The sequence below is a fragment of the Eumetopias jubatus genome, unplaced genomic scaffold (genome assembly GCF_037043125.1).
Source record: "Eumetopias jubatus isolate StellerSeaLion01/CBP00866 unplaced genomic scaffold, mEumJub1_p1.0 scaffold_3, whole genome shotgun sequence".
Classification (NCBI taxonomy): Eukaryota; Metazoa; Chordata; class Mammalia; order Carnivora; family Otariidae; genus Eumetopias; species Eumetopias jubatus.
In genome coordinates, this window is record NW_028274809.1 from 115,097,343 (window position 1) to 115,318,621 (window position 221,279).

At 39.3% G+C, this 221,279-nt stretch overlaps 3 protein-coding genes and 1 non-coding gene across 5 annotated transcripts; 3 read left to right on the top strand and 1 right to left on the bottom strand.

The window, feature by feature from the left end:
* The first annotated feature begins 5,913 nt into the window (after positions 1–5,913).
* On the top strand, positions 5,914–6,020 carry LOC114213164 (U6 spliceosomal RNA). The gene has a single exon (XR_003610151.1). It is a non-coding gene; the product is annotated as a U6 spliceosomal RNA (small nuclear RNA).
* Positions 6,021–12,806: 6,786 nt separating this feature from the next.
* IFT88 (intraflagellar transport 88) lies at positions 12,807–158,294 on the top strand. The gene is made up of 26 exons (XM_028105472.2): positions 12,807–12,911; positions 17,444–17,539; positions 22,054–22,116; positions 34,791–34,847; positions 35,995–36,048; positions 36,899–36,962; positions 37,906–37,975; positions 47,512–47,602; positions 49,875–49,979; positions 51,183–51,285; positions 52,325–52,439; positions 54,922–55,153; positions 56,515–56,585; positions 63,093–63,179; positions 79,277–79,376; positions 84,061–84,147; positions 89,963–90,149; positions 91,926–92,034; positions 94,982–95,132; positions 95,615–95,730; positions 120,331–120,383; positions 122,250–122,315; positions 126,127–126,233; positions 133,555–133,621; positions 157,685–157,795; positions 158,033–158,294. Exons 2-26 carry the CDS (start codon positions 17,450–17,452, stop codon positions 158,152–158,154), a joined length of 2,478 nt encoding a protein of 825 aa, XP_027961273.1. The 5' UTR covers positions 12,807–12,911; positions 17,444–17,449; the 3' UTR covers positions 158,155–158,294.
* Positions 158,295–169,126: 10,832 nt separating this feature from the next.
* On the top strand, positions 169,127–186,919 carry IL17D (interleukin 17D). The gene is made up of 3 exons (XM_028103503.1): positions 169,127–169,141; positions 169,507–169,802; positions 186,601–186,919. The coding sequence occupies exons 1-3, from the start codon at positions 169,127–169,129 to the stop codon at positions 186,917–186,919; spliced, it is 630 nt and encodes a 209-aa protein (XP_027959304.1).
* Positions 186,920–192,629: 5,710 nt separating this feature from the next.
* EEF1AKMT1 (EEF1A lysine methyltransferase 1) lies at positions 192,630–217,533 on the bottom strand. 2 transcript variants are annotated; one of them, XM_028107973.1, is made up of 5 exons: positions 217,474–217,533; positions 205,138–205,300; positions 201,690–201,769; positions 194,854–195,134; positions 192,630–192,918 (listed from the first exon to the last, which is right to left on the bottom strand). In XM_028107973.1, exons 2-5 carry the CDS (start codon positions 205,279–205,281, stop codon positions 192,782–192,784), a joined length of 642 nt encoding a protein of 213 aa, XP_027963774.1. In that variant the 5' UTR covers positions 205,282–205,300; positions 217,474–217,533; the 3' UTR covers positions 192,630–192,781. The 2 variants fall into 2 exon arrangements, with proteins under 2 accessions (XP_027963774.1, XP_027963767.1); XM_028107966.1 differs by having other exon boundaries at positions 201,690–201,772.
* Positions 217,534–221,279: the final 3,746 nt, after the last annotated feature.

Sequence of the window (221,279 nt, forward strand, 5' to 3'; positions counted from 1 at the left end):
TTTGAGAGACAACCAAGATCAAACTGGGCAGGGCAAACAATAAGGTTCAGTTCCTACACAAAGCCAACATTTCAAGATTGAAAGAGGTGGTTGTTTCAACTAATTCATAGAAACCAATGCAGAAAGTCAAGCAAAATGAGGAAACACGGAAATATGTCCCAAAGGAAGAACAAGATAAAACGTCAGAAAAAAAAAGAATTAATGAAAAAGAGATAGCTAATTTACTTGATAAAGAGTTCAAAATAATGGTCCTAAAGATGCTCATTGAACTTGGGAGAATGGATGAACACAGTGAGAACTTCACGTTGAAGAGAAAGAAAATAGAAGAAAGTTCCAAACAGAAGTCACAGAACTGAAGAATACAGTAGCTAAACTGAAAAAATACACTAGAGGGGTTGAACAGTAGAGTAGGTGAAGCAGAAGAAAGGATCAGTAACTCAAAGTCTTTCCCAATTAAAGCAGCAAAAAGACGAAAGAATGAAAAAAAAAGTAAAGATAGTGTAAGGGACTTATGCGACAACAAGCAGATGACGTTCACATTATATGAGTTCCAGAAGCAGAAGAGAGAGAAAGAGGCAGGAAACTTCTTTGAAGAAATAAAGGCTGAAAACTTCCTTACCTGGGGAAAGAAATGGACATTCAGATCCAGAAAACCCAGAGAATTCTAAATAAGAGAAACCCAAAGAGACACACACCAAGACACAATATAATTAAAATGTCAAAAGTTAAAGACAAGGAGAGAATCTTGAAAGCAGTAAGAGAAAAACTTGTTACACACAAGTGAGCCCCCATAAGAATATCAGCACATTTTTCAGCAGAAATTTGCAGGCCAGAAGAGAGTAGCACAATATGTTCAAGGTGCTAAAAGAAAATAATTTCCCATCAAGAATACTTTATGTGATCATGTTATCATTCAGAATTGAAGGAGAGATTTAAGACTTTTCCAGACACACAAAGGCTAAAGGAGTTAATCAACACTAAACTGGCCTTACAAGAAATGTTAAAGGGACTTCCTTAACCTGAAAAGAAAAGGCACTAATAAGTAATATGAAAACATATGAAAGTATAATTCTCACTGCTAAAGGCAAATATTAATAAAGGTATAGATTATTCACTTATAAAGCTAGTATGAAGGCTAAAAGAGAAAAGTAGTAACGAATAACTATAACTATAATAATTAGTTAAGGGAGGGCGCCTGGGTGGCTCAGTTGGTTAAGCGACTGCCTTCGGCTCAGGTCATGGTTCCAGGATCCCGGGATCGAGCCCCGTGTCGGGCTCCCTGCTCAGCGGGAGGCCTGCTTCTCCCTCTACCGCTCCCCCTGCTTGTGTTCCCTCTCACTGTCTCTCTCTGTCAAATAAGTAAATAAAATCTTTTATTTTTTATTTTTTTTAAAGATTTTTTATTTACTTATTTGACAGAGAGAGACATAGCGAGAGGGAACACAAGCAGGGGGAGCGGTAGAGGGAGAAGCAGGCCTCCAAAGATTTTATTTACTTATTTGACAGAAAGAGACATAGCGAGAGGGAACACAAGCAGGGGGAGCGGTAGAGGGAGAAGCAGGCCTCCCGCTGAGCAGGGAGCCCGACGCGGGGCTCGATCCCCGGACCCTGGAACCATGACCTGAGCCGAAGGCAGTCGCTTAACCAACTGAGCCACCCAGGCACCCATAAGCCTTCTAAAATTTTAAGTAGAGTTCATGAAGTTTTATTTGTGACATTTCTGTGATTTTATCTATATTGCCTTATTTGCCTTAAATAATGCTACACTAGGAAAAGAATCTAAATTCTTCCAACAGATGAATAACAGCATAAACTAATAAGAGTTCTTTGAGTCTTTCATCTTTTGTATGTCCTTTCTTATTAATGTTCTACATTGTGCACTACATATATTATTTGATTTGTCATTGGACTTGGTTGTGCCAATGCCTATAAATTTTAAGCTTACTGTGAGCCCGCTACTAACAGCCTACTGTTGACTGGAAGCCTTACCAATAACATAAACAGTCAATTGGCACATATTTTGGATATCATATATATTATATACTATATTCTTATAATAAGTAAGCTAAAGAAAAGAAAATGCTATTTAGAAAATCATAAGAAAGAGAAAATAGGGGCGCCAGGGTGACTCAGTCGGTTTAGTGTCTGATTCTTGATTTGGACTCAGGTTATGATCTCAAGGTTGTGAAATCCAGCCCTGTGTCGAGCTTCACCCTGGGCATGGAGCCCACTTAAAATTCTCTCTCTCTCCCTCTCCCTCTGCCCGTACTCCCCCCCCGATAAAAAAAATAAGAAGAGAAAATACATTTATAGTACTGTATTATATTTTTTGAAAAAATCCACTTATAAGTGGACTTGCACAGTTCAAACCCATGTTGTTTAAGGGCAAACTATATAATGTTTTGTCAATTATACCTCAATAAAAATAATAAATATTTGAACTTCTTTACCAATTTAAATTATATACACTTCCCCCAAAACATATCCTAGTAAAATTGATGCTTCAAAAAAATTCATCATTTTCTTGCATACTCCTGGCATAATGCCACAGATCCCTGAGTGAATTTGAGAAGTACAGTGGTCCATGAAACTTTGCAGAAACCAAGCATTAGGCTGAAAAAATATTGAATCATCTTTACCTTTTCTTGATACTGCCTTTTCAAATTAAGCTTAAAAATAGTATTTTTGCTTATGGGAGAAAGTCATAGTCTTTCTTACTGTCATCTTTATCTTCTGTTTTCTTAACCTTGTGATAAAAAGAATAGGGCACAACTCTATGCTAAAAGAAGGTCCCCTGATTTGTAGACTTTTTGGTAAGATGGGGATAAACTTGGAGAAAAAATGTTGAATTATTAAATGTAATTTGGACTAAATATTAATATGATTTAATTATTAAGTTAAATTGGTTAATTTTATATCATAAAATTATAGGATATAAATCATTAGTATTATAATTATATAATTATTCTATGTGGTTCTATAATTCTTATATATAATTATATTAACAAATATTTTATAATAATTATTAATCACTAATGTTATGGCTAGCTCTATTATAATCAATGTAAGTGCACTTGAATTACTACATGTACTTTGGACACAGTATAAGCAAGCTTTATGGATTGGATTAAAGAATGTTCAGGTCCAGAAATTTTATTGAAGTTGTCTACAATCCCCTACAAGTAAAATTTTTTGAGCATTTTTAAAAACCTTCCAATTTTCTTTGTATAGTTGAGAAAGCTAAGACCAAAATAAAATTTATTCTACACATCCTTGGAGGATGCCAAGAAATACAAGGCATGGCCCCCATCTACAGAAGCTTATAAGGATACTATCAGTGATGATGATGATGATGGTATCACCTGAGGGATAGGAGGCAATGCAGACTTGATTTCTTTTATAACAACAGCTAGGATTCCATAATCCTGAATCAGCAAGGACAACTGAGTCACCACTACCCTAAAACAAGCACTTCACACCCATTGGAGAGACTGCCTTCTGACAAAACACAGAAATATGCTTCCACAATGCCTAGCCAATGAGCCTGGATGTCTCCAGACCTCGGACACTCTGCTTTCCTAAGACCCAGGTCACAGAGTCTCAACCCTGATCTGGATCAGGTTTCTTGTTTGTCAGTAAACCTTCCGTCAGTACTTCATCTTTGCTTCCAGAATCATTACCTCTCCTTAACAAAAGAAAATAAGGTTAGAAAGGCAAGTGAGGTCCAGGAAATGGAGGGTTTTGACTGTAGATGGAGTAAATACCTGCAAAATCATGGCAAAATTAATAGGAATAGAAACTGAGTTTGTGCTTATACCTAGAAAGTGGTAAACTTGACACAACTGTTAGATATCCCTCTGAAATCTCCAGTTAAGTGATGCTTTTTTTTTAACGAAAAACTCGATTTTGGATGAAAAATCTGAAAGACATTTGAAGAGTTATGATAAAATGTGGATAATTATAAAGATTTACACCAATCAACTCAATTATTAGGCTCTTCTTTGTTGTATACTTTAAGAATTTTTGGTAGTAATAAGATTTTAGAGCTAGACTTAAAGTAGAAGGAATGAGCCAGGATGAGAGAGGAAATCAAAAGGGAAAAAGACAAAAGCGACCAAGTGCTTTGTACTGGCTGTATGGCTAGCATACTTGAGTGATATGTAGCTAATGTCACCAATTTTATTTTATTTTTTAAAGATTTTACTTATTTATTTGAGAGTGTGAGCGTGTGCACGCAGAGTGGGGGTAGGGGGAGACGAAGGGGGAGAAGCAGACTTCCTACTGAGCAGGGAGCTAGACATGGGGCTCAATGATCCTGACAGCCCGGGATCATGATCTGAGCTTAAGGCAGATGCTTAACCCACTGACCCACCCAGGCCCCCTCATTAATTTTATTTTTATATGTGCCTTTGAGTTGGGTTACTTTACCATTAGAAGGCAAAGAACTTGCCTTTTCAACCTTGAAAAGTTTTAAGTTGTGATAATGTTCAGTCATAGACTGTTTGGCTAATTCCTCTTTGGCAAAGAATATACTATGAAATTAATGGTTGGACTTTATTTTTTTTTAAAGATTTTATTTATTTGACAGAGAAAGAGGGAACACAAACAGGGGGAGTGGGTGAGGGAGAAGCAGGTTTCCCGCTGAGCGGGGAACCCGATGCGAGTCCCAGAGCCCCGGGATCATGACCTGAGCCGAAGGCAGATGCTTAACGACTGAGCCACCCAGGCGCCCCAATGGTTGGACTTTAACCAGCACTTCCTAGTTATAAATTAGAATCTTAGGTTAAACTGTGCTTTGTTTATTTCAGATGCTACCCTTGAGGCATGTGATAGTGTGGGTACAACTTCAAATACCTCCTGCCTCCTTGTATATTACATATTAATTTCAGCTTGTTAATGACTATAGTTTTTGTGTTGTGAATGGAATGGGACTCTTTCATTATGGTAATTTACAGTCCAATGTCCATTTATTTTAGAACAGATTGAAATTATCAGCAGGTTAAAATTAATTTGTAACTCACAAGTAAGAAATCTTACAAGTCCCAGCACAAAGTGTGATATTTATTTGAACTGTGAGTACAGGGGCTATCTGCAATTTAGTATCTAAATATCCTTCCCAAAGTCCATGAGGATGATTTCTCCAGACTTGATTGGTGCCAGTTGGAAAAACAGTGTTTTTCATATTAAGGAATATGAATCTCATTTAAGTGGCTCTAAAGGGAGAGAATACAGTACATTTGATGTAGAATATGTAAAAGTAGGCCTACTCACTCTTTCTTGCACTTTTCAACCCAAAGTGAACCCCTGATAAAACATCCAGGGGAGTATAGGTTGCTGCTGTGTCAAACAGCAAAAGAAAAAGAGGCTCTGGGACTTCAGTGATCATATTTTCAAAGTACTGAGTGGTGATTATCTTCCTAATAAATATCAAAGGGATTATATGTTTTACTGGCTAATGAGCCCTAGGAAATAACTGGCTGTTATTTTAAAAATGAGGGGAAAAATTTTCACTCTGCATTTTCAGGCTAATTTGCTTTTAACTTTTAGGGTAGAAAAGAATCATGGTAATTTTAAATATTTCACAAGCAATGATGCATTTTGTGGTATTTTTCTGGGAAGAATAGGTGAAAGGTTGTCACAGTGCCTAAATTACTTATCAGGTAAATCAAGTTTTGTTGTACTGGGGTGGGAATCCAGTGGTGAGCAGCAATATGGGGTTGACTTGGGTAAACTTTACAAGTAAGTAGTAAACTATGAAACTGTGCTATGTGCCCTCAGAGTGGAAGATCAACATAGTACGGGCATGCACAGGACCTAACATAAACCAGCTTTTAGGGACTGAACCGTGTCCCCCCAAATTCCTATGTTGAAGCCCTGACGCCTAGTATCTCAGAATGTGACTGCATTTGGTTAGTGCTCACTCCAGCAGCACAGATACTAAAATTGGAATGATATGGAGAAGATTAGCCTGGCCCCTGCACAAGGTTGACATACAAATTCATGAAGTGATCCATATTAAAACAAACAAAAAAAGAGGTAATTAGGTTAAAATGAGGCCTTTAGGGTGGGTTTTAGTCTAATCTGACTGGTGTCTTTACAAGAAGGGATTAGGACACACAGAGACACATCAGGGGTGCCATGCACAGAGGGACAACCACGCGAAGCAGCAGCAAGAGGGCAGATGCATGCAAACGAAGGAAACAGACCCAGCAGAAACCAACCCTGCGGACACCTTGATCATGGACTTCCAAGATCCAGAACTCTGAGAAAATAAATTTCTGTTGTTTAAACCACCCGGCCTGGGGTATTTTGTTTTGGGAGCCCTAGCAAACTAATACACCAAGGATTAGGAAAGGCATCCTGGAGAAAGGAGTGGCTCAGTTAAGAGGACTGTAGAAAGGCTATTTTAGAAAAAAAAGAAACAAAAATGGGCACCTGGGTGGCTCAGTCAGTTAAGTATCTTGCCTTCAGCTCAGGTCATGAACTCAGGGTCCTGGGATCGAGCCCCGTGTTGGGCTCCCTGCTCAGTGAGGAGTCTGCTTCTCCCTCTTCCTCTGCCCCTCCTCCCTGCTCATGCTCTCTCTCTTTTTCTCTCTCAGATAAATAAAGTATTTCTAAGAAAAAGAAAGAAAAGGAAAAACAGCTTATGTAAAGGCCTAGAGGTGAGAGATCATGATACCTTCCAGTGGCTTGAAAGATGTTAAGTATAGCCTGGGGCATAATGTGCAAGTGAGGAGGGCAAAAAAAAGGAGAAATGTCATGGACATTAGTCACTTTTGGCTGTCTAACACCTGAACACCCTTTCCATTTTAGGAGAATCCCAAAATCAGCAGGAGGAACCTCAAAGGGAGCAGATACCCTGTCTGAGCTCCTGGAACCTGGTATACTGACCTAAAGCCAGTCAGCTCATGTTCCCATCTGGGACTTTGATTCTGGTTGGAGGAAAATGAAGGGCAGGATGGTTAGAAATAGTTCGTGGTGCCTAGAACCCAGTATCCAATGGTAAGGCAGAACGTGCCAGAAACAACAGAATATAGCTAGGTGACATCAAGTGTCCAATGACAAGATGGCAGGACTCAAGTGGAGGGCAAGTATTAAGGTATCAGATGAGAGGTGCCAGGGTGCCTGGGTGGCTCAGTTGGTTAAGTGTCTGCCTTTGGCTCAGGTCATGATCCCAGGAGCCTGGGACCAAGCCCCATATCGGGCTCCCTGCTCAGCAGGGGGGGTTCTGCTTCTCCCTCTGCCTCTCCCCCCCGCCCCTGGCTTGTGCCCTCTTGCTCACTCTCCCTGTCTCAAATAAATAAAATCTTAAAAAAAAAAATGACAGACGCCTACAGCAGCAGACTATAAGGTAACTGACTTGTTCTGGTTTGCCCAGGATTTTCCTGATTTTATCATTGAAAATCCCACATCCTGGGAATTCCCTCAGTCCCGAGCAAACTTCGAGGGTTGCTCGCCATAATTTAGGCAGCTTGTTCCTCTGATTTGATTTTGTCTGTGCCTTACCTCCCTGAGTTTCTTTTGTTTTTCCAAACCTTATTCCTTAGCCTCTCTGACAAGTCTGTAAGTTACCTGATACCTTTTTAAAAAACTCCTTTTCTGCTTAAGTTAGCATGAATTGGTTTTTCTTGGCTGCAGCAAAGAATCCTGAGTACTAAGACTGTGAAGGCCTTATAAGTCATGTTATGAGTTTAGACTTTGTCCGGAGGTCAAGGTAGAGTGGAGAGGGAGGGCACCAAAAGGTTCTAAGCAGGGAATACTGTGATCAGCTTTTCACTTAAGGATGATCACTTTGGCTACTGTGTGACAATAAATTGAAAGAGAATGAAGAGTAAAGAGGAAGCAGCAAGAAAAATTAGGAAGTTATGGTAACCTGACAGACAAGAGAAGATGGTTGCCCAGACCCTCTAGGTATTAGGGAGATGGAGAGAAGAAGAATGACTGGATAGGAATGACTGGAGAGGAATGACTGGAGAGAAATGTAGCTGGCTAGCTAGCTACAATTACTGATGGATGACAGACAACAGAGATCTTTAGGAGTACTGACCCCATGACAGTGAGAACATCTAGCCAATCCCAAAAACCAGACTGAACATACCCACCCTCAACCACCCTCCACTGAATAAATGTCCACAAGGCTGGTGCCCACTTGCTCCTGGGTACCAGCCCCTGCTGATGACCTGCAACCGCCATCAACAGCTGGCCATGAAGAAAGGGAACATTGTACCTCTCTTTCAGTTTCCAGCAGAATTCTGTTAGGACCATGTGCCCAAGCCCTCCCAGAGAGTGTTCAGTCTAAAGCCAACCCCTCTCACATCCCTGTTGCCCTTGGTCACTACCCGGAGAGCAAGTCATTCCTGTCAGCAGCCATACCCTGGCCCAGCCCTTCCCCAGGTCCACTGGAATTTTTGTCCTGTGTTGATGGTTTCCCCACATCTTCAAACTCTTTCTTTCTTCTTCTTTTTTTTTTAAGATTTTATTTATTTATTTGACAGGGAGAGACCCAGCAAGAGAGGGAACAAAAGCAGGGGGAGTGGGGGAGAGAGAAGCAGGCTTCCTGCTGAGCAGGGAGCCCGATGCGGGGCTCGATCCCAGGACCCTGGGATCATGACCTGAGCCGAAGGCAGACGCCCAATGACTGAGCCATCCAGGTGCCCCCTTCAAACTCTTTCCCCAGTATTCTCTCACCTCTCTGCTCTTAAATGGGGAAAACTGGCTGTCCTCCAAGGACACTGCTTCCCATGAAGGCCTCTCTGGTTACTCTCTCACTGCTCAGGGATCTCAGAGTCAGGAGGTAGGGTTAGTAGCTTCTCCTTGGCTTCCCCACACTGCTTTCAGACCATCAGTTCCCCACCCTCTTGCAACCCTTCTGTGGCTGTGAATCTCAAGCCATCTGGTATACTTTTTTTCAAACCTCTTCCAACTTTCTCCTTGCTGTCCCTCCTTTATTTGCCACCTGACTCAGTATACCTTATTCCGGTGACCTCAACTCTGTACTCCAAATCCCAAATGGCTCCCTCCAGATCACACCTATCATCAAATCCTGGACCTCATCAGAACTGTACTACTTCCATCATCACTCATTCAGAAAGCCTACTCTCCAATCTGTTGAAATAACCCTCCTGCAACTGTTCCTCTGACCTCATCAGCACTTCTAACCTAACTCTTCTACTTTCCTCCTATTCATTAGCTCCCTTTAGTCCAGTTCCCCTTTTATTTATATTAAATTGCATGTCTACTGTTAAAACTCTTTTTTTCCCTCTGCCCTTTCTTTGCAACTGCCTAACAAATTCCAACCCTGGATGAATCCCACCATTGCCTTTTTTATGTCTGTACTTAGTGAAGATCCAGCAGAGAAAATGGGACCACGAGAGTGCTCATCATAACAAATGCCCTCTTTAATACCCATCACCCATTTATCCCATCCCCCGCCCACCTCCCTCATCAATCCTCAGTTTGTTCTCTATTGTTAAGAGTCTCTTATGGTTTTTTTTTTCCTCTCTCTTTTTTCCCCCTTCCCATATGTTCATCTGTTTTTTTTTTTTTAAGAGTTTATTTATTTATTTGACAGAGAGAGATAAAGCGAGAGAAGGAACACAAGCAGGGGGAGTAGGAGACTTTCTGCGGAGAAGCAGGCTTCCCGTGGAGCAGAGAGCCCAATGAGAGGCTCGATCCCAGGACCCTGGGATCATGACCTGAGCCAAAGGCAGATGCTTAATGACTGAGCCACCCAGGTGCCCCTTCTGTATATGAGTGAAATCATATGGTATTTGTCTTTCTCTGACTGACTTATTTTGCTTAGCATATTACACTCTAGCTCCATCCGTGTTGTTGCAAATGTCAAGACTTCATTCTTTCTGATGGCTGAGTAATATTCCATTATGCATATATATCAAGAAGATGTTCTTGATCCATTCATCAGTCAATGGACATTTGAGCTCTTTCCATAGTTTGGTTATTATTGATCAAAATCTTTAAATCATGAGCTTCTGAGGCTAAGTTTTAGGCTCTCTTTTCTCATCCTTTCACACCTTCCTCCCCAGGAATAATCTCATGCACTCTCAGGCTTCCGCTCCATCAATTTTTGGGAGCCTGTGAATTCCAAATGTATATCTCCAGATGGAATCTCTTCTCTGAACTTTACATCTTTATATACAGTTGCCTAGTCAAACATCTCTATTTGCACATTTTACAGACATCTGAAACTCAACATGTTCATGTTCAAAATTAAACTTATTTTCTCTCAAATCTGCTTCTCCCGTAGTGTTCTCCATATTAATTAGTGGCACTAGAGTTTTTCCCCAATTGCTTATGCTAAACGTAAGATTCATGCTTGTTGCCTGTTTCTCATTCACTCCTGCCTCTATATGTAATTAATCACAAGCCCTGGCAATTTATTCAATAAATAATTATTGAGTGCCAACTATTTTCAGGCACTTCCCTAGGCACTAGGGTATAGTCTACAACAAAAAAGATAAAACTCTCTCTTCTCTGCAGAGCTTTTATTTGAGAAATACAAGCTATGTCACCCCAACATTTTGTCTATCAATTTGAGTGTATGTTCAGTAAGTGATATCTACATTACAATATTTAAAATGAAGGAGATGATTGACCACTCTCTGGGTAAGTAATATCATGCTTATAGAGCAAGTATAAAGGAACTTGAATTTGTTTCCAATAAAAATATTTTTTGAGAGAGCTAGAAATCTATAGAATTTTAGAGCTGTAGATAATTTTATAGAATTATAGAGCTAGAAATTTATAAAAATTTAGGCCTGGAGACCTAAAAAGATAACAAAAATTGTCTAATATATTGAAGTGCAACAACTTGGGAGAAGAGCTGTACAGTGTTCCCTAATTAATTCAACAAATATGTAATAAATATATGCTTTCAGCTAGGCATTGTAGCTGGATACTATCAAAAACTGTGTAAGAGTTTACCCTCTTTCCAAACTAACAGCCTAACACAGTTTCATAAATGCTGGCAGAAAGTACCTGAGCCAAAGGACTTTATTCTTCACCACACAGCAAGGAGCCTGAGCTTCATATTCCTTTCAGTCATCCTTGCCTCCCCAAGTCCCATGATGGTAGGCCAGGTGGATGCTGCACATGCAATGCGTTTGTGTCACAGCTGAGGAACCCTGAACTTAGGAAACTTTAATCTCTTATAATGGACTGCAGGCCAAAGTGCCCAAGCTTTGCCTCAGAGGGAGATATTATCTTTAATATACTGGATAGCAACAAACCTGCCTTTTGCACTGGAGGGAGACAATCATCTCAATGGTCCAAACTGTTCCCTATACAAACATCCTTGAAGAAATAGTTCTATTGGTCAGAGTTCTCCAGGGAAAGCGAACCAAAGGAATGCATATATTAAGATTTATTTTAAGGAATTGGCTCCAGCCCAGTTGTGGGACTGCCAAGTCCAAAATCTGCAGGGCAGGACCGCAGGCTGGGGACCTAGGGAAGGGCTGATGTGGCAGCTGGGGTCTGAAGGCAGCCAGAAGGCAGAATTCTCTCCTCTTCCAGGGACATCAGTCTTTTCTCATAAGTCTTTTAACTGATTGGATGAGGCCCACCTACATGATGGAGGGTAATCTGCTGTACTCAAAGTCTACTGGTTTGGTTTTTTGGTTTTTGTTTTTGGTAAAGATTTTATTTATTTGACAGAGAGAAAGACAGCTAGAGAGGGAACACAAGCAGGGGGAGTGGGAGAGGGAGAAGCAGGCTTCCCGCCAAGCAGAGAGCCCCATGTGAGGCTTGATCCCAGGACTCTAGGATCATGACCTGAGCAGAAGGCAGACGCTTAACGACTGCGCCACCCAGGTGCCCCTCAAAGTCTACTGTTTTAATTGTTGTGTCTTTAAAAATCCTCACAGCAACATCTGTACTAGTGTTTTACAAAAAAACTAAGTACTATGGACTAGTCCAGCTGATTCATTAAACACAATAGTCCAGAGATACATAAAAAATTGTTCCCCCTCACTTTTTTCTCAAGATAACCTTGTGAATAATGATAATTAAAACACTATATTGACATACACATAATGTATTTAAAAAAATGTCTCCCGACATGTACTTAATGTTTGAAACTCGTTAATTATTGGTGTCTAGACTTACCCTGCATGACTCCCACTAATCTTCAAAATCTAAAACAAACTTTAATGATATTAAAAAATTATGAATTTCTCATTCATACTGTGCATTTATTTTTAGTATGAACCTGGTTCTAGCTGCTTGGGACACAAAGTTTCAGTTCCTGCCCTTTAAGACACTCACCAGACGAGAATACATTAAGAGCTTGGATAAAGCGTACATAAGGTGCTGTGGGAACACCTAGACATGAGGAAGGAGGGAAGAAGGAGCCCGTGCCTCCGAGACAGGCATCTCATCTGAGCAACTTTACAGGGTGACCGAAGGGAGTCAATGATTACAGGAAACTCGGGCTTCCAAGCTCACATCAGTGTGACGGCTACAGGAGATATTTTATAGTAACCTAGTATCATCCCCGGGTAATCCTCCTGGCTGATTTCATCAGGATTTATAAACCGTCGGGTTTCTTCATTCGCACTCCAAATAGAGGCCGCGCACTGGATACCCCTACGGTGCTCCGGCCACACACAAGCCGCCCCCGCCTCCACTCGGGTCCAGTTCTGAGTCCGCCCCGCCCGGCCACGCCCCCGCCCGGCCTTACTCCACTCCAGCCCCACCCCCACTTTCTCCCCCCACTCCCCTCCCCACCCCCCCCGCGCTCTGGCGCGGAGCACTGTGGGAGCTGCTTCCTTAGATTCCGCGCGTGGCAACGACTTGGGCGCCGCGCTCTGGCCTCCACGGGCTCTTGGTAGATTTCTCGAGAAAGCCGCGTCTCACCCCGCTATACTCGCGGTCGCCCTGCTCCCCCTCGCCGCGAGGTAGGAGAAGGGCCCGGGGGCGAGGAGCGCCTCGGGCCGGCGCGGGCGGCGAGGCGCAGGGCCCGCGGCGGGGGGCCGTCCCGAGGCCGGGCCCCTGGCTGCACACCCCCGCGCGGGTCCGGGGCGCCGCGGAGGGCGGGGGTTTGGTTTGCGGAGGGGCTCTACCTGCCCACTGGCGCTTCCTTCCGTCCCGCCTGCGGCTGGACGCGGCCTGCAGGCCCCACGTCTGTGCACCCTGAACCGCGGGCGTTGGTTCGCAAACGTTGATCCCTGTAGTCGGCGAGTTTGTGTTACTCCTCTAAGCAGGGCTGGGCAGTGTTGCTCCGCGCTGGATGGCTGTCCCAAATCAGTAACGCTGCAGCCGGGAAATTCGAACCCAGATTAGACCTCTCCACCAGCTCTTGCATTTCATAGCAGATACACTGAACAGTCATCTTTATTTTTGTGTGTTATGTAAAGCTTTTGAAATTTTCTAATAAAACGTTTAATTCATGAAGTATGAGAGAACACAACAGAAGGCATAAACCTGTACTCAGCCTCAAAAAGATGAAACAAAATTCCAAAGACTTCAAGTATTGTTTTTCCAGGATTCTTTCTAGGGCTAAAATCCCACTTTTCCTTTTCTGCTTGTGACCTTTTGAGGCATCTTGGATGTAGACTGTCCAACTATCCCACTGACTAGTGGGAGAGTATCATAAAAAAAAAAAAAGCTTTCCCATTTTTAAAAAAGAGGTTACTGGTACTTAATTTATATTAGTGTCATCCCCAGATTGTTGCAACACGAATGGGTTGTTATGTGTATGAACTGCTTTTGAAACCTTGGGGAATCCAGAGAACCGAAGTTGTAGTATTTGCTTTGTCACCCATACTTCACTTCTGCTGGCCTCGCTTTCTACATCTCTTAAGATTAATTTGCTCACTCCATGTCTGTTCAGCAGTAGTCTCAGATGTAAGCTAATTTCATTGTGGTTGCAACCCAGCAAGAAGGATATCTAGTTCTAAAAGTTGCTTTTTTTTTCATAACGTGCATGTAAGTTGAACTGACCGAAATGGGGCTCATAATCAGAAAGTTCTCAAAGTGTGGTTCTCAGACCAGCATACTGTATAAAATGCATACCGTAAGGAATAGAGGGGGTGGTGATGACTCCCACCCAGATTTAATGAATCACAAACTGCTGGTGGGGGAGTGACAGTCTGTATTTTAATAAGCCCTTAGGTTTCTCATGCACTCTAAAGTTTGAGAACCACTGGTATAGCATTCTCTGAGCTAAACCTTTTAAGTCAAAATATTTTCTTTATCTTATACCAATGACTTTTATTTTTCAAATTTTTATTTCTTGAAGTATAGTTGACATACATATTATGTTAGTTTGAGCTGTGCAACATAGTGATTTGAAATTTATATACATTACAGAATGATCACCACAATAAATCTAGTTACCATCTGTCACCAAAGTTATTACAATATTATGACTATGGTCTCTATGCTGTAATTTACATCCTCATTACTTATTTATTTTATAACTGGGAGTTTGTATCCTGGTGACTTTTAATACTTTCGGTAGTGTTTGGAGTGAACATTTCTATCTGATTGACATTTTTCTCATAGTTGTCATCTCTAAAAAGTAATGAAATATTAACTCAAAAGACCTAAGTGTAAGAGCTAAAACTATAAAGCTCTTAAAAGAAAACAGGTGTAAATCTTCTTGATCTGGGATTAGGCAGTGGTCTTTTTTTTAGATGCGACACTAAAAGCACAAGCAACCAAGGAAAAAATGGAGAAATTGTATATGATCAAAATTCAAAGGACATCTCAAAGGGTACCATTGAGAAAATGAAAGGGCAGCGCATAGGATGGGATAAAAATATATGCAAATCAATCTAAGGTCTAGTATTCAGAATGTATAAAGGATTTATATAACTCAGATAAGACAAATAACCTAATTTTTGAAAATGGGCAAAGCATCTGAGCAGACATTTCTCCAGAGATATACGATGGTCAGTAAGTATACGAAAAGATACTCAGCATCATTAGTTATCAAGGAAATGCAAATCAAAACCACAAAGATACCATTATATACCCATTAGAATGGCAATAATCAAAAAGAGGGGCAATAACAAGTGTTGGCTAGGACATGGAGAAATTGGAACCTTCACACATTGCTGGTGGAATGTAAAATGTGCAGCCACTTTGGAGTCTAGCAGCTTTTCCAAGAATTAAACGTAGAGTTGCCATATGACCCAACAATACCATTCCTAGGTATACACTCAGTAGAATTGAAAATTTAGGTCCACACTAAATGCACACAAATGTTCGTAGCAGTATTATTCATAATAAGTGAAACAATCCAAATGTCCATTAGCTAATAGATAAAATATTCAACCATAAAAAGGAATGAAGTACTGGTGCGTGCTACAACATAGATGAACCTTGAAAACATTATGTTAAGTGAAAGAAGCCAGATGTAAAAGGCTACGTATTTGATGATTCCATACAAAATGTCCAGAATTGGCAAATCCCTGGAGACAAAGTAGATTAGTGCCATAGGCTAGGTGGAGGGAGGAATGAAGAATAACTGCTAAAAGGGTCTCAAATTTCTTTATGGGTTGATGAAAATGTTCTGGAATTAGATGTGGTTGCACAACCTTGTGAATATACTAAAAACCACTGAATTGTACACCTTAAAAAGGTAAATTTTATATATATGTGAATTATAAAAATTAATAATTTTATATTTCATGTAAAAATTTTTTAAGGTTACAAGTAGCCACATAGGTTTGGCATTATACTGAGCAATAAGATTAAGCTGAAATTTTTGTCAGAATTTACTGGCACAGTTAACATTGTACAAGCTTCAAAGAAAATATGTGTTTTAAGATAAAGTAGTTCAATACTACATTTCTTGGGTAGCTAGCCTGCCTCCTCCCCCAAATTGCCTAAAATATTTTTCTTTTTTTTTTTTTAAGGATTTTTTTATTTTGACAGAGAGGAAACACAAGTAGGGGGAGTGGGAGAGGGAGAATCAGGCTTCCAGCGGAGCAGGGAGCCTGATGCGGGGCTCAACGCGGGGCTCGATCCCAGGACCCTGGGACCACGACCCAAGCCGAGGGCAGACGCTTAACGACTGAGCCACCCAGCCGCCCCGCTTAAAATATTTTTCAATTTGAGGGATTTCTTGTCCAAGAATTCTTCCAAATTCTCTAGTAATTACTACATTTACTTACAGTGTATGTATACGTAATTATATTTTTCTCTGACATCTGTTTTATTTCTGCCTTGCACTTTTTCTTCAACATTTTATTATGGAAATTTTCAAATGTACAGTAAAGCTTAAAGAATTTTACAGTAAACGTCATACCTGCTACCTAGATTCTACCATTACCATTTTTCTGTATTTTATCACAAACCTATTCATTTATCCATATTATTTTTATGCACATCAAACTAAATTACAGATATTAAGCTTTCCCTTAAATGCATAATAATTATAAGCTTGCTATTTATTTACAGTTTTTTTCTTTCAAGAAAAAATGTACAATGAAAAGAAAAATTTCAAGTATGCATTTGTTGAATTTTTACAAGCGCGTATACCATATAACCCAAACCCCTGTCAGGATATAGAATATTTATCACCCTAGAAAATTCTATAATCATGCACTTTTCCATTCAGTCTCTAGTCCCAGTGCCTAAAAACCAACCACTGTTCCGATTGTTTTCCACAACAGTTTTGTCTGTCCTAGAATTTTAAATCAATGAAATGACACATAAGGTACAGTTTTGTGAGGCTTACTTCCCTCAACATAATTCTTCCATATTATGTGTCAGCAGTGCATTGTTTTTTATTGCTGAATAATACTTGGCTGCATAAATATGCCACATTTGCTTATCCATTGTGTTGATAGGCACCTGGTCTGTTTCTAGTTTTTGGCTGTAAAGAATAAAGCTCCTGTGAACATTCTTATATAAATACCTTTGTGGACCAATGTTTTCATTTCTCTCAGGTAAATACTTGGAGTGGTGTTGCTGGGTCATAAGAAATAAATGTTAATTTTAGAAACTGCCAAATTTTTTTCCAAAATTTACCATATTACACCCCCAATAACAGTGTATGACTATTTAGGTTTCTCCATATTCTTGCTGACCTTTTGTGTTGTTGGTTTTTTAAATTTAACCATTGTAGTGGGTGTGTAGTGGTTTCTGCATCACATTATAATTGACATACGTTCTTCTGCTCTTTGAAAATAAGGGCTCTTTGATACTAAGCTCTTTGAAAATAAGGGCAACCAACTGTACTTCTCTCAAGTGCCTGTCACTGTCTTTTTAATGTAATAGGTGCAGAATAAATTTGAAATGAGAGCAGTGAATGAATGTTTTGACACCTAGTTTTGAGAATTTGATGTGAAAAAATTTTAAGTCATAAAAATATGTAGCAGTAAATTTGACCAGGAAGGTTGTTAAGTAGTTATATTTTATTTCAATTAAGAATTATTTTATATACCAAGAGCGTATTTACACTGCCAATTTTTCATAGGTACAAATGATGCAAAATGTACACCTGGCCCCAGAAACAGATGAAGATGATCTTTATTCTGGTTATAATGACTACAATCCAACCTATGATACTGAGGTAAAAAAAATAAATCTAGTTTTTTATGTTGGTCTTTGCTAACCAGCTGGTTCATGAAAACTTTGGATTTGACTGTTCTGCTTTATTATGCTTTAAATCAAATAAACTGGTTAAAAGCCTAGAAAAGTGCTATTACTGATGTCTGTACTAACTTCTAATAATACTAATTTCAGCAAAAGGGAAAATCATGAGAAAGGTTATGTAAACAAATTAGGATCAATTATATACTTGTATTTTCCAACACTAGGTATCTGAATGTGTAAGTAGAAAGATTTAAGTCACTCGAGGTATCTAAAAGCAGTTTTTTTAAAATGCTATAAATTTGAAATGTCGTATAGTGATTTTTTCTTTTAATTAAATTATATGAATATTTTATAGAAAACTTAGGAAATAGAAATATGTGTAAAGAAAAATTGAAATCACAGAAACAGTCACCATCCAGAAATAAATGTTAACTAACATATAATGCTTATCTCAGCAAACATTTCCCTATGTAAATTTATGTGTATCTCTATATATTTTTGGATAAGATGGTATCATTTATCATCCATTTATATCCATCTATATCTACTTAAACTAAAGATGAAATTGTTATTAAGACAAATATTTGAATTTTTAAAAAATATTTGAATATTTTAAATCTTTATATCATTGTGAGAGTTAGAGTTTCCAAACTATAAAACAAAACAAAACTTTTTTTTATAAAGTTACCTTGAAATAGTGTGTGAAAAAAGTGAGGGTGAAGGATTTGGTTGTTAATTTTTTTGCTAGTATATAATAATCAAATACTAGCATTTGTAGGACTTTATCTGAATTTAGGAAATCTTATTCTAGAGTTTTTTATATTGCTTTTAGTAATTTTTCAGTTGTTTTTTCCTCTGGAGAAAAATGGTAGTCTGTAAATGTGAGGCCTGGAAAGAAAACAAAGAAAATAGAAACCATTCACTTACTCTATATGAAATAAAAATCTAAGAGATATAATCATTTGTAGAAAATCCAAAATACAGAAGTTTGGAGAAAAATAAAATGATGTAAATCCTGTCACCCAAAGATCACCTATAGATTAATATAATTAATCACTTGACATTTTGCTGTATTCCTGTCTTTTAATACACACAGGTGTTTCCCTCCTTTGTGTACACTGTGTATACACATAGATATGATTATATAGACTCCTTTTTAAAAACATATTAAAACACGGGGCGCCTGGGTGGCTCAGTTGTTAAGCATCTGCCTTCGGCTTAGGTCATGATTCCAGGATCCTGGGATCGAGCCCCACGTCGGGCTTCTTGGCTTCTTGCTCGGCGGGAAGCCTGCTTCTCCCTCTCCCACTCCCCCTGCTTGTATTCCCTCGCTCGCTGTGTCTCTCTCTGTCAAATAAATAATAAAAATAAATCTTTAAAAACTTATATTAAAACATAGGTGTTTTCCTAAGTTTGCGTAGATTTTGAAAACCACTGAACCCTTCCCCTTTTTCCCAGTTTTAAAAAGTTATATGTATAAAAAATGTATGTGCTCATTGTTGAAAAAGGAATTACCCATAATTCCATCACTCCAAAATAACTACTGTTAACATTTTGTTGCTTTGTCATTCTTTCATGCATACATATATAGTTTTCTTTTAGCATGTTTGGAATTGAACTAGTGTTTACTTTTCTGTTTGCTTTTTTACATTCAACTACATCATAAGCAATGTCTCACGATACTAATGATTTAAATACAGTTGAACAACATGGGGTTTAGGGACACTGACTTTCCTCCTTCCCCCCATGCAGTCAGAAATCCACATATAACTTTTGACTCCCCCAAAATGTAACTACTAATAGCCCACTGTTGACCAGAAGCCTTACTGATAACATCAATTAACACATATTTTGTATGTTATATATATCATATACTGTATCCTTAACATAATATCTTTTTCTTAAATTTTTCAGTATTTTTAAGCTGGATGGCTTGCGAGTTTTTTCAAATTGTCACAAGTCTCCAAAAATTTCCCTACATATATATATATATATATATATATATAGGGAAATTATATATGTATACATATATATATAATTTTTAAAGATTTTATTTATTTGACAGAGACACAATGAGAGAGGGAAATTGTTATTAAGACAATTATAAGTGGGAGAGTGGGAAAGGGAGAAGCAGGGGGAGTGGGAGAGGGAGAAGCAGGCTTCCCATGGAGCAGGGAGCCGAATGTGGGGCTCAATCCCAGGACCCTGGGATCATAACCTGGGCCGAAGGCAGACGCTTAACTACTGAGCCACCCAGCGCCCCCCAGTATATTTATTGGGAAAAAATCCACATGTAAATAGACCCACACAGTTCAAACCTGTGTTGTTCAAGGTCAACGGTATAATTTTAATTGCATTTTACTGAATATGTGTAGATGATTAGAACTATTTTCAGATCATAGGATATTTATTTCCAGTTTTTTGCTGTTGTAAATAACTATGCAGTGAACAATTTTATGCATAAATGATTTTCTGTATTTTGAGCGAGCATTTCCTTGGCTAGAGTCCCAGAAGTAGAATTAATAGATAATGAATATGATCACTTTTAAAGCACCAGAGAAATTTCCTAACTTCTCAGGTCATCACAGTGTAGCTTCATTGTTTAATTCAAAGAGAATATTCAGAATGCCAGACACATAAATAGTAAAATAAAAATAAAGTTTGGTTTACCCACAGTTTTCTTATATCTTAGTTAGTTGGAATAATAACAGATTTCATATATAAATGAATTAATTGAAACATTTTCTAAGATATTCATAGATTATGCAAATTGCTAATAAAATCACGAACAAAGAAAAATTACAAAAGTTGTGTTAGTTTGGTATTTGTAATTAGAGAGTTTGTTGACAATTTTTTGTCATTTAGTTAGAATTCACTGAGTTGATTAAATAAAATTTTATTTATCGTTTAGGAATACTAGAAGACTTCCTTTTCCTAAGGGAGCTGCCAAAGTAGTATAATTAATTATGCTGAAGGTTGCCTTTGGCTTTATGCTTCATATGGAAGTTGCCTAGTTTCCATAACTAACCGAGAATTGTGTACTTATTTTCTGTAGTTGACATGGAAGGTTATAATTATTTTAAGGTAAAAATTAAAGAATGCTTGGACATAATAAAATCACATTTAAAGTGCATTTTAGGGGCACCTGGGTGGCTCAGTCAGTTAAGCCTCTGCCTTTGGCTTAGGTCATGATCCCAGGGTCCTGGGATCGAGCCCCATATCGGGCTCCCTGCTCAGTGGGAAGCCTGCTTCTCCCTCTCCCCCTGCCTGCTGCTCCCCCTGCTTGTGCTCTCTCTCTGTCAAATAAATAAATAAAATCTTTTTTTAAAAAGTGCATTTTATTAACATCCTGGTTATATAAACATTTTACATTAATTGTTTGCAGAGGTTTTAAAAGTTAATTGATAGTGACTCTTTTTTAATTTGTATTTTTTTTTTTGACAATCAGCAAGTATATTTTTGTGGAAAGTAGACTGAAATAAATCAGAGGCAAATCTGACAGTTGCCTGTAATGTCTGTATGAAGGGTTAGAGCCAGAGTTTGCGTTGGTGAAGGAGGAGGAAATAAAGGCTGGTTAGAAGGTTGGTGGTTGGCAAGACTGGGTGTTTTTGAGAGAGTCTAAAAATGGCATTTGTCCTGGAAACCCAGGAATATTTGTATCTTGCTCTTGGCTAATACTATTTTCCTCACCTTTCCTGACAAAGAATCTGGGTACATGCAGGAATCAGCAAAGCACATTTTATTTCAACTGAGGCTTTGGTTCCAAATCGGACAGCGAGTTGGACCCTGTGGAGCCTTCTGTTTGCTCAGCCCAGTCTGAATTACAAACTTGACTTCTCCAGCGAAATGAAATGTCCTAAGGCTTTTTCAGGATGGGGCTAGTAACCATGGTCCCAGCATATGGAAGAAGAGAAGGGAGGGAGAGAGGACAGAGAGCAAGAGAGGGAGGGGACGCCTGGGTGGCTCAGATGGTTAAGCGTCTGCTTTCCGCTCAGGTCATGATCTCCAGGTTCTGGGATTGAGCCCCATATCGGGCTCCTTACTCAGCAGGGAGCCTGCCTCTCCCCCTGCTTGTGCTCTCTCTGTCCCTCTCTGTCTCTCTCTCTCTCAAATAAATAAATAAAATCTTAAAAAAAAAAAAGTGGGTGAGAAAGAGATGTGTTTCCCTGCTCTTGCTGTTTGGCCATATCCTTGTGTCCTTGAACTTTTAACCAAGCATAATGATACCACGCATTTAAACATGGCCAATAAAATACCTTACAGTTGACTGACATTACCAGTACTCCTCTTCCTAGACAAGGAAGGAACCTTGATATTTGGGTAGTGTGACAGGGGAACTTTGAGAACAGGAGTCCTTGAGCCACTACCTAGATATCAACAGATGGGGTAAGATAAATTATAGAGGATCATGAATACCAAACAGAAGACATTAAGCTTATTTTTTTAAATTCTTCCTTCATGTTGAATGTTAAATTTGCCTTTTCATTTTAGGAATTAGAGAATGACACCGCTTTTCAGCAAGCAGTGAGAACTAGTCATGGCAGAAGACCTCCAGTAAGTGAATTTTTTTTGTTGTTGTGGTAAAAATCACATAACATAAAATTTGCCATCTTAACCATTTTTCATTTTATTTTTTAATTCTAGTTAAGTGTTATATTAGTTTCAGGTGTAGCGTATAGTGAATCAACAATTCCATATGTCACCTTGTGCCCATCACAGCAGGTGCCCTCCTTAGTCCCAAACACCTATTTCACCCATCCCTCCACCCACCTCTCCTCTGGTACCCATCAGTTTGTTCTCTATAGCTAAGAGTCTGTTTCTTAATTTGTCTTTCTTTTTTTCCCCTTTGCTTATTTGTTTTGTTTCATAAATTCCACATATGAGGGAAATCAAATGACATTTGTCTTTCTCTGTCTTATTTTGCTTAGCCTTATACTCCCTAGCTCCATCCATTTCCTTGCAAATGGCAAGATTTCATTCCTTTTTATGGATGAATAATTTTCCATTTTATATATATACCACCTCTTCTTTATCCATTCATCAGTCGATGGACACTTGGGCTTCTTCCATAATTTGGTTATTGTAAATGATGCTATTGTAAACATAGGGGTGCATGAATCCCTTTGAAGTAGTGTTTTTGTATTTTTGGGGTAAATACTCAGTAGTGCAATTGCTGGATCATGGGGTAGTTCTCTAATTAACTTTTTGAGAAACCTTCATACTGTTTTCCACAGTGGTTGTACCAGTTTGCATTCCCACTAACAGTGCAAGGGTGTTTCTTTTTCTCCACATCCTGACCAACACCTGTTGTTTCTTGTGTTGTTGATTTTAGCCACTCAGACAGGTGTGAGGTGGTAGTTAATTGTAGTTTTGATTTGCATTCCCTGATGGTAAGCGATGATGATCATCTTTTCATGTGTCTGTTGGCCATCTGGATGTCTTCTTTGGAGAAACATCTGTTCATGTCTTCTGTCCGTTTTTTAACTGGATTGTTTGTTTTTTGGGTGTTGAGTTTTATAAGTTCTTTATATATTTTGGATAGTAACCCTTTATTGGATAGGTCATTTGCAAATATCTTCTCCCCTTCCACAGGCTGCCTTTTAGTTTTCTAGATTGTTTCCTTTGCCGTGCAGAAGCTTTTTATTTTGATGTAGTCCTAGTTTATTTTTGCTTTAATTTCTCTTGCCGCAGGGGACCTATCTAGAAAAAAGTTGCTATGGCCAATGCCACAGAAATTACTTCTTGTGCTTTCTTCAAGGACTTCTGTGGTATAGATCTCACATTTAGGTTCTTAATCCATTTTGAGTTTATTTTGTGTATGGTGTAAGAGAATGGTCCAGTTTCATTCTTTTGCATGTGGCTGTCCAGTTTTCCCAGCACCATTTATTGAAGAGACGATCTTTTTTCCATTAGATATTCTTTTCCTGCTTTGTTGAAGATTAATTGACCATATAGTTGTGAGCTCATTTCTGGGTTTTCTATTCTGTTCCATTGATATACCTGTCTGTTTTTGTGCCAGGACCATACTGTTTTGCTTACTACAGCTCTGTAACATACCTTGAAGTCTGGAATTGTGATGCCTCCACCTTTGCTTTTCTTTTCCAAGATTGCTTTGGCTATTTGGGGTCTTTTGTGCTTCCATACAAATTTTGGGATTGTTCTTGTTCTGTGAAAAATGCTATTGGGTTTGATAGGGATTACATTAAATATATAGATTGCTTTGGGTAGTACCAACATTTTAACGATATTTGTTCCTCTAATCCATGAGCATGGACTATCTTTCAATTTCTCTGTATCCTTTTCAGTTTCTTTCATCAGTGTTTGATAGTTTTCAGAGTACAGGTCTTTCACCACTTTGGTTAGGTTCATTCCTAGTTATCTTATTTTTGGTGGGATTGTAAATGGGATTGATTCCTTAATTTCTCTTTCTGCTGTTCATTATAGAAACGCAACAAATTTCTGTATGTTGATTTTGTGTCTTGTGACTTTATTGAATTTATCAGTTTTACCAGTGTTTTGGTGGAGTCTTTTGAGTTTTCTATGTAGAATATCATGTCATCTTCAAATAGTGAAAGTTTTACTTCTTCCTTGCCAATTTGGATGACTTTGATTTCTTTTTGTTGTGTGGTTGCTGTGGATAAGACTTCCAGTACATGTTTAATAAAAGTTGTGAGAGTGGACATCCCTGTCTTATTCCTCACTATAGATGAAAAGCTCTCAGTTTCTCCCGATTTAGGATGTTGTTAGCTGTGCATTTTTCATGTATGGCCTTTATTATGTTGAGGTATGTTTCCTCTAAACATACTCTGTTGAGGATTTTTTATCAGGAATGGATGTTGTACTTTGTCAGATGCTTTTTTGCATCTATTAAAATGGTCACATGGTTTTTATCCTTTCTCTTATTAATGTAGTGTATCATATTGATTGATTTGAAATATTGAACCACCCTTGCAATCCAGGAATAAATCCCACTTGATCATGGTGAATGGTATTTTTAATGTATTATTGGATTCAGTCTGCTAGTATTTTGAGAACTTTTGCATCTGTGTTCCTCAGAGATATTGGCCTGTAGTTCCCTTTGTTAGTGTTGCCTTTATCTGGTTTTGGTATCAGGTTAATGCTGACCTGTAGAATGAATTTGGAAGTTTTCCTTCCTTTTCCATTTTTTGGAATAGTTTGAGCTTTACGTGTTTGGTAGAATTTGCCTGTGAAGCCATCTGGTCCTGGAGTTTTATTTGTAGGGAGTTTTTGGATTACTAATTCAATTTCTTGGCTGGCTATTGGTCTCTTCAAATTTTCTATTTATTCCTGTTTCAGTTTTGGTAACTTACATGTTTTTAGGAATTTGTCCATTTCTTCTAGGTTGTCCAATTTGTTGCTATATAGTTTTTCATAATATCTTATAACTGTATTTCTGTGGTGTTGATTGTTATTTCTCCTCTCTCATTTGTGACTTTATTGATTTGAGTCCTATCTTTTTTTTTCTTGATAAGCCTGGCTAGAGGTTTATCAATTTTATTAATTTTTTCAAAGAACCAACAATGGCTTCATTGATCGGTTCTATTGTTTTTTTAGTTTCTATGTCATTTATTTATGCTCTGATCTTTATTGTTTCCTTCCTTCTGCTGGTTTATTCTTGCTTATTGTTCTTTTTCTAGCTCCTTTCAGTGTAAGAATAGGTGGTTTATTTGAGATTTTTCTCTTGCTTCTTGAGGTAGACCTTTATTGCTATATATTTCTGTCTTAGAACCACTTTTGCTGTATCCCAAAGGTTTTGGACTCTCGTGTTTTCATTTTCATTTGCTTGTATGTACTTTTTTATTTCTTCTTTTATGTCCTGTTTGATCCATTCACTGTTTAGTAGCATGGTATTTAACTTCCATGTATTGTGGTCTTTCCAGAGTTTTTCTTGTTGATTTCTAGATTCATAGCATTGTGGTCAGAAAAGGCACATGGTATGACTTCAGACTTCTTGAATTGATTGAGGCCTATTTTGTGGCCTAATATGTGATCTGTTTTGAAGAATGTTCTGTGTGCACTTGAAAAGAATGTGTATTCTGCTGTTTTAGGGTGGAATGTTCTAAATATATCTGTTAAATCCATCTGTTCCAGCGTATCGTGAAAAGCTATTGTTTCCTTGTTGATTTTCTGTTTAGATGATCTGTCCATTGATGTAAGTGGGGTGTTACAGTCCCCTACTGTTATTGTATTATTATCAATTCGTTCCTTTATGTTTGTTATTGTTTTATGTATTTGGGTGCTCCCATGTTGGGTGTAGAAATATTTATAATTGTTATATGTTCTTGTTGGATTGTCCCCTTTATTATTATATAGTGTCCTCCTTTGTCTCTTGTTACAGTCTTTGTTTTAAAATCTAGTTTGTCTAATGTAAGTATTGCTACTCTGGCTTTCTTTTTTTTTTAAAGATTTTTATTTATTTGACAGAGAGATAGAGAGCACAAGTAGGCAGAGAGGCAGACAGAGGAAGAAGGAGAAACAGGCTTCCCGCTGAGCAGGGAGCCCGATGCGGGGCTCGATCCCAGGACCCTGGGATCATGACCTGAGCCGAAGGCAGCCGCTTAACCAACTGAGCCACCCAGGCGCCCCGCTACTCTGGCTTTCTTTTGACATCCCTTTGCATAACAAATATTTCTCTGTCCCCTCACTTTCAATCTGCAGGTGGCTTTAGGTCTAAAATAAGTCTCTCATAGGCAGCATATAGATGGGCCATGTTTTTTAATCCATTTTGTTACCCTATGTCTTTTGATTGGAATGTTTAGTCCATTTACATTAAAAGTAATTATTGAGAGATATGTATTTATTTCTATTTTATTACCTGTTTTGTGGTTGTTTCTGAAGATTTTTCTCTGATCCTTTTTTGTCTTTCCTGTTTTATGGTTTGCTGGTTTTCTTTAGTGATATATTTGGATTTCTTTCTCTTTATTCTTTCCATATTTATTAGTCTTTGATTTGTGGTTACCATTAGGTTTGAATATAGCATCTTCTGCATATAGCCATCTACATTAATGATGTTGATGTCGTTTTGAGTTTGAACCCATTCTTCACTCCTGTTCTCTCCACACTTTAGGTATATGATGTCATATTTTACACCCTTTTGAGTTCGTTGACTGATTTTTTTATAAGATACTCATTTTTACTGCTTTTGTGTTTCCTGCTTTCTTACTGTCACTTTTGGTCTTTCCTTTCCACTCAAAGAATCCCCTTTAACATTTCTGAGTCCCCTAAGTCTGTTCTCGTTTTGCATAATTCTTTTTTTCTCCCTTTTGTTCAGCTTGATTACGCTCCACTACTCTGTCTTCTAGGTCATTAATTTGTTCTTCTGCTTCTTCCAGCCTGTGTTCCTTCCACCATGCATGTTTCTCATTTCACTTATTATACTTTTACCTCTGCTATGTCATACCTTATATCTGTATTAAGGGTCTCATTCATGTCTTTCACTCTTTCCTCAAGTCCAGTGAACATCTTTATGATCACTATAAATTCTCTATCAGGCCTGTCATATCTGTTTCACTTAGATCTCCTGCCATGGCCTTGTCCTCTGTTCTTTCATTCTGTCTTCTCGTTCAGTCTAAGTCTCTGTGCTTGTTTCTCTGTGTTAAGAAAGTCAGCTGTGTCTCCTGTTCTTGAGGGTAGTGGCCTTATACAGAAGAGGTCCCGTAGTGCCCTGCTGTGTAGCGTTCCTCTACCCCAGGGCCTCGCACTTCCAGGAGTGTCTCCTGTGTGTACTACGTGCACTTGCTGTTGTGTCCTGGCTGCTTTATCCTTCAGGCCAGTCATCTGCAGAGGCTCTCTTTGCCTGCTGTGGACAGTTTTTGGTCCCTGGTCTGAATGTGGCAAATTTCAGTGAGGTGAGCGCCGACCTGTTTGTGAAATAAGACCTGTCACCACTGCCACTGGAACTGAGAGTGTGCAAAATTCCCTCTTGGGGAAGTGCAGTGTTGGTAGGGGTTTGGGCTGGTCTTCTGGGGGAAGGGGTCTGTAGTACTGGGACTTAGGCAATCCTGACTGCAAAGTGCGTTTTCATTGGAGTATGGGGGAATGGGGCTTGGTGTAAGCAAGTTAGGTAGCAAATGTCTGCACTGTGCTGTGTGGCATAGGTGGCCCTATGCTTACGCTGAAGGGCAAGGGAGGGAAATGGCAACAGCCAATTTATTTGTTCTTGGCAGGGTCTCTCCATGAACACTCTCTCTGGGACGCCCTGTGACTTGAGCAAATAACCTCCCCACTGTGTGCCCCAGGCACTCTTCAGATCACGGTTTCCATGCCTTGTGTCCACAGGTTGTTTATCTGCCTTCTCTCTAAGCGTAGTGCAATGCCCTCCAGGCTCTATCCTGGCCACACCTGCTAATCTTTAAAACTCTAGGCTTTAAGTCCCACTGCTTACCAGAATCCATGGAATTTGGCCCATTTAGCTTTCCAAGCCAATGTCTATGGGAATTGGTTTTCCTCGTGTACTCTCCTGTTAGTCTGTCTCTCACCCTTCCCCACCACCACAGCTTCTTCCCACTGCCGCAGCCATGTTTCTGCCTAAACCCTGTCTCTGCACTTCCTACCTTCTTCAGTGTGTCCTCTTCTCTACCTTTAGTTGTGGAGTTTGTTCTGCCAGGGTTCAGATTGATTTCTGGAGTATTTAGGATGATTTGATAGTTATCTAGTTGTATTTGTGGGATGAGGTGAGCCTAGCATCCTCCTACTCCACTACCATCTTCTCCAATCACCCCTCATTGTAACCAGTTTTAAATTCATGATTGAGTACATTAAATATGTTCTCATTCTTGTGAAACAGATATCCAGGACTTTTATCTTCCCAAACGGAAACTCTGTACCCATTAAATAAAACTTTTTAGTCTCCCTCCAGCTCCTGGCAACTGTCTTTCTACCTTCTGACTCTATGAATTTGCCTACCTTAAGTACCTCATATAAGTGCAATTATGCAGTCTTTGTCTTTTTGTGACTGGCTTAATTCACTTAGCATAATGTCTTCAAGGTTCATCTGTGTTGTAGGATGTGACAGGATTTCCTTCATTTTTAAGGCTAATAATCCATTGTATGTATCACGTTGTATTCCGTCGATACTTGGGGTACTACTACCTCTTGGCTGTTATGAATAGTGCTGCTATGAACATAGGTGTGCATATGTCTCTATGCAACCCTGTTTTCAGTTCTTTGGAGGTGTACCCAGAAGTAAGATTGCTACATCCCATGGTAATTCTATTTTGAATTTTTTGAGGAACCTCCATATTGTTAATTTCATAGCAGTTGCACCGTTTTACAATCCCACTAACTGTAATAGGGTTCCATTTTCTCTACAACCTCACTGACTTTACTTTTTTTTTGATAGTAGGAATTTAACAAGTATACAGTGATTCTTACTGTAATTTTGATTTGCATTTCTCTGATGATTAGTAATGTTGAATATCTTTTTGTGTGTTTGTTGGCCATTTGTATGTCTATTTAAGTCCTTTGCCCATTTTTTAACTGGTTATCTGATTTTTTTGTTGAAATATAGGTGTTTCTATATTCTGAATATTAACCCTTTATCAGATATATGATTTACATTATTTTCTCCCATTTCCAAGGTTGCCTTTTCATTCTGTTGATTGTGCCCTTGATGCACAAAAGTTTTTAAGTTTGATGTAGCCCCATTTTTCTGTTTTCACTTTGTTGCCTGTGCTTTTGATATCAAATCCAAGAAATCATTGCTGCATCCAATGTCATGAAAGTTTTCCGCTATGTTTTCCTCTAGGAGTTTTAGTTTTAGGTTTTATGCTTAGGCCTTTAATCCACTTGGAGTTAATATTTTGTGTGTCTGTGTAAGATTAGGCTCTAATTTCATTCTTTTGCTAGTAGATATCCAGCTTTCCCAGCACTATTTGTTGGAGAGACTGACCTTTCCTCATTATGTGCTCTTCACACCTTTGTTGAAGATCATTTGACCATATACAGGAAGGTTTTTTCTGCACTTTTTTTTCTATTCCATTGGTCTGTTTGTTTGTGTCTATGCCAGTACCACATTGTTTACATATAGTAGCTTTGTAATCAAATGAATTTTAGGATGAATTTTTCTATTTCTTCAAAAAATGAAATTGGGATTTTGGTAGAGATTTCACTGAATCTGTAGATTGCTTTGAGTAATAGCAACATCTTAACAATATTAAGTTTTCCAGTCCTTCAACATGGGATAACTTTTTATTTATTTGTGTTTTTAATTTCTTTCTACATTGTTTTGTAGCTTTTAGTGTGTCCAGTGAGTTTTAAAACTATTTTAGATCAAAAAGTTTCTTTATACTCTTGAAAATATAAATATTATTATGTAAAGCATTGGGGTATATTTACCTAAAATGCTCATTGCTTAAAAAATATTTACCTTTCTAGTTTTCTAGTTTCTATTTTCTGTTAATCTGTTAATTATGCATTCTACCAATGCATAAATTGCTAGAGTGATTTTTTCAGTAGTATTATTAAAATTTTTGTATGTATCATGCAAAGCATAGGCATCTGCCTTCTGCAGTGCATAAAATTTGTCAAGCTTTTTTTGTAGTTGAAAATAAACAAGGTTGGCACTAAGTAAAATAGTGAAGAATAGAAAGTTCTATCCATAATGTTTTATGTCTAATATTCCTTTTTTTGAGAGGCTTTTCCCCCACTTCTTCACTACTATATAGCAATGATTCTCAGTTCTCCACAACAGTCTCAAGGTACATTTGGCCTTGAGATATTTTTGGTTGTCACAACTTGGGTGAGTGCCACTGGCATCTATTGGGTAGCAGGCAGAGATGCCCCCCCCACCATAAGAGTTATATGGTAAGAGGTCAACGGTGCCAAAGTTGAGAAACTGAAATATAGCAACTCCTCTGCTTTAGATGAAGTGTCCTTTTGCTTTCATCTTCTCTCACTTTGTTACTTTCTCTCTTTCCTCCCTGCCATATATATTATTTAGCAAAAATAAGTGATTAATATTAAATCATTTACAGTGGAAAGGATCTTGTGAATAGCTTTCCCATCACATTTATTTAAATGAATTTAATGTGGTTCCCTGCAATGAGTTTAGCCAGCTATACATTTAGAGGACATAGTCCTCCACAAAACTATTCTCACTTCTGACACCATTTGCAAGTTTAGGGGATTCCCAAAATCACCTTCAGGTTCAATAATTCTTTGAAAGGGCCCACAGAACTCACTGAAGGATATTATACTCATGGCCTATTACAGGCGAAGGATATGGTTAAAATCTGCAAAGGGAAGAGACACTTAGGACAGAGTCTGGTGGGTCTAAACGTGGAACATCTTCCAGTCTTGCAGGGGACAAACAGCAGGCTCGTGCAGTGGTGAAGGTGGGTGGTGGCAGCCTTTTGTTTCTTTACTGAGAAAACTTGTTGACCCAACTGAACCTCACCAAGTGGGTGACTGGGTTGAAGGGAGCCAAGGGCATGACCAGATGAGTCACTGATTCATTCATTCCTTCAGCTAGTATTTTCAGAGCACCTGCTATGTGCCAGGCCCTGGGGACACAGCTGTGAACAAAACAGACATGGTCTCTATCTTTGCAGATCCTTCATCTCAGTGGCCAGAATAGGAGTAGGGCCCTGGAGGCTTGGAGCATTTCCTTTGGCATTATGCATGACATTAACTTCTCCTGGCCTCTATGTATGATGACATTACTTACATAGTATTGCCAACTAGGGAAAACCAGTTAGAACTTTGGTATCCAGAGTTTTTACTGGGGCTCTATCACCTATTGTCTGCATGGCTGATGTTTAGTCTCTAGCCCCTCCTGGAGGTTTAGAGTAATACCTCTGGAAGTTGAACTGATATTATTTGTCCTAAAGCTCCCATCATAAATCACATTGTTCGATTGTCTGGTGGCCAAAGCCTCTGGAAAACAAAGATATACATATTAGGCAGGACATTCTAGAGGCCTAGAGATCATTCCCAGTAGCCAAGAGCAAAGCCACACCTTTCTTTGGGTAAAAGTAATTCTTGACTACACATTTCACAATCTGTATTTTAATTTTAAGGTTACCTTTATCATGGAAAGAAAATAGGTTGAGTTCTTTCACTAAGCTAATGACTAGAGTGTAAGCTTTTCGAAGAGGCAGCCTGTTTTATTCAATGTTCTTAGCCTACTGTAGGTGCTTCATAAATCTTTATTCTGTGACTTAGTCAATAAGCAAATATTATCTTCAATTTAGTGATTTCAGGTATAAGACATCAGGTGATCATTTTACCATACTGGCCCTTCAGTAATATTCAGAAGTAACTTTAGAGATCCTCATTTTATAGATGAGAAAACTGAAGCCTAGAGAGGCCAAATCTCACAGGTATCCATAACTGGGGCAGAGTTTAAGTCTCTTGACTCTGTATTGAATATTTTCATCACATCCTATTTATTATGTTAAACAGGGAGAAATTACATAATTTCTTTGTGAAAGGTGCTAAGCTTACTCAAGGCATAAAATTCTAGCTAGTTCCAAAGGACTTTATAATCTTAGGAAGGAAAAGAAAATGGATACATATATTCAAAGCATAATAAGTATTGTAAAGAAAAGAGTACAAATTGCTATGGGACCACAAAAAGAGGTTATTTGTCACTAGTGGGGACAATCAGCAAGGCTGCTTAGAAGATAAATTTACAGTTGAATATTAAAGGATATGTATAATTAAGACTGACCTTGAGATATGGGAGGAAAGACATTGCAGATGAGGGTGTAAGGTGAATAAAGGAAGAGCCAGTATAGAATTCACTCTATCTGAAGAGATCAATCCTATGCTAAAAGTAAAAAACGGAAACACCGATTTAGTCATTAGTAAGTAGTTAAAAGAATAATGGTCTCTTTCCTTCAGTTTGTTCTCATGGAAAAAATTGCCGAGACTCATATCCTTCCTTTTTAGCTTTTTCTAAGATCTGTGAGTTAGATCAAGTTTATTAATGGTTTTGTTCAAGACTTCTATATTTTTACTGATTTTTTGGGTTGAGGGGGTTACTAGTTTTGCTAGAAAGATGTCAAAATTTACACTGTGTAGATTTATTTCTTTTTTTAGAGTTTTGATTTATATATTTGGAGCAAAAAATACTTCAAATTATTATATTTTCAGCGTGAATTGAGCCTTTTATTATTTTTGAAATGTCCTATTTTTAGTCATGCTGTTTATCTGTTTTGTCAGATATTGATATATTGATGGGGCTACAGAAGCTCTCTTTTGTCTCGCGGTTGCATGATATGTCTTTCCCATCTGTTTACTTCCAGCTTTTCCATATCTATATATTTAAGATGTATTTCTCATTAGCAGAATGTAACTGAGTTCTCTTTATAAAGTGTGGTCTGATAATCTTATTCTTTTAGTGAAGTATTTAGTTCATTTACATTTAATGAAATTACTGTTTTGGTTTTAATTTGTCTTACCATTTGCTTTTTGTTTTTTCCTCTCTTATGTATCATTTTCTCTTATTTCTTGCCTTCTTTTGTTTCTTTTTTATTATTCCATTTCTCTCCAATGTTGTGAGTTTACATTCTTTAACCATTCTTTTAGTGTTTTCCTAAAGATTACAATACTTATCTTTAAATTATTTTAAAGTCTAGTATAACTTAGTATTTTACTACTTCCTGGACAATGCCAGGATTTTACATTTTCAGCTATATTTCAGTTCTGTATTTTCTATTTATTCCTTTTTTATACTTTTTCAGTTCTCTACTGAAATTGCCAATCTTGTCTTTTAATTCATTGATCGTATTAAGCATAGTTATGTTAAAGTCTGTGTCTGACATTTCCATTATATGTATCCTTTTCTCAGTGTCTTTCTAGTCTTGTTTCTCTTGGCTTTTGGTTAGGTAGTCTTGCCTCCTGTATGTCTGGTTGTTTTTGATTCCATGCCAGGCATTGTAAATGAAAAATTTTAGAGATAATTTAAGACTGTACGTCTGAGTTGTCCAGTGTGTTAACGACTAGCTACATGTGACTGTGTACATTTAAATTATTTAAAATAAAGTGAAATATAAAAATTCAGATCCTTATTACACCAATCACATTTCAAATGCTCAACAGCCACATGTGGCTCTTATCAGGGCAGATATAGAACATTTTCATCACTGCAGAAAAGTTCCACTGGATAGCACAACTCTAGATGATCTTATCTTTCACTAGAGAATTTACTTTTGCTTATGGCCCTAGAGGCACTAGGAGTCCTGGCTCACCTTAATCTAGTTGAGTTTGAGGTGGTTCTAAATTGGACTTCAGTTTTTATGAGGGCTAGTATACTGCTTATTTACTTTTCAGTTGTAGAGTGTAGCCTTTTGAGATCACAGTCAAAGCTTAGAGGATTACCAGGGCTGCCCTCAACTCCTAACATTTTATCTCTTAAGATCTGTGAGTCTGCAGAGAGCTATGTTCAGCTTCTTAGCCATGCCTCTTGGAGAAAAGCAGGCTCAAATGCAGGCATACCTCTCTAGCTTTCCCTTTTCCTTATCTTGAAACCTTGCTAATTCTTCACTGCCTTCTTGGTTCTCTAATATATTCAAATTGATTTTTTATAAAAATATTTTTATTTTTTATAAATTAAATAAATATTTTATTAATATTTTTGTCCCTAGCTTTTTTAGTTATTCTTAGTGGGAAAGTTGTTTAAAACAGCAGTCCATCATAGCCAGAAGTAGAGCTATTCTACTAATGATGTTTTAATCAAATATTTTAAATAAATATGCCTAACAACTAATGTATAGGACATTTCTACCTACATGGTCCTATTTGATTCCAACTACAATTTTGTGATCAGGATATCCTTATTTCAAAGATGAGAAAATTTAGGTGCAAAAAAGTATGAATAAGAACAGCTGGTAGAAGGAGAGCTGAAATTCAAACCCAGATTCTCTGATGCCAAATCCTGTGTCTATTGTTAGGCCTAGTGGCTGTCAGTAGTCAGTATGCATAATGAATGATAGATGCAGCCATGAAAACTAATCTTTCTCATTGGTACCTGAGGTAATTCTAAAGTTTCTTTTCTCCTTTAAAATGAATTCCAGAATAAGTCTCCTTCTTAATACTTTAAAATACCTGGGATCCTTAATATTTAGGGTAATTTAAGAGAAGTTATCCTAAATACTATATAAATATTTCTCTATTGATGAGTCTATATTTCCCATTGCTTTTCTAGTTTTCTATTGTATAGCTTAATCTGAATTCTATTAACTATGTTTTTTTTCCTCCCCAAGATAACTGCTAAAATACCAAGCACAGCAGTTACTAGACCTGTAGCTACTGGATATGGGGTAGGTTTACTTAAGCTAAAAATATTAAGGTGCTTTTTCTCATCCATAAGTTCACTTTAGGCAGTTCTAAATAATTTTGGGTATCTTTCAGTCCGTGACCCAGATATATTTTTCATTTTAGATAGTTAACAAACCTTATAAAAGTCTAATTTGATTAATAGTATTTATATTCTAGTCATTTTGATTATAAATTTATCAGAAAATATTTTATTATCATTTCTACTTATAAACCTTATTTTTGTTGATTTACTTCCTTTCATTTTTTGTGTAATATTACCAAGTCTCATATGTATTCCATTCAAGTTTTATGTGAAGTTAAATTTTATATAAAAGTAATGATGTTTATAATATTTCAAAACCTACCAACTAATACATGAAAAATAAAATTTGAGAAAAATTTCAAAGGCATATATTTGGGTCTTGCTTTTATTTGAGATCTTTGGAGGAAAGATGCTATATAAAAATCCATAAAGGAAAAGTTGTAAGTCTTGCCCAAATTTGGATGTCTTAGCATACATGAAATAAAAAGGGAATGGGAGAAAAATGGAAGAATGATGTGGAATAGCATTTCCTAGTCCATATTATAATATTCCATAGGGGTCAGAAAAATGGATTTAGTACCTATAGGTCCAGGACACTTGACTTCATACGGTTTCTTTATATGAATAAGGAAAGTAGTCATATACATAATGTAACTGTGTGTTAAATGAAGCATGGTTTTATTAATCAGCCTAAGCATGTATTACTCATAAATTTGATTTTTGGTGGTGCTTCAGAATAGGAAACAGCAAACATTTTCTATGAAGAGCCAGACAATTTAGGCTTTGCAGGTCATAGTCCCTGTTGCAGCTACCAAACTCTGCCTTTGTAGTACAGAAGCCACCATAGACTGTGTGCAGACTAGTGGGGTATGGCTGTATTCCAATAAAATGTTATTGACAAAGGCTGAAGGTTGTAGTTTGTTGAAGCTTGTTTTAGAGTTTTATTGTTTAATCTTATATCCTCAGGTTATAAATGGAAAGAATTAGGTTTTCTTGCCAATAGAAAGAAGAAAAAAGTTACGAAGAAAACTTTTCTAACTTGGTTTTTATAAAATTAAATGTAGATGTTTTTTGGAATCATTTTAATTTAGTTTTCTGTTTACTAGTCCAAGACATCCCTGGCATCATCGATGGGAAGACCAATGACAGGGGCTATTCAGGTATCTCTGTCATGTGGTTGTTCATTTTGGGCCTCTCTTGTGACTTATTGCCAACCTTTTTTATTATATTATTTTAAAATGTTAAAGAAGGTGTTTCTTATATAATGATCCTGATTCTTTAAACTGTGGGCTAAAGGTTGGACTGTTCAGAATCTTTGGAGGCAAAATCTCATTGGATTTATTCAGGTCTCAAATGAAATCCCCTTGGGGAGTGGACGTAGAACTGGTAGTGTGCTTGTATGGTGAGCTCTGGGTCTCATTTTTCCTATGCTAGCACTTTCAACTGTTTCTGCAGTTTCTCTCATAGGCATATAAGAGACCAAAAAAGTAGAGGAGTAGCCCGCTAATAAGCTATATAACTTATATAAGGTGCTATATAAAAATCTTTGAGTTTTTCTTTTCAAACTAGGAGTGAGCTCAGTTAAAGCAAGGAATTGAAATTTTATAGGGGAAAAGGAAAGTAGAGACAGGACTGACATATGAGAAGGCAGGGGTAAGGAATAAGCAGAGAGTGATTAAACATCAGTATTAAATGGGTGCCTGGGTGGCACAGTTGGTTAAATGTCCAACTCTTGGTTTCAGCTCCGGTCATGATCCCAGGGTTGTGAGATTGAGCCCACGTGGGGCTCCGTACTCAGCTTGGAGTCTGCTTAGAGTTTCTCTCTTCCTCTCCCTCTGCCCATCCCCACCTCTCTCTCTCTCCCTTTCTCTCTCTCTCTCAAATTAATGAATAAATCTTTTTAAAAAATAAAAATTGGGACTATATTAATGTATGTTCCATGTACAGAACTATAAATAAGAAGTAAATCTTATTTAAGAATACCTTTTAAATGATTCTTTTTCTTTCAAGGATGGAATTACTAGACCAATGACAGCAGTGAGAGCAGCTGGTTTTACCAAAGCAGCTTTGAGAGGTTTGTTATATTACCTCTCCTATTTTTTTTTTCAGATGTTTTAATGTTGTTACTGTGTTTTTATGTGTAAATGTAAAATGTTACCATTTTAAATAAAACCTAACATGCCATTATTATAAGGTATGTTATTATTTTAGGTACCATTAAGAAAGGAAAGGGGTAATGAAAATGTTCTGCATCTCAGTTGGAATGGTGGTTATACTGGCATGTAATTTGTCGAAGTGTGCTGACTTGTACATTAAAAATGTGTGCATTTAAAAAAAACTAAAAAATGTGCAATGTATTTTATATAAATTAGAGTCCAATTAAAAATTACAAGTGAAAATAGTATTTAAATATGTAAGTTAAGTCATAATATAAAAATAAAATTATAATGACAAAATTTAATGTATACTATACCAATAAAATGGTTAAAAACTCAATTCCAGTCGTACTCACATGATGGATAATTTAGAGTTCCTAGAGTTAGGATAGATTACTGTGGAGGAGAAGTAAACACTGAGAGAGTACTCATTTTTTTTTTTTAAGATTTTATTTATTTGACAGAGAGAGACAGCGAGAGAGGGAACACAAGGAGGGGGAGTGGGAGAGGGAGAAGCAGGCCTCCTGCAGAACAGGGAGCCTGATATGGGGCTCGATCCCAGGACTCCAGGATCATGACTTGAGCGGAAGGCAGACGCTTAACTGAGCCACCTGGGTGCCCCGAGAGTACTCATTTTTATTTTCACATTTTATTTATATAATTTGATGTATGTTAAAATCTTACCAATGTCTTTATATATAAAATGTTTATATAAACATAATAAATGTCCTGGCCATTTAATAAATAGGTAATTTAAACCATTTAATTAATAAGTAAATTAAATAACTTGTGCAAGTTTTTGTATTTTCTTTAATTATCCTGTATCTCAAATTCAATATGAACTCTTGAATTGTGTCTCAGGCTCTGCATTTGACCCCCTTGGTCAGTCAAGGGGCCCTGCTCCTCCTTTGGAAGCCAAAAATGAAGATAGGTATGTAAGTTCTCATGTTGTTGTTTAGTGTTGTATATTTTTAATTTTTATTTCCCAAATACATAATTCTCAGGTATTTTAAAAATTCATGTCAGCCGTACCCCTATGTTTATAGCAGCATTATTTATAATAGCCAAGATATGGAAGCAGGCCAAGTGTCCATCAATTAACGAATGGATAAAGAAGATGTGGTATATATATTTATTTGTGTGTGTGTGTGTGTGTGTGTGTGTGTGTGTGATGGAATATTATTCAGCCATTAAAGAGTGAAATCTTGTCATTTGCAATGACATGGAAGGAACTAGAGAGTATCCTACTAAGTGAAATAAGTCAGTCAGGGAAAGACAAATGCCATATGATTTCACTCATATGTGAAATTTAAGAAAAAAAACAGGGAGGGGAAGATGGCAGTGTAGAACCCTACTCCCACCCCATGAGGCTCCCCTCATCCCCAAATACAACTAGATAACTATCAAATCATCCTAAATACTCCAGAAATCAATCTGAACCCTGGCAGAACAAACTCCACAACTAAAGGTAGAGAAGAGGACACACTGAAGAAGGTAGGAAGTGCAGAGACAGGGTTTAGGCAGAAACATGGCTGCGGCAGTGGGAAGAAGCTGTGGTGGTGGGGAAGGGTGAGAGACAGACTAACAGGAGAGTACACGAGGAAAACCAATTCCCATAGACATTGGCTTGGAAAGCTAAATGGGCCAAATTCCATGGATTCTGGTAAGCAGTGGGACTTAAAGCCTAGAGTTTTAAAGATTAGCAGGTGTGGCCAGGATAGAGCCTGGAGGGCATTGCACTACGCTTAGAGAGAAGGCAGATAAACAACCTGTGGACACAAGGCATGGAAACCGTGATCTGAAGAGTGCCTGGGGCACACAGTGGGGAGGTTATTTGCTCAAGTCACAGGGCGTCCCAGAGAGAGTGTTCATGGAGAGACCCTGCCAAGAACAAATAAATTGGCTGTTGCCATTTCCCTCCCTTGCCCTTCAGCGTAAGCATAGGGCCACCTATGCCACACAGCACAGTGCAGACATTTGCTACCTAACTTGCTTACACCAAGCCCCATTCCCCCATACTCCAATGAAAACGCACTTTGCAGTCAGGATTGCTTAAGTCCCAGTACTACAGACCCCTTCCCCCAGAAGACCAGCCCAAACCCCTACCAACACTGCACTTCCCCAAGAGGGAATTTTGCACACTCTCAGTTCCAGTGGCAGTGGTGACAGGTCTTATTTCACAAACAGGTCGGCGCTCACCTCACTGAAATTTGCCACATTCAGACCAGGGACCAAAAACTGTCCACAGCAGGCAAAGAGAGCCTCTGCAGATGACTGGCCTGAAGGATAAAGCAGCCAGGACACAACAGCAAGTGCACGTAGTACACACAGGAGACACTCCTGGAAGTGCGAGGCCCTGGGGTAGAGGAACGCTACACAGCAGGGCACTACGGGACCTCTTCTGTATAAGGCCACTACCCTCAAGAACAGGAGACACAGCTGACTTTCTTAACACAGAGAAACAAGCACAGAGACTTAGACTGAACGAGAAGACAGAATGAAAGAACAGAGGACAAGGCCATGGCAGGAGATCTAAGTGAAACAGATATGACAGGCCTGATAGAGAATTTATAGTGATCATAAAGATGTTCACTGGACTTGAGGAAAGAGTGAAAGACATGAATGAGACCCTTAATACAGATATAAGGTATGACATAGCAGAGGTAAAAGTATAATAAGTGAAATGAGAAACATGCATGGTGGAAGGAACACAGGCTGGAAGAAGCAGAAGAACAAATTAATGACCTAGAAGACAGAGTAGTGGAGCGTAATCAAGCTGAACAAAAGGGAGAAAAAAAGAATTATGCAAAACGAGAACAGACTTAGGGGACTCAGAAATGTTAAAGGGGATTCTTTGAGTGGAAAGGAAAGACCAAAAGTGACAGTAAGAAAGCAGGAAACACAAAAGCAGTAAAAATGAGTATCTTATAAAAAAATCAGTCAACGAACTCAAAAGGGTGTAAAATATGACATCATATACCTAAAGTGTGGAGAGAACAGGAGTGAAGAATGGGTTCAAACTCAAAACGACATCAACATCATTAATGTAGATGGCTATATGCAGAAGATGCTATATTCAAACCTAATGGTAACCACAAATCAAAGACTAATAAATATGGAAAGAATAAAGAGAAAGAAATCCAAATATATCACTAAAGAAAACCAGCAAACCATAAAACAGGAAAGACAAAAAAGGATCAGAGAAAAATCTTCAGAAACAACCACAAAACAGGTAATAAAATAGAAATAAATACATATCTCTCAATAATTACTTTTAATGTAAATGGACTAAACATTCCAATCAAAAGACATAGGGTAACAAAATGGATTAAAAAACATGGCCCATCTATATGCTGCCTATGAGAGACTTATTTTAGACCTAAAGCCACCTGCAGATTGAAAGTGAGGGGACAGAGAAATATTTGTTATGCAAAGGGATGTCAAAAGAAAGCCAGAGTAGCGGGGCGCCTGGGTGGCTCAGTTGGTTAAGCGGCTGCCTTCGGCTCAGGTCATGATCCCAGGGTCCTGGGATCGAGCCCCGCATCGGGCTCCCTGCTCAGCGGGAAGCCTGTTTCTCCTTCTTCCTCTGCCTGCCTCTCTGCCTACTTGTGCTCTCTATCTCTCTGTCAAATAAATAAAAATCTTTAAAATAAAAGAAAGCCAGAGTAGCAATACTTACATTAGACAAACTAGATTTTAAAACAAAGACTGTAACGAGACAAAGGAGGACACTATATAATAATAAAGGGGACAATCCAACAAGAAAATATAACAATTATAAATATTTCTGCACCCAACATGGGAGCACCCAAATACATAAAACAATAACAAACATAAAGGAACGAATTGATAATAATACAATAACAGTAGGGGACTGTAACACCCCACTTACATCAATGGACAGATCATCTAAACAGAAAATCAACAAGGAAACAATAGCTTTTCACGATACGCTGGAACAGATGGATTTAACAGATATATTTAGAACATTCCACCCTAAAACAGCAGAATACACATTCTTTTCAAGCCCAGGACCAGATGGCTTCACAGGCAAATTCTACCAAACATTTAAAGAAAAGTTAATACCTATTCTTCTCAAACTATTCAAAAAAATAAAATAAAATAAAAAGGAAGGATTACTTTCCAGTTCATGCTGTGAGGCCAGCATTACCCTGATACCAAAACCAGATAAAGACACCAAAAATAGAGAACTACAGGCCATTATCTCTGATGAACATAGATACTAAAATCTCAACAAAATACTAGGAAACAGGATCCAATGTAACCTATTCCAGTAAGGACCAAGCTAGACAAGCATTAGACAAACTGAATGGATTCCAGTTGGAGAGCTTCATGTTGAAAGTGGCCTACATCCCTGATGAAACTGCTGCCCAGCAGAACCCCTTGCAGCAGCCCCGAGGTCGCCATGGGTTTGGGTAGAGGGGCTCATCGAGGCAGGGGTCTCCAGGATCAGTCTCCAAGCAGAAACCGTGTGACTTGCCTCTACGCCTGCTGGTCCCCACCCAGTTTGTTGGAGCCATAATAGGAAAAGAAGGTGCCACCATTCGGAACATTACCAAACAGACTCAGTTTAAAATTGATGTCCATCATAAAGAGAACACGGGTGCTGCTGAGAAGTCAATTACTATCCTCTCTACCCCTAAAGGTACCTCTGCGGCTTGTAAGTCTATTCTGGAGATTATGCATAAGGAAGCTCAAGATATAAAATTCACAGAAGAGATTCCCTTGAAGATATTAGCCCATAATAACTTTGTAGGCCGTCTTATTGGTAAGGAGGGAAGAAACCTTAAAAAAACTGAGCAAGACACTGACACTAAAATCACATCTCCATTGCAGGAATTGACGCTGTATAATCCAGAGTGCACCATTACAGTCAAAGGCAACGTTGAAACATGCCAAAGCTGAGGAAGAGATAATGAAGAAAATCAGGGAGTCTTATGAAAATGATATTGCTTCTATGAATGTTGGTTTTAATATGGAGGACATGCCTTTATTTTGATGAACAGTTAAAAGATGTTGTCAATTACATAAAAAAAAGATTAAAAAAAATTAAGAAAATTGTTCACCATGATCATGTGGGATTTCTTCCTGCGTTTCAAGGTGGTTCGGTATTCGGCAAATCAATCAATCTGGTACATCACATCAGTAAGAGAAAAGATAACCATAGGATCATTTTAGTAGATGCAGTAAAACATTTGACAAAATACAACATCCATTCATGATAAAAGCCAAGAAAGCAAGTTTACAGGCAACATACCTCAACATCATAAAGGCCATATATGAGACAGCCCCAACTAATATCATCCTAAATGGGGAAAAACAAACCTTTTTTCCCCTAAAGATCAGGAACAAGACAGGGATGTCCACTCTCACTACTTTTAGTGAACATAATACTAGAAGTCCTAGCCACAGGAATCAGGCAACAAAAAGATATAAAAGGTATCCAAATTGGCAAGGAATTCAAACTTTCAATATTTGCAGATAACATGATACTGTATATAGAAAATCTGGAACACTTTGCCAAAAAACTGCTAGAACTGATAACTTCAGGAAAGTTGCAGGATACAAAATCAAACTACAGAAATCTGTTGCATTTTTATATGCCAAGAATTAAGCAGAAAAAAGAAAAATTAAGAATTCCAAATATAATATACTAAGTAAACCTAACGAAAGAGGTAAAGACCTTTACTCAGAACTATAAAATACCAATGAAAGAAATAGAAGACAACAGAAAGAAATGGAAAGACATTCCATGCTCATGGATTGGAGGAACAAATATTGTTAAAATGTCTGTATTACCCAAAGCAGTCTACACATTTAATGCAATCCCTATCAAAATACCAATAGCCTTTTTCACAGAACTAGAACAAACAATCCTAAAATTTGTATGGAAGCACAAAAGACCCTGAATAGCCAAAGCAGTCTTGGAAAAGAAAAGCAAAGGTGGAGGCATCAGAATTCCACACTTCAGGTTATGTTACAGAGCTGTAGTAATCAAAACAGTATGGTACTGGCACAAAAATGGACACAAAGTTCAATGGAACAGAATAGAATATCCAGAAGTAAACTACAACTGTATGGTCAGTTATTCTTGGACAACCTAGGAAAGAATATCCGATGGGAAAAAGACAGTCTCTTCAACAAATGGTGTTGAGAAAACTGAATAGCCACATGCAGAAGAATGAAATTGGGGCACTTTCTTACACCATACACAAAAATAAACTCAAAATGGATTAAGGACCTAAATGTGAGACCTGAAACCATAAAAGTCCTAGAAGAGAGCACAGGCAGTAATTTCTCTGACATCAGCTATAGGAACATTTTTCTAGATATGTCTCCTGAGGCAAGGGAAATCAAAGATAAAATATTGGGACTACATCAAAATAAAAATCTTCTGCATAGTGAAGGAAACAACCAATAAAACTAAAAAGCAACCTATGGAAGGGGAGAAGTTATTTGCCAATTACCTGTCCAGTTAAAGGTTAGTATCCAATATATATAAAGAACTTAAAAACTCAACACCCAAAAAACAAATCCAATTAAAAAATGGGCAGAAGACATGAGCAGACATTTCTCCAAAGAAGACATCCAGATAGCCAGCAGACACATGAAAAGATGCTCATCATCATCCCCATTTACTCTCAGGGAAATGCAAATCAAAACTGTAGTGAGCTATCCCCTCATACTTGTCAGAATGGCTAAAGTCAACAACACAATCAACAGGTACTGGCTAGGATGTGGAAAAAGGGGAACTCTCAGGCACTGTTGGTTAGAATTGAAACTGGTGCAGCCACTGTGGAAAATGGTATGGAGCTTCCACAAAAAGTTAAAAATAGAACTACCGTACAGTCCAGCAATAGCACCACTAGGTATTTACCCAAGGAGTACAAAAACATGAATTAAAAGGGGTACATGCACCCCTATGTTTATAGTAGCATTATTTATAACAGGCAAATTATGAAGGCAGTGCAGGTGTTCATAGATCAACGAATGGATAAAGAAGTTGTGGCAAATATGTATGATAGAATATTATTCAGCCATAAAAAGGAATGAAATCTTGCCATTTGCAAGGACGTGGATGGAGATAGTATCATGCTAAGTGAAATAAGTCAGAGAAAGACAAATACCAGATGATTTCACTCATATGTGAAATTTAAGAAACAAATGAGCCAAGGGGAAAAAAAAAGAGACAAACCAGGAAAGAGGGTCTTAATTATAGAAAACAAACTGATGGTTACCAGAGCAGAAGTGGGTGGGGGATTGGGGGGGTAGGTGATGGGGATTAAGGGGTGCACTTGTCATGATGAGCACTGGGTGATTAAAAGAAATAGTTTTTTAAAAAATTAATCATGTATCCTCAAAAACAAAAGTTCATGTTAGCAGAATAATAATCAAAACGTCATCCCTGGTTCTTGGAACAGGCAAAAGAATCAAGTCTAAGAAAAACAGCCATGTGTGTTCTATGCAGTTTTATTATAATATTACTTGATGTGAGGATATGTCTAATGTTTACGGATGCCAATTTGATTCTCTTAGAGACCAAATGGAGTTGAAAATGGAATAGGATATGCTCATTTTAAAAGAATATTTCGATGAAAAAATTAAGAGAACATACAGGAAGTTAGTCATATCAATATTGAGAAATTTAATTTTTTGGAGAATTAGTTTTGTGCTAGTGGCTAAAGAGTAGCCAAAAGCTGTGATATAAAGTCAGGTGTATGTACTTACTGGGATCTAAGTACTATTGACATAAAGATTTTACAAGTAGTAACATAAGCCAGCATTTATTATTCACTGTGTCCTGCTCTGCAAGTGCTATATGTAAATGAAGACTGAGCTGTTTTTATCATTAGTTCATTGAGGGAGAAAGTAAACACAACAGTCTTCACTTGGTAATGCTAATAAATGGCAGGACTGAGATTTGAACCCAAGCTGTTTCCAGAGCCTCATGTTATTAAACACTATTTTTCTTCTGCATAATAGAGATTTTTAAATTGTAGTTCTTAAAACCCACTATTTGGGCTATTGTGTAAATTACATAATTTCTCTTTCTCACAAGGAATCTCTATAGAAAATCTGTTCACTTTGTGTCCTAGTTAATGACAGCATGTTTGCTAATAAAAGTAGGTTACTTTATTGAAATACCAGGTCATTTAGAATCCTTTCAGCTGCCAACAGAAGATACATGAGGAAAACACACACACAATAAGAATCTTTATTATCTTATTTAATAGGAAGTCTGGAGGCAGGGCACTTCTAGGGATGATTAATTTAACTGCAATAACATCATCCCTGGTTCAGCTTCTCTCTGATTCCCTTGGCCTTTCTTAAGAGCCTGCCATCCTATCATGCCCAAAGAGTCCTGAGAGTTCAAAATCTCCACGTAGGGGCGCCTGGGTGGCTCAGTCATTAAGCGTCTGCCTTTGGGTCAGGCCATGGTCCCAGGGTCCCCCCACGTCGGGCTCCCTGCTCAGCAGGAAGCCTGCTTCTCCCTCTCCCACTCCCCCTGCTTGTGTTCCCTCTCTCGCTGTCTCTCTCTCTGTCAAATAAATAAATAAAATCTTAAAAAAAAAAAACAAACCCAAAAACAAAATCTTCATGTAGTTAATAAAGCCTAGAGCCAGAAATTTCCCAGTCTTGGGTCCCTTTCAAAAAGCAAAGACAATCTTCCCAGGAACCCTCTACCCCAAGCAAACCTGTCTTCACTTCTCACTGGCCAAAAGTGCATCACATGTGCATGACTGAACCAAACATTTGGCAACAGAATGAGACTCTTGACTAGCTTAGATCTGTATGCAAGGAGGAAGGATGGAGGCAGGTTCTTGTGTGGGTAGGTGTCCCAACAGTGTCTGCATATAGAGTTCATTTTCCTGGCATTTGATAGGGACAGGGTAATTACTTTTACTGTCTTCATAACGTTTATAACTTTAAAATTTTGTATTCATATTTTATTTAGGTTTATTATCTGTAAGCAATATGTAAAGGCATTTATTAGAGTGTTTTGGACTATAAAATAGAATTCTGTACTTTATTGTAACCTTTTTAAAACGGCATTTATTATGCTCATTGCTCAGTTAGAATTTTGCAAATCTTTGGGAAACTAATAAAATGTGTATCCCACCTGACTAAATTTTAGTCAGATTCTACCAAAAAATATAATTCTATAGACAAAGCTATATTATTAAATTTATTCCTGTATTTTTTAAAAGTCCATTTGTAGAGAATTAAGAGAACTGTGTATTTTGAAATACTCTTTTTTTTTTTAAAGATTTTATTTATTTGACAGAGAGAGAGATAGATAGCGAGAGCAGGAACACAAGCAGGGGGAGTGGGAGAGGGAGAAGCAGGCTTCCCGCCAAGCAGGGAGCCCGATGTGGGGTTCAGTCCCAGGACCCTGGTATCATGACCTGGGCCGAAGGCAGACGCTTAATGACTGAGCTACCCAGGCACCCCTATTCTGAAATACTCCTAGTAAAATTTTATTTAGGTACTAATGTACATTCATTTTTTAAAATTTTTTTTAAAGATTTTATTTATTTATTTGACAGAGAGCGAGAGAGGGAACACAAGCAGGGGGAGTGGGAGAGGGAGAAGCAGACTCCCTGCAGAGCAGGGAGCCTGATGCAGGGCTCGATCCCAGGACTCTGGGATCATGACCTGAGCCGAAGGCAGACACTTAACGACTGAGCCACCCAGGCGCCCCAGTACTAATGTACATTCAGAGCATTGTGATATTTGGTGGAAGAAAGTGGTAGCAAAATGACATTAATGTTATTTTAAAATGTGACTGATTTGGGAGTACTATGTTTGCTACTAATGGAATCAGGATTTTTTAACTTCTTCACATTGTTGGAAATATTCTCTAGAGTACCCAACTGGTCGTAAGTTATAATAATTTTTATCTCTTCTATGGGGGCTTCAGTTTTCTTCACCATAAAGTTTTCATTTGTCATAGGCTCTGAAGAAAGGATCTACTTTCTTTTGGGGATGATAATGTAATAGCATGGGTCCTTGAATTACCTTACTTAGGTTTAAATCCTGGCTCTATAACTTAACTAGCTATGTGATCTTGGGTTAATAATTAACTTTCTAAACCTCAGTTTCCCTATCAGTAAAATGATAATAACGGTAGGACTTATATCAAATGTTATTGGGAGGATTAAATGACATAATTAGGGTGAAGCATTTGACTCAGTGTTAAATTACACTTGTGCCAAGTAAATGTTTACTTTCATTAACCAAAAATGTTATTTTTACTGTTATGATTAATTATATAATTATTAAAAACTGTAGTGCATTTGCTCTTTAATGCCATTTATATTTTTGTCTTATCTGTAACCTATTCTTACAAAAGTACATAATGGACAATGTTATAGGTAAATTAAATTTTAGTATGTATTATTAGTGCTTGAATGAGTCAGAGTACACCTACTTTTTCTTTAATAGTCCAGAAGAAAAGAATAGACAATTAGAGAAGAAAGTAAATGAATTGGTAGAAGAAAGCTGTATTGCCAACAGCTGTGGAGACTTAAAATTGGTAAGTTCATAAACTTACAGGATTCAAGATGGTGATGCATGTGTCATATGTATGTGCACAAATACAAAGCACATGTACAGGTTTTCCCTGCTATCTAGAAGAGCAGAACCTTTCATAAGCCAAAATGGCATCAAACAATTATCATGAATTTATATTGAAAATTTTTTGAGCATTCCTAGACCCAAAAACTAACCTGTCTTAGGCTTTTCTGCTATCTCAGGACACATCTTGCCAATGGATGCACAGAATAAATAAAAAAACATCACAGATGCTCACACACCGTGGTGGCTGGATGCTGAGACGCCGAGTGTGGCGAGGCTGCTCTTGCTGCTGGAGGTGTTGCTGCCTCTGGAAGGGTTTGCTACAGAACAAATGTTGCACACTATTTCACTTCTTGCTTTTTTTTTTTTTTTTTATAAAAGCAGAAATCCTCTGCACATTTTTTTCAGTTAGCAAAAACAGGTGCTAATGTAGGTCTTTTGTTAAAGCAGAGTGGCATTATGTGAACTTTCAGAAAGTGAGGGATACCTGAATAGATTAACATGTTTTTTTGTTTTTGGGTTTTTTTTTTTTTTGCTCCTGACAGGCCTTAGAGTTTTCACTAAAGCAATTTTTTGAAAACATAGGCAGCTGCTTCATAAAAACTCTCATGTCAAAACAGTTGACTGATTTTGTAATTTTTGACCTGGTCAATACAGTAGGAAAACAAATTCTAGTGGAACAGTTGATTAAATTTTGCAGCCTGGTGGACTATTGGATTAGACTCACAGCCTGCTGAAGGGCGTAGCTACCAAGCTCCACATGCAGTACTAAGGGTTGTTTTCTTATTTAAGCCTCACTACCCTAAGATATTCTTTTAGGTACTGTAAACTGCAAAATCGTAGTTTGTTTTTTGGCACTCCAACTCTGGTTTTTCGTGTTTTTTTTTTTTTAAGATTTTATTTATTTATTTGTCAGAGAGAGAGCATAAGGAGGGAGAACAGCGAGGGCCAAGGAGCCCAATGCAGGGCTTGATCCCAGAACCCCAGGATTATGACCTGAGCCGAAGGCAGATGCTTAACCACCTGAGCCACCCAGGCGTCCCTCGTGCCTTTTTTTTTTTTAAGATTTTATTTATTTATTTATTTGACAGAGAGAGCGAGAGCAGGAACACAAGGAGGGGGAGTGGGAGCGGGAGAAGCAGGCCCCCCGCTGAGCAGGGAGCCCGATGCAGGGCTCGATCCCAGGACCCTGGGACCATGACCCCAAGCCAAAGGCAGACGCTTAACAACTGAGCCACCCAGGCACCCCTCATGCTTTTTTTTTAATTAAATATTTTTGGGGCACCTGGGTGGCTCAGGTGGTTAAGCGTCTGCCTTCAGCTCAGGTCATGATCTCAGGGTCGTGGAATTGAGCCCTGCATATGGCTGTCCGCTCAGCGGCAAGTCTGCTTCTCCTTCTCCCTCTGCGATCTCTCTTGCTCTCTCTCTCAAATAAATAAAAATCTTTTAAAAAATTAATTATTTTCTCTTAATTTGCTTTGTTCTCATTACTTTGATTGTCATACCATATAAATGTAATTTCTATGACTTAGTTATCACATTAATGAATACCATTAGAATTGTTCAGTATAAAACTTTTATTGCTCACAGAACTGGTGCTTTTTTATCTAGCTCTAAAAAAAATCCAATGTTAAATAAATCTGGTTAATCTGGTTAAATTAATATGGTTAATCTCTTGGTGGAAATCAACAAAAGGTTCTTGGCATTCTGAGTAGTATATAAGAGCCAAACTAAGTAAGCATTTGTTGTAATATTGGATAGCAGTTATCCTTTGATTTTTCTGTGTTTTGAGCATCCCAGAAACCAAACAAATCCATCTAAATTTCTATCTTATGAGTTGGAATTAAAATATCCAAAGACTCAAGATTGAATGGGAAGAAGAAGGAAATATGTAAGGTCAAATCTAAATGGTGGTGGTTGGTGTGGTGATAAAGAAACTTGACTTGGGGCTAATATACTCTCCATTTTATCACTTATACTTCCTTTTCTTTCTGGGGAGCAGTGGGAGGAACATATGACATTTTTATGATGGTGAATTCCACTTTAAACAAGTACTCTGGGTTCTTTTGTTTTCAGGGGGAGTTTATTATAAGAGTATTCCCAGGAGGGCATACTGGGAATCCAAGAAAGTGTAAGGCATCCAACCAAGCTTCATACAAATACCTCCCAAATGCATAAAATGCTCATAATGAATGCTTAAAGGAATTTATAAAGTATAAATTTGATTTCAGGCCTTAGAAAAGGCAAAAGATGCAGGAAGAAAAGAGAGAGTCTTGGTGAGACAACGAGAACAAGTTACAACTCCAGAAAATATCAATTTGGATTTAACTTACTCAGTAAGTATAAAATACCTGTTGAGTAAAATTATTTTGGCTAGGATTTGTAGATTTCGAAAGTTTTTTTCTTTTTCTTTTTCTTTTTTTATTTCTAAAAAGACTTTATTTAAATTCAGTTAGCCATTGTAAATCTTATTGGACCTTAGGAGCTCAGAATTCGATTAATAGAAATCTTTATGAGGTTCATGAGGCACTCTTTGTTCTGTACCAAGATTTTTTTTTTATTTAATTAGTTTTTACGAAACACTCTTTGTTCTGTACAAAGATTTTTTTTTTATTTAATTAGTTTTTACGAACTTAGGAAGTACCTGCAGACCCACCACCCAATGACTCTATTTCTGGAAGATTGCTAATATTTATGCTCTGTTTTTAGTATGGTTACTTTAATGAGATTCTGAATGTGGACTTTTGGTCTGTGATTTTCAAGAACTTCCAACTAGGTAAATAATACAATGTTCTGTGAGGGTAGTGAAAAAAACAAAAGCTAGTTTCTTACAGAATTTTTTTAATTCTAAAAAGATACTTGATATTTATACTGGTGTTTTAAAAGGGTGTATTTTTAGTGGTTAAAGTGTTCATCTGCCAAACAAATGGGAAAAAAGGGCATTTGAAACTTTGAATAGAAATTTTTAGATGTTAAGTCTTGGTAGCTAATATCTTTAAATTCCATGGAATCTTTAGGGAATAATTTCTAATCTTTTTTTTTTTTTACCTGTAAGAAGGTAAGTTTCAATAACTTAGTGACTTAAATCGTAATTTTGCATACAGAGAAATACTTTTTACAGTTTTGCATATAAAAAAGTACACAAATGAAGCCTTAAGGTATTTCCACATAATGTTTAATTTTTATTTACAAAGAAAATTTGGCCCACTATCTTATTTATTCCTTTTATTACCAACAACATTAACAATACAAGTTTATTCTTTGTAGGTCTTTCTGAGATTAATGGATGGTAAATACCACCTAAATTAGAAAGAATACTTAGAAAATTAAGGTGCCATTTAGAGGATAGCTATACTTATCTTAATGTTCAGGTTCATTTTGAATGCAAGATGTTTCTGTGTATGCTTTACTTCCTAATTGGTTGGGTATCTTGATATAGGCATCTAGCTTTGTTATAGGATGTTAATCTCTGAAAAGATTATAGGCAAAAGGGGCCTAAAATGGTCATTATATGTGATTTTGCAATGTTTATTCCTTAGGTTCTTTTCAACTTGGCTAGTCAATATTCAGCTAATGAAATGTATGCTGAAGCACTAAACACATACCAAGTTATAGTGAAAAATAAGATGTTTAGCAATGCAGGTGGGTATATGTAGTCAGTTTTCCCAATAAGTATAGTTCTTTTTTTCCCCATAAAGTTTATATATTTAAGTAATCTCTGCACCCAATGTGGGGCTCAAGCTCATGATCCCAAGATCAAGAGTCTCCCAAGATCAGGAGTCACATGTTCTTCTGACTGAGCCAGCCAGGGCCCCTTTTGTAGTGTTAATTTACATTTCCCCACTTTATGTTTCCTTATAATAATCTATGCTCTAAACAAATTTGTGTTTATATGGAAACGTCCTGCTTAAAGATACTGTTTATATGAAAACTCACATAAATACAAATGAAGAAATACTGTTGGTGTGAGGTATATTGCCTAACAAACAGTAAACACAAAGTGTATTCTGTCATCACTAGTGGAATGAGCCATTGCAATCCCATCAAACATGCTTTCCCAAGGGGTGCCTGGGTGGCTCAGTTGGTTAAGCTGCTGTCTTTGGCTCAGGTCATGATCCTGGGGTCCTGGGATTGAGCCCCACGTTGGGCTCCCTGTTCAACGGGGTGTCTGCTTCTCCCTCTTCCTCTGCCCCCCCATGTTCTCTCTTGCTCATGCTCTCTCTCAAGTAAATAAAATCTTAAAAAAAAATGCTTTCCCTTATAAATTTATCCCCAAGAGACTACAATTAATATGTATCATTTATATTGTGTAATTTTTTGGTAGTAGTATTAAAGTTTATCAGAATATCATTTTCTTTAATGTATATGGTATTATTGAATCTAATTTTTTAAGTCCCATCTTTTTTTAGAATAACACAATTCCAGTTTTATAATGTAAATCACTTGTTTTCTAGCCATATTTTCAGGCGTTCATATTTCCATCTGTCTTAAGTTCCATTTCCTTACAGAAGATTAGTGTGTAGATACATGAAAATAGTATAACTCTTTTAAAGTGAGAATTTTAGGTAGTGTCTGAAGCTTCCTAACTTGAGAAAAGCTTCAAAGAATATGAATTAAGGTCATCTAAAGTACAGAAAAAGTGAAGAAAATAGAATATTATATATGCCTTATTTTTTATTAGGAAGATTGAAAGTGAATATGGGAAATATTTATTTGAAACAAAGAAATTATTCCAAAGCCATTAAATTCTACCGAATGGCACTAGATCAAATTCCAAGCGTCCATAAAGAAATGAGGTAAGTTTATATAACGATAACTTGGTGAAATTGAAGTGTTGTTTTTCAGAAACAAGATAATTCTTCTGACTTGTCACCAGTGAGTTGAATGTTTTGAGGTGTTTGTACACATGAGGTGTTAGATTTATGTTGTATCTGTAGTGTTTTGGTGTGTTCCCCTACTGACTACTTGCACACATTTATATAATGACAAGTTAAAGGTTAGAGACAAAATATGTAATCAATTGAAATAAAACAAAGCTAGTTGGCCTATATAAGGGATAACGTAGCAGGCCATTAGCAACAAGTAAAAGTCACTGCCAACAGAAAATCAAAACAGCAGTTTAGAACATAACGGACTTTAGAATGTCTTAATTCCTATAGGCTAGAAATTGAGAACGCCTTATATTCTTGCTGTACATTGAGAATGAAATAATTAACGAAGGGATTGCATTTGAATCTTAGAAGAGGAGAGAGGAGGAGGAAGCTGGAATATTTTCTATTCATATAATATTTCAAGAGCAGAAACAGTAAATTACCTTATGGTCTGGTAATGACCTTGATATCATAGAAGATTTCCAGGATATTTACTGAGTATACTTTTCCTTAGGCTTAGTACAATTCCTCTGTGAAAGTTAATTTATTTGTGAATGCCATCTTTAGCGATCATTTGTTTTTTTTTGTTTTGTTTTTTTTAAAGATTTTATTTATTCATTTATTAGAATGAGAGAGAGAGCGAGCACATGAGAGGAGGGAGGGTCAGAGGAAGAAGCAGACTCCCTGCTGAGCAGGGAGCCAGATGCGGGACTTGATCCTGGAACTCCAGGATCATGACCTGAGCCAAAGGCAGTCGCTTAACCAACTGAGCCACCCAGGCGCCCGATCATTTATTTTTTAATAATATATCATTATCATTGGGAAATATTTCGCTCCTAGGACACAATGCCCTCAGGCACTTTTAACTCAGCTGAGGCCAAGACTTTGAGCATTGTAGAAAAAGATAATAATATTAGATAGTTTATGTCAAGTGCTTAATTAGTTTATGTCAAGTGCTTAATTATCAGTAATCAAGAGGTGCTAGAGTAACTAAGTTGGACTTAGTTGAGGGATTATTAAGAACAAGAATGGTCAAGGAAGGCTTTATGAAGGAGGTATACTTGCGATAGGTTACTTATGTGATGAAGGGAGAAAGGGTAATATTCCCAAAGGGAAAATTGAGATGAGTCAAGGAAATAACAGTATTTGTGATCTGATCAGAGAATTATGAATAAATTGGGGTCAGCCTGAGAACTGTGATTACCTTGAAGGGGAAAAGAGAATCTAGTAATGTGTAGAAATGGTGAAACAATAGCCTTATTGGAGAAATATACTGAATATAACAAGTTTTGAGAGAAATAATCAGAATGTACATTCAACTTTTTTTACAAAAATTAAACCTATGTTACTAAGGCACAAAATATTACCTTTCTATTACCATTAGAAATAAGATGGGATCACATCCATTATGATGGCTATAATCAAATGACTGAAAGTAAGTACTGAAGCACATGTAGAGAAATTGGAAACCTCATACATTGGGCATATTAAATGGTACAGCCAGTTTGGAAAATAATTTGGCAGTTTTTTAAAAAGTTAAACAGAGGGGCGCTTGGGTGGCTCAGCTGTTAAGCATCTGCCTTCAGCTCAGGTCATGATCCCAGGGTCCTGGGATCGAGCCCTGCATCGGGCTCCCTGCTCCGCGGGAAGCCTGCTTCTCCCTCTCCCACTCCCCCTACTTGTGTTCCTTCTCTTGCTGTGTCTCTCTCTGTCAAATAAATAAATCTTAAAAAAAAAGTTAAACACAAATTTACCAGTGGACCAGCAATTCCACTCCCAGGTATATACCCAAGAGAAATGAAAACATGCTGTCACAAAGGATTGTATGTGAATGTTCATAGCATTATTCATAATAGCCCCAAAGTGGAAACAATGAAATGTCTGTCAAGCAGGCAATGAATAAATAAAATATGGTATATTCATACTGTGGAATACTATTTGGAAATATAAAAGGAATAGAGTACTGATAGATGCTGTACTATGGAGGAACCTTCAAAAGATTATGCTAATTGAAAGAAGCCAGATATAAAATATTATATATGACCCCATTTATATGCAATGCCTAGAAAAAGGAAATCCAGAGACAGAAAGTAGGTTAATGATTGCCTGGGGCAGGAGGTGAGAATGGGAAGTGACTGCTAATGGGCACAGATTTTCTTTTTAGGGTAATGGGGATGATTTAAAATAGGAATGTGGTTATAGTTTCACAGCTGTGGAGATAACAGCAGTGCTCACTGAATGGTATACTTAAAACAAGTGAATTTCATGTAAGTTAAACCTCATTAAAGCTTTAGCAAAACAAAATAAAATGTGGGAAAGAAAAGAAGGAAACTATCTGTGGAATGTCTTGACTACCCTACTAAAGAATTGAGGCTTTTAAAGCTTATCTGTGTTTGTTTTTCTTTAGGATTAAAATTATGCAGAACATTGGTGTTACATTTATAAAAACTGGTCAGTACTCAGATGCCATTAATTCATTTGAGCACATCATGAGTATGGCACCAAATCTGAAGGCAGGCTTCAACCTAATTCTTAGTTACTTTGCTGTTGGAGATCGAGACAAAATGAAGAAGGCATTCCAAAAATTGATTGCTGTTCCGTTAGAAATTGATGAAGATGATAAATATATTTCACCAAGTGTGAGTATGAAGAAGATTGCTGTGTAGCCAGCTACTAGTTATCCATGCTTTCCTGTTTCTAGGAATGAAACATTTGGAATGGATGACTTTTTAGGTTTCTCCTAGCTCTATATTAATATGTTTTAATTAATTAAATTTAATTAATGCACTTTTATCAGTTTCATTTGTTATTTAAATTAGGTTGAGAATGGGACTCTGTTGAAATAGGGCTAGAGCTTATGGTTAAAGACCGACCTTACAATTTTAGTGAAAAAAGAGAAAATCTTACAAAATATAAGATTACATGCCATTCTTTAAGAAAAATATCTTGATGAAGGAACCCTTAAAGCCTTTTTTTTCCTGTTTTTTTTATCAGTCATTGTTTAACAGAGGAAGCTAAAACTATGTGTACTAAATAGATCAAAAATGAAAAGAAGAATTCCTTATCCTTACGCATAGAGTGGAGCAAAATACAAAAGTCATATTTTCAGAGCCCTAAGGAGGAAATATTGTACAATGTTAAGTGAAAAACCAAGTGAAAAAAAAAAGATATATGCACACACCCATACATGAACGTAAACTGGAAGGAAATACACCAAAATAGAAATAGTTTCCAGGCAGTGAGATAATTTTTCTCACTGCTTTTAAAATATTTTTCAGGTTTTTACATATAAAGTATTGATATACTGCTATATTATTTCATATTAAGCCAAACCATATGAAATTGCCTGTATTTATAGATCAAAATGGTTTAATAATGCCAGTTTCATAAATTGAACTTAACAGATTTTCTTACTAGATTATAAGGGTATTACAACATAGTGGTTGGCTCTGTCACTCAGTCCTTACTCTTCTTATGCCTCAGTTCCTTTATACATAAGACTCACTATAATAACCTACCTTATAGGGTTGTGAGGATTAAATGAGATAATGTATGTGAAATGCTTAAAACAGTACCTGGAACATAGTAAGTGCTAAGTAAACATTACTATACATTATTTTCATACTGAGAAAAAATATCTTATGAAAAAATCATCTGTATTTTTAATAGAGTAGAGATATTGATTACTAAGGAATTTGATGAACATTAAAGCATTTATATTTAAGTTTAGAGTTTATAATACCACACAGCTTCTGTGTACTTGGTCCTAGTCTATCCAGTCTGTCCTTTTATCAGTTGCTCAGAATCTGTTTGTTCAAGGAGAATGTAATTGGTAATCAGAAATGAGAAGAAAATGAGAAGAAATGAGGGAAAATAGTTTAGAAAGATTAATTTACTCTCCATTTTATGTAACTACTTAGTGGTGAGATTGATTAAAAATCCAAGTTCTTGGTATTTACTTCTGAATTCATCATTTTTTTTTCCAATTTTATTTTCCCAGGATGATCCACACACCAACTTGGTGATTGAAGCTATAAAAAATGATCATCTAAGGCAAATGGAACGTGAAAGGTAATATTTTCTGCCTTAGTAATACAGGTTTAATTTTTGTAAAAAAGTTGAATGTACATTCTGATTATTTCTCTCAAAACTTGTTATATTCAGTATATTTCTCCAATAAGGCTATTGTTTCACCATTTCTATACATTACTAGATTATCTTTTCGCCTTCAAGGTAATCACAGTTCTCAGGCTGACCCCAATTATTCTTACTCAAGAGCTCTTACTATTTTCTTGTAATCTGCTTTCCCTCTGCATTTGGTGCAATATTAGAACTTTGCTTATATTACTTTTATGTATTTATTTAATTTTTTAAAAAAATTTTATTTATTTGACAGAGACACTGAGAGAGGGAGCACAAGCAGGGGGAGTGGGAGAGGGAGAAGCAGGCTTCCCGCGGAAGAAGGAGCCCTGATGCGGGGCTCGATCCCAGGACCCTGGGATCATGACCTGAGCCAAAGGCAGACGCTTAACCGTCTGAGCCACCCAGGTGCCCCTATATTACTTTTATTTTAAAAAATTATATTTTTATGTATTTTTGCCCAGCTTCCAATTAAATTTCACCTGCCAAAGACAAAATTGTTCTTATTTCTTTCTTCCTCCAATATGGTACCTAGTCTCTGCCAAGTATGGTCTGAAAGTGCTAATATTTATTGTATATGTATTTGGAGTATATCACATGATAGAGGGCCCTTAATTATTTTAATTGTGGTAAAATATACATAACATAAAATTTGCCATCTTAATTATGGCACATAAGACTTCATGGTTTGGTAATGTTATGTGCATTAACATTGTTTTATAACCAGTCTTCAGAACTCGTGTGTGTTTCTGTGTAAGTTATGGGTCATATGCTAATGCTAATTCTATTTATTTATTTATTCATTTTTAATTCCAGTGTCATTAAGGTTATATTAATTTCAGATGTACAATCCTATACATTAGTCAGTGCTCATCATGATAAGTTTACTCTTAATCCCCTTTACCTGTTTCAACCCAGAACTCTATCTTCTCAAACTGCAATTCTACCCATTGAACAACTCTCTAGGCCCTGCTTCCAACACCTGGCAACCACCATTCTACTTTCTATAGCTATGAATTGACTTTATTTACCTCATATAAATGGACTTAACAGTATTTGTGACTGGCTTATTATGTTTATCATAATGTCCTCAAGGTTCATCCATGTTGTGGCATGTGATAGGATTTCCTTCCTTTTTAAGGATGAATATTTCATTATATGTATAGAAGGCCCTTAATTTTTAGAAATTAGTTTAATATTAACAATACTTCCGGGGCGCCTGGGTGGCTCAGTTGGTTAAGCAACTGCCTTCAGCTCAGGTCATGATCCCGGGGTCCTGGGATCGAGCCCTGCATTGGGCTCCCTGCTCAGCAGGGAGCCTGCTTCTCCCTCTCCCACTCCCCCTACTTGTGTTCCTTCTCTCACTGTGTCTCTCTCTGTCAAATAAATAAATAAAATCTTAAAAAAAAAAAAAAGAATACTTCTGGGAAGATGGAGTAGACATAGTTTTCCCCATTCTTCCCACTAAGTACAAATAAAAACCCTGGAAGTTATATATAAAACAAATATAAGAAGAAAGGTGGAGAAAAGAGGGCAGATCAGCAAGGGACCTCAGGACCTGAGGAACAACATGGCAGTGAGTTCCCCTCATGTTTCCCAAACTTGGAGCTGAAGAAGCTGGCAATCAGAAAATGACAATGGTTGTATTTAAAAAAACAAAAGCCCCAAGAAAAACCTGCTTTCTCTAGCCAAAGGACAAGGAAAGGAGTAGGCTAGCAAGACTGAAAACTTTGAGATAAATACCACACACACACACACACACACACACACACACACAATGGCCCCACTCCCATGTATGCCAGCAAAAGTCAAGTGGGAGCCTAGCTTTCCACCCTGATAAGTTTATAAAGAGACACCCATACCCCGGAAGTACTGACAGGCCCTTAATGAGTCCCACCACTCTGTGGTGTCAACAGACAGCACATGGGGATCCTGGAATTCCACTCCATGTGGCAGTAATGAGGCACTCCCCCTCTCTTCTGGTGTCAGAGAAAATAATGGAGAGTCAGAACTTTCATCATCATTCAGTGATAACAAAGCCACCACACTGTGGTGTCCGTAGGGACCATGGTAGAAGCACGAACTCCTGCCCCACCCAGCAGAAACAAAGGACTTCTTCCCACCTTGGTTATCAAAGGAGTTCGTGTTGGGTATCTAGACATCTATTATTTGATGATAATGAGGTGGTATCTCTTCTTCCCTGGTGGAGCGGTATCAAAAAAGCCAGTTGAAACAGAAGATTTTTTTTAAAAATTTGGAGTATTCAGAAATATCCCAAGTTTTGATCAAGAATACTCATCATACCAAGAACCAGGATGATTTCAAACCAAAAGAAAATCCAATCAATATACACCAACACTGACATGACAGAGATGTCAGAGTTACCTGACAAATTTTAAAGCAACCATGATAAAAATGCTTCAGTAAGTGATTATGAACATTAGTGGGTGGGCTCAACAGGAAAATAAAGGGGATATGGAAAGATTCAGTAAACTGGAATATGGAAAATGGAAATTACTCAATCTGAACAACAGAGAAAATAGAGTAAAAACAGAAATGAATAGAGCCTAAGTGACATCTGGGACTATAACAAAAGAATGTCTTAGGAGAAAGAGATTAGACTAAAGAAATAATGGCTGGCAACTCCCCAAATTTGGCAAGAGAAATAAATATACAATACAAGAAACTGAATAAATACCAAAGGAAATCCATGTGAAGATACATCATGATTAAACTTCTGAAAATTAAAGACAAAGTCTTGAAAGGAGGCAGTGAAAAACAACACTTAAGGGAAAGCAATTAGAATGATAGTGGAAGTCTTAATAACCTAAGCTCCCATATTAATAAACTAGAAAAAGAAAAGCAAAAGCAGCCAAAGGAAGAAATAAGAAAGAATAGAAATCATTGACATTGAGAAGAAAGAAACATAAGTGAAACACAGAGCTGATTTTTTGCGTAGATGTATAAAATTAATAAACTTATAACAAAACTGACAAAGAAGAAGACACAGATTGCCAGTATCAGGAACAAAACAGGAGCTATCACTACAGACTCTGTAGACATCAGAAGGATAATAAGGGAACACTACAAACAACCCTACACCCACAAAATTGACAACTTAGACAAAATGGACCACTTTCTTGAAAAACACAAATGACCACAACTCACCCGAAGTGAAATAGATGATTTGAATAGCCCTGTAAATATTAAAGAAATTTAATTTGTAATTTTAAACCTCCTGAAAAAGAAATCTCTGGGCCCATATGGTTTTACTAGAGATTTCTAGCAGATGTTTAAAAAAGAATTAACATCAGTTTTACACAACTTCTTCCAGAAAATAGTTCATTTTATGAGGCTGGTATTCCTCTGATACCAAAACAAGACAGACAGTACGGGGCGCCTGGGTGGCTTAGATGGTTCAGCGTCTGTCTTCGGCTCAGGTCATGGTCCCGGGGATCTGGGATTGAGCCACATCGGCCTCACTGCTCAGTGCGGAGCCTGCTTCTCCCTTGCCTCTGCCATTCCCTCCGCTGTGCTCTCTGGCTCTGTCTCTCTGTCAAGTAAATAGGTAGAATCTTAAAAAAAAAACAAAGACAGTACTAAAAGGGGGGTGGGGACAATAGATCAATATCTTGTGAATATAGATGCAAAAATCCTCTAGTAAACCAAAATCACAAACAAAATATAAAAGGAATTGTGTACCATGACCAAGTGGGATTTATTCTAGGAATGCAAAATGGGTTTACTGTGTAAAAACCGGTAAGTATAAAAGAGGATATCAACAGAATGCAGGACAAAACCACATCATCATCTCAGTATAAAACAAATTTTTTTTGACAAAATCCAATATGCTTTTATGGTAAACAAGCAAATCTCAACAGGCTAGGAGTAGAAAGGAACTTCCTCAATCTGATAAAGGACATTTATGAAAAACCCAGTTTGTTATACTTAATGACAAGACTGAATGATTTCCCCCTTAGAGCAGGAACAATACAAGGATATTCCTGTCACTACTTCAACATTGCACTCGGGGTCCTACCATGGAAATTAGGCAAAAAAAGGAAGTAAGAGACATCCAGATTAGAAAGGAAGAAGCAAAATTATCTCTGTTTACAGATCACATGATCTTGTATGTGGAATATCCTACATAAAATTTTAGGATCCACTAAAAAGCAATTACAACTAATAAGTTCAGCAAGCTTGCAGAATAAGAGATCAATATATAGGAATCATTACTAAGAAATATACTATACACTACTAATGTACTATCCAAAATGAAATTCCCATAATTACATTTACAGTAGCATAAAAAATAATTAAGGAATAAGTTTAACAAATGAAATGTAAAGCTTATACTCTGAAAAGTACAGAACATTACTGAAGGATATGCTAAGTAAATGGGAAGACATCACATTTTTATGGATAGGCACTTAATGTTAAGATGGCGGTGCTCCCCAAAATATTTTATAGATGCGATGTGATCCATATCAAAATTCCAGCAGTGGTTTTTTAGAAAGTGACAAGTTGATCCTAAAATTCATGTGGAAATCTAAGGGAGCCAAAATAGCCAAAACAATATTGAAAAAAGAAGAGCACAGTTGGAGGTCTCACACTACAAAACTACACCAATCAAGTGTGGTATACTTTATGCTAGTAGCATAAAGATAGACATAGAAATCATTGGAATGGGATTGAGGGTCCAGAAATAAAGTTTTACATTTATAATTAATAACAGTGCCAGGACAATTTGATGGAGAAAAGATAGTCTTTTCAACAGATGCTGCTGGGACAATTGGATAGCCTCATGCAAAAGAATGAAATTGGGTCTCTCTCATACCATACACAAAAGTTACTTCAAAATGGATCATAGGGGGCGCCTGGGTGGCTCAGTCAGTTAAGTGTCTGCCTTCGGCTCAGGTCATGATCCCAGGGTCCTGGGATCGAGCCCCACCACATTGGGCTCCCTGCTCGGCGGGAAGCCTGCTTCTTCCTCTCCCACTCCCGCTGTTTGTGTTCCCTCTCTCACTGTCTCTCTCTCTGTCAATTAAATAAAAATAAATAAATAAATAATGGATCATAGACCTAACTGTAAGAGCCTAGAACTATAAATTCTTACGAAAAAAACCAACAGTATTATTGATCTTGTATTAGGCAGTGACTTCTTAGATATGATACCAAAAGCACACCAAAAGAAAAAAAAATAGGTAAATTGGATTTCATCACAATTAAAAACTTTCGTTCTTCAAAAGACACTATCAAGAAAGTGAAAAGACAATCACTGAATGAGAGAAAATATTTGCAAACCATGTATCCAGGATGGATTTATTTCTCCAGTATGTAAAGAACTCTTCCAATTCGGTAATAAAAAGCCAGTTAATAAAAAGGCCAATTAAAAGCATACAAAGGATCTGAAGAGACATTTCTTCAAAATAGATAAGTGAATGCCCATTAAGCACATGAAAAGATGCTTAAGTTCTATACTTCTTAGGAAAATGCAACTCAAAACCGCGAGATACCACTTCACACCCACTTGTATGACTGTAATCAGGAAGACAGATAATAAATGTTGGTGAGGATGTGGAGAAACTGAAATGTTGTAAGCTGGTGGCAGGAATGTAGAATGGTATAGCCACTTTGGAAAACAGTTTGGATGTTCCTCCAAAGGTTCCTCAACAAAGGTTCCTCATACTTAACCCAGCAGTTTCTCCTAGGTATATAGCCCAGAGAAATTAGAGCATATGTCCACACAATAACTTATACACGAATGTTCATAGCAGCACTCATAATATCCAAAAAGTGGAAACAACCCAGATGCCCAGAGCTGATGAATGGATAAATAATATATGGTCTGTCCATATACTGGAATATTATTTAGCCATAAAAAGAAATGACATAGCAATATATGCCACAGTACATACAAACCCTGAAAACATTATGATGATAAGTGAACAAGTCAGTCACAAAAGACTATATATTCATGATTCCATTTATAGGAAAGGCACAGATTAGACAAACCTATGGAGACATATAGTAATTCAGTGGTCATTTTTACCCTTTCCTTTCATGTCCACAGACAGTGCAGGTTATGAACTGCAGTGGCAGAGCTTTGTTTTTCTCCAGTGTTTCTTTGTTTTGTTTTGTTTTGTTTTAAAATCAGTTCTTTATTATGTTCATCCAGTGTTTCTTCTTCCATTTGTCAGCCTGCGTTGAAAAGAAAGAAATGAGCTGTTGATCCAGAAGGCAGTATGGCTTGCTAATCCCATTTCCTAGCCATGGTTGTCAACCTGACTTACGGACAGATTTCTAGTGTAGCTGTACCATTTAGTAGACTTTTCATGGTATGTTAGCTTTGATAGGTAATGTTTATACTTAAAAAAAAAAAATCCAAACTCTTTATACCAAGTGTCTCAATAAAACTTGTTTGTTTGTTTGATATAGGAAAGCCATGGCAGAAAAATACATCATGACAGCCGCAAAACTCATTGCTCCTGTAATTGAAACATCTTTTGCTGTAGGTTATGACTGGTAAGTGAGAAATTCAGTATAACTGGATGGATATGTTGTTTTCTTAATTTATACTTTTATTGATTTAAACTTTTATTGGAAAAGTAATTATGAATATTGGTTTCTGCTTATCAGGAAAATAATATGGTAAAATCAATATAGGGCATTCTAAAAGTTCTACTGTCTTTTTCTTATTGCTTATGTCATTTCTTAAATACTAAGCCAAGTGTGCTACCACTCGATATAAGGATATATAATTCCACTATATAAACCCAGCCTGTATCCTCTTTCATTTTACTGTATCTTTTCTCATTTTTTCCTTTTGTACCTGAAGTTTGTCAGTAGTACTAAAACTTTCTATCCTGAGGGATAGCTCTCATACCTAAAGGGGCTGTTGTCTCCTGATGTAATGTACTTCCTAAATAGAAGTGAAGAGTTTTATTAGAGTTGGAAAAATCTTAGGTCATTTGTTGAATGAGTAGTGAATTTCTTTCTTACCTCCACCCAGTACAGGAATCCCCTTTGTAGCGTCCCATATAGGTGGCCATTTAATTTCTGCTTGGAGTCTTCTGGTATTCAACTCATTTGTTTTACTTCTAAACATCTTTAAGGGATAGAAAAATCTTCTTTGTATTGAACCCAAAATTGCCTCTCGTGGAACTTTTTCTCTGATCTTTCAAGCAAACATAGACTGAGTCTATGACCTCTTCTTTATGGTACATTACAGAATTTTAAAAATCCAAGATACATGTACATAGTTACAAAGTCAAGTACAGAAGAATTAACTATCTTCGTTTCTTTCTTTCTTTCATTTTTGTTTTTTTATTGAAATTTAATTTACATATAACGTATCAGTTTCAGGTATACAACAAATGATTTGATATTTGTATATATTGGAAAATGATCACAATAAGTCTGATTAACATTTGTCACCGTACATAGTTACAAATTTTTTTCTTGTGATGAGAACTTTTAAGGTATATCTTAGCAACTTTCAAACATGGAATACTGTATTATTAACCATGATCATGCTGTACGTTACATCCCATGTCTTACTTATTTTATAACTAGAAGTTTGTACCTTTTGATCCCCTTCATCCATTTCACCCCCTCCCTGCCCCCACTGCTGGCAACCAACAGTCTGTTCTCTGTAGCTATGAGCTTGGGTTTTGTTTTGTTTTCTTGTTTTCTATGTACCTTTCATGTTTCTTCTTGCTAGACATAACTTCTGTTTTCTTTGTCGTATTCTTACCATCTTTCAGATGCTTACCCATTCTGTTTATTCCTTGGAGTCCATTCTATTCCTTGGAATACATCGTCTCCCTGGTTTAATTTGTATGGGAGGCTTCACAGTTGATCCAAGATGTTTTGTGTTTGTTGGTATTTCCAGTTGCCTGGATCTCTTTTTTTGCATTTTTTGCTTCTGTTGCAGACTCAAGTTTTTTTTGGAGTTCTCCCTTACAGAATCTCTCTCTCTGCTTCAGTTTCCATATGATGGTTGCCGTCTTGGCCTGGTGTTAAATGTCGTCTTGGGGATTACTGCCATTTCTCTCCTGGTTTGGATCTTTTTTTCTTGTTTCTTGTTTATTAAAAAATAAAGTTATTTTTTCCTTGATTTCATCCTTAATTAACCCCTTTAAGATCTTTCTGTACATGTCTGTAAACATGTAATTCTCATTCGTGATTGGTCATTTATTTTATGATGTAAAAAATTTAAAATTCTAAACTGTACCTTTCTTTTAGAAGTTTAAAAGCATTTCTTCATTGTTAGCTAACGCTGTTGCAGATTAGAAGTCTAATACTAGGCTTATCTTTGTTATTTGTGGGTGACCTGTGTTTTCTTTCTGATGATTTTTAGAATTTCCCCTGTAGCTGTGTTATTCTGACATTTCATAGTAGTATGTTTAAGTTTGTCTTTTTTCCTGTCTTCCTCCTAAGCACTCAATAGACCCCTCAATTTGTAGTATATTGTTTCCTTTCAATTTGGGGAAATAGTGTTATATTATTTCCTTGATAATTTATTTCCTTCTCTACTTATAAATTTCTATCAATTGGGTTTGGGACTTTCTTGTCACTTGTCTTTCTCATATTTTCCATCTCTAACTTTGGTTTGCTTTCTGGGAGACTTTCTTGACTTTCTCATCCAATCCTTCCATTTAATTATTTTGTTCATGCATTTTTATTTTGTATTTACAAGAGCATTTTCGTTGTCTCTAGGTGTCTGGATAAGGGGAGTCTGTGGGCCTTTGCTGCACACAGAGATGGAGCACTCAGTGATTCCGTAAGAGCCCTGCAGGCAGGCACCTGAATTCAGCCACGTTCTCAGCTCAGTCCCTCACTTGCTATCCCTGAACCACAGTCTCACCTGGATTCAGTGGGGGCAGGAAGCTCTCTCCTCTGTTGCTGCTTTCTTAGTGTCACTTCCTTTTCTCTGCTTTATAAACCAGCACTTTCTCATTCTTCTAGAAGTTGTATTTGCTCATGTAGATAGGAATGGGAGATAAATGCATAGGTCTGCTGCTGTTTTGAATCAGAAATTTTGCCAGTTAGTGCCAGTAGTGATGGAAGGACTTTCTTAAGAGTTTTTTCTCTTTTCAGATAAACAGTTCCAGTTTCTTTACTCATTTCAGATATAGTGTGTTTTTCTAGAATGACTTTTTTTTTTTAAGATTTTATTTATTTATTTGACAGAGACACAGCAAGAGAGGGAACACAAGCAGGGGGAGTGGGAGAGGGAGAGAAGCAGGCTTCCTGCCAAGCAGGGAGCCTGATGTGGGGCTCGATCCCAGGACCCTGGGATCCTGACCTGAGCTGAAGGCAGACGCTTAACGACTGAGCCACCCAGGCGCCCCTAGCATGACTGGTTTTCTACCTGACTAGTTGCCTGCCTAGTTTATAAATGAGTCCCTTAAAATGTGTCCTTCTATGTGTACACAGTACTCCACTTGTGTTTTGGCCAGTGTTATAGTACAACAGAATCACTGTATCCCTTTTTGTGGGCACCAAACTGTGGTTGTAACCAAAGATTTCCTTGATCTGGGGGCAACCACCTCACAATAAATGAACTCTGTTTATTTATCTTTAATTATGCTGAATAGTACATATTATTTGTTTTACTATTATTAAATCTAACCTGAATTCTCTTAATGTTTACTAGGCATACATATTAGTTTTTAATGTTTTTACCTTTTCAAAAATATGATTATAATTTTGTCTTTCCACCCTAGAAATTGAGTAAAATTTTGAACATTTATCAAATGCCAACCAGTTTGACTGACATTTTCCACTAAATTAACATTTAACTTATCAAAAGGCATTGCTTTTGTCATATGAGACTTAAGATCAAGCCAGACTAGATGGTTCTACTTATGTATCATTTTACTTTTACCTAAGCATGTTTTTACTTGAATATGTTTCTATTGTTAAATGAAGCCTTGTATTAGAAAAATGGTAGGTTCACTTAAGAAATGTTCACAAACAGCTACCATGAAATAGGAAAGTAAATGTATTCACATTTATGTTAAAGATAGATTCAAGAGATTTTTGGTGTGGATACTGATATAATGAAAGAAGAAGAAGACCCATTCTTTTACTGAGGTTCCGGATTTACCCTCACATATTGTTTTAGCCAAGCTCAGCATTTTTCCCCTTTATTTTTTCCAGATTTATTCAGATATTATTGACATATAATATATGCAGATTTAAGGTGTACAGTGTAGTGGTTTGATATATATATATTACAAAACAATTACCACAGTAAGGTTATAACACCTCCATCCCCTCATATAATTAGCTTTTTAAAATTGTGCTTATAAGATTTTTTTTTTGCAGCTAAAACTGGAAGATAAATGAGCTGTGAGCTTGTGTAAAATTGTGCTTATAAGATTTAAGATTTACTTGTTTAACAACTTTCAAGTATATAATACAGAATTGTTAATTATAGTCACCATTTTGTCAATGGTGTCACCATCCCCAAATTTATTTATTTTATTCCTGAAAATTTGTGCCCTTTAACCAACATCTCCCTGTCTCCCCCACTTCCCAGCCCCTGGTATCACCATTCTACTCTCTATTTTATTTTAGGTTCTACATATGAGTGAGGGAGAATATGCCGTGTTTGTCCTTTCTCTGACTTATTTCACATAGCATAATGCCCTTGAAGTCCATTCATGTCTCAAAAGGCAGGATTTCCTTTGTTTTATGGCTAAATAATACTCTGTATGTGTGCGTGCGTGCGTTTGTGTGTGTGTGTGTGTGTGTGTGTCTGTGTGTGTCTTTGTGTGTTACCTTTTCTTTATCCATTCATCTGTTCTGGACACTTAGATTGTTTACATTTCTTAGTTTTTATGAATAGTGCTATAATGAATATGGGGTGCAAATATCTCTTTGGGTTAGAGATTTCATTTCCTGTGGCTATATACCCAGAAGTGGAATTGCTGGATCTTATGGTAGTTCTCTTTTTAATTTTTTGAGGAATTTCAATACTGTTTCTTGTAGTGGCTGTACCAGTTTACATTTTCACCTACAGTACACAACGGTTTCCTTTTCTCTAACACTCATGTCTTCTCTTTTTATTGAGACTTTTTCTCATGAATGGTTGTTAAATTTACATCTATTGAGATGATCATATGATTTTTATCTTTCATTCTATTAATGTGATGTACCACAGTTAGTGATTTGCATATGTTGAACCATTTTTGCATTCCAGGGATAAATCTCACTTGATTGTGGTGTATGATCCTTTTAATGTGCTGTTGAGTTCAGTTTGTTCATATTTTGTTGAGGATGTTTGCATATAAATATTCATCAGGGATATTGGCCTGTAGTTTTCTTTTGTTGTAACGTTCTTACCTAGCTTTGGTATTGGTTAATGTTGCCCTCATAAAATAAGTTTGGGAGTTTTCCGCTTCAATGTTTTGGAGAGTTTGAGAAGGATTGGCTTAGAATTTACCACTGAAACCATATATATGCTCCTGGGCTGTTCAGATTTTCTTTTTCTTCCTAATTCAGTTTTGGGAGGTTATATGTTTCTAGAAATTTACTGATTTCTTCTAGACTGTCCAATTTGTTGGCATATAATTTTTCATAATATTCCCTCTTAGAACCACTTTTGCTGCATCCAAAAGATTTTGGATCATTGGATTTTCATTATTATTTGTTTCCATGTATTTTTTTATTACCTCTTTGATTTCTTGGTTGACCCATTCACTGTTCAGTAGTTTTCTATCCCTTCACTTTGAGCCTATGTGTGTCCTTAAAGCTGAAGTGAGTCTCTTATATGGTTGGGACTTGTTTTTAATGCATTGAGACACTCTATGCTTAATTGGAGAATTTAATCCAATTACACTTAAAGTAATTATTGATGGATAAGGCTATTGATAGGTAATTATTAATTTTAGTAGTTAATAATCACTGATAGGTACTAATGTCGTATTATTTTCTGGCTGTTTTGTAGTTCCCTTGTTTCTTCTTTTTCTTTCACTGTTTTTCTTTGTGAATTGATGATTTTCCATAGTGGTATGCTTTGATTCCCTTTGCTCTGCCTCTTGTGTATCTACTGTAGATTTTTGTTTATATAAAATATTTTATTGTTATAATAGCCTCAAGCTAATGACAGCTTTGCATACAAAAACTCTACTCTTTTACACTCCCCATAATCTTACCTCTTTTTATATTGTGTGTGTATTTGCCTTTTTTAAATATTGTGTACCCACTAACATTATTGTAGCTATTGTTATTTTTAATACCTTTGTCCTTTATGCTTTTTTTTAAAAAAGATTTTATTTATTTATTTGAGAGAGAGAATGAGAGAGAGAGAGCATGAGAGGGGGGAGGGTCGGAGGGAGAAGCAGACTCCCTGCTGAGCAGGGAGCCCGATGCGGGACTTGATCCCGGGACTCCAGGATCATGACCTGAGCCGAAGGCAGTTGCTTAACCAACTGAGCCACCCAGGTGCCCCTGTCCTTTATCCTTTTGAGTTAAGTGATTAACATACCTCCATATTATAATATTACAGTATTCTGAATTTGGCTAGTTAACATATTGTTAACAATATGTGTTATATTTTCATATTACTAATTTGCATCCTTTCATTTCGTCTTAAACTCCTTTCAGCATTTCTTGTAAGGCAGGTTTAGTGGGGATGAATTCCCTCAGTTTTTGTCTTTTGGGAAAGTCTCTCTCTTTCATTTCTGAAAGGAATCTTTGCTAGGTAAAGTGTTCTTGGTTGGCAGCTTTTTTCTTTGAGTGCTTTGAATATATCATCCCACTCTCTTCAGGCCTGCAAGGTTTCTGATAAGAAATCTGCTGATTATCTTATAGGGGTTCCTTTATATGTGAGGAACTTTTTTTTCTTGCTGATTTTAAAATTCTCTATCTTTTATTTTAGGCAGTTTTATTATAATGTGTCTTGGAGAAGGTGGTTTTGTGTTGAAATTTTGGGGTTACCTATTAGCTCCATAAACTTGGATGTCTAAATTTCTCACCAGATTTGGGCTTCTCAACCATTATTCCTTAAATAGGCTTTCTGCTCCCTTCTCTCTTTCTTCTCCTGGGACTCCAATAATGGATAGATTATTTCTTTTGATGATACCCCATAATTCACATAGGCTTCTTTCATTCTTTTATTTTTCTGCTCCTCTGACTAGATAATTTCAAATGATCTGGCTTATCATTCACTATATCTTTCTTTTGCTTGGTCAAGTCTGTTGTTGAAGCTTTTTATGAATTCTTCAATTTAGTCATTGTGTTTTTCAACTCTAGATTTCTACTTTTTTTTTTAATGGTTTCTATTTCTTTGTGGAACTTCTCAATTTATTCATGTGTTGTTTTCCTAATGTTATTTAGTTGTCTCTTTTCTTAAAGTTGACTAAACTTTTTTTTTTTGACTAAACTTTTTAAAGAGGATTATTCTAAGTTCTTTGTCAGACAGTTCATGATTTCCATTTTTTTAGAGTCATTAGAATTTCATTAGTTTCCTTTGGTGGTTATATATTTTATTGATTATTCATGATTCTTGTGTCCTTGTGTTGGTATCTGTATATTTGAGGAAGTAGGCACCTCTTCTAGCCTTTACAGACTGGCTTTATGAGGCAAAGCCCTTCACCAATCAGCCTGTCCAGAGATTCTGGGTGGACCATCTGGTGGAGTACTCAAGTGGACAGGTCTGGTGCCTGGGTTAGTAGGTGGGCAGGCCTAGTGCTTGAGTACACAGGGACCAGTCTGGTGCCTAGGTCACAGGGTGGAACTGAAGCCTAGGTTCACTGGGGTGTGCTTGGTACTTAAATCTGTGGTGATGGGCTTGGGACCTTGGTCTGTGTGGGCAGACCTGGATCCTAGGTTTCCAGGCACCAACCAGGCATTAGGGACCCCTGGGGTGAGCCTAGTATCTAGGTCCACTGAGGCTCGTCTGGTACCTAGACAGGCTGGAAGCCTGGTTTTGTGAGAGCCAACCTGGAGTCTAGGACTACAGGAGTTGGCCTGTATCCTGGAGCCCTCAGGAGATGTCATGGAGGTTAGATTTGCAGGGGTCATTATGGCACTTGGGTGGACCAAGAATCTGAGTCTATGGGAGTTTGCCATGAACCTGGGGGCTGACCTGGTACTTGGAATTTGGGGCTACAGTAGCTAGCCTGGTGCTGAAGTGGGTCAAAAGCTTGGGTATACAATAGTCATCCTGTCTCTGGGCCCTGTCATCTTATCTTCTTTGTAGGGCCAAAGTTGTTGCCTGGGAGCTGGCTGATGCTGGGATGTGTCAGGAGCCTGGGTTCATGGGAGCTTGCTGGGAACCTGGAGGTTGTCTGGAACCACTGGAGCCTGCTTTGCCCGTTGGGCCATGGACCTAGGTTTGCAGGAGCCACCTATGGCCACTGGAGCCAATAGGCACTGGGGTGAGCTGGTGGCCTTGGTTCACAGGTTCTATCTGTGGAGCCTGATGCCTAGGAGCCACCTGATGATGTAGAATCCTACACGTAACAGGGTGGGCAGGAGCCTGGGTTCATAAGAGCCTGCTAGAGAGCCACCAAGGGCATTAAGAGTCAGCCTGGTGTTGGGGTGGGCTGAACTGGAGTCTGCAGTGAAGTCAGACACTTACTTTGCTCAGCTTCTCTTAGAGAGAGTCTTTCTCTCTCCATGATGAGCTGTCTGGGCTCAGACGAAAGATGAAAGGGGTCTGTGAATCTATCTGTCCTCCTTAGTGTGTCTTTTCTTACATCTGATCTTCACCCAGGTGCTATAATCCCTCACCTAGAATCCTTAGCTCTTGTAAAGTATTTTCATGCATGGATAGTTCTTAAAATTGATTTTTGGGGATGGTACAAGTACTAGAAATTCCTATACCACCATTTTGCTGGCATCACTCCTCCAACTCAGTATTTTTTTTTAAGATTTTATTTATTTATTTGACAGAGAGAGAGTGACAGCAAGAGAGGGAACACAAGCAGGGGGAGTGGGAGAGGGAGAAGCAGATTCCCCGCTGAGCAGGGAGCCCGATGTGGGGCTCGATCCCAGGACCCCGGGATCATGACCTGAGCCGAAGGCAGATGCTTAATGACTGAGCCACCCAGGCGCCCCTAACCCAGTATTTTTAATTAAAGTTACCCAGTATAAATATTAGTTTTAGCCAAAGAGCATAGTGATGTGCATAGTGATATCATAACTGTGTTATAATTCATAGGTATTTTTAAGATTTCATTCGTACCTAAAATGTAGTAAGTCTTATTTCCTTATGTGTTAACTAGGTAGGCATTCATTTCCCTAGATAGAACTTGGCAGTTTTTTAAAAAATTTGCCAGATCTCAGGTTACATGAAAGCCCGTTTCTAATAACTTTGAAGAAAGATGTTTGATATTCATAAATCTTACATAATGTTTTTCAGAAACTGCAATATATGTGTATGTGCATATGAACATATATGCATGTGTGTGTACATTTTGTGTGGTTATATACATACAAAAACTGCATTTGCATATATCTGTATGTATATATGTATATTTTAAATGGAGGACAGTGATCTTTAGAGTCAACATCATAGCTTCTGACTGTGGTTAGAAAATACTTTGTATGGGACACCTGGGTGGCTCAGTTGGTTAAGCATTTGCCTTCAGCTCAGGTCACGATCCCAGAGTCCTAGGATCGAGTCCCGCATCGGGCTCCCTGCCCAGCAGGGAACCTGCTTCTCCCTTTGCCTGCCGCTCCCTTTGCTTGTGCTCTCTCTCTCTCTCTCTCTGACAAATAAATAAAATCTTCAAAAAAAAAAGAAAATACTTTATATATAGGAGATCATCCCATAATAGTTATTTATAGGTGTCATACTTTCTCTGTGTCTAATTTCTTCATATGTCTTGTTCTTTGTAGAATATTAAAGAAGAGGCTTTATAAGATATAAATAACATCTGTTCAATATTTAGAGAATGTTTAGAACTTGAAATTAAACAAACAAAAAAACATTTAAACTAAGCTTACCTGATTTCTGTTCCATTTCAATAATATTTAAATGACTTAATTAAGACAAATCAATATACAGTCTTCTGTTTCACTTAGACCTATTGGCAGTTCTATTCACTCAGACCTAGTTTTTTGAGGCTAAATTTTTTTTAAAGATTTTATTTATTTGAGGGGGCGCCTGGGTGGCTCAGTTGGTTAAACGACTGCCTTCGGCTCAGGTCATGATCCCAGGGTCCTGGGATCGAGCCCCGCATCGGGCTCCCTGCTCGGCGGGAAGCCTGCTTCTCCCTCTCCCACTCCCCCTGCTTGTGTTCCCTCTCTCGCTGTCTCTCTCTCTCTCTCTCTCTCTCTCTCTCTGTGTCAATTAAATAAATAAAATTAAAAAAAAAAGATTTTATTTATTTGAGAGAGAGAATGAGAGAGAGAGAGAGAGCACATGAGAAGGGGGAGGGTCAGAGGGAGAAGCAGACTCCTCTCTGAGCAGGGAGCCCGATGCGGGACTCGATCCTGGGACTCCAGGATCATGATCTGAGCCAAAGGCAGTTGCTTAACCAACTGAGCCACCCAGGCGCCCTGAGGCTAAATTTTTTAATGGCATTAATGGGACTATTTTTAAAAAGTGGTTGCTACTTGTTTTGTTCACTGTTGAATATTTCAGCCTGTTTGAAATCTGGACTGTGGCAATATCTAGCTCTCAAAGCTGACTAATATTATTATTAAGTTAATTATAAAGCCAGAAATTTTATATATATATATTTTTTTAAGATTTTATTTTTATTCATGAGAGAGAGAGAGGCAGAGGGAGAAGCAGGCTCCCAAGGAGCAAGGAGCCCGATGCGGGACTCGATCCCAGGACTCTGGGATCATGACCTGAGCCGAAGGCAGATGCTTAAACATCTGAGCCACCCAGGCGCCCCAGAAATTTTATATATTTTTACTAAAGACAGGGTCATTAATTTTGTTTCCTTCTCTCTGGGGCAGTTTTCAATGAGTGTATAGCTCAAGCCTCGTATAGTGTCATTCACATCCTAAATTGTGGCAAAAATTTTTTTACTTCAGCTTCAATTTATTGAGCACAGCTACTTTGGATTCTTGGTTAACACTGTTATATACTTTGTCTCAATGAGATAGGCATGAAATCATTGCCTTTTTATAGCTGAGAGAAATGAATGCTGAAAAATGTATTGGCTTCACTAAGGACAAATACATAGTTAAGGTCAGAACATTTACTATGCCAGTGACTTTGAAACAATGGTAATTCACTGGAATTACACCATGAGCTTATTAAAAGAACAGTGAGTAGGTCCCCCCCTGCCTCCAATATATCTGAGTTACGGTTCTGAGATAGAGAGCAAGCGTTTGTATTTATTATTATTATTATTATTAATTTATCTGAGAGGGAGAGAGAGCACGAGATGGGGGAGGGTCAGAGGGAGGAGCAGACTCCCTGCTGAGCAGGGAGCCCGATGTGGGACTCGATCCCAGGACTCCAGGATCATGACCTAAGCCAAAGGCAGATGCCCCACGTTTGTATATTTTTGCTCTCCCCCCCAACATGATTCTCATGCATACCATTCTCTTTTACCAGTGACTATCAGCCTTGGCTGCATATTAAAATCATCAGGGAATTTTTTTTTAAAGATTTTATTTATTTATTTGACAGAGAGAGACACAGTGAAAGAGGGAACACAAGCAGGGGGAGTGGGAGAGGGAGAAGCAGCCTTCCCGCTGAGCAGGAAGCCAGATGCGGGGCTCGAACCCAGGACCCCGGGATCATGACCTGAGCCGAAGGCAGATGCTTAATGACTGAGCCAGCCAGGTGCCCCTCATCAGGGAATTTTTAAAAATCCCAATGTCCAGGCTGCACTGTAGACTATTTGGGTCAGAATTTCTGGGGATTGAGCTCGGGGATCAGCATTTTTTAAAGTCCTGTACAGGGTCCCATTATCTATATCCAACATACAGAACCATTGCCCTGTGCTAGGCCAGTACTTCTCAGCTGCCACTGACTGAGGAACTTGTTGAAAGTAGATAGTAGGTGTTAGATGGGACAGAATATATATTTTTTCATTGTTTTCCATGTAGTTCTGATGTGTAGCCAGGTTTGGAAACTTATATAGTGTAATACAACTGTGTACTGAAAACCAAAAGGAAAAAGTCAGTCCTGGCATTATTTGGATTTTTCATTATAAATTATTCTGTCATTCTTACTATACTTTTGTTAACTTGTTTGTATAGGGTTAAAATTATTTTTAACCTTTTTGTGGTTAAATATAAAGCACATAAGAATTGTATAAAACAGTATCACAAAGCAAACACCCATGTAACCCCTATATAGATAAATAACATTTAAAGAATAGAACATAGCACCTTAGAAGTTCTGCTGTGCCCATTGCAGGCACTGCCCCTTCCACTCTGAAGGGTGATGGATATCTTACATGGTAATCACTTCCTAGCTTTTCTATAAAATTTAACCACCTAACCAGGCATCCCTATAGTTTTGCATTTTTTTAAACATCATATAGGTGGACTCATGCTGTGCATATTGTTTTGTGTGTGGTGTCTTTTACTCTATGTGGCAGTTGTCAATGTTGTTGCATGTGGCTCTGGTTTGTTCGTTTTCATTGCTTTGTAGTGGTACATCCATACAGTGGAATATTATTCTTAACCATGAGAAATTGAGATAGAGAAGTTTATTACTCACAGGTCCTGGAGGAAGTACACAGCACAACTGGAGGCACCACACAGGGAAGTCAAGACAGGGTACAGGCAGAGAGAGAGGCAGGACCTGGGGCACATGCCTTATTAGGGTCTGTGGGTGGAGTGTTTTGGGGCTCATGGGATAAGGCCAGATTAGTCAATTCAAACCAAAAAGAGAGGGAGCTTGGGTAAGCTCCATGGGGGTCTTATGTGAGAGGTACACAAGGGGAAGGCCCTGGGAGGTGGAGGAGACTATTGATCACAAGGGAAGTCATATCAGGAACTTAGATTTGCTTAGGCTCTGCAGGCTGCTGTCTGGGACATGCACTTGCATTAGGGGCTAGTGTCAGGTTTTGGTCACTGCAGGCCTCTTGGACAGCGGGGCAGCAGTACTGTGCAGTAGCTTAGTGAAAGTCTGGACATTGTTTTTCAAATATTTTCTCCTAGTCTGTGGCTTGTCTTCCATTTCTCTTGACCTACTGGGAAATTAGTTGGGATTTCATTCAAATCTATAGATCAGGCTGGAGAGAACATCTTTAAATGTTTACTTTTTAAAAATGTAAGTACAATACATTCCTCCATTTAGGTCTCCATAATTTCTTTCAGATACTTTTTTGTTTTAAGTCTAGATATCTGCATGTTTTTTGTTATATTTATTCGTATGTGTTTGATGTTTTTAATGGTATAGGGCATAGTTTTAAAATTTCATTTTCTACTTGCGCTTTTCTAGTATGTAGATATATAGTTGAACTATATATATATACAGATAGATAGATAGATAGTTGAACTTTAGATATTAATCTTTATCCACCGACCTTAATACATTTACTAATGCAGATAGTTGTCTCTAGATGTTTTTGGGTTACCTACATACACATTTATGCCATCTACAGGTAATGACAGTTTTCTTTCTGCCCAATATTTATGCTTCTTTTTGTTTTCCTGCTTCATTGCACTGGCTTTGATGTCCAATTCAGGCTGAATAAAAGTGGTGATAGAATAGGCATTTTTACTAATGATGTACTGTATGGTATAACATTTATTATACATAGCATAATAAAATTAAATAAAAAAAGAATAGGCATTTTTGTTTTGCTCCTGATATCACGTGGTAAAGCTTTCCACAACTTGCCATTAAATATGATGCTTGCTATTGGATTCTTGTAGATACTCTTTATCATATTAAGGAATGTTTCCTTTTGTTTCTGGTGAGCTAAGAGTTTTTATGAAAATCCATCTATCAAAAAATGATAAGATTGATTTTTGAATGTTAAATCATCTGGAATGAACTTGGCTTGATTGTGATGTATTATCCTTTTAAAATATCTCTGGATTTGATTTGCTAATCTTTAGCTGAGGATTTTTGCATCCATATTAATGAGAAGGATGAAGTTTGTAATTTTAAGAATTTATTATTTGAGGGAGAGAGAGAGTGAGCAAGTGCCGGTGGAGGGGCAGAGGGAGAGAGAATCAAGCCAACCCCCCACTGAGCCCGACATGAGGCTCGATCCTATGACCTCAAGATCATGACCTGAACCAAAATCAAGAGCTGGATACTCAGCTGACTGAGCCACCCAGGTGCCCCTGAAGTTTGTAATTTAAAAAATAATGTCTTTGACTTTGTTAGAAGGGTAAGCTGACTTTATACCACAAGTTCAGATATTTTCCCCCTCTCTGGAGGAGTTTTTGGGATTGGTATTATTTTTTTATTAAACAATTGGAGGAATTCACTAGTAAGGCCATCTGCATTTGAAGTTTTTTTTATAAGAAGAGTTTTATTAAACAGATTCTACTTTTTAAATAAATATAAGACTTTTGATTTTCTTCTTGTGTCATTTTTAATAAGGTGTATTTTTTAAGGAATCTATCATTTTATCCATATTGATTTTTGTTTGCTTATTCTTTTAGCTATTGAGAGAAGTGTGTTAAAAGATTTTTTACTATAGTTGTAGATTTCTGCATTTCTTTAGATTTATTAACTTGTTTTATATTATTTTGAAGTTATGTTATTGGGTGCATGAAGATTTATTTATTTATTTATTTTTTAAAGATTTTTATTTATTTGACAGAGACACAGCAAGAGAGAGAAACAAGCAGGGGGAGTGGGAGAGGGAGAAGCAGGCTTCCTGCCAAGCAAGGAGCCTGATGTGGGGCTCGATCCCAGAATCCTGGGATCATGACCTGAGCCAAAGGCAGACGCTTAATGACTGAGCCACCCAGGCACCCCTGGGTGCATGAAGATTTAGAATAGGGGTATATCCCTGGTGGATTAATAAGCCTTTTTTATTAAGCAGTGCCCTTTATTACTTCTAATAATGTCTCTTGCCTTAAAGTTTGCATTGTCTGTTTTCTTTTGGTTAGTGCTATTTCTTTTTTCCACATTACTTTTGATGATTCTATGTTCTTAATTTAAGGTGTGTCTCTTGTAAGTAATAAAAAGTTAGATTCAAACTGAGTGGCAGATATCTCTGAATACCTTTCCCCAGTCTGGTTTAGAGTCTCTACCGCTGCATTCTTATATTCCTTTATAATAGTTCTTACACAGAACTTAATTTACTGGTCTGCTTCCCCTGTAAGGGCATGAACCGTAATTTGTTTATCCTTTTAGCCCCTGTACCAAATATAATGTCTGACATCTAGTAGACATTCAACAAATGTTTGCTGAATGCATTGGTGTATCATTGGTTTCCAGATCATTCTCTTGGAGCCCTTGCACTCTTAGCCATGTCTATAGGCTACTTTGTTGGGGTAGGGCTGGGGACAGGGGGCCATTCAGAGGGGTACTGTGCAGGCAGAGCTTCACGTCCTATATCCCCACTGCAAAGTGAAGTTCTTTGACAAGTTGAGGATAAAATAAGATTCTACCTGAAGAAAGGGATCTTCTGCTTTAATGTTTTTGAATTGTTTGTCCAAGCCAGGAGTGCCTGAGTGGCTCAGTCAGTTAAGGGTCCGACTTTTGATTTCAGCTCAGGTCATGATCTCAGGGTAGTGAGATTGAGCCCCACATTGGGCTCTGCCCTCAGTGGGGAGTCTGCTTGAGATTCTCTCTCTCCCTCTCCCTCTGCCACTCCCCACCATGTTCATGCTCTCTCTCTCTCTCTGTCTCTCTTAAATAAAAATAAATAAATCTTTAAAAAAAAATCCTTTGTCCAGGCCATTGGATTTGAAATATTTTTGAACCAGAACCTTGGTAAGAAATTTATTTTACATTGTTTACTGAAACAAGTTGCATGAAACAGTCCTTGTCCTTATTATGTATGATGCCCTTTGATATTTTATATGTTCTGTTTTTTTAAATAAGGGTCATGATCAACTAAAGTGATTTCAGTTGACCTCAATTTGAAGAACAGTCTTGGTGCGGTGGATTTTGGTATCAATAAAAATTGGGTTCAAATTCTTACTTGACAGTTTTCTAGATGTTTGATCTCAGATCTTCCCTTTTCTTATCCATAAAAGAGAGATCATGCCTATCTTTCAGGGTTGTTGTGAGGATTAAATGTGATAATGCTTATAAAAGAATTAGTGCAGTGTCTGATACATAGTTAAAAACAAATGTTCTGTGTGCTTTGGGGAACAGATCTATGATAGTCCGTTCAAGTTGGACATGAACATATTTTACAAGTTCTATAGAATTTTTCTCACCAGCAGAACATACATTAGAAATACTTTTACCTGTTACAAATTGGAATTGTTTTAGTAGTTAATTAAAAAATGAGACCATACATATCAATCCAATTTTATTTAAAATACCGTAAATAATTAGATGTGACAATAAACTAAAGGAAATTTAGATAAGATTAGTGTAGAACTGAAGAATTCAGTAACTTACTCCCTGAATTGGAAAAAATCAGGTGCTTAGCCTTAGATAGCACAAGCGGCACTTTAACATTGTTTTGAAAAGTAATAAGGAACCCGCCAACAATATAAATATGCCAAAACAAAATAAAATAACTTTTTTATGCTTTCCATTATAGGTGTGTTGAAGTTGTGAAAGCGTCTCAATATGTAGAGTTAGCAAATGATCTGGAAATAAACAAGGCAATTACATACTTGAGACAAAAGGACTTTAACCAAGTAAGTTTTTAAAAGTTTTAGATGACGTTTTATATGTTAACTGATGAAAGCAATAATCTTGGGCAATTTTTTCTAGAATATTGTTATCTGTGATTATTCTGAAGTTGAGTAATGTTTTTACTTGTCTTAACATCGTTTCCAATAATACAGTATTACTTTAATTTTGACCTGTTTGTCCTGTTTGTCCGCATGTAAATACTGTTCATGTAAAGCATGGTTCCTAAATTACTAAACCATATTCTAGTGCAGAGATCAACTTTCCCGTAGAAATTTTCAAACTGTTACCTAAAGCTGTAAGGTATTTTAGAATCAGAAAAGGCCAGGAGCCCAACTGGTAGCCTGATGCTTCCATCTCCTGTTCTTATCAGAGCAGCTTTCCTGTTACCTGTTTTGTATATTTGATTTACTCATTAACATTGCATTGGACATAAAAGAGTCCCATTGCTATACATAGTTTCATAATGCTCCAGGATCTCTTGCTGGTACCACTGCTACCTTGCTACCTTAGGTCAAAATGGAATGGGTACTCCACCTTCAGTAGTCTCTCTCAAATGAGACCTAGTTGTGACAAGACCTAGAATAGACAGCTTTAAAAAGGAAGGATGGGGGTGGTGATAACAGAAGAGAGTAAACAGAATGAAACTTGATATCCTGGTTCATAAAACCAATGATTAGTGTCAAATGTGCCCACAACTGGAAAACTCAGCTCCTCCCAAGTTTAGACCCAGAGAGGTAGGGCCAGAGGAAGCCACAGTATCTTTCCTGCATCCTCTCCCAAGCCTGTGTTTTCAGTTTTTCTTCCTACCTAAGGGCCTTCCTTTTGTCTAGGAGACAACAGAAATGACTAACTCCTTTCTGGAGGAAGGGGGTGATACAGCCTCAGGGTTCATAAATCATTATATGATTAATATAATGCAGTCCCATGGACTGGTTCCATTGTATATATGCATTTAGTATGCTTAACCTTTTTTGGCATTTGTAAAGCACCAAAAAGACTTTCAAAGTACCTTTATGTCTGTTGTGTCATTTGATTGTCACACTCATGGTCATTAAAAATGCCAGTGATAACTATAACTGTTGTAATGCTTTTCCAGTGGAAGTGAAGTCAGACAAATTGGTCTTTATTATCTTGCCAAAGTCATCTATGCACCAAAAAAATAATTTTTATGTGTGTGATAAGTACTGTGTAGGTGACAAAATAGAGAAAACCGTGTTTGCCAGTTTTCTCTTGATACTTTATTTTTAAATGGTCTTTATAGAAAGATTTAACAATGTATTACCACGGTTTATGTTTTAAAACTGTCCGTTAAAGGATAAACTCTTTTTTTCATTTTAAAATTCATTTAACCCAAATCATATTGTTTGCTGCTTTCCTAGCTATCCTCATTTAAAATACCTTATGCTCCATTTGCATTTTCAAGATTTTAGTGTACCTATGTTTTAAAAATGTAATTTCTGCTTTCTTTTCAACATTGCTGCTTTGACTTTGTGTTTCTTTTATTTGTATATTGTAAGTATGATGAGGTGGGTATAATATAACCTTAGTTGAAAGGAACCTTGTTAAGTTAAAAGGGATTGGGTTGACATAACTCAGAATGATCATTTGATGAGGACTACTTTATTAACAATTCAAAATAAAAGAGAAAAATGTAGGCCTTCTTCTATGAGGTTATAATTCTATAGCTGAGTAAAGATGCTGAAATCTCAGAGTATGTTTCTTTGCGATGATAGTGCTGTTTTCTAGTCACCTTTGTAGTAGAGAAGGAATCCACTAAAAAGCCAAAGGTAGATGAAATGAAGAATTTTGGTCTGAAGGCCAGTGATAATGTATGGACAGATGCAGTGGAATGCAGAAACCAGTAGGTAGATGGCATCTTTCACTAAAGAAACCCAAAATGGGGATATATCTATTTTCCTAATCATTTGTGGGGGGGGAAAGAAACACAACCCAAACTAACAATGTTAATTTTCATTATTTCATTATTTGTTTTGCTGTTTAACTCTAAATTTAATTTTATTAGGTGGACTTTTATCAGTTTCACTTGTAAATTAAATGAATTGTATAATATTTTTAAAAACAAATATTGGCTATGCATTTATCGAACATGTAAAGAACAGTTTTGAAAACCGCCCATTTTAAAGCTAGATATCCTGGAACTGTTCCCTTTATTAGAATAATTTTGTAGCTTTTTAAGAGTAATTTATAGTTTAGAAATTTAAAATATGAAATATGTTTTTATTCTCTCAGCTATTTTTTAATGAATGTTGTAAAGTTTGAGGCACTTGGGTGGCTCAGTCAGTTGAGTGGCCGACTTTTGGTTTTGGCTCAGGTCATGATCTCAGTCTCTACACTCAGCAGGGAGTCTTAGGATTTTTTCTCTCTCCTTCCCCTCTGCCCCTCCCCCCATTCACGCCCTCACACACTCATGCTCTCTCTCTCAAATAAATAAATAAATCTTTAAATGAATGTTGTAAAGGTCAAAATATTTCTGTTTTTCTTTTAAATAGTGGCTTAGGATTGCATTGCTTTTTATATATTTGAATTCATAGTAACCTTTTGAGGGAAGAACAATTAGTTGTTATATGTAGTCTTAAAGTCTTGTTACTAATCACCCACAAGTAACAAAGATGAAAATTTAAAAATCTAAGACATTTTCAGGCGCTTGGGTGGCTCAGTTGGTTGGGCGACTGCCTTTGGCTCAGGTCATGATCCTGGAGTCCCGGGATCAAGTCCGGCATCGGGCTCCCTGCTCGGTGGGGAGTCTGCTTCTCCCTCTGACCCTCCCCCCTCTCATGCTCTCTTTCTCTATCTCATTCTCTCTCTCAAATAAATAAATAAAATCTTTAAAAAAAAACTAAGACATTTTCTTGACTATAATATGAATAGTTGTTTCTAAAAGGAATGATGTAAACTATATAGCATTATGGTTTTTTTTTTAATTATTGTTGTTGTTAGTTTGCTTTTGATAATGTGCTTTATGGATGTCATAAATATCAGAAAACAGTTTCTTTCCCTCTGTACTTTACTTCAGAGAAATTTAATGGATATGTGAGTTACACCTATTCATGTACCTTATATTTTAAATTAACACATTATATTATTATGACACACTCTAAAAGTAAAGATTAAAACATTGTCAATTCTTATTCAAAGTGAAACGCAGCCTATAAAACCTAGAGATTCAAAACAGCAGTGACTTTTACATTAATAGCCGTGGAGATTGTGTAAAGAGTCAGTGAGATAACTTCTACAGGATGAACAATGTAAGCAGCAATAATTTTGAGGTGCATTTTAGGAACTTCTTGGCAATTCTGTCAAAGATTCTTCCAAGAGAGTAAGTGAGAAACAGAATCTCAAAAGTGAGCGTATGATGTTGGGGTCTATTTTGTTCCAGGGTTTACTTTGTAGAATTATAAACTACTAGCCTAGAAACTTCCAGTGGTTTTCTTTAAAATAATCAAAAACCCTTGAAAAGAATAATTGCCTATATTATAACCAATATATGTAGAATCTAGTATTTTAGAATCTTTTACCCGTAACAAAATTGAGTCAGTACATTTAATGGTACTTCATTTGAGGTCAAACACTTGCATGACGCAGATTTGTCAGATATTTTCAATATTAGCAGCTCTTAACCATCATAAAAGCTAAAGTAGGATTTTGGGTTGGACTCAACTCTCTTTAAGAGCAGAAGGTGCCAAGAAGCCAAGCATTTTCTATTCAGTAAATGTATTTTGAAGGAAGGAAGGAAAACCCATTGCCTTCCTCCACTTTTTTTTCTGTTATTTCTCAGGCATTTCTAGGTTGTGTACTCACTCACCTTTCATGCAAAGTTTTGACCATTCCAAATATCCTGTTTGGTTAGGATTGTCTCAGACTGGCCAAGTGCTTAAAATGCACTTTCATTTCTCATGGCTTGAGAATATAATTATATTTGGATCTACTTAAGATAATTTCTTGTAATACTTCCAGAATTAGTTTCTGTCATCAGTTTTGGAAAATTCTCCACCATTAGTCTTTCTTCCCTTTTTGGAACTCCAGTTACATCTCAGACCTTTTCACTGTGTTCCCATATGTCTCTTATGTTCTTTCCTGAGACCTTTTCTTAGCCTCTGTTTTTGGTTTGCTTATTTAGTCTGAACATTTTCTGGGATCTTGACATTCAGATTCTGGTTGCCTCAGTAGTTCTCTGGTGTCTTCAAAAGATATTTGTAGTATTTTAATATAACTTTTCTAATTGTTCTCTGTAGAATGGTCTTCTATAGGCTGGTCTCTGATAGCCAGAAGCAGAAATTCTAGAATTATTTTGTAAAGAGCAAATTTGATTGTGTCTCTTAGGTAAAACTTCACTTATACCCCATTATGCAAGATAAAAACTAAACTGTGCCATAAGACTCACAAGGCCCAGTATTTACTGCTCTCCAGCTGTATCTGATCTGCTGTTAAGCCCATCTAATATGTTCTTAATTTGTTATTGTATTTTTAGGGTTTTTGAATTCTTTTTTATAAATTTTAATTCTCAAATGAAATTCTCATCTTGTCATCTGTTTTCTTAAACATATTAAGACCCCCTTTGTGTCCTTCCCTGGCCTAATACTCTATATACACTGATCTTTACCCCAACCTTAAGCCTGAATACTGTCATATTACAATGGTCGTAACTTCCAGATATTTCATTTCTAGGCTGTAGAGACCTTAAAAATGTTTGAAAAAAAGGACAGTAGAGTGAAAAGTGCAGCTGCAACCAACCTCTCATTTCTTTATTATTTGGTAAGTTTTGTGGTTTTTTTTTTTATAACTAAGAGTTGATAATGTGGTATTTTTATTTTGCTGATTTTCTGCCTGAAGAGCATGCCTAGAGAGGCTCCAAAGAAGACTGGTGGAGAATGTTCGTAGAATTGGGTGTCTAGAATTGGGTGGTCATGACAAGTTCTGGGCCAGGGATCAAGTCTGTGGACATGAGTGAGAGGACCATCTCAGAAGTAGAAGGGAGGGAGAAAAATTATGGTGCTAAGCATCACTCAGAGAATTATAAAATGTAGATCTAGAAGATGAACTAGAGATTTTTTTTTCTTTGAGAGAGAGAAAGAGAGAGGTGAGGGGAGGGGCAGAGGGAGAGGGAGAGAGACAATCTTGAGCAGACTCCCCACCCAGTGTGAAGTCTGACACAGGGCCTGATGTCATGACTCTGAGATCATGACCTAAGCCAAAATCAAGAGTCTGATGCCTAACCAACTAAGGCACCCTGGTGCCCCCTATTTCAACACCATGTTAGTAGTAAAGAAAGTGATGTCTCAGGTTAAATGATTTATGCAAGGTACAGTGTCATGCATAAGAAGCACACTTTGAGCATCTGCTGGGTCCCAGTCGTGGGGAATAACAAAAGCATAGAAGATCACTAAAAGGGCACTTTCTTAATGTGGAACAGAGGAAGCATGCAGGTAGCCTAGGAGAGAAGAAAGGAAGGTTGGTTAGAAGTAGAGAACAATAAATTAATATAGATAATAAGTGCTTCAGAAATTCAGTGGCAGGGCGCCTGGGTGGCTCAGGCGGTTAAGCATCTGCCTGCAGCTCAGGTCATGATGCCAGGGCCCTGGGATTGAGCCCTGCATCAGGCTCCTTGCTCAGCAGGGAGCCTACTTCTTCCTCTGCCTGCCCGCTCCCCCTACTTGTGCTTGCTTGCTTGCTCTCTCTCTCTCTCTCTGTCAAATAAATCTTAAAAAATTCAGTGGAGGCAGATAACATTTTGGGAGACTAAAGGAATGAACAAAAGCACAGAGGCAGGAAAGCTGGGAGATGATGTGTACATAAGGATCACTATATTTAGTTAAACTATATTTCTAGTCCCTCTTCGAGCTTCTGATCTGTGCCTAATTACTGCGATTTACTGCTGTGCTGAACTACTGTTCAGTGGAAAGATGTTATTCCCTGCATGTGTTGGATGGAAAAGAGCTCAAAATCACTGGTGAAGAATGCCTCCAGTATTTTAAGTCTGCCAGGAGAGTGGTGCCAGGTGCAGGTTTAGAAGAGGCTGCAGATTGGGAGAGATGCTGCGTTTGTTTTTAAATATATTTAAAAAAATTTTTGTAGCAGTGGTGATATATTTAAATAGAAATGTCCAGGAACATGTGGAACTGATCTCAGATGGGAAGTTAGGGTTAGACATAAAATTTGATGATCATCTCTGTAGAGGTTAAAGTTTTGATAATAGATGCTATGGGCTGATTGTTTGTATCCCCCTCCCCCAACCAAATTCTTATATTGAAGCCCAACCCCCCAGCGTGACTGTATTTGGAGGTAAGGACTTCGAGAGATAATTAGGGTTAGATGAAGTCATGAGAGGGATGAAGTCCTGAGAGTCCCCTGATGGTATTAGGACTCTTATTAGAAAAGGAGAATCCAGAGCCTTCTCTCTGCCATGTGAGGACACAGCAAAGAAGCCATCTGCAAACCGGGAAGTTGCTTTCACCAAACACCACATTTGCTGGCACCTTGATCTTGGATCTCCCAGCCTCCAGAACTATGAGAAATAAATGTTTGCTGTTGAAGCCAATCTATGGTATTTTGCTATAGCAGCCTGAACTGACTAAGACAATAGAGGGTATTTCCAAGTGTGAGAGTGTAGCACAGAACTGAGAACTAACTTTGGGATTCGCATACATTAAAGACACAAGAATAAGACTCGAATCAAAAGACAGGAAAACAACCATAGTATGATGTCTGAGGTAAAGGAAGGCACCAAGAGGAAGTATATAACTTTGAAATCAGAGAGGTAGCACACAAGAATGAAGGGTCAGGAGAGGCCATTTTTGCTGATGAGACAGCAAACTCTGAGCTGGAGATTAGCTTGCATGAAGTTTACTGGGCAGATCTCTTTGGATCAGCACCTCGGGGAGAAGGATTGGCAGCAGCACTGAATGGAGAAGGAAGTTGGGCTGTGACGCAGTCACCACAGGCCTTAGCCAACCCTGCTGGACACCCTGAATTGGGATGGCTGCTTAGCACCCTCTCCCTGGGGTAAGGGGGCTGGGCCTTTGTACCTCTGCATCAGCCAGTCATTGGGTACAGTCTGCTCACCAGGAAGGGGGTGCAACTTTGGGCAAGGCAGCTCTTTCCTTTGGGCTAGAGTGATTCACAGAAAGCTGACAGCTGACACTGGTGGCCAGCAACATTCCCAGCACTTCTGAAGGACAAGTATGGGGGGCTGAAGCACAGTCTCCATTGTCGCATTACATTTGAATTTAGAAAATCATTTGTGATTTTTGTGAAAATGATTTAATTAGTGACCACATCTTTACCAAGTTTGATGAATGTTTGGGAGGAGACCAAGAAGATTTTTTAAAAAGGAAGAAAGATGGTTAGGTTTAGTCAACTGAACAGAGTCATCACAATATCTGTTCAATAATTTGTTGCACCTAGGTCTGAGGAAAATAATTGTTTTGAGGCAAAATTAGGAGTCTGGCTTCTAGTATGTAGTTGTGTCAGTTTCTATTGCTCTGTAATAAGCTGCCCCAGAAGATAGTGGCTTAAAATAACCATGTATTTGCTCATATTTTACCTGAAAAGGCTGGGTTCACTTGGGTGGTCCTTCTGCTGGTCTGGCCTGGGGTCACTCATCTTGCTGCCATCTTCTGAGGCTTGACTGATGCTGCATTGTCCCAATGCTTCCCTCACATCTGCAACTGAGCTGTTGACCAGCGTCTCATTCCTCCTTCTCTGGCAGGGGAGCCCAGACTTCTGACATGGGTTAGGGTCCATAGGAGGAGACCCCAGTGCACTCAGGTGCTTCCCAGGCCAAAATGTTTACCCCTCCAAGGACACTCATAGTCTCACCAGTCACAGCATTAGGTCTAGATAGAGATGGGGCTTTCTCAGGCGCAGGCCCTCTTGATCCAAAGGTCTAGGAACAGAAAAACACACCATCTACCCCATAGACTTAACATCCTGTGGTGCAATAAGAATGGGGTAACTGTAATAGATACTCTTGTTCAAAAGGGGTGAGATGGAGGTACCTTGCAGTCACTGGTCCTGAATGGGTCAGAAATCCAGCTAAGTGCATGGGGCCAGTGCCCCCTAAAGTGGGAAAAGGGAATGTTCCTAAGTTAGGACCCAACTCTGATCCCTGGGAATGGTACCCCCAACCCTTTGGGCTCTGTGGCTCTTGGCTCTGCTTTCAGAGAGCACCTTCCTTTTACAGAAAAAATACCCTATAGTTGCAGCTGAATACCTTTCTTAGCTTGCTTTCTGCCCAGAAAAATTGGGGACCCAGAGGCCTTCTTTCATTTTGGACTGTGTCTGTCCCTTTAATCCAAGCTGGGAACACTTAAGCTGGTACAATTCCCTTAAAAAACTTGGCAGGTGTTCTATAAATCTTACTGAGGGTGCCTACATGCCCCAAAAGCCATATCCACAGTTCTTTTCAAGGCAGACCCCTTTCCACTTAGTTGTACAAGGCTTTTGTGGACTAGAGCCCCAAAGATACTTGAAAGCTTTTTTCTACCTGAGAGAGAAGATCTGCTTTGCTAGGCACTACCTTAATATTTCTGAGAGGTTTCCCAAGGGTATTCCCGCCCCACCCTTGATGTGATCTCTACCCTGCAACCAGTTCTTACTCTGAGACTCTTGCTGCTAAGAGAAACTAGAGATATAATTTTATTTTCCAACCCAACAGGTCCTGGTTTTTCTTTATTTCTTCTAAATTCAAGTTGGAAAATCAGAACACTTCTCTCTTAAGCTCCTTTCTCTTTGTGTACTTTTTCATACCCAGTTAAAGTAAGGTAATTGGCACTTTTAACCTCCTGCCTAGAAACCTCCTTGGCCACATGCATACATTTACTAAGTACACTTTCTAACTTCCAAGTCAGTGTAGATGCCAGTTTTCCCAGTTGTTTCATGACTGCAAAACATGACTTTCCCTTTATGCAGCCTCTGCTAACAATTCCTTACTGCCTCTCCAGCCTCCACTAATATGGTTCTAATGCTTCTATAAATTTTGCCTGCTGCCTAGTCCAAAAGACAAGGTTATATGTTTTAGTTTTTATGACAGCAGCAGCCCACTTTTAGGTACCAATTTTTATATCAAATACATGAATGTTCATCACAGCATTATTCATAATGAACAAAAGTGGGTGGGCACAACCCAGGTATCCATCAACAATGAATGGATAAACAAAATGTGGCCTATCCATACAATGGGATATTATTCAGCTATAAACAGGAATGAAGCACTGATGCATAATACAACATGGATGAGCCTTGAAAAGGTTATGCTAAGTGAAGGAAGCCAGACATAAAAAGCATCTATTATATGATTGTATTTATTATGAAATGTCCAGAATAGGCAAATCCATGGAGATGGAAAGCAGGTAAGTGGCTGCCAGGGGCCAGAGGGGGAGGGAGAATAGGGAGTGACTGCTAATGGGTACAGGATATCTTTTGGGGGTGGTGATAAAAGTATTCTGGAAATAGATACTGGTGGTGGTGGTACAACTTTCTGCGAATGTCTTAAATGTCACAGAATTGTACATTTTTAGAAATGTGAACTGTATCTCAGTTTTTTAAAAGCTCAGGGAAGCAGTCAGCGGGAGCGTTATCGGAGAAGGGTTACAGGACCTAGCACTTTACATAGTGGTGGGGGAGCTATGGAAGTGAAGGGGCAGAAGGAGGGTCAGGGGGTCTGAACAGTGACAGAGTGACAGGTATGTCCAGCACCACCCAAAAGGGGGCCTTCATGGAGAGGCCCATGGAAAGCAGTTGCCTCTACATGACTGCCTCCTCTGTGGGTCCAGAGCCAAGCCCCATCAGGGATCAAGGGCCCTGTGGTCAGCAGGGACAGCACAGTTGGGAAGAGCCAGAGGTGGAGTCAAAGTGAATGAGGACAGGCTGGAACTCACAGGCATTTCTGCATCAGTCCTGCCACTGATGACCAGAAAAAGACCTTCAGAGGGTAAAAGCTGCTGCTTCATGTCTGCGGTCCTCATGTCCTATAAATTCCTTTCCGCCAGCTCTATAGACAAGAACCATACGGGGAAGGGGATTCTGGGAAATCTGGTTCCTAGTTTAAGCAAGCTGACACGGCACAGATGCTGCACTATTTCAGAATTGAAAGGTCCATGCAGCTTAAGTGAATGATGGCAAGGTCCTGATGGAGCATTTGGCAGAGGAGACAGAGAGAAGACAATTCATTGCTAGAAATGCAAGTCCTAGTAGGCAGCGCAACCAATTTGATTGAGGAGCAGAAAGGATAGTGATGCCTTTATAGCTGTATCAGTGCCCTAGGTTTGGGAAGCATAGTACTGCAATTGTGATATGAAATTTGGGCGTTCAGAATGGAGCCACTTACACGTAAATAGTGTTGTTATTCAAACCATGAGTCTGTGAAGAAGTCTTACCATAAGAAACTTGGGTAGCTGAAGGAGCTTGCTGATTAAAAATCTTTTGTAGAATAAGCCTATCAAGACCAAGATATGTAAAATATTTCTGTTTATCATATTTGTAATCTCAGAAAATCTGTTTATCAGGTCTGTAATCCAGAACAGTCAGAAAAGGTATTTGATGAACTCCAAATATTTTGTATTTCATTTAGGAAAATGAATTTGCACAAGCCAGCAGCTATGCAGATTTAGCTGTGAACTCCGATAGATATAATCCCTCAGCTCTGACTAATAAAGGGAATACAGTTTTTGCAAATGGTGATTATGAGAAGGCAGCTGAATTTTATAAAGAGGCTCTAAGAAATGATTCTTCTTGTACTGAAGCACTTTATAATATTGGTAAGTAAAACCAGCAAAATTGCTGTTTTGGGTTTTCTCCTTTACAATTTTTTTCTCTTTTCTTTTTTTAAATTGGCTTAAAGAGCTCCAATTCATTAGAGAGAAGAGTTGACTTCCTGGTAACAAAAAATTGAAAAGAAGGTTCTTGGATTATTAATTATTTTTAATGGAATTGATTCCAAAGTTATACACATGTAAAATTTGGATAGATGTTGTCTCTTGCCCTCTAAAAAGACTTTTCCAATTTATGTGCCACCATAGTATATGAGACTGACTGGTTTCCCAAGTTCCTGTTAATATTGGATATTTAACTCTTGCCAAACTGATGGGTGGAAAAAACCCATTTCCTTCCTTTTTAATTATCAATTTCAAACATAAAGAAATTCTACAGAAAAATAAATACTCATGTCCCTACCAACTATATTTAACACATTTTAACATTTTGTCATATTCACATCAGGTATTGTTTTTAAACAAAATGTTGTAAGACCTAGAGGCATACCACCATCTTATTCCCTTCCCTGCCTGTCAGAGGTCACCTGACATGGGTATCATTTCTTCCTGTTCATGAGTTTGCAGTGTGGCAAACACATTGATGCAATACTGTGTCTTATCTCTTGGGTTATTAATGAAGTTTCTTTTGAAGTTTTCTTCTCCCTGCAATAAGTGTGTTTTGCTTTCTTTGGTTTGCTTGTTTGTTTTGTCCTCTGTATTTCACGTCATGAGCTCTCCTCTGATGTCTGATGATCCCGGCCAGTCTTCTCGCATTTAGGAGTTTGCAGCTAAAAGCTGAGTGGGATCTCTGAGGCCACAAGTGAAGTTGATGCGCTGGCACCCTGCCAGAGGGCCGTCTGTCTGATCTGCGTAGTTGGGGAACTGCCTGTTAGCCAATTGGATCCTTCCTCCCCCAGAAGTCTTTAATCTCCTGCCAGAGGCAAAAAGAAGACCTGGCTGGGTTGGGAGGAGAGGGGGCAGGGAGGAATTGGCCATTTTAGATGGAGTCAAGGAGAGTTTAAAGTCATATTGGAGGAAGGGAGGGTGTGACCATTTGGGTAACTGGGAAAAGAGCATTACTGACAGAGGGAAGCGAATAGTAAAAGCCTTAATGCAGGAGATTTCTTGCTTAGGTATATATTTACTTATTCTCTTTATAAGTTTTAAATACTTTTCCTAGTCCATTGCTTGGCTTTTAACTTTGTAATTTCTTTTGTCAAACAATTTTTCTATTTTTATGTAGTCAAATTTTGCTTTTTTAAAATGTGTGGCTTTATTTGTTTATTGCTTTACAAAGCCCTACCCTTCCCCAAGATTATAAAATCATTTTCCTATATTTTCCTTTCATACTTTTACATCTTTGTTTTTCTGTTTAGTTTTAAAGTAAGTTTTGAATGTATTCAAAATAGGAATCTATGTTTTTTTGTTCCATGTGTAGTCAGTTGTCCTGGCATCTTTTGTTACTAGTCCCTTAGTCCCCACCGAGTTTAAATTCTGTAACTGAGTCCGTTTCTGAACTATGTATTCTGCTGATATATTTCTCTGTTCCTGTTCCCCTCCCACACTTTACAATCACTAAAGCATTATAGCATGTTTTGTTGTCTGCCAAATGTTAGTGGGAAATCCCCTCTTCCACCTTCTTCTTCTTAAAAAAAAAAAATCTATTCATCTTTATTTTCTCTTCTGGATGAATATTACATATATATAAGGATTTATTATGTGACTTTGAGAAAATTACTACCAGTAATAATGCTTATAGCTTTTTTCTTTCTTCTTTCTAAGGCCTTACCTATAAGAGGCTAAACCGGCTCGATGAAGCTTTGGATTGTTTCCTGAAACTTCACGCAATCCTGAGAAACAGTGCCCAAATTCTTTACCAGATAGCAAATGTGTATCTTATCTGAAAAACCTGAGGACAGTTGTTAATTCATTAAATAATCTTAGCCAATTAGGTAATTGATGAGGATAATATTTTAAAACTTATCAGATTAATATGTGATAAAAATATTTGAGTGATCCTGTTTTATTTTTTTCAATTTTAATTCCAGTTTAGTTAACACTAGGCATAGCATATTGATTCAGTAATCCTATACATTACTCAGTGCTCATCATGGTAAGTGCCCTCCTTAATCCCCACCACCTATTTCTGTCATCCCCCCACCCACCTGCCCTCTGATAGCCATCTGTTTGTTCTCTATAGTTAAGAGTCTGTTTTTTGGGTGATTTTAAAAGATCATTTGCATTACAAAAGGAATTATTTAAAGGTTAAAACTATTATTTCTTAATTTTTGGAAATAATAATTGAAATAATTGAGTATAACATGTTTAATACATATAAGCTATTCACTGGCTGTAGATTAGATACTTTAGAATGTATTAACTCTGAGTCTTGTAGGGTATTTTTGAAGCAGTAACTTACTATTTAAAAGGAAAATATTGTTTATTACTGCTTGGTACTGTTGATTGAGTTTGGTTAATTTGTCTTATTTTAGCTGACCTATAGGTTTAATGAGTATAACTTTTCAAAGGCCTTTACCCTACAAAATTAGCCAATAGTTTATATGAATTCACTCATTCATTCCATTCACTCAGTAGTCACTTATTGACTGTGTGCTATATATGCCAATATTATGTTTAGAACTCTGGGGAATGTTGAAATTGAAAACATTCCTCCCGTGTCAGTTTCTCCTACAACTCCTGGCTTTCTTTAGTTTGGATTTTTTTTTCTTGCCATTGGTTGAAAAAGCAGAAATTTGTTAATGTTTTTAATGTCTTTGACAGTATTTGAAAAACATCTTAATTTCTCTCCTTATTTTAAAAATAATAAGCTTTCACAACAATATTTGGGAAGGGTTAAAATCTTTTTTTTTTTAAGATTATTTATTTATTTATTTAACAGAGAGAGACACAGCGAGAGAGGGAACACAAGCAGGGGGAGAAGGAGAGGAAGAAGCAGGCTTCCTGCCGAGCAGGAGCCTGATGCGGGGCTCCATCCCAGGACCTTGGGATCATGACCCGAGCCGAAGGCAGACACTTAACGACTGAGCCACCCAGGCGCCCAAAATCTTTTTTTTTTTTAAGATTTTATTTGAGAGAGAGTGCATGCATGCATGGGGGGGGCATAGGGAAAGGGAGAGAGAAACTCAAGCAGACTCCATGCTCAGCACAGAGCCCATCACAGGGCTCAGTCTTAACCACCCTGAGATCATGACCTAAGCCGAAACCAAGAGCCAGATGCTTAATTGACCATGCCACCCAGGTGCCCCAGGAAAGGTTAAAATCTCTCTTTTTTTAAAAAAAATATTTCATTTATTTATCTTTAGAGAGGAGGGTGGGCAAAGGAAGAGGGAGAGAAGCAGACTCCCTGCTGAGTGGGGAGCTTGACAGGGGACTCGATCCCATGACCCTGAGATCATGACCTGAGCTGAAATCAAGAGTTGGTTGCCTGACTGAGCCACCCAGGCACCCCAAGGTTAAAATCTTATGTAGAGGGGTGCCTGGGTAGCTCAGTTGGTTAGGCGTCTGCCTTCGGCTTGGGTTATGATCCCAGGGTCCTAGGATCGAGCCCCACATCAGGCTCCCTGCTTGGTGGAGAGCCTGCTTCTCCCTCTCCCTCTGACTGCCACTCTGCCTATCTGTGCTCTCTATCTCTCTGTCAAAAAAAAAAAAAATCTTATGTAGGTTTTTAAGTTAGCATTATCTTGATAAAATTTTATAGAAATATGTTAGGAAAAAGTATAAGGTATACCATTAATAATTTTAAATACTATCTGCTCTACTTTTGTTAGAGGACATAAAACATTTTTTAATGAAAAAATTATTTTTATAGCAGATGGTTTCATGTTTATTCCATTTAGCTTTTTTGTTTTGTCCATTTGATCTCTCTGAAATTGCCACTGTCATAATCTGATACTGCCCAGTTCATGATCAGTTTGGATTTAGTTAAGCACCTGATATGTTTAAGGCTGTTTGAATACATTTTCTTATTTTTATGTTTCTCTATGGTATCACATTTGCCATCATTAAAAACAAGATTCTTGGGGCACCTGGGTGGCTCAGTCAGTTAAGTGTCTGCCTTCGGCTCAGGTCATGATCTCAGGGCCCTGGGATCGAGCCCTGCATCAGGCTCCTTGCTCAGCGGGGAGTCTGCTTCTCCCTCTCCCTCTGCCCCTCCCCTTGCTCACATGCTCTCTCTCTCTCTCTTTCTCTCTCAAATATATAAATAAAATCTTAAAAAAAAAAACCCAAAAAACCCAGAAGATTCTTCTTTTTCAATAAAACTTTGGATTGGAATATTTTCATTTCACTGAGACATTTAATATAAAAATAGTCAATAAGTATGGTGGGAATAAATTATTTGATAATATGCAGAGGATTTACTAGGCACAAAATCTACAAAAACGAACTCCTAATTTGGGGTTTGTAATCTAATTAGAGAAAACTCCAGGAAAATACATGGAAACTCTTCCCTTAATCTTTGAACATTTTAAGAGAGGCAGAATAATTGAACACAATTTTCAGGCATTTTTATTAAGGACAAATTTTGGACAGTGGACAGTGCTTTGAATAAAAGAGCAAACTGTTAATTCTGCTAGAAATTTGGGAGTTGATCTTAGTGGATAGTAATGAAGCAAAAGGAAAAGCAAGGCATGTATGGAACATGAGTGTTACAGTGCTGCATTTTTCATCCCCATCCCTGAGGAAATTTAGAGTAAACAGTATTAAATAGCACATTACTATAGGCTAAGAAATATTTTTACTGTAATGTTGTTTTTAGGTTTCCTTATTGATCAGTGAATTTAGAAAAATTGTGTTATCCTTAACTAAAATTGTCCAAGATATGAATTAATGGAAGATCCCAATCAAGCTATTGAATGGTTAATGCAGCTGATCAGTGTTGTTCCAACTGATTCTAGAGCTTTGTCTAAACTAGGAGAATTATATGATAGTGAAGGAGATAAATCCCAAGCATTTCAATATTACTATGAGGTACGTGTAATGTTACTTTCCTTCTTCTTTTTAGCTTTTTACAAATTGTTATAAAACAGTCAGCAGGCCTTTTAGTTTTTAAAAATTAGAAGCTTACTAGTTTCTAAATGAATAATTTAAAATAAAATAAAGCATTTGTGGAATATAAAGTTAGTTTTTGATTAATTTAATAAAAAAATTAAAAGTACAAATTCATTGTTCCCTTGAAGCATGATTTTCATCCTTTTTTTAATTCTATTACTTAGTCTCAGATCATCTATCAGTACATCAAAAAGCTATTGATAGGTAATTTAAAAATATGTCAAACAAATGTTAAGTTTTCTAAATCTTGTAGTTTTAAAACTTACAAAGTACTTATGACAGCTCATACTTTTTTACTAAGAAACTTCACATTGGATAAATTCATTCAGTAGGTAAAATGTTGAGGTATAAATTATACGTTGCCACTGATGTTGTATTGTCACATTCCGTATTTTTTCCAGTCGTACAGGTATTTCCCCTCTAACATTGAAGTCATTGAGTGGCTTGGAGCCTATTACATTGACACCCAGTTTTGTGAAAAAGCCATTCAATACTTTGAAAGAGCTTCTCTTATACAGTAAGTAACTATACTGATTTCATGTTTACTAAAATGCCTTCTGTTGGGATTTGATTTTATCCCTAGAATTAGAATCTGATAAACATAATACAGGTATTATATAAGCAAATATTAATGAACATTAATGCATTATTTCCATTTTCTTGAATGATATTCCATTTTACTTGGTCTTTATTGTGATAAGTATATTAATCTTTTATGCAAAAAATTTAAAAAATACCTTCCTTAAGGTACTTTATTTTTCTTTTTCATATTTCAGCAAATAAGTATTATTTCATTATCAATTAGAAAATGACTGACTTGGTCCTAGGACAAGGTTTCATTTCTGAAAGACACCTAATAGAAATAAGTTGTGTTGGTTTTAATTTATAATCGATTTACATTGTATACTAAATATTTTAAAGCTGTCTTTAAGTTTATATCCGAATGTTTTATACATGCCTCATTAAAAAATAATTGAAAAATTCAGGTCTGTTTTGTATTTGGCCAAATTGAATTTTAACATTAAATGTGACTTTGAATCATTTGAATGATAAAGGAGTGCTTAATAATTTGATTGAGATCTGTGTGGAATTTATGTTAGACAATTTTGTTTTTTAATTTATTTTTTAAATTTAAATTCAATTATAATGTATTATTGGTTTCAGAGGTAGAGGTTTCAGAGGTAGAGGTCAGTGATTCATGAGTCTTATATAATACCCAGTGCTCATTACATAACATGCTCTACTTAATGTCCATCACCCAGTTACCCTATCCCTCCACCCCTCAGTTTATTTCCTATGATTAAGAGTTTATTATGGTTTGTCTCCCTCTCTGATGTCGTATTGTTTTATTTTTTCCTCTCTCCCTCTATGATCCTCTGTTTTGTTTCTTAAACTCCACATATCAGTGAGATCACATGATAATTGTTTTTCTCTGATTGACTTATTTCGCTTAGCATAATACCCTCTAGTTCCATCCATGTCATTGCAAATGGCATGATTTCATTTTTTGATGCCTGAGTAGTATTCCATTTTTTATATATATATACCACATCTTCTTTATCCATTCATCTGTCAATGGACATCTGGTCTCTTTCCATAGTTTGGCTATTGTGGACATTGCTGCTATGAAAGGGTGCATGTGCCCCTTTGGATAACTGCATTTGTATCTTTGGGGTAAATACCCAGTAGTGCAATTGCTGAATTGTAGGGTAGCTCTGTTTTCAACTTTCCTGGAACATCCATACTGTTTTCCAGAGTGGCTGCACCAGCATTCGGACCAACAGTGTAAAAGGTTTCCCTTTCTCCACATCCTTGCCAACATCTGTTTTCTGACTTGTTAATATTAGCCATTCTGATTGGTGTGAGGTGGTATCTCATTGTAGTTTTGATTTGTATTTCCCTGATGCTGAGTAATGTTGAACATTTTTTCATGTCTCTGTTGGCCATTTGTATGTCTTCTTTATATATATATATATTTTATTATGTTAATAACCGTACATTACATTAGTTTTTTTTTTTAAGATTTTATTTAATTATTTGACAGAGAGAGACACAGTGAGAGAGGGAACACAAGTGAGGGAGAGGGAGAAGCAGGCTTCCCGCCAAGCAGGGAACCCAATGCAGGGCTCGATCTCAGGACCCTGGGATCATGACCTGAGCCAAAGGCAGACACTTAACGACTGAGCCATCCAGGCGCCCCACATCATTAGTTTTTGATGTAGAGTTCCATGATTCATTGTTTGCATATAACACCCAGTGCTCCATGCAATACATGCCCTCTTTAATACCCATCACCAGGCTAACCCATCCCCCACCCCCCTCCTCTCTAGAACCCTCAGTTTGTTTCTCAGACACCCATAGTCTTTCATGGTTCCTCTCCCCTTCCGATTGCCCCCCCTTCATTCTTCCCCTCCTATCTTCTTTTTTTTTTTTTCCTTAACATATAATGTATTATTTGTTTCAGAGGTACAGGTCTGTGATTCAACAGTCTTACACAATTCACAGTGCTCACCATAGCACATACCCTCCCCAATGTCTGTCACCCAGCCACCCCATCCCTCCCACCCCCCACCATTCCAGCAACCCTGTTTGTTTCCTGAGATTAAGAATTCCTCATTATCAGTGAGGTCTTATGATATATATCTTTCTCTGATTGACTTATTTCACTCAGCATAATACCCTCCAGTTCCAGCCATGTCATTGCAAATGGCAAGATTTCATTCTTTTTGATGGCTGCATAATATTCCAGTGTGTGTGTGTGTGTGTGTGTGTGTGTGTGTGTGTGTGTGTGTGTGTATCACATCTTCTTTATCCATTCATCTGTCGATGGACATCTTGGCTCTTTCCACAGTTTGGCTGTTGTGGACATTGCTCCTATACACATCGGGGTGCACGTACCCCTTCGGATCCCTACATTTGTATCTTTGGGGTAAATACCCAGTAGTGCAATTGCTGGATTGTATGGTAGCTCTATTTTCAACTTTTTGAGGAAGCTCCATACTGTTTTCCAGAGTGGCTGAACCAGCTTGCATTCCCACCAACAGTATAGGAGGGTTCCCCTTTCTCCGCATCCCCGCCAACATATGTCATTTCCTGACTTGTTAATTTTAGCCATTCTGACTGGTGTGAGGTGGTATCTCATTGAGGTTTTGATTTGGATTTCCCTGATGCCAAGCAATGCTGAGCACTTTTTCATGTGTCTGTTGGCCATTTGGTTGTCTTCTTTGGAAAAATGTCTGTTCATGTCTTCTGCCCATTTCTTGATTGGATTATTTGTTCTTTGGGTGTTGAGTTTGATAAGTTCTTTATAGATTTTGGATACTAGCCCTTTATCTGATATGTCATTTGCAAATATCTTCTCCCATTCTGTCGGTTGTCTTTTGATTTTGTCGATTGTTTCCTTCGCTGTGCAAAAGCTTTTTATCTTGATGAAGTCCCAATAGTTCATTTTTGCCTTTGTTTCCCTTGCCTTTGGAGATGTGTCTAGCAAGAAGTTCCTGTGGCCGAGGTCAAAGAGGTTGCTGCCTGTGTTCTCCTTTAGGATTTTGATGGAGTCCTGTCTCACATTTAGGTCTTTTTCCATTTGGAGTCTATTTTTGTGTATGGTGTAAGGGAATGGTCCAGTTTCATTCTTCTGTGTGTGGCTGTCCAATTTTCCCAACACCATCTGTTGAAGACACCGTCTTTTTTCTGTTGAATATTCTTTCCTACTTTGTTGAAGATTAGTTGACCGTAGAGTTGAAGGTCCATTTTTGGGTTCTCTGTTCTGTGTGTGTGTTTTTGTGCCAGTACCATACTGTCTTGATGATTATAGGTTTGTAATAGAGCTTGAAGTCTGGCATTGTGATGCCACCAGCTTGGTTTTCTTTTTCAACATTCCTTTGGCTATTCAGGGTCTTTTCTGGTTCCATATAAATTTTAGGATTATTTGTTCCAGCTCTGTGAAAAAAGTTGTATTTTGATAGGGATTGAATTGAATGTGTAGATTGCTCTAGGTAGCATAGACATTTTAACAATATTTGTTCTTCCCATTCATGAACATGAAACATTTTTCCATTTCTTTGTGTCTTCCTCGATTTCTTTCATGAGTGTTCTATAGTTTTCTGAGTACAGATCCTTTGCCTCTTTGGTTAGGTTTATACCTACATATCTTATGGTTTTGGGGGCAATTGTAAATTGGATTGACTCCTTAAATTCTTTCTTCTGTCTCATTGTTAGTGTATAGAAATGCAACTGATTTCTGTGCATTGATATTAATCCTGCCACTTTGCTGAATTCCTGTATGAGTTCTAGCAATTTTGTGGTGGAGTCTTTTGGGTTTTCCACATAGAGTATCATGTCATCTGCAAAGAGTGAGAGTTTGACTTCTTTATTGCCGATTTGGATGCCTTTTATTTCTTTTTGTTGTCTGATTGCTGAGGCTAGGACTTCTAGTACTATGTTGAACAGCAGAGGTGATAGTGGACATCCGTGCCATGTTCCTGATCTTAGGGGAAAAGCCCTCAGTGGGTTTTTCGTATATGGCTTTTATGATATTAAGATGTGTTCCCTCTATCCTTACACTGTGAAGAGTTTTAATCATGAAAGGATACTATATTTTGTCAAATGCTTTTTCTACATCAATTGAGAGGATTATATGGTTCTTGTCCTTTCTTTTATTTATGTAGTGTATCACAATGATTGATATGTGGATGTTGAACCACCCTTGCAGCCCAGAAATAAATCCCACTTGTTCATGGTGAATATCCTTTTTATGTACTGTTGGATCATATTGGCGAGTATTTTGGTGAGAATTTTTGCATCCATGTTCATTAGGGATACTGATCTGTAATTCTCCTTTTTGGTGGGGTCTTTGTCTGGTTTTGGGATCAAGGTAATGCTGGCCTCATAGAAAGAGTTTGGAAGTTTTCATTCCATTTCTATTTTTTGAAACAGCTTCAGAAAAATAGGTATTAGTTCTTCTTTAAATGTTTGGTAGAATTCCCCCCGGGAAGCCATCTGGTCCTGGGCTGTTATTGGGAGATTTTTGATGACTGCTTCAGTTTCCTTGCTGGTTATGGGTCTGTTCAGGTTTTCTGTTTCTTCCTGTTTCAGTTTTGTACTTTATACGTCTCTAGGAATGCATCCATTTCTTCCAGATTGCCTAATTTGTTGGCATAAAGTTGTCCATAATATGTTCTTATAATTGTTTGTATTTCTTTGGTGTTGGTTGTGATCTCTCCTCTTTCATTCATGATTTTATTTATTTGGGTCCTTTCTATTTTCTTTTTGATAAGTCTGGCCAGGGGTTTATCAATCTTATTAATTCTGTCAAAGAACCAGTTCCTACTTTCGTTGATCTCTTCTACTGTTCTTTTGGTTTCTTTTTCATTGATTTCTGCTCTGATCTTTATTATTTCTCTTCTCCTGCTGGGTTTAGGCTTTATCCGCTGTTTTTTCTTCAGTTCCTTTGGGTGTAACATTAGGACGTGTATTTGAGACCTTGTTTCTTTTTTTTTTTTTAAAGATTTTATTTATTTATTTATTTGACAGAGACACAGTGAGAGAGGGAACACAAGCAGGGGGAGAGGGAGAGGGAGAAGCAGGCTTCCCGCTGAGCAGGAAACCGATGCAGGGCTCGATGCCAGGACCCTGGGATCATGACCTGAGCCGAAGGCAGACGCTCAATGACTGAGCCACCCAGGCTCCCCAAGACCTTTCTTGTTTCTTGAGAAAGACTTCTATTGCTATATACTGCCCTCTTAGGACTGACTTTGTTGCATTCCATAGGTTTTGAACAGTAGTGTTTTCATTTTCATTTGTTTCCATGAATTTTTTAAATTCTTCTTTAATTTCCTGGTTGACCCATTCATTCTTTAGTAGGATGCTCTTTAGTCTCCATGTATTTGAGTACTTTCCAAATTTCCTCTTGTGACTGAATTCCAGTTTCAGAGCATTATGGACTGAAAATATTCAGGGAATGATCCCAATCTTTTGCTACTAGTTGAGACCTGATCTGTGACCCAGGATGTGATCTGTTCTGGAGAATGTTCCATGTGCACTTGAGAAGAATGTGTATTCTATTGCTTTAGGAGGGAATGTTCTGAATACATCTGTGAGGTCCATCTGGTCCAGTGTGTCACTGAAAGCCCTTGTTTCCTTGTTGATCTTTTGCTTAGATGATCTGTCCATTGAAGTGAGTTGGGTGTTAAAGTCCCCTAGTATTATTGTATTATTATTGATGTACTTCTTTAATTTTGTTATTAATTGGCTTATATAATTGGCTGCTCCTATAGTAGGGGCATAAATATTTATAATTGTTAGATCTTCCTGTTGGATAGACCCTTTAAGTATGATATAGTGTCCTTCCTCATCTCTTATCACAGTCTTTGGTTTAAAATCTAATTTGTCTGATATAAGGATTGCCACCCCAGCTTTCTTTTGATGTCCATTAGCATGATATATGGTTTTCCATCCCTTCACTTTGAATCTGGAGGTGTCTTTGGGTCTAAAATGAGTCTCTTGCAGACAGCATATTGATGGGTCTTGCTTTTTTTTTTTTAAAGATTTTATTTATTTGAGAGAAAGAATGAAAGAGAGAGAGCACATGAGAGGGGGGAGGGTCAGAGGGAGAAGCAGACTCCCTGCCGAGCAGGGAGCCCGATGCGGCACTCGATCCTGGGACTGCAGGATCATGACCTGAGCCGAAGGCAGTCGCTTAACCAACTGAGCCACCCAGGCGCCCTGGGTCTTCCTTTTTTATCCAATCTGATACCCTGTGTCTTTTGATTGGGGCATTTAGCCCATTTACATTCAGAGTAAATATTGAAAGATCATGCATTTAGTGCCATTGAATTACTTATAAAGCGACTGTTACTTTATATTGTCTCTGTTCGTTTCTGATCTTTGTTACCTTTGGGTTCTCACTTTGCTTAAAGGATCCTTTTTAATATTTCTTGTAGGACTGGTCTGGTGATTACACATTCTTTTAATTTGTTTGTCCTGGAAGCTTCTTATCACTCCTATTTTGAATGACAACCTAGCTGGCTGCCTATTTTTCTCATTTAGCATCCTGAATATATCATGCCAGTCCTTTCTGGCCTGCCAGTCTCTGTGGATAGGTCTGCTGCCAATCTTGTAGGTTACAGACCTCTTGTCCCGAGCTGCTTTCAGGATTTTCTCCTTGTCTCTGAGATTTGCAAGTGTCACCATCATATGTTGGGATGTTGGCCTATTTTTATTGATTTTGAGGGGAGTTCTCTGTGCCTCTTGGACTTGGATTCCTGTTTCCTTCCCCAGATTAGGAAATTTTCTGCTGTAATTTTTCCAATATACCTTCAACACTTCTCTCTCTTTCCTCTTCTTCTGGGATCCCAATTATTCTAATATTGTTTTGCTTTATAATATCACTTATCTCTTGAATTTTCCCCTGGTGATCCAGTAGTTGTTTATCTCTCTTCTATATCACTTAATTCTCTCTTCTGCCTCATTTATCCTAGCAGTTAGAGCCTCCATTTTTTATTGCATCTCATTAATAGCCTTTTTGATTTCGACCTGGTTAGATTTTAGTTCTTTTATTTTTCCCGAAAGGATTCTCTAGTGTCTTCTATGCTTTTTTTGAAGCCCAGCTAGTATATTTATAGTCGTTATTCTGAACTCTAGTTCCAACATCTTACTTATGTCCATACTGATTAGGTCCCTGGCAGTACTGCCTCTTGTTCTTTTTTGAGGTGAGTTTTTCCATCTTGTCATTCTGTCCAGAGATGAATAGATGAACAAGAGAACAAAATACTAAAATGGCAACGACTCCAGAGAAATATACATTAAATCAGAAGAGACCCAAAACCGAAAAAAATTTAAAAGAAAGAAAAAAAGAGGATATAGTCAGACAAGTGAACAGAATAGAGCAATACCCTGTATCCTGTGTGTGTTTTGGTCTGTTTGTTAGAAATCTAGATCTGAAAATTGTAAAGAAAGAAAAACTTACATATAGACAAAAATAAAGTTAAATACAATGAAATGATAGAAGGTAACTGTAAAAATAAAAATTAAAAGACAAGAAAAAACAAAAGAGAAAAAAACAACAACAAAAAGGAAGGCATATAAGCAGACAGGTGAACAGAACAGAACAATACACCATATCCTGAGTGTATTTTGGTTGGTTTGTTAGAAGAAACTACATCTCGAAATTGTAAAGAAAAACATATATATACTAAAATAAAATTAAATACATTGAAAGGATAGAATATAATTGTAAATATGAAAATTTAAAAGGACTTTACAAAAGAAAAAAGAATATGATCAGACAGGTGAATAGAACAGAGCCATACATTAGATTTTGGGTGTATTTTAGTCCATTAGAGATAATTGCATTCCAAAATTGTAAAGAAAGAAAAACTTATATATACAAAAATAAAATTAAATACAATAAGGGATAGAATATAACTGTAAAAATGAAAATTAAAAATGATTTTAAAAAGGAGTTGATAAAATAAGAAATTGGTTGAAAAAGGAAAGAAAAAAATTAAACTTGAAAGACTAAAGAATCGTGGGGGAAAAGCCATGAATTCCATGTACTGTATTCCCCTAGTACTGGAGTTTTGCAGTTCTCAGTGATTGGTAAAGTTGGTGTTGGCTGGATGTTCTTGCTGATTTTCTCGGGGAAGGGCCTGTTGCTTTGATTTTCAAGAGCCTTTGCCCCAGGAGGAATTGCACCGCCCTTGCCAGGGGGCCAGTCTAAGTAATCTCCTCTGTGTGGCTTTTGTTCCCTGAAGCGTTTCCATGCAGCTTTTAGAAGATGGGATTGAAAATGGCAACCTCCCAATCTCCAGCCCTGGAGCCAAAAACTTGGGGCTCCACTCCTCAGTGTGCCCTCAGAGAAAGCAGTCAATCACTCCTGTCTCCCTGGTCTCCATCCGCACTCTGTGCTCCAGCCTATGACTAAGTGTTTCTAACTCAGGCACATGACCCCGTTTCGAGTCTCCAAATCCTTAAGACTCATGTAGCACGCTCCCATGCCGTTCCTCCCAGGGAGGAAGGGGTTCTCACTGTTTCTGCCACTTGCTGGGCCCCTGCTTAGGGAGCAATCCCCTGATCATGCCGTGGTTCATGGTTTATGGGAACCCCTAGCTGAGAGCCCACTCCTGGGCTTGCAGATTGCACCTGGCTTCCCTGCTCCGATGCCTTGGGAGCTCTGCTGCACTCAGGCACCCAGTCTTCCTGTGACCCTAGGGATCCTGAGACCACACTGTCCCAGCAAGTGTTCCACCCCTGCTTCGCCACCTGAGCGCCTCTCAGGCAGGATGTCCCTCACCAGAACAGACTTCTAAAAGTACTGATTTTGCACTCCACTGCTATATCACTTGCTGGTAGCTGGCTTATGAATGCTCCCTCCCCCCGCGGTCTGTCTTCCCATATATCACCTCAGATTTGCTTCTCCGCACCTCCTACCTTGCAGACAGTGGTCGTTTCTCTGTAGAGTTGCAGCTCTTCTTTTCTTTGATCTCCAGTTGAATTTGCAGGTGTTCAGAATGATTTGGTAGCTATCTAGCTGAATTCCTGGGACCAGATGAAACTAAGGTCTCCTACTCCTCCACCATCTTGGACTCCTCTCCTAGACAATTTTTTTAAAAAAAGATTTTATTTATTTATGTGAGAGAGAGAGAGCATGAGTGGGGGGAGGGTCAGAGGGAGAAGCAGACTCCCTGCTGAGCAGGGAGCCTGATGCAGGGCTCAGTCCTGGGATTCTGGGATCATGACCTGAGCTGAAGGCAGACTCTTAACTGACTGAGCCACCCAGGTGCCCCTAGATAATGAGTTTTTATGTTAGCTTCACTAGCTAACATCATAAAACTTAATCTCTTAAGTCACATAAATTTACTTTGAAAATTATAAAACTAATCACCAACACTAGGGGATAGTTTTTAGTTTAATCATATACTTGAGACTCAAGTTACAAAAGTAACACACTCTAACTTTTTATTACACTTAATACTAACTCTAGCCTTAGCCCATTAGCTCATATAACACCCTTCTTACTTTGAGACTCCATCTACCTTGACTCCTATTTGTGAATGTTGTATGTTGACCTCATAGCCATTCTCTTACCTTGTCTAGTTCATGTTCTTTCTCTCTATGCCACCAATAGTCTAGTTTCACAAATTTAACCTCCCTAACTCCTCTGCAGTTCAGCCACCTAGATCTTATCTGATTCTGATTATCACCCAGCACATTTATACCAGTAAAGTCTCATTAATATCCACCTGTTTGAACATAACCTCCTCTCTTTCCAACTTCCGTACAACCTATTTTCCATTATGCCTTTCTTTGATAAGACCTCCAGTCTCCTGACCTTCCTTTCTCTTGCAGTCTCAGTGTTTCCTGGCTTTAGTTCTGAGCCTGTCCTTTCTAGGCTGCTTAAATGATCACATCCGTTTCCTTTCTTGCTTACTTCTTTACTTTTTCTCTCTTACTTTTTTTTTAAAGATTTATTTATTTATTTGAGAGAGCGAGAATGAGAGAGAGAGAGTACATGAGAGGGGGGAGGGTCAGAGGGAGAAGCAGGCTTCCTGCTCAGCAAGGAGCCTGATGTGGGACTCGATCCCAGGATTCTGGGATCATGACCTGAGCCGAAGGCAGTCGCTTAACCAACTGAGCCACCCAGGCGCCCTCTCTTACTTTGCTGCCCCATCTGTCCCAATACATTTCAGTTCATGGGTTAATCCAACCATTTATTCCATCCTATTCTATTCATACACAGCCTCGGAATCACTACTGGACACAACTTATGTAACCAGATGGGTTGATGCCATACAAATTTGTGTTTTGTGAACACCGCTCATCAGTCTTAAGTGTCCCTGACTAACTGCCCTTTCTGTGTTCCTCACAGATCTCCTCAGTCTCTCTACCTATTTTAAACTTAAATTTCCCAGAAAATAGAGAAGTCTTTTCTAGGAACTCCCTTAATATCCCCCTCTCCCTGCTTTCCTGTACATTTAGTTTCTGTTCCCACCAGTTTTTACTTCCGTCTGTGTGACAGAGACATTCAATATGCATGTGGACATTTATTTTCCCGAGCATTTAATTTCTGTACCATACATCTAATTTCCACTTTTTCTCTCTTTTTTTTAATATGCTAAATCTTAATTTGTCAGGTGAATTTTCCCTCTACAGTAAAAATGTAAGCTCTCTGGAGGCAGTGGAGAGGTGTTGGTTCTTGTGTCACATGGTTCTTACATATTCCAGAGTATTTGGCATATAGTTGAATTAAACTACGTTACCTATCATTGGTATTCCTTTACTGTAGAAACTCCTCACTTTGCTGTATTTCTTATATGTTTATGGTTCTTAGTAATCTGGTATTTCTGGTAATTGTGTTAAGCCTATACTATTGGTTCCTGTTTTCCTTTATCCCTAAATCATGTCTGAAAGCATCAAGAAATCTTAGTCATAACTGGTCCATTTAATGTAATATCATTATTAGAGAATTTCATGCATTAGAAATTGTTTCTTAATATTGATCATGATGATTATAAATATGGGATGCAATCAAGCAGAGCAATATACACATTATAGGAGTTCCATAGGGAGAAGAGAGAAAAACGTGCAGAGAGACTCAAGAAACAGTGACTGAAACTTCCGGAATTTAAGGAGAGACATGGATCTACAAATCCAGTAAACTCAATGAATTTAAAGTAGGAAAAACTCAAAGAGACCCACATCAAAACACATTATAATAAAACTTCCAAAAGACAAAGACTCTTGAAAGCAACAAGAAAAAAGTTCCTCATAATGTACAAGGGATCCTCAGTAAGATTATCAGATTTCTCAGAAATCTTGGAGGCCAAAAAACAGTAGGATGATATGAAGTCCTAAAATAAAAAACTGTCAATCAAGAAGTCTATATCTAGCAAAACTCTCCTTTCAGAATGAAGGGAGGGGTAGATGGCAGCAAAGTAAGAGGGCTAGGCTTGCTTCATCCTATGAATACAACTAGATAACTATAAAATAATCCTAAATACCCCAGAAGTCAACCTGAAGACTGGCAGAACACACTCCACAACCGAAGGTAGTGATGAGGCCACATTGAAGAAGGTAAGAAGTATAGAGATGTGGTTTAGGGGAGAAATGGATCCTGGCTGCTGTGGAGGGGAGGGAACCATGGTTGCAGAAAAGGGCAAGAAAGGAGCACATAGGAATGCACAAGTCTTTGAAAGTGAGAGGGGCTGAATTTCATGAGTTCTTGCAACCTGAGCGGCTTAAAACCTGAAGTTTTAAGTGTCGGAGGGCTGGACTGCTCCTGGAGAGAAGGCAGGGAAACAACCCAAGGACATACAGTGTGAAAACAGTGATCTGAAGAGTACCTGAGGCACAGAGTAGGGAGATTATTTGCCTTCTCAGAGCATGTCCCCATAAGGCAGCATTCATGGAGAGGCCTCTCTAGGAAAAAAGGAGCTGGCCAGTGACATTTCCCTCCCTTCAGTATAAGCATAGGACTTCCTGCAGGAAGCAGCATAGCACCAACACTGGCTACCTAACTTGTTTACACTAAGCCCCACCCTTTGGTGCTCTGGTGGAAATGCCCTTCTAAGTTAGGTTTTCCTACCTGCCAGCATTGCAGTCCCCTCCCCAAGAAAACCAGCACAAACCCATGCCCACACCACGTCTCCCGACCAGAGTTTTTCACGGCCTCAGTTCTGGTGGAGGTGATTTCAGGTCTTATATCACAAGCAGACCAGAACACACGAGTTAAAACTCACCCATATTCAGGCCAGGGACCAAACATTGCCCACAATAGGCAAGGTGAGCCTCTGCAGATGACTAGCTTGAAGGACAGAGCAGACAGAGCACAGGTAGCACACATTGGAGACTTTCTCTGAAGAATCAGGCCCTGGGCACTACATGAACTCTTCTTCATAAGGTCATAATGTTCAGGAGCAGGAGACATAACTGTCTTTTCTAACACACAGAAGCACACAGAGACTTAGACAAAATGAGAAGACAGAGGAATTATCCCAAATGAAAGGACAAAATAAGGCCACAGACAGAGATCTAAGTGAAACAGATTAAGTAACATGCCTGATGGAGAATTTAAAGCAGTGATCAAAAGGATACTCACTGGACTTGAGAAAATAATAAAAGACATCAGTGAGACCCTTGCCACAGAGATGAAAGAGTCCGAAAAGAATCAGAGATGAAGAGTGCAATAAATAAGATTAGAAACATGCTTCGTGCAATGAACAGCAGGCTGGAAGAAGCAGAGGAACAAATTAGTGATCTAGAAGACAAAGTAATGGAAAACAATGAAGCTGAACAAAAAAAAGAATTATGCAAAATGAGAATAGACTGAGGGAACTTAGTGACCCCATCAGACGTAATAGCATTCATATTATGAGAATCCCAAAGAAGAAAGAGAAAAGGGGGCAGAAATTTTATATTATATTTTATAATAGCTGAAAACTTCCCTAATATGGGGAAGGAAACACCCAGATTCAGGAGGCACAGAGAATCCCCATCAAAATCAACAAAAGCAGATCCACACCAAGACATATTTTAATTAAACTGGCAAAATATAGTGATAAGGAGAAATCTTAAAAGCATCAAGACAAAAGAGGACAGTTACTTAAAAGAACATCTATAAGACTTTCAGCAGATTTTTTTTATCAGAAACTCTCCAAGCCAGAAGGGAGTGGAATGATATCTTCAAAATGCTGAATGGGAAAAATCTGCAGCCAAGAATACTCTATCCAGCAAGGCTAACATTCAAAATAGAAGAAGAAATAGTCTCACAGACAAAAATTAAAGAAGTTCATGACCATTAAACTGGCCCTGCAAGAAATACTAAAGGGGACTCTATGAATGGAAAAGAAAGACCAAAAGTGACAGTGTGAAAGTAGGAAACACAAAAGCAGTAAAAATGAATATTTCAATAAGAAATCAGTCAAGAAATTCACAAAATAGAAGGATGTAAAATATGACACCTTATACCTAAAACATGCAAGGAGAAGTTTAAAGAATGGGTTGAAACTTAACCATCAGCTTCATATAGAATACTATATGCAGAAGATGCTATATACAAACCTAATGATAACCACAAATCAAAACTAATAAGTATGGAAAGAATAAAGAGAAAGAAATCCAAATATATTACTAAAGAAAACCAGTAAACCATGAAAAAAAAGGTAAGAAAAGATCAGATAAAATCTCCAGACACAACCACAAAACAAGTAATAAAATAGCAATAAATGCTCCAAAAGACATAGGGTGTCAGGATGGTTAAAACAAAACAAAACAAGACCCCTCTATATGCTGCCTACAAGAGACTCATTTTAGACCTAAAGACACCTGTAGATTGAAAGTGAGGGGATAGAGAAACATCTATCATGCAAATGGATGTCAAAAGGAAGACAGAGTAGCAATAGTTATATCAGACAAACTAGACTTTAAAACAAACACTAAAAAGAGACAAAGAAGAACACTATATAATAATAAAGGGGACAATCCAAAAGAAGATAGAATGATTGTTTAAATATTTATGCACCCAAATACATAAAGCAATAACAAACATAAAGGAACTAATCAATAATAATACAATAACAGTAGGGGACTTTAACAACTCACTTACTAAATGGACAGATTATCTAAACAAAAAAAACAAGGAAACAATGGCTTCGCATTACACTCTGGAATAGATGGATTTAACAGATATATTTGGAACATTCCATCCTAAAACAGCAGAATACACATTCTTTTCAAGTGCACAGAGAACATTCTCCAAAATAAATTACATATTAGGCCACAATACAGGCCTCAACCAATTCAAGAAAATTGAAGTCCTATTATGCACCTTTTCTGACCACAAAACTATGAAATTAGAAGTCAAGCACAAGAAAAACTCTGGAAAGAACACAAATACATGGAGATTAAATAACATGCTACTAAACAATGAATGGGTCAAAAGGACATAAAAGAAGAAATTAAAAAGTACACGCAAAGAAATGAAAATGAAAATGCGAGGGTCCAAAACCTTTGGGATAAAGCAAAAGTCGTTCTAAGACAGAAGTATATAGCAAAACAGGCCTACCTCAAGAAGCAAGAAAAAATCTCAACCTAACCTTACACCTAAAGGAGCGAGAAAAAGAACAACACATAAAACCTAAAACCAGCAGAAGGGAGGAAATAATAAAGAGCAGAGCAGGAATAAATGATATAGAAATGACAAAAAAACAATAGAACAGATCAATGAAACCCGGAACTGGTTCTTTGAAAAAATTGATAAACCTCTAGCCAGGCTTATCAAGAAAAAAAGAGAAAGGTCTCAATTCAGTAAAATCACAAATGAAAGAGGAGAAATAAAAGCCAACACCACAGAAATAGTTAGAATATTATGAAAAACTATATACCAACAAATTGGACATCCTAGGAGAGATGGATAAATTCCTAAAAACATATTAAGTTACCAAAACTGAGACAGGAAGAAGTAGAAAATTTGTAGAGACCAATAACCAGCCAGGAAATTGAATCAGTAATCAAAAACATCCAACAAACAAAACTCCAGGACCAGATGGCTTCACAAGTAAATTCTACCAAATATTTAAAGAAGAGTAAATACCTATTTTCTCAAACTATTAAAAAAAAATAGAAACAAAAGGAAAACTTCAAATTCATTCTGTGAGGCCAGCATTACCATGATACCAAAACCAGATAAAGGCAACACTAAAAAATAACTATGGGCCAATGTCTCTGATGAACATAGATGCAAAAGTCCTCAACAAAACGCTAGCAAACTGAATCCAACAATACATTAAAAAAAATTTATTCCTGGTTTGCTGCAAGGGTGGTTCAATATTTTCAAATCAACATGGTACATTACATTAATAAGAGAAAGGACAAAAACCATGTGATCGTTTCAATAGATACAGAAAAAGCATTTGACAAAGTACAACCCATTTGTGATAAAAAAAAACCCTCAACAAAAGTAGGTTTAGAGGCAACATACCTCAAAATAATAAAGGCCATATATGAAAAACCCACAGCTAACACTATCCTAAATGGGGAAAAACTGGGAGCTTTTCCTCTACAGTCAGGAAAAAGACAGGGATGGCCACTCACACAACTTTTATTCAGCATAGTAGTAGAAGTCTTAGCCACAGCAATCAGACAACAAAAAGAAATAAAAGGCATCCAAATTGGTAAGGAAGAAGTGAAATTTTCACTATTTGCAGATGACATGATACTCTGTATAGAAACCCCAAAAGACTCTAGAACTGATACATGAGTTCAGTAAAGTTGCAGGATACAAAGTCAACATACAGAAATCTGTTACATTTCTGTACACCAATAATGAAGAAAGAGAAATTAAGGAATTAGTCCCATTTACAATCACACCAAAAATAATAAGATACCTACAAATAAACCTAACCAAAGACATAAAGACCTGTATTCTGAAAACTATAAAATAATGATGAAAGAAACTGAAGATGATATGAAGAAATGGAAAGACATTCCATGCTCATGGATTGGAAGAACAAATATTGTTTAAATGTCTATATTACCCAAAGCAATCTACACATTTAATGCAATCCCTATCAAAATACAGATAGTGTTTTTCATAAAACTAGAAGAAACAATCCTAAAATTTGTATAGAACCACAAAAGACCCCAAATAGACAAAGCAATCTTGGAAAAGAAAAGCAAACCTGGAGGCACCACAACTCCAGCATTAAGTTTTACTACAAAGCTGTAGTAATCAAAAGAGTGTGGTCCTGGCACAAAAATATACACATAGATCAATGGAACAGAATAGAAAACCCAGAAATGAGCTCACAACTATATGGTCAGTTAATCTTCAACAAAACAGGAAAGAATATCTAATGGGAAAAAGATAGTCTCTTCAACAAATGGTGTTGGGAAAACTGGACAACTACATGCAAAAGAATGAAACTGGACCATTCTCTTTCACCATACATGAAAATAAACTCAAAGTGGATTAAAGACCTAAATTTGAGACCTGAGATCATAAAAATCCTAGAAGAGAGCATAGGCAGTAACCTCTTTGACATCGGCCATACCAGTTTCTTACTAGATATGTCTCCTGAGGCAAGGGAAGCAAAAGCAAAACTAAACTGTTGGGACTACATCAAAATAAAAAGCATCTGCACAGTGAAGTAAACAATCAATGAAATTAAAAAACAACCTACAGAATGGGAGAAGATATTTCCAAATGGCCTAGCCAGTAAAAGGTTGGTATCCAAAATATATAAAGAACTTACAAAACTGAACACCCAAAAAACAAATCCAATTTAAAAATGGGCAGAAGGGGGTGCCTCAGTGGCTCAGTCAGTTAAGTGTCTGCCTTCGGCTCAAGTCATGATCTCAGGGTCCTGGGATCGAGCCCCACATCGGGCTCCTTGCTTAGCAGGGAGCCTGCTTCTCCCTCTCCCTCTGTCGCTCCCCCTGCTTATGCTCTCTCTCTCTCTGCCTGTCAAGTAAATAAACTCTTAAAAAAATAAAATAAAAATGGGCAGAAGACATGAACAAACATTTCTCCAGAGAAGATACACAGATGCCCAACAGACACATGAAAAGAGGTTCATAATCGCTTATCAGGGAAATGCAACTCAAAACTGCAATGAGATATTCCCCCCACCCCCCGCCTGTTAGAATGGCTAAAATCAACAACACAAGAAACAACAGGCGTTGGCTAGGATGTGGAGGAAGGGGAACCCTCTTGCATTGTTGGTGGGAATGCAAACTGATGCAAACACTGTGGAAAATAGTATGGAGGTTCCGCAAAAAGTTAAAAGTGGAACTAACCTATGTTCCAGCAATTGCACTACTAGGTATTTACCCAAAGAATGCAAAAATACTAATTCAAAGGGATACATGCACCCTGATGTTTATAGCAGCATTATTTATAATAGCCAAAATATGGGGACAGCCCAAATGTCCATCAGCCGATGACTGGATAAAGAAGGTGTGTGTGTGTGGGTGTGGGTGGGTGTGTGCGCGTGCGTGTGCGCATGCACACATGCGCACACACACGTGTGCACACTGGAATATTAGCCATAAAAAAGAATGAAATCTTGTTATTCGCAATGATATGGAGGGAGCTAGAAAATATAATGATAAGTGAAATAAACCAGTCAGAGAAAGACTAATACCATATGATTTCATTCATGTGGAATTTAAGAAACAAAACAAATGAGCAAAAGGGAAAGAAGAGAGAGAGGCAAAGCAAGAAACAGGCTTTTAACTCTAGAGAACAAACTGATGGTTACTGGAGGGGAGGTGGGTGGCGTAGTGGGTGAAATAGGTGATGGTGATTAAGGAGTGCACTTGTTATGATGACCACCAGATCATGTATGGAATTGTTGAATCATTATATTGTATACCTGAAACTAATATAATACTGTATGTTAACTAGAATGTAATAAAAACTTTAAACTTTTTAAAAATAAAGTAGGAGTCAGCAACTACCTACTACTACCAGTTGCCTGTTTTTTTATGGCCAAAGAGCTCAGACTGTTTTGTTTTTTAAGATTTTATTTATCTGAGAGAGAGAGAGAGCATGAGTGGGGTGGGGAGGGCAGAGGGAGAAGGAGAAACAGACTTCCTGCTGAGCAGGGAGCCTGACACAGGGCTTGATCCCAGAACCCTGAAATCATCACTTGAGCTGAAGACAGTTAACCTACTGAGCCACCCAGGCACCCCACTAAGACTGGTTTTATACCTTGTTAAGTGGCTTAGAACATATGAGTATTTGTGTCATGTGAAAAAAAAAGAATGAAGGAGAAATTAAGACATTTTCAGATATAAAACAAAAGCTGAGGGAGTTTGTTACCAGTACACCTACCCTGTAACACGAAATGCTAAAGGGTATCCTTCAGGCTGAATTGAAAAGTCACTAGACAATAACTCCCGAGATCTAAGAAAATATTAAAGAACACTTGTAACTTTGTAGGTAAATAATAAAAGCCAGTATTGTATTTTTGGTTTGGCTTATAACCTTTCTTTTCCCTATATGATTCAAAAGGCAAACACAGAAAAGAATGCACAGAAAAGGATTGTTGGGAATCAAAACAGTACACTACAAAAATCAACTAAATACCCAAAAAGGGCAGTAATGGAGGAATTGAGGAACTAAAAACATGCAGTACACAGAACAAACAGCTAGAAAGAAAAAGCAATCATCGTATATTAGTAAGAACATTAGAGAGAAATATATTGAAATCTTCCAGTAAATGAAAAAGATTGACAGATTCAATAAGAAAATCAGTATCCACCTGTAAGCTGTCTACAAGATATTGAATAAACCTATAACTAGCAGAAGAAAAGAAATTATAAAGATGGAATCAGAGATAAATAAAATAGAGAATAGCAAAACAGTAGAGAAAATCAATAAAACCAAAAGTTGATTCTTTGAGAAGATTAATAAAATTCACACATCTTTAGCTTAGATTGATGAAGGAAAAGATAGACTACTTAAATTACTAAAATTAAAAGTGTGCATAGGGTCATTACTACCAATTTTGTAGAAATCAAAAGATTATAGGAGAACACTTGAACAGTTGTATACCAACAAGTTAGATAGTATAAGATAAATCAGACAAATTCCTGGAAACACACAATCAACTAAAACTGATTCAAGAAGAAATAGAAAATCTGTACAGACCTGTGACTAGTGAGGAAATTGAATTAAGTGATCAAAAATATTCCAACAAAAAAAAATCCCTGGACCAGATAGCCTTACTGGTGAATTCCACTGAGATGATTGATTTTATGTGTCAGCTTGACTGGCCACTGGGTGCCCAGATTAAGCATTATTTCCAGATGAGACTAACATTTGAAACGATGGACTCAGTAAAGCAGATTGCCCAGCTCACTTTAATATTCATATGGATCTCAAGGGACCCCGAATAGCCAAAACAATTTGAAAAAGAAAAAAGTTGGAGTTCTCACACTTTCTGATATCAAAATTTGGTACAGAACTGCAGTAATCAAAACAATATTGATACAAAGACATGGTGATGAATGGAATCTAGGATTCAGGAAGAAGGCCTCATGTATATAGTAAATTGATTTTCAACAAAGGTGGCAGGGCCATTCAATGAGGAAAGGACAATCTTTCCAACAAAAGGCACTCAGAAAACTTGATATCCACATGGAAAGGGATGAAGTTGGACCCTTACCCCAAATAAAATTTAATTCAAAATGGATCAAATAACCAAATGTAAGACCTAAAAGTATAGAACTCTTAGAAGAAAACAGAGGGGAAAATCTTTATCCTTTTGGATTTGACAATGATTTCTTAGATGTGACACCAAAAGCACAGGCAATAAAAGAAAAAAAAATAGATACATTAGACTTCATCAAAATTTAAAACTTTCGTACATCAAAAGACTGTATCAACAGAATGAAAAGGTAGCCCACATATTTGCAAGCATATATCTGATAAGGGGTATATCTAGAATATATAAAGAACTTCTGTGACTCAACAACAATAACAAAAAGCACTTTAAGAGTAGGCAAAGGATTTGAATGGACATTTCTCCGAAGTGGTATACAAATGGTCAATAAGCACATGGAAATATTCTCAACATCATTAGTCATTAGGAAAAGGCAAATCCAAAATCACAATGAGATACCACTTCACAGCTTTTAGGGTAGCTGTTACATTTAAAAACAACAACAAAATAATAAGTGGTGGGTCATTGAGTATGTAGAGAAATTGTAACCCTGTGCATTGCTGGTGGAAATGTACAGTGGTATTTTATGGAAAATCATTTGGTGGTTCCTCAGAAGGCTACTCTTAGAATTACCATATGATCCAGCAATTCTACTCCTAGGTATATACAAAGGAATTGAAAGCTGAGACTCAAACAGATATTTGTATATGCATAGTCATAGCATTTTTCACAAAGGCCAAATGGTGGCAACAACCCAAGTACCCATCACTGATGAATGGATAAACAACAAAATGTGGTTGTATACATGCAATGGAGTATTATTCAGCCATAAAAAGGAATGACATTCTGACACATGTTACAACATGTCACATGCTACAAACAGGAAAACATCATGCTAAGTGAAAGAAGCCAGACACAGAAGGACAAATATGCTGTGATCCCACTTAAAAGAAATATCTAGAATGAGCACATTTAGAGACAGTATATTAGAGGTTACTAGAGTCTGGAGGGGGGAGACATGAAGAGTTAGTACTTAGTGGTTGTGCAGTTTCTGATTGGCCAATAGAAAAGGTTTTGAAAAGACAGTGGGTGATGATTGTACAACATTCTGAATATAATTAATGCCACTGAATTGTACACCCCAAAATGACCTAAAATGGCAAATTTTTTGTCATGTGTATTTTAATCATAATTTTAAAAAATTAATGTGGTACACCAAAAACCTTTGAATTGTATACATTAAATGGATGTATTATATGTTGCATGAATTGTATTTCAATAAAGCTGTAAAAAGAGGGTACCTTGTATATGATTTCATTCATGTAAAATTCAAAAAGGCTAAATCAGTGTTAAAAAGTCAGGATAGTAGTTGCCGTTGTAGATGAAGGAGGTAATGCTGGAAGAGAGTGTGAAGGAGGCTTCTAGGGTGTTGGCAGTATTCTGTTTCTAGAACTGCAGGGCAGTTTCATGAGTGTTCACTTTATGATGGTTTATTGAGCTGTATAGTTATGTTTTGTGTACTTTTCCATATGTGTTATACTTCACAATATAAAGAAAAAAGACAACATGAGCAAAGAAAGGCAACACTCCCCCACCCTGGGGGAGCCATTTAGAAATGTAGGGAGAGGGGCATTTTTATTGTCTTGATGATGGGGAAGCACTCTGGGTATTCGGTAGGCAGCCACCAAGGATGGTAAACATTCAGTAATGAGTAGAGGACCTGTACAGTGAGTTGTCTCACCCTAAATGCCAGTAGCACCTTCACCAAATGCTGCATTAGAACATGTTAATAGTATGATTTTGTTCCTGAGAGTTCATCTTAAAACTCTAAAGTCTTTTCTCTGGGGCCATTCAATGTATTCAGAGGAGCATTCTGGTAACTTCATAGGTAAATGTGTGCCTCAGAAATGTAAGCCTAGCTGTTGCCATTCCAGCAGCTGCAAGGGGCTGGGCTGAGGATCTCATTGTTCCAGAAACAGACTCTGCCTCATCCTCCAGTTTTCTGTCCAGCAGCAGCTCCTGGGGGTGAGGGGTTATTACCTGGCTGCACAGAGGGCGTGCCCAACTGCTTCTCAATCACATTTCCAATCTGTTTTCCTTCTTTGTAGTTTTGTGCCTTACCCTTCCTTCCTCAGTGCTGGTGATTCCAATTCTTGAGTATTTCTGGTGTTGGCAGGGAAGATCTGAACACCTGTCTTCAGTGTGCTGTTGGCAAGCACTTGAGTTTGACCTTTCTTTGCCCTGCCAAAGTCAGTTTCCATTTTTTTATCCATCATCTGCATATGGTTTTGTATGGTTTAAGTTTCATTTGAGATAGAATTTGAGTTCAGCTTATCCTCCTTGTTTTGGGGGGTTATTTCTGGAAAAGACATTGTGAAGTAAAAGGTTTTTACTCTGCCATCTTAAATCCAGAAGTCGTGACTTTCCAGTGGTGCTTACTTATTCCAAATATGGAGATCATAATTCTTCCCTGTGGTAATTTTCAGACTCTATCCCTTATTACTTTCTGAAAGTGTGACATAAGGGATTTATATGGGATATTATGCTGGTAAATACTATTGGGACAGTGACCTTAGGCATAGGTTCTCTGCATCTCCATTTCCTTCTTGAAGGTGAATGGGTAGAATGAATTGCTGAGGCTACTTCCACTTCTAAAATTTCATAATTCTAAAATTTAAAGCCAAGTCATTGCAGATTTAAAATACTTAAGACCTTTAGTACAGTCCTGTATTCATTATACTGTGCTAGGCAATTTAAAACCAATTTGCTGGAGGTGCTGGGGCAGGGGGATGTTATTTTAAATCACTATGTCTTAAATGTGCTATCTGTAAAGTAGTAGTACTTTACTTTGAGGATTGAAGAGACGAGTAGGCATTCATTCAAGAAATAAACTTGGCTTATTATTTATAAACTAGGTTCTGATAAAAGAGAGAAACCAAAACAATTAGCCTTATTTATTTACTTTTATGCAAAACTGTCCTGTCCTATATTAATAGTGCCTGGGCTCTCTCCAGTTACTAAAAGTAACAATAGGAACATGGCAATTTAATTCTGAAGATTAATGAAGTACATTTATCTCATATCCTAAATTGTACCTTTGTTACACTTATTATGCATGACAGCTTAACTATTATAATGCATAAACTCCCGTGATAAAAATACACATTAAATCAGTGCCCAATTATCTGTGCTAATGAAAGCGAGCAATGTCACAGATCATCTGCAGTAATGATCAACTACAATTAATAATTCAGAATGTTACCTGCTCCTTATTAACATTAAGTCACTGAGCTCTGTTCTACCTCTCCTCACTGCGCTACTTCAGTGGTCAAAAAGAATTAATCCATTTTCCACATACGGATGCACACATAACCATATGCACACACTACTTCACAGCTGCTCTGGTGGCTGTTTTTTAAAATTCCCAGTAGGTGGCATTCATGAACTAAGGCTTTCCTGAAGAAGAGACAAGAAGTGGCTATAATAATAACAAGTGTTTACTGTTTGTTACATATATTGTGTTATTTAATCCTCACAAATTTACAAAGCAGGTACTATTGTTATCCCTACTTTGTAGATGAGTAAACAGAGGCATGAGTTTAAATAACTTATCAAATTCACAGAATTAATAGGTTACCGAACTAAAAATCATAATCCCAACCTTGAAGGAAATAATAAGGATATATACTTGAATATGTAAATGAGGAATTAATGATTAGTGATCACCCAGTATATATCAGGCGTCATGCCAGGTCCTAGGAACACAAAGACTGAACTTCCTTCAGGAATTTATAGTTTCATATAGAAACTAAATAATAATACAATATAGTAAATGCAGTACTAAAGAGATTCTAGGACGTTAGAAGAGTGCCTAGAACTGTCTAATCCAGTCTAGCAAGGAAGAGCATAAACGAGGTTGGAATGAGTCTCCAAGTGAAGGTGATGGTGTGTGGAAAGACCAGGAGTCTAGAAAATGCAGTGAATGCAGGGGACTCTGTCCTCCTGTTTGGACTTGCTGTAGCATGAAATGTTAGGCAGGGCACCCCGGAAGTGGACTTGGAGAGGCAGCAAATGGCTAACAGTGGATGAACTGGATTAGGACCTTGGAGTTATGGAGTTGGAGGGGAGGTGATGCATTTTAAAGAGGGAAGTAATGTGATTAGATATGTGTTTTCTTTAGGTCAAAGTGGATGGCTGTGTAAGGAGTGGATTGAGGTCAACTTGTCCAAGTAGTAGGGCTGTGATTTAAACCCTGATTTAATCTAACTCCAAAGCTGGTAGCTGTACCATCAATTTGAGTAGGAGTGAGGCTGTCTTTGAAGTCATCAGGTGAATAGAAGGAAGAGTCTAAAAGGAAATGAGAAGAGCATTCAGTTATTTCCAAGTCTTTCATTTCTTCAAATTTTGTTTGCTTAGATATTTGTAACAGTCTTTAGAAATCCTGGTCATGATTACTTATTTTAGAAAAAAAATTCATTTCCTTTTAAGAGGAAAAACAGGATGAATACAATTCTGTTTTACTCTGTCTTTAGAAGCCTAATTGTTCACACACAAGGTCAAAAATCGCCTCATGGGTACTAAATTTGCAAGCCTAAATTTCTAATCCTTAGGGTACTAAACCAAAGTATAAAATTATGGCAAAGATAATGATAATGTTTAAAATAGAATGCAGTGGTCTTTAGCCAAACAGGTTAAGTGTTCACATAAAATCTAAATAAGGCATGAACTAGATTGAAGGACTCTTAAATTTAAATTTTCTAATACGCATCTGATAGGTAATAATGAAGGAAAGTGTATATATGCTATTGTCAATAATAAAGATCTAATCAAAGGTCAAAAAGTATTTGAAAAAAACTTGAACGATACTATAGATATATAGCTTTATAAAACTGCGATCATCACAGATTGTTTTTATTTCATCTCTGATTTCATATAATTCATTTCTTTTATAGGCCTACACAAGTGAAATGGCAGCTGATGGTAGCTAGTTGTTTTAGAAGAAGTGGTAAATGCTTTAATTTTATTCATTTTTTATATATTTTGTTTCTTTGTCTTTTAGGTAATTATGTACATAACTGTTTTCCAACTGCATATTTGTTTATTAAAACATTAGCTTTTGATTACTACACATATTGAAGCATTATATGAGAAACATAATAATTACTACATACAGAAAAAAGTTATGCTTACAAAGTGGGTCACCATTATTAAGAGATTCATTAATTTTCAAAGTTAACATGTAATCATTTTGACAAGTTAGTCACAGAAAAATAGACATTTTATACATATTAGTTTACATTTCCATTTTCTGTTCACCTAAGTCTAAACATCCTTGTACGCTCGGCCAAACTTATGAGACGGTCTCACACGAGAAGCTGAAGAAGGCCCTGAACTGGAACAACTGGGGCTGTTTTCTATACCAAATACCACTAGGTACCTTTGTGTTCTTGGGAACTGTTTTTATTCCGTCCTGTACTGCTGACACTTGTCCTGAAGCACAGAGCATGGAGATGTTAGTATTGTTGGACTAACTGTGAAGTGAATGATACTATTAAGACTCTAAGATATTAGGCAAGGAGATAAAATGTTAATAGATTTGTAATCCCTCTTGTAGAGCCTACAAATGATCCAGGAAAAAAATTCCTCAATCCAAAGGGAGCACAAATGTGACAGTGTTAACAGCATTCTCATCCTGTTTTGTAGGTCTCTTTCTTTACCTTTGTGAGCTCCTTCAGAGTGGCATCAGAATATATACACAGGAGTCCTCAAATCATTTAGATCATTGATCTTTGCTGTTACTGTAGTTCCTATGAGGTCTATAACATCACTATACTGTATGTACATGTTATTGATATCAGAGTGAGTTCTGAGTTACCAGTGTTCATTACGGTGTCAGTCATAGGTAAGGCGTACATACATATGAGGTATTCGGAGTGATTTAAGACAGAACCTCCCTTGTGTTACGGAAGTACAGATTAGAAGAAGAGAAGCTGACGTTAGTGAGAGCCGCTGGATGCTGAGTGCTTCCTGTCTCCGTTGCATCCAGTTCTCACCACAGCTCTTAGAGGGTCAGCATGGCTGGCCCTTGTGTAGAGTGGGGCCCAGACAGATTCATTCCTTGTTTACTGAGATTTTAGCAAAGATCCAAAATTCATTTTTCCCTGTTCTTTACTGCTATGAAGCAGTATTGTATTATATTTATTGTATTATAAAACAAAATGCTTTCTGTAAACTTTTTAATGTTTTAAAATAAAAACTACTGGAAAAGGTTATTTTTCATCTTTTCCCAACTAAGTGAATGACATTGAAATTAATGTTAGCTTATCACTTAAATTATTTTTAAATTTGTCAGTTCTAATAAAATAATCTTTAAGTTTTAGAAATTGAATAGAACCTAATTTTTGACACTAATGTATTTATTTTAAGAACTAAACTAAGTTCTTTTTTTTTTTAAGATTTTATTTATTTGACAGAGAGAGAGCAGGAGAGCACAGGCAGGGGGAGAGGGAGAGGGAGAAGCAGGCCCCCTCCTGAGCAGGGAGCCTGATGTAGGACTCAGTCGCAGGACCCTGGGATCATGACCTGAGCCGAAGGCAGTCACTTAACTGACTGAGCCACCCAGGCACCTCACGGACTAAACTAAGTTTCAATCATCACCCATTTACTTCTGCTCTACTCCTTTTTCAAATTTCTTTTATCTGTACATTTTCTTCCAGAAATTATATTAAGAATGGTTTATATATGCTTGTGGCAAACATGAAAGTCTTCTTACTAAACCAATAAATGGTGCCAGTGTCTTGAATTAAAATTACTACTTTGCTGAATCTTATTAATTTTTATAATCTGCTGTGGTTTCTTTTTTTATTTACAGGTAACTACCAAAAAGCATTAGATACTTATAAGGATATTCACAGAAAATTTCCCGAAAATGTTGAATGTGAGTTTACATCTTATAACTTTTAAGCTATAGGTTCTCACATTTTATGTCATTAAGTATGATAACTACATTTGCTAGAGTAATTGCATATATAGCTACCAGCCTATAATTTGTGATACATGATTACACATGTGGTTATAGGATCAGAAAATTTGACTATGCAAGTACATTGTATAGAATTTAATTTTTGATAGATTTAAGTATACCACTGTGTTGTCTTTAGTAGTAAATAGATCTGTATTTCAAAGTTTTGTGAAATTTGAAGAATAAATTTTGGTTTATTATTGATTTTTTGAAATTCATAAACTGATGTTTTATAGAAAAGGCATTTTTTTAAAATTTATTTATTATTTATTTGAGAAAGAGAGGGCACAAGGGGTACCTGGGTGGCTCAGTCGTTAAGCGTCTGCCTTCGGCTCAGGTCATGATCCCGGGATACTGGGATCAAGCCCCATATGGGGCTCCCTGCTCAGTGGGGAGACTACTTCTCCCTCTCCCACTCCCCCTGTTTGTGTTACCTCTCTCGCTGTGTCTCCCTCTGTCAAATAAATAAAATCTTAAAAAAAAAAAAAAAGAGAGGGCACAAGCTAGGGGAGAGGGAAAGGGAGAAGCAGGCTCCCTGCTCAGTAGGTAGCCCAATGTGGGGCTGAATCCCAGGGTCCCCAGATCATGACCTGAGCCGAAGGCAGACACCCAACAAACTGAGCCACCAGGCAGCCGAGAAAAGGCATTTTTAACTCTCCACTTAGTATGCAACTTTCTGAGGTTGAAAATACTTTTAGAGTTTATGAAAATAGAACAATCATCTTGCTCATATGGATAGCAAATGAATTTTAATGTTGCTTTAAGTTTAAGACATTATGTTGGTATTGGGCTTATTTTCCTTTTGTGAAGCTAGCTTTGTAGAAAATACTCATTTATTCCCCATCTTGTTGCATAATGGGTTATTACTTAAAGTAATAATGTGAAGTATTACAGGAGTACCAACAACAAAATCATGACCAAGAAAAATACGAAATAACCATATTCACATGCCACATACTCTCATTAAATTGTGTATTTGGCCCTGAATAGCCTTGCAGCTAAAGGAAAGAGAGAAAATGTCATCAGTTATATAATCTTTTCTATTTATGAGGAAACAAAGTAATTCCTTGGGAAGAAGAAAACATTTCTAACTTTTCATTTATGTTGCAAAACCAAGAGATATATATTAGATAAGATCCATTAAAGTTATAGCAGCTCCTTGCTTTCATGACATCCCCATAGCAAATAAAATGTTTGAAAGACTTTAATTTTTTCCTTCAGTGACAGTGAACACTAAACAATGCATTTCAGTTCAGTAAGACAAATCTTTTCTATGCCAAGTTTTCCAGTGGCCCAGCCTGATCTGGGAATGAGATGTACTGCATGTTCCTTCATTAATATTTTTCTCCATTTGGCTTTTGTGAAAGGTCAACAGCAGAGAGCTCAGAATTATGGACTTTGGTAGCAGCTTAGGAGCAAGACCTTTTCTAATGCTGATTAGAAACCGATTTGTTAATTTATAGCAGTAGTTTGCAAATGCCATCAGGAAACAGGCTATGTGGGAATTACTTATAAAACTTTAAAAAGCACAAATTTCTAGCCCAACCTACAGAGATTCTCATTTAGGTTTGCAGTGGACACAGATATCTTTCATTTCCTATTTCTTTTTTTTTTTTTAAGATTTTTATTTATTTGAGAGAGAGAGTTCACACACACAAGTGGAGGGGAGGGGCAGAGGGAGAAGGAGAAGCAGACTCCCTGGCTGAGCTGGGAGCCCGATGCAGGCCCAATCCCAGGACCCCAGATTATGACCCAGCCCGGAAGTCAGACACTTAACAAACTGAGCCACCCAGGCGCCCTTCCTATTTCTTTTTTAAAAGTTTTTTATGTGCTTCTTAATCTCAGTCAGTTTAGGAAACTGGTGATTTAGAGATTAAATGAGAGGTAACAATAATATCTTTTATAAAAATGAAGCAACCCAAAGTCTGCTAGGCAAACATTTCCCCACCTTGGCACCATTGACATTTGGGATGAGATAATTCTGTATTGTGGGCGGCCATCCTACGGATTATAGAATGTTTTAGCAGCGTCCCTGGCCTCTACCCAGCAGATGCTCCTAGCACTTCCACTCATTATGAAAAACAAAAATGTCCCCAGACATTGCCAAATTGCATTGACAGAATTCTGATTTAAGAACCCCCACAGTGGCTATAGTACCTCTGCACTGGACCAGTAAAGGGAGACTCTCCATGCAAGTCCAAATTTCTTTCTTATTGAGAGTTTAAGATTCACTCTAAGGGGCACCAGGCCAACTCAGTTGGTGGAGCATGTGACTGTTGATCTCAGGGGTGTAAGTTTAAGCCCTGTGTTGGGTGTAGAGATTACTTATAAATAAAATATTTTTTTATTTTTTTTAAATATTTTGAATTGTATTTTTTTAAAGATTTTTATTTATTTATTTGACAGAGATAGACACAGTGAAAGCAGGAACGCAAGCAAGGGGAGTAGGAGAGGGAGAAGCAGGCTTCCCGCCGAGCAGGGAGCCCGACGCAGGGCTCGATCCCAGGACCCTGGGATCATGACCTGAGCCAAAGGCAGACGCTTAACGACTGAGCCACTCAGGCGCCCCTAAAATATTTTTTTAAAGATTTTATTTATTTATTTGACAGAGAAAGAGACAGTGAGAGAGGGAGCACAAGCAGGGGGAGTGGGAGAGGGAGAAGCAGGCTTCCCGCCGAGCAGGGAGCCCGACGCAGGGCTCGATCCCAGGACCCTGGGACCATGACCTGAGCCAAAGGCAGACACTCAACGACTGAGCCACCTAGGCGCCCTAAATAAAATATTTTTTTAAAGAAAATATTCATTCTAAAAATTAAATGAATGATTATCTATGTCATAGGGAATGTTCAAGGTGACTTCGGCCTCGATAATTTTCAAAACAAATTATAATTTGTCTACCTTAACTATAGCTATAGAAAAAACATTTGCACCCATGTAATATCTCATTTTGAGCAGAGTAGTTTTCTGATAAACCCAACAGGATAATTCATTCTTAAAATATATTCTTCAGCTAGCAAAAATTGACTTGCTCTATAGAGTTCAGATGACATACTAAATTTCAGAGAACATCTACCAAAAACAATGATTTTTATTTTACTTTAAATATTCCTAAGCCACTCATTCTGAGGATAGGTAGGTAAGAGAAATAGTTAAGTATTATTTGTACAATATATGTAAATTCTTATTGTGAATTATTAAGATAAGCGTATACATAGGCAATTTATATAGTGACATCTTAAATTATTTTAGTACCATTACTTTTACAATATGTTAATGGTCATGAATTGCTGACTTATTTACAAATTCTTGTGGAGTGATGCTACAGTGTTGGTATATAGCACTGTTCAAGCCCTGTGGGTGTGGCGGAAAGTAAAACAGATGAAAACCCCTGGGAAGAGAAAGACAGTAAACAAATATATAAGTCAGTAGTCATAAGTGGTGTAAAGGTAAAGCAGATAAGGACATAAAGAGTATGGGAAGGGCTCTAAGTAGATGGTGTGGTCTCGCTTGAGGGCAGGGCAGGTGGAGAGAGTCTGTCCCTTTAGGTCCCCTTTCAAGGATGTCCGTTTTCATAGGTCCAGAGAATACGAACTGTCATTAATTTTTAATAGAAACAACCACTATTTGTATCATTCCTACTTGTGTCCCAAAAGACTGAGTTCATTGATTTGTTATATTTTCAACAATGTGCATTAATATTTTTCTAAAACTATTTTTTACAATTTAGGTCTGCGTTTCTTGGTTCGTCTCTGCACAGATATTGGATTAAAAGAAGTTCAAGAATATGCAACAAAACTCAAGAGATTGGAAAAAATGAAAGAAATACGGGAACAGGTATCTTCTATGGCCCGAAAACTGCTGTGTGTTAATTTTCAAAATGTCAGCCTTCTGTAGCTCAACTGAGTGATTCTGAGGGCTTCTCTCAGTAAAATAAAGTTGAAATTTTTTTCTGCCGTGGCACAAAAGGAAGAATAACTAAAATTCTAGTTTGAGGATAAAATTCTATCAAGAACCAATTCTTAATAGGAGAAAGTGCATCAGAGTTAACATACTTTCATGGAGGGTTACTCATAGACAAATCACTGTAACTTTCCCCAATACAAAATAACTTACAGGTTAATTTATGCAATTAGTTTCAGTTGGAGTGTCCTGTGGCCCATGGAAGCTAAGCTAAGGACTATATAATAATAGTACCTTTTCTTTAAGGTGTTTCATTATGTAGTGGAACATGGCTGTGAGAATAATATTAATATACATGGAAGCATTTTATTTCTGTGTTTCATGCAATATGTGCATTAACAGTGTTCTTATTTTTACTTTTTTTTTAAGATTTTATTTATTTATTTGACAGAGAGAGATAGTGAGAGCAGGAACACAAGCACAGGGAGTGGGAGAGGGAGAAGCAGGCTTCCCACGGAGCAGGGAGCCCAATGTGGGGCTCGATCCCAGGACCCCTGGGATCATGACCTGAGCCGAAGGCAGACGCTTAATGACTGAGCCACCCAGGCGCCCCCATTATTTTTACTTCTTTAAGAGAATTATCTCTCCTAAGTTTGAGCCTAGAATATTTAAAAATTTAACATGATTTTTGAGTATCTGCCTTTCATAGAAAGAAAATATATTCAAGGTTAGACTTTTTCAAGAAATTAATTATCTTGGATAATTAAATCTAAATTCCATATTTACTTTCAAAATGTGGTTATCTTGTTTTTGCTTTGAAGATGTGATCTGATTGTTTTATTCTCTTTTTAAAGTATAGTTGTTTAAGGATTATGAGCATGACATAGATTTTTACCTTAAAAATCCTATAAAATATCAAGTTGGTATTAAAATGCCATGGTAGGGTATATAGTTTAAAACTTGCTGTGAAGACCAATTTACTACCATGTACCAATTGCTAAATTAGGTAACCTGTGTGAAAGCTTTGTAAAATTAAATGGGTATAAGTCAAAGTTCAAGTTATCATAATTGTCCTCATAATCACTATTAAATGTGTTTCAATAAGAAGAATCAAAAATAATTATATATTTCACACCAAGAACATTTTTGGAGCTTAAAATTAGTTGTTAAGTTATAGTATAGAACCAAAGAAAGAGTCAAAGTCTTTTAAGACTCCTAAGTTTAGGGGGGCCTGGGTGGCTCAGTTGGTTAAGCGACTGCCTTCAGCTCAGGTCATGATCTCAGGGTCCTGGGATCGAGCCCCGCATCAGGCTCCCTGCCCAGCGGGAAGCCTGCTTCTCCCTCTGACCCTCCTCCTGCTTGTGTTCCCCCTCTCTCTGTCTTTCTCTCTGTGTCAATTAAATAAATAAATAAAATCTTAAAAAAAGACTCCTAAGTTTAGTCATCAGTAGGTTAAGTTTATACTGAACAGAGAACATACAACTAATACAAACTATGGATCATGCATAATACACTTCTCACAACTTACAACCTTAAACAGGAGAACTGGCATATGCATTACCATCTCTGATTTAATAGACTTCCAGGGTGGCCCCCTTTTACACAATAAGTAGCAGTCCTTCCAACTCCCTGGGACTTGCCTTGCAGCCAGCTCGTAAGGGTTGGTAGCTCCAGCTGTAAGAAATCTGATTCTGAGCAGTCCCTGGGAAATGAACTTTAAGGGCAAAGACCAAATATGCCCCCTTTAAAGAGATGCAGAGTTGCTTTTGTACAGTTTTCTTATCGCTTCATTTCTCCATGTTTAGTTGTATCTGGGTTGAACCATTATAGATACTGTGCTCTAGTTCTGGTCTTTGAGGTACTGTACATCTTTACATTGGCTTCCTCTCTCCCTTTGCCTTTCTTCTTACCTCATCCTCTTTCTTCTATGCACTCTCTCTCTGGGGTGTTAAACTCTTCCTCTGGCTGACTGCTATGAGCTGCTATTCGGGTGGACTGTTGGATCTTACTATTAAGAATGATTATGTGGGTGGCTCAGTCAATTGAGTATCTGTCTGCCTTTGGCTCAGGTCATGATCTCAGGGTCCTGGGATCCAGCCCCATGTCGGGCTCCCTGCTCAGTGGGGAGTCTGCTTCTCCCTCTCCCTCTGCCCCTCCCCCCTACTCCTGTGTGCTTGCTCTCTCTCAAATAAATAAAATCTTTTTAAAGAAAGAATGAGTATGTAAATGTCATTGAGACTGATTTTTCTTTCTAGTTTGTACTCGGCCTTTTGATTCCTCTTCCATCAAAATATTTATATATACATTGAATATAGTCAGTTTTTACCTGTTTCTCTCATAGACCTGACAGCCTTCCACTGTCTTCCCTAAAATAATTCCCTAATGACTTAATTAAGAGTACTTTAGTAAACTCATTCAAGTTACAATTGATGCATTTAGATTAGATTCAGTGTTTCTCTTACTTATTTACTCCAATTATTAAAATCTCACAGTGTTTGAGCAGTGCCTCTTTTGGCAATATTTTATCACTGCCCTCATTGTAATCTGTGTAAAACCTAAGTTCACTTAGATATCTTCTCTCATTATAGCTTCTCCTTAATATCGTCCCTCAAATGTTACTGCTTAATCTTTCTTTAGAGTCAGAGTCACAGTCCTCATCCACAGAGCACTCTCTCTGCAGTGCCCTTGAAATCAATCTCTCTTTTCTTTGGTACTCTTCATTAACTCTTAAACAAAAGAAACATGTTCTTGATATTTTCTCACTTATGTTTTGCTTATAAATACAGTGTGGAAGAGAAAAAATAGTGGAAAAGAAAGGTCCTAGGGAGAAGAGACAGAATTCTCACTCTCTGAGAGCTAATTTATCTTTTAATTGTTGACATGTCCCATTTCAGTTTGTGTTTCTGAGATTGTGAGCCCATGGGGCAGAGCATTCTATTTCCTGGCTTGCATAGTGCATAAAGCACTATTAGTTATAAAACAAAGTATAATAAATAAACTTATGAACTAAGGACACTCTCCTTTTCTAAATTTGAACTTGTTGCTTTTTGTGTCTCTTGTTTAGAATCTGTCCTAATGCGGAAACTTAACATTTTTCTATATAATTAGAATTTCTTCATATAATCATTGTTAATGCCTGCATAATACATTATTGTACAGATATGTCTTGATTTCCTTAAGCATTTTAACATTGTTAGACAGTCAAATATCTTTTTTAGAACTGGTAACTCTCTACAATCAGTCTAATTTTGGTGTTTCTTGCTGAAGAAGAACACTTCCATATTGTGAACTTGAGAACGTTTGGGAAATGGACATATAATTGAAAGCAGGGATATCATAGATAATCACATCAAACTCTTACCTAGAGCTGTTGAAAGGAGTACAAAGTTGACCCCCAGTCTTTATGCTTTCCTCTCCTCTGGAAGTGCTAATAAAGGTAGAAGTTTGGCAGCAGGAAGGAAAAGAAGTGAAGGCTCTGGATGAACGTTCGTTAATAATGTTAGCACTCTTCATGGTTCTGGTTAGTTTTCCCTTTAATTCCACTTGATTACATCTGCCTAACTAGACATTAATAATAGCAACAGCTAACATTTACTGAGTGCATGACAGGTACAGGCACTGTTTTAAGTAAGCACTTTATATTTATTAACTAATTTAATCACACTAGTCCTATGAAGTTGGGTATTGTTTTATTATTTTTTTTAATAAATGAGAAAACTGAGGCCCATGGTGGCTAAGTAACTTCCTCCAGGTCACATACCTATTAGGGGCAGACCTAGGCTTCATATCGGCTCCTAAGTCTATGTCCCTAACTACTGTGCGTTACTACCGTATGAACAGTAGGGGAAAAGGATGATGCAAACAATTATTTTCAGTTGATGTATGGTCCTTACTTATTCTGCACTCAGAAAAGTTGGTAACTCATACCATGAATTAAATTAAAATGTATCTTGCCATCAGCTCACCAAAATTTGATTAGGCATTAGGGTCTCAGAATAGTGCTATTCAAGGATGCTCTGTGGACCAGTAGAGCCTCAGAATCACCTGGGCACGTCTTAGAATTACAAAGTCTTGGGCCCCACCCCAGGCCTACCCAAACCCTACCCCAGAGTTAAATTCAAGAATCTGTGTATGTGGTTTTTTTTTTTTTTTTAAGATTTTATTTATTTATTTGAGAGAGTGTGCGTATCAGTGGAGGGGAGAGGCAGAGGGAGAAGCAGGCTCCCTCATGAGCAGGGAGCCCAATTCAGGGCTGGATCCCAGGGTTCCGGGATCCTGACCTAAGCTGAAGGCAGACACCCAACCAACTGAGCCACCTAGGCGCCCCTGTGTATGTGTTTTTTTAAACAAGTTCTCCAAGTATTTTTCTATTCACTAAAGTTTGAGAAGCGCTTGTCTAGAGTTTATGCTTCTACAGGGTCATCATACAAATGATCAAATACCAGCTCAGGGTATGGAATCTGACTTGGAGAGTGGGGGGCAGAAAGTAGATGTAAAATAAATCAGGCCATGGATTTTAAAAAATTGTTTAAAAATGGAAACAGATTTATGTAGACCTAAGAAAGAAAGATAAATTGATTCAGGTTTATGTGAGTCAGGATAGTGTAGCTCCCTGAGCCCCTAACTCCTACTTTAAAGTGTTAAAAGCCAGAAATTTATTTAGACTGATTTTTCAGCGAACCTGTTTCTCTTCCTGGAACTATTGTGGAGAAAGAAGACTGTTCTCCCCTTCATGCTTGGGGGACCTACATTCCTGAGGAAGAAGAAAAGTTTACACATGTGTATTCATTGGTGCCATCAGTAAGCAGCTCCAGGCACAGGCCATTTGGCCAGACAAGAAAGACCACCTCGGCCATGTCTGGCTACTGCGGCCTGGAGCAATGTGCACTGGCCCCCAGCACTGTGGGCCTCTTAGCAACACTTTTTAAAGAGGTGTTTTTTATTCTTCACTGGACACAGAAAAGTTAGCTGCAAGGCATTCTGTTAAACTTGACTACAGTCTGGAAAAGAACAAAATGGGAAGAGCAGGAATTAAAGACTCAGTAATCTAAATATGGAGAGAGAAAATTTTCAGCTAAAATACCAAAGAGGGTTAGAGAACAAAGTACAAAAGATTCAGTATGGTGAATTTGTTGATTTTCAGCAACAAATAGGTGTTCAGTTGGAAGGGGGTTTTTTATCCCTCATAAAAAACCCCTCATTTTCTGGGCACCTGAGTGGCTCAGTCATTTAAGTGTCTGACTCTTGATTCTGGCTCAAGTCATGGTCTCAGGGTTGTGAGATTAAGCCCTGCATCCTGCTCCACACGGGGCATGGAGCCTGCTTAAGATTCCCTCTCTCTTAAGATTCTCCCTTGGCCCCTCCTACCTCTCTCTCTCCTCTCCCCCCCACAAAAAAACCCAAAACAAAACCCCACATTCTCTGCCCACAGGAGAGTAGTTGAAGGAACACATCCAAGGGGTGCAAGCTGCCTTTTATTCACAAAGTAGGAGGGGCAGTCACTTTCCAAAGATGAAAAGGACAGAATGTGGTATATTAATAACATGGTTGCTCTGTGGGGCTTGGGGGCGGAGGCTGAACCAGTAGTGAGGAGGCGCCTGGAGGCTGGCACTGTCATGTGCTTATGTGATATGTGTCCAGCAGGGCACGGTGTCCTGGGAATAGGAGAGGAAGAAGAGAAGTCATTGAATCAAGCCAGGTTTTAGATTTCTTGGTGAGTGGAGCAGAAAGTCAAGTGGGCAAGCAAGGGGCCTGGAGGTCCTAAAGGAGATGTACTTAGAGTGGTGGGGTGATCGTAGGCTGGAAATAAAGTGAGGATTTATGGGAATTAATTAGGAAAAGACGGACGAGAGCCAAAGGATTGGGAAATTCTAGATGAGAGCAAGGAATTGGTGCAATGGGGTGAGATATGTAGTGATGGTGGAAAGTGCTCACTTTCCTAAATTGTCCTATTATAAACCAGGGTGCAAGATCTTGTCTCACATTTAATTTGAAAAAATTTCAAGTTAATGGGCATTTGTCTTTATGAGTTTATTTTAGCATTGTGTAGGTCTTTTAGATATGGTAGAAATAGTATGTGGAGAGATGAAAAATAAGTTTTGAAATAAAATCTGATTACAGACATTAAAATTTTTATTTTGTTACATCATCATTTTTAGATTTTCAAAAGAAAAAGGGCAAACGGGAGAGATGGGGTTTCAAGGGACATTTCTTTTTTAACAGAAAAAAATGTGAGCATGTTTACATGTAGTTAAAAGTCCTGAGTTTTAGGAGAGTGATCCATTTTACAGAAATGAGTCTTGAATTACTGAAAGGGAATTTTTTTCTTCCTAGCAGACCACAATGTCAATAACCACATCCATGACCCGAAAATTTATAAATATCGGGGGAGTTGTCAGAGTTGAGGGAATGGTAGTTTGTCCTTTGAGTTAAATATGAAATTGTGTTTATATTATTGAAGATCTAAATAAGGTACCAACCTATGTTTAAAATTTTTAGTCAGTTGTAGAGTAAATATTTATCAAAAGCTGTCTGACTGGTCACTGACTGCCCTGTCTCTGTAAACACAGCTTTAGACATATGAGAATCTGGCAGATTCGGTGTCAATACAAAAAGTAACACTTAAGCAAAACACAGAATAACCATAAATTGCTTCAATAAACCTAAGAATGTCACAGCTTGAAGATATTTCTTATGTTTTAAGGGTGAGCTTGTACCTAAGAAAGTGGACTGCTGAACAGATCTTAGGTGTTTTGTGAGATTTTAATCGTGCTTTTATTGTAGAAGTTGAATTTCAAAACCCAGTTTACCTTTCCTTTCCCCAAAATAGTTCAGGTCCAGCCATTACAGATAGAGTAGGACTAGCTCAGGAAATAGCCTTTCTGTGGATTCCCTAGTCCCCTGCCCCCCCAGGCACCCCCCCACCCCAGTTTAAGACATGAACTTTCATATCAGGAGAATATTGGGTTTGTAAGCAAAGTCATGCTGCACCTGTAAGTGGAAGCGCCACCTGAGTATTTCATAAGGCCTGAGGGCCCTGGTAGCGGGCAGAACCCTTTACATACACAACAACCTCATCTTTTCTCCCATACAGTCAACTCTGGGGTAAGGAGCAGTTCAAACCCAGCTTTTAGGGGAGTGGGAGCAGTGAATCTTAAGGGCTACACAGTAACGTTAATTTAAAAAATCAGCATTGAGTTATATTCAACTTTGAGGGACTATCATTTATTCTTTTAAACTCATCTTGTTGTTCTAGCGCATAAAGTCTGGCAGAGACAGCAGTGGGGGCTCCCGCAGCAGAAGAGAGGGGAGTGATGGCAGCGGTGAGTAGTTCCCGTTTCCTCGAAATACTGGATTTGACAAGTGGCAGTACATGGGCTTCTAGGAACATCTTGAATAATCCAAAAAAAAAAAAAAATGCCCCTTGTTTGTTTGCTTGCTCTATACACAGTAAAACCTCACTTATTCTAATTTATTTTATAAGCAGTCGACTATGTAAATGACTTAATGTTAGTGGATTTTACTTCTTAAATAACCATACCTGTTTCTGCTAAGTGATTATTAAGTAAGTTCATGCTGGATAGATGAACATAGATGTCCATACTGATGCAGTTTTACTGTGTTACATTTTTTAAATTTACATTTTAAGGCAGTACCATGAGAAGATGATCTTATAGAATGCTGGCAGTCCTGAGTCTTTACACTTTTCTTGTAGAAATAGTGCACGTCTTGGAATTAGGAGACATGGTTCATGACAGCCTTCTATCTTTGGACTAACCACGTATATGCTGTAGACTTTAGGTGATTTCTAAATTTGTTTGCATCTCTCAGTTCCTTGACTTTGATTGCTTGTCATGCCATTACTTAATAAGAAGATTAAGTTTTCCTTCCCTCTTTCCTCATCAACAAAATCTGCCTTCTCTGTCTCCGTCAGGGGGTAGTGTAAGTTAAACTTCATAGAAATTTGGTGGCTTTAAAGAAACTAATTGGGAAAATAAATGCTAAATTGGGATCTAGAACTACACATATATTCTCTCATATCCATACTTAACACTCTCATGCATACGTGATCCAAGTCCGTGCAACTGCCCAACTTCATTCTCCCATCCCTTTGTGATCTAGGAGTCAGGACAAAGACAGATGGGACCCTTAGTTTAGGTAGGTCTTTCATTCATTCACAAACATTTATTAGATGCATACCAGGTGCCAGATAAATACTGTGCCAAGTGCCGAGGACATGGGGATGAGTAAGACATGGTCCCTGTGCCCAGGAACATTACCATCTAGTTGGAAAGACACACGAGTTTCAGGTGCTGCCGAGACTGCTGCTATGCTGGAGAAATGCACGTGGGTGTTCTAACTTTCCTGGGGATAGAAACTGCAGCTGGGCCAAAGAGTCTTTCCAGAGTTCTGAGCTCTGCTTTGCCAGATAAGTTTAAGCAGTTACAGTCATCAGTGGCATCTAGTTCTAGCAAGACAGTTTGATTCTCGAAGAATTAGTCCACCTTCTCCAGCTGAACCTCACAGTCCTCACCTGTTTACCCTTAGGTCCCAGGAGTTGTTACTCAGAGCTTCAGAAATTAGTAGAAGCAGCTTTCAGCTTGAGTCCCAGGGGTACCAAGGGCAGTCTGCCACATCAGGGAGTAACCATTTACTATCTGGTCAGCCCTCCATGGTCATGATGGGCATTGACTTCTCCATAGTGTCCCCTGACCCTGATCATGGACCTGTATGTACCAGAAATGTCCCTAATGGCCAACGAGGCTTTACGCCTCAGTTAAGAGGCACTTAGGTCCAGCAGACCAACTTGCTGCTCCTCGTTCATCCTTACTCTTGGGAAGCAAGCAGTCTGTGGTATGAGCTTTTTTGAAATTGAGTGTCCCTTAAGGAGTAATTGTCTTTTCTTTTTTAAAGATTTTATTTATTTATTCACGAGAGACAGAGGGAGAGAGAGAGAGAGGCAGAGGGAGAAGCAGGCTCCCAAGGAGCAGGGAGCCCGATGCGGGACTCGATCCCAGGACTCTGGGATCATGACCTGAGCTGAAGGCAGATGCTTAACCATCTGAGCCACCCAGGCGCCCAGGAGTAATTGTCTTGAGTAACCCCTAGGGAAATATTACATATTTATCAAAATTCTAGGACCAATTCACCATCTTCTAAGTTTTCTATACTTCCCTCTAAAAATCTTAAGTTCAGAGTAACCAACCAGTTCCTCCCAGAAAAATCCCCAATAGCCTATGTTAAGTTCTCAGAGCCTTCCCTGATATTCGTAAGCTTGCAAAATGTCACCAGTGTTAACCCCTAAACCTGAGCCTGAGTTACCCAGATATCTGGAATGTTTGAAAATCTGCTTCAGAAACATCAGGACCAGGGCATGCTCTAAGAACCTTGAATAGGTTGGTGCTGAGCCGGAGCCCAGAGCACAGTGTCCACAGTCCCACCCCAAGAAATTATCCCAGTCAGACTAATGTCTGCCTCTCAGAAACATCAGAAAGATCAAGGTGTGCCTCAGAGGCCACTGAGGTGCCAGATCCTTCAACATGGAAAGAGCGGTTCAGCACTCCCTCACCCCGCCAAGGTGACCTCTCCCTAATACTCCTTCAATCATGCTATGTCTCAGAACAAAATGAAATGCCTCACCTGGGCCTGGGATGTCCCCCATGGTCAGGGTTAGTTCAGTGAAGAAAAGACTCACACTGGAGAAAGGTGAGGCTGCCCCAGGTCTGATACCTGAGTGCAGGGAAGGAGAGGCCTTTCTGTTACAAATTCACCTCCCGGTCCTGGCCTTCCTCCACTGCTTTTCTCTTTTTTAATAAATTTTCTTTTCTCTCATCCAGTCCATTTCAGCTCAACACAAACAGTTCTAGTGCACAAATAAGCTTTATTCTCACAGGGGGGAATTTTGGAGTAGAAATTCTGTGTTATTAAGGCATTTTTACAAGTTGGGTTTCATGTTGCTTGGTTCTTTTGGCACAAGTTTAGAGCATTAAATACTTCCTTTTCAGGGTTGCTTTCTTTTTTTCCCCTTACCATTTGCCTTTTTGTTCCTTATTTCCTGATCCCTTGAGTTACATGGCACCCCAGACTTCTTCATTTCCTCCCGCAGCCCACGTTGGAAGGCCTCTTTCGGTGACCTTGCTGATTCCATGCTGCCACTTTTTCAAGAATCATGTTTTTGGCCTTTTTTTCCTCTAGCTCTTGGCACAGGCCACAGTACAGGCTGTCCCAGCTTTGAAGTCTGAATAAACCATGCTGCGGATGCCTCTCTCACCTTCTCTTCCCTTTCACCTCATGGGGCCCTCTCCGAGCACCCTGCAGCCCCCTGTGGGCACGCCCCCTCCTCCCCAGCAGTCTCCCTCCCACTCCACCGGTGCCAGGCACTGTGTGCATAGTGGCCGCTGACCTCTTTATTAGAGCTCAGTTAGGCCCTCCCAGTACACACCCACATGTGACAGCCCCTGCTCTTACCCATCGTCCACCTCTGCCTGTGAAACTTAGAGATGCACATTTACGTCTTTACATGGAAATATTTGGCACTTCCGTCTGGATTAGATCCACAGGTCAGATAGTGGAAAGGGATGATTTTCTAAATGCATCCAAAAGAGGCCAGCTTTAAGCTGTTAAAATAAATGCAGCGCCTACAACTAGATTTTTAAAGTATTGCCCAGGAGCAAGGACCATTGGGAACTTAAATATCAGATTAGTTTATATAAAATGAAATGCTTGAGGGCCCTTGAAAACTGTCCCTTTTTTTTTTTTTTGTGGATCAAGCTAGTCCTACTACAGCCTTATTTTTGCTGTTTGTTTAATAAGCCTCAGCTCCTATCCTCTTCAGTGGTTCTCCAATTTTAGCATGTGGCAGAGTCACCTGGAAGGCTTGTGGAAACAGCCTGCTGAACTCCTAGTCCAGCATTTTTTTTTTTAGATTTTATTTATTTATTTGACAGAGAGCAAGCAAGGGTGAGCACAAGAAGAGAGAGAAGGAGGCTCCCCGCTGAGCAGGGAGCCCATATGGGCCTTGATCCCAGGACCCGGGATCATGATCTGAGTCGAAGGCAGACATTTAACTGACTGAGCCACCCAGGTGCCCCTAGTGCCGCATTTCTGAACCAGTCTGGGCCATGCCCAGGAATTTGCATTTCTGACAAGGCCCCAGCTGATTCTGATGGATCTTAAATGAGATATCACAAGAGTAAATGTGATACAGTGTGTATAGAAAGGTTGCTGCTACTATTACCACCAAATTTAAATTCACAGTAGTGGCAGTCATCCAGCCTCTGGCCTCCTGCCCTAGCTCTGTCACTCCCGAGTGTATTACCCCGGGAGGTGGTATGAGCTTGAAACTAACTTAAAATTACACGCACAACTCATGGAAGGGGGCTCACTGCAATGCCTGGCACACACTCGATGCCGAGTAGCTATTACTATTATTACTTGATACAAACTGCATTAAAAAGCAATAATGTTTGGTTTAGAATATTGAATATCCATTCCAGGATTTTCAGTACTTTAGTTTGTTTTTTGTAGAATTAACTTAAAATGAAATGAACTTGTTTCAACTCCTTGAAGTAGAAATGCATTACTCTTCTAAATGCCAAATTTGGGGTTAAGGTTTCAGCTGCTCAGTGCCAAAACATCAAACAATTCAGAAAAAAGTTAAGTCACACTGAAAGTCAGCTTCCACAAGGAGCACTCTATTCGACAAGTTCCAAGTCTCCATAGTCATCATATGTATGGTCCGCATGGATAAGCCAGGTGAGAGGAGTCATATTCTTGCCCAGTGTGTTGGCTTGCATTAAAAGATAGGAAATCCGCAGAATGCAGCTGCTTCTCATGTGTATCTGTCCTCAGGAAACAAGAGTGCCTTCTTGTAAAGCATCTTACATCTTACATTTTAGCATGATGGTTGCATTTTGTGACTTGAGTACTATGTTATTAAGGTTTCATTTTAAAATTGTTTTTATTTACTCTGTGTGCTACTTAATAGTTTGCTGCATTTTTTTAGTGTTTATTATGTCTTGGGTGCAAACTTTTCCTGTGACAGTGTTTCTCTTAGTTTTACACTAAAAATAATTTTATAATGAGAGTAGGATAATATGACTCAGTGAACAGAAATTAACTTTATGGACAACTTTTTGAGGAACATGTCTTTTATAAAATACATTGTAACCATGTTTTATTTTTAAAATTTGAAGTTTTTTGAGATTATAATCCAAGGGTAAGTTTTTTTTACTAGAATACCTTCTCACAGTTTTGTGGACCTCAGTGGTGTCACAGGCAGAGTGATCAACTCGTGCTTAGTGACCGCCACCTGTGGACAAAGATTACAGCCCAAGGAGGAAGGATAGCAAGAGCACATGTAAATATATCTAACTTCAAAGAATCACATCAACAAAATGTAGCTGATCTCTAGGAAAAAAGGGAGTGAGTGTTACGGGGCAAAAAAAGCCTGGAGAAGCCAGAGGGACTGAGGACTCACTTCACAAGAGCATCACTCTTGTCACCTTCAGTTCCAGAGTCAGTGCCCTCTTCACCTCAGAAAGCCAAAGACTAACTGTGCTGAATGCCCTGGTATCTAAGCATTTGGAGGCTGGTATGTAACACAAAGGGAACTTTATTAGCAATAAAGATTAGAAGAGAGTTGATAGCACTCACTGTGGCAAAGAATTATTCTCTGTGTCACAGATCTGAAGAAATTTCTCTGTGTCAGTCTGCCTTGCTGGTCTGATCTGCTAATGTGTCACCTGTTTTCTCTAAGCCAGGGGGTCGGCACACTTTTTCTGTAAAGAGCCAGGTAGTAGCCAGTTGAGGCTCTGGGGCCATACTTACTTGCGGTGTCACGAAGGCGGGCATAGACAACATGTAAGCAAGTGGCTAAGCTGGGCTCTCTGAAGCTTCATCTTTGGACACTGAAATTTGAATGTCCTATAAATGTCATGTGTCACAAAATATTGTTATTCTTTTGCTTTTTTTCCCAGGCTGTAAAAATGTCTGAACCCTTCTTAGCTCACTTGATGTTCAAAAACAGGGGATGGGCCGGGTTTGGCTCCCAGACTGTGGTTTGCCAATTCCTGCTCTAGGCTGGCCTCTCCGTAAATATAACTGGGTGCGGCAAGCCGGCCTTCAGGTGATGCTCTTTCAAAGCACTGACTCCAGCTGTCTAATCCACGCGCACAGCTTATGCAGTAAGATTCTTTATCACTGACCTTTTCCTCTTAACACTGTCTTAGCTGTTTACATCCCGGCCACCTCCAAATAGGCCATACACATAACAACAGAGTGTATGAGGTTTTGTGTCTTCAACAGAGCATGCTCCTTTCCTCTGGCCCTTAGTTTATTGCCCTGCATTTGAGGTCATTGTAATTAATTCCTCAGTCCTGGTATTCATTCAACATCTGTGGACCTCTTTTTCTAAGTCACCATATCTTACATGACCTTGGGCAGGTTACTTAATCTCTTTGTCACAGATTCCTTGTCAGTCAAATGGGAGTGAAAATAGGACCTACCTAATAGGGTTGTTGAGAGGGAGAGATGCGTTAATACATAGAAAGCACTTAACACAGTGTCTGACACAGGCAAGCACCTGATAAGGGTGATTCCTATTTGACCAAGGAGGGTGGTGGGTAGTACCTGAAAATCTGGTGTCCACATCTCTGGATAGTGAGGGTCCGTGTTCTTACCTCTCCTGGATGTATGATCTTAGAGTTTGTTATCCTCAGAGTTTTTCCTACTACCACAGGATCACATTTATCTATGCATGAAGGTATAAATGTCAAGTGTACCTCTCTCTTACTACAGAGTACAGAGTTTATAAAAGGGTTTTTTTAAACAAAAATTCTAGAAATTGTATATGCAAATGAGTATTTTTAAGTTACCAATTTGGAAAGCTGAATACTTATTCCAGTAATGCTGTTAGTCAAAACATTTGTGAAACTCCTCTTTTGGTATTTCCATCAGAGGCAAATTACAAAAAGCACAGGAAATCCAATCTAAACATTTTACTGATATATGTAATATGTATATTTAAATCTGATGAAATATGTAAAACACATATATATTACATATATCTGTAAAATATATGTACACCTTTTATATATACATGAGCACACACACACGCATATACACATACACACATATTCCATAAGTTCTTTTTTCCTTTCCTGTCTTTCTGTTTATCAATAAATAAGCATTTGTCAAGTTCCTAACCATAACAGGTATTCAATAAGTACCAATTCCGTTTCAGCTTCTCCTTCTCCCATACATTTATATACCAGGTACTGAATTAAGCATTTAAGATATGCAAAATATAACTCAAAAACTGTAATAAATCGGGGTGCCTGGGTGGCTCAGTCGGTTAAGCATCCAACTCTTGATCTCAGCTCAGGTCTTGATCTCACAGTCATGAGAGTTCAAGCCCTGCATTAGGCTCCACGCTCAGCCCAAATGAGTTTTTAAAAAATGTAATAAACCAGTTATCTACTTTGCATACATCTTTACTGGTTCCCTCCACAGACTTCTTCAACTGAGTGTTGCCTATTATAGTAGCTATCACAGTTAACTTTTCCAATTTTGATATATCCCTGTTAACTGTTTTGTTGGGTAATAATGCAATTAGATCAGTGGGAGTAGGGAGTAAGGGGTGAAGTTAAACTGAGAATTGCAGCCTTAACAATGTAAAAATGAGCTGAAGTTTTTGCAGTAAAACTAGGTCCAAGCAATGAATGGGCCTTATAAAATTATACGAGGATTATATCATCTCAGCTGATGATGCCATTAATTTCTTAGATGGTAGGGGTTGGGCGGGAACTTTGGATCCATAGCTGTGGTACACTGCCCCTTAACTTTCAAAAGGCTCAGAGGCAAAGGAAGATCAGCTTCCTCATAACAAGAGGATAGATCATTTGTAAGTCGGGCTACAAAGTACGTAGACATAAATTGGACAATAGATTCATGCTGAAGGTCTCCAAAGTGCTGTCTGATGTTCTTCAGTATTTCTAGATATAAACAAAAATTTATTTATACTTATGGAATGAGAGATCTTCCATAGTGATTGCATCTTTGTAGGTGCCAAAGTGAGTATCATCTTGGAGATGGAGGAGAGAGAACAGAAATATTTTTTAATGTCTATTGGATAGTGAAATCAGAGTTTACAACTCACCAAAAGAGAATCACTTAAAAAGAGATTGAAAAGAGTAAGGGGCACTGTGTTTGTAACATATTCAGAGGAATAGGAAGAATTTTTTAGAAGGTTTCATTTGGATAGCACTTTCAAAAAATAAGAAATCAATTGATAGGCTTCCTAGCCTAGCTTAAGAGAAGGGGGATGGATGTTGGAGAATTGTCGGATATTGGTTAATTGGACCTTGAAAACTAAAAAAGGATATTGGATTTTTCAATTAAGTTAGTGTTGGTAACCCTAACACTATCTCAGTACACTGTTGGGCAGAAATCGGATTCCAGTGATTTAAGGAGTGTATGGGATGCAGGAAGGCGAAGAGGATATAAACTTTTTCTAAATAAGTAAAGACTGTCTTCCCTTAGAAAGTGTATTCATTTTTATTTGAAGAGAATGGTGAAAATTTATGTAGTCAGCCTCTTAACGTTTCTTAATTTGTTCCATGAATAGAGCCTACGTCATAAAACTCACTATCTCAGCAAAAAAGGAACTCATATTTTAAAACCTAACTTTTTAAAATGTTACAAATAGTTTGCCTTCTTAGTATGAGTTGCCTTGTAAAAACATTGGTCAAGGCAGGATGTAGTCTCTCCTCTAGCAGAAGTATTATGAGATTTTCCCCAAATTTCAAGACTGCAAGCTGCTTTTATAAGACAAGAGGGTCTAGGCTATTCTGGGGATAGGAAAAGGGTCTAAAACATAGGGCTGTGAAAAGAGATTGTGAATTTATTTTGTCTGGATATTTATCATTATTAAGACAGCCATATTCTGTGCTGCTCAACTTGGAATACCATATGGTAGGAATGTGTATATGAATGTGTAAGTAAGGCCATACTTACTCACATAAACTTCTCACAACTGTATGGAAAGTGCCACACTTTACATGGATCCTTTGCCAAAAAGGCATACTTGTAGAATGGGCAAGGACTAGGTTGGCAATCAGGAAACCTCGGTTTTGCTGATGGCCTTGCCACTAACTAACTGTGAACTCTTGAACCAAGTGGCCTTATCTCTTTAGGCTTGTTTTCTCATCTGAAAAATAAAGAGGTTAGACTTAACCTTTTTAGTAACATTTATGTGTATTCCTGCTGACTATGAAATTATTACCTCTATTTCTGACAGTCAGATGGACTGAATGTTCAAGGAAACTCCTCCAGGAATAGCACTTCTAAAAATGGTGAATTGAATATTGGGCAGAGAGGAAGGAAAAAAGAAAATAAGAAAATGAAAAAAAATTTTAAATAGGAAAATAAAAAAATTTTTTAAATGCGTGGCTGAGTTGGCAAGAAAAAGGGAAATTCTCTGGATATTAAAAATGACTGGGTGGCCCAGTCAGTTAAGCATCTTACTCTTGATCTCAGCTCAGGTCTTGATCTCAGGGTTGTGAGTTCAAACCCCACATTGGGCTCCACGCTGGGTGTGGAGCCTATTTAAAAAAAAAAGAAGAAAATTTAAGCCAAAGGAATAAGTGCAGAAGCTGGCATTTGTCCTAGCTAATCCCTGGTGGCCTAGAGCCTAAGTTTATAGGCCATTCATGGGGACCAAGAGATACAGTGGGGGCCCCCAAGAAGTCAGAGGTCAGTTCAGAGAACCCCTTTATAAAGCCAGGACCCTTAATAGGAAATACTGGTAGTGGGTCAACTAGAAGAAAATCCACCCCACAAAGGATGGGTTTCCACCTTGGTACTACTGGAATGTAAAAAACAGGAAAAGCTCCCTGGAAAACTCCTAAACATAACCCTCAATCACAGAGTTTGGGAGCTAGAATATATATTACCTGTGTGACCTGAAGGAACCCCACACTGAAAATTTGGCATAAAGTGGAACTGAGTTGGTGCTGCTCCCAGGTACCTAGGAGAAACAAGTTTATCCTGAAGGAATATGGTGTAAATAAGCCTCACACACTTCCTTCAGATAAAGTTACAAAGAAAAGGAACGTACAGTTTTAAAAAGTCTGAACACATGAGGAAAAACACTATGAATGAGCAACAACAGAAACTGTAGAATCCAGTTTTCAAAGACTACAGATGTTTTAATTATCAGGTGAAAATATATTTTAAAAGTGAGAATATAGAGGGATGCCTGGGTGGCTCAGTCCATTAAGCATCTGCCTTTGGTTCAGGTCATGATCCCAGGGTCCTGGGATCAAGTCCCAAATCAAGGCTCCTTGCTCGGCAGAGAGCCTGCTTCTTCCTCTGCCTGCCACTCTTCCTGCTTGGCTTGTTCTCTCTCTCTGACAAATAAAAAAATCTTTAAAAAAAGTAAGAATATAGATATCTCTTGTTATCTGAATTCAAGAACTGAATAGATTCAGATAATTTTTTTTTATAATGTTGTGGTTATCCTCTGATACCTGAGCTCTTAAACACTGCTATCTAAAATTTAAGAATCAGCACAGAATCCCTCACTCTGCAAATTCTCACTATACAAACCCGGGAATCTGATCAAGATAGTGGGCAATACTTGTGTATTTTAAGTATGACAAAAGGATAAGAGAATATAAAAGTTACTAGGCAGATTGAAAAGAACCAAATACAACTTCCAAAAATGAAAAATATAATTGAAATTAGAAACTCACCTATTAGAAAATTTATGGTTTAAACCAGGGGTTGGAAAACTACAGTTTACAAATCAGATCTGGCTTGAGCTACCACCTGTTTTTGTCAGTAAAGTTTTCCTGGAGCACAGCCGTGCTCAATCTGCCTTCATGCTGCAACAGAAACCATACGGCACACAAAACCTAAAATATTTACTCTCTGGTCCTTTACAGAAAAAGTTTGCTGGCCCTAAATAGCAGACTCAATCAGATGAGAGAGAGAGAGAGAATGCATGACCTGGAAGATAGAGCTGAAGAAGTTACCCAGAATGAAGGACAGAGGGTTATGGTGATGGAAAATAGGAGAGATTGAGGGACACGAAGGTGTAGTGAAAAAGGTCTAGCCTACATATAATTAGGTTAGAAAGACAGAATGAGGAAAAGGAAATAAATAATGGCCAAGAATTTTCAAGAACTAATGAGATCATCAGATTATTAAAGTTAACTCTCAAATGGGGTGAATGGTACATGTATCATAGCCAAGTTACAATATATGAAAGGCAGAAAAACTCTTGCTGATTTCTCAAAGTCTAAAAAGAAAACCAGAAATACTGGAACATCTTCAATGTGTGCAGACAAAATAACTATCAACGTGGAATTGTATGCCATTGAGTCTATATTTCAAGAATGAACACAATATAAAGTCATTTTAGAGCATTTTAAACCAACAGGTCCTCATTAAAAGAAATTGCAAAGAGGGTACTTCAGGCTGAGGGGGAAAAAGCCAGAGGTACAAAAAAGAAAAAAGCAAATATGGTGGCAAATAGGCTATTAAATCTAAGTATATGTTGAATATTTAAAATAATGGCAATACTCTATGTTGTAGAATTTTTAAAAATCAAGATAAAACTAAATTCCTAATTATGCAGCCATCAAAAGGAATGAGATCTTGCCATTTGCAACGACGTGGATGGAACTGGAGGATGTTATGCTGAGTGAAATAAATCAATCAGAGAAAGACGTGTATCATATGATCTCACTGATATGAGGAATTCTTAATATCAGGAAACAAACTGAGGGTTGCTGGAGTAGGGGTGGGGTGGGAGGGATGGGGTGGCTGGGTGATAGACATTGGGGAGGGTATGTGCTATGGTGAGCGTTGTGAATTGTGCAAGACTGTTGAATCACAGATCTGTACCTCTGAAACAAATAATGCAGTATATGTTAAAAAAAAAAAAGATAGCAGGAGGGAAAGAATGAAGGGGGGGAAATCGAGGGGGAGACGAACCATGAGAGACAATGGACTCTGAAAAACAAACTGAGGGTTCTAGAGGGGAGGGGGGTGGAGGGATGGGTTAGCCTGGTGATGGGTATTAAAGAGGGCACGTTCTGCGTGGAGCACTGGGTGTTATGCACAAACAATGAATCATGGAACACTACATCAAAAACTAATGATGTAATGTATGGTGATTAACATAACAATAAAAAATTTTAAGGAAAAAAACAAAACTAAACTCCTAGACTGCAGTAACATTTAAGGCAGGGATGTAAGTTGTAATAGAATAAAGCATTCAAAGATCTTCACTTTGGGAAGAAGGTAGATACTGATTAATTTTAGACTCTTAAATGTACATATTAAAATGCCTAAAATATCTAGTAAATATAAAAATAACTCAAATGGGATATATAACTTCCAAACTAGTAGAGGGTAAATATTCAAATGAACAGGTAAAAACAGATGTTATATGTGACTCCAGAAAGGTGGGCATCAAAAGTTTTTCTTTTGATACATATATAGCAATGGAACAAAATATAGTGTCTGGAAATAGACCCAAACATACATAGTAAATTAACCTTTAACAAAAGTGCAAAATGCAATTTTATGGAAAGAGGATAGTCTTTTCAACAAGCAGTGCTAGAGTAATTGGAAATTCACATGCAAAAAAATTAATATTGATCTACACCTTGCACCACATACAAAAATTAACTCAAAATGGAAAATTAAAGAGGGCACGTGTTGTAATGAGCACTGGTATTATATAAGACTGATGAATCACTGAAGTCTACTTCTGAAACTAGTAATACAATCTGCTTTCCTTGGAGAATAATCACTAACAAAGTACAGTTGACCCTTGAAAAACATGGGGGTTAGGGGTGCCAATGGCCTTGTACACTCAAAAATCCATGTATAACTTTTGACCGCCCCCAAAATTGACTGCTAATAGCCTCCTGTTGATCAGAAGCCTTACTAATAACATAAACCATCAATTAACACATATTTTGTATGTTGTATAAATTATATGCTGTACTTAAAATAGAGTAAATATAGTAAATACAATAAATATAATAAAGTAAGCTAAAGAAAATGTTATTAAGAAATTATCATATGGGGGCGCCTGGGTGGCTCAGTCGTTAAGCATCTGCTTTTGGCTCAGGTTATGATCCCAGGGTCCTGGGATCAAGCCCCACGTCGGGCTCCCTGCTCGGCGGGAAGCCTGCCTCTCCCTCTCCCACTCCCCCTGCTTGTGTTCCCTCTCTCGCTGTGTTTCTCTCTGTCCAATAAATAAATAAAATCTTTTAAAAAAATTATCATACAGTTTCACTCATATGTGGGACATAAGGAATAGTGCAGAGGACCACAGGGGAAGGGAGGGAAAACTGAATGGGAAGAAATCAGAGAGGGAGACAAACCATGAAAGACTCTGGACTCCGGGAAACAAACTGAGGGTTTCAGAGGGGAGGGGGTTGGGGGGATGGGGTAATCGGGTGTTGGGTATTAAGGAGGGCACATGTGGTGATGAGCACTGGGTGTTATATGCAACTAATGAATTGTTGAACACTGCATCAAGAAATGTATTATATGTCAGTTAATTGAACATAATAAAAGAAATTTAAAAAATAATAAGTCATTAAAAATTTTTAACAAAGAAGTATACAAATGAAATTTAAGCACATGAAAATATGGTCACTCACTAGTCATTAGGGAAATGCAAGGTAAAGCCACAATTAGATACCCAGTAGAAGGACTACAAAAGACTGACCATACCAGGTGATGGTGAGGATGTGGAGCAATTGTTACTCTCATTCACTGTTGATGGGAATACAAAGTGGTACAACTTTTAAAAAGTAGTTTGACAGTTTCTTTTAAAGTTAGACATATAGTTACCATACAACCTAACTATTCTACTCCTAGGAATTTACTCAAGAGAAATGAAAGTATGTGTCCACACAAAGACTTCTACAAATATATTCATAACAGCTTTATTTCAAATACCTCCAAAGTGGAAACAACACAAAAGTCATCAACAAGGGAATAAATTGTGGCATATCCATATAACTACTCAGCAATTAAATGGAAGGACACCAGCAACAACATAGCTGAATCTCTGCTGAGTGAAAGAAGCCAGGTTTTTTAAAAAGAGCAGCCATCATCAGAAAGGATGAATACCCAACTTTTACATCAACATGGATGGGACTGGAGGAGATTATGCTAAGTAAAATAAGTCAAGCAGAGAAAGTCAGTTATATGGTTTCACTTATTTGTGGAACATAAGGAATAGAATGGAGGACATTAGGAGAAGGAAGGGAAAAATGTGGGGGGCAGAATCGGAGCGGGAGACAAACCATGAGAGACTGTGGACTCTGAGAAACAAACTGAGAGTTTCACAGGGCGGGGGGGTGGGGGGATGGGTTAGCCCGGTGATGGGTATTAAGGAGGGCACGTACTGCATGGAGCACTGGGTGTTATATGAAAACAATGAATCATGGATCACTACATCAAAAACTAATGATGTACTGTATGGTGACTAACATAATAAAATAAAAATTTTTTAAAAAGCACATACTAATATATAGTGATGGAAAACATCAGTAGTTACCTGAAGATTGGGGTGGATGAATGGGGCGGAGGGTGGGAATGAGGAATTTCAAAGGGGCAAGAGGAAACTTCAAAGGGTGATAGATTTGATCATAATCCTGATTATAGTGCTGATTTTATGAGAATCCTCAATCTACACAATAAGTATGTGCTGTTTTTTGTATGTCGATTATAACTCCACATAACTGGGGCAGGGATGGAGGTGATATTCTCCCTTGTGCTTCACAGTGTATAGAAGAGGTTTTTGTGTGAGAAACGTGGATTGAATCTATTCCTTTGTTGGGGCTGTAAAGCATCACATTGCTCTCTCCAATGAACTCTCTTAACTTCAAAGAGCTAATAAAGTTTCCTAAAATACTACCAAAAATGAATACTCTCTACTACAGAAAATGTAGACTTCCAGACAAAAATAAAGGAAAATCTAAAGTTACCCAGATCATACTGCTGCAAAATGTTTTACCATGTTTCCTTTCTTTACCATCATATGTGCATTTTCCTCCATCACCAAATATGGTTATGCCACATGTAAAGATGTGCAAAATTTTGCCTTTTTTAAAAAAATGGTCAAAACCAAAAAACTTACCATCTTAACATTTTTAAGTGTACAGTATTAACTATGTGCATGTTGGTGTGCAACAGGTCTCTAGGACTTTTTCATCTTGCAAACCTGAAACTCTATACCCAGTGAACAACTACTGCCCCTTTCCCCCTCCCCTCTCCCCACCCTGGCAACCACCATTCTACTCTGTTTCTTGCAAAACTAAAACTGTACCATTAAATGACAGTCCTCCTCCCCTATCCCCTGGCAACCACCTTTCTACTTTCTGTCTCTATGAATATGGCTACTTTACATATCTCGTGTCAGTGAAATCATGCAGCATTTGGGTTTTTTGTGACTGGCTTATATTTTACTTAGTGTAATGTCCTCAAGCTTCATCCACGATGTAGCATATGACAGGATTTTCTTCCTTTTTAAGGGTGAATAAAAATAATACTCTATTGTGTGTATATACCACATTTCTTTATCCATTCATCTATTAATGGACATTTAGATTGCTTCCATCTCTTGGCTATTTTAAGTATTGCTGCTATGAACAGGAGGTGTGCAGATATCTCTTCAAGATCCTTTTGAATATGTACCCAGAAGCAGAAGTGCTGGATCATATGACAATTCTCTTTTTAATATTTTGAGAAACCTTCATACTATTTACATAGCACTACACCATTTACATTTCCACCAACAGTGTACAGGGGTTCCACTTTCTCCACATACTTGTCAACACTTGTTATTTTCTGTTACTTGATATTGGCCACCTAATGGGTGTGAGGTGATATTTCATTGTGGTTTTGATTTTCATTTCCCTGATGATTAGTGATGTTGAGCATCTTTTCCTATACTTGTTGGCCATTTGAATATCTTCTTTAGAGAAATACCTATGCAAATCCTTTGCCCAGTTTTTTAATTGGATTGTGTTTTTGTTGTTGAGTTGTAGGATTTTTTTAATAGTGTGGATATTAACTTCTTACCAAATATATGGTTTGCAAATATTTTTTCTCATTACTCGTGTTGTCTTTCACCCTGTTGATTGTTGCTTGCTGCATAGTCTTTAAAGTTTAATGTAATCCCATTTGTCTTTTCTTCCTTTTGTTGCCTGTGCTTTTAGTGTCATACCCAAGAAATCATGCCAAATCCAATACCATGAAGGTTGTCCCCTATGTTTTCTTCTAGGAGTTTTATAGTTTCAGGTCTCACATTTAGATTAATTCATTTTGAATTAATGTTTGTATATTGGGTGAGATAAGGGTCCAACTCATTATGTATGTGGATATCCACTTTTACCAACACTGTTCAAGATCCTTTCTCCATTGTGTAGCTTTGGCACTCTTGTTGAATATCAATTGACCATATACATTTAGGCTTTATTCTGTGGCTGTTTATTCTGCCCCATTGGTCTGTATGTCTGTCTTTATACCAGTGCCATACCATCTTGATTACTGTAGCTACGCAGTATGTTTTGAAATCAGAAAATGTGAGGACTCCAGCTTTATTTTTCTTTCTCAACATTGTCTAGGCTATTCAGAGTCCTTTGAAATTCCATATAAATTTTGGAATGTTTTTTCTAATTCTGAAAACATGCCATTGGAATTTTCATAAGGATTGCATTGAATCTATAGATTTCTTTGGGTAATATGGATATTTTAATAATATTAAGCCTTCCAGCCTATGAGCACAGGTTGTCTTTCTACCATCTGTGTCTTCTCTAATGTCTTTCAGCAGTGTCTTGTAGTTTTCAGTGTATATCTCTTTCACCTCCTTGGTTACATATATTCCTAAATATCTTATTATTTTTGATGATGTCATAAATGGAATTGCTTTCTTAATTTTTAATTTCTTTTTCAGATTGTTCATTGTTAGTGTATAGAAATACAGTTGATTTTTGTGTTAATTTTGATTCTGCAATTTTTCTGAAGATATTCTAACAGTTTTTGGGTGGAGTCTGGGGTTTTCCGTGTGTAATAAGATCATGTCATTTATGAACAGACATAATTTAGCTTCTGCCCTTTGTATTTGAATGCCTTTTATTCCTTTTTCTTGATAACTGCCCTGGCTAGAAATTCCAGTACTAGGTAGAATAAAAGTGGTGAGCGTGGCCATCCTTGCCTTGTTCCTGATCTTGGAGGGAAAGCTTTCAGTCTTTCACCATTTAGTATTATGTTCATTGTGGGCTTTTCATATATGGCCTTTATTATGTTGAGATCATTTCCTTCTAATTCTCATTTGGTTAGTGTTTCATCTTGAAAGAATGTTGAGTTTTGCCAAATGCTTTTTCTGCGTCATTGAAATGATCATATGGTTTTTGCTCCTTCATTCTATTAATGTGGTGTCTTATACTGACTGGTTTTCATATGTTGAACCATCCTTGCATTCCAAGAATAAATTCCACTTGGTCCACGTGATGTATGACTCTTTTAATATGTTGTTAAGTTAAATTTGCTAACATTTTGTTGAGGATTTTTGCATTAATAGTCATCAGAGATATTGATCTATAGTTTTTTTTATAGTATCTTTGTATGATTTTGGTATCAGTGTAATGCTTTCCTCATAGAATGAGTTTGGAAGTATTCCCTCCTCTTCAGTTTTTTGGAAGTTTGAGAAGTATTGGTGTTATTTCTTCTTTAAATATTTTGTAGAAAGACGCCTGGGTGGCTCAGTTGGTTAAGCATCTGCTTTCAGCTCAGATCATGATCCCAGGGTCCTGGGATCGAGCCCCACATCAGACTCCTAGCTCAGCGGGGAGTCTGCTTCTCCCTCTGCCTGCTGCTGCCCCCCTGCTTATGCCCACTCACTCCATCGCTCTCTCTGACAAACAAATAAAATCTTTTTTAAAAAAAATAAATATTTGGTAGAATTCTCCAGTAAAACCATCTGGTCCAAGGTTTTTCTTTGTTGGGAGGTATTTGATTACTGATTAAATCCCTTGTTATTGATCTATTCACATTTTTTATTTCTTCATGATTCAGTCTTAGTACATTTTATGCTTCTAGAAACTTATTTCTTCTATGTTACCCAGTTTTTTCACATAAAATTGTTCATAGTAGTCTCCTGTGATCTTATTTCTGTGGCATCAGTTGTAATGTCTCCTTTCATTTCTGATTTGATGATTTGTCTTCATTTCTTCACTCATTATTTGTCTTTTCTCTTTTTCTCATTCTAGCTAAGGATTTGTCAATTTTCTTGAACTTTTCAAAAAATGAACTCCTAGTTTTATTTTTTCTATGATTTTTATCTGCTGTATTATGTTTATCTCTGTTCACATATTTACAATTTCCTTTGTTCTGCTCAATCAAGTTTAGTTTGTTCTTCTCTTTAATTTCTTGAGGTGTTTATTTAGGTTATTAATCTGAGATATTTCTCCTTTTTTATGTATTTATAACTACACTGCTCTTAGCACTGCTTTTGCCACATTCAGTAAGTTCTGGTATGTTTTGTTTTCATTTTCATTTGCTTCAAGACACTTTTAAATTTCCCTTATGATTTCTTCTTTGGTTCATTGAGTGTTAAAGAGTGTGATTGATACGATTTCAATCTTCTTAAATTTGTTAAAACTTGCTTTATGGCTGGGGTGCCTGGGTGGCTCAGTTGGTTAAGCAACTGCCTTCGGCTCAGGTCATGATCCCAGGGTCCTGGGATCGAGCCCCACATCAGGCTCCCTGCTCAGTGGGAGGCCTGCTTCTCCCTTTCCCACTCCCCCTGCTTGTGTTCCCTCTCTCACTGTCTCTCTCTCTGTCAAATAAATAAATAAAATCTTAAAAAAAAAAAAACTTGCTTTATGGCTAACCTATGATTTATCCTGGAGAATTAATTGTTCCATGTGCACTTGGAACATTTATTCTGCTGTTGTTGGATGATGTGTTCTGTAAATATCTATTCAGTCTCATTGATCTAAAGTGTTGTTCAAGTCTTCTGTTTCCTTTTGATATTCTGGCTGGTTGAACTATTATGGAAAGTGAGATATTGAAATCTCTTACTATTACTGTGTTACTCTCTTTTCTTCTTTCAGTTCTGTCAATATTTGCTTCATATATTGGGTGCTCTGCTGTTAAGGTGCATATATAATTGGTAGATCTTCCTGGTGAATTGGCCCTTTGATCATTATATAATGTCCTCTGTCTCTATGACAGTTTTTGATTTAAAGTCTGTTTTGTTTGAAGTAAGTATGGGCATTCCTGTTCTCTTTCTATTACCAATTACATGGAATATCTTTTCTCATCATTTCACTTTCAGGCTATGTATGTCATTATATTTAAAGTTAGTCTCTTATAGGTAGCATATAGCAGATTTTTTTTTTAACCTGTCAGCCACTCTAGGTCTTTCTATTGGGGAGTTTAATCCATTCATACTTAAAATAATTACAGATAGGGAGGTATTTACCATTGCCATTATGTTAATTTTTTTGTATGCCTTTAGTAATTTTCTCCTCTTCCTCTCTTGCTGCCTTCTTTTGTGTGTCATTGTTTTTTTCATTGGTTTGTTTTTATTTTTTTGTAGCAGCATACTTTGAATCCTTTCTCATTTTCTTCTGTGCATCTTCTGTAGGTATTTTCTTTGTGGTTACCATGGGAATTACCTAAAAGATCCTATAGTTAAAACAATCTATTTTAAACTAATAACAACTTAAATCACATACAAAAACTTAACTCCATTGCCCCAGCACTATGTTATCAATGTTACAAATTACATCTTTTTATCATTTGTTTAACATCATTTTATAGTATAGTTATTTTTGTGCTTTTATCTTTTATATTCTATACCTGAATTAAAAGTGATTCATGTACTACCATGACAGTATTACTGGATTCTGTGTTTATCTCTATATTTACCTTTACAGAGAGCTTTATATTTTCATATGATTTTCTCTTACAGTCTAGTGTCCTTTTGTTTCAACTTGAAGGATTCTGTTTAGCAATTCATGCAGGGCAGGTCTAGTGGTGATAACCCCCCCCAGTTTTTGTTTATCCAGGAAAGTCTACTTCTCCGTCCTTTTTGAAGGTCAGTTTTGCCAAATATAGTATTCTTGGTTGGCATAGTTTTCTTCCAGCACTTTGAAGATATCTTCCCGCTCTCTTGTAGCCTGTAATGTTTCTGCTGTGAAAGCTCATCATTGTGTGCTAGCTCCCTTGTTTATGATGAATTAGCTTTTCTCTTGCTCATTTTAAGATTCTTTGTCTTTGAATTTTCAGTTTGATTATAATGTGTCTCAGTGTGCACCTTTTTAGGTGCATCCTATTTGGAGTTCCTTAAGTTCTTGAATTTGGATATTCATTTCCTTTCTTATATATGGGAAGTTTTCATCCATTATTTCTTCCAGTAATCTCTCTGCCCCATTCTTTCTCTCTTCTCTTTCTGGGATTCCTGTAACTTGTATATTGATATGTTTAGTCGCCAAATCTGAATTATATCCCATAATTCTGTTAGGCTTTCTTTACTTTTCTTCATTCTGTTTTCTTTTTGTTCTTCTGATATAGTAATTTCAAATGACCTATCTCTGAGTACACAGATCCTTTATTCTGCCTGATCACGTCTGTTTTCGAACCCTTATGGTGAATTTTTCAATCCATTTATTGTATTCTTCAGCCTCAGAATTTCTATTTGGTCCTCTTTTAGTTTCTATCTCTGTTGATACATTCATGCTTCATTTTCCTGATTTTATTTATTGTCTGTGTTCTCTTATAGCACATTGAGCTTGTTTAAGACAATTATTTTGAATTTTTTGTCAGGTAATCAATAGGTCTCCATATCCTCAGGGTCAATTTCTGAAGATTTGTTTTGTTTTTGTCATTGCCATGTTTTATGTTTCTTGTGATTTCTTCATTTGAAAAAACAGCCACTTTTCTCTGGTTTTGGGGGCCTCGCTTTGTACAGGGGAAACTGTCACAAGTCAGCCCCAGTAGAGACTATGGGAGTTTCTCAAAGTTTTTATGATATGCACCTTCTCTCAGCTTCTATATGTAATTTCCCAATTAGAGAGATTTCAAGATTTGTAATCTCTTGCTTCCTCTAGTGTCTGTGGTGCTGCAGGATCTCTAGCACTGCAATAAGCTACTGAGTCCTCTTTTGTTCTCAGCAGCCCCCATGCATCCAAGATGTGCCAATTCCCCATTAGTGCTGTGAGTCAGGTGAGACCAGGCCCTTGGGAATCCCCACTACCACCACCACCAAAAGCTGGACTATTGGATGTACATCCCACTGTAATCATTCCTTGTTCAGGAAGAAGCCATGCGCTGGCTACTTTCCCCTGATCACAGCAAGCTGTGCTAGCTTCTGTGTGCATTGCGGGAAGGTACTCTGGCACTGCAGCAAACCCCCAACCAGAGTGTGTTGGTTCTTCATCAGCACTCCAAGTCAGGCAAAACAAACCAGTCTCTCAGGCAGTTCCCTGAAAAACCAAAATGTTGGATGAATGTTCCACTCTTTTTTTTCCTTCCCAAGGGAGAATCTGCATTGGCTTTTTCTCCCAATCGTGAGTTATGCTGGCTTGGGATAGGGGCTGACACAGTTGAAATCAGACGGCTTTTCTTACCTGTTTCAGTGCAGTTGTTCTTGGATTTGAGTTTATCTGGGGTACTGCAACTTCCTAACTGGTTTCTGGAGTTATCATAAAGGTTTTTTGGACTGTATATAGTCAAATTGGTATCTTTGTGAGGAAAAACGTTCTAGGGCTTCCTATTCTGCTATCTTGGTGACCACAAAATTAAGTGTTGATATATACTACCACATTAATCTCAGAAAGTTTGTTCATTTCACTTACCTGATATTTTTAAAATCTTGGACATTTTATTTTATTTTACTTTTTAAGATTATTTGAGAGTGCAAGAGAGCGAGAAAGAGTGAGTGAGAGAGTGAGCGAGCTGAGGAGCAGAGGGAGAAGCAGTCTCTGCTGAGCAGGGAGCCCGACATGGGGCTCGATCCCAGGACTCCGGGATCATGACCTGAGCCGAAGGCAGCCACTTAACAGACTGAGCCACCCAGGTGCCCCAAATCTTGGCCATTTTAATAGGCGGTGTTGAATCTTACATTTTGAATTACGTGAAGGTTTAAATTATGTAATACTTGATACCTACAAAAGAATCAATGTAGCACTCTTAAGTTACAAAGCATATAAAATTAATGAAGCCATCAAAACATCAGAACCAGAACATTACTGCTACGCCTACCTATGTGCTTTTTTCCACTCTGTCTCCTGCCTTTCCCACAGGTAACCACTGTGAGATTTTTTATGTTTTATATATATTCAGGTTTATATTTTTTTAGTTTCTTGCCTTTTCACATATAATTTTATCATGTATGCAAACACTGTTTTTAATTTTGCTTGTTTTTAAGCTTTCTAAAAATGGTATCACTCAGTATGTAGTGTTCTGACTTGATTTTTTTCACTTTAAATATACAAAGTTTAAATATTTTTATATATTTATTGACTAATTGTATTGTTTACTTTGGGAATTGTCTATATACATTGTCCATTTCATAGGGGTATTCTTTATTTTCTGGTATAGGTAAGTTTCAAGAATCCTTATTACTCTAAATTCTGTGATTCTAAGATATTTCTCTTATAAAAGTGTCATTTGTAAGTTTTAGTGTTAATTGATTGATAATTCAGAAAAATTGATCTCCACATTCTTGTTTTTGGAAGCTACTTGATATTTTAATTTTTCTCTAGGAAATAGTAAATTTTTTTTGCTATAATGAAATGAATATAATAACTTGTTTCATTATTTAGGCATAAAACTCACCCAGACTTACAAATGCTTATTGATTCATTTACACCTGCCCATGTATGGCAGCGTTATTCCATGAAAGTTGATTGAAAATGATGAAATGAAGATATTCACAATATACCCTCACTGGTGTTTATAATAGAAAATGTTTAAAAACTATATTCATGGCCTTTCAATTGGACATTTGAAGTTTTTCTAAGGAGGTCAGTTTTTATTTTTTAAAGTTTGCTTTTTCCACAGAAGTGGAATCCTTCAGTATGTTAGGATTTCAGAAGGGCTATGGTTGCCTGAGAGAGATGTCAGAGTTTTGTTTTATTCATATAGATAACCTATATCTATATGAAAAGCGAAAAAGGAAATATTGCCTAGAGCAATGGTCTTCAAACTTTTTGATCTGAGCTCACTCAAGCCCTTTGAAAGATACGCATTTACACTTACAGATGGAAAAGATGGGCCTAATTGTAACAAAAAATTAGAGAGGAGCAAAATAATAAAAAACATAACATTCAGTGCCTAGAACTAAGGATATTATTGGGAGGAAATGGTAATGTTTTTTATAAGAACTTAGAACTTATAATTTTTGCTCAGTTGGCTACCATTAAAATGTGGGGATTTTAAAGACCATCTTGTTTTGGTTTATTCTCAGAGACATTATCAATAAACTAAAATATAAAATGTACTCAGAAAAGAAATGATTGGTATATGTTGATAGACAATTTTCATTAAAAGTGAAGCTCCCATAATAGGAAAAAATGACATTGTGGGAACTTTAAGGGGAAGAAATAAAAAATGTGGGGCTAGAGGAGTGTTTCTTTAAAAAAATATAATGGAAAATTAACGTTGAGAAGTACTACTAATGTTTCCTACTAATGTGAGTGTTCAGCCCTGTCTGAAAATCTTCCATGATATGGATTGCAGTGTTTCCAAGGCAGCCAGCCCATATTGGGATGCTATAATCCTCTTAAAGTTTTTCCTCATACTGAGCCAAAATCTATTCTATAGAGGGCAAATCTAATCCTCTCCTACATGAACATTTTCTGAATGTTTAAAGAAAGTAATTGTATGATCTAGGTCCTCTCCTACCTCTTCTGCTGTTTTTCATTTGATGTGATTTTAGGGCCACTCACCAGCCTTGATAATGAGGTTGACGATACGGCTCATACTGATCTTATGACTTCCTATTTGTTCTTTCTCTGGCTGCTCTTTGTTCTTTGCTAGGTTATACTCATCAACATGGTCTCTAACTTCTCACCAGTGAATCTATAAAATTGAAACCTGTAACTAAGCATACATGTGAAAGACTACGTATAAAGACTACTTTTAAGTGATGTTTTATCTATGTTATAGATTCTCAACAAGAGGTTTCTTTTAAGTTTCAGGAAACAATTATATCCCTCAGAAGTTGGCTTCCAAATGAAACAACCTGTTTCTTGGCAAATAAGTATACTTTAAGATTCATAATGTATTGTTATGTTTTCTTAACGTATTAAACAAATGCATTTTTATCTTTGTGTTTTCAGATAGTGGCCAGAACTGTAGTGCCAGTAGTAAAGGTGAACGACTAAGTGCCAAACTCAGAGCTTTACCTGGGACAAACGAACCTTATGAAAGTAGCAGTAACAAAGAAATAGGCAAGTGCTGGTGTTCCCCACCCAGTTTCTACAGGCATAACAGGTCTGGAAAAGATTTGGTGAGATGGCAAAAATGTATAATTGGGCATTAGGAATTTTTTATATACAGACAAAATTTTAAATGACTTGGGAGAACATTTCTGTTCACTCAGTTCAGTTTAGCTTATGAGACAAATTGGTTTCACATTTGTTGTTTTTCTTTATTATTCTAATATAACAATCTATTTTGAAACCTAGATGCCTCCTATGTGGATCCACTTGGCCCTCAAATAGAAAGACCAAAAACTGCAGCCAAAAAAAGAATCGACGAGGATGATTTTGCTGATGAAGAATTAGGAGATGATTTGCTTCCCGAATAATATACACTTTAAATTTTTACTTATTAAAGGAAAGAAATTGCCTTACAAGATAATGCTTGTGTGAGACTTTGGATTAAACACCCAAATTTTAATTTCATACACTGTCAAAACCTTAAATAAGTGTATTCTGTTCTATGAGATTGGTCTAAGTTTTGTTTTGTTTATATGGAATAAAGATATGTGAAACTAATACTTTAGTGACTTCCTTACTCTTGAAAACATTGACCACAGTAAGAAATACATTTTGTAGCACCACCTAGTACCTACACATACATGTAAGTATTTGGGTGTGCTCACGAAAATTTACCCTACTACTGTAGTGCATGCTGATATTTTCTGTGATTTCATTAAAACAAAGTTTAGCAATGAAAATACCACATTGATTTCATGGTTCACAGCTTGTAAAATGTGCTAAGACATATCACTGATGGATCTGTAGTTAAGCTTAATTACTTAGAGTTTAGAAACTGTTAAAGTCTTTAGAAGATTTGCCTCACAGGGATTATAATACTATTAAAACAATTATGTTTTGGATACTATAGTAAGAGAAACACCAAACCCTTTTGCTCTTTTCTGTATTTCCTTTCTACCTTCAGACCAGTGGCATGTACCAATAGCATTGAGCAATGACAGCTCCAGAATGATTTTCCCATTCATGACTTGGGGTATGGGATGGAGGCCAGGACTGCCTGCATTTTGCTTTAGCAACGTGTTTGGCTGATCAGTAATGTCCAGAGGAATTGCAATGATGGGGCAATCAGAAGAGGCTTATTTAACGTCTCCATAATGTGCACACTACTGTTAGGTGCAGGAAGAGGAAAACCAAAATTAGATCACTGTTTCTGCTCCCAAGATGGTTACGATCTAATGGGGGAGTCATTCAACAAGGGCACTAAATATCTATGTGCTAGATTCTCTGGATACGGCAGTGAACAAGACAGAACAAGACCCTGCCCTCAGCTTAAATCCTGGTGGGGAAGGCAGACAATAAATATGTCTTTTTTAAAAGGACTTTAGATGTTGCTAAGTGCACTTAATTAAATGGAGTAATGTAATAGGGAGTGATGGCAGTGAAGGGAAGGGCTCATTTAGATGGAAGAGTCAGGGAAGACCTCTCTAGGAGGTGGCATTTGTATTAACACCAGAACGATGAAATGCATAATACTGAAATTGGAATGATTTGTGTATGTTAGAGGTTATTGTGTTAGAGTGATAGAGGGCTTGGGGCCCACCAGGGTGGGTGGTATACAAGATATGCAGGGAAGTGAAAGGATGTAAGGTCCAAGAGGTAGGCAGGGGCCAGATCACATAGATCCTATAAATAGAGTTTGAGTCTTATTCTAACAACAATAGAGAAGCCCTTAGAAAGTTTTGTGCAAGGAAGGAGAGTGATGTGATTTTATTTAACTTTAGAAACTGGTGATCACACCAGTTGCCGTGAAGATGAATTGACAGGTGGGCAGGTTGGAGGCGAAGGAAAGGGTTGGAACTACTAGTAGCCTGGGCAAGAGATGAGGATGACCGAGACCAGGTGTTTCTTTTTTATTTTTATTTCTTTTTAAAGATTTTATTTGCTAGAGAGAGAGCACAAGCATGGGGAACAGCAGGCAGAGGGAGAAACAGGCTCTCTGCTGAACAAGGAGCCCAACTCAGGACTCAATCCCAAGACTCTAGGATCATGACCTGAGCCGAAGGCAGATGATTAACTGACTGAGCCACCCAGGCATCCCTTATTTTTTATTTTTTTATTTTTGTTTATTTGAGAGGGTGAGAGCACGAGCAGGAGGAGGGGCAGAGGCAGAGGGAGAAGCAGACTCCCTGCTGAGCAGGAAGCCCCATGCGGGGCTTGATCCTGGGACTCTGGGATCATGACCTGAGCCGAAGGCAGACCTTTAACCAATTGAGCCACCTGAGGGTGCCCCTGAGACCAGGTTTTTAGCAATAGACATGAGAATTGGTCGATTCAGCATCCATTTTGGAGGCAGACATCAGAAATATTTACTAATGGATTGGATATGGGGATATGGGAAAGAGGAAAGGTTGAGAAACTGTGACTGAGGAATGGAGAGGAGTGGATATGGGGTAGGGGTGGGGGTCAGCCATGATTTAACCATCCTAAATTCGAGATTTCTCTTCAGCAACCAACTGGAGATATAAACAATGCAGTTAGATTTACAAACTTGGAAATTGGAAGAGGTAAGGGCTGGAGATGCAAGGTGGGGAACTCTCAGTGTAGAGACAGTATTCAATACCACTGCAACTGAATGAGGCCAGTTAGGGAAAGTGAGGATAGAGAAGTCTAAGCAACCAGCCCTGGAGGTCATGAAAGAGGAGGTCAGGAAAAAAAAAAAAGACTGAAAGGAGCAGTAAGTGATGTAGGAAGTTTCACATTTGAGGGGAGTGGGACTTCCAGTTCTAAGGAGGATGCAGTAGGTCATATTAGGCCAATGCTCCTACTGTAACTAGTTAACTAGGGGGGAAAAAACAACAAATCATTGCAAAAATCACGTTTAAAGTCACTGGACAGCTGTGGGAGCAATAAGATTAAAATTCCAGACTGGAAAGAGTTCATTCTAGATGAGTTGATCTGGCTGTCTTCATCGCTAGAGACATTTGTCAGTTTTGAGCATGGGCTGAAAATTGGGATTGGCCAGAAAAAGGGGGTCTTCTAGGGAAAAGAGAAACTAGCAGAACTTATGGTAGTTATGTGGCACAACACATTAAAAACGTCAAGAAGTGTCAAATTTCTGACCAGTTTTCCACCATGGGCATTTGCTGAGCTTTATGATGGTACTGGAGGCTGGGGAACTGGGCTATAGGCTTTTAAAGTTTTAAAAGCCTAAGAAGGAGATTTAAAGTTAAATCTCCCACAATCTTAGGGTCCTTAGGGGACAAAGTCCTGCTATAGGGAAGGGCTTTCTACAAATACACAATTTGTCTACCTTCAGGACATTTGCTATTTTGTGAGCTGTGTGGAGTAGGAGGCTAATGATCTAAATTCAAAATCTCCAGAGGCTGACTTGACTCTCTTGCAGTCTTTCACAGCTGAGGAGATAGTTCTGCCAGGCTCTTGATCAAAAGCCTGGAAGGACAGCCATGAACTGACTTCTAAAAACTACAACCCAGCCCCAACCCAGCTCAGTCTCTGATTGGACCGACATCATAAGTTCCAAATTATCTCTGACTAGCAGAAGAAAGAACTTTCTCTGGTAACAATATCATTTGTAGTTTCTGTGGTTCTTATATATAACACATTAGGCATACAGTAAAAAATAAAGAGTAAGAAAATGGCCAACAAACAAAACATAAATAGAAGAAGACCCTTAGATAATCCAGATAATGGACCTAACAGATAGGCTTTAAAATCTATGATTTGTATATTAAATAAAATAGAGAAAGATGGATAAAATGGATGAAAAGAGAATTTCAACAGGATATTGGAATCTATGAACAAGAATTAAATGGATAACCTAGAACTGAAAGATACAATATTTGAATTAACTTATTTGGATGGATTTAAAATGTACTGGACAAAGCAAAAGTCAGGATTAGTGAAGCCATCATTAGAATATATCAAAATTGAAGCACAAATGAAATAAGAAGGGAAAGAATAAAGCAAATGAACAAATAATCCAATCAAGAAATGGGCAGAAGACCTGAACTGACATTTCTCCAAAGGAGAAATACAAATGGCCAACAGACACATGAAAAAATGCTCAACATCACTCAGCATCAGGGAAATACAAATCAAAACCACAATGAGATACCACCTCACACCAGTCAGAATGGCTAAAATTAACAAGTCAGGAAACAATAAATGTTAGCAAGGATGTGGAGAAAGGGGAACCCTCTTACACTGTTAGTGGGAATGCAAGCTGGTACAGCCACTCTGGAAAACAGTATGGAAGTTCTGTTAAAGTTAAAAATAGAGCTACCCTATGACCCAGTAATGCACTACTGGGTATTTACCCCAAAGATACAAATGTAGTGATCCGAAGGGGTACGTGCTCCCCACTGTTTATAACAGCAGTGTCCACAATAGACAAACTGTGGAAAGAGCTAAAATGTCCCATCGACAGATGAATGGATAAAGAAGATGTGGTTTATATATATACTTAATGGAATATTAGTCATTAAAAAAAATGAAAACCATTTGCAATGATGTGGATGGAACTAGAGGATATTATGCTAAGTCAATTAGAGAAAGACAATTATATGATTTCACTTATATGTGTAATTTAAGAAACAAAACAAAGATCATAGGGAAAAGGAGGGACAAAATAAGACGAAATCAGAGAGGGAGACAAACCATAGAGACTTTCAACTATAGGAAACAAACTGAGGGTTGCTGGAGGGAGGTGGGTGGAAGGATGGGGTGACTGGGTGATGGGCATTAAGGAGGGCACGTAATGTAATGAGCACTGGGTGTTATATGCAACTGATGAATCCCTGAACTCTACCTCTGAAACTAAATATGTTAATTGAATTTAAACAAAATAAAATTTAAAAAAAAGAATAAAGCAGATGATAAGAGGGGCGCCTGGATGGCTCAGTTGGTTAAGCATCTGCCTTTGGCTCAGGTCATGATCTCAGGGTCCTCGGATCAAGCCCCATGTTGGGCTCCCTGCTCAGCGGGGAGTCTGCTTCTCCCTCTCCCTCTGGTCCTCCTCCCTGCTTGTGCTCTTTGTCTCAAATAAATAATAAAATCTTTTTTAAAAAGTAGATGATAAGAGACACTTGGGACATGGTCAAAAGTTTAAATAAATATAGGTGCTCAGTCGTTAAAGCATCTGCCTTCGGCTCAGGTCATGATCCCAGGATCCTGGGATCAAGCTCCACATCGGGCTCCCTGCTCAGCAGGAAGCCTGCTTCCCCTCTCACACTCCCCTTGCTTGTGTTCCCTCTCTCGCTGTCTCTCTCTCTCTGTCAAATAAATAAATGGCCTTAAAAAAAAAAGTTTAAATAAATAGGAATCTCAGAAAGGAAAGAGAATGGAGTAAAAGTAACATTTGAAGAGACAGTATCTAAAATTATCCCAAATTGATGAAAGGTATCAACCCACAGATGTGGGAAGCTCAGTGAACACAATGAGAGTAGATTCAAAGAAAAGTGCACCCTAGAGATATGCTCAAATGTTGAAAAACAAAGACAAAGAACTGCTTTAAAATAGAATAAAAAGGACACAGTACCTTCAGAGGAACAATAATATGACTTACGACTGACTTTTCCATAGAAATTATGGAGCCAGAAGACAATAGAATGACATCTTTAAAAGGGCTGAAAGAAAAAAAAAAAAAAACCCTGCCAACCTAGAATTCAATTCCAGTGCATATATCTTTCAATATATCTTTTCAATATGTCTTTAAGGTCAAAGACTTATCAGACAAATAAAATTTGAGAAAATGAACTACCCTAGACTAGCTCTATAGAAAATATTAAATCATGAAAGACAGAAAGGGTGAAAAGCACCAAAGAGGTAGGGGGATTATATAAAATAGTGACTACTTAAAACAACAATAGTAATGATTTATGGGGTTTTAACATATATAGAAAGAAAATATATAACAATAGTAGCCCAAAGATTGAGAGGAAGTATTAAATTGCTCTAAGGTTACTGTATTGTTCAGATAGTGGCAGAATGTAATGTCAAAGATGCACATTGAAGTCTCTACAGTAACAACTGAAATAAAAAAATATATGATTAAAAATCTAATAGAATAGGTAACAAATATAGAAAGACTGAGAACATCATCATCTTGCAACCACCACAACAGTAACTGATTCAAGAATCAATTGTTCTAAGGCAAGTGGAGGAAAGTTTAATGAGAATGGTATATTTATATTTACACAGCCTCAACATATTTCCTCACAAATTACTTATTAATTACAAGAGGGAAAATCCTAATTTTGGATAAGTTTGTGGACACAACCTTAATTTTTGACCAAAATTAACATGACCAATAATGGGACAAACTAAAACCATGTGTCTCCATGTGATACACTGAGAGGGCCCAAGATTTCTTAGTTGAGATTCCTGCCAAAAAAACCTAACCTGATCCCTACTTATGAGAACGATCTCAAATTGAGGAATATCCTACAAAATCACTGGCTGGAACTTTTTAAAAATGTTAAGATCATGAAAGACAAAAAATGTCAGAGGAACTGCTCCAGATTAAAGGAGACAAAGAGACATGTAATGAAATATAGTGTATGATCCTCATTCAGATCCTAGACCGGGGAAAATTTGCTCTAAAGGACACTGTAGGGACAACTGGTTATATATGAATAGGTCTGTCTAAGGCAATCTATTAAGTGTAAAATTTCCTAATTTGGATAATTACACTGTGGTTACATAACTGAATGCCCTTCTTCCTTAGAAATACATACTAAAATATTTTGGAACAAAGGGTCCTGATGTCAGAAAAAAATACAATAATAAATGTGGAAAAATGTTAACAACTAATGGATTTGAATGAAAAGTGAATAAAGTTATTTGTTCTATTCTTACAACTTTTCAATAAATCTGAATTTCAAAATAGAAGTTTTTTTAAGCTAATGAAGGATAAAATATAACAAAAGTACTTGACTCATCCAAAAAAGGCAGTAAAGGAAAAATAAAGGAAAAAAGAACAGAGGGACAGATAGAAAACAAGTAACAGGATGGTAGGACTTAAACCCAATTATATTGGTATTTACACATTATAAGTATAAAAAAGTCAAATTATATTAATAATTATATAATTAGTAAATACTTATTATATTAACATTATTTTATTAAGTTATATATCTTATTATATAAACCCAATTATATTAGTATTTACACATTGTAAGTATAAAAAAGTAAACCAAATTATATTAATTATATAATTAGTAAGCACTAATTATGTTAATAATTATTAAATACAGTAAATGTAAGAAAAGTAAATATTCCAGTTAAATGACAAAGCTTATCAGACTGGATTAAAAATCAAATCAAACTATATATTACTTAGAAGAGACACATTTTTTTAAAGTAGGCTCCATGCTGAGCATGGAGCCCAATGTGGGACTTGAACTCATGACCCTGAGATCAAGACCTGACCTGAGATCAAGAGTCAGATGCTTAACCGACTGAGCCATCCAGGCACCCCAAGAGACCCATTTTAAGCATAAGGGCACAGATAGGTTGAAAATGAAAAGATGGGAAAAGATACACTGTACAAACATTAATCAAAAGGCATAAGGACTAAGGGAGTGGTCAAGTATGTCAAAGTGTGCAAAAAAAAAATCTAATAATTAGAATAACACAATTGACTTTGGCAATAATTTTATCATTTCAACCTTGTTAAAAGTTATTGCAATGAAGTGTTGGGGATAAATACCCAACTGAAGTAGGTTGAGCAGAAAATAGGAAATGAGGTTTTGGAGCCAGAGAATAGACACAGCTCAGAACATTTTGTTATAAAAGGAAGCAAATTAGGGGCACCTGGGTGGCTGTCAGTTAAGCAGCTGCCTTCGGCTCAGGTCATGATCCCAGGGTCTTGGGATCAAGCCCCGCATCAGGCTCCCCGTGCAGTGGGGAGCTTGCTTCTCCCTCTGCCTGCTGCTCCCTCCTGCTTGTGCTCACTCTCAGGCAAATAAATAAAATCTTAAAAAAAAACAAACAAATTAGATGGTTGATAGAGTGGGAACTGGGGTCAAGGGTTTATCAAATGTATCAGGAAAGAAAGCAGGATATGTGAAAGTGAATGCAAACAGGTTAGTATATTCGGTTGTAGAAAAAGTAGCTCTCATCTGTGTGTATGGAACATTTGGTGAGGAGGGGAAATGAGTAGTAAAGATTTGAGAGAGAGGAAATGTAAATTAGTGATCTTGGTAAAAGGGAGTAGAACAGGGAAAATGTAATAGATGCATGTCGAATTAGCTAATCTGAGATTTGTGGTCAGAAATTTGAATTGAGTCTAGTTAACCAAGTTATATGATGTTAAAAGAAAATTATTGTGGACAAACATTAAGAGGAAAAAAGGAACAAGGGATTAAGGGTGTTTTCAAGGGTGTGGTAATAGTGCTGAACTATGAACTCTAAAGTAGACAAAGAAGGAAATAAGGACTCAAGAATGGGATGCTTAGTAGAAAAGTGGTTAGGATTAGAAGACCTCATGAGATTACAGAATTATAGAAGTGGATAAAAATAGAAAGTGATTGTATCAGGGAGTAGGTATTTGAAATCATATATTTGCATGTGGTGCAGTTATTGGTAGTGATAATATCTGGAGTACAACCATATGATCTGATAGTTGAGATACAATGGGAGAAATGACAACTGGAGCAAAGGTAGTCATTTAGAATAATTTTGAATAAATTATCTGTTTGGACATTAGAGGTGCCAGGAATGATGAACAGGAGGGGTGGTAGATCCAGGTGCTAAGCAAGAAGATGGTAGCAATAAAAAGAACTACTGGTGGAAAAATGTGAGTCCTTTAAAGGAGGGAAGGAAGCTTGGGTAGGTAGGTACATCAGGAACCTAAGAAGCTAACTATGGAAGTGGCCAACCTCACACTGGCTTTTGGAGTTATGGTGCCTAAAAGATTCTTCCCAACAGGTTGGTCTAAGTTGTGCCTGGTACTGGAGTCGTTGAGTGAACGAGGTATTGAGAGGGAGAAACTGAGGATGACTTGAGATCAAGCTTTCGTGACTACAAGGATGGTGACATCTTCAGTAAAGAGCACTAGAGAGGCATTTATTTCTAAGGGAACATGAGCTTCGTTACCTTTTTCTCACTTTTCTTAAATTTGGATTTAATTTTTAATTATTAACATGTTTATTTCATATGTGCATACATACATTCAGACTTGAGGGTAACAGGTGGAAAATTAGACAAAACATTTTGCATTTTTTTAAGGTTTTTATTTATTGGTCAGAGAGCACAAAGCAGGGGAAGCGGCAGGTGGAGGGAGAAGCAGGCTCCCCACTGAGCAAGGAGACTGATGTGGGACTGATTCCAGGACCCTGGGATCGTCACCTGAGGTGAAGGCAGACGCTTAACTGACTGAGCCACCCAGACACCCCTTTGCACCTGTTTCTAAGAAATTTTCTCAACTCTGTCTAGTCTAACAAAGATGAATTTTATGTTCTATCAAATAGGTGGTTTTCAGGTGAAACTGTTGGGAAGTAAATATTTTCTATTTCCAAGATAATCAAGACAGAAGGAGAGAAACTGCCATGTTATCAGACAATAGCAGGTATTTTGTTGAAAAACATACAGAATTAACAGCCTGGCACAATTAAGTTGTGTCACCTTACATATGAAAGGATGTTGTAATGAGACATACTGAGTATTCCTAGGAAAACTATTGTGATGATAGTCTCATTCTCCTAGAGGACTCCCACACTTTTTATGAAATACAAAATAAGCAGTATTTAGAATACTGATCTTTATTCCCATTTTACCAGAAAGATAACAGAGAACATGAACAATTTACTAGTCAGAAAAAAATGTTTTATAACCTCAAAACAAATGTTTACTCACCAAGAGCTGTAAATTGCTTAAACTGCTTAAATTGGAGATTTCAGTGGGATTTTTAGCAGTAATTCTGAAACTCTTCAGTTACACAATGTTCAAGGCATGGAAAAGTGTTTTTCTACACAGCACAACTGAAATGTCATTTAATCAAGTAGACAAATACCTTGTAGACAACCAACGTAGTCAAATACCAAAGCTTCAAACCGTTCAGGGAGGCATAAACTACCTATTTTCTACACTTTCAGCTGGTATCAGTCTTTTGTTTTCATTTTCGAAGAACGACTGCTGTAAAATGGCTATATTCATTAGCCTGCCACCTAAAAAGCATTAATTTGTAGAACAAATGAGCAAGTTTTCGTGTGTTCTTGAAGTATAATAGAGTTCCTTCACTGAAATATATTTCTTTTTATTCACAGAATATTTTACAAGACTGTTTGCACTTACAGATATCATGTAGTAGGAATTCTCCAACATTGTAATAGACCAAGTGATGCCCACTCACAGACGTAGAAATACAAGTTGGGGGAGTTTAATACTTTGATTTTAGAGTTGCTAGAAGAGGCACAGAAGGTTCATTTCATGAGTGTTGAGGGGAAAGGAGAAACGGACTCCTCTCACCCTATTAAAAAGTTTTTAAACCTCTAATAAATTTATTTCTTTGAACTATGGAGTCTCAGAAGAGGAAGTCGTCCTAAAGAACTGAATCCTTCTAGGTTTTAGCTCATTCTTTTTCCAGATGGCCTGTTCTGTTCTTGGAGAGTTTTAATTACTAGAAGAATCTTTTTGCCCTGAACCAAAATCTGTCTCCCCTAACTTCCCAAAGTTGGCCCCACTTTGGAGCTCTGGAAATCTGCAGGCCAGTTCCTTCCAGGCTTTCTTCAGCCAGGCAGGCCAGCACCAGTGCAGGGCCCCGCCACCTCTGCTCGTCCTCCTCGTCCGCCGCGCAGCACGCAGTCGGGAGCTCGCTCCTCCCGGGCCTCGGAAGCCGCCACTTTCGCCGGGTGCGAATCAACGCGGCTAGCCAGCCCTCGGGTGGTGCGGCTCTCTCCTGACAATCGGGGGGATGCCGGAGTCACTGGTGAGTGCATTTCATCAGGGGGCAAGTGTGCTCCAGTCCCAGAGGCACAGGGTGCAGCCCCGGCTCGTTCCTGTAAACCCGGGCGACGACCTCGTGCCGCCGGCTGGTCCGTGCGCGCCCGGCGCCGCGGAGGACGAAACGCCCCGGGGAACTTACTCAAGCCAAGTCCGGTTCTAAGACGGCCGGCACCCAGAGTTGTCAGCGCCGGGACCCCGCGCCTGCCCCTCCTCGGCCGCGCAGCCCCCGCGGGAGGGAGGCGGGCAGATGACGAGGGTGTGGGGGCGTGAGTCTGAGGGCGGCGGGCTCCGGCGTCGCAGGCGCGGGCTCCGCAGGCTCCGTCGCTGACCGGCCGGGCGCGGCGCGCGGAGCGTCGAGGTCGCCGCCGCCGGGGGATGGCGCGTGCGGGGGTAAGCGGCGCGGACGGCCGTCACAGGCACTCGCAGCCCAGGGCGCAGCAGCCCGGCAGGCACACGCACACGCGCACCCCGCAGCCGCCTCCCGCGCGGCCCCCGGCTCGGGGTGGCGGCGGCGGCGGCGGCCCGGGGCGCGCGGGCCGGCGCAGGGCAGGGTCCCGGGGCCCCCGGGGGCGGCGGGCAGGCGGGGGCGGCGCTCGGGGGCCTGTCTGGTCAGCACCCATCCTCCGGGCCCGCCTCACGGTCCGCGGCGCGACGGGGGTGGGGCGCCCACCGGCTCCCAGACCGCGGCGGGCCGGGCGCGGGCGGGCGCGGGCTCCTGCGCCGCGCGCGGACGCTGAGCGCGGCCTGTCTGGCAGGTCTGGATGCTGGTGGTCTGCGTCCTGCTAGCGTTGGCGCCGGGCCGGACCGCAGGCGCCCTGAGAGCGAGCAGACGTCCGGCGCGGCCGCGGGGCTGCGCCGACCGGCCGGAGGAGCTCCTGGAGCAGCTGTACGGGCGGCTGGCGGCGGGCGTGCTCGGCGCCTTCCACCACACGCTGCAGCTGGGGCCGCGCGAGCAGGCGCGTAACGCGAGCTGCCCGGCAGGGGGCAGGCCCGGCGACCGGCGCTTCCGGCCGCCCACCAACCTGCGCAGCGTGTCGCCGTGGGCCTACAGGTGAGCCGCGGGGCCGCGGTGGGGCGGGCAGGGCGGGGCGGGGCCGAGGCAGGTGGGATGCGACGGCTGGGGCCAGCGAAAGTGAGGTGGGTGGTGAGGAGGGCGGGGCCGGGCGTGGCAGGCAGCGAGTGAGCGGTGAGGGCAGGTGGGGTGGGGCAGGTGCGGAGGGGCGGGGCGGTCGGGAGAAGCTAGGTGGGTCGCGGGGAGGGACGGGGCAGGACCGATGGAGTGGGGAAGGGCAGGTAGGGAGGGGCGGAGCAGAGACTGGGTTGGGAGTAATTCATTCCCACAAAGGTCTCATCACCTCCCTCGAAGGAAACCTGCTGCCCGTTGTTTACCCTTTCACTATTTAATATGGAACAGATGTTTCTTGAATACCTATTTGTCAGGTATATAGTTCAGTGGGTTCCACAAGGGACCAAGCCAAGTGATCCTTCATTAATTTTTATAGAATTGTGTACAGGAGACCTGTGAAGTTCTAGTGTGGCAGTCTACAGACATTTTTGGAGTGCCTGTGGTGGTGGTCCAGACACTGTTGAGCATTGAACCCTCAGAAGCCCATCCTCTGAGCTTATAGTCTAAGGGAGGAGTGGAGATAATTGGTAAAGTAACCATAATATAAGGCAGAACATGATCTGACAGGAAATCTTAAAAAGTGTGTGATAGTGTAAAGTGGGGAGGAGGATCAAAATGGCAGTTGAAATGTATTTTGGAGAATGGGCATAACTCTGAGATTGGCCTGGTAAAGAGGTCAGCTCAGAAGAAAGGAACAACGTACAAAGCGGGGAGGCTGGGGTGTTCTGGGGCTTTGGAGGGAAGAGTGTGGTGGGAGTGTCCCCAGCACACATTTATGACTGTCTCCTTCCCTGCTGTTAACTGTGAGTCCCACCATCTTCAAGGGGCGCAGAGTTCACGGTACAAGGAGGGAGCCCTCACACTGCCACAGACGTGGAAAAGCCCTCGGTGAAAGAGCAAGGACAAGAGTGGTTCAGAGGGAAGGAGTGGCTTATTGCAAGGGGGAAGAGTGGCAAGCGCAGGTGTGTTTCTATGTGGCTGGGAGTGGCAAGAGAGGAGGCTGCAGAGGGGAGCAGAAACTAGATTTGGCCTTAAAAGCAATGCTACAAGTTTGAAATGTATCCTGTAGGATGTTTTTTTGATGAAGGAAGTCATGTGACCATTTGTGTTTTGGGAAGGCTTACCTGATGAGGGATGGATCCAAGGGGAGAGAGAGGGCGAACGCAGAGCCATACTCCCCGCAAAAGGTAGTTAGGGTCTGAACTTGGGCAGTGGGACAGTGGAAAAAGTGAGACTAGGGTCAGTTTGAAAGATATTACTTAAAGAAGTCAAAGTGACAGGACTTGGTGGTTGATGATTATATGCGGGAGTGAGGGAGAAGGAGAGGGTCCACACTGCTATTAAGATATGCAGAGAAAGGGGCGCCTGGGTGGCTTAGTCGGCTAAGCGGCTGCCTTTGGCTCAGATCGTGATCCCAGGGTCCTGGGACCGAGCCCTAAGTCGGGCTCCCTGCTCAGTGGGGAGCCTGCTTCTCCCTCTCCCTCTGCGTGCTCTCTCTGCCTATTTGTGCTCTCTCTCTCTCTGTCAAATAAATAAATAAAATCTTAAAAAAAAAAAGATATGCAGAGAAAATGTAATGATTTTGTCTAAAACTAATCCAGGCTTCTCCAAGCCTCCCCCTGCTGGTCAGGGGGCTTCCCTCCTCCTGGCTACTCTGCAGAGGACCAAGTTCACTTGTGGCTGAGCTCCCCCCACCAAGGAAGTCAGGCCCAGGACTCCCTCCTGCCTTCACTGTCTCTTCATTCATCTGATGCCCTCAGGACACACATGTTGAGCCATTCATTTTGGTGGCTTCATTCTCTTGCCTTGCCTCTTCCTTCCCATCATTCCCACAGACCAAAAGGGTGGGCTTTTATATTATCCTTCTTCCTCCAACCTCATATTACACCTTTGATATGCTAAATAGCATTAAAGAAACTCGGAAGATCTCTGAAAACAACAGCTTGGCTTCTCCAGACAGAAGCTACAAAGTCTGCATTTTTCTTTAACGAATTCTAAGCTCTCCTGGCAAATAGATGTCTCCCAGGCTAGGCTGTGGCCCAAAAGGCAGAAGAGTAACACACAGTGATTTTTCAAGAGCTCCTGTTGGGCATCTCCCACATTTCTGGCTTGGGTTGTTGATAGTATTTAAGCAAAATGGAGAAACTGAATGAGGAGAGTTTTTGGAGGGAAGTAAATTCAGTACTAGACCTGTTGAGTTTTATGTGCTGTGGAGAGGAGCACAGGTATAAATGTCCCGCTTGACTTGGCAGTGTGGTCTCAAGAGAGATTGGGGCTGAAGTACAGATCAGGAGTTGTCAACCCTAGAATTCTGCATAGTAAGGTAAATTGAGTTGCCCTTATTACCTTACCTGTGTCTCCTAGGAAAGATCCAAGAGCAGCGGGGAGGAGGGAATGGCTAAAGGAGGTCATGGAAAAGAACAACACACAGTATAGAGCGCCTTTGTGCTACATGGGCCTGGGAGTAGGAGCTACATCTGTATCAGGTGGCTGACGATGGTATCATCTGCATTACTTTTCTTATTATTTAGCAACACTGATGAAATTGCTCCCCCCGCAAGCAAATGGAGGCTTACACTCTCTGAACAAAGGACGGTCTTCTAGGGGTGGGCACTGGGCCAGGACTCCAGATTGCTGGGTGCTAAAGTGGGCCCTGCCTTCTCCCACCAGGAGATGGCCTCTTTGCTCTCCTGACCTCTGATCACTTCTCACCGCCTCCTGAGTCACTGGAAGACTGGAAAAAGCATTGCGCATAGGAACTCAAAACCTCTTCGCAAAGCAGTGTGTAGAAGGACGGGACTGGTTTCTTAGTGGTGTCACTGTGGGACCTGTGTAGCCTGGGGGGGAAGAGTGTGCTCACCTTGCAACCATAAGCGTGGAATTAGAAGTAGTACATAAGGCTAAAAACAGAGAGAACTCCTAAGGAAGATGGATGGGGAAACAGACTGCCAGTCAGAAATACTGAAAGGCACAGAAAGGACTTCTTAGGTGGATAAGACAGGATTTAAAATAGAAATTTGGATTATAAGGTGGCTTTTCATACTTTGAAGGGAGAGATGGCTCATTCAAAATGGTGTTGGGACAACTGAGTAACCAACTGGAAAAACATATGATTGTATCTTACTTCTATATACAAATAAATTCCAAATAACCGAAAGATTTAAATGTAAAAATAAAACTACAAACACATGAAAAACACCGTCAATTATATCTACAGTGTTGGAGTGGAGGGGCCTATTTAGTAGCTTATAGACCCCCAAAGCCATAAAAGACAAGACATAAATTCAGCTACACAATTATGTGCCATTTCTTCTTGGCAAAATAAACAATAAAATAAAATTAGAAAAATACAAGGGGAAACTGGGAGAAAATACTTGCAACCCATGTCACAAAGGGGTCATTTCCTAAAGAGCTCCTACAAACCAATAAGAAAAAGATGTAATAAAGGGAGGAACAAAGGTCATGGGTAGTTGCTGGGGAAGGAAGGTCAAATGAGTCAGTTATGTGAAATGCAAAGAGATGCCTAGCTTCACGCATCCTAAAGTGAAATGCATGTTAAAACGGTGCTGGGAAACCTTTCTTTCTTTTGGGGGTACCCACCAGGCTCTGTTGGCAAGGAGGTGAGGAAAAAGGCATCCTCATACAGCAGAGGGTATGAATCCGGACAACCAGCTACTAGCTATCCACATTTTAAATGTACGTGCCCTTTGACCCAGCAATTCTAGGTACTGGTTTACTCCTCCAGCCACACTTGTCTGTGTACCACATGATGTATGTACAAGCGTTTCCACTGTGGCAATAGGGCATTGGAAACCATCCCAACACCCACCAATAGCCAACTAGTTCAATAAAATGCCATAAAACAGCCAGAAAGAGGAACGGGGCAGCTGTAAACCTGCCTAAGGAGACCAGTCCGTCACCAACATAGAGGGCAACAAGGCAAGGCGCAGTACAGTGTTATTTGTGTGTTAAAGAGAAGCTATTATATAACATACATGTTATTTTTAAATGTACACACACACACCACCCCACACACTTAGGGGCATCTTTGGAACGTGGTTATCACGGTGCCTGCCATCAGGAGGGGATCTGGAAGGCTGGGGACGGAGGAGGAAGGAGACTTACTTTTCACTCCTTCCTATCTTTTGAATTTTCTACCATGTGCATGTATTATTGATTTCAAAAACATCTTCATTTTTAAATTGAGAGCAGAAAGGGAAATTCACCAACCATGAGGAAAAAGCAGAGAGTGAAGAAACAAAACAGCAGGTAACTACAGCCTTTGATTTTCCCTGAGCTTTGGTCTGAAGAGAATTGTTTGTTCTTACAGGCCATAGAGCTGACAGCAGAGACACTGCACGTTTTAGGGCCCCTTGTGCCCCCAGAGCTAAGCTGCTACAGATGAGGAACTTGGCCTGGAGACATGAAGGGATTGGGGGAGGGGGGACAGGCATTAAATGGTAGAGCCAGGACCTCATCCCGGATCTGTGATTCTATCTAGCCCATGCTCCAGACCAATGTGCTAGTAGAAAAGCAGCATTCAACTTTGAGAATATAAAAATATTTTCTCATTTACTTTGTGGCATCATGTTTGTTTCTCTTAAGATTTAGAAACAAAAATGCCAAAAATAAAATCAATGTAATTGCTCATTAAGTTTTTTAAGCCGGATTGACATAGTAAAAAATATATTGTAAGAACTCTGAGGTTCATTAAGTTTTAAAGGTACACATCACTCATGTATGTTGAAACCCCAAAGATAAACACCTACCAATAGTCTAAGTAATTTTTAAATTGTTTATATTTTTCAATTTTGGGTCATGGTCTAAAGATAACTTTTCTCTAGGATATGACTAATGCACAACAATTTAATTTTGTTGAGAGGAAAGTGACTTTCCTTTGGTGACTTAAAAATAGAGGTGACCCTCAGCAGGGAGCCCCCTTGCCCCTCCCCCCCCCCCACCGCAGCTGGACAGGGGAGCCTTGCAGTCAGTCCGAGGCTGTCTCAGCAGGGGTCGCTGGAGGAGGGTCCAACAGCGCAGGCACCTGATCGGATAGGCTGATACTTTCCCATGCAGAACCCAAGTTGACACCACTCCCTATTACCAGAACTTTCAGCAGGTGACTTTTTTGGGGAAGAGGGGCACAGCAGCAGCAACAGCTTCCAGCTCATGTGTGGGTCAGGCAAGGTCACCACTGTCCCCGGGGCCAGACCAGCGATGCCCATTTATGGGGACGACCTTCATGTTCCAATAAATCTATCATGAGATATTTAGCAACACTGCACTTCAGGAAGGTTTTCGTCAGGAAAGGTTGAAATAAAAAGGATATTTGTGCTTCACTTCCTCTAACGTTTCAGTTCAGCCAACCCAAACATCCTGTTGCCCCCCCCGGGGACTGTCCATCACAGTCCCTTTTCCCACTGCAGAAACAGCTGCGTCCACTCCCCAGCTACTGCCGGAGCCAGACCCGCCGCTTTCCTCGAACCTTCAAAGGGCACCGTTCACATCAATTTTCCCTCATCATGTCATTTGTAAAATTGTGAAGGGAATATAACATTAACCAGAGAAAGTGAGGGAAGTTAGTATAATGTTGAAGTTATCTCCACGGCACTTAGTCCCCTTTTAAAATATTATCTTTCTTTTAAATGCCCCCTTTCCCGGGATGCACTTGCATATTTGTGTCCCAGCACTAAGAAGGGCGGTCCCCACACTCTGAAGCCTTATGGGGATGCGCGGGCTCTAATCCTCCTCCCAGGGTGGGGGCTTCGACGGGGTCTCTGCGTCCACTGTGACCGACAGGGGGCAGCACCGCGCCAACCCACCTTCTCCCCTGCGGCCGCGGGCCTGGCTTCCTCCCTTCCTCCCGGGGAGGCCCGGCCAGCCGTGTGATCTTTGGAACTGAGGGGTGTCCTTTCCTGTTTATAATTCTCCTTAGCAAGCTCACTTTTCCCTGGGTCCCTGCTTCAAATCTACAGGTTATTCAAATGGCTTAAGAACAAACTAAGAAAGTCTGTCTGCCTTCAAGGAATATCTATATATGGTATAGCAGCCCAGGCGCTGTGTCCTTTCTGTGCTGTCTCACCGTGGTACTGCTCTGTTCAAGAAAGGAAGGGCTGGGGAAAGGGACAGGGGAGGCGGATAGAGCAGAAGCAGTGCCTGCCTGCCTGCTGGGCAAGTCTCCAGTTACAGCTTGCGGGGTGGGTGGGGGGCACTGCTCACCAAACTCGTTGTAGAAAATGAGACACTCATGGTCCAAACAGCTTGTTTAAGAAATGTTGGTACACCCCAGCCCCCACACTTTTTTTTTAAAGATTTTATTTATTTATTAGAGAGCACTAGGGGGTGGGTGCAGAGGGAGAGGGAGAAGCAGACTCCCTGCTGAGCAGAAAGCCTGACTGGGGGCATGGGGGGCCAGATCCCAGGACTCTGGGATCATGACCTGAGCCAAAGGCAGACACTTAACCACTTAACTGACTGAGCCACCCAGGTGCTCCAACCCCCAAAAACTTTTTATGGATAAGTGACCTTTAATTGGCCAAAGTACTGCGTGGATTTTTTTTCTCTAAGCTACTCAGTATAGCAGGCTCTACTGCACCTATCACTGTTTCACAGAGTAAAAATAAAAGCATTGTCATGGAGCATTGTCATGGGATTAAAGTCTCTCTTTCTGAAAATAGATACGTTCGTTTTGCTTTGATAGTTATTTTCTTCAACTGCCTGGGTTTTACTTTGGCATTCTTAGAGTAACCAGGGATGATGATAATATTTCATTCCATCGTCACCTCTTCCAAATTTCCTCACCTGAATAGAATGTTTATACTCTTAATACCAACAGAAGAATTGGGCCAAGTCCTGGAAGGAACACACATACCACGAAGTGAAATTCCTTATGGTGCCTGTCTTCCAGAAATGACACATGAAGATTTTGAAGGATGGTAATGAGTACATTGCTCACTAAATTAATGAGGTCAAAGAGAAAATAACCTACCAAGGACTCTTCCAGAATTAAATAGTCTAGGCTAACATTTTGATACGAATTATTCCTCATAACCAATATATGGCAACAGCTGGTTCATTTCAGATCAAGGTGGGCTCCACCCTTTCTACACACAGGCGCTTCACCCGCCTGCCCCAAGGACGGACACATCAAAGATGGCTTTGAACCCAAATTCTGCAGCTTCCCCTGGAAAGATAGTTAAGCCACCCCGTGGGCATGAGCTGTGTTTTTCCTTTGAAGAGATATTTCCCAGCTGCACTGAATGTGTGGCATTTGCCGTGACAAAGGAATAAAACCCTTTGAGAAATTCTGGCCCTCATTCTAATTTCTCTTTCTCTCTTTCCCTCTGGGAAAGCTTTTTTTTCCAAGTTATCTTCCAAATTCTTTTCCAAGCCATGAGTCTCTCTCTAGTCTTCCCTGATCTCCCAGATGAACAGATTTTACATGGTATCAGTGGATTTCCTGCTTGTAGATTTAGCACTTACGAAGCATCTGGCTATTAAATATCCCCGAACTGTAGCACGGCTGTGTGGGCAGGGCCATGGATGGGATGAAGCCAGGTGAGCTGGAAGACTTTGGACAAGCCCCTCACCTTGTCGGTGCCTCAGTTTCCTTCTCAGTAAAGGGAGAGGACGGGACAGTCTGAGTCCTTCCAGGTTCCAGTAACCCAGAGCCAGCCCAGTTGGCAGGAGAGCCTGGTCAGTTCTGGAGCCTGCCTCACTGGCTCAGCTTCAGGGCTGACCTTGATGCCAAGTTCAGGATCACACCAAAGTGAACCACAGTCCCCACATGGGGGTAGGGCTGACCCCTAGCTCTCCTTGGCCGGTGAAGAGGGCCAGATGAAATCCGCTGGGGCTCTGACTCCAGGGCATCTGTGCCAGGTCAGACTTTGCTCTCCCAGGCTGATTTTTCCATGTCCTCTTTCAGGAGAAATGCACAACTGATGTTTTCTTGTAGGGGCCAGAAGAGCATTTTTCAGAGCTCCTTGGCAGCATGTATTGAAGATCTTGGCTCTCTCAGGCCTTAGGGAATGGAGAGAGGGTGGAGCCGATGGCCACAGCTTTGCAGCAGCGGGAGACTGTGGTCCTCATGACCCTGGCTACTCCCTGGCCTGCGAACAGAGCGCTCCCATAGCAGCTCTGGGCCTCGTCATGCACCATTCTTTCCCCCACAGTCTCATAACCATCCCCCTCCTAGCTGCGGGGCTGGTTCCAAAGGGAAGAAGAGGTTGGAAGGTTACATAAACCCCATCTCAGTGACTCATTATCTCTCTCAGATCTGGAGACCTAATGGCCTCTACCAGGGTCGCAGGTTAGAATTATCTGGGGAGCTTTAAAAAATCCCAGCACCCTGGCCCCATGCCAGAACCACGAATTCTGAATCTCTGGGGTGGGGGAATAGTGATCACTAGTTTTGAAAGCTCATTTGTGGACCTCCTGTGAAGCACAACTGAGATCTGCACACCATCCTCTCTACCAAGCCAGTTGCTTGTTTGGTTAACAGTGACCTGCTGTATTAGTTAGATTTCTCAGCATAGGGAGTCCTACACTGGTAGGATCATGAAATTTGGGTGTATTTGGGAAAATGCAATCACCTAATTGTTTGCTATAAACTGCAGTCAATAGATATGTGGCTACCTACCTTTTGGAGATATTGCTGACTGTGCTGTGGAACGGGCTTCTGACCGTCAGTGGGTCCCCACTTCAAGTGAGCAAGACAAGTCACTTGTGCAACTTGTTGGCATGTGGAGCTCCTGAATCAGGGGGTCAAGTGGGAGAATCTGTGTTTTTAACTGACTCCCACATGGTTCTCACACAGGTGGTTTGAAAACCAGTCTGGAAATCTTGTTTACGCCTTCTTTTTATTGCCCACTTCCCGGGCAAAAAGACAGGGATTCTGCAGAGGAATCTTAGCTCTTGGGAAGGGAAATTAGTTCTCCTCAGCTTTCCCGGAGAGCTGCCAGATGTCTGCGTGTTACCATAGTTTCAGAAGGTCTTGGTCTCTGGTAAAGTGGGTCCTCTTCCTTCTCTTTCAAAATTGTCTTGAGTATTCTTGGACTTCTTCTCTTTCTACGAATTTTACGATCAGCTTGCCAAGTTCTACAAAAACTCTCTTGGGATTTTGCTTAGAACTGCACCTTATAGATTAATTTAGGGAATCTCAGAAACTCAGTGGATTACAGCTGTCCTTTCTAAGCAGAAATCATTGATAAAAAATATCACATTAATAGTCCTGCCATCAAGAAGCTGGAGGAAGTAGCCTGGTCATCAGATCCATCCCCTTGGCCGCAAAGAACCAGGCAGAGGCAATGATGTTGGTAATTAAACAGGACTGAAATTTTAGGTTCAAGACTCTTATTGACTCCATCCTGCCCCACTTTTTTTTTCCATCCTGCCCTTTTTTAAAAAGTAATTGACAATGCGTTGAACTCATTGACCTTAAGATTGGGCAGACTGTGACGACTTAGGCAATTTTGTTTCCATTTAAACCATTTCAGTCCCAAGAAGGCATTTTCCCCAGCTTTGTTCCATTGGTTTGGGGTCTTGGAATGGCTGTGAAATAATCATACTTAGCCTCTGTTGTCTTGAGATCAAAATAATTTTATGTTTTGCAAAGCGGGAAGGTGAGCCATGCCGATGATTTTGTGCCAGTAAATGCCACAGCTATACTTGGGCATCAGATCGAGAGCACATGGGGTGGCTGTGGTTCTGTCTCTTGGAATGTACTCATTGTTCTCCAGGTGGCAGTCCTTGGGGAACCGCTTCGAATTGTTTCCTACCAAGTTCAGGGTCCCGGGGCAGTGCTCTTTTCTGTCTCCGCTGTCACTCACATTCCTCTCCAAGCTCAGTTTCCATCACCTCTAATCATCCCTGGAGGACTTGTCCTTTGTTCTTGGATTAAGCTGGGCCAGCTGTCACTCACTCAAGCCAAGCTTCACACGTGGCCCCAGGGACACTTTTGGATCCCATCAGAGGGGAAAACTTGATTTGTTTCAAGTATGTTCCGGTGCCAAGCTTCCACAGAGCAGCATGCAGAAAATGTAAAGACAAAAGAATTATTGCTCACAAGGAGGCAAGACAGCCGTGCAGGATTCTTACTCGATTGCATTTCCATGTTTGGTAAGAGAAAAGGATCTGTGTTGCAGTTTCTTGATGTCTTGTTTTCATGGTAGCTTTCTTTTTTTTAAATTTTTTTTTAATTTTATTTATTTATTTCAGAGAGAGAGAGAATGAGAGATAGAAAGCACGAGAGGGAAGAGGGTCAGAGGGAGAAGCAGACTCCCTGCTGAGCAGGGAGCCCGATGCGGGACTCGATCCCGGGACTCCAGGATCATGACCTGAGCCGAAGGCAGTCGCTTAACCAACTGAGCCACCCAGGCGCCCTCGTGGTAGCTTTCTTTAACCAGAAAGCACTCCAGGCTGATAATTTCCTCAGACTCTTAAGGCAGGAGGTTGGGGTGACATGCTTTAGCTTTGTGTCTGTCCCTTGGCTGTCCCAAGGCTTCCAGACCTTTCCTCCTGATCTCTTCCCCAACTCCCCCCAACTAGTGTCCTTCAGAATGTGTCCATCTTGTGCTCTCTGTCTTCCATGGTACGTGCTGGCATCGATACCCACCATACTGGGTGTCAGGGGTGTGATACGCATTGTATCTGTCCCCCTCCCCTTGGTAGCCCCTTTCTATTTTAAGAGAAACCTCCTGGTCTTAAAACCACAATTTGGAAAACCACCAATGCATATGCCTTCTTATTATGTTCCATGTACCAGGCAGAGGTGGGGGTAGGCAGATGTCTCTTTGTCATAATGCCTTAGCCCAGAGGTGTCACTGTGACAGTGGAAATTTCAGTCCTCGGGGGCTGACTGGTGGGGGTGGAGCAGATATTTTTAGTCAGATGATGAGCCTTCTGACCATCACAGCATCCAAGTGACTGTCCGTTCTGCCTATCATTAACACGTGGAATGGAGATTGTTACACGGATTGCTACCTACGTGCTGTGGTGCATAGAGAAGATAAATCCCAGCTACTTGGAATTGAAAGGGATCTTTGATGCCCGCAGGTCACACTAGCATTACAGAGGAGGAAACTGAGTTTGAACGGGGGCTGTGACTGACCTTCCTCCCCAACCCCAATTTTGTCCTGTAATTGGGTCTATGCCAGTATCAGAATGGTCTTTCTAAAGGTCTGCTGATCATATGTCTACATGCTTACAGTCCTCTCCGTGGCTTCCTGTGATCTGGAAGGTAAAATCCAGGCTTTTTGCTCTGGTCTTCAAGGCTCCTGTCCACCTCTCACATGTCTTACTAAATCTCCGCCCCCGGCACATAAGGCGTGCACACACAGCGTTGCAGCTGCAGTGACCTGCGGGCAGTCTCCACCTCCCGTGGTCTCCTGCTCCCCACTCCTGCCTGGGTGTAGGTTGCTCAGCACTTCGCTCCCTCCGGCTCAGCCCTGCTTTTCTAAATGGGCCTCAGACTTCCCTGGGGCCGTTAGCCTCCAGCCACCCACCTGTCTGCGGTCGTCTGTGCACTTTGCGTTGCTTTGTCCTGGTGGGCTGGCGTGAGCACTGCCAATTCTGCTGAATTAATGATCACTACTAACCTTTCAGTTGGCAAATTCCTAGGGCACTTTGTGACTTCACAGGCATTTAGCGCTGTTTGTGTATGTGTGTGTCTGTGTACACTCACGTATTTGGTGTGTATCGCTAAAAGATAAGGACTCTGTTAAATAAAACCACACAATACCATTAACATACCTGGAAGTTAATACTTCCCTAATATCTTCAAATATTCAGTCAGGTTCAGATTTCCCTGATTATCTCATAAGTGGTTTTTAAAACTTTAAAATTTTTTTCTCTATTTTTTCTGTTTTATTATTTAGGTCTACATTTTGAAATAGTTTCAAACTAACAAAAACTTTTGTGAAATTAGTACAAAGAATTCCTGTGTACCCTTTACCCAGATTCCCCAAATGGCAGCATCATAACTCAGCAGAATTATCAAGATCAGGAAATGCTTGTTGATAATCCTAGAATCTGGAGCCCTTCCACAGAGCAGTCCCACTAACACCCCTTGTCTGCCCCAGGACCTCACCCCGGCTCACACGCGGCCTCTGGGGGTCAGGCCTGTTAGTGGCCTTCAGTCTGCAACAGTTCCTTGGTTCTTTGTCTTTTGTGACTGTGACACTTTTGAAGAGTACTGGTCAGTTGTTTTTTGGAAAGTTTCTCAGTTTGGGCTTGATATGTTTTTTTAAGCAACCATAAGTTTTTCATCCAAATGGAGACACTTGCAAGTAAAAAGTTGCTCAATTCACAACTGCACAGAGATAGCGGCTGTAAAGCAGGTCAGCAATGCCCCATGTCCCCGATACTTATGTCACTCTACTCAATGTTCTTTTGGGTTCTCTCCCTTCCTTTCTCCCTTGGAATAAACATGTGCTGAACTTCCAGCATTCTGTATGCTGTTGGTCATATCCTCATAGTGCCATTTAACATGTTTCTCCATCCCTGTATTTCCAGTAAACTGGCCCCATCAATTCCAGTTTTTGGCCAGACCCTCTTAAGCGTCTGCCTTCCTTCACTTGGGGAATGCCACTCCTGATTCTGTCAATCTCCACAGTGAGACACAGTCTCCCTTAAAAGTTGGTTTTCCAAGGAGGCTGGGTGGCTTAGTTGGTTAAGCGTCCGACTTTTGATTTCAGCTCAGGTCATGATCTCGGGGTTGTGGGATGGAGCCCCACATCGGACTCCACACTCAGTGGGGAATCGGCTTGAGATTCTCTCCCTCCGCCTCTGTCCCTCCCCTTGCTTTTCCCTGTCTTTCATTTTGTGTCTCCATATACCTCCCTGAATGATCTTATTTAACCACCATCTATATGCTAATAATTTAAAAATGTCCACCTTCAGCCAGTACCTCTCTCGGGCTCCAGACCATCTTCTACTGTGTAGTAAGGAAGATCTGTCTAAAATTCCATGCGATTGGGTCACTTCCCTTTTTAACATCCTCCCCGTTGCCTTCAGGATCAAATCCAAATTCCTCACTATGAATTTGAGGACCCTTAGGACCCAGCCTCCACAGATTAGCCCAGCATCATCTTGTAGTTCCCATCCTGTGCCACAGTTCCTAATGCTGACATGGTCCCTGGGCTCTAGGCTCTGCCCTCTGTGCTAACTCCCCTTTCTCCCTTCCTCATCTGGATGAATCCACCGGGGAACCCCCTTTGCCAGGAAGCCTTTCCAGTGGCCATGGCTGGATGAACTCACTAAGTGTTTATCCCCACAGATGATGAGTCCTTGGATAGTAGATTTGTGTTTCATTTCTATCCTCATTGCCTGAAACGTCACTGGCACTCAGATGTTACTGAATAAATAGTGAAGGTGACTGGAGATAGTACAAATTCCTTTTCCTTCAAACTTTAAGTTAGGGCCTTATATGGATGTAAGGGTATGAAGGACAGGGAGCTGTGCAGTCCAGACTCACCATCACCAGCTCACCATCTGCCAAACTCTTACTCTCATGTTAAGGCACAAGGATGAGTAAGAATACGGCCCTGAATCTTCCCTCCCAGCAGAAAACACAGAAAAAGTGTAGCCCTATCTCACGGGCATCAAGTGTTGTGAGGATATGGGGGGTAAAGGCGATGAACTTGACTAAGGGAATTTGAGAACTCCTAGTGATTTGAATTGGACCTTAAAATACGGCAAGATTTGATACTGGCTTTGGGGAGGGGGCATCTTGAGCAAAAGCTTAGCTGCAGCACCTGCAAGAAGCATTCCGCTTTGGGATGACTGTAGGCTAGGGTGTGCGAAGGAGGAGACCATGAGGGAATGCTGGAAAGGTATGCAGTAGGGACCAAGCTGTAGAGGCCTTTGAAGGCAAAGGAGTTTGGATTTGTCCTGACTTGTCTCCCCACAGCTATGCCTCCGCATACCTCAGATCGGGGGTAAGAACAAGGCTTTACAGAGGAGGTTGAAAAAGTTGGAACGGTAAGGGTGGACAGCTTTATCAGTCCTTGCAAGGATAGAGCTCATTATGTTCCAAAAGCTCCTGATGGCAGAACTGAAGAAAAAGTAGTGATGAAAGCTTAAAAAATATTTTTCAACTACTATTTTTGTATTCATGTTGGAGGGAAGGATGAATAGACAAAATCAGTATAAATTTGAATGTTTGGGCTTCAGAGATGACTTACATTGTGTAGACAGTCCCCACCCCACCCTGTTCCTGTTTGCACATAACAGATTTATTAGGCTTCACCCTTGACTCTGCCCTTGTCATACAGCAGTGAGAAGGAAGGTGAAGGTGTCTGCGCCTGAGCGCTCAACCGCCGTAGGGACGCCTGGGCCTGGGGCCTCCTTGCTACCTCCCCCATTGCTACTCCCGTTCTTCTGGTCACCCCGACAGGAAGCTGTGGAGTCACGGCTGACTTTCCTCTGACCTCATCCCCCACATTCAAACAGTGGCCAAGTACTTGCAAATGTCCCTCTTGGCTTTAGAATCCTCAAGTGGCAGGTTGGGCTGGTCCTCCAATTTGCTGGCTCCTGGACTCACTGGCTTCCTTTCCGTGCACATGCAGCAGGTGTTACCCAGCTCCCTTGCTGCTGTGCCTGGGTGGGCACCCCAGCTCTGCACTCTGGGAGGCATGGCTCTGAGTTCTTTTGTACTGGGTAAATGGCATGTAGTTGGCAGTGAGTCAGTTTGTTGCTGCATGAAGACAAACTCTTCCCCACCCAGTCATGCTTCAATCTACTAATGTCTAAAGATGTTGGATCCAAACAGAAAAAGAAACCCATGTACTTTCCTTACACATCTGGAACCACCCACCCTCATCCTGTCTTTGAGAGTTAACACTTCCTCTTGACAGGAGCTCCTCAACGGAGAAGCCTCTTGGCCAATCAGTGTAACAACCCTGTCCCTCCCATGTTTCAAGTCCATTCAGGTTTCTGCCTCCCTACCCCTGATACGCCCACAGTTGGCCCCAGTCAGCACCACCCGTCTGTCCGCCTTTTAGCTCCTTTCTGCAAGAAATCCTCAGCTCTGTTGTTGGACACCCCATTGCTCACTCACCTACCCCCCTACCTTTCCGAAGTCCCCTACTCCCCATTCTTTAACTGGATGGTCTGAACATACTTCTTAACTGGAAATTTCTTAACTTCGTGGATGAATTTTAGTCATTAGCAGTGAGGACGTATGAGAGAACTAGTCGACAGGGGTTTCCTCCTGAAGGACATAGAATTTGTGGAGCCACAGTCTCCTGGCCAGAAACCTGGATGCGAAACCATACACACCTCAAGTTCTTGGCTGTAAAAACCTCTAGGCACACCTCATTTTAAAAAATTTATATCATAGGCTCCCAATGGCACAGCACTTTTGGGAGCCCTCCTGGGCTTGCCACATTTTGGGTCTACAAATGTGTGTGTTGCTTGAGAGGTTAGAAGTCCTGACTTCTGACTCTGAGAATTTAGGGTCCCTAAGATTCAGCTCCAGAAGAAAGAGAAACATTTGTAAGAGGATTCCATGTGTTTTTTAAGTGGGGAGATTCATGGAAATGAGAATTTGGGGTCATGGCAGTCCCATGAGAAATGGGGACAGTGCCTCCCTGTGCAAGGGGACATCACAGAGGAGCCCTCAGTCTCCATTAATGACCAGACACAGCTTTGACCTCTTGGCTCGTTGCAGGAAATGGTGGCAGAGGGCAGAGTCCTGCCTGAAGGTGCTTTATTTTCTCTCCCAGGGAGCCATCCGGCCCAGCCAAGCCCTAGACTCCTCTGGCACTGTGGTAGCAGGCTGTTTTGTAGGTGTTGATACTGGTTCTTGGCATCTGACCAGAAAATAGAGAGCTTTGGAGGATGGATGGAAATGATCACATTTAAACTAGCATTCACTTCTCAAATGTCCCAGACTGGCCAGCCTGCCCTCCCCAGCATGGGTTTGGTCCCTTCACGGAGGAGGGCACACAGACCCGGACAGACACAGGGCCCACCTTGTGACCTTCTGGACAGGTGTCTTGCGCTGCCTTTGCTGATAGCTATGTCAGAGGCCAGGTGGCACCTGGGCCAGCTAGCTTCTTGCAGAGGTGGCCCCTTCCTGGGGGGGACTGGTGTGGGCAGCACCCTGGTGAATGTGCCCCCATCTGGGGCTGCAGAGCCCAGTGTCTGGAGGGGAGGCAGACCTGGGGCCTTAGGGACCACGGCTCTGGGGCTCAGGGCTGGAGTTGTGGCCAAAGCAGGGAGGGCGTCTTACATTCTGGTGGCTGCGGCGGTCGCCTGTCAGCGCTCACGCGGCTCGCGAACCCCCCGCTCCACCTCTCCCACGCCCCCTACCGCCTCCTCTGGGCTGTAGCTGCAGGGTCTGAACCTCCTTCATTGTACATGTCTTCATTTTGCCAATGAATTTCAGTCATTAACATGAATGGATACATTTTACTTTTCTATGTATATTGGCACAGACTCTGAAAGCATTTTTAGGGAATGGCCTGACAATAGCTATAAACTGTCTCCACCATTTAATATACAGAAAGTCACATGGTGCATCTGTTTCAGATTGGGATCTTGCATGGACGCTAACTGCGGGATGAATTGTCCGGCCCCACCTTTCTTCCTGCTCCGTTAAACAGTGATCTCAATACTACCTGATCCCAGAAGCAAAAATCTTCTGTTGGCTGCCCTCTCTTAGCGCGCGATGTGTGCCTGTTGCTCCAAAGCGTGAACTAAAGCCGTGCTCTCTTCCCTGCAGAATTTCCTACGACCCCGCCAGGTACCCGAAGTACCTGCCCGAGGCCTATTGCCTGTGTAGGGGCTGCCTGACCGGGCTGTTCGGGGAGGAGGACCTGCGCTTCCGGAGCGCCCCGGTGTACATGCCCACCGTCATCCTGCGGCGGACCTCGGCCTGCGCGGGCGGCCGCTCGGTGTACGCGGAGGAGTACGTCACCGTGCCGGTGGGCTGCACCTGCGTCCCCGAGCAGGAGAAGGAAGCAGACAGCATCAACTCCAGCATGGACAAGCAGGGCACCAAGCTCCTGCTCAGCCCCAGTGACAAGCCGGGCCGGCCCTGAGGCCCTGCCGCTGTCCGAGGCCCCTCTCCCTGGAGCGCGCGGGCTGGTTCCACCTCCCAGGAGCGAAAACGAAGACGGAAAAAGGAGTAAAGGACACAACTGAACCGGAGAGGTTTCTGACCCGCCTGCTTGGCAGCTTACTGTCACACAGCATCATCCCCTGGTTTTCTTTGAGGCAGAGAAGCACAGGGTCGGTGAAGGCTGCCGGGAAGTTACCCGGTACATGGCAGCAGGCAGGGAACGGAGGGCCAGGGCCTGCCGAAGGTGGCTGGAGCCTGGCAAGCGCATAAGTGTCTTCGTGGCCCTCCCTCCGTGGCCCTCCAGGCTCAGACCCTTCCCCCAGCTACAGTGCAGCGTCCTTAGGACCTCTGGGAAGCGGTGCGAGCCTTCACAAGATAGATGGTAGATGGGTGCTTCTAAAAGAGGGCTTTTTTTTTTTTAAGTAGAATATATACCTACTTTTTTGTTCAGTGTTTTCAGTGAGGCAGAAACTATTTTTATATTAGGAATTTTGAGTATATTAAAAATTTTTTACTTGACATGTAAGTATTTTATAACCATTCTGTTTTCACTTCCTCTGGTAAGATTTTTTAGATGCACAACTGGAATCCTCAGGTAAACTTTTTAGCTGGCACTGGGGCCCAAGTCCCTGAATTCAGCCTGTCCCCAGTTGCTGACCATAACAAAACGGACAGGGTTGAATGTGACCTCCAGTGAAGATTTTCACAGGCTGCTCCATGAATAAAAGAGAAGCACAGGAGGCTCAGCTCACCCAGGGCCGCCAAGGATTCCAGAAACCTCAAACGTGGTTTGTTCGTGACTGTGTAAATGGCCACAGACGTATACAATTAAATACTTTTTCACTTTTGAAAGTAAGTGGGGCCAAATAAAAGGTGGTGGGACAGGGCGAGAGGTGGAATGTGCTATCTTTGTCAATTCTCAGAAGAGTCCAAGTCTTAGCTTAGTTTTAAGGGCTTCAGGAACTAGCCAAATAGGAGAAGCAGCCAGCTTACGATTTCTAGAAATCAGTATTGGGGGCCTCTTTTTCTACATCCTTCAGTGTGAGCTAAAACCATACTCTCTTCTGTAGCCTGGAAGTTTGTCCTTGAACACAATTATTTGTAAAAGTGACAAGTTCTTTTTAAATGATTAAAGCAATTGTAGGTGAAGGGCATGTTGGCTGTGTGCATTTCTCTCTCTGGGCTCCACTCATTTTTAGAGGAAACTATTTTAGTCTTCACTTTAATTTTATGGTTGAAGTTTTAAATTAAGATCTGATTTGGTCTTTGAAAGATCAACTACTCCTACAAAGTCAGTCTCTCTTCTGTGACACCCCAACCAAGCCAAGAAGTGTCCCTTATTTATATGTATTTTTTAAAGATTTTTTTTTTTTTTTAATTTGTCAGAGAGAGCACAAGCAGGGGGAGTGGGAGAGGGAGAAGCAGGCTCCCTGCAGAGCAAGGAGCCCGACTCAAGACTCGATCCCAGGACCCTGGGATCATGACCCCAGCAGAAGGCAGACGCTTAACTGACTGAGCAACCCAGGCGTCCCTATTTATATGTATTTCACTCTCAAACTTCAGCTGTCAGTAACAGAGCTTTAGCTCCTTAGTTACCAAGTATTAGCCTTAGTTTGATCTACATGGAAGGTTCACTGAGAGAACTTTCAACTTGTATTAACAGAGGTTGTATGTGAAAAATACATTGCTGAGCAAAATCCAGATTTTCCAAAAATTCAGAAATTCAAAATTGAAAGTGCTAGCTGTGGATAGTTTTGTACAATCTGGGGAATTTTACTTCTGCATTCCATCTCTGGGGGAGTGATGTGTGTGGAAAAAAAGGTATCCCCAGTGGTAGTATATCTGGAATACATTCTTGTCCGGAGCAATCTTTCACTGCCAGCTCAAAAATAATATCAAACCCATAAATTAAAAAGAAAAACTGCTTTTAAACCAGTGGCTTGGGTAATCGTTACATTCATTGCCACTGTTGGGTAACATTTTCCAGCTACTCAAATATTAATAGTGCAAACATCAGAGGAGACTAGACTTAAGGAGAGTAGACATTTGGGGAAATTATCACTGTTTTATTTTTATTATTAGTTTAACTAATTAGCTTGTGAAAATGTAGCAAATTCCCTGTGGAAGAAATTTAGCTTTCCATTCTATAGAACCGGAAAGGCAACCTTTGTGTTTTCTCTCTGAATGGAATATTCATCCACTTAATATTTATTGAGCACTTGCCCTGTTCCAGGCACGGAGCCCCTGAGAGCCATCTGTGAAGCAGGCACAGTCTCCGTCCTCGGCCAAAAGCAGACCCTGCACGGGCTGTCAGAGCACAGTTAGGCACTGGCGGGCCCCTCCTCACAGGAAGTGCGGCCCCATGAATCTGAGCCACATTTTCCTCCTTTATAAATGGATGGTGCCGCCTCCCTCAGTCCTTGTGAGGACCGCACACCATCTGTAAAGCACAGCGCCTGGCACATAGGAGGTATGAGAACATACTGGCCGCAGTGACTTATAAGCTACATTGAAAATATCAAACTATTCTTTCTTCATGTTATGTTTATTGCTTTAGCAAGGATAGATCATTACAATGACTTTTTGTATAAAAGGTTAAAAAAATCTATCCCTAGGCAAGCAGCAACCAGATAGAATATGTTGGAGTGAATGTTAACTAATGGGAATTAAAATTAAAACTTGAAAAAAGTATGTTGGAGGGAGAGGGTGGTGATACGGTCTGGGGAGACCCTGGTATTGGGCAGAATTTTGTTCCCTTGTTATACCAACAGGGTGTTGAGGAGCAGAGAGAGGTTGTTACTGTGTTTTATCAAAGCTCTGGGGAAGCTGCCGGCCACAGCAGTCCTGCCAGCCGGAGTTGAGGAGCGGCCCCTCCCGCGCGGGCCTAGGCACCCGGCTCACCGGTGCCCATGGTGAACGCAGTGGCGCCGCGTGGGCCTGGCCTCTTCAGTTCCCAGGCTTCATGGAGCAGCCCGCTTTGCTAGTGGGAATTTCATGGCTTCTTCCCTCCTCTCCAAGAAGGGCCACGGGGCTGACGTTTCCTTCAAGTAATTCTATCTGGAGGGCTTTCAGGCAGCCCTTGGACTGGACGTACCTTGCTGGTTACTGAAGACTTTTTCCAGCCAACTGACAGTATATCTACTGTATGCTTGCTTGATAAAAACAGAATCATTTGGGAATATCAACCAAAACCCATCACAAATGCCAACAGTTCCACATTCAGGGTCCAGTTACCCAAACTTCTCAGTTTGCTACAGGTCTTTTACCAAGGCAAAGGGAGAAAAGGGTCATCGCTGAGTCTGCTCTGATTTGAGAGAGGAATGGAAGGGAAGAGCGTGACGTTCCCATGGGAAATGGGGCTTCCAAGTGACTCTGGCATTTCATTTGTTCCAGCTGTCAGGGTTCCCCATCACCCCCAAACAACCCCATGAGGTCATTGTATGGACTTCTGAATTGTCAGCAACACGGAACTTATTATCCTTTCTCTTTCCACTCACGCTATGGTTATTCTGTCTCAGTGCAAATCTCTGAAATTAGCAAGGACTTTAAAAAGGTGTCTCTTACAATATTCTTTTGAGTTTTTGAAGCACTTTGGTCGGGTGGAAAAGGTGAGGCTGCCTCCTAAGAAGTCAGGAAGCTTCTGTGAAGCGTGCCATGCAGCGCACCCCCACGTGTCCTCGTGTGTGTCCACCGCGCCCCCCCGCAGCCCGGGCTCCCTTGCCCTGCGTGTTGTCAGGCAGCACCGCAGCCCTGACTCCTGTTCTGAGGGTTGCAGAGGCAGAGTGGCAGACCTCTTATGAGATCCAGAAGTGGATCACATGTGGACACAGGTTTGCTAAAATCACAAGGGGTCCAAAGCAATAAAGCACATGTTGGCTGCTTACTATACAACAATGTAATTAAACGTTTAATGAGTCAAGCTCTGGCCTTCCCTCCCCCACCCTCCAGGAAGAAATAAGATTTCTCCTCTTTGAAACGCTAGACTTCTAGGATAACTACAATTCTGTATTTCTAGGCTGCTGCTTGCCCCCAATTCCTAAGTCACACATGACATTTCCATACATGATTTGTCACTAAAATTTGTTACTGGCCTAGGTAATTTTTAGTGAACTGACTCATGAGGAAATAAGAAGGTAGGGGGTATTTTTTAAAGAACAAACATTTATTGAATACTTCACATGTGCCAGGTGCTGATATACTGATAAAAATATAAATGTCTCATAAAAATACCAAGTGATTTTTAAAGTAAATTAAAAATTATCCCAAAGTAGGACCGTCGAAGGCTAAGAAAGAACAGACGGGAGCAAGCCCCCCCCACCCCGGATGCCCCATTTCCTGAGTGCTGGTGCCAGGGCACCAGGCTCTCCAGGACGGGCTGCACTTTCGCTGCAGTAACCATCCCACAGTCTCTGATTTTCAAAAGCAGACGTATATTTCCTGCTCACCCTCCACATCCACTGCAGGCCCACCGCTCCATTCAAGCACCTGCTTGTGTGTGGAAAACTGCCGGTAGCCATGTCACAGAGAAAATAAAGCTCTGCTTGGCACTTCCTTTCATGTTTTGTTAGCAAAGCAAGTCACCTGAGGTGGGGAAGTGTTATTCTTCACCGCCCCCCCTTTTTTAAGTTTTTATTTTGAAATGATTCTAGATTCACAGGAAATTGCAAAAACACTACAGAGGGGTCTTGTGTGTCTTTTACCCAGTTGCCCGCAATGAGAACATCTTGACCAAGCACAGAATCACCCCCAGGAACTGGCCGCTGCGCACCACCCACAGACCTCACTCGGAGTTCACCAGTGTTGCGTGCGTGTGCGGGTTCTGTGTAATGCCAACCGTGGAGTTGTGTGTAACCACTGCACAATCAAGATGCACAAGAGCTGCACTTCCCCTAAGATCTCCTTTTTCTGGTCCCACCCCGCCTCCTCCCCCACCCCCTTAACCTCTGCCAACCACCAATCTGCTCTCCATTCAAGAAGATTACATCAATAGTAAGTATGTAAGCTTTGGGGACCGGCTTTTTTCACTCAGCACAAGGCCCTTGAAAGCCATCCAAGTTGCAGGTATCAGTAATGTGCTATGGTGTGGATGAATGATGGATAATTTTTGAAACAGAATAGTCTAGCATGCTTCTCACATCCTTTTTGCTACAGTGTTTGGTTTGCAGATGGCAGTTTCAGTTTCTCCGGGGCCTGGAGCATTGCTGTGGCTTTAGCCAAGGGTGCAGGGGCGGTGTGCACACAGAGGGCACCTGGGCTACGTTCCTGTTGTCCCTTCAAGAACCAGGGCAAGGAGGAAACATCCAGGAGGCTTTCAGATACTAGTTCCAAGGATGATTCTCAACTTCTTTCATGGAGACAAGTCGTGTCTCCTTGAGGGGCTGGAGCAGATGACGGGCCCCTTCACAAGTCCTACAACACCCCAGGAAAGCTGCTGTGAACAATCAGCGGTCCACTGGGTAGAGTCGGAACAGGCCCGTTAAGGGGGCAGACGGCCTGGGGCAGAGGCCTAGGTCCTAATTCAGCTCTTGGCCAAGCCACTAAGCTGTCTGTACTTTGGTTTTTTACCTGTTCTTAGGTGAGGAGAGCAGATTTTAGATAGGTTCTAAGATTTCTTCCCACTATAATTCCATGGATTCAAGTTGGCAAAAGCATCCCGAGTTCTAGAGATGCCTGCAGTCAGGAAGTCATAATGATATCTTATATTCTTTAATATGAAAATTAGGCCAGGGAGAGCCCCACTTTGCAGGGGAGGGGAGAAGGTTATAACTTTTCAATCTACCAAGGAAATAATAAGAGAGAAATGTCACACAGGATCCTTTACATATTATATTACTATCTGCATTTAGATTTCACGGTCTAGCCCAGAATCATAATTCACATAACAGCGAAACTCATTTCCCAGGGTCCGGGTGTGTTTTGGAATAAACTTGCACATCTTCACGCCAAGAAGTTTTGCTGCCTCTTCTTCCATGACAGCACCTGAAGGGAACAAACCCAGTGAACCCAAAGCCTGAAATCCCAACCACAGTGCCATCGCCAGTGGTGAAGGGATTCTCCACTAGAATATGTGTAGTAAATTGACAATATCATTCAACAAATACAGGGGAAAGCCAATTCTTTATATCCCTTTTTACTTTCTTCAACACGTTTGCAAATTACCTACTTTTTTCCCTTTTTCATTTAATAAATGGTTTTCCTACCTCTGCAAAACTGAGACACTTAGAAAATTTTAGAAATAAAGTTATATTCCACAAAGTAACATAAGGAAAGTAAATAATTACTAAGAACTAGTGTTTTCTAGTTTTGAGTCAAGAACCACCCCCACCCCACCCCCCCTTCTCAGTACTACCTGACCTTGTAAACTCATGGGAGCACATTCACACCAGCTTTTGGCTGAGCGCTCCCATGTCTCACCCACTGCCTGGCACATGGCCACCGCTCTGGACATGGCCCTGGGGGCCTCGGAGCACCTCTCTCGCGACACCCCATCACAGGAAGCGCTTCTCCAGCCAGCCCAGGCCAGAGACCCTGGGCTCATCCCGGATTCTTCCCTTCTCCCCACGTTCTGAGCACAGTGAGCTCTTCCACCTTAATCTCAAAGTGTATCTTTACTCCACACCCCGCCCTCCCTTCTACTGCCACACCTCGTCCCCAACCACAGTCTCAGCTGGACACATCCTCGCGGGGGGGCCTGCTTCCACTCCCGCCCTAAAGCCCTTTCAGCACAAAATGAAAGCGCACTTCTTTAGGCCAACTGGGTCCTGTCAGTTGGGGGCTGCCACCTTGAAAGGCCAGTCCCAACACGGGCCATCCACCTGTAGGGGCCCTCTCACCCCTCCCTCGGCTTCAGCCGTACTCCCTGCACCTGTGCTGCACCGGGCGGTGCTCCCCGCATCCCTCCAAGAACCAGCGAGAGGAGGAAAACTTCAGGGGGCTCTCAGACACTGGTTCCTGGAATTACAACCTCTTCCCATTGCCCCCACCCAGGGGGCCGCCCCTTGAGGTCTCCACTGGAATGTTTCTCCTCCAGGAGCCCTCCAACCCCATCTTAAGGGCACCCATCAATCTCAGTGCCCACCCTGCCCTTTTCTGATTCTTTCACTACACTTGCCAGAATTGGTCATTCATCTCTTCCTTCTGTTCTGTTACAGTTTTTAACCTATCCCCTAAAACTAAAAGGTATGTTCCCTGAGGTCAGAGCGCCAGCCTGTCAGCTGAAACAAATGGCTAGCAAACAACAGCTGAATTAATAAGCCTTAAGTAAACATGACTTGGGAGAACCACAGTCACCTTCTTGACAATTCTCCAACACAACGGAGAACAGACTCCCTGCAGCTCCAGGTCCCTACCCAGCCCAGCCTGAGGGGCCTCAGCAGCCCAAGCGGCACCCTGGGGCCTGGACAGCAGCCCCCCAACATAGCTGACCAGGAGTTAATGTGCTAGTTCTCCACCAACTCTCTGAATATCCACCTTCAGGAAGTACATAACTCTCACCAGTAAGAAAACTCTTCTGCTGATTAAATAAATCTAATCCAATGTCTAGCTCTGTAACCCTAGGCAATTCATTTTAACATTATTGATTCCACATTTCTCTTTCATCAAGTGTAGAGGCTGGATCAAATACTGCTACTATTCCTGATGAGGAGTAAAAATAACACAGCCCACTCACCAAGGGCCAGACCCCACCTTATGTGTATCATATCACTTAATACCAGTAACGCTGAAAGGCAGGTAGTATTACCAGTCCCAGTTTACAGATAAGGAAACCCGGGCACAGAGAGGTTATGCAACTTGTGTAGGGTCACACAGTAGGTGGATTCAGGCTTTGGGTTCTGAGATCTCTTCCAACTCCTGAAACCTAAGGCTGGAATATCCCGTCATCAATGTTCCTGAGACGCACAATCAGGCACCTACCTGTGCACAGCAGAATCTTGCCCTGAGTCAGATACTTGATGGTTTCTGATGTTTTTCTGAGACACTCCTTGGAAAGGTAGGGGGGATCTGCTATTACGATGTCAAAACTATGTGCAGCAATTTTTTCAGGTAAATCCAATGGATTATTGTAATCATAGAAGATAAACTCCTCTCCGTATATAGCAAATCTTTTGTCATATTCAAAGATGTATACAGAAAAGTCTTCTCTGTGTAGGGCTCTCAGTTTCTGGTAAACACTGGGGGCGCTCACACAGGCTATTCTAGAAAACAAAAGGAACAGACTCATGAAAGATCTTTAATGGACAGCTTATGGTGTTAAGTAACAACTACTTCTCTAAGAAAATACAGGCCCTTGCATTCTGATTTTAATCAGAGTGCAAGCTAATGTAAAGGCAGTAAATTTCGAGAGAAAACTATACTACCTCACTTTCAAGGAATCTGGTGTTTAAAAATCCTGCAACTCATAATTTTAAGGTATGAAAGAATAACCGTGCTTTTTTATAGTAAAAAATGTAAGACATTAGGAACACATTAGGAAGAAAGTTAGATAGCCCAAGGCTTAAATTTGCTTATTATTTTCATGTTGGTCCTTGTTTTGACATTTATTTCCAATACTTTTAGTCTCAAATTAAGTATTTTGAAGTTACTTTGTAATATTCATAATCTAGAGAGGAAAACCCCAAATGATTGCCTCAATAACTTGTTTTCCACAGATACTCTAAAATTCAACCTCAGTGCAGACAAGCTACTTTGAATTTCTGCTTCTTTTTTGTGTAAAGAAACAAAAAAATCTGTTTCATTATAAGCAATCCCTAGTTTACGAATGGGTAGTGCTCCAACATTTAACTTAAAAACCAACTACTAAAAAGCTAGAAGTAACCTAAATATTGAATTACTGAGCTGAATATCTATTAAACATCTATTAAATGGAATACTATGTAGTCATTACCCTGCAAGATACTCAAGGAATAAGTGTAAACTATGCCTTTTTTATTATTATTATTAGTTTCAGAGGTAGAATTTAGTGATTCATCAGTTGCATATAACACCCAGTGCTCATTACATCATGTGCCCTCCTTTTTTTTTAAGATTTTATTTATTTATTTGAGAGAGAGAGAGAACATGAGAGGGGGGAGGGTCAGAGGGAGAAGTAGACTCCCTGCTGAGCAGGGAGCCTGACGTGGGACTCGATCCCGGGACTCCAGGATCATGACCTGAACCGAAGGCAGTCGCTTAACCAATTGAGCCACCCGGGCGCCCATCATCACGTGCCCTCCTTAATGCCTGTCACCCGGGAACCCCATCCCCCAACCCCCCTCCCCTCCAGCAACCCTCAGTTTGTTTTCTAGAGTCCAGTGTCTCATGGTTTGTCTCCCTCTCAATTTTCATCTGATTTTATTTTTCCCACCCTGCCCCTATGTTCATCTGTTCTTTCTTAAATTCCACATATGAGTGAAATCATATGGTATTTGTCTTTCTCTGACTTATTTTGCTTAGCATAATACCCTCTAGCTCTATCCATGTCGTTGCAAATGGCAAGATTTCATTCTTTTGATGGCTGCATAATATTCCATTGTATATAGGGGCGCCTGGGTGGCTCAATAGTTAAGCATCTGCCTTTGGCTCAGGTCATGATCCCAGGGTCCTGGGATCGAGGCCCGCATTGGGCTCCCTGCTCCGCGGGAAGCCTGCTTCTCCCTCTTCCACTCTCCCTGCTTGTGTTCCTGTTCCCACCATCTCTCTGTCAAATAAATACAAATTAAAAAAAAAATATTCCATTGTATATATATACCACATCTTCTTTGTCCATTCAACTGTTGATGGACATCTGGGCTCTTTCCATAGTTTGGCTATTGTGGACATTGCTGCTATAAACATTGGGGTGCATGTGCCCCTTTGGATCACTGTGTTTGCATCCTTTGGGTAAATACCTAGTAGTGCAATTGCTGGGTTGCAGGGTAGCTCTATTTTTAACTTTTTGAGGAACCTCCATACTGTTTTCCAGAGTGGCTGCACAAGTTTGCATTCCCACCAACAGTGTAAGAGGGTTCCCTTTTCTCCACATCCTCCCCCAGGATCTGTTGTTCCTTGTCTTGTTAATTTTAGGTATTCTGACCAGTGTGAGGTGGGATCTCCTTGTGGTTTTGTTTTGTAGTTCCCTGATCCGAGTGATGTTAAGCACTTTTTCATGTGTCTGTTGGCCATTGTATGTCTTTTTCGGAAAAATGTCTGTTCATATCTTCTGCCCATTTCTTGACTGGATTTTTGTTTTTTGGGTGTTGAGTTTGATAAGTTCTTTATAGATTTGGATACTGGCCCTTTATCTGATATGTCATTTGCAAATATCTTCTCTCATTCTGTAGGTTGCCTTTTAGTTTTGTTGACTGTTTCCTTTGCTGTGCAAAAGCTTTTTATCTTGATGAAGTCCCAGTAGTTCATTTTTGCCCTTGCTTCCCTTGCCTTTGGTGATGTTTCTATTTTTTTTCCTTTAAATTTTTATTGTTATGTTAATCACCATACATCATTAGTTTTTGATGTAGTTTTGATGTAGTTTTGGCGATGTTTCTAGAAAGAAGTTGCTGCGGCTGAGGTCATATGAGTGAAATCATATGGTCAAAGAGGTTGCTGCCTGTATTCTCCTCTAGGACTTTGATGGATTCCTGTCTCACATTTAGTTCCTTCATCTATTTTGAGTTTATCTTTGTGCATGGTGTAAGAAAATGGTCCAGATTCATTCTTCTCCATGTGGCTGTCCAATCTTCCCAGAACCATTTATTGAGGAGACTGTCTTTTTTTTTCCACTGGATATTCTTTCCTGCTTTGTCAAAGATTAGTTGACCATAGAGTTGATGGTCCATTTCTGGATTCTTTATTCTGTTCCATTGATCTATGTGTCTGTTTTTGTGCCAGTACCACACTGTTGGCTTTGTAATAGAGCTTGAAGTCTGGAATTGTGATGCCTCCAGCTTTAGTTTTCAACATTCCTTTGGCTATTCAGTGTCTTTTGTGGTTCTACACAAATTTTAGGATTATTTGAGTCAGCTCTATGAAAAATGCTGTTGGTATTTTGATAGGGATTGCACTGAATGTGTAGATTGCTTTGAGTAGCATAGACATTTTAACAGTATTTGTTCTTCCCATCCATGACCATGGAATGTTTTTCCATTTCTTTATGTCCTCCTCAATTTCTTTCATAAGTGTTCTATAGTTTTCAGAGTACAGATCCTGTAACTCTTTGGTTCGGCTTATTCCTAGGTATCTTATGGTTTTTGGTACAATTGTAAATGGGATCAATTCTTTGATTTCTCTTTCTTTTGCCTCATTGTTAGTGTATAGAAATGACTGACGTCTGTGCCTTGATTTTATATCCTGTGACTTTGCTGAATTCCTGTACGGTTCTAGCAAGTTTTGGGTGGAGTCTTTGGGGTTTTCTACATAGAGTATCATGTTGTCTACGCAGAGTGAAAGATTTTCTTTGCCATTTTAGATGCCTTTTATTTCTTTTTGTTGTCTGATTGCTGAGGCTAGGACTTCCAGTACTATGTTGAACAACAGAAACCAAGCTTCCTAGGGTATAAGAACATATGCTTACAGATGCACCAGTGGTCTCCGGGAGATGCATAGAGCCAGAGACCACCGCCTCATGGAAGGGAACCAGGGCCCTGGAGGTTGACTTTTTCCTCAATCCTCTTTGTAACTTTTAGATTTTCATCATTTATATCATCATACAAAAAAGTATTCCTTTTAAAAATTAGACACAGCTTTAAAACTGTGAGATACATTTCTGAATAGAGACCGTGTACCATGTACCAGTTGGGTTCCTGTGCCCAGCTAAAAAGGCTTCTCAGCCCCAGTGCACTTGAAGCATGTGATACACCCCGGTGATGTCACACACTTCTGTGAGAAACATGCATGTCCCAGCCCGGACAGACAAGGGCCACCAGAACCCCCAGCCCAGGCTGCTGCCAGAGCTCTGGGGGGCAGAGAGAGGCAGAGGACAGAACGATGTCCTCATTGTGCTCAAAGATAACAAGCAGCGAGCCCGGCTCAGATGCGCAATGCAAGTATCTTCTGAGAAAGAGGGTGAGATACAGGTAGCTTCAGACAATCAAAATCTGAGTTTGTCACCAGCAGATCTCCACATGAAATTCCAAAGCTGTACTTAGGGCAGAAGGAAAGTGGTCTGGGGTGCAAGAGGGACTGAGAGCGGAATGGCGATAAACTTGGGGGAGACGGTGTTGTTTATCCTGCAGTAGCCCCAGCTCTGCCACTCACCAGTGGGTGACCTTCCACAGGAGACACTATCTGGGGGGCCTCGGAGTCTCTCTTTATAATGGGGAGTATAATGGAGCATCAAACAGGATGACCCCCCGTAAAGCATGTATACGGTGGACAGGGCACACAGTAAGGGCTCAATAAATGCTATCGTTATTATTAATGTGGCATATTATGACACAGCTCCTAAAAATACTGAAGATACCTTTCAGAAAAAATAAAAAACTTCCTCCAGAGCCCTTACATTTATGGAAAAAAGTATGTGTAAAAACACTGTCATTAAGAAAAACCTAATAAATATCTACATATAATTTAAAAGAAAAAGAACAGCAAAATGAAAAACTTAGAGACTTCCAGTTAAAGATGGCAGATATAACACACTCATTTACATTTGCTCCCTCATGAAGGCCTACTAAATAAAACAAGTACAATTTCGTTTTGTTGCTTAAGCATAAACTGCCAAGAGCAAAGAGAACTCGAGAGAAGACCCAAAACTACAAAAACCAACCAACCAACCAACCAAACAAAAACCCCTTAAGAAGCAGAAAAGCACATGAATGGGGGGATTTGGCTCAGCAGACCCAAGAAACCAAGTCCTAAACTGGCGGCCAGGTAAGCTGAGAAGCAACCCGCTTTACATGAGAGCACCCCAAAGGCTCAGGAAGCTACACAACCAGGTAACTCAAGAAGTGGAGGTGAAGGTGGGGCTAAAAACAGGAGGACTCACTGAAAGGTCTATTTAATAAAGAAGAAACTCGTTGCCAGGATTCTCTTCCCTATCCCAAGCCTACACAACTGTGGCAGAAACCTTTCCCCAGGGGCGCCTGGGTGGCTCAGTTGGTTAAGCGTCTGCCTTCAGCTCAGGTCATGATCCCAGAGTCCTGGGATTGAGCCCCGCATCGGGCTCCCTGCTCTGCAGGAGGCCTGCTTCTCCCTCTGCCACTCCCCCTGCTTGTGCTCCCTCTCTCGCTGTGTCTCTCTCTGTCAAATAAATAAAATCTTTAAAAAAAAAAAAAAAAAAAAGAAAGCTTTCCCCAAACTGAAGGGCCTGAGTTAAGAGAATGAAAGGGTTTCCCCCCAGTACAGGAGATGAAAGTGTCACAGCAAGACACACCAAGGACTGGGACTAAGGGAAAACCCTGAGCTTGCAGTGGGCAGGTTTCCTACAAGGAATCAGAAAGGCATTGGGTTTCTCACAGCACCTAGGGAAACTTGGAGGCAGTGAGGCAATGCCCTCAAAACCTAGAAGAGATACCCAACAACACAATCACGGTCAAGGGGAAGGACAGAATAAAAAAGCTTGCAGATATGAAAGGTTTAAACGTTTCCCTCAGGTGTACCTTTTCTGCGGAAGCTATCAAAGGATGTACCAACCAAGATAAGGCTGTAAACTAAGAATTGGGGTACAGGAAACAGGAATCCAGAACAAAAGAGAGGTAAAAGGGCTCTGGTGAAGGGAGACACCAAGGTAAGACCAGTAGCAAAGCTAGAAATCAACTAGTCCAGATAAGAGCAGCTTGTAAAGTCTCAGAAATAACTTTTTTCATGGAGTTGAAACATGTCTGAATTAATGGATAGGAGGTTCACATAACTGGAGGAGAGGTTGAGAGTTAATTCGTGATATGAACATAGACTAAAATGTAAGAATTACTATCTTCAGGAAAATGAAAAGTCATACAGAAAAGGAAGAGTATAAGGCTCAGCTGTAAGGAACATTTGTGGGGGCATAATATAAAACCCTATTCTCACCAAAATTAGGATATAAATCTATCAGAAGTGTAGACAGAAAGCATGCATACGTGTGGAGTACAAGAGAGAGAGCTAAATCCTAACACTCCATAGTGAGAAGTCAAGAAATAATGTCCACAAATGACAGACAGATCAAGAAGTGCCAATATAAACATGTATTCAGAAATATGGTTGTAAATGCCCAATGCATCCACTGAAAGGGAGCACAGGGGGAGGGAGGCACAGAAGGGGGCAATAAGCGACTGGTTTGTTGTTTTTTTTGAACAAGCCTTGTAGTACCATTTGACTTTAAATATTGTGCATACAAAATTCTGATGAAAATAAAAACTGGAGTAACAAAACAGAAAACCTGTATTCTTTTTCTTTTTAATTTTTTTAAAGTAATCTCTACACCCAGTGTGGGGCTTGAACTTACAACCCTGAGAACAAGAGTTGCATGCTCCACCAAATGAACCAGCCAGGCACCTAGAAAACCTGTATTCTTAAAACTTCAAAAGTCAAACATTAAGATTTTTTTTCTTTTAAAGCAAACTCTAGGGGTATAAAGGTAAGAAACAGGTTAGAAAACATTGAAATAAAGAACATAGGTAGGACATCTTACAAGTGGATTTCTGTGTGTCCCTAAACTCAGGCCTGGAGCAGATCTTAATCCATCATGTTCTACAAACCATGGCTGACCACTTTTGCAGATTAGGGTTCACGCTTCTTACAAACCATTGCTCAACTAGGAAGGACATTTCAAATATTACTTTAGATCAGAAGACGAAAAAGACAGCAACTCTGGATCTCACCTGCCACCTTCTCCAGCAGCTGCAATCGCTTCCTTCGCAAGTCGCAAAGCGGTTTCCTGACTGTACCAAAACTGGCTCAGCTGCTGGAACAGAGCAATGAGTCAAAATCATTTTGGAACCGTCAAAAATTTGTCCTTTTAATTTATATCTGCCATACTGGTGTGCATATTTTTTACAAGTTTTTTTATAAATTAATTATTCTTTAAAATTATTTTAAATTAACAGAAGGCTCTAAGTAATTCCTAGAATCTAGGTACTGAGCATCAGGGGCTGCTGACATCACAAAAGGAGACAACCAGTCAGTATTGCTGCTGATGGAAGAACACACTCCCACCTTTGTGTGCCTCTTGCCCAAAAAACTGAACCTGAATCTGATTAAGCTTCTAGATTCAACTACCAATTAGCATAATCACAAATATGGAAGATAGAAGAACATGTTAACCAACACCACAGGATGACAGCAGCAAAACTCAGTCTGTGATCCTGAGTTACTTGTTCTTCCCTCAGTGGGTAAGTTGTTTGTCATCTTGCTCTTTCTCTTTATGCTGATTGATGACTTTCTTTTAACTTTCTAGTGATCCTTAATTATCCACTTACTTAATATATAAAAGGGGTAAAATTTTAATGGAAAAAGTAGATTCCTCTGCAATGGAAAAGGCCCATTTCTCCAATAGGCCTCCTCTGAAATGGCAGGGCTGGGAGCAAGTGGTGGGAGTAGACGAGTGTGCTGCCAGTGTATGCTGATAGCTCTCAAATCCAGCTTTAAAAATGTCTCCAAAACATATGATCGTTTCAATAAATGCAAAAAGAAGAGCATTTAACAAAATTCAACACTGCTTCAGGATTAAAAAAAACTCATGAGGCTTCTGGGTGGCTCAGTGTTAAGCGTCTGCCTTTGGCTCAGGTCAGGTCCTGGGATCAAGTCCTGCATTGGGCTCCCTGCTCAGCGGGAAGCCTGCTTCTCCCTCTGCCTGCCACTCCCCCTGCCTTGCTCTTTCTCTGACAAATAAATAAATAAAATCTTAAAAAAACAAAAACTCTTAGAAAATTAGGAATAGTGGGGAACTTCTTTAAACTGATAAAGGGCATCTAAGAAAAAAAACAACAGCCTTAAAAAATGAACGATCTGGGCTCCTGAGTGGCTCAGTCGTTAAGGGTCTGCCTTCGGCTCAGGTCATGATCCCAGGGTCCTGGGACTGAGCCCCACATCGGGCTCCCTACTCGGTGGGAAGCCTGCTTCTCCCTCTCCCACTGCCCCCGCTTGTGTTCCCTCTCTCGCTGTGTCTCTCTCTGTCAAATAAATAAAGAAAATCTTAAAAAAAACAAAAATGAAAGATCTATTTTTTCCCCATAAGAAAAAAGTAAAGAATGTCTGCTTTGAACATTCTTTTTTTTTTTTTTTTTAAAGATTTTATTTATCCCGTCCCCTCCCCATATAATTGTAACTTGTTTTGGTTAAACTCATTGTCAATGTTCAATGTGGGTCTTCCATTTCCTTCTAGTATGTTACCTTTTCTTTTTCCTAGACTTAATACATGTATCATTTGCTTGTTTCTTTGAGCCCACCTCTAATTCTTCCAACATTCTCTGGCAGCCTTGGGGAAGCAGTGCATGGGAGGTCAATGCCATGAGACTTGCCATTTCTAAAATGTTTTTTATTTTATCTTCATGTTTGATTGATAGCTCAGCTGAGTACAGAATTCTAGGCTGAACAAAATTTTACTCCAAATACTGAAGACACTGCTCCACTTTTTTCTAGTTTCTAATAAAGCTATCAAGAAGTGCAGTGTGACTCATCCTGAGACTTTGTAGGTGGCCTGCTTTTCCTCTGGAAGGTTCTAAGATCTTGTCACCTGCATACAGAATTTTCACAGTGAAGTAACCATGTGTCTTAGTAAGGATCTGCAGTTCTAGAAATTTTCTAATATTAATCTTTGAAGATTTCCTCCCCCCCTTTGTTTTCTGTTCTATATTTCTAACTCCAATCAGTTAAATATTGAGCCTCCTGGATTTATCCTCTAGTTTTATAATGTTTTCTTTCCAATACTTGCATCATTCTCTTTTTTTTTGGTTCCTAGGAAATTTTCTCAATTCGATAAATCAAACCAAAGAAAGTGTCAAAATTATAAAAATACTTAATTCTTAAGTATTGGGATAAGGAAAAACTTATTTTTGTGTCCATATTTTTATATATTTTCTACAACAACCATGGATTACTTTAGAATCAGAAAAAAACACACAGTTCTTCAAACATTAAGCAGGGGGGAAAGAAAAAGAAAAATGAGGTACCTCAAGTCTCTGACATTTACTACATACAGAAGCATCAAACCAGAAAACAAAGACACATAAAGAAGGGAAATTGTGAGAAAGAGGCTTTTGTGTAGGTAGAACATTTAGTGTAAATGTAAAGAAATATATTTATCAGTTTCAAACAGATGGTAAATAGGAGAATTTTATACAACTTAAGAGATCCAAACTTGACACAAAATGTAAAAGGCTATTAAAAAAAAAAGGCATACAAAAGATTCCTTCTAGTTCCAAAGTGACAGAGAGAGACATCCATTATTGAGGGGTGTGCACAGACAGAAAACCCAAACTTCATCTATTTCTCAACTATCTCCTTCAAAATTTTAAATTGCCAGGTTCCAGCTCAGGTTGGTTTTCCTCATTTTTTTTTCTCTTTTAATTCCTATTTTTATTTAGACCATAAAAATATAATTAAAATACATTCTATGCACTAGAAATTATTAATATCTTCTTTAGAACTCCCTCTCATCTTTTTTTTTTTTTTGCATGTTTAAGTTTAGCTACCCCATTTGCTGCAATGATATATTTTACCCCTTCCACAAGGATGCTGGGCTCCATAAAAACCAACAGAAACCATCTGTATACAAGAAGGAAGCACAAGTATGTTGGTCATAAATGAACATGCTGTTTCCTTATCTGAAAAGTCCCCTTGTGTGACCACCAACTAACCAGGAAAACCTACATTTTTATACAGTCTTAAATAATCATGGACTGCTTTTTGTCTTAGCTCCCCAGACAGGCTATCAGTTCCTGAGAGGCAGATGAGACAAACATGAGTGTGAAGTGGGATGCAGACAAACACAGGGCAGGTTGGAGAGGTGCGGACCGGTACGGACAGATGCAGACAAGTATGGACAGGTGCATACAGGTACAGACAGATGCGGACAGGTGTGGACAGGTATGGACAGGTACAGATGAGGACAGGTGTGGGCAGGTGCAGACAGGTACGAACAGATGCAGATAGGTGTGGACAGGTATGGACAGGTGCGGACAGACGCGGACAGGTGTGGACAGGTGCAGACAGGTACGGACAGATGTGGACAGGTATAGACAGGTGCGGACAGGTACGGACAGATATAGACAGGTATGGAATCAGTGCTGCACCCATACTTCCTGAGAGATGTGGAATGCATTTACTTACCCAGTTCTCTTCTATTATTCCAATGTTATATTTATCATCTCTGCCTGGGTCACTTTGTTGCTTCTGCTCAGCATAAAATTCCTGGAGGGCTGCTAAGGTGTGGGAAGACAGCCGGGGGATATCGTCATCATCAGAGTCACTCATTTCACAAATTGTCTATAACCTGCAAATAAATAAGCAAAGGTGTTGTGGGGTATTTTTCCCTTTCCCATCAAATAACAATTTAGCAATTTTTTTATCTCACAGCAAGAAGCCAAACTGGAAGTGGGTTTTATAAGAGAAACTCATATTTAAAATTTCTGAGATCAAACATCTACAGAGGTCTCCTATTGAACTACAGCTCAATAAATGCAGGCTTTTCCTTTACATGTATTCAGTTTTTACAAATGAGATTCTTGCATTTTATTTTATTATGTTATGTTAGTCACCATACATTACATCATTAGTTTTTGATGTAGTGTTCCATGAGTCGTTGTTTTCGTATAGCACCCAGTGCTCCATTCAATACGTGCCCTCCTTAATACCCATCACCGGGCTAACTCATCCCCCCTCTCCCCTCTAGAACCCTTAGTTTGTTTCTCAGAGTCCATAGTCTCTCATGGTTCGTCTCCCCCTCCGATTTCCCCCCCTTCATTTTTCCCTTCCTGCTATCTTCTTCTTTTGAGATTCTTGCATTTTTAAGACTCCTGGCAGAATGAATTTTTTTTTAAAGATTTTATTTATTTATTTGACAGAGAGAGACACAGCGAGAGAACACAAGCAGGGGGAGTGGGGGAGAGAGAAGCAGGCTTCCCATGGAGCAGGGAGCCCGATGCGGGACTCCATCCCAGGACCCTGGGATCATGACCCGAGCTGAAGGCAGATGCTTAAGGACTGAGCCACCGAGGTGCCCCAGAATGAAGTTTTTACCATAAATATCTAAAGACATTCTGCTTTCTTCTGGTACCCCAAATGCCATATGTGCACACTTCACTGTAGATCCCCTGAATCAGAGACCATTCCAAATTTGAATGTCACCGTTCAGGTGATCTAAGGCTCAGGGGTGTTATTGATAGGGTAAGTGAAGGACAGTTAAAGGAGGGGAATAGAAAGAGGTATGGAAATTTAAAGGAATGACAAGGAGAATGGGAAGAAGTAAAACACAGGGAGGGAGAGAAGGAAGGGGTCTTGCAGGAACTGATGGCCAGGCCAATCACTTCTTGTGGTACCACTGGAATTAGCCAGACTGAGTTTAAGACACAGCCCTGGTCCAGACAGCAAAGTCTCCCCAAGACTCCTGACCACTCCAAGTTCGGGGGGTTCCCAAAACTACCCTCATGTTCAGTAATTTGCTAGAAGGATTCACAGAACACCACTCACAGCAGCTGTACTCAAGATGCATTTAATCCAGGGAAAGGATACAAATCAGAGCCAGCCAAAGGGAGAGATGCACAGGGCAGCGTCCAGAAGAGTTCCAAACAGGAAGCTCCCAGTACCCTCAGGATGCATGTCCCTCCTGGCACAGATGTGGGACAATATGCATGGGGTCCTGCCAACCAGGAAAGTTCTGCAGAGTTTCAGTGTCCAGCTATTAAGGCTTCACTATGTTGGTATGAGTGACTGAATGATGGCCCACCTGGCTGAAGTCAGTCTCCAGCTCCCCCAACCAGGAGGTAGGGTTGATAAGGCCTGAGGGCCCTCCATAAATAACAAAGACCTTCCCACAACTTGGGAAAGTTTAAGTGTTAACAGGTTACCTCCCAAGAGCCGTGGCAAAGGCCAAACCTCTCTTTGAGGTCAAATTCCTTACTACACAGTACCAAACATGTTTTTAAGCCGAAAGTTATCTAAGAGCATAAAACCAGCATCCTATTTGCTTTTTAAAACATGTCTGCAGTGTACAGCAAGTGATGTGTTGAAAATCAGCAAAGATTATTCAATAGCTTTATCACGTTGCTCCCTTCCTCCTCCAAGGCCTATGGGGGTGTATCTGATTGACAATCTTGGCCTCCTGCCTACGCCGCCAAGGGCAGCTGGTAAAACAGCATTCGAAACTGGCAAATTCCCCAGGCTTATAGCAAAAGGGTTCAATATATGCTGAGCTGCCATTTAAAATGAGAAATGCCGGGGCGCCTGGGTGGTGCAGTCAGTTAATCGGCTCAGGTCATGATCTCAGAGTCCTGGGATCCAGCCCCCTGTCAGGCTCCACACTCAGCATGGAGTCTACTTGAGATTCACTCTCCCCTCTGCCCCTTCCACTCATGCTCTCTCTCTCTCAATAAATTTTTTTTTAAATTGAAATGCCTGCTAAATGCTGCTTTTGTTCTCCTTTTCAAAATCAAAGAGCTAGCCATTCTACCTATGATCCAAAAAACAACCAAAAAACAAAAACTAAAACCAAAAAACAAAAACAAAAAAACACCTAAAAACCTTGTATATACCAACTACTGACAAACTAATGTATTTTCATGAAGTACATATAGCTTGTTGATTCCTTCTTTCCTTTCTTCATCAAAGACTCATCTGTAAAAGCTTGTTAATAAAACATCTGGTCACACAAATTAATCTAGAAATATAAATACGCCCTCTATGAACAAGCAATTTCCCTTCTAGGAAGAGAAGGAGCAAAACAAAGGTATAAACACTATGACAGATTTATATAAAGTTCAAAAACAAATAAAATTAAATTATTTAAAGAAGCATATCAACCTATATTTATCAAAGATAGACTAATTTTGTTACCAAACCTTCCCAAAGAGAAGACTCGAGGCTGAGCAAATTCACTGATGAGTTCTGTCAAACATTTAAAGAAGAAATGTTGATAATTTTATCATCCAGAAAATAGAGGAGAAAGGAATATTTCCCAACTTGTTTAATGAAGCCAGATTAAATCTAACATGAAAGCGTGTCAGTACATAACCTGGTTCAATTCCTGATCAGATATTGAGGGTGATCAGATATCAGAGGCAGAGAGGGGTGGTGGTTTCCAGTGAAACTGATTTAGCAAGATTCTTGCTAAAACTAGATTTTACAAAGAAGTGCCCAGATGGGCCTAGAAGGTTCAGGAGCCTGACTCAAGTTTGATTGAGCAAATAATCTTAGCTATAGGAAACTGCGGCCGGCAGGCCAAATTAGGCCTGTGGCTTGTTTCTGCAAACCAAATTATTGGGAAAACAGCCACACCCTTTGGTTTACATATGACTTATAGTAGTTTTTATGATAAGCCTAAAATATTTACTACCTGGTCTTTTACAGAAAGTTTGCTGACTCCTAGTTTAACAATTTAAAAGAGAAAAGCCATATGATCATTTGCATGGATACTACAAAAGCTTTTGACAAAATTCAACATCCATTCATGTTAAAAACTGAGCAAACTAGGTATAAAAGCAAACTTCAGTCTGAAAAAGGGAACCCACAAAACACATAAGCTTCATACTTTTCCTAGTGGTGAAACACTGAATGCTTTCTCTCTACGCTCATGAACAAGGGAAGGATATTCACTGTCACCACTTTCATTTAACATTATCCTGGCCTTTCCAGTTAATTCAAGGAGGCAAACAAACAAACAAACAAAAAACAAAAAACAAGCAAGCATAAAGATTGGAAAGGAAGAAATGTCCCTATTTGTAGACATGATTATTCACAGAGAAAATCCGAAGGAAACACTACTCTCATCCAGGTGATCAAGGTCAACATCAATAGTGATAATTCATTATCAGTGGCATGTAGCCTTGATATGTGGTGATGAAAACAGCACTTCACCTCCATGGTCTTCCCCCCAAAAAACACGTAATCCCAGTGTAAGCATGACTGAAAATCAGACAAACCCCAATTAAGAGTCATCAAAAACAAGAGAAACACAATAGATAGTCACTGCCAAGATGTTAATAATAGGGGAAACTGGGTATAGGTATAGAGGAACTCACTGCACAATCTTCACAATTTTTCTGTAAACTTAAAACCATTCTATGATAAAGTTTATTTTTAGAAAATTTTAAGTAAGCATAACCAACTTCAACAACAAAAACTACTAGAATTAATAAGTGAGTTTATCGAAGTCTCAGAGTACAAGATCAATACAGAAAAATAAATTGCATTTCTGTATTCTAGCAGCAAATAAATGGAACTTAAAAGCAATTTCCCAAAAATAGCATAAAAAATACACGTATATTTATCATAAAGACTGTAAGACCTTGATACTGAAAATTCCAAAGCACTGCTGAAAGAAATCAGAGAAGACCTAAGTAAAAGGAGAGACATACCATGCTCATGAACTAGAAGAATTAGTATTATTAAGGTGTCAATTCTCCCCAGATTGATCAATACATTCAATATATCCAATCAGGGTGTGTGTGTGTGTTTGCATGCGCCTGCGCGCATGTGTGAGTTTAAACTAGAAACTGACATACTGGTTCTAAAATTTATTTAAACATTCATTCACTGAAGGACATTAAGATTGCTTCCAGTTTTTGGCTATTATGAATAAAGTACTATGAACAGCTGTGTACAGTTTTACATTTTTTTCAGACTAAAGCTTTGTTTATATAAACATCAGACAAATCACAGCACTAAACCATTTATCAATATTTTGATTAGCTTCTATAACCTCAGTATGAGAAACAAATGGCCAAAATAAGAGTGGACAAATAAAACAAGTAAACTGAAAGAATGGAAATGCTGATGAGAATGTAGGGATATTGGTACTCTAAGTTGGTTAATAATTTAAGTTGGTATAATCCCCTTTTGGAAAGAATCATATATTCTAGATATAAGGATATTCCTACTTTCTGACCCAATTCTCATTTCTAAACTTCATATTTTGAAATGTTTACAGATTCACAGGAAGTTGCAAAACTAATACACAGAGGTCCAAGTATCCCTCATCTATTTTTTTTTTCTCATTCTAACAACTTAAAATCAGGACATGACTTTAAAATGAGGGTGTGTAAGTTTAATTGTGGGCATGTTTTCTTAAAGTGATAGTATTATCATCCATGGCGTCTTAGATTTGATGAAATATAGTTATCACTGTAACAACTGTAGGCAATGTAGTGAATCATCCATGCAGCAGAACCACCATTTTATAGCCTCAACATAAAGGGGTCAGAAAGAGGTGAGGCTGTTCTGGGAGTTGACAATGTCTAAGTGGTATCCATGGGAATGAATGGTGAAAAAGGATGTGAATAAAGTTATTAGAGGATTCTGGGAAGACTATCTCCATACCTAGATAGCTGTACTGGCACAGTCTATCTGATGTAACTATTTTAGAACTCTAGAGTTTATTCAAAGGCTTGCAACTTCCAAAGGAAGGCTCAAGTTACGGTTAATTTCAGTCAGTTTTGGCACTTAGCTCAGCAGTGGCTACCCATCCCCCACTCCTTATTCCTGTGTCAGGAAGCTGTGCACATGATTGTTTTGTGTTTGGTCTTAACATATCGAGGTGACTGAGTGAGGACATGGAGAGATCAATGCCATTACAAGAAGTGTTTACTATTCACAGTTCCCCTAGAAATGAGAGGCACGGTGCCCCAAGAAGGGCCACACAAAAGTTGTCACATGTGGGGACAAGAAAGCAGAGAGAGACCTGGAACTCTATCTTTACTGCTAAGATGGGTGGAAAGGATTAGGTGGGGATGTCTCCTTTGGGCACAGAGTAAAAACACATACTCTACAGTGTGTGTTTGGGAGGTTTGTGATATGACCTTGATGGGCCCATGAAAGCTGGTTTGCAGGGAAGATGTAAACAACTCTGGCCACTAGTTTGGCCCTGTAATTACCTGATGCCAGATAAACAAATACAAAACTTAAGAACACACAATTACAAAGTCCCAGGGGCAGTGTGTATGCAATTTGTGGGAAACAAGGTAGAGAATAAGGACTGTGTCCTTCAAATATTGGGGACACTAATATGTGTTGTGATCACTAACTGCTGCTTCTGCTCGTGGAGGCACAGACAGAGTCAGGCAGCCATATGGCAAGGCTCCCACTGCTGACATTACCTTCCACCTCCAGCTGAAGAAACTCTGAGAGGATTTAAAGGGCCAGCAGTTCTTTCTTCGCTTTATTTTTCTCTTTTTCTCCTTTTGGGAGCCAAACATTTAAGGACTAGATCATTATAAAAAGCAGCTGTGTATACAGGGGAATTTAGAAAGTCACTTACAGTCTTCCCAGGAAGAGGTGGAGGCTCAGAAAAAAACCTGAGAAGACCTTAAGTTTCTACCTCAGACTGATACCCAGCACAGACCGCCCTCCAACATCAAACCCCCCAAATAATAAACAGAACAATAATAAAAATCAGCAAATCTTTAGGAAGGGGGAGAATCTGATTTCCAGAGTTACCAAATTATTAGATTCAAATATACAGTTTTCAACAACAACTAAAAATCACAAGGCATATGAAGAAACTGGAAAGTATAGCCCATTCCAAGGAAAAATGTAAATCAACAGAAATCATCCCTGAGAAAGACTGGATGGTGGACCTACTAGACAAAGACTTTAAAACATGCTAAAAGAACTAAAGGAAGATATGGGAAAAGCTAAGAAAATGATGTATGAACAAAATGGAAATATCAAGAGATAGAAAACATAAAAAGAAACCAAAAGAGAATTCTGGAGCTAAGAATTACAATTACTGAAATGAAAAATTCACTAGAGGAATTCAAAAGCAGATTAGACAGAAGAATCAGCAAACTTGAAGATAAGATAATTAGAATTACTAAGTTTGAGGAAAAGAAAGAAAGAAAAAAAAAGACTGAAGAAAAGTGAACAAAACCTAAGGGCATACTCTCAAGTAGACCAAAATACACACTGTGGGAGTCTCAGAAAGAGAAAAGAAAGGGACAAAGCAATTATTTGAAGAAATAATGGCTGAAAACTTCCCAAATTAGGTGAAATATAGAACTATAAACGTCCAAAAAGCTTAATGACCTCCTTAGTAGAATAAGCTCAAAACACCCACAGATTACAATAAAACTATCAAAAGCCAAAAACAGAATCTTCAAAGCACCAAGAGAGGGTACTTGTCACATAAAAGGGACCACCAATAAGATCATTAGATTTCTCATCAGAAACTTTGGAGGGTAGAAAGGAGTGGACTGATATACTCAAAGTACTGAATAGAAAAAAAAAAAAATCAACCAACAACCCTATATCTGATGAAAATGTCCTTCAAAAGTGAGGGAGAAATTAAGACATTCACTGATAAACAAAAGCTGAGGGAGTTCGTTGCCACTAGACCTGCCCTGCAAAAATTGGTAAAGTGAGTCCTGTAGTTAAAATGAAAGTATACTAGACAGTGACTCAAAGCCATATGTAGAAATAAAGATCTCAGAAAGGTAAATATATGGGCAATTGTAAAAGCTAGTATTATTGTAACTTCAATTTGTAACTGTTTTTTTTTTTTTTACATGATTTAAGAGAGCAATACCCAAGTGTCTATCAACAGATGAATGGATATACATACAAAGGAATATTATTCAGCCTTAAAAAGGAAAGAAATTCTGACACATGTTACAATATATAATGAACCTTGAGGACATTATACTAAGTGAAAAAAGTTACAAAAAAAACAAATACTCTGATTCCACTGATACAAGGTACCTAGAGTTGTCAAATTCATAAAGACAGAAAGTGGAATGGCGGTTGCTGGGGGATGGGAGAAATGGGAAGTTGTTTAATGTTTATATAGTTTCAGTTTTCAAGATGAAAAGAGTTCTGGAGGGTGGCCTGGGTGGCTCAGTCGTTAAGCGTCTGCCTTCGGCTTAGGTCATGATCCCAGGGTCCTGGGATCGAGTCCCACATCGGGCTCCTTGCTCCGCGGGAAGCCTGCTTCTCCCTCTCCCACTCCCCCTGCTTGTGTTCCCTCTCTCGCTGTCTCTCTCTCTGTCAAATAAATAAATAAAATCTTTAAAAAAAAAAAAAAGAGTTCTGGACATGGATGGTGGCAACTGTCACACAACAGTGTGAATGTATTAACACTACTGAATTGGACACTTAAAAATGGTTAAGATCGTAAATTCTATGTTACATGTATATTATCAAAATAAAAATATTGGGGGAAAATGTTATTAGAGTGGATATCAATGGGCTGTTAAGGTAAGGCAATTAGATTGTTGTCATGACTCTGGTTATTACAGGCTTCCCTGAAGAAGTGATATTTACACTAGGATCTAAAGAATAAGTTCTCCCATAGGCAAAGAAAGGAAAAAAGAGTATTGAAGGTAGAGGAAACAGCCTTCCCATCAAGTGGTTGGTAAAAGAACTGATGCATTATACAGTTTCAAGTAAATTAGGAATAATCTCAAAAGAATTCCCTACTAATTCTTTGTGAACAATGTTCAAAATGAACTAATTTGAATTTTGTTGTTTTATAGTTTTGTTTATATTTGAGAATTTTTTTTTTTAAGATTTTATTTGACAGAGAGAGACACATGAGAGAGGGAACACAAGCAGGGGGAGTGGGAGAGGGAGAAGCAGGCTTCCTGCGGAGCAGGGAGCCCGATGTGGGGCTCGATCCCAGGACCCTGGGATCATGACCTGAGCCGAAGGCAGACGCTTAACGACTGAGCCACCCAAGCACCCCAAGAATGTGTTAAGTTCTATAGTTGTGGAACAATTAAAAGCAGGATGAGTTATTTGACTTTGAGGTTATAATTTAGAATAAAAATAACTTAAATCAACATAGAGGTGTCTGCAGCAGTCCCACTGAGCAATGGTATGAAGGCTTTGAACGAGCAACTTTAGTTTACTGCAGAAAGCACAATGAGGGCACCTGGGTGGCTCAGTTGGTTAAGCAACTGCCTTCAGCTCAGGTCATGATCCTGGAGACCTAGGATCGAGTCCCACATCAGGCTCCCTGCTCAGCGGGGAGCCTGCTTCTCCCTCTGACCCTCCCCCTTCTCGTGCTCTCTCTCATTCTCTCTCTCTCTCTCAAATAAATAAATTAAAAAAAAAAAGCACAATAAATTTTTAGGAAAACGGACCAGGAACTATCAGGCTGGAGAATTTCCAGCTGGAAATTCCAAAGATTAGTGTGTTGTACATGCCGAACAGAGAAAGACTAAGAAAATATAGCAATCTGATCTGCAACCTACTAAAAAGGTCTCATTTTGGTTTGGTTTCAGGATTAAGAGTTCCTTTCATTCAGGAAAAGAATCAGGCAACTATTAAAATCCAAGGTCTCCTGGCAGAGTTGAAGTGTACAACCAGTTCCTGATCAAAGCTACACCATGATACTGTCTAGAAGAGGTAAAGGACAAAAAGTATGTGTGTTAATGTATGTGTGTACATATATGTGTGTGTGTGCGCGCATGTCCATGTACATTCATATAGGCACATGTACACACATACATCCCTGATACAGACAAGAAAATTTGAATTTTTATTAGTACTAAGCACTTTCCACAGCTCCATCTGTAGAGAAGGGCTTTCAAACTGCAGCTTGAAATAAAACCTGAAAACCATAAAAAGAAACCAGTTGATGTTAAATACAAAATAAAGAATTCCAAAAAGCAGTTAAGAAAACTGTCTACTTTCACAGCTGTAAAAGGCAATTATACCCCAATCTGTATTTTAGCATGAATTTTGTCCCAAAATAAAATTTTATCTTAAAGCTGACCAAATCCATTCATTTGGTAATCATTTATTGAGGTATTGCCTTGTACTTGGCAGTGTTCTTGGTGATGGAAATCAAAGTCCCAGTCCTCCTGGAGCCTATATTCCAGTGAGGCACAGGCTACAAGCAATAGAAATAAAATGTGTTGGATGATGGTAAGATCAATGGAGAAACATGTGGAGAATGGAGGGGGCTGCAATTTTAGCAATCATAGACAGATTCCTACCTTATTAGAGTTCAAGATTGCATCACTTGTTAAATGGGAAAAACTTAAATCTGCTTATGTAATAAACATTGCTACAGACTAAATGAACTTTAGTTTCAACATACTAACTTTTTTACTTAAGTCACTACTTCATATCTTTAGCGTTGTTTAAAAATTTTCTAAGTGGGGGCGCCTGGGTAGCTCAGTAGTTAAGCGTCTGCCTTCGCTCAGGTCATGATCCCAGAGTCCTGGGATGGCCCCCTGCATCAGGCTCCCCGTTCGGAAGGAAGCCTGCTTCCTCCTCTCCCACTCCCCGTGCTTGTGTTCCCTCTCTCACTGTGTCTCTGTCAAATAAATAAATAAAATTATTTATTTAAATAAAAAAATTATTTTTTTAAAGATTTTATTTATTTATTTGACAGAGACACAGTGAGAGAGGGAACACAAGCACGGGGAGTGGGAGAGGGAGAAGCAGGCTTCCCGCGGAGCAGGGAGCCCGATGCACGGCTCAATCCCAGGACCCTGGGATCATGACCTGAGCCAAAGGCAAACCGTTAATGACTGCGCCACCCAGGAGCCCCCAAAATAAAAATTTTCTAAGTGGGTTTATGAAATTGATGTGAAAGAGATTTTCAAGTCCAGAAGAGTTGGGAAGTACTATGTCATATTATTATTAAACTGATGCTAAGCCTTATATGGCTCATACATGAGATCAGTGGTTCTCATAGATTTTACATGCCCCCTCCCCGCGGCCGCCTGCCCCAGAAGGGGAACATCTGGCAATGTATGGAGACATTTCTGGTTGTCAGAACTGGGGAGGGTGCCACTGGTATCTAGTGGGTAGAGACCAGGAATGCTGGCAAATACAAGACAACCCTCCACAAGAAGGAACTATCTGGCCCCAAATTTCTACAGTGTCACGGTTGAGAAATAAGACAAATGACTGTGATAATGTGGTGAGCCCTCTATTAGAAAAGCACCATTCACCACCATTTAGTGCAATGGGATCAGAATGAAGAGCATGTGTGGGCAGAGAATAGAAGTGAAACAGCAGGTGGCACTTTAACTTGGCCTTGGGGAGAAGAAAAGATGAAGAGTGAGGACTGCAGAAGGAACAGCATGAGCAAAGGGCTGGACACATTAATGTACAGCATCAGCAGGCTCCTAATGGACCGTGGTTACTTTCTATTTCTTTAAATAGTACTTAACTCAATATAACTAATGTAATCCTAAAAAGTAATGCCTAAATCCAATCACATTTCAAATGTATAAAATTCAATTTCCGGGGTGCCTGGGTAGCTCAGTTGGTTAAGCGACTGCCTTCGGCTCAGGTCATGATCCTGGAGTCCCCGGATCGAGTCCCGCATCGGGCTCCCTGCTCAGCAGGGAGTCTGCTTCTCCCTCTGACCCTCCCCCCCTCATGCTCTATCTCATTCTCTCAAATAAATAAATTCTTTAAAATGAAGTAAAATAAAATTTCCATATATCAAACTTACTAAAGCAAGCCACTCCCTCCCCCACTGTATAAATTCACACAGTATCATATTGCCGTCTGCAAGTTATTTTGGTCGGGGCAGCGTGATTCAGTGGAAAGAGCATTAACCTGGGACTCATCCCAGACTCCTGAGTAAATGGGTGGGGGTTGTGGAAGGAGGGAAGGGAAACCTGAGGTAGTTTGTGAAGCTCCCTCTGCAAATGGGTAAGAACGGCTTAGATGTTTCCTAAATAGTTTTGCATATTGCCCTAGACTCTACCCTTAATCCCATTTACTGTCAGAAAAGGGCCATAACCTTTCATTTTCATCTTTGCATCTGTAGTTACCCCTGCCTAAAATGCTTTCTTTCCTCTCATTTTCCAAAATTCTATTTATCCTATTTTAAAAAATTAACTTTAAAAAAAGTAAGGTAAAGTTTACCTACAGTTTAATACAGATCATAAACATACAACACGATGAACTACTTTGTATACCTCCACGTAACCACAACCCCTGTCAAGATATTCTTCTGGTCTTACCCATCCTCCCCTTTCCCCCCGGAAAGTGTCCCCCACCCCAGCTAGGTCCCTTACTATGATCCCTGTACCACTAAGACGCTACTGCCCTTCTGCACCGCCAAGTTTCCCGTCTCCCCTGGGGAACTGGGGCCTGATCTACTCCACTTTACACCCCGCGCCCAGCAGACCTGCCTCCTAACGCCCCAGGAGACAAGTGTGGAGGCTCGAACGTCCGGGGCAAAGAAGTAAAGGGCAGTAGGCCCAGTCCCGTTTCTGATCGGAGGGGAGTTCTCAAGCTGCTCTGGCCTGAGGGTTAACTCTTCCCCGCGCCTGGATTGCCTAAGCCCCGGTCGTGCGGACCCTCCCGGGCCGGGTCTCACACAACAGCAACCAGGTTCCCCTCCCGGCTCGGCTGCAGCTCTCCTCCCATCCCCAGACACCACTAACTGAAACCCCTCCTCCTTTACTGCACTGGAGAAAGAGTGACAAACAGAGTAAGAACCACAACCGATTCCGAAGCCTCTGAACAGCGCGGAAACTACCCCACCTTGGCGCCCGGGATCGTCCACTCACAAACCACGCGTGCTCAGGCACCCGCGCCGCGTTCGCGCATGCGCACACCCTCCCACCCGAGGGCACTTCCGGAAGGCGGGGGAATGCAGTTTCCTCCAAGCATTCAAGTCCCGCTCTAGAAGTCCGCCAAGTGCTCACTCCTGATAGGAATTCCTCTATCTTATAAATTACCTCCAAGAATGGTGGCAATAGACAAAATTTAAGGTTTTAGATTCCCTTCAAATGAAACGTATTCCAAGTAGCTTTTGCACTTGAAACTAGATGTACATTTCACAAATATAAATTCAAACCTCTATCTAGTTTACCCAATCTTAATAGAGGAATTTAGAAAATTTCTTTTAAATTTAAAAAAGTGGAGGAATTAAGACATTAAATTGAAGCTTTGCAATATTGACAGGATTAGAAAAACTCAAACCCTGCACTTTGGCCAGATTTCCTCCTCGATAGGATTTGCCTACCTACCCAAAATTAATGTGGTTAAAGAAGTCGAGCCATATGCATTTTTCATTTTGGGGTTAGCTGCAAAGAATGCAAGAGATATAAATGAGTGCAAGATCTGATTGGAGAATAGATGACGTAGACAGTTGTCTTCATGCTGAAGTATGACCAGCTACTAATTTGGTAAACAATGTAATTATGAGGCAACAACATTCTCCATGAAAATGATGGATACTTTTTGGTCAGCTGACTTGCCAGGAGTTTTTCAGAGCCTTCAGCGTTGAGTGCGTTCAATATGAGACATCTAGCACACAGTATTTACCATCTAATAGGCATTTACTGTAAGAAGGGTTCCCTTCCACCTTCGCTGTTACCAAAACATGAGGTAATTTTCCATTCCCCAAGGCAATCTATGTTATGTTCCTACCTTCCTTTCCTTTATCAATTTTATGATCTTGCTAAGTTTTATATATTCTGAATAGCTTTAAATCCTTTTTGGGATGAGGATATAAATGAAGTGCTCAGCTGCCAAATGATGCTGTTCAATAGTTCATAAAAGAGGTTTACAACTTTGTGGGTACCATAATTTCTGTTTTAAATAGTTTGCAGGTCTATAACAACTCATGCTTTATTTACTTTGAATGCTCTGAACTGATGACAAATCTATTAAACAATATTTCAAAATCAGATGTAACTTAGTAAAGGGGCTGGAAAGAAAATGTGTAAAACTAAGAAATCAGTAACATAAACTAAGAAACAATAACCAACTTTTATGGCAGTACATTTTTACAGAGGTAGTGTTTCATACATACGAGACTGCCTTGGCTTATAAATTAACAGGAAAGTTTATGCTAAAGCAAATTATTTTTGGTTTGAAACATCTTTTTAAGCTTTCAAAGTTTCAACTGCTTTCATAACATCTGAGACACAAGTTACCTTCATGTAATGTGTACGACTACATGTTATTTTTATAAAGTGACCTAGATGTCAGGAAGTTCATATAATTGTACCTCCACCAAGAGTGCTGACTGCCCAGACAGCACGTCTCTATTGCATGAAAATTAGAATTTTCCTGATGAAACTTTTGCATTGTAATTTAATGGTTTTTGAAAATCATAAAGAAATGTAAAACATCAAAGGTAATTTATTACTGAAGATTATTTGTCAAGTTAAACTAGACTTGAAAGATGCTTTCAAATCAATTTCAATCCAGGAATTACTCCTCAGAAATTACTTTTGTTCATCTTGCTACTCTTCAGAAATGGTGCATAAAAGGAATGAAGATTACTTTGAAAAGGTCTCTTAAGATGAACTTACACTTGGTTTTCCCTTTCTAAAAAATAACTAGTAATTACCTATAATTACAAGAACACAGATTCTGGCCCTTTTTTTCTCCGTCCTTCCATTCGTCAAGTACTGTATGACCAGATTATTCAACCTAAGCATGTTGCAAAGAATGTTCACGAGAATTCTAGTCCCGTAAGATGCTTTGAATAGAAACCATTAAATAAGCTGATAAAAATCTCATTAAGATCTTCTAGAGTTTCCAACGTGCATTAGTGTAGTAAGGCTTTAACCTCACAGTTAAAAAAAAAAACCCAAAAATCCCCACTTGTTTTATTTCTCAGATTTATTTGATAACAGCTAAGTTATAAAGAATTAGTGATTAATGAGACTTACTTTAGGAATCACTTTAGGATTGTTGTTGTAGGAACAGGAGCTGAATATTCAACAGAAATTGAAACCAGTGGCTTAAATCGATCAATTTTCTCATATAGAAAAGAAGAAACAGTAAATAATATGGTGAACTCTGTCCTAATACCAACATGGTGGTTGTGGCTAGGGCTAGAAGGTCACATTTTATTGATGTGAAAGTATTACAGTATTTAAAAATAATTAATGACTATCAGGTATTAGACTTTGTATTAGGACACATTTATTGATCAAAATGTGTTCTTAGAGGTAATCTTTAAATATAATGTAATCTATTGAGCATCTATTATATCCATTACCATGTTTTAAATTTTTCCTTTGGGAAGAATTAACCTTTAACATTTATGGTCCTATTATATAGATGAAAGGCCCATGGAAATTAACATAAACCCTAAATATTAGCTTAGTTAGGAAATGAATCTAGGTCTCTCTGCTTCTCCCCTGTACCGTACCAGTTCAAATGGCTTTACCAGGTCAGTCCTCAGAAAGACCATCGAGGGCAATGCAATTACAACCAGGTATACAAAAGAGTATTGCAGCCTAAGATCTCAGGCTTACTAACAGGAATATTTGAAGACTCACCCGGCAAAGTAAACTGAAGTGAACACCATAAAAACTTAAAACCGCTAACTACTGTGGAAATAAGAATATTTAGCACATCCCTATTTAAGCGCTCTTCACTTCAGTTTTTTCATTCTTCAACTCCAGGAATCATCAGTGACTTACCTCTCTCTGTTCAATGTCATGCTAGATGTTAAAAATAATTTACCCGGAAAGAAGTCAATAGGAGGTGAGACAGAATGCTGCTATTAGTACTGTATGGAATTTCTGAGCGGAATATTTTCTCAATAGTTTCACTGAACATGCCGTTGCTTCCACTTAGTTTTAAAAGAAAGTCGAATTGAACTGCCATTTGAGATTACAAAGAATGCACAAGACTCAATCTGGGATGCTATGCTTAAAACACAAACAAAAATGTCATATTATCTAATCAACGCATCAAAGGCATTATTCACAAACCACTCAATATAAAATGACTGTATTTTTAGAGAGAACCATTAAAGATGACTTTTTAAAAATACTAATTTTTATACATGGGACCTTTAAAATCGTCTGTGGCTCTCTTCAAATGACGGGTGATTAGTCTGTGCCTAATGTCCCCCCTTAATAATGAAAGAGGGTGAAACAAAAACTCAACATGTATTCTACTTACTCTGCCTCTTAAACAACCTGCTTTTGCTTTATCCATCCTTGGAACAGATCAAATTTCAACATAACCTAAGAAATACCATTACAAATCAATGAATATTCAAAGCAAAATCAAGTTTAAAATAAATATATTTCAAGCATCTCCTTTTCTTAAAAAAATTAACTTTCCACTGCACATGTTTACAAGATTTAAGACTGGGTAAAGGGTTCAAGTCTGTAAGTCTAACACAGAGCATGATGGTAATTCTCCACTTTCCCTGAAAGGCCGAATGACCCAAACTACTAAAAATATTTACTACAAATATGCCCAAATCCAGTGATTTAACTAATAACTCTGAAAATGTTTCTAAGACCGTGAGGTGAGATAAAAAAATATGCTCAATATTACAGAATATAAACGAACGTTTTTCTTTCTGAATT

What these genes read in the sequence shown, in the direction of transcription:
- EEF1AKMT1 (XM_028107966.1), bottom strand. Translation starts at nt 205,281, where the DNA reads ATGAGTGACTCTGATGATGACGATATCCCCCGGCTGTCTTCCCACACC. An exon ending in GCTGCTGGAGAAGGTGGCAG is followed by an intron (nt 195,135 to 201,689) that starts GTGAGATCCAGA and finishes TTTGTTTTCTAG; the next exon opens with AATAGCCTGTGTGAGCGCCC. An exon ending in CAAGATTCTGCTGTGCACAG is followed by an intron (nt 192,919 to 194,853) that starts GTAGGTGCCTGA and finishes TGTTCCCTTCAG; the next exon opens with GTGCTGTCATGGAAGAAGAG.
- IL17D (XM_028103503.1), top strand. An exon ending in GTGTCGCCGTGGGCCTACAG is followed by an intron (nt 169,803 to 186,600) that starts GTGAGCCGCGGG and finishes TCTTCCCTGCAG; the next exon opens with AATTTCCTACGACCCCGCCA.
- IFT88 (XM_028105472.2), top strand. Translation starts at nt 17,450, where the DNA reads ATGATGCAAAATGTACACCTGGCCCCAGAAACAGATGAAGATGATCTT. An exon ending in CAATGACAGGGGCTATTCAG is followed by an intron (nt 36,049 to 36,898) that starts GTATCTCTGTCA and finishes TTTTCTTTCAAG; the next exon opens with GATGGAATTACTAGACCAAT. An exon ending in CTTTACCAGATAGCAAATGT is followed by an intron (nt 92,035 to 94,981) that starts GTATCTTATCTG and finishes AAATTGTCCAAG; the next exon opens with ATATGAATTAATGGAAGATC.